Raw genomic sequence first — 217,601 nt, forward strand, 5'->3', positions numbered from 1 at the left:
ACTTTGACATTCACTGGCAATTAATATTTTAACTTCGTTCGTTATCAGTAACGATAAAACCGAAAGCACGTACCGAACACTATTACACGATTCAAATCGATCTATGAACGTCGTACATGGTATAAATTTTCTGTACCCAACTTAACAATTATTGGGTCGCCACCTGCGATAGTGTATCGCGCGCCATCTACCGGAAGCATTATCAACTAGTTTCATGCATAGAAGCCTGTATGCATTTTCGTATTTACCACATGCGCAATTTATGGTTAAGAACAAAAAGTGTCGTTTTACAATTAGTGAATTTAAAAGTTTAAACGATCGACATTTGTTACTTTCTAGTGTTAGAAGTTCAAGTATTAGGTGTTTATGTAATGTGAAGCCTGGAGAGTATCTTACACCTTAAAATATATTTATCTGTACGTATTAACTTTTTGTTATGATTATTCATACGTATGTATATTCTTATGCAAGAGAATATCGTTTGCAATTTGAAATTTGAACAACACGTACCTTTTCTAGATTTAATGTCACGTTGCAGAGTACAGGAAAATAGAATTTGGAATTTGGAAGGATATCACAACGAAATGTGAATAGAAACTTCACACAATAATCGAATGTCAAAGAAAAGAGGTGTGTATGGTATATATGTATATGTGTGTGTGCGTTATATGTACAGAATGTCTATAACAAATGTTTGGTTATGATTTATCGTTTACAATATATCTTTTTTTGTTTAAGGTATCGAAGTCCCCAAAATATGTATTATTATAAGATTTATTACATAATTTTTTAACAAATGAGCTTCTAAGAATAATATTTACCATATTAATACACTATTTAACCAAGTAAAAAAGCAATAATTCTTTAACAAACAAAGATGCTTGATCTGCTCATTCAGATTGTTTGTACCTTACTTAATTGACATCCAAATTTTTTCAAATACAAAAAATATGTCACATTCTGTCTCAAAAGCTTTCTCAGATTCATTGTTTATTATAAAACACTGGAGTTTGATGTAGATTATGAACATTGAACTCCATTTTTTCTCTAAAAAGTAATAGAATTTTTTCAAATTTAACATAATTATCCTGAAAGTTCTAAACGAGAGGGTGTATATACCTGATTTTTTGTGCATATCTAGAAAGTGCATAAATAGCGTACACTAAATAAACATAGGAAAATATTAAAAACCTTTCTGAAAGCTATTTCTTTCAATAACAGCTATTCGTTTCCGGCTTTCTAAAGCTCTCGGATATAACAAGAACCGGTGACATTTCTGAATAATTCCTTGAAACTGCACGGAATGGTAGCCAGCCATTAAGAGCTAGGACGCGAAAGACGTTTTACCCGGATAAATATTTGAAACGTTCTCTGACAGTCTTGAGAGGTTCATTACGGGGGATTACACAACTCATATCGAGGACTTAGAATTCTCCTTTCGCGCGAGAAGACATGATCACAGTCTTTGCAAACTGATTCGAGCGTAGGAAATTAGTTCGCTGAGCTTTCATTCTTGAATTCTCAATACTCTTCTCGTAGGTAATTATTCCTTCGTGAAATGGCCTTTTCCGAAAATGAATGCTCTGTGTTCATTTCGTTTTATTGCTGCCTTTCTGATATGCTTATGAAATATTCTACCATTAGATATTATATCATTAATGAATGTGAATCAAGGTTCCTGCATCGTTTTCTCGATTTAAAATGGTGACTTTTTATTATATATACATAGCATACAACTAATTGCTCTGCTACATATTTTATTTTTCTCTCAGTAAGTTCTCAAACTGTCAAATATTAATATGAATGGTGTGTTTGAGAGTCTTTTTACAAAAAATGAATTAACGAAATCATCAGTTTTATATGTCTGATTGGAAGGCAGATTTAAAATCATGTCAAATCAGTGAAAGCAAAATTAATTTTGTCATTCATGTAATGTGTGTAATTTCACTGAATACGCTAAATTTTTCATACTATTACACACGTCCATAATTCACATAAGCATTAAAGTAATATCACAAGAAAGAAACGACAGTAAACAAAACAAATGATACCGTACAAGTGACTAAAACAATACGTATTTTCCATTTTAAAGAAGTCACCAAAAATTCTACTCTGTTCTCCATATTACAAAGTATGTTTTCAATTTAAACAACCCTGCAAGCATGTTAACGTAATATCGTCCAGTAGAGACGTCCAAAAGTCTCATCATTACGCGATTCTCGATGCGCAGTGAATATTCAATGGCCAACTAAAAAATACCCATTGCCTCGGCGCAGGTTGCCGTGCATGGCGTACAATTTTTCATTTCTCAAGACGTTGATATGCATACTGATTACTTGTGTACACGAAAAACCTTTGAGAGTATGCGAATGTACGTCTATATATGTGTGTAACGTGGATTTCGAATTCGGCTCAGCTAATATTAGCATCGACGAACGCTATAGAACAACACTATTCTTCGGATAATAGGCATTTAAGGCTTAATGTATGCATTGAAAACTATTAGGTATTCAAATACTCGGATTGCGTTACGTTATACTATAATATCCGACTTCCTCCAATACATCTACCAAATTGCCACCATTATCGTTATTATATCTTATTTATTAGCCACGATGGCCTTAATCCATCCTAAATGGTATCGGTACAGACATTCGTGAACTACGATCTTTCCGACTGAGCAGAAGCTAGTTGTTTTCAAGTACATACATATGTTATTTTCAGTACAAGAAATTTACGTTAAAATTCGAAGAATGAAATTTTAATTGACATCTTCTACTTCTCAATTTTATTCCAACCTAATGTTTTATTCATATAGTAAATTAGGTATATAAGATATACCTTATCAAAAGTAATAATTTTAAACGAAATAAGTGGGTACCTGCTTGAAAGTAATTTAAATAAAATATTTTGACGCTCTTTTCAAAAATATTTAACAATAAATTTAAAAATCTCGAAATCGCTACCATGCTTCTGCTATGATGTACGGGTAATGCTTCAAAAATATACTTCAGTTAGTTTTATAAACTATCCAAAAATACTACAGACATATAATAGCTATCATTTACAATTTTGAACATAATTTTCTTTAAATTTTTGTGAATCTTCAAATAATGAATAATGTCTAAAACTATATATATATATATATATAAAACTATATATATATATATATAGTTTAACATTTCATTCAGCATCAGAGACAAGTTACATACTATGAACCTTCACAGATTGTAAACTTCGGTCGGAGAGAAGAAAATAAAGCATCGATTTTTATCATCGAATTTTTATCTAACACGTAACACAGCGATGATTTTAATTAACACACACAGGCCAGAAAAAGAATTATACGAAACTCTAATACGAAGGTCGTTGATTGTTGCGAAGGCCTTCGGTTCGGAGAGGTCCGATTCGATTCGCTGTTACAAAACTCGTTACACGACGGCCGGTGTACCGAGGCTTCTTACAAGACAGTGGCCGTGCTCGACGCTGAAGAAGGCGTCTCGCTTCATTAGCGATAAGCCCTTTTTCCTCTTCATTGCCGTACCGACGAGTTTTTCTACTCTACTCGTTTTTGACTTCACCCGCCTCGCGACTTTATGGACCTATGCGCATTCCTTGTTGATCGTTTCAAACCAGATGCGGTACTGTCATTAAGGATAAATCATATCTGAAGGATGTACGCTCGAATGTTTGCAATGACTGTAATGCACTTACACGATCTCGTTACTTAAAACCTTCCATAATTCCGTGCTACGTTTCAACCTTTCAGATTACTTCGTGGTTCATTTACGAACCGCTGCAAATTCGAAACACTCTTCCGCAACACTTAATGTTTTTTTCTTTCTTCCTTTGAGCAAAATCTTCAGCGTAGGAAACTCAGAGTAGTTTCAAAAAATCTAGAAAAAAGGAAAATTTGATAGCTAATGACAGTTAACATTTATTTCAGTATAAAGAAAATTATTTGTCTAGTAAGTATATAATTCTTTGAAATTAGAGATCGAAAGTTAAAGTACAAGTTTTAATACATATTTACATTCATAAATATCTTTTCTTTACAAAAAATTTCATACATATATTTTAATAATAATAACAATAATAATAATAATAATAATAATAACAATTTGTGTAACTCTCATATATTTATTTATTTTCATGTTAAAATAGTCCTAAACTAGTCTTTTCAATAATATACACACGTATACACGAGACATCAGATATCTTATATAACCAAGGGGAAAAAGAAAGGTCGTCTTAAATCGTGGAGTCACATCAGGCAGATCTCGAGCAACAAAGAAATTGTGGCTCTCGGTAAGTGTGTCGAGTGGTGTCGGGGCAGTCAAACGGAGCCTCCGGGCTGTCCGGCAATTAATTTCGCGGGGTTTCGGCGAACGGGCCAGAAGAATCGTCCGAGGGATTCCTGAAACCGAGAACCGATATCGGATCTGGCCCTTTTCTCGAAGCCGCTCTTTTCCGCCCGATGCCGATCTAATTAATAACGGATCGGCGCCTGATCCCTTGCCCCCTGTCCAACTCATTCCATCGTTCTTTCTCTCTCTTTCTGTTTCGCCAGCCCCTTCTGGCTACAACTGGCTCACACAGAGCTCCGAAGCTGAGTCCCGTTCACCGGTCGGCCGCCGGTTCGATTTAAATTGAAACGTTCGAAACAAAGGAACGGAGTGGAGAGCGCGCGAAATTAAACAACCTGCAATATCTCGGGGCTGACTATGCCACCCTACAAAGGCGCGTTCACACCCGATTAGGCACAAGGTCCACATGCTATGGCTACGGAGTGGCAGGATGGGGCGTTTGCTCGGATCTATCTATCGGTAACGCAGGAATGTCTAATAACGAACGTATCTCTCGCTCCGACGAACCACTTCGTGCATCGGGACTCGAATTCGCTAAAGGAGATAGGGATTGTACCAACCTTTCCAGAGGCAAAAATGTGGGTTTCCGAGTTTTACGATTGTTCATGGTATACGTATAAGTATAGCATGTAAAGTAAATTCCATAAGTATAGCAAAGTAAGGTTTTGATTATTTGAGTCACCAGAGCTTCGATATCGACATTAAAATTCAACGTTGTATTTTGCATAGAATAATCAAACTTGTTCATTATGCAACTTATGTATCAGTCTTTGATATAATAACGAAATTATATAATAGAATATAACAACGAATGAAAAAATATTGGTGTAATTTATGGCTGGGAAGGAAAGATATAAAAAAAAAAAACGAAAAAATAAGAGCGAGAGGAGCGTTATTTGCAATGGAGATTAGTTTTCCACATGTCGTTGGTATAATAGAATAGGTTGCTCTGATAAAGTTATAGACAGGATGTTGCCAATTACATTGTTTAATGGTTGTACTATAATGATGAAACAAACATCTGTCGAGGTCGGTTTCGGTAATTACTGGCCAATTTCGTCCATTATTCGGCGTAGCAGGACTAAGTGGGCAACGAAGCGTGCACCGGTTTCTACAGATTTGAATGTAATTAGTGCCTCGAACTGTTCGCGATACCATCTTCGGAACTAACACGATCTTTTTCATTTATAGATTCTATAGTCTATAATACCCTGAGCGTTATTACGGCCTTTCGCGAAGCGGAAACAAATTGCACACCTCTCGACGATTAATTGTATCAACCGGAGCAATGCCGAGTTCGGCGAAATTAAAGTTAACTTCGCAATCAATCTGGAAAAACGCGTCCTTCGTTGGCCGTAACTTTGTATAAAGAAAGTCGTTCTGTGAGGCAGTGGTGGTAAGAGAAACCGAGGGTCGGAGAATGAAAGGAAGCCGTGGGGTGGGCTAGATTCCGGGGGTTGAGTTTTTAATCCGGCAAGCCGCCCCCGTGTAATCGTTCCGTTTTTAAATTAAAGAAATAAAGGAAAAGATCCTCGCGCTGAAAAGCTCGAGGCGACGGCGGAACTCATTTGCACTTAAAAAAATGACGAGCCATAAAACTAACACCTGGAGAACGCAGAGAATTAACGACGAGGAGAGAGAGAGAGAGAGAGAGAGAGAGAGAGGCTGAAGAGGAGACAGAGGCAAGTAGGCTGACGAAGGAATTTTAAGAGGGGCAAGCGTTAATAAATGAACGCTTGCTTTATCGGCCGGAAACGATTCTGATCCTAACCATTTTCTCGTTTAAATCTTTAACGCTGTACCCGTCAGATTCTTTAATCGGATTTTTAATTGGTGCTATTTGCGCTACATTAAACCACCCCTCGACTTCTAAATACTTTCCATCTCGCTCTATATTTATTTTTATTATTGTATCCGACAATTTTCGACCATCTCCTTCATTCTTTGTATAAATTTCTTCGTTCCTCGACACCTGTATTCAACCAAGATTTATTGTGAAATCTTCGATTTATATATTGTGTAGCAATATATCGTTTAAACAGTAACACAAAACTTTGCAAATAGCTGGAATTTTATAAAACATTACAAAATGTTACAATACAAGTTAATCGTCGTATAATTGCACGAGTCGTGAAAACGTGGTCGGGATCGTTTTATCATGGAAGCAGCGGAAGAGAAAGAGACTCGATAGAGCGCGGATTAGGAGCACGTTGAAAATCGGTAGCATGTAACCCCAACCCCCGTTCGTCGGTGACGAAACATCGCCGGAACATTGACGGTAGTAATAATCGCAATAATCACAATCGCACCAGGGCGCGAGCCAATTTGAATATGAATCCAAGTGCGAACAATGTCATCGCGAGGGTGGGTGGGGGATTGCAGGGGTTTATACGTGCCGTATCTCCCCCACAGATCGGCTCCTGCCCGGTACTTGCTAACTGTCCGGGACTGTTAGTTAGTTAACTGGCCCGCCACGATGACAGTCACGTACTAGAGAGAGCATTCGAATCCGGAACTCTCATCAGAATCAGCGCTCGCTACGTTTAACCCGATAATTAAACTCGCCGCCACCCTCTGGCTCGTTTCATCGGCAGAGAGAGATGGAAAGAGAGATTTCTCTTCAACCGTGACCCCCCTCCCCACTGGATTGTTCAACCCCGGACCGTTTCGACGAGGGAAATCGTGCGGTCCGGAATTTGCATTCGCAGATTTCGTTTTCATCGGCGAGCGGACGTGTTCGCGCCTCTAATCCGGATTATTTCTACGGTAGTCACTTCGCGTCACTTGTGATTCATTATTCCAGCGACCGACTCCACCGGGGATGACGGTTACACGGTGTCGATTATTCTCTGATTACGGCTGCATTAAGCCCGAAGTACGCGATCGTGTAAAATTGCCTCGGTACGTGGAACGGGAGATTAAAAGTTTTCGTATCATGAATCGCATTATCGATGAAATTTTACTTTTACTCCCTGTTGCCTGATGCAATTTTTTTACTTTTTTTTTTTTTGGTTTTCTACTAATTAAACGAACAATGGAAATCACATCTGAATATTTGCAGTGTGAAATATGTATTATCTTTAAGTAGAGAACTATTTCTTTTTGCCAATTTTAAATGTTATATTTTTATCTATAGTGGAAGATATACAAAATTACGATCGACACAGGATATAAGTAGTATTATATATAATTTTCAATCTTCGAAACAGCAAAATCTAACTTTGTCGTTTGAGATTAGTTTCGGAATAAAGTGCACCACTTGAACGGGGTAAAGGACGAACAAAGTTATTTAAAACAGTTTACACTTGTTCCCCCGATAGAAGCATTCGTGGTAGTTTTAATAGGAAGTTGGAGAGGGTATCTTCCTCGAGTCGCGGAACAAAAAGCAGGTAGTCTATACGAGAAGCAAACCCGTGGATCTATACCATAAAAGGGTCGCGTGGCTGAGAAACATTCGCGAATTGGATGGTTAGACATCGCTAGGCAGTGGCGATAGTGGTGACTGGCCCCAACAATTACATCCGAATAAAAGCAAATAAAATCCTCCCCGAGGGGGAAGTCAGGGTGGAAGTCGTCTGAGTGGGATGGATGATTCGTCTAGTAGGAGGGAGGTCGGGGGTTAAAAACAAGGCTAGACCAAAATAATGGTTAGATCCGTCGTAGGAGATAGTTGCCAAGGGTAATGGAAAAGAAACCATTTAAAAATAGGACTTTAGGCAGCTGATTCGGCCGCGATTTCGTGACTGCCACCGTTATGCTAGCATTCACATGCTTTATGTGTTGTTCTTACGTGTTCTTACTCGCGTCAAGCAGACTTAATCCGTCGTATTCTTCGCTGGGTTTTCGCTCGGTCGATCAAGGTGATTGTCCTCCAGATTTGTATCATTTTCGACACGTGAATACGAAAACTGTTTTCGAATCGGTGTTATAATCGAATAATTAATTTTGATGCAAACGTTCATTGATAAAGGAAAAGTCAAGATATATATTATTCTCTATAGATCACTAGATATTTGGTAGATTTACAAAACTGATAGATTAATATTATATTTGCAAAAGGGTTGACTAAATCGCACTATGTTTCTAAAATTCCATTGGTTACTGGGATCCAATCTTTATTAAAATTACGTTTAACGCTACCATGTGTTCGGTAAGTTCTAAGATAGAAGAGTAACGTCAAAGCAGTCAGGTCAACAGGTTTCCATTTTCTGGAAGTTAAGGTAACGAATCTCGGGAAGAGGAATACAGGCAGCTTAATCAAATTCTCAAAGGCAGTCATGGATCGTAAAAACAAGTCATGGGCATCGAGTCGAGTAATGATAAGCGAGAGTAGATAAAGAACAGCTGACTACATCTGTCGGTGAGTGTACGAACTACCCAGTGGCCGGCACCCTTTCGTCCAGCGATTCAAGGGGTTGCTCGCCCTGGACCGTTCCTTCGGAGCTATCGTTTTTCCCTTTTCTTCCCGAGGAAACCGGCTGAATATAGGAGCTGGAGGAAACGAGAAAGGAGAAGGAAGGATCAGGGAGAAGGTTTAAACGTGCAAGAGAGAAAGATACGAAATATAGCTAACGTAGCGAAGGCTAGTTAGTATGCATAGTGCGGGAGTTGGCTGGGAATGAAACGTCAACCCGAGACTCGTCATGCTGGCCTCGTGCTTTCGTCCTTTCCAACGACTTTCGTCTCTACGGTTCCTCCGTTTCTATCCCTGCTCGATCAAGCTACCCTTTGCATGCGCTTTATCCGCAATGACATCAACACCGTCACGATTATTCCAATTGCCTGGTTTATTTTTAAATCCGCAAAAATGGAAACTGTAATGCTACAGAGCATTTTAATATAAAACATTTTTTAAGTAACAAATAGAAGAACGTTGTCTACGCGTCTTTAGTCTATAATTTTAAATTGTCTATAACTTTTTTTTATTGATAATTGATACAGAAACATACGCGCTTTTTCATAATCTCTTTCAATATTTTCAATGGATTCAAGTACACTATTAATACTTACATGTTTAGTAATTCTAAACAGTTGTGTCTCAGACAGTATCTACTTTCGCAGATCTATAAATATATCCGGAAATAATTAAAAACACTTGTACTTTTCTTTTGTCGTTCCTACAGCTTTTTACTCTGTTACAATTTAAATTATCTCTCTAACAATTAAGAATTCAGATATCTTTTGTTCTTAGAGGATAGATGGAATTTAATCTCCGAATAATAATTTTTATCGTAAACGATACTCGATATCCCAGTGATTGATTGAAACGTTCACGCAAGAAATATTCTATGCATAGTAAGCGTCAAGATCTTCAAGGGTGTAATCGGCTTTTCGAAACACAGTGGCAGCAATTGCGAGAGATCCTCATCAATTGCGAAAGGGTTAGAAGGTCCCACGAAGACAAGGGTTCTGTGATCACTTGGCAGGATCAGCATTACGTTAGTACGCCAATTAGGGGTGAACGGGGGGGTGAGAATAGCCCGCGGCTCCGGAAAGGGGTAAAGAACATCGCGATCCAGGCTGCAGGGCACTAGCTCACGCATCAGAGGGCAGTATCGCTCAAGTTAGTCGGTTAACAATGCTAATAATAACTAAGAGAGGTGGCGGGATACAAGCGTACCCTTTGCTTCCATTTGCAATGCTAGCAGAAAGCTTGTTCATTTTGTTGAAACATGAGAAAGTATCATAGTTTACTCTATCTAAATATACCTTTCTAACTGCATAAATAATCTGTTTGTTAAATATTTGAACAATTTAGATGTTATTTTACGTGTACTTACAAATTAACAAGTACAGATCAGCAATAACAACTTAATATTACGCTGAAACAGGAAGGACATGGAAACATTAAGGATTTAGCAATTTTCTCTGAATTGAAAGTCAGAATATCAAAATGGACTTATCATACTTCTCTCTGTCGTTTTTCAAATAATTTACGGGGCATAATAAACTTATTCATATGACAAAATATCATTTATCATGACGAGCACGAAGCACAAAGCGTAATAACCCAAAAGCCATCCCATGACTCGTTTCCACTTTGTCTTTGAAGATGAAAAGATCCGTCAGGATTCTGCGGAAGCTTCCGGCTGGAGTCTGCGAAAGGGGTTGATTCTTGGTCCCAATTAAACCTCATTCATACAAGGCTAATTATTATCCCCGCGGGTTATACACGGGTACATACACGCGTATCGCGCCTAATTCGGCCAATCGGCACCCAGCGGCGGGTCGTTAGTCGCTTGTTTCGGGTATAATGGCGAGCTCGCGCTGCGAAGCGCATTACGATCGTGCATGATTTTACATAGTTCGGCTCTATTGTACCGCCATAATCACGTGATTTCGTTAGCGATCCTCGTTGTTCATTCTGCGCGCCACGTTTCTATGTACGCGCCAAAATTTCGAGTAATTTGCCATTATGTAAAGCGTTCTCATAGAATTATATAATTAGAATAATGAGGCAATTAAGCTGTAAAAATGGAGAAAATTTAGTATTATGAGAGAGCAATCATACTTCTTTTACAGTAGAAAGAGAAGTGATTCAATTATATAATTATGTAGTTGAAATTCTCTATACCTATAACTGATAGATATATAAAAACATACAATTGTAAGGTGAAAAGACGAATCACGCTGATTAATAACGTTTAAATCAACCTAACCACAAAATATAATTGCAAATATTTTTAATGATTACATAAGAAGCAAAGAAGTCTAGAAAGAAAGCAAAGTAAAAATTGATAGAAGTTCTCTGAAGAAACAAAATATAATTTATTCTTTACGAAATGTTGTAATAGACGTGGCGAATATTTTCGAGTATCTATATTCGCCTTTTTAAGGCAAAAGAAAGAGAAAAGTGTCATAATTTTCGCAGAAAAGGTGCGTTTTACACACAAACGGTAATCCTTTCGGTATTCTTCTTATGAATCACCTTTTAAGCCGGCAAAAGTGTGCGCGCACACCTAAGGAAGATCTCGCAGTACATCTGACTGTCCTCTTGGACACCCAAGGACTGATCTAGATGGGTGTTAGCGAGGGGAACATCGAATCGAAGTAGCAGGTGAAGGAACAGGAGAAAGGGACGAGATAAATTCAAATCCAGGACTCAGAAGTCCCGAACCGCAAATCACGTTCCGCTCCTATATACATCGAGGATCATCTCTCTTCGACGCTGACCAACCCCTTACACCGTTACACCCATAGCTGTCATCCCCTTACTTATCCAATGTCGACCAGAAGACGACCAAGACGCGTTCGAGACTCGATTTCAAAAGACACGCGAGATCTATCGCCCCCATCCGCATTCAAATCTACAATGACGTATCGTGAATAAAATGTTCTCCAATCGTGAACGAAAATTTCGTTTCAAAGTCGTGGAATTAGTTTTATTTCTAATTCAATATGATAAACGAAGTATCGTCCAAATACCGTCCAAAAGGTGTTAATCAAACTCGAATGTAGAAGGTGTTGACAAAAATTACTTGTTAAGCTGCAGATTCGTACCCAAAGGTGACTTACCTTAACTATACCTACGCGTCATATATCATTCCTTGGTGTTAAATTGTTCTGAACCGCGCAAACACAGCCAACATGCTCCAAAATAGCATTTTTATCGTACGCACTACGTTTTCCTCCGAATGATTTAAATGGTCATCTGCATTTCCATCTTCTCTACACGTACGCGCGATTACACGCACTCGCGCAAGCACGCGTGTCGAAAGGACAAACACAGGCAAAGAACATCGCACGGCGCGTACGTCATGACAAATTCGGAATAAACAAATGTGACAAGCCAGAATGGAAAATAACTCGGCTGACACAGATGGTCGTTGCTCGAGCAGGCAAGATATGTACGTGTATATGCATCGTATGCACGCGAATATGAAAGTAAGCAACGAACGACTGCAGTAACAGGTGCATCTGGCCTTTGCTTTTGACCGCGCAGAAGGATAAGGATGTCTGAAAAGAGTTTCCTTGGCGCGACCGCAGAATTTCTCTCACCGGAAGCGATATGAAATTATTCGGTATACCGTTACACGGTGACACGCAAACTTCCTTCTTTTCGATAAGAAAAAAGGAGGCAAAAGAGCGGAACAAGAAGAGGAAGAAGCTAAACTCGATGAAACAGGTTTCACGTGCGACTCGAACAATTCATTTGAAAATGCGCCCTCGGCTAGCAAGGAAATGGGAAGAGTCTCGCATAAGAATAAAACCGCGGAATAAATATTGGATGTTTCTGCTACTTTAAACGGTAACGGAGCACCCCGTGTATAAACAGAAGTAGGTATGCACATGCAGAAATCCATATACCATGGAGGGGGCGCAATATTTAGAGAGCACGGGAATCGAACGCTCGCACCGTCTGCTGTGCCATCAATATACATGATCTATGTATATACCGCTATACGTGTGTGCTGTCTTTCTGCGCGTGTCTGCGTACACGCATACGTATGTCTAAGGATACACGTATGGGCGCACATGCGCGCGCGATATCCGCGGTTACCAAAGTTACGCGAAGCTCCAGACGGAAACTGCCCCTCTCACCCTTGCCACCCTATTTCCAGAGGGCCGAATTTGCATACATACGACGTCACACACGACCCGCTTTAATATCTCCGGCCATGGCTGGAAATTAAGTCCCGAAACCCAAGCCGATGCACGCGGAACAATTGGACTAGCAAACGCCGCCATATTCGCGATTGCACTCGCTTCCGGTGTTTCGTGTCGTAAACGGGACTGCTAGAACGATCGGCGGTAGATGATAACGACACGGGAAATATCGTGGTTATCAATCGACCTTTGGTCCGATAAACGATTATTTGATAACGGGTTCTTCGTAATTTCGCGTTTCAAAGAGATCATTGAAGTTTCGAAGAAAGTATATGTACGTAACTACGTACGTGTAGCATAAAAGTTCTTTGCAGAAAACATGGAATCGAATTTACGATTTTGCTCACGATACGATTCATTATTTTTAGAAGCGAATTTTTTATTCATCGGCGATGAAAACATACCTATGTCTTTACGAGATACATACTTGGAAGATCCTTTAAGTTAAGAGCGTAGTATCGAGCGACGTTCCTTCTGCGCAATCGTACCGGTTCGATGGAAAAACGCAATCGTCCGCGTTCGCGGCAATTGTTAATGGACTCCCGCGGTACGAACGACCGATCTAGATTCTGGAATGTTCTCTCATGACCGTGACATTCTTTGCCGATGCGTATCTGCGTCACGATCTCGAAGCGCTCGCTGATCTCATCGAGGATACCGATCGTTTCTGTCCCTTGATGAACGATTTAGATATCAACATCGGCTCTCGGTGCGCGGGAAGATTGATTATCGCCACGGCTAATAATCCTACGGTCAAAGAGAAGATGTCAGTAGGAACCTGATTGAGCGTTTAGTCGTATAACGCACGTGGCTCCGTGCGGTTATTAAGTCGCTACGTGGCATTGGAAACAAAGACCGCGTTAATACATCATCCAATCAAACGATTGATCAAAAATTCAGTGAGCGATAGGCTAAGACCGCGGAGGCCGTGCGGTTGGGGACGATCAACAATGAGATTTCTAGACCAGTGACCAATATTTCTTGGTATTTCTTCTACGTACTTCCAGCGAGTCCGTAAATCCTGTCGCCACTCACTGCGTCCTCGGTTCCACTCGGCGAGATCCTAAATACCAGGACAACGAAGAGAGGACCGCGGATCTCCAGCTGGGCCCCCGAAGGATCCCTTCGACCTGTGCGGCACACATGCGTAAATATAGTGGAACGTGTGTTCGTTGGTATAAGTGTGTGCACGCGTAGGAGACGTAGTCGACGTATAAAAGGCACATGGGGCCCCAATGGCTACCATCACTCGCTTTATAATTCGCATATTCCTTTCCCCTCGCGCCCTCTTTCCCTTATCTCTCGTCGGGATCTACCGAGGGCCAAGGAGAATCCTCCTTCCAACCTCCTTCCCTTCCACGAACGGTTCCTCTATCTTCCACCTCGGCCTCCTCTTTCACCTTTCGGCCTCCCTCTCCCTATCGACGTGTACACATCGTCGCGCTGCCCGTTGTTTCTAATAGACGATTTGAATTTTTGAATATATTTCGGCTCCCGGCTCCGCTTTGTCCCTACGATCCGTTCCCGTGTTCTACCTCCCGTTCGCTTCCCTTTCGGCTCCCTAACCCTCTCCCGCTCCACGTTTCACGTTATTATCTACTGTGCCGCTGCCGATAGAGAAACTGTCATCGTCTTTTCGGTGCTCGAGCGAACGAGAAAAGGAGTCAGAGCCTACGAAAGGAATGATTTTGAAATATTTGTCGCCAGGCATAAATTTGGTGGCGGCGGTCTTGCATACTTAAATATGGACCGGACCTTCCGTCTTTCTCCTTCCTACCTTTCTTCTTCTTCTTCTTCTTTCGCTGCTTCTATTTCTTTTTCATCTCCTTCTTTTTCTTCCACATGTTCAGCTCGTGCTCGAAGTTGCTGCTGACTCTTACCTCACCGCTTCTCTCCTTCCTCGTTTTTCCTCTTCTTCTTTTCGGGTCCCGACCTCCATTGTCTTCAGAGCGCTAATAAACTATCCCGGGGCCACCCCGTGCAGATACCCATTGTCGTTATTATTGTTCCTGCTCGCGAGTACGAGGAACGAATCGAGCAAGATTCGTCCCGCGCTCGTGCATTATGGAGTTTGAAATTTTCGATTGGTTGACAATCGGTTTGATCGATTTCCGTACCTTTCCTTCCTCCAGTATTCTACGTAACAACGCGTGCCGATAGAGATATCGTTAGGAAGATAACAATTATTATTTAAGTTTCTTCTCGATCGAGATAATTAATCCTGAAACTTGATTCTTCTTGCGATATCGTTGTATAATTGAATTTCTGCGACGCAAGTTAAATAATAGAAAAATAAATTCTTCAACAAGAATCTCTCTCATCCTAATTCATCGATCATCGTGCAATTAACATTGTTATACCGGAAAGCCTGATCACCTCGGTCTCATTCCACTTCCAAGTAGTATCATCTCTATCAGCGCACACCGCTGTTATTTAATGAGTGATGCAGCCGCGTACGCTACGCGGTCGGGGTTTCGCTATCGAGTCGTTGAAAGATTGCCGCAGATAGACAGAACATAAACGTCTTTCCAGTCGTGTAACTCCATTACATTATTTCAACGGGCGTATTGTGGAGATCGGCGGGTATCTGTAACCAGAGGTGCACGCCCGTGGTCGTTCTCGATCCCGACAATCTCATCGTGCACCTTAAGTATCCGGATAAGATTAAATCCCTAGACGACGTGGCCCCGACGCGACGTAACAGGCGTTCGCAATCCAGTCACACTTAAAAAGGACGCGCCGCTAACGTTATATCCAGCCGCGTCAGAGCCTTCGAGGGAATCCGGAAAATTAAGATTACCAGATAAGGTCGGCTTAAATGCAGCCCTGTTGCCGCTACGACTTCATTTCGAATATACACTGGCTGCCGACCGCACGCAACGTCGTAATGATAATCGCGTAACGCTCGCAACGCTGATAACGGGCCACGGTATCAGGGAAAAGCGGTATCCGTGATGCTGAGGATCGCGGTTAGAGGGAATGAACAGGAGCGAAAGCGAAGGAACGACATAGGAGTAAAACGGGAGCCGAGTGTAGCAGCACGCAAACTTCTCTCTACATTGGCCTCAAAATAAAAAGGATGCCGGGTGTAATATGAGAATCTCGTATAGTAGTGGCTAAGATCTAATCTGCTGTGTCTGTCCACGGGGGGAAACACTAGACACAGAGGGAACACCAGCGGACAGGCGGATGGGCCCCTACCAAACAAGAATCTCGAGCTACCTTCTTGGAACAAGGAGTCTCGCGGATCTTTCGAGGTCAGCATCCTCGAAATATTACAAAATTTCGCCTGTCCGTGTCGATACGTTCGACCGTGACTCTCTCTACTTTTTAACGACTTTGTTTCACGCGGTTTAACGCATGAAAAAGGGTTGGATTTAACGCGAATGTGAATTGTCATCGGCATTGAACAAGAGTTCCTTTCTAGCGATGCGATATAAAGTTATTTGTTAATCGTTCTTAATCTAATGCGTAATCGTATTTAATTCAGAACCAACGTTATATTTTATTTGCGATCTTTCTCATTCAATATATTTTTGCGAATTCCACGTTATTTTGCTGCTCGATATAGACGACTCGAAGAACGACACGTGTAAGCAATGATAGTTGATCTTTATCCCAAAATTTCATAAATATACAAAAAAGATAGTAATTGATTTATCTGGCCATAAAACAGACGAATTCCACACAATTTAATTTACGTAGGAATTACTGGAATTATCTACTCGACTGAGACAGCAAATTTATTCATGAACCAGGTCGTTCGCTTCCCAAATGTCGCATTGCTTCCTCCGCTACAAATAAATTCTTAAACTGGCGTCTTCCGTTCGTGGACAATTAGGCAACCGATGACAAACCTCGAACAGCAGGCAAGCGTTTCTTCAACTTTCACTGGAATCCGTTCTTACGAAACGTATTTCCTCGTTCTAACAATTCATTCCAGTATTACAATATATTGTCTAGTAAATTTTACGAAAACTAATTTAAACAATGACATGACGAGTATACTTGGAATCTTTATTAAAAGGAAGAATCGTAGTCTCGATGGAACGACGATATTATTTTTAGAAAAGAGTGTTTAGAATTTCGTCAGGGTCCTTGAAGGAGAGCTAGAAATAGTAAAAGAAAAGGTGGCAGCGTCGGCGGGCGATTAAGCAAATAAGAATCGTTTCGATTAGCATATTTGGTTGGCCGGCTGGCCATCGAGGCGCAACGGATCGTAAAGGAGACGAGTTGGCTGACATTGCGCGGGGTGTGCTTGTAAGGTGCCAAGGGGGATGAATGGAAACAAAAGACCGATCGGTATCAACGCGCACGCGGTTCTCGTCACGGTTTCTGGCTGACCCTTTCCGAACAACGACGAAGCAGCCTGCGTGGCGGTCCTTCGATCTTTATCTGCCATGTGGATTGCGACGAAATTTCATGAAAGCACGATCAGCTCCTTTATCACTGACAAAATTCATTAAAGCGATCGATTTTCTACCATCGTTCCTTCTCTAAAGCAATTTATTCACTCTCTTCGATCATTTTATTCCTATGAAAATAAAATCTTATAAAAATTTACGTATTTTTCTAATTAATTAAATTATTCAATTAGACAAGCTTTCGCAGACATATTCGCAAATCGCAATGCCTTGCGCATTTCTCAATCTAGTCATTAATAAATCGCAGATTGCACAATATCGTATTCGAATGCGTAAAATCAATTTCCCGTAGTTAATTCTTAATAGTTATTGAAGCTCCGTACGTATGCAGCGTGATACTCGAGCACTCCCATCGGAATCGACTTCTATGAATATGAACTGACTAATGTCAGCTATAATGTCGCGCAATTACTAAGACACAGCGTATATCTGCAATTACCGTATCTCGTATATTCGTACGTACGAACGATGGCGCGAATACGGATAGAGAAAACAGAAAGACGCATTGGGATATGCACGCGCGGTGGTTCTACGTGTGCCGAAGAAATTGTACATGCACTCGCGATATTGCACATGCAGGTACAACGTTGCACGTGCACGCACCTTGAAGTACATCATCACACCAACGTGAATGTACGGATGCACCCGCCGGCAGGTCGCCACGCTATGCAAGTGGGAGTTGAATGGAATGCTGGTAGGAATGCAGGGCTCCTCCCTGCAGGGCGCATGGTGCATTATAGAGTTACGAACTCTTCGTTGCAACGGGTGGGCCTGGCGATTTCGAAACTCTCTCCACCCTTTCTTTTTACATTCGCGCGGCTTTCTGCACGTGATCGTCGAACGACGACGACGGCACGGGTTCCATCCAACCGTCTTTTTTACCGAGCATTTCGCTAAGCCACGCCGTGCCACCTTGATTCGTTCATTGAGTTATTCGTTCATCGTCTAAGATGTCCTAAGATGGACTCAAAATATAATTCAATGGCTCAGAAACTATGCTAATTAATTCCACAAATCTATTTCTTAAAATTTGTCTTGGGATTTGCGATTATTCGTGTTATCCCGTGATAAATGAATATATGTAAATAAATGAAAATATCATAACGAATAAAGCTTGAAAGAATTCGCTATTGAAAAGAAGATAAGTTATTCGCAAGAGGAATTATGAAATTGTTCGTAAAATGCAAAATTAGAGCATATCTATAAGCACAAAACAGACTGGCTTCGAATTTTTCTTACAATTAGCTACGAACATTCGGAAGAAACCGATATATTATGTACGATTCCGTATCGTTGCAAATTCCTTTTCGAAAGACACCCGTTGTGCACCGGTGAGAACAGTCGAAACGGAATGAGTATCCGACCCGTAACATCGCCGGACTTCGGAGCATTTAAAATTAATTTGACCGAAACAAAACGCGATCGATCAATAAGTATTGTTGGCATAGTCCGACGGGACGATCGACGAACGTCACGTTGCGAAGAGGGTCGGAGGGGAAGAAGGTAGGTGTGGGGCGCCCCACGGGGTTTCAATTTTTGAATTTTCGAGTCATTAATCTCGTACGTCACCGACAGCGCCGAAGTGTGCGTGCATCAGGAACAAACCATTGTTCTAATTCAAATCAGCTCGATCCGATCTCTAACGTTAGCTCCTCTTCGTCGGCTGTCCGTCTGTTCCTCTTCCTCTAACATCGTGCTCTCTATGTGTCTAACATCTACCCATCCGTACGTCCGGTTGGACGTTCATTCGTCCCGTGATATATTATAATAGATTCGTTGCCTCGGAATCATGCATTTCGTTTCGAACTCCATTACGCAAGTTGCACGTATTACTAACCGAACTCTCGTTCTCTTGCTCCTTCGATCTTCTTGTTTCTTTCCTAGATTCGTTCGAATTTCAATAGACGTCTATGGAAATTGACGAAGAACCTTGACATTCGAGCGACTGACGCACGGAGATCATTGAAAATCGAGATCGGTTGGTTAATACGGCTAGAGGCTGCGACGAAACCTCGATTTGACGATTATTTCTGGGACGATTCTTCTCGGCCTGCCTTTTTAATCGCTTTCAAACGATTTTTAGGGTTTGGAATTTCTGTCAGTTTGCACGTGCACCTCAAAATCTACCCGGTGCATTTTACCATCAGACAACAGAGATACGTGTGACTAATTCAATAATTCTCCCTGCCAAAATATGTACCTATTCTTGTTAAAATTTTGTCCAAGTGCATTGTTGACGAGCTCGAGATTGATCTGGCCAACTTAACAAAGAGCCAACTCGCCGGTGACTCGCAGAGGAAATATGAAACGAGTTAACGACTTTTTGGCCAGCTACGTCCACACGTCCTTATCGAAATTCTTCCTGGAAAAAGTGCTTGACACGGAGTGGCACTTGGTCGTGAAGCAGCCGAGTGATCTCGCGAGACAAGAGAGTGGTCCTCTGGCCCTGGTTGATGCGTCCAGGTACTCGAAATTAACCGGTCGGCTACCCGTCATAACAGCCACTGATACGCGCCAAAAATTCGCGTCTGTCGTCCGGAAGCACAGGGACAAGGTGCGCGTTCCTCGAGCACGGAACGACCGGGCCGTGCTCCAACGTTTTAATTCAAGAATTTTTTGAATGGAACCGCTTCTGACTCGCCGCGAAGCAAGTTGAACTGGCCTGTTAACGGGCATTTCGGGGCCTACCACGCACCGCTCTGGCCCCTGCTTTTATCCATAATTTCATCTTAATTTCAGACCGGTGTGTGTCTGTCCGCGGTGCCGCGTCGCATTCTGGTTTATGAAATTCCCCGCAGCATGACAGATGGTTCCGGCGTGGTTTCGTACGTGATTCTCTCCTTTTACATATTCCCCATCTCGCCTAGCCTCTTTTCCTCCTGCTTCTCTGCTTCCTTCGTCGCCGTGTATCCGCGCGCGGTCGCGCGATACGGTCGGTTTTCTTTTCTCGCTCCCGCCTTTTTTCTGATCGTACCGGTCGATTGCGCGCCTGGACCAGCTCCTCCAGTTCGGTCTTTCCTCTCCACCTCCTAAGTTGACCGCCTTCTAACGCGGCGCCGCCATGAATGAGACCGAGCACGACTCTTGTAATTCAAATATTTGAATTCATTAGGCGAACCACGCTCGTACCCTCGTTCCCCTTCGTCGAACCGTCTTGCCGTCCACGTTGTCGTGCCGCCTCCTTCAGCTTTCTCTCCCCTTTTCCAACCCGATATCTCGCCTCTTTTTTCCTCTCGTGGGCTTTGCGCGAATGTAACAGGCCCCTGCTATTAATGGCCCCCTGTTGTCCTCTCGTAAGCACGTCCGTTACATGCGTGCCCGATTTCACGTTTCGTACAGATGGGGGAATAACAAGTACGCACTTTTATGGTAACGCCGTGCCTCGGTAGGTACATTCCGTGGGGCTCGATTCGCGTGCTCCGAGACTACACAGATTCCGTATCCGGGAATCTTTCGTTTAAAACTCTACCTCCTTCGATGTTCGAAGAAATCATTCGTAACGCCTTGTTTCGCCTCGTTTCTTCTTCCTTCGACAATTTATATTTGCTTCTCGATCTATTTTTATACCGATGCCATTCGATTGGTTATTTCAATTGGAATAGATTTTCAAAAGATCTTAAAATCTCTGGCTTATTTATTAATATCTCCGTTACATTCTACGATCGTTTATTAAGTCAAGTGTTTGAATCTTTCAGTAAAGGTAGAAATTCAGAGGTAAGAAATTAAAAGATAGAATTTCCTTCGTTTTACTTTGCTTACGGTTAATTTAAATATTATCATCGATAATCATAAATATTTTACGATGATGTTGAACTTTAATAAAGACCAACGAAGTAGTATGTACATGTATAGAAATGTTCATTCCCCTGAACAGTTAGCAGAGATTGTAAAAAAAATGCGAAATCTCTCCTTGCTGACTCGCAGTGGTATTCATACAATAAGGAAGAGATCCGCGGTTAAACCTTTAGAACGTTCGTGTAGACTAGTGTAGAGCAATATAACGCAGATATTCCGCGTGAAAGTATCCCATGCATCTCGTCACCGTGTTTCCCGGTTTAGCCCCTTGTACGTGTGTCGAAGAGGTACGTGCGAATGCAAGTGTACCGTTTTTTATGGTAACCAACGCATTCCGAGCGTATACGTACAATTCTGGGAGGGCGAACGTCCCGTGTTTTTCCAGCAATCGGTCCCGGAACGTGCTTAACGAACTAACGCGCTCATTAGAAAATTCTATTGGCCGGCGATCGATTCGCATTAGCAATCAGCCGATCGCCGCGATAGCGAAACGCTTATCGCTTCGAAACGACTGACTACCATGGCTGCCAACCGACCACCGGCCGAGCCGTGGCATCGACAACTAGAGCATCTAGCCTGGAGAAACCTCGCGAGAATCCCGATGTCCTTTTCTTTATTCGAAAGCGAAGGAACGTTTAGCACCAGGTGCGATATAATTCTGAGCTGGTGAACTACCGCGAACATCGCGCTCCTCCATGTTGATTCCTGTCACGCGCACTGAAATCGTGCCACCGACTCGACAAAAACCTTTGCGTAAGAAAGATGATGTTTCAATTCGTCCAGGCGTGGCTCGTGTTTAAGAATTTCATTTTAGTACTACGTTTTATATTATGGTCGATGCATGTAGGCTCTTTGAATGATTGTGTAATCTTTTGTAATAGAAATATAAGATGGAGAGTGGATCGTTGCGACAAAATAGTTAGAAGACAAAGAGAATTAAATTGTTCTAGGGTTCTTGGATCTTTAATGTACAGTAGAACTCCGCTTATATCAATATGTTGAGAGACAAGTAGTTTACAAAATTGGAAGTCGTATAATATTGTTTTAAAATATGGCCTAAGATCGCAAACATATCATTTCATCGAAGTTTATTATGTAGGTATCACACTTTATGAAAACAAAGTTATTTAAGTAAGTAAAATGAAATGAATATTTTCAATTCGTATTTATATATTTATTGGACTTAATACTTATCTATACTCGAAACAACATACAATTATTTTAGCTACATAAAAAATTTACTAAAGACTAGTCATTACTAAACTCTTATTTGACCTATTATAAATACATTCCTTTATTAAATACAAATAATATGCTGGTTCAAGTTTTCTTAATACCGAAAACATCATTCGTACATAACCATGCTCTACTATAGAATTACCAAATTCTCCGTGATATTCCATATTAATAAAAGAATAGATGCAGCGATCTGATAAAACGTTATTGTGCAGGACGAAAGACAAAATTCGGCCGTACGAAATTGGATTCACTGACTTGCAATTTAAGATTCACCGGTTCCTATCGAGATATCGGTTTTCATATCGTGTCGATTCTGATTCCGAGGCATTTGCAATTGTTTAAAGTAAACGTTTGTCCGGAATATATGTTCGCATGAATATTTTGGCCATTGTCGGTCTGACTGCTTCAGAAAACAGATCGTGTGTCGTTCTTCCACCCTGTCGCTATTCTGTCGACATCGATCCTCTCGATCCACCTGCGTTTTGTGACAGACTTCGTACCATGGTGTAGGACCATGATGAATGTTCGACCTGAAAGTAGGCTCTTCATGAAGATGTTAATGCCGATTGACGGATACTCCCCGATGCTATAGCCGGACGCAAAGATGAATCGAATTTTCATTGAATATTCCATAACTTATACGCTACAAACACCAGCGAGCCAGCATACCCGCATTTCCTCCACTACGTCTATAACTATGCTCTTACAGATTATAATTTACGTAGTTTCCCTGTTATTTTGAAATGTATGAGCACGCTTGCACACGATAGGTGAAGAGCTGTCATATAGAAGTTGTCCAATCCATTATCTAGATTACATCAAAGCGCAGCTCAGTGCTGTTTCCGAAGGAAATCAACGTTGTTTCGGTAACAGGAAGAAAAAATTATTAACATTGTTTTGGTGACACAAGATTCGTTGAATCTTCTTTAGAGTTTCTTAAACATATGTTAAAGATTTAAATTAAAGATACATTACAATGACGAATGAATCTCTCAACGTTGCCTGGAATCTTCAGAATTTTTACCATCTGAGTATACCAACGAAACTCCATTCTTTTAAAAAATGATCAATCAAAATCCTAAAATAACAAAACACTATCTATATATCGCTAAAATCAATTAGCTTTAACCTCCTTCGTGACCATCTTTAAACAGACGTTCAACTATTTTCCCGACAAGCCAATGTACCATTATTTTCAATACAATTCAATAGGGGATAATCGATAACAGTTTGAAAAAGGAGTAATAGGAGATGGTGTTTTCTTGAAGGCCTTCTCGTCAGCCGAGCCGCTACTCTCGGGGAGATCTTACGTCTCGTTACACACGTGTGCCGTGTAACTACCGTGCGCGGCTATGGGGAGTCCTCCACGTGCAACAATCTCCAACACGTATCGGTGGGGTATGCATAATAAATGAGACTGGTACGCGTCGGTTAGCGGTGGTACCCGTTAAGCACCATGTTTCGTTTTCTATCGACGCGGTCATCTCTAATTCGGCGTGGGCGATACACTTTTCTTCGTACGATGGTACCTTTGTCGTACATGGTCACGTAAGAAACGCGATTGGAAATAAGTCACCGATAGAGTGCTTCTAAGTTCGAACGTCAATAATGAGAATCATCTACAAACATTTTCATACTCTTTCTCTCTTCTTTTTTTTTTTCGAGATGTATTTGGCATGTTGCATACGCTCATTCGAACCTACCTTTCATTTCTCAAATGATATCTGCATATTGACGTGCATCAATTTATATCTTTACGTATTGTCAGTTTATTACAGTTCATCGCGACTTTCACCAGAGTAGAAAGGTACACAATTACTGTTCTAATAAGTCTTACCGATTTATTGCAATTGGAATAAAATTCAAGTCAATATATAATCTTACTTCATATTTATCTTTCCTTACGCAACAACATGCCATTATATATATCCCGCTATATAATCATTTATTTCCTTGGCCGAGTTGCGCAAGAATTAAATTCGTCTGCGTTCGTAAGCCTTTTAGACAGGCAGGTGAGACATTATTTAAGCAAAAATGTTAATCACCGTGTTGGGAACAGATCTCTTATTATCGGGCAGCATTGGTTAAATGAACAGTGATACCCTGCGGTGCCGATGCATGCTAATGATCGCTCGATGTGACACCAGCGTTAAGAAAAGGGTGGTACACGTTTATCGAGAGCGATGATCGACACCGACGATATCCTGAATCCGGTACTGGCCGAAAAGGAGAGGAGCGAACGCCTTACGCTAATAACACACCTTGCCTGTAACATTCTCGCCCCCGTAATAATTGGTTGCCATGGTCGGTCGTCGTCCGAGCAGCGATGAAGATCTCGCTCCGTTTCTCTTCTCTCGTGCATTAATAACACAACTGGCACATTGCCACACCAACGATGCGTTTTGTTTAACTCGCCTGCTACTCGAGAATGTCGATTTACTTTACTTTTGTCTCGATTATTCTCATTATTATCATAGCGAAACATGTGCATGAAAGCCTTAAAAAGAGAATTTTAGGAATTATATCTTTGGAGAAGATGTTCAAAATCATCTTTGATACGGTAATGAAAGATAGATCAATTTGCTGAAGTTAGAGGCAGATGTATCCCGAACTATTAAAGTATAGTTTGCAGTCAAGGTATTAGGTTTCTAGGTGATTCTAGAAGGTTCTCCCTTATCCAATGCGTTTTAAGTGGAAATCCAAACTGTTTTCATATTTATTCGTTCTTACAAATAAAAGTTTCTTAAATGAAGAATGTCTTTTATATAACTGTTACAATTACACGACATGTTCGAAAATAAAATACAAATAAAGAAAAAGCGCTTTAAACTCCTCAAACAAGAATCTAATTTCGTTCAAACGTTGTTTTTATTTTCATATTTATTTGTTCTTCGGAGAAACAATACCCCAAACGAAGAATACATTTTATGTCACAAACAAAATTCCTTAAGTGGAAACAAACGATGATTGCCAGGCTATCGACTCTATCTCCTAAATATCCTCCCAAATAATAAATACTTTCAACAAGCCTTCGCGTCCTATACCATCGTCAGAATTGAAATAAAAAATATCATGAGAATTTCCCCGTAAAGCGAAACCCTATCCTGCTTTTACAGACCAGGTGAATGCGATGCGAGGGACGAAATGACGCGACATCACGAAAGTGGCATGCGAGATGACGAGGTGTAACATTCGCGCGACGATAGACGCTACGGGTTAGTCGCGAACTAATTTACAAAGATCTTATTAATGCGCGGAAACGCATGTGTCCAAGCCGGCGGAATGCCGAGTAAGGTGGACGCCGCGTGAATTTAAATTGTCCTGTTAAGCGCGGGCGCCGGTTGTCTAGCGGGAGGATCTCGCTCACGTACTCGGACACGTTTCTCTCGAGGAACTTGTGGACTCGGCTGTTGGTATGGTTACGTGTACAGAAACGACGGCGGCACCAGCAGCCAGCAGCCAGCACCACCGGCACTCTGGGCTAAAAGCGACCCAGAACGGTTTCCCTCGTGGAACGAACGAAGACGCGATTGCCTGAGTGTCATTCACGAGGACGGGCTCGTTTACGATAAATATGTCGTTTGAATGACGCAGGTCTCGTGTCGTTATTATCTTTCGTGAATTCGTACGTTTGTACGAGGCTTTCCTGTTTACCGCCGCTACTCTCATAAATTAGCGGTTACCGTTGCGAAAGCGATTTGCTCGAAGAATTGGTAATTAGGAGTTTATATGGCTTTGCGTGTCGTCGAGTATGGAAACGTAGTTATCCTATAACAACATGTATACAAATCGTTGGTTTGCTAGAGGAATAACGCGACTAGGAAAAATACATTTTTTTGAAAATTTCAGAAGTAGAAGAATTTAAGGTAGAAATGATTAGTACATGATACGATGAATAGTACATGATTATTCGAAGAAGATATTTTTTTTTACAATTTAGATAATTGTTTTCGAGTTTGTCTGTATAGAGTAAAATACCTTATGCGACACACTTCGATTTCGCAACGGTAAAACTGCATTATTATCATTGATATTTAATATTAAAGTGGCTTTTACTTTAAAATAAGCAGAAACTCACGATACAGCGTCTGATAACTTATTCTCCCATGCGACATATGTATGTACATCCGTATCAGCTTTCGCAGCGCGCGTTTTATGTAGCCTCCCCCCCCCCTTCAGCTTCAGAGAAAATATTGAAGAATTCTACTCGATCTCGCACTACCTCGCCGACAAAAATGGATTCGCATGCATACCCTAAAGAGATAAGAGTTATCATCTACTGTTACATGCATTATACTTATCTCTTTTTATGAGACAACAACATTTTATATTGTTCGAACATCGCGGGTCTACATTGTTATTGGCATTCTTGCTGCATTCGTCTCAAACAGAGTCAACCCTTTCAGCAGTACTGCGCTGCACTGTACGCGTCTGCGTCATTATGGCTGCCTGCAGCCAGGCGCTGGTGTTGTAGTATCTTACCAACAGAAAATATACAGTTAAATTTAATCTTAAGAAACTTATTTTGAGTGACACAATTGCATTCGCATTTAACGTTAAGCAAGATAATAAGAATAAAATTGTCAAATTTACGTTGGATTTAAGCTCTTAATTTGACGATTTAAGTTTTAAAACGAAAACATTTCTCACTTAGCTAAGGTTATATCCATTCTTTCATACGACACTATTCCCGTCATTATACAGCATCTAACGAATCAAACGTTCTCCATTGACCCATTGGCGTAGTTTCCTTCCAACGTATTTCAAACAGTTAAAGATGTAAAATTCTAAAAGACAGCTCTACAATCTATGATCAATATATCGACAAATTGATTAGATGCTCTCGCGTTCCAATTCGCGCCGAGCGCTGCGACCGATTACTAATCCGTGGAATCGGCGAAAGAGATACCGCTTGGTTCTATGGTCTTGGTTGTGGGCTTCGTCGGTCGCAACATTCGAAGAAGGACACGACTACGAAGAAGAAGGAAAGGAAACCAAGTCTGCCGCGTACCGGAGAAGCCGGGAGGCTGCTTAGCACACAAAGAAAGTTCGAAAAGTCCCTTCTTGCCAACCTTTTTGCCCTCCCCCCGTTCAGCTTGCTCCTCGAGTTGGCTGCTCTCGAAGGAGCGAAGGTTTGTCCTCCGTCCCGTTTCCTCCCTCTTTCCACATCCTTTCGTCTCTGCCTCTTTCGCTCTTACACTCTTTTTCACTGCCCTCCAGCATGCTAATGCACGCACGAAGCGCAACTGTTCTCGCGGCCCTCCGTTCTCTCTTGCGTTCCTCCCGGTTTCCCCTTCGTCTCTTCGTTTATTTGGCCAAATTTGATTCACCAACGAGATCCGATCTGACATCCCGATCGCTTCTTGTCCTCCAGCTCCTCTTTCTCTCTTTCGCCGGCTCGTCTCGCTCGTCTAGCTCCATCTCTGCCTCTTCTTTTCGCCCTTTTATATCGTGTCTCGCTTCATCCGGATCCTCTTCGTCCTCGCTGTCGTCGTCGCCGTCGCCATCGTCGTCGTCGTCGCTCCATCGTCGTCGAGTTTTTCTCTCGACACCGTTCCAACTTGCCGCTCCAACGTCACCGACTGCCTTTGATTCGGTCCACCGAATTAGGAGCTCGCTTTTTGGTGGTCGGCTGGCTCAATTTTTTTCTCTCCTGCCGCCTTCTATCGCTACCGTGTACCGCCTCGTAATAAGCCGGAATTTTCCAGGCTGTACGCATACGTCGATCCTCCTGCCGCGGAAAGCTTCTTTAAGGGTCCTGGCTTTAACGCCGATCGATCATCGCCTGGTTGTTATGAACGAAAGACTCTCTAGAAAGTAGGAATCTTTCAGAGAAGAAAATATATAGTAAAATAACGTCTCGTGAATCTATCGTACAAAATATTATAAACGGCAAAATATAAATCTTAATGGTATTAAATTCAATCCGTAATACCGATCGACAAATTAGACTTGGTTGCTATTTTCTTCTCCTCCTAATTCACCATTCGTCAGGTTTTTTTTTCCGAACTATCGACTTTCTGATTTCGCCTCGTGGCTAATAAATACCATACGATTTCAGTGTGACATCGTTGATTATCATTAGAAGATAGGGCGGGTCGAGTATGCTTCGATGAATTATTATCGATGCCATTATCGACGACGCGCTACATTCGTTTCGCGAACAGCACAGACACTCGTGGAAGCTTTACACCTAACGAAGCCATAAATACCAGGATCGAGATATACAAGCGATCGTGCACGTGGTGCAAGTTCGAGGTAAAGACGGAGAATGCCACAAATGCGTGCTCTTTGGGGCCCATTGTCCGCTGCGTTTAAATTTGAATCGCGGGGAATCTGATCGTTTATTGTTTAAATTTGTAGACCCACTCTTAATTTGAATTTAAGATTATTCGCTGGCGCGTTGCGAGACGATTTGACTTGGTGATGGTCGCCAGCTCGCCTTCCTATACCTATCCCCTCCGTCTCTCCTCTCGAAAGACTGCTCTCCTCCCTTGGACCTTCTCTTTTTCGCTCTCCGCTCTTCTCTTTCCTCCATTCGTCTATGCTTATGTGCACATTTGTCCTGTATATACAGACATATGTACATCGACGTATACTTTTGATTCGTTATACTTCGGATTCGACGTGTCTGCTCATGAACGTGCGCTCTAACTTTTTACGCTTTATGTCCTCTTTCGTCGTAAATCGAAAAATGCGTTGCTACGTGTTTAGGAAAGACTCGATAAGAATTGGAATATGGTAAATTAATAGATAACACCGTTCTGAATATTCTCAGAGAGGACCGTTCGATAAGAGACGCGAAGAAAAAAAGGAGAGCTGAATAGTAATATCGATTCTTTGATAAGAATTCCATCTTTATTTAGAGGGGATAGTACACGATTCTTCGTTTTAAGAGTCTAGTTCCTGTATCTTTAGTCATTAGATATCTTTTATTACTCTTAGAATCTCTAGACTTATATATGTGTTAAATTTATAAAATATTGGATTCGTTCAAAACATTCCTGGCATTCCCGATATTTCGTTATTTTACATAGAACGAAACAGAATTTTATACAACGTATCTTTACCGAGTAACGAAATGCTGACCAACTCGTTAAAAGACGTCACGAAGAGGCAATAACCAGTAATTACGTTACAAATCGTATGATGTCGTAGCGACTAACGCGTCCGTGTGCGTACATCGCGACTTTTTCGACTCGCATCGAATTTTCACGTGCGCGCGAGTCGTTCGATAAATAATGGATAAAATGCGTTACAAAATCCTTTTCTCACTCGAGCCGTCGAACAGGAATACTACTGCGCGCTCGTTGTCTGGTCGAGAGAAAAAAAATCGGGTCCAAGAAAGGAATAGAACGAAGTCGGGGCCAGTACAGTCCGCTCGTTCGTCACGCCAGTGGTCTTGGTTTCCGCGCGATGGCCAGCCCTCCTGCATCGTGAGGGCTTCTCGCCGGACTGTACTTATCTACATGGCATACCAAATGGGGATTCACCATGGCGAGTCGCAAGATCTCGCTGACTGACGTTAGTCAATCAAACCGGAGAAAAAATGCTCACCTTGGCGGATGCTCCGGTGAATTCCTGCCAGCGGTGCTCCAGTCACGGCACCCTCGTCAGAATCGATACTTTGTATTCCGTGGCGGTCGCACACGGCCTCCTCCAAGGATTAACATTAAAATTCGAGCGTCATTAAGACATGCCGCAGAAACTCGATATCCGCGTGAATCTCACTCGTTCTCGTCTCGTGCGCGGCTCGCAGATGCAGAGAGAGATCAGTCGGACGATGGTACGTCGGCTGAAACCTCGACTTATGATAATTTTATTACGGTAATTACTAGATAGAAACCTGATGAGATGCAAAACGGATGTGGCGGGGGTGAAGGAGTATCCGGGGCCTGGAATCTCGTTGAGGTAATTTTTCAGGAGATCTCGCTTTTATCTACTTACCATGTAGAAAGAAAAGAAACAGAAGAGCGGCATGACGAGCCGCTGCTTCGGTTCTTCCTAATTGAATTAAAGTTTGATCGCTCGTCGGCCGTCCAACCGGGCTTTATACCGGCGTCCACCCCGGAATAATGGAATAATGGCGGAATGGCGAAAGGTGGAGATCGAGATCGGCAGAATCTTGGTGGCACGGGTAGCAGGTGACGCTGTCTGCCTAGCCCGTCCCTTCCTCTTTTCCTTTTCGCCCCCGTCTCTCTTTTCCCCGTTCCATTCGAATAAATTTAAATTCAAGCGCACGCATCTGTTACATCTCCATCGGGTGGTTAATTAGGAACGCTTAAACGAACCTGATTCCATGCATATCCATTACCATCACCCGTTTATTACGTTCGATAGAATACTATGCGTGTAGCAATAGGACGTTTGAAGGTATAGGTACCGTTAATTATTTTGCGATTATAGGGATTCAACTAGTTTCGATTGTCGATTACGTATTAAAACACTTAGACGATCGGAATGAATTTCGCATTGTTGAAGCGTAACAGCTATTTATGTAAAAAATTTGGCAAAAATATGTAATCGTATGCTTTCCGTCAGTACGCTACATAACGTAATTACTTTCTATCGTACTGTCTGTAGGTTGTAAATCGGTAGCAAAAATAAGATCTTGCGATCGTTAGTAACTACAATCTTCACGCATTTCGTCGTAACGCGAGAAAGATAAAAGACCGAGGGAATATCTAGCGGTTGTTGGCAGTTTCTGCTTGCGCGTTTGACCGCGTGGAACCTCTTTTGATTCGGCCGGAGAAATTAAGCGAATTTGTGTTCGGAATTATTCATAATTGGAGCCGGCACTTTGTGCGGTGTTCTACGCTCGATGGGACGGATCAAACGGCTCTTTTGCCGGCTAATTCGATTGCAGGGAAATTTGAATTTGAAATCCCATTGCGAGGTCACGATGCGTCGATTGGACGAATGATTTTTCACCGCGGCCGTTCGCAGAGTCAATATTTTTTGAAATGTGAAAAGGCCAATTTGGTAGTAAAATTTCAACGAACGCTTCGGATTCCCACCAAAGTGGGTGGGGATGGGTGGAAAAAAGGATGCGATTTTGTAACTGTGCACCATGGTGGCGAACGATGTTAGCATTTCCATAAAAAGTGAGCGTTCCATAAATTCGAAAATTATACGACGTATTTCGGCTGGAAAAACTGTTTCTCCCTATGTCGTTGTTGCTCTCTCTCTCTCTCTCTCTCTCATTCTCGATTCGTATGATTTCTCTCAAAAATCCAAAATAACCGTGTTCCGTTAAATTACTATTCAAATGACCAAAATATCGTTATTATTCATTGACAGAAAATACATTATTAAACACGTCGGAAAAGTTTCATCATTCAGCAAATAGGAATAATCATTGAGAGAAGAAAGAAAGCTATTCAAAATCCAACTCCCCTTTCCCATCGTCAAATATTCCAAAGTAAAATAGTATGTTGCTTTTAATATTCGGTCGAAACTCTATTAACTTTTGCATAAAATAGCCATATGTTAATCCAGACATTGGTCATTCTTCAAACGTAAACTTTCCCAAGTGCGGGCATAAAAATGTCAACTCTCGACACTGGAATAAATCTATCTAATTCGTGGATATTACAAAAACAGAAGGAAACGAACAATTTATCGCGTTTACTTACCCTCAACGAGCCCATTCATCTATTCCCATTAAGCGTGACCGTTTCTTCCATACATTACGTTTCTCTCGGTTCGTTCGTTGCGGTGCTGACCTATAGAACGGCGACACACGGCTAGTTATTCACCTGTATAAATATGCAGAGGTAAGTGGTGCGTGGCGTGAAATACGATGTAATAAAAAGGTGGCGTAAGCATTTTCAGTGGGGCTGTTCCGGGGTTGGCCGACAGAAACCGGAGGGCCGCGCGTACTTATAAATGAACCCACGGTAACTTTATAACTTTTTAGAGGATTACGTCATTAGCCCGACAGCAGCCAGACGTGGCCCACCCTAGCTTTTAATAATTTAAACAAAATTACCTTCGCGCGCCGCGGTTGGATAAATTAAGCCGGGAAGGAACGAGGCTGTTCCTTTTCTCCGCTCGCTTGCGCACCGCGGACGCATGAATCTCCACCTAATTTTCGAATCAGGGCGATTGTCCGTGATATTATACCGGGAATCCGTTCCCCTCCAGGACAGCAACACGGGACAGATTTTATGATATCGCTGCGTATCTGTCGTTCCAACGTTTTAACGAATCCCTGCTTCGCTAGGAATAATTAGGTTTGGCATTGGACCATTTTAGAATCGAAGAATCGACTTTTAAAATGATTTTTTGGAACAGCTTATAACAGTCGATGCGGGAAAGGATAGTCTGTTGTAAAGAACGATGCATGTATATTTGTTATGTATTGGCTAGGTAATTAGAAACCAGTTATCTTTCGTTTCAAACTACCCTTAAACTACTAACAATTTCTTTGTCTATTAAAACGAAACTAAAGCAAAATTAAAAAATTTTATATGTCGTGATAAATAAGCGATCGCAATAATTATACACAAATGTAAATTTTTGTAGGTACACGTAATATATTAAGTATCGATACCTGTACACTATGGGACTCGTTTTTTCAATTTTTACTAATTTTTATTAATTATTTCATATTTAAATGCATAAAGCCTTAATAAAAAAAAAAGTATTCAACGATTAAACCACTCGACTAAGTCACAGAGATGAATATTCCACGAGCCACCGAAAATTCCACTTGCAGTGGCTGTCACGCGAGCAGTCTGTTCAAAACTCTCTTTTTTCACTGAGTGTCGTGTCCGACTGCACCAGGCGGCGTAGTTCAGAAATTAATCTTCCCTAGTGTTTCGTGGAGCGCGTCTATCTGCCGGGGAAAGAGGAAATAAAAAAGATACCAGTTCGTAGGTGTTCGAAATGTGAAATATAGTGGCAACGGCGACGAGGGGTTTCGTTCTTTTCGTTTTATTCCGTCGGTGGAAAGGGCGAACGTCAACAAGGTCGTTCGTCAACTGTGAGAGAACTGCTAGTCTGACAAGGGAGAAACGGATTATATTGGTTATTATAGAAAAAAACACAACAGCATTACGGGACAGATGTGATACTTTGTCAAATGAGCTTCACTTTTCCATGATTGAAAAATATTTCGTCGTATAAGTTATCTTGTATCGAAAATGTTCAATGAATCGCGATAACTTTTATCTTTTTCCGATAGAGTTATTTTTATAAAAATGTTTATACCTATAAGAATTTATGACGATAGCAATTAGTTATAATAAAATTTGATCTTTACGTTAATCGTTGGTCTCAAAGTTGAACGATTTCGAAATAGTATTTTCATCAAATGTTCAACCAAGCGAAAGTTTCCATCCTATATTTTATTGGAGAAATTAATAGGCGTAATGAAATTCAGCTAACCCACTTTATCGGCCAGTTTATCGTCCCTCGGATGATTCTTTTTAAAATTTCAATCTTCAGCGACCTGGAAAACACGTACACGTTTATTACGCGAGATTGGATTTAATTAAGGATAAAATTAAAGCCCGCCAGAGTAATTGCGTGATTAGCTGTAGAGAGCGGCAATCCAATCTAGAGATCCGCCGTATGGCCAATCGAGGCCTCCACTCGAAGACGCATTCGAGCAATTTGCATGGAATCTACATGTCCATTCGTTTGCATCAAAGGAGATACCACTGAGATATTATCAGTGGCGAGATTTTCATGCCGAACAACTTACACGTGTACAGAGAATTTTAAAACTTTTAATGAACATACTTTCGTGATTTGTATCTTTTATCACTCAATCGTTATCTGTATCTCTGTTGAAAATACTTGAGAACTTATTTTACTTAGTTCTGATGTTAATAATTACTGATATGTTCTAAGGATAAATTTTAGAGTTGCCGGTATAAAGAAAATTATTTCAAATCTTTATCTAATTTGACGTTATCTAATAAAAATGATGATATGTAATTTATTAAAGATCGTACGATAAGTAATACTATTTAAATACGTATTTTGATTTTCATGTAAAACATTATTTGCAAAATTGATCCAATTACTTTTTATAACACGATGATGCACAAAGCCGATAATGCAATGATTCAAAGATATCAAATGACTTTCTTATCGTGTACAGATCGGTGTCCAATTGTGACCATTGACGCCAATAAACGTATTATTTCCTTTTTCCATCTATCTTTCACTTCGTTTCGATACTCTATACCATGATTTGTTACATAAAACAGAAGAAGTAAATTTCTGTTTTTAGTCTCGATCCCAATAAAATCTTCGATTTGGAACATTCTCCTGTGAATCACTCGATGTAAGTTCAAAATTATTTTAGAATACAACTAACAGAAATACTTTAAATTCGGCTTCATAAAAGTAGCCATATGTACTACTTTAAAAATTACGCATCCAATATAGATCAAAATATTCAGCGTAACTATCTAATAAAATTTCTATACTCTAACCCTAATATCAGTGCAAGTCGCAGCGACGAGTACTACCTCCACCCTTCGATACTACCCTAATCCGACGAGATACACCCAGGATCGTTCAAATTTCCTAATCAACTAAAAACCTGAACTAAAATAGCAAAAATCGAACGCATTCCTTAAGCAAGGGTTGAACGATCGAAAAAGAACCAATCTACATCGTTGCCGGAAGTCTCGGAGCGGAGGCAACGATGGAGGAAACCCCAACGGAGCCTCCAATCAGACGATTCGCCCTTAGTTCTTCTAATTAATACCTTGGTCGTCGGTACAGGGGTGAAGTGAGTCCGAGGAAACGGCGTGATATCATTTGTTGGTGGGCGTCTTAATTAATCCCCGAGTATCCGCCTTTGGTGGCTCGGCGCGAAAGGGGCAGGGCGTGGCTCTCCAGTAGAAACAACTGAGCGAGTGCAGTGCTGCCTTCTCTGCCCCACTGACCCCCCTGTCCGCGCTCCGCGGCCGGCTTGGTCCCCTTTCTCCCCCCGTAAGCCGACGAACCAACACCCCCCTTTCGCGTCCTCCTACCCTTCGGTGGCGTTCGTTCGTTCCATCGGCGTGGATGTCACGTGACCGGCCGACAGCCAATCGACGCCCACTAATGAGCAACGCTGCGCCGACGTTTAATTAATTGCACGCGCTGCTGCACCGGTAGGCTCGATCCGCAGTTGCGCAAAGTGCATCCCATACCCGCAGAGGGGCAGCGCGCTCAAACCTATGGCTTTTCCATGGGACTCGCTCGAGTCTGTTACGAAATTTCGAAACGTCTATCGATACTTGATGAATGGTAATGGGTCGATTATTTGTGGAAAAGATATAAAGGTAATTGAGGTGGATGGTTGTTAGATGTTAAATAGGAGCAAATGCGGTTTGATTGTGAATTAAGTATGGAGTTTGCTTTTTTAACAGATTTATGGATTAATCAGGATTGTCAAGCTTTTTAGAAAAATGTAGAACTTAGGGTAATGCGTAAATAAGAGTAGACTATGTCGCGCTTTTTAAATTATGTATCTTGCAACTGAGCTGTTCATAAATCACATTGCTCAACCCCGTAGATTGAAAAATGCAGGGATATGATGATTGCGCGAATACGTTAAAACTTTCTTACTATTATTTATGCCATCTTTTTCCAATAAATGATTTTACGCGAGTCATTCGTCTCTTGAGTATTAAACATTAACTGTTGAGAAATTAGCAAAAAGTAGAGTTGTTCGGTTTGGCATCTGAGGCTCATTATAAAAGTAAATAAAAGAACAAAGATCCTTTCTGTATTTTGAACAACGTAGATATCAAAATGTCATATACATCTTAGTAGATGTATATGTATAAATTAGTAATTTTAGACGATCTATTCTCGCAAATATCGCATACCATATTTTCAATACATTTAACACTCTTCTAAAACCACCCCCCTCCAATCTCGTAACAAAGTTCTCCACTCGAACTTATTGATCATTCGTCAAGATTTATCCGCGCTGCAACTGCGAGTCGTTTTACTCTACACGAACCGCTGTGCAGCTAATATTCGGAAGTGTCATCGCATTCATTTAACCGGCACTAGCCAACGCATGTATGTGTGCGCGCATAAGCTCATGCAACCTGACACCTACGTCTTGTATGTCGTGGGCGTCGCGTGATTCTCGCAAAAGAATTCTATCCGCGGCGAGAAATTCCAATTCGCCGAGCAAAGAGGAACGAGTATAGGTACCTACGACTACAAGTACAGGTACCTGCATCCCTCTATTCCCGATGAAACGCGAGCACACGCGAACCAACGATAGCCTGTGTATGTACGTGTGTGTCCACACGAGTGTATCCGAGTGTGTGTCGACTTGACGTGTATAAAGATACACAGGACCGGTAGAATCTACTTTCCTGTCTCGGGCAAACTGAAAATTGATCCAACGACACCCCCATATTTGCGATACACCAGTAACCCTTATAAAACTCGATGCCTGAAATTGCATTCCACGATAAAATAAATTAATATCCGCTCGGTAATGCTCGCGCATTCCCAGGAGCCCCGTCGATGACTCCGCCGGTTTACGACTCTACGACGCCTCGAGTTTGCGATCGTCCTCCAGTCGTATATCGAATCGGGTTGCCTTACGCACGAACACCGTTTACCAAGAGACGAATCTTAGATCAACATGACTGATTGGCGAAATTTTTGCATTTAAGACCCGTCTGTAAACCAATTGCGCATACAGATTCTTCCGAGGAACGATACGATCCCTCCGGCCGCCAAGCTAAAGAGGATTCTGTCACCTCGAAACATTTCGAGCCGGTATTGCCGGCCCTGTAACACGTACACGTATACGTACGTTAACGGACACGCATACCAACACCGGCGCATTACTACATACCGATGGTATGCATCGAGTGTCCTTCTATTTCCTTAAAATTCCGATGGATCGTATGCCCCCGGCCTCCACCGAGTGTACTCTGCTCGCACACGTATAGGTGTACACACTCGCGAGAGCAGGGACGTACATGCGATCACACGAATCCCCATCCACGCGTTCAGCTCGTTAAGCGTGTGTGGGTGGCGCACACAAGGGAAAAAAGAAAGAGAGGAGGTCTCTCGCGAGAAGAGTACGAAGAGGAGGAAAGCCACGGGAGGAGGAGAACGAACCTCGGGGAAGAGCAAGAAGAAGCGGACGAAGAGGAAGAAGACGAAGAAGAAGAGGAAGAAGAAAGAGGGTTGAGGAGACGAGAGTAACGTAGGACGACGCCGGCGGCGGTGGTAATGGTGATGGCGAATGGCGATGGTGGTGGCAGGACGCTTTCCTCTGTCGCTGTATACGTAGCCTTGCACGTGTATACGTGTACGTGCACACGCTGCCCGTGTGTGTATAGGGATTCCAGTTTAAAAATACAAATGGAGTATCGAGCTTTCGAGGAACGTTCCGCGAGGGGTGGCGGTGTTCGGTGGCGGCTGGAGGCGGGTGGCGCGCTCAGGCAAGGGCGAGGACGTCGATGGGCCGAGGGGTGGGGAAGATATTTCAAAAATCGAATATTGATCAGAGCTGCCAATCCTACCCTCTGTAATCCGTACGTGTGTGTCGGTCTTACATATCCCTTAGGTGCAGCCAGTGTCTGCGCTCTCTCCCGTTCTCGTTCCTTCAACTTATGCGAGCCTGTGTCATCTTCTTGCGCTGGTGTGCGTACCGGGGATTCGATCTCAAAACTGAATGTCGCGGCTATGTATACTGCCCCTCCGTCAGGTGGCTTTCATTGCGATTTTAACTAACGCCCGTTACCCTCGGCAAGCATAATTGGACAGATGCTGGACGTAAATCATATTTTTTGGAAAATTAAACCCGCTGCATGGGGAGACGCAGGAACTTGTTGAAAATATTTTATTGGCAATAACGTCGAGTACAGTTTTACTATGCTTTCAAAATGTTTGGTTCGTGCCAGAAACTCGTAAAAATATAGATACACGTAGATAAGTAAATGTATCATGTAGATACACGTAGACGAAAATCGATCGAGTAATTATCGTTTGGCAATGTTCTTTTAAACATGTTTGTTAACGAACCTTAAAGAACGATATGTTTCAGTAGTTGTGCGTTAAACAGTTTCTAAACTGCTTCATACGATGCTTAAAACCAAACCAGCAAAGCTGACAATTAACACGATTCTCTGTCGAAATATGTGTAAAATGTAAATAAATATCCATTCCACGCGAAAATCTCGTGACACCAACTCTGAAACCCTAATGGTATTAACGATTATTGGAAAAGAAGTTCACCCTATGAGCGAGCTTCGTTACGTATCCTTCTTCTAAAATCAGACCTCGCATAAAGAAATAATACAAGTTGCGCGCGAAAACATGAAAATAGAAGCTATGCACAGTTTCTCACAATTTACACCCGGCCCTCTATTCTAACTCTTATATACAGCGAAGCCGGTGCTTTTCTGCGAGTGGTCGACCGTGTTCCGTGTATTCGTGAACGTACACCACGAGGACCAGTCGCGGGCTCGTAGGGGAAGGAGGAGAGTGAGAAAAAGAAGGAAGGAAAATAAGAAAGGAGGGGTGGCTCTCAGATTACTCACCCTTATATATGGGTGCCGCGGGCGAGAGAGGGAAGGGATGAAATCTTTTAATGGCAGCCATCCAACCGCTCCCCCTCCTTCTTCTCCTCCGTCGGCCACCTCTTTCCCACCCCCGGCTTTCCTTCGCCATTTCCGTATTAGCTATTCTTATGTCCACCAACGAATGCTACCCCTACGAAGGACACCCTTCGAGTAATCGCATTTTAAATTACCCGCGTAGGTATACGAGCTGTACATGGTTCTATATACTCCGGCTCTATGTAAGATGGAAATAGTCAACGGAAGATCGAATGTCAGTGTACGCAGGGGTCGATGTACATGTCGGGATGTGCCTCGGATATAACCGGCTCGGCTATCACGAGCCGCGAATACATCGAGCTTCGTTAAAGCTTCGCTGGAGGTCCCTTCCTATTTCAATGAAAGCTAATTTCGTATGTAAATTGATGGATACGCAGAGAGGAAACTTCATAGTCATTGTCGTTTAATAACGATTATAAATAAGTGCGATTAAAGTAAAACGTTGTTTCTGAGCATGTTCGTGAGGAAATCTTTCCCTTCCAACGATGGTAGATTCCGTGTCGCGATAATACGATTTATCCCGCGACCTGTCGCGAGTAGCGAATCGAGAAAACCGTCGATGGGTGCAAGAAGAGACGCGCAGTCCGGATTCCCTCTTAACCAAAGCATTGCCTCCGACTGGTTTCAACTTCACCCTTTCCACGAGCTTCCTGTTAACGGTGCAACTTCTTTCCTCGTAGGAAGACAAAACACTGGCGTCTCGTGTGACAGTGCAAAGAAAACAGTAACAAAACACCCCCTGGATTTCCAAGCCCCGTCTAACAAACGAGTCCTGGCACCCTCTCCACTCACCGTCGTTTTCTTCCTTCGCCAGCTCGCATAATGGGGCTGATAGCGGTGCGTGTGACGTCACACGAGCCCAGAAACACACACACACACACACATACACACATACACACACGCACATGCTCGTACATACGTATTTACACGTATAAGAAGTGTATGTAAACGCATACAGAGAGGCGAACATTCGCGTTCGCGAACATAGAGCCCGAAGGAAAAGCCTCGGCCCTGGAGGAGAAGTAAATCCATATTTTACACCACCACCACCGGTAGCTTCATCTCAGCCCCACCATCAGCACCACCACTACGGACATCAGCAGTGCCACCAACACCGTCACGACGCCTTCGCTTGTTTCGCTAGCCCGCCAACCTCTCTTCTGCTCCCTCACCGACACCTCCACCCGCCCACAACTTACATACATCCCCTTAAAGATCACGCGCCCGCTCGAAACTCGGGGTGGGGTTTAGAGTCCACTCGTTCAAAAGGGGTTCGGGCCGTGTCTTCGACCGGACACGCTCGTCACCGAACCATTTTTTTTTCTCCTCTCTCCTCCCTCCATTCGTGTTCCTTTCTTCCCCTCTCTCTTCGTCGCAGGCAATAATGACGGGAAGCGTTGTAATATCGAGGCGAGCATCAAGAAGATCAGCGGCGGGGGATGGCGTGTAATTTATGGAATTTCATGCGGCCGATATTGCCGACGAAGTTTGGAAATGTGCCTTCGGAGACGTTGGAAAACGTGACTGCGAGTAATTGAGATCACCGTGTCTCTCTGATGCTGATGTTATATAGTCAGCCTTCTATAGACCCAGCTATAACTTTGGATACCCGGGCCAATGTAGTGTAAAATGTTACGCAGTCGCTCTATTTACAGAGGCTACCGATGGAGTCCTTTACAAAGGAATCGTCGTCAGAGAATTATCATTTCGAGACGCGTAAAATACGTCAATGTGACAGTGGTTTGAAGGGAATAGAAGTTACTAGTAAAAACGAGCTTTCGTTAGATGAAGGAAACTAGGAGGATACGAAGGATAAGAACTGAAAGAATGAAGTTGGAATCGTACTATTATAGACGGTATATACCTTGTTCTATAATTATTCAGATGACTTCGAAGTTTAATATAGATATCGTTTTAGCGATGTGGGTTTAAAGTATGTACAGACAATCATAATCAATTTATAATAAAGACAGAGTTCGATATTCAAATATAGAATCTCTGGTGTAACTCGGCTATGGTTTTCCTTATTTTTAAATTGTTTGGAAATGCCACAAGATGTATGACACTCACGGAATCGTTGAAAAGAAGCCAGAGAAGGGATGGAAGTCGGAAAAGAATAGTAACAACAGCAAGTATCCTGATATCCATTTCTAGTATTGTACATTAAAGGTATACGATTAAAAGTTTACATCAAAAATATAATTATTGGAACAGAGAGGAATAGCTGTTTCCGCTTATTTAGTTAACGCACGCGTTTACATCGAATAAACACGTAAATCTAAAAAAGCAACTAAGATATCGAAGAATTTCACTGCAAAGGATAAAACATTCTCCCAAAATAATCGAATTATCCTACGCGTCAAATGTCAGAACAGTTACTTGCAAACCGGACTGCAAACGTCACCTATTCCAAACAAGAACATTAATTGTTAATGCTTTCTGTCAACAAACGCGTACGTCGTAGCTAGTTAGGCTAGGTTCGCCTTAATCCGCAGTTAAAACAGAACTGGACACTGACCGATCGTTGGTAGACGGTCGAGGCATCTGGTAGCTCGGACTCAACGAGATCTCTAGATCCAGATTAATTACTCGGTGTTCGCGTGTCCCTAGGACAGAAGGTAGATAAATCGCGACTGACTACCGAAACCGTTACAGCAGTCAGGACCTCGTAAAAAAAGAGAGGAGAGGCAAGAAAAAAAGGAGCAGCGGCTGCAGGGTCGGTGATCGTTAAAACCGTAAAATCGACACATGGGATTCGTAGCAATCGGTCGTCGTTGGCAAAGATCAATAATTCGATCTCGATATAAATTCGACGATGGGGGAGGGGATCGTTTCTCATGCGCTAGGGTCGCAAACACGCTTCATGGATGGGGTTGAAACCGATCGCCCTTTTTTTTTTTCATCGATCACTCTTCCCGCTCGATGCATCGCTTGCCACTCGCGTCTCTGGAATCTAATTTTAGCGGCGGCACGTTGAAAGTATATCGAGAAAATGTGACGTAACGTCGATACTTCGCGCTTAATAATTTCTGTTTCATCCTCTGTGCGAGCCTTGTCCGTTATTATTGCTTAGCTGGATGACTTTGGAATCGGCCGCGTTAAGAAACCGAGGCTATGTGCTGCTTTTTCAACGTCATCGTATTTTAAGGTCGAGTCTCAAATCGTATGCACATGGAATAAATCGTTTTACCAACATTTTTGGTATATATATAAGTTATGTTCGATCACAAGTTTCAATAAAAATAAGTAACAGTGAACAGTCACGAGTTTTTTACAGTTGCTAGACACCTCACATTTTTAAGCCTCTACTAATTCAATCATTAAATTTCTCTTTATCGTTCCATTTGCAATTTCGTAATTGATTAGTGGAACCAATTTTTCACGTTTAATTTACACACGGGCACATAGATTTCCCAGGAAACATGTTTCTGACTGATTCTGCGTGATTCATTTGACCACAGTGTAACGACTGCTACACTTCTGCAGCCGATTCAGCGATTTCAGCGAGTCTTTTATAGTTTGGCGCGCTAAAACCTGTAGTTTTTTCCACGCACGTCCACGGTTCGTGGCATTTCGAAAGTTTTCATCGAGCTGTCGCGAGGCATCGCGACAAGAATACTAGAAATCGCATGAACTCCGAATACCGGGAATCCAATAGTCGTGAGCAGAACAATGGTTGAGCAGAATATCACGATGCTCGATAAAAATTGCCATGGTTTTATTATGCAGTCCAAGGGCTCGAGCCACTCTGCGAGATCGTCTGATGAGGCGAGCCGAGGATCCTCCTCTGGGAAATACTCATCTTCACCCCCGCGTTTCCCCATGCTGTTATGTTACTTGTCTCTCCCATGATAGACTGGCCCTTTTTTTAGTGCTATGATTGACTTATCTTCACGTGCCTGTTTGCACATAGCAATTTTTAACGCTTATAATTTTACGAAATACGCACGATTTGATTCAGTAGGTAATAGATTACTTTTATAAAATTATTTTTAGCTGTTATACAAAAAATTCGATTTTGTGGCTTTATGTGGAATTATTTTTCGAAGTGTATTAGAAAATAAAAGTCGCAGTTACCATTTCTACGAATAATACGTAATAGTACTCTTTCTAAAAGAGCCTAAATTTAATAACGTATTATTCTTTTCCTCTGATATTAAGAAGCCTACCCTTTTTATTTCCGTAGTTAACATTCTCCTAAATTTTGCGCATACATGGAACATCATTTACGAGCACGGTAACTTTCGATTCGGAGAACTGCGTTAGCTGCTCCATTCAAGCACACGACGCTACATTGCAAAGTCATTCGTTTCGAACAAGAAGGAAAAAGGGGGTAGTTTTCGCGAGGGTTAGAAAGATGGAGAGCAAAGCAAAGTGAGTCCCCCGTAAGAGGAATGAAACGAAGCAGGCAAAAGTAGAGAGGTTTATGAAAGCAAAATGAAAGCAAAAATATAGAGACGTGCGTTGCCTATATTACCCCGAGTGAACTCACGGTATCCTTTTGTTTCGAATTTAACGTCTGTCACTCCTAACATCATCTTCTAAAATTATTCCTATATTATTTCTTTCTAAATATTTTGGACAACATGATATAAAAGAAAAACTAATTATTTCTATGTTAAGATCAACTTTTACTGCAGTTGTTCTTACAGAAATTATGTAGATACACAACGGTGTGTTGTTCAGAATTTGGTAAAAGTCAATTACCAACTTACCAAAGTCAATTTGGTAAAGTAGTTGTATAGATAGAAGCTTGTTTTGCGTAAAAAAGTTTTTCCCACAAAAAAAAGTTAGCGCAGGAAGTACAAAATGGCAACACATTGTAGGAATTAGCGAGGAGAGGGATGGAGAAACGGTTTTCGAGAAACTTCCCGTGTCGAGACACGTAGGGGACCACGGTCATCCATAAAACCCGAAGGGTACGAGCGACAGCCACTCCTTCGCCGTGCAGTTTCGTAGCCTGAATAAACTCCCGGCACGAAGCTAATCATATTTTCTAATCCAGCGCTGAAAGTGGAGAGAATGGCGGACGAAGGCGGAAAAAGCTCGCGTTCCCAGCTATCATATAATTTTTCTGACAAAAAGCACTTACGCTTCCTCGTCCCTTGCTATAACCTATACACCCTCTTGGAAACACGTTGCAAGCTGGACGAGGACAGAAAGTCTCGAAGAAAGGAAGGGAATTTATATCGAATTCCGTGTAAAATTTTGCGAGCTTCGTGACATGTTCGCTGCTTAAGTTTCGCGAATCGTTGTTTCCTTCGCAGGAAAACAGTTTTAAGCTCGTATTGCTCTCGAAAGCGTGTTCACCGAACAGTGCCTCTGACAATTGGTTTTACAAATTTTTCTCCTCGTTCGAGAAAAATGGTTTTAAAATCGAGTAAAATATCGAAAATGCGGATAGAACGAATGAATCGAATTCGATTAGAAGATTTGAAACCTTTCCATTTTGATAAGATTTTTATTCAATTTTAGATATTGATGTTATCTGTTTAGAGATTAACATTAGCATAAGCTTTAATGACGGACACGTTTGATAATAAGATTCAATTAAATACAAAGAGAGTTTATTGTATTTTACGAAACAGATACAAATTCGTGATAATCGAGGAGAAATAATATCAAAGGAAGCTGAAGGAATACAAGTGTCGCCATCTATGAACAAGAACGTCGCGTAGGTTTCTCCCAGTTTCTTCAAGTACGACGACCGTTCTCCACCGTTGATTGCCGCCACGGTCAGTTTTCACCACTCGATACCATCCACCAGTTAATAAACCCTGACCCACTGATCAATACCAAAAACCTACCCTTCGAACAAACTCGGACCAGCCATCTGGATTCCATGAAACCCAACGAGGTAGCAACCGAAGAACATTATACATAATTCTGCCGGTTAAAGTACAAGGTATTCTCCTAAGAGAATCATCCTTTTCCAACAAAATTCTCTGAAACGATTCTCTTCGCCCGCCTCTCGAGAAATTAACGGGAGAAATAATCAGCAAACTCTTGAGTCCTTTGAATCCCTTTCAAAGAGCTCTACCAAGAAGAAGTTACCCCGTACCGGGCAAGGAACGTGTAACGAGCGGGCCCGAGGGTACGGGAGGCGGTGACGTGGGGACACAAGGGGGTGGAGAGGAGTGGAAGAGAGTGGTGACGGTGGAAGGTGACTGAGGAGGGAAATGTGTCGGAGGGGGTGGCAGAAATTAAGTCGGTTCCCCACCCTCGACGTTCCTCGAAACGACACCTCTTTTTCCTCCTCTTCTTCTTCCACTACTTCTTCTTCCTCTTCTCCTCCTCGTGCGTTGGATTCTGAAATAAGCTCGTCTTTCCCCTCCTCTCCCGTCCCTCGACCGCCTATACGAACCGCCACCTTCCACCTCCTCGATCTCCCTTCCAGCTTCCAACGCGACTTCGAGCACCTTTCCACGCGAGAGCTCGCGCACACGCGTGCGTTCACAGACACAATCGAGCCCTCGTGCTGCCTAGCCCGCGACATTCGCGTTCGTGTGTATACGTGTGCCGTCGTACGTGTGTCAAATCCCCTAGAAGGGTGGAGGACCTGCGCGTGAGGGGTAGGTGGTACCAAAATGGCCGAGGCCGCACCCACAACCGGCGGGTGGGGGCGATTCAGGGGAATCAGACCTGGTGGGGGATTACACACGACGGACACACGTGCACCGGCTGGCTGATGCGGGTGAACCAAAGTGTGTGCGGACGATGAACCATGTGTACGCGCGCGCATGTGTACACGAGAAAGGGAGACAGCGAGAGAGAAGAAAAGAGACATCGGTGCGCGATACACTTCGGTCACGATGTAACCCCGGGGATACCGGGTGGGAGGATACAGACCTGGGCATACCTATGCGCCACTCGAAAGGTGTGGCTCGGTTACCGGGCCAATTAAGCCGGTTAATTAGGTTGGTTAATTAATTACGCGTTAATTGAAGCTGGAATAATTTTCATAAATGTCATCGATGTTCTAAAATGGCTTTCCCATTTGTTTCACGGTGTTTTGCGTAAAATTCTTCGATTTGCAATTGGTATTTCGTTTATTTTATCGCAGTTGTAGGATGAATAGGAATAAGATTGATAGGGGGGGCGTTAATTACAAAGAGACGATAATTTACTTGTATTTTGGATAATTAAAAAATAACCAACGTTCTCAGTCCCTTTCGTTTTCGCATATGCCTACTAACGAATGCTTAACCTGTACCTGGTTTTTCCATGCCAAAAAAATATATCATATCGCACGATCATTAACGAAACGAAAAGGAAACGAGAAATGAACCGATTCATCGGTTTACATAATGAAAATCCTTTCCAGACGTACTTGGCGGACTGTCAGTAACAAACAGCGCGGCCAAACTTAAATCGCGTTTTCCTCGAACTCGATGGATGCGAAAGAAGTTTCGTTTCGGACGACACGAGGAGCAGGGAGCTGGGAAAGAGAAGGAGAGAACGAAGGTATGGGGATTGGCGAGGTCTCGTCGAACCCCTGAACAATTGCCGCTTCAGCAATAGTACGAAGGCAATATCGTTTTCCCCGAGGAAGAAAAACATGCAGATTCGATCGATCGCGCGGGAGGTCGAAATTCCAGCGTGTTCCGGGGGCTTCCTGCGGCAGACAGAGTGTCCTTTTTTGTCGCCCTAAATGTCCACCCTCTTCGCCGGCAAAAAAAGGACACGGGAGACACGCACGGCTCCTCGACGCTCGTGGGGGATGCACACGAAAACGAGAGCGAACGAAACACGCGTACGTGTGTGTGCGTGTGTTATTTTTTCCGAGGCATTAAGCTTGCTTTCCTGAGGGTAGGGATGCTTGTTCTCCGATAGGGATGAGGTATAGTTTAGTTTAGGGATTCCACGCGAAACACAGTCAAGGACTCTGCTTCTGTAATACGCTTCGCGACGCTCTCCAACGTCGACAGATTTGTCATGGGATTCGGTCGCGTTAAACGACCGAGCTTGTCCTCGTTAAAATATCGAGCGATGCCCCGAAGCTTTGACGTCGATTCTGATCCTGTCCTTGCTTGCTTAGTGTATATTACTATGCTCTATAAGTAACGTAATATCTTTGCTCTCTCCCAAATCGAAAACACTCCGTAATCGGGAACGATGGTTGTTGGTAAAAATGCTATTTAGCTTGGATACTCTATACGGAATGGAAGATGAATAATCTTTTGATCAAATTAATTAGACCAGCAAGAATTATTAGATGGAGTTAGAGAATCTGGTAATAGCTCTTAGTAGCATGTTCAAATGAAGATAGTTAAATCAGTCTATCTCGTATTATAAGGTCAAGTCGTGACCCTTGCAAGGATTATGATACTGTTTCAACGAAAGCAGGTTACGTTACTGATTTAACATTTAACTTTTGCTTGAGTAGTTTCCATAATTAGAGTGAGGTCATTCCAAAATAATATAAATAAAAATTCAAGGGATGCCGTCGTTTAACACCTACTCTATTTAAAGTATTCGAACTATTAATGTAATATACCATTTTCACGTATTTTTACCTCTTACCACTTAGCTTTATCTGCAAAAGAAATACGAAAATATGACAGTCTAATTTTTCTATCGTCTTCACCCGGTGCCGAAAACATACTTCGTTCGCCAGCCGCTTATCCCAAGCCCGAAGGACGATTCCGTGGCTTTTCAATCATCGCTCGGCGACGAATTCGCGTCGCGGCGAAGGAGCCGTCCCGAGTGGAACAGGATTTGCGAGATGGGCTTCTTACAATCACAAATGTAGCCCGAGTTAACTCGGCGATTCGTTCTTATTGTTCGAGCAAGCAGACCGACTCGGGTTCGTCGACTGCGCTGGCGTGGCCGGTGCCACACGGTTTGTCCTTGCTCCTGTACGCCAGAGAAAGATAGACTCGATTTCCATTCATTTATTTTCACCGCCATTTCACTGATTGCCACACCATCGCTCCTCCTTCGCTCGCCTCTCCGTTCCACCGGAGTTTCCTTCGCTCTAATTCCCGGCTTTACTTTAATCACCAGGAGTGCGGGCCCTCTCTCGTCTTCTCTAGTCCATCCTCGTTCGGGTCAAGTGCTCGGTAACCCATCCGACGTTATTTTGTCCCCGGGAACTCACCCCTGTCGCGCGAATTCTTCTCGAGACAAAAAAAGAAAATATAAAGAAAAGAAGGAAGTGCGCCACTCGGTCCTCCGTTACTCAATATGCCGTTTACTCCTTCGGGGAAATATGAAAGTGCCTTGAGCTTGAGACGGTTTCGTGCACCTTTGTCTCCGTAAGATGCCATCCGCGTCTTCATTTGTCGATGGAGATCCTTAAAATGCACAACCACCGCCGCGGGTCAATTATTCCGCGAGCCTCTTTGACTCGTTAAGTTCACTCTACTCGTGGATGCTTTCTGACGGATTATTCCGACTTTGCCATCTTCTGCGATTTTGTGCGTTTTGTTTCTTTAGAATCGCTCGAAGAGATTGTACTGGTTTTTAGACGAGCTCGGACAATGGACTTAATTTCAGCGTTGGCAAAGGTACTGAGCATTTGTCGTTGGCGATGTTTACATTAAATCTAGCAATGTAGCTTAAATTACGATTTGGAAGATACCTGAAAATTTCACAGAATATTTATTGTATTTTTATCGAAGATATAAAAGTATTTGTTGAAATAAGCGCGATAATTAGCGACGATCGTACAAGTTCGACCATATGGTCTTGTGAATGCAGATGCTACAAATGATTTTCTTCTAAATTTAATATTTTTCCAACGTACTTAGATATCATATGAAATTATTAAGCTTATGTTTCATATGGAATTATTAAGCTTGTGTATCATATCGAGTTGATAAAATTTGTTTAAGAATTCTTAGGAGAAAAAGAAATATCGGTGAGAAGAATATAGAATATATTTAAAAAAAAATTCCGGATAAAATACATGAAAAGAAATCAGAATGCTGTCGTTCGCTTTAAACTACAATTATATCAATATTACCAATAATTATTAAATCACTGTGACACAATCGCATGTAAAGCAAAATCTAACTATACTTCCTATCACTTTTCACCATGTTTTCCATCGGAAACATCCTCGAACGCAATTTTCCTCAATGGCGCCCATACATCTGTCGCTTTCCGCCTCTCTACATGAATCAATCTCCGAATCGATCTCTCGTCCTCGTAACGACCAATCGACGCATTTTGCTTGATCCTGATAACTCCCTCGTTCCTGAAACAACGAAAAAATAAAGGAAGCAGAGCATCGAGGTAGAAGAAGGGAATCCTGCAGGGTCCGCGTTCATTAATAACTGGCCAGGGCGAAATGTGTTTTTGGCAAGAAAAGTCACGTATAGCGAATAAATGGTCAGGAAGAGGTGGGCAGGTGAAGGGGAGGGATCGGAGGCTATGACATTAATGGCAGAAGTGGGACGCATAAAGCACGGGAAATCTACGGAAAAAGGCAATTTATGAGGTGGGGCAAAAAAATAACGGTATGATAATGAAAAAAATGTAGTCCGGCGTGCGTGCACGTGCGCGCGCGTTAACTCGCTTCCTCCGAAACAAACGGGCCATAGGAAAAGTAGAAAAAGAGCGGGAAGCGGGATAAAGGAGAAAGAGGAAAGAAGAAGGTAGATAGCGGCAACCTTCCCCTTTTTCTGCCAACTCGACGTGGGGAGTTGACTTCAGGGGTGGTCGAGCGTGGTCCACGGAATGAGTAGAGGCTCGCTACAAGGGAGAAACGAAGAGGGAAGACGGCAGGGATAAGGGCAAATCCACGCTTATGAGGCACGCCAAGACAAAAGCCTCCATTTCGGCAGAGCCAATATACGAGCGTGCTGCAATTCGATATAAATGCATCTGCGCTGATCGTAACCTTCACAAATCGTACGAAGAGACGAGAGAACGAAGGCGGAGAAACGATAGAGAGATGCACGAACGGGAATTAGAGAGAGATCGGAGGACGTCTCTTCGCTCAAGGGTCCATCTATCCGCTGTACGGATTAATTAGGGGGTTTAGGGATTACGGGTCTTATCATCCACAGAAACAACAATTCCATTTACTTGGCGCCTAGGCTGGGAACTAGTATAGAAAGATCATGTGAAATCTCGTTATTTTGAATATCGACTGATTAGGATTAAGGAAAGCGTTTTTCCTTTTCTAAATAATTATGCATAGTTAGCTCTAAAAATAAAGTTTCAGCGACCGACAACCACGTTTTACTTTCCACTTTAGTAAATTAATATTAATGGAAAAGGTCGCACACTTCGAAGAAGACATTCTTCATCGGAATATTTCTGATAAATTTTGATAAATTCGGGCCGATATCGGCGTGGAAGGTATCGTTTATTTCCACGGCGAGAAGCAATTCCGCGCATAAATCAATATACGTTTCGACAATACGTAAGTTCCAAGGCGATACAGGCGGCCACGCTGGAAAGCAATCCGAGTCCAAAGATTCAACAATCACCGTCGCTTTCGCACTCTGATCCCCGTTATAAATCTCTAACGTCGCGACACCCGCTCGCGGGATACAACCATGCCGTGGCACGGTCAACGCCGTGAAAACGTGAAAAATTCCTCGTGATTTTCCTCGCAGTTTTTCGGCGGAAGAACCATTTTTGTTTGCCGCTTATTCCTCCCGTGGATATAAGCCTTTGCAGCGAAGCCAGTGGAAGCTAATCTAATCCTCGAGTGTATAGTCGGCTCAGCGTAGACACAGAACGTCGTGCATCGAGACACACGAACGCGTCGTGCACTCGAACGCGCATCAACTTCTGTGTAGGTGTGTATGTGTGTGTATACACAGAGGAGACACGGAAAGTGGAGAAGGATGAGAAGTAAGAAGGAGGAGAAGGAGGAGACGTTTGTGTAATACCTGAGAGAGGTTTACTCGTGCTCACACGTGTGAGGCTAAGAGTACGTTATACGCGTGTGTATGTGCGCGTGATGAGGGTGGCATGAGAAGGAGGGATGGGAGGAAGATGTGGATAGGGAGAGGGTGGCAGAGCCAGCAATGGCGCCCCGCACGGGCGTTTATTATTATGATTATACTTGATATCCCCTGCCCAAAGCAGGGCCAGCCAGCCAGCCAGCCAGCCAGCCAGCCAGCCAGCCTGCGAAACTTTCCCTCCTTTCCTTTCCGATATTAATATTATTTTTGCCCGGGCGTAGCGGCCGCCATATATCTCGCTCTGGGCATAAAATCCATTCCCCGTTCCCCAAACCACCTATCCACCTCGACTGCCTCTCACCCCCTTCTACAGCTGGAAAGAGCGGAACAGAGAAAAGGAGAAAGAGAAAGAGGAATAGAACGGGGATCGTGGAAGAGAGAACAACCCTCGTTTCCGTCTCCCTTTCACCCTCGTTCCCCCGTTTCTGTCCTCTTTCTCGGTTTGCCAGTCCGCGGCTACGCGCTCGGTTCTATTATTAATTAATGGCGGGCCGGCCATTTTCTTTTCTCCGACCGTCCGGTCCTTCGTCCGACTCTCCTCGACGTTCCTCGAGAATTCCTCTCGGCTGATTAACGTGTCTGTTGCACGCCCACTTGCGCCGCCACGCGCGCTGCACGGTGCGGTCCAGGTGAGCGCGCCGGCCAATGAGCGAGAATCGCGAAAAACAGATCGTTAAATATGTATGAATAAGTTCCACCGGTGAAATAGTTTAAAATAGTCCGCGTTTGAATAATGTATGCGCGATAGAAGGTGGATCAGTCGCCCCGTCGAGTTCTCCAATTCATACCTAACCAGAGGTCAACGACCATCTTTCGATTTCTTCGCTTTCCAATTTATCCGATAGCTTTCTCTCCATTTCAAAAATTTGCCATTTTCCTCCTTCTTCTTTCATCTGCCTTGTCCTTATTTTACTCGTGAGTTCCTGGTTTCTTAAAAATCGTCATTGCAAGATGTAGCGATGATGTGCGAATCTGGACGCGTGACGAGTAACGAGATAGCGTCGTTTGTAGACGTCGTCGCGACCACTAGCGTGCGCCCGCTCTAGCAAGGTTCGCGAAAAATAATTCGTCAGCGCAACGTTGACAAGGCGCGAGTCACCTTAGAGCCCACGGGGTCGGGTGGATTGGCGGATGAGCCGGTTGTCTTGGATGAAAAGGGCGCGGGTGGTTTCCGGGCTTCGTGTGAGAAATTTTAAACTACGATCACCTCGAGGGTAACCCGATGGCGGTACATAGGAAAGAGGTAGGAGGTCGAAGGGAGTTTGTATGGCTCGAGATCGACCCAGAAGACGCCCATCGCCAGGTTCTACGTGCAGGACATCATAGGACACGGGGGTTGAGAGAATTGCTCATTTGTTCGCCATAGTGACGGGGCCGGAGGATGCCCTGTAATGTCCTACAGCCTCCTTCTACCTTCCACTCCTCCTACTGCTCCCATCTCCCCCTTCTTCCTCTTTCTCCTCCTCCTCCACCTTCTTGCCTCCTCCCGTTCTCATTTTCTCTCCTGCTCTCTCCGCTTCTGCTCTATTCACCCCTCTCGTTCCTCTGCCGTGGCGGTGTTCGATCGAAATTCAATTTCCACCGAGCCACCCCTCTCACCTACCACCCCCTGTTTCTCTTCATCCGCCACCCCCCTCCGTTCCCTTCTTCTTTCGTGCTTTCCTCTCTCTCCATTCGGGAAACCCTGAGGACTCGGGAAAGGAAGCCACCGGCTGCATTCCTTGCGATAAATTACGCGGCTCAATTATTCACGGGAATCTCCTGCGCCTCTGTTTAAGACGTGGATGTTCTTTTCTCGCATCCCCGACCTCGTGCGATCTTCACCGTGAGAGAACAATGTGCGAAGTCGTGCTTCGTGCTAAATATTGGAAACATGTTACACCGAGAAAATGTTCGAATGGCGATTCTAGTTTTTCTTCGTCCTGATAGCTCAGAGAAGTCATATCGTTACGAGCGATTTTCAGATTATTCCTATTTCTTTTGACATTTCGTTGTTTTTTTCCTCTTATTTATTTCAACGCAAGCTGGCGGTACGTAAATTAACGTTGATGCGTTTCTTGGCGTAGGTCAAAATGCAATAAAAAAAGTGATTTCCAAAATATTCCTGCAGTAGATCATGCATATCATCGCTCAGTATATATCGCGAGCAATTAACATAAATTGGAAGTTACGTATAGATGAATATTAACTTCAAATAATTCTTTTCTTATTTGGAAAATAAGATACGAGAAACGTACAAAAATTAAGCTATGATTTTCTATAGAAATAGGTTTATTTTCTGGTTAATTAATATTTATATCGATCGGTATAATAATCTGAAATAAACGTTACAGCGGGATTAACTATTTCATAATAAAATACTTAAAAATCTAAAGCTAATCAGTGATTATTGTCCAATCGAAACGAACTTAATCCTTTAATATTTATTATTTAACGGAAAATGATTCGTTCCTTGAATAAAACATATAGCATTAATGAAACCTTCTATGGTACTCATTCGTATGGCCGATTGCTGCACATTGAGATGAAGCCATGGAGAACCGACCCGCCATCAAAGCAACCCCACCCACCGTTGGATCGTACCTATTTAAATAGCTTTTTTTCTGAGGGGAGTTCGAATGAACCCCACCCTCTTGGCTTCCTCCATTTCGGAGCAATGCACTAGTTACTACGAATTCCGAGACCCTTCTTAAGGCTGAATTATGCATTTAATCGAAGTACCTCCATTTTCTTTGCACAATGTCTGTTAAATGAAAATCTGTAGGTTGATCTACCTGTAACAAATAACGAAATATAGTTACATTTTAATTTAATAGTAGGAATAAAAATTCTACGTGCGAATTCATTTTCCTTGTTTTGAGATATTAATAAATTCTATAAAAAGGTGATACAGATTCGTAGCGCTGAAATCTTTCGCAAAGATTTATCGCAGCATACTGTAATTACGAAATGTAACTAAATTATGGAAACGAATAGAGTAACAAGGCATGTAACATTTTCGATAAAAGCATAATGTATCTGAAAGTTCATTCAATTCATTTCACCGGTATATTCAGCACTTGTAACTTCTACGTTAATGGTTCTTCGTACAACCACAAATAATGTAAAATGATCGATAATAGCCGTCCTAGAAACGCCAAATGTTACACATTAGATTTGTTAATATCCAAAGTCTACCGTGGTTCACTTTGAGAATCTATCGCGAAAAGTAATTTATAAAAATATCCATAAAACCACTAGTTTCTTAACATCGTTTCCATTAAGAATTTATTGACGTAATTTCGGAAGATCTCGTAATTCATGTTCGTATATATCGTAATCCAAGCGTCCAACTAAAATCTACTAAATTACTAAATTGAAAATGTGTACAAACCTGCAGTAACGAAAGAGAAAAGATTAATTGACATATAATATAAATTACGGTAGACAGAAGATCCATCAACTACGTGTGACAGTCCGTGAAAACGCAAAAAAAGTGGGAAAAGGGAAGAAGTTAGAAGGAAATGCAGAGACACTAAATTTTATGCGTCATCCAGGGCGATCTATAACGAAACACACGGAAACAGGACACGGAGGTGTGCGCGGCTCAAAGAGGCATCAAGAAACACAGGAAGACGGCAACGGGGGTAGAAGAGAGACGGGCCTTTGCACACAAAAGCAATAACGGGCTGATATTCTACGCGGGATTCGAGCTCGGTCGTCTCGGCCATCCGCCTCGCCATCAGACCTTTTCGCGAGACCGAGTCTTTACCGGGGGCATACGAGGGTGGCCGCAGAACAAATACATTAATTTCACTCCCCACCCTCTGTTCGTCCCTCCGCGCCCCACATAAGCGCAGGCTCTCCCGCATACTCTCGCACAGTTCTCGTTCCTGGTCTCTTCTGCGAATCGTATCTACGTATACGCATACGAAAGATTCGACTATGTGCGTATGTATGTGTACGCGTGGTGATAACACACGCTCTCTTGTACGCATACAGACACAGACAGGGAGGTCGAGCTACCACCTCCATCAACGGGTACACACACAGACAAGCGCATACGTGCACATGTGCCAACGCGCGTCCTCCGGCATATAAGTAAACGGGGTGCAGAGTGTATGAGGTGGGAGGGGGGACGGGTAGAGAGGGTGGTGTGTGGTTTCCATGGAAACGCCCAGTCCCTCTCTTATAATTATATGGGGAAAAATGGCTCGCGGACTTTTACCCCGCGTTACACCCCCGCCCCATTCGCTCCACTCTTTCCCCGCTCGTTCTGTCTCTCTTTCTCGCCCCTTTTCCACCCTCGTCTCTTTCGCGCGCCATCTCCGTACTTTCTTTCGCCTCTGCCTTTTCTTCCGCCTCTCGTTCGTCTCCTTGCTCTCTCCTCTGTTCCATTTCACTCTTTTTTTTTTTTTTTTTTGCTCTCCGTATCCTTCATCCGGTCTCACCTCCGTCGTCTCATCGTACCGCGGCACCTACTTTCCCCGCCTCGGGAATATTATGCTTGCACCTCGCCGGGGTGACTGTGTAACCGTCCTTAACTCGCTTTAGGGCTGACTGCTCGACGTCTCTTGGATTTCGCGTTACTTTCCCGGAAACGCTACGCGGGCCAAAGCTGCACGGTTCGTTTCGATAGTCCACAGCGAGACCGATCCTTCCTGGAGAATTTACGCGAAAAATCAGAGCGACGTGTTGTAAGTAGTCGATCTGTGTGGTTATTGTTAAACAAGGAACTGACGGATAAACGTGTCCAAGAAAAGTTTGACGCAAGCTGCGTACTGTCGATCTATAGCTTTTCTAGAAATTTTACAGGGTTAATTAGGCTTACGAGATAATATTACGAATCAAATGATAACCAGATCGAAAGATTTGCGGCATTAAGCAGACAGCGCCATTATTTGAATTATATTTATTGCAATGGTATTTTAGATTAGATATTCTTTGTATTATCCTTCTTTTTCGTAATTAATTATTTCTACCCTATCGATCAAAGATTGGAAATTTGCATAGAAAATATAAATTACTCGGATAAAATGCGAGGAAGAAATTGATTGACTTGAAATACTTTCTTCTATTTCGAAACTCAAGGAAAAGTTAATCCTTTTATCAAGTCGGTTCATTCATCGATGTTCGGGATTGAGGTTACATTTTCTTACTAACACGACTAAATCCGATTAACTTTTAGCGTTAAAGTCAATATAGAAGGCATTACTACAAATCGAAAAGGAAATTAAGAGGACAGGACACTTGAGCGGTCGCCAAAGAAAGAAAATTGAAGGAAGAAAAGGCGGAAAGGCAAGAGAGGGTAAAAACTAGAAGGGAGGAAGATCCTCTCGCAGATAGCTAATGTCTTTGGTCAGCATTTAGTGGCATAGTGTATCGAGCAAAGAATTGGCATCGCCGATACAGCTAGAAAATTCTCATTTCGAGCTGACTTCTCAGATAACAACTGCATCTGCGTCATTACTTTTCCAAGCACATTAAGGTTTCCTTTTACGTTTCTGACCAAAATGTTCGCTCATTTAAGACGCGATTTAAAAACTTGTTGCAATTATAGATGGAAAATTAAAAATATAGATGGAAAATTAAAAGGAATTTTGTATATTCGCTCTTTTTCTTTCTTATTCTAATATTTATTTAATTATACCTGTTCTCAATTCACATGGCCATTTATTTGTAATTGGCAGGACATAATTAATCTTCTCAAAGATCGACAGGAGAACCATATATTTGGCTAGTTTATATAGGAATGACTTGCGGATTTCTGATTAATCCGTACAAAAACATAATTCTAATAATATCTATCAAAAATTATTGTTCTCCCAATAATAATCGATCCACCTACAAAATTAATCAGAAACGAGTCTTATGAATTACAAATGATCTTTTATTGAACAACGATAAACCCATCGTTGGTTTTGAATTTATTAAACATCAGCACTCATCAATCGAATATGATCATTTCCTCCGCAATAATCGATCCATCAAATTACCAAACGTAATCAGAAACAAACAAAATCATTTCATTAACATTCACGCAAAATTTCCACATAGTCGGAAGTAAATTAAAAGAAATATCGATCGTCGATGATAAGAGGATTCAAGACATAAAACGAAGCACACTCTGAATGGAGCTCGTCCATCGGCGGCTAATGCCATACGTTGAACGTTTAACGACGAAACGCAACGATAGGTTGAGTAGGAACACCAGGCAAACTCTCGTTGCTTCTCGAGATAACGGGCATCGGCCGAGAGATAGAAGATTGCTTGTGTATATTCCGCGTGTGTTGGCCACACGTGTGTCCACTCGGGGGTGGTGTCTTCGGGAACGAAGCAAGAGGGTGAAGCAAGGAAAAAGAGAGAGGGAGCATATTGCTTCGGAGTAATCCTACTTGATCGCGGTTTTCGGTTTCTCCTGCGCGCGCGCGCGTGCACTCGTAGCCAAACACCCGTGTCTCCAGCGTGTACACGTATAGAATCGCAGCTCCAGTTCGATGTGTTCATCTTATAGACGGGACTAATACTCGTGCGTGAGAGCCCGGAGGATTACTGCCTTTAGGAGCCGCCCTGGCCCGTCCCTCCGCCCCTGCGCGCTGCCTCGCGAACGATGAACGAAGGACGAGGAGTCTTTAAATACCCTCGGGATGCGAGCGTCCAGGACGCCGAGAACGTGTCTTGACGACAAAAAATATAATTTCGTCCGAACAGCCCCTGCCTCTGACCTCGCCGTCATCCTCTTCACCCTTTTCCTCCGGCTCGCTGGATCGAGGATTAGACCAGTTCGACTAAAGCTCGATCCTCGTGTACATGTAGCTATTGTAGACTCACAGAAACTTCAAACGCGACAAGGGAGATTTCTCTGTTTTATCAATTATTCTTGCAGAAGTCATTACGTACGTTATAAATGGTCGTGAAATTGGTTCAGATGTATTGACCGTTTCAAGGAGCTGATTTCAGTTGGAGCAGGGTCTATGACGAATCGAAGTAAAGATTTATTAGAATTTATGCGTGAAGTACTCGATGAAATTGTGAATTACGAGATCCAAAAAGGAGTTTTTTACTCTTGGTGTGCATTTTTCAGCACAGTATCTTGTATTATAAACATACACGAATATAATCCGTGTCATTGTAATCAACCATAATTAATAATCATAATTTTCTTACTTAAAAGTAATTATCGTGATTTCATTATTGACGACCTTAACAATCGTTTAAAATCCCAATACCTTGGAAAATGTATATATATACTATTTGCTAGTATTAGCTATACCTTTGCCTTGATCTAACGAGTAATTATGATTAAAGGCACATAACAACGAGTAAGTTACAACTAAAAAAATAATATAATTGTATAAAATGTTTCATATGTGTCTTCTATATGTTTTATACCGTTTCCGCGTATAACGAATCGAGTTTAAATTCAATGGTGGCGTATTTAGGATCGATCTTCGGCTTTTAAGTGCTCGTCCGTGCCTGTTCATCGAGAATCCTCTGTTCCGGTAGGCCATGCGAATGATTAGTCGATTTAATGAAATAATCCCCTTTGATCGACCTCCTTCTCTGACCTTCCCTCCCCCTTTGGCCTTCCTTCGGGATGCCCTGGCATCCTCAAAGGGAAACACTTGAACCAGAACGTTTTAATTGCGAGGCCCGCAGCGATCTCATTGTTTCCGCTTGGCCTGTGAGTGCTGCACCGCGATAGAGGATAGGGAAATACGAGGAAAATACTTCTTAAAAACTTAGCGAAGAATCAAGAGGGGCGATAGCTCCTTTGATTGCACAAGGGTAGAAAGGTGTACATATATATCCGTCCTTGTACTTCTCCCCTCACTTGGTCTACTTTTTAATCATTTAACTTTCTCTCGTTCGAAAGACTCCCGTTTCCCTCCTCACCACGAGGTTCATTTTTAATCGATAAATTTAATGTAGGTCGCTTGACATTTTTGCCCGATGGAAATTCTGCTCATAAATATGTAAATTAAGAAACCGTAAATTTGGAAATAAGGCTGGTTAGTGGGGAAGTTACGCAGTGTAGATAACATCATTGGCAAGCGTGAAGCACTTTATCATCGTTGAAAAGATATTACTGTTACTGTATAATGTTACGAAATTAACACTTTTAAGAAACTAAACACAATTTTGTAAACGTTCCAACAAGGGATAATCGAGGCAAGAGACATTTAACGTTATTGTTCCAAGAGGCCATTATTTTACGAAGGCTACGTTCGTAGCTAAAATTATATAGTAGTGGTCTCCCAACCACTAAAGAGGAAGAGCAAGGAAAATGTAAATGCAATGTAAAGCTAACGTAAAAGCTGATCGAAGGATGAAACGAAAGAGGCAAAACAATATTTTGTAGAAGTTTGACGTGCAACAATGGATCCGTTTAAACGTAAAAGATCGAAGATTGTTAAGAAAATACGAGTATCATTGTAACAAAAAAACAAATGAAAAATTACAATATCACTGCCATATTGAATAATCAGAGCAAAATACTTCATACTCTAATTACGGATATAAAAAGAAAGAAAGTCGATATTCCTTCGATCGTACATCGTCCAATAAAGTACGATTGCTGTAAAAATTTCAACGGATGACGATAGCACATTAAAAAATACGCACAAGGTACATGGAAAAAGAGAATACGTGAATAGGAGAAATATTAATAATTATGTTAATGTGGTGATGCAGGGTTCAAGCGAAAGACGTCGAAGGGAAGGGGTGGCCCTCGACGTCAGAATATCTCCTTAGTTCCCTCCGATGGGGCTGGCTTCACGGGGGTGTGTGGGGGTGGGGATGGACCTTCGCGTATTTTTATCAATATCTCGCGAGTTGCGCCTGCGCACCATCCAGCATCCCTTCCGACGAACCCTCGAGGTCCACACGTAGAAACAGTTGGAGAAAGGGAGAAAGCCAAATGCGACTGCTAGAAGAGAAGAGAAAGATGAAAAGAGGAAAAAGGGAGGAGAAAAAGGGAGAAGAAAAATGTACGATGGTGTGTGCCACGGCAGCGTGCATGCGTGACCGTTCCTAATGAATGTGTGCACCATGAGAACGTCGGTGTGTTGGTTGTGTAGCGTGGAGGCGCCTAAGGACCCCCAGGACAAAATGGAACCCGCTTATACTCCGTTGCTGCTGCAAAGTGCATCCTTTTCCAGAATTCCCTTTCTTTCTTCCCTTCTGTCCCGTTTCTTTTCTTACCAGTCCTCCTCTTCGTCTTCCTTCTCTTGTTTCTCCCTCGTTTCTACTCTCTGTTTCTTCTCTGAAATCCGTCTCAGGGGTCAGATATTCCCTCATGCGGATGCAAAATCAACGGAGCTTCTTGAGATAATTGCTATGGTGAATACTCGGTCGTACCGCGACCAGGTCGTTTTCCAGACGGAACAGTGTTCCTTTGGAACTTCTTCGAGTTTTTGTAATTTCAAGCTTCGTAATTAATTTTGAATGAATATCTTGTACAGCGACGAATGGATGTTTACACCATCATGTGAATTTCACTGTGAATTTAAATTACGATTTTTCCTGTCTTCTTCCACTTATCCTTTCGCTTGCCCAGCAGGTATTTCCTCATGCGAATGCAAAGTCGCTGAAGCTTTCCAGGATAATTGCTGCTACGGGACTCGATGCCAAACATGAATATATTTCGACTACTTGAAGAAAGGTTTTTCTCCTAGCCAAGAGGCTACACGTAGTAATCTTTCCTTTTGAATCGTTCCTTAGAATAGATCTTGTTCGTTACCGTTCATGAATATACTTCCACGGTAAGGAAATTGAAATATTCGAGAAATATTTGCAAAAATAATAATTCTATATTTAGCGTGTTACAGGGATTTGCTAAAATTTTTGTAACGAATAAATAAATTAGATTCGTTGAACTTATTGTTAGTATAAAAATGATCAAATCATTCGATGTTTGTCAAATGTTTGAAATGAATATTTCACACGATAGACAGCGAAAGGTTCTCGATTTAAGAGTAATTTTCATTAGATGAATATTATTTAAGATCAGTCCGAATTGTTTATTCAACGTTTAAAACAATAATATAGAACGTATGCCTTTTTTATCCATCATTGGTTACCTTGTTTTATTCACCCCACACGGGATGAGCTGTTCGACTCCTTAATTATGAATCACTGACGTTATTTACTTTTATTTATCGTGATACAATTCCGTTTGATTTATCTGTTCGAAAGTTACGTCTATTATTCCAGTTTTTGTGCTCCGCTTGAGATCTATTATTTGCCCGTGACAATCTGCTTTCTCTTCTCTTTTTTCGAGCGTTTCAGACTTTTTCCGACCGCGAGACATATGTGCTTAGTACTTTCAGTGAAATAATTCACGAGTCCTTCTTCCAAATCAATAGCCCATAAATATTCGCGTAACTGCGACCACGTTGCATTCATGGATTCGTCGAATTATGGACACGAGTTGCAAATAAATTCCTCTTATGTACGATCCTACGATAGATTATTTTTAGAGAATTCTAAATACATTCTAGAAAATCCATTATTTTAATAAGTCTTGTCATCCCGTTACGAACGACAAACAAGTACTATATCGTAGCTTAATAGTTATCAATCTTCGACAAAATGTGTCGCTAAGTAATCTTTCAGTAAATTTTCTTTCGCCTTTATCTTTATCAATATCTTGTTTTAATCCCATTAAATTCGGCAACCTTATATATCTCTTTAATAATTGAAAACATAATGAATTTCCATATTTTTAGTTGTATTTAACACATCTATCTTCTAATCCTGTCAAATAATACACAAACTACTCTCTTTTTGCGAAATGACAGAGAATTATTTGAGTATATTTCGTACAAGATCTCGGTTGCTTTCTCCGCGAATCTTCAAGTTCTCTTACATTCTCCGTCAATGACTTTCGATTCTTCTCTTTTCCTTCAATTCGTTTTACGTTCTTTTCTCCGCGACCGAGTCTTTCTTGTCCAGTCATGCGTTTACTCATACGAACGCAAGCCTCCTCTTTCTCCGGAATCATCATTTCTATCAATGGCTTCGCTCGCATTCGTCCCGTCGCCCGTAATGGCCATTCGCATAAGCAAAACTCCTCAACTGCGTGCGTTTCGTTCGAACAAAAACCATCAGCTGCGGCAAGAACCCCACGTTATTAACTCCATTATCCACACGGAAAAAACTCCGATTCGCCGTACCTGTCCGCGGCAAACCAGCCATAAACACCTCCCCTAATTACCATTAACCCAATGAAATTGTCTTGATTCCCCGCAGCACGGGTAGATCCCGTGGAAATTGCGTTTCCTCTCGGATAATATAACGCGGCTATCATCAAGCATGTACTTATACATCGTGCTCTTCCTCGCCTCTCCCCCTTTCCATTCCTTCGTTCTCTTTCTCTCTCTCTCTCTCTCTCTCTCTCTCTCTCTCTCTCTCTCTCTCTCCCTATTTTTCAACTAGATCTTCTTCGGCGTTGCCACTCGTCGCTCGCAGAGAGATAGATATTATTTCCAACATCGTGGCATGGCCAGGGATGAGCAGCGAGAAGGAGAGGGTTGCCAAGAGGGTGGCTTGGGTGTTTTGCAGCGCGAAATACCCTCCATTACACCGTGGGCGTCGTATATAAGAGATTATTTTTCTTTTCTCTCGCCTGACGCTACCCACCATCCCCCTCTACTCTTTTCTTCTTCGTGTTTACCTTTCCTTCTTTCTCTTTTCCATCTTTTTCTTCTGGAGGCCACGTCGACGTGCCAGCAAGTCTCTGAGAGCGTATCGAGGGGGATGAGTGTTGCAGGGGGTAACGTCCAGAAAAGCTCCGACTTACTCCGCGCTCCTTCTTCTCCTTCTTCTTCCCCTTTCTACTTTCCTCCTTTCTACACCCGTCCGTGTCTTCTGTATTCTTCGACCTCCTTTTTCTTTTTGAGAAATTACAGAAAATTAGTTCCATGACGAGGTCGCTTCGTTATCCGACTCATCTTGTCGCAAGCGGCTGAGAGACAGAGAAAGAAAGAGAGAGAGAGAGAGAGAGAGGAGGGTGGTGGAAAGGAAGATAGACGTGGGGTGAGAGTATAAACGACAAACGAGTTCACGACTCGTTCGCGAATGTTTTAATCTCGGGGGAACCCGGACCAAGGAAAAAAGCATTTTCTTTTTAATGGAAGACCAGAAAGACAGAAAGTAAGGGAGCAGAGACGGCGAATCTCTCTAACTTTCGACGACCGAATTTTTCGCTTCGTTTCAGCCTTTCTGACGTGTATAGAAATTAGACGTTCCTTGGATATATTTGTTGTAATTAACGTTACTAGAAGGTGATTGAATATATGGCGTATCTCTGAGAATGAACGATTTTGGCGGAAATTTTAACTACGTAAGAGAGACAGACTTCTTGGAAAGTACAAAAGATTAATTTAAGAGAAATGTCGACTATACGAATTGTCATCAAACGATGATCTTCTTTGAGCGACATTAGAAGTCGTAGAAAACCACAAATTCGTTAAACTTTCTAGATGATATACTACAAAAGCAAGAAAGTCAAATCCTTATATTATATTCTTGGTATATTAGATCCTTACATCCATATAAAACTTTTGTAGTTACAATTTTACCTATACTTGCACGATAGTACTTTTAAACTCGTTTCAAACTTTAGCGTACCCTTCTACATAAATTAATAAGAGTAAAAAAGATATTAAACATACCAAGCATTGTACCAGTGTCATTTGTCAAACTACAGTCGATGTAACTTTCCACACACTATTCGCACTTATTCTGCCGATCATTCGATAAACACTACCTGTTACCTAGTAACATTTATATTACAAACTGGCAAGATCTCTTACGACTAACGCAAGGAGCGTACAATTTGATACGAACGGAATCGAGAACAAGTTTTCCAAAGGCTCACCGTACCGAAGTGAGCCAGGTGAGTGACTGGCTGACTGAAAAATTTTGCTTTCCTAGCCACGGGGGTACAGATGCTGGTCTATAAAAAACGATCTCCACCCCAGGCACGGGTACCCTCGGAATAAAAAAAAAATGCTCCCCCCTCAGGAAAACCCTTGTATAAAAACCGAAGGGGGTCACTCACCTACCCAACCTGGGTAGCGAGGGGACTGAGATGTTCACGAAATTTTTCGAGCTGCACATATCGTCCTGGCATCTACTAAAATAATTTAATAACACTATAAATTTGATTCTGTAAATTTTTTATGGCGAGACAATAATTTGTACGATTTCGTTATAATATAGATTACTATCGTTAGTTTAAGGAAACTTCTTCGATGCATACATATTAATATTTCGCTTCGAAGTTTTGTACCTAGGCAAAAGGTCTGGTAAAGCGAAAGTAATTTATTTCGTATTTCTTTTTAAGAGGTTAGAAGATATCGAAAGGTTAGAAGATCGTACAATAATATAATAAATGCCTCGTATTTTTGTTAATAATATTTCCTTTTTAAGATTATTGCTGATATATGTTGTTATTATTATTAATTTCTTCGCGAAAATTTGTATATTATAGAAATAATAATTTTTGAAAAACTTATTGCTACCCCATACACGATGTATACACTGAAAGTAGTTCAGATTTCGATTCTTTTATAAGTCTTTGTCTCTATCGAATCCAAATTTATAAACAGAGAAAGCTTATAAAGTTATTTAACATTTTAAAAGCACGAAACAAGCGTGAATATGAATTTTTTAAGAGCGTAGATAATCGTTAATTTAGACAGTAATAAATAATATTTACGTGGCATTAACCCAGAAACGCTTTGTCTTCGAACGCAATGGACACGATAAAAAGTTTTTTCAATCGTGGGGCCTGCTTCCTGTCCCATTCTACGATCGTGGGGACATAAAAATTTCGGGGGTACTCGGAGCAACGCGTGCCCCAGGTTTTTTTTTCATTCTCACGTCGCTACTACCCCCACAGAATTTACGGAGCCCTATGCTGTCCGTCATCAAACACTCGTTATTCCTGTCCATCCGGGATTACGGGATTTCCAGGATATTTTTTCCACGAAAAAGTCTTATATCCAAGTGTATCACGATAGGATTACACGAGCGGCGCACCAGAAAATGACCACCATCCGTATAATCTTCCAAAGAAAAAATTAGTGACCGTGGTAATCGCACTCGAGATCGTCCATTTACCTATCGGTCATCGTCATCCCTCGTACTACGAACAAAAGCTGGAAAAGCGATTACATTCGTTGGTTTCTTCAATTTATCACCCGTTCGTGGTTTCAACTTTTGTCTATTCCGTCTATCGAAGTACTAGATTCCTTTTTTGTTTCAATTCTACGTGAGTAAGGAACGAATAAGGTAGGAGATGAATTTATGTGAAACAGTTTGCGTTATTGAAATAATCGTTATCGCGTTAATTCATATCAGGATAGAAATTTTTATTTCTACTATCTACGTTGTAAAAGGAAAAAATTTCTCTTTCGTCTGTTCCATCAGGATATGCAGGAGTCACATTTCCACCGTTTGTAAAAGAGAAGACCCTTTGAAAGAAAACGACCGATTCGATGAGGTGTTCGTGAATGGCACGGTTCCTGATCGTGTACGCGCAGCCGATCAGTTTCGGGAAATTTTTTTGCGAAAATAACGGTGTTCCATCGACAGAGGAAAGAGTATGAAAAAAATGAGAAACATCTGTCGATCCTCGATGTCTATCGAACGGTTCGTCCTATTCCGTTGAATACCAATATTCTTGCCTACGTATGAAGGAATCGGAGAACAATGATAGAACCATGTTATTGCTTAAAATATTATTTAAATTTGTTAAGTTAATCATATTTGTAAATTGTTGGTAAGAACGGAAATCCATCAACGATTAGTGTAAACGAAGAGACTTTAATTCATTTTGTAGGTTCAATTTATCGTAAATAAGAATAAAGGGAATAAAGGAAAATTGTTTAATTATAGCAAAGAAATATACGTTCCAGAAATATTTCTATTTCTATTTCTACTAAGATTAAAATCGTTTTGATCAATAATAATTCAACGTCTAACCAGTTAGTATTTACAGTTAACGGTATAGAATAGTTTCAAAATAATTCATAAATCGTTTCCGTGAAAGTACTGATATCAAAATTAGTACAACTAATTTTGATTACGTACGAAGATTATTCGTTATTTATTAACGCAATGTAACTTCGTGCACTGAAAAACCGAACACGCAGCTAACTGCATAATTTGTTCTAGAAAAAGCAACATCCCCACATACATACTTGAAATATTAGTTACGCGTACAATAAAGCATTTCCATAAATGACTATCACAGCAAAGGCGATAATACTCGTATCGTATATCGTGAACGATACTATCTGGTGGAAACGAACAATTTTCATGATCGAAACGAGGCGATCCGGTCGGGGCAGCGTGTGAAAAAAAAGAAGAAAAAACTATTAGTTCCGGTCTGCCAGGGGGAGTGCATGGGGTGCTTTTTTATACGCGAGAGTGAAGAGTTTCGAAGGAGAGAGGGAGAGAGTGGACCTCCCTCGTAAGGCTTCACCCTCGAAGGACCTCGCGTTGCCTTCCACGCTCATTTCATAAATTCTAATTTATCGTCCGCAGAAAATTGGATCCGACTAATCCCGACGATCGATGCTCGACTACGTCCACGTATCCAGAACGAACCACGTCGATGCGAATGATGCACGGTTCTATCGAACCACCTGAATGGGAGGAGACGTTCGATTGTTTCCCGTCACGATTAATTTCAAATAGAATTAGAAAGGATTCTAGCGTTCTGCGGATGAAGATTATTCGAAAGGTGAGTCGACTGTTGTGTAATTTCTTTGAAAGTATGTGAGAGAGTTATGCGTATATTATACGTAGTCATGCTCCAAATGTGCGTGTTCTCTTCTGCAACACTGTGGCTAATGATCTTTAATATCTACCTAAATATATTATACATGAAGTAAAATAATTAACGCGATACGATAAAAGCAAAGAAATATATGCAATCATGTTTCTGTCTTAGTAAAAGTAAGCATTATTATTGCCAGAAACATACGCTTGCAAGTTATTAGTAATAGCAAAATCAACAAATTTGATATCAGTCGGTTTGATATTGTAGTTACAGTATTAAGATAAAATGTTCCTATTAGAAATCAATAAGTATCGGTAGCTCGTTACGAGTTCTCAGAAACAAAACGTGCCTTATTCGAATCAAATGGCACTGTAAGAGAGTTATAAGTCGCTGATCAAATTTTTCAATGTATTAGAAGCTCTAAAGCAGACGAAGAAATTTATCTATTAAACCAACATTAGCTAGTAAATAAGTGAAAATAACATGTGAATAACGAAGCGAATAGTTTGGAGTAAAATTCCCGAAAAATCCCTTTCGACCCTGTCAATAAGTTTTTTTTTCTTCTGTCCAACATCAACAACGAACGCAGACGACATCGGACGCATAAAGCTGCGTCGGTTCATTAATTTTTCCCAGTTTACAACCACTGAAACGTGCATCTATAAAATCACAAACGACGTCTGAAGTTAATAAATTACAAAACTAACAGGTTTAAAACTACCAGCTCGCCAAATATCATAATTCATGACGCCCTAATTATCTCTTTCGAATTCGAGAAACCCTTTCGAACTCGTACCAGCGTGACGGTGTTGAAGATATTTAACGCGTGTCCTTCGATTAGTCGCTCTCCCTTTCTTCTAACATCTAGCAACGTTTTTTCTTTCTCTCTTTTTTTTTTTTTTATCATCTCATGCCGAGAGACAACCGCGTGTTTTTCTGCGCCGGCCAATTTTCGGGTGTGCAAACACGGTCCATTGTCATGGCGCACGCGCCCTTACCTCGATCTCTTCCTCTCTCTTTTCTCTGAACGGATAACACCGGCAACCCCTTTCTCCCTCTCTCTTTCTCGCTCGGGCCACCCCGTTTCCAGCTCCCTCGATCCTGCTCGCATTCTACGACGGATTTAAATATGCAAAACGACTTTTTTCTTCGCCACCGCGGCTCCTTCCCTTGTTTGGTCCACCGCGCCCACATAATTACCGGGTGGCAGGAAAATAACGCGCAAAAAACGATAGACGAGAAGACAGACCGGCCGAGGTACGAGCCTAAAGGGAAAAAAAACAACGAGCGAAAAAAAGGCGATATCGCAATTAGACTGGTTACAAGGGTGCATAGTATCCCACAGCGTGGCGAAAGGGGTGGTATGCCGCTATTGTAAACTTCGCATTATGCTCGTGCGTCACTATGCTCCCGGAGGTTAATGAATGTAGACACTCGATGCGCTACTTTCTCCTTTTTATTTCGTTTTTTTTTTTTCTTTCCTTTTTCGTCAGTGAAGGAACGTGACAAAGTTTTCGTTAAATATTAGGTCATTTGGCAAGTTCTCATAGTTCGAGGCCGTTCGTTTTAAAGGAACGGAGGAACTTTATATTCTTATCGAAATTAAACATTTTTATTTAAAATAATTTCTATTATGTTCTATTTTTATCGATGTATTACGAGAAAAGTTTTCGTTAAATATTGGGTCATTTTGCAAGTTCTCATAGTTCGAGGCCGTTCGTTTTAAAGAAACGGAGGAACTTTATATCTTTATCGAAATTAAACATTTTTATTTAAAATAATTTCTATTATGTTCGATTTTTATCGATGTATTACGAGAACATTGATACGTTTACTGCTGATTGAATTTTTGCTATTCATATTCTATGCTAGCAAAGTCTTTACGCAGTAAGATTTTAACAAATACTCAAATTTCTTCAATTTTTAATACAATTTTTAACGTAAGATTTCGCTCATACCTCGTACTTCGTCATATAGTCGTCGTCGTGTAGTTCGTTCTATGATGCACTACATCAGATATGTATGGCGTTTTCTCCAAGCTAATAGAAAATAAATATTACCACATAGCAGAGCTCCCCATCGTCAATATTATTCTCAGTTAGCAATAAGCTTCGAAAAAAAATTAAGATTTAAACGCGTTACCTCTAACCATTAATACGATATTTAAGATTTATATTCATTCGTGCAAAGTGAAAGCCAGGTATGTTAAAGACAGCGTGAGTGATCCATATCCGCCAGATCGAGCCTCGCGAAATCATAAACACAGTCGAACTGGATGTTTTTATTGGTCCATTAATGCGTGGCCCTTGTCGCGCGATTACTCTCGAGGAAACGCAATTCGTATCGGTAAGACTTTCGAGTGGTCGGCTGGAGGAGCGAACCGTGCAAGGAATTAATGTACAGGGTGTGTCGGACGGATTAGTCTCATTATTATTCCCGAGCAGCCACGGTACCGTGGTGAGGAAAAAAGAAAGAGGAAGAACAAAACCGTCGGAAGATTAACGAGCGACGAACCCTTATGAGCCAGCTCGACGCCTCGAAAATCACAGAGAGACAGAAGTGAAAAGCCACGATACGACAGACAGGGACAGACTGACAGAAAACGAAACCGCTGGAAAAAATAAGATGAATCGCGAAAAGGTACTGGATATCGCAATTAAACAGGCCGCCAACCCTACAAATTGGGGGTTGAATTTTTTTTAGGACCTTCGCCAGGGGTTGCTCGAGCCCTTAAAACATCGTGGACCGATCGTGACAAGGGATGGCGGGGTAAGCACCGACAGGGGGGCGAACTCGCGGTACGGAAAAAATCCATAGGGGTCCCTGCCTCCTCTTTCCATCTCTCTCGCGCTGTCGACTTTCGAGCTGAAAAAAAGAGAAACGATCATCGGTACGGGTAGTGTGAAAGTTGAGGGGTGGTGGGGTTTACAGCTCGACGGGGAAAGAAAATTCTGTAAGGGTGGTACTGATGGCGGTGGCGGTCGCGCTAAAGGCAAAACAACAGCCAAGCGACATTCTTGGACGCCTTCGAAAACATGGCCGTGCTGGCGAGTGCTAGAGAGCCCAGTCAGAAACGATTTCATCGTTCCAAGCTTAAATTCGATGTATTTAACGCGATGAAAGAGGAAAAGAGATGTTACGATTGTTAAAATTTCTCAAACACGATGTGAATCTGTCTATCTTTTTCTTGGATTATTGGAAGTCGTTTATCGTGTACTATAATTTGTGCAGATCGATTGATATCGATTTGCAATTGCCGAATAATATTTACAACAGTATATGGTAAATAGTAACACCTTGATATTTCTTGCAACTAAATAGTCGAATTATTTATTCGTATTGAAAATGAAAAGTTTCTAAAAGATAGTTCTAAAATATCGAATATACTCGATTATTTAAATTCACTGTGAAACGCATAATACAGTTAAGGAAAAGGAATTTCGATCGCGAGCGTATTACGGAATACATAATACGATCGCCTCGTATGATAATCTTTTCTCCTTCGAGTATTTGAATGCATATACTGTCCGAGAAATATATGTTAAATATTCTACAATGATTGATGGAAAAATCAACGATGCGATCCTTTAAACTTTTTTTTTCATCCAACGTGCGCGAAATAAGAATTCAAAGCTCGGATCGAAGTTACCCCACAAAATTCAACGATAAACACGCTCAAAAAATGTTCAATACCACGATACGAATGATAAACGAACGCGTGATCCTTCGTTAAACATTTAAACGAGCCGGTAATTAAAAATTTATCTGTGAAATAGGCCGCATTTATAATGGGAGAAAAAATCCATAGAGACCGGCCGCGCCCATCATATATAATAGACGATCTTCCCTTCCCATCTACCTTCTCATCTCATCTCGTCCGTTCGTCTAACCTCCACCTCTTCCTCCCTTCCCTCCGTCCACCTTGAGCTTCCGCCCACCGACTCCAACCCACTTTCAATCAATATTTAAAGAATTGCGCCTTAATAACCGCCGTGGCGTCGCGTAATGGCGGGCTTTGACCTTTTTTCAACCACCTGCAGACGGAACTATGTACTAAGTTTTTTAGAGAGATTTTTGTCGTTAACTCAGAAAACAATCTTATCGACGAACGTTGAGAATAAATACGAACATTTTCTATATTACGAACTGTAGATAACGTGTTGATAGTATTGACTGTGATCAAACAAATTTTGTCACATGCGACATTACCGATACAGTATAGAATAAGAGCGCTGCATATCTAGTGGATGGAATTAGAACTAAATTTTCCTGTGAAATTGTGAATAAGCTATAGAATATGTCTTGTAATCGCATACAAGATATGGAATTTTGGACTTTAGAATATGTGCTGTTCACTTTTATATTATTAAAACACGAGGTATTTATATAATGTATTTTATTAACTTTCGGGATTCTACAATTTCATTTTCAAGTAACAATGTTTGTAAATAGATAATATAGCGCAATAATCTTAAGGTATTAATCATGAATGTCACTTAAACATAAATACACTGAGAAACCGAAATTCTGTGCACAACGTATCTATTGAATAAACATAAGCTTAATTCAACTTATTATATCAGAATAGATTTGGCGACATTTCTAGAAATATCGTCACGTTCTACTTAAAATAAAGATACATTTACATGAAAATGCGCGTACAATAGAATTATAAATTTCGTTTCTTCTCAGACAGTCATGATTAAATTAACATTCATATCAAATTCACCGACAGACAAATGCAAATATTTGTATTTATAAAAAAATGTGTTCGTACGTTTGTATTTTTCAGTCGCACACAGGTATCTTTATCTTGTACGTAGAATTTAGTTTTCTTTACGCTCTGAAAGTAGTATTCCACGAGATATTTGTATTATTATATTAAATTTCTTTTATGTAACCTTCGTGCTCCCTCGTTGATCCTTTTTGTACAAACGATGCAGCTAAACTTTCGGATCGAGGAAAGCGTAACAAACCTTTGAGTATCGATCATTAACGCGATTGTAAAAATCAATATATTTCTATAACTACGTTAGTAACATTTCCTTTATTTTATGATAAACGTCGGAATCTTGCAACCGTCTTTTTTTCCGTTCGTGCTGTGATTAAGAAAATGGAACATCGATTGATCATTTTTAAGAAAATCGCTGGAAGATAAACGCGACACTCATACGAGTACAAGTATAATCTGCATATTTAGAAAGAGGAAGTATAATATTTGCTATTACGTTTTTACTTTCTTTATACAGCGACGTATATAAAGGAAAGTTTATTTTTTGTACTAGACACTTTTAATCATTTGGTTAACAGTCATCTATTGTATTTACCAAATACAATTCATCGCTTTCGTAAATATAATTCCATTTATTAAATTAATGTAATTTGTCGTACTCTATCGCTTCTAAACTTTCTTTTACCTGACACTGTGCATAAAAACAGCGCAAATTGAATAATTTTACATAGAGTATTCTTTCTATTTCAATTCTAATTCTCAACTAATATCGTTGAATATTAGAAAAGTGATCGAAACAGCAGTTTAGGTTAAATTATTTCATTTTAAAGCACTTGATTTCGTACTCTGTGTTTTACTTGATAAAGATCATCGATGACACGTGCAATCGTGTAAGATATAAAATACGAATTGCAATTAAGTAATCTGAATATAATCTAAACCGAACTAAATCTAACCCAAACTGTTGTGGCCATTCAGTAATATCAGTTAAAAATTAAGTTAAAGAATTTTTACTTATAATTTATTCTAAAATATTTTAAATTTCGATGCAAAACTAGATTCATAAGTCTAATTATTGCTCTTATTTGTTATTATAGTTAAAAAATTTTGTCTACATAGGAAGAAGTATATGTACTACACACTATAAAGTTATATAAATTACATTCATTAAATGGTAGACAAACAAGGGAATACTGTTAATTAAAAACGATCAATCGATTTTTTGATAGTTAAGCTTACAACAAGCAATTTATAAGTTACATGAAATGCTATACGGAAAATAGTTTGTCATCAGTCTGTCTTGCAAAATGGTATCAAAAGATGTAAAAGATGCAATTATGTAGTAAAAGTAAAAAAATGTAACCGTAATTAGGTTCGTATGAAAGCAACAACCGCAAGATTATAATAAATATCACTGAAAAAGTTCAAACTATAACTAACGCTTGAGAATTCCGTTTTTAAAAGCCGTCTCGTGTCCACCTGTTGTTTAAATTTAGAATCCAAAATGGAATGTGGAATCATAGGTATTTATAAGAACCTTGTTTTACATTTAAGTTCGAATTATTAAATAGCTTGGACAAATGCAAAAGACAAGAAATTCATCGATTCACTTGGAAAATAGGAAAATTTGGTACTTCTTAATCATTTTTCGTACTAATTTTAATTAATAGTAACTTTACTAAAATTTCACAAAGCGCGCCAGACAGCTTTTAAGAACGGATAGCGTACTAAATAATATAATTTCATAACATCGGATATCTAAATAGTAAAATTCTTGATGCAAGAAAACCTACACTGTAGATCGGTCACGTACGTTTAGAATCCTTAAATGTGCACTTAGAAAAAGAGTGTGCGACGCGATGCCGGCGCCAACAATAATGTCGTTCACATATGAATTTGTTTGTCGCGAGAACATTGACAATTTTTCCCCATGGCAAAGTATATATATTCGCGTGAACCGATAACTTTTTTCATTGGCGGTATAAATAACGTGTTTCTCGGAAATACTGCAATAACAAATTTATAATAAAATCAATGATAGGTATATAAACGTTAGCATAACAACATCTTTGGTTCTTAATTCTCTGTTATATAAAAACGAACAAAAAGCTGGAAAAAATGAGAGGAAATACAGCAACATAAATTCTTTTCAAAAGAAGAAAGTACATTTGTCTCAACTATTAATAAAGAGATAAAACAAATCTGTAATAAATATATCGACATTAAGAAAACAAGATAAAGAGTCACTCCCGATTTTCGATTCCAATGATCGATATCCAGTCCCAGTATTTATAACAATTTCTCTTTGATCGTCTCTTCGCCCGGATGACAACCATTCAACAACGAAAACAATTGGTAAAGATCTGTGTAATATCTTACAACGTTCTTAAACCTCTCATTGTAACATTGCGAATCGTCTGCAATCATTGAAAATTATCCTATATATGTTATTGATATGCTCTAATTAACTCGATCCCTTCCTCCCTGATCCGGGAAGACAAATACAATGTTAATACACGTGGTGACAAGTTAGTCAGGGCAATAATACTTCGGATGACAATAATAACTGGAATAAACGTCAAAAATCGCAATAATAGTAATGATCGATAATAATCAAGGTATCATGTGTGTCTGTGTATCTGTATGTGAGAGATAGAGAGGGAAATAGTAATATTATAATAATAATTCCTAGATGTTTTCGCACTCGTAACGACGATAAAGGCATCGCTTAAGAACGAGTTTAGCAATTCCTCCAATGTTCAGTCGTTTCGATATTTTTTTCTTCTTTTTGCCTTTCTACGATTTCCCTACCTGTCTTTTTTACTTTTTTATTTTTTTTTTATTTTTATCTTTTTTTTTTTTTGTCAGAAGGTATGTAGAATTCGGCAGTTTTAGGGCAGCTATAGACTCGGTTACGAAAGACACGTTTTTAGTGGTCCACCACCCAGCCACGATCAGAAACAGGAGATTGCTCTTGGATCATGTGGAGTCGCCGAGGATATCATCTTCGATATCCTCGTGACGCTACACAAAATAAATGGCATCGCTCGTTTAGCTTCTGACATATCAACAGCCAACTGTCTCAGCTTCTGATGCAGCAGCCACGTTGCTTCGGTAATCATGCTGCTAGCAGGTTCTTGATGTTTTTTGGTGTGTTCTCCTCGTTCAGGTGCTTGGTAGTATAACGGAGAGCGTTCAGAAGGCCCTCGCTTTTGCAGGGTGGTTGATCCTTCAACAGCTTCACACAGCCTTTAACCTGAAGAAATAATATACTTTTAGTGGAAACCATACAAGTATGTGTCCAAGAATCTCGTGTTTAAATTCTATATAAAGTTTTAAATTATATGTATAATAATATCATAAATAATATAATTATAGATATACTAGGATTCTTATTCCTATAAATATAATCTAACCCGACGTTATTTCTGTTCGGCTATAAATATCTAGAATATTTTGTCCTTTCATCACGTATTTGCTACATATATTTTTAAAGTATTTCTTAAAATAGGTCGATCCATCAATTGACGTCAGGGAAATATTAAATATATCCATTTTTCAATACACGTAGCAATAAACGTTAATACTTACATCGACATTCGAACCCTTAACAAAGGCACCTTGGGGATGAACGTGATCATAAAGGATCACTAACCCTACCATCACTCTCAGAACAAAGAGTTGAGTTTCCTCCCGTTGGAATTGCGCCAGTAGATTCCTAAGAACAATAACATATCTCATCTCGAACTGTTGTTGTTTCTTTATCTTTCTTTAGAGATCTTTTCCTCTAAACTAAGTGAATGTTCTTTCCACTCGACTGCCAGTTCAATGCATTACTTACGGATTTTCTAACATGCGCAGGCAAACCTTGGCCATGGTACCAAGCGTTTCGGTGATGTTTTCGCGTGCTACATCTTCGTTCTGAAACAAGTACGAAATATTTGAAATTTAATATAATACAAATTTTCTACAAATTACAATAAAATATAAATATTACGGCAATAGTATATCATACTGCTCTATTCTCGATACTTCTGTCATTCTTTCTTACAGCTGCCACCAGCTATTGTAACGATAATCGTCTAAGGTGAACAAGGAATTGTAATATTATCAATACGAATGCGAATAAGAATCGTATCGATCTATCGTACGTCGATTATTCTAAACTTCTATCGTGTGTTTTGTATCTATTATCTGGCTTATTGTGTCGACATAACGTAGAATTGTTTGGAACAGTCTTGTTAAGCATACACATACGAAACTTGCGCTATCCTTTTATATTTGCATTAATTATTTAATTTTGTAGCAAAAGGAATATCTGAGTCGACAAATTACGCACGATAATATACTACACAGTATGAAAAATACTTCTTCGTAAGCTGAAGGCTTACACAGTATTTAATAGTACTTACTATATCGTAAAACGAATAACCACTTCCTCTGTGGTACCAATTAAAATACACATCTACAGATTTATTGCGAATGAATCTGTTATCCATTATGCGGGTAAATGTTCCGAGAACTGTTTTACCCTGAATCACTTGGAATAATAGCTTTTAATTTTCTGCTTCAGTGCCTGTCATTATTTATATCGACCTATTTTCTTCGTACACTGTCCCTCCGCGCGTTTCGTGCCGTTAACGAAGCTACCCCGTTTTAATATTTATAAGAGGAAACGCAACGTTCTTTTGTCCTCCTCCAAAATGAAGACTCGGGGTGAAAAATGGAAAGTTAATTATTAATTACGAGGCAAGATACAAAGCAGAGTGTCTAGTATTGCGTAGAGTAGAAAGCCAACTATATATATAAACACACATATACGCTATGCGTACACACGTGTGCTTGAAGAATGGATTTTGCGACAATACCGCCTATTCAGTGTTGCCGAAGCAGGTAAATTTATTTTCAAGATTCTACAGACCTCTCACGTTTCTCTTCTCTCTATTGTAAGTTACCTTTTTGCTCGTTTACTCCCGGAAACAAAGTCGATTTTAAAGCACGTTGAACGATTCAAAAGCGATAAAGCTCGCGAAAATTGTCAGAATTTTACTTGTTGCTTGAAACAACGTTCCACAGAATGTGCACTTTTCCTTTGCCCATTATAATTTGCCAAATCCTTTTCAGGAAACATTTACGTGACATAATGAATAAAAGAGCTATTTAAATAACTTTTATTACGTCTGAAAAATTCTACGCATAAAAGGTATGAAACTTGATTACCTCGACTTTTACAAAATTTTCTTCATTCGTGTCTTTTCTATTTATTTGGCTATCATAGTGTCAAAAATATGCAACGAAACATACTGTAATTATATTATGAAACAAACATTCAGGTACAAAAATGTTTATTCTAGTCAAACCACAAAATCCTAGTAGTCATCCAAACTGGAAAGAAAGAATGACAAGTCGGAAAACGTATATCTTCTTAGGAAATATAAGCAAAAGGATTTTTTCACAAACGAGAAACAATATTTTTCGTTTCTATTACAAAGTACTAGTTTATATTAATTCCATTCAATCGGAATTCTTAGCAATCAATATCGATTGGATTCCGGATGGGTCGATAATTGTCGAGAAACGGTGCATAGATAGGGGAGAGTTCAAAAAGGAGAAGCAATACCACTTACGTCCATCAAGAAAGTAATGGTCGCGTGACTCAGAACACGAAGCATGGGTGTCGCGTGGGCGTAGAACAAGGACATTCGGTTGGCGAGTTCATTTCCAACCACGAGGTCCTTCTCGGCGTTTTCCTGCCGCGCCAGGGATGCTCTGGTCAATGTTCTTCGATAATAACTGAAGTCGTTCTGAATAGCGGGAGTCTTCATCTTGTGTTCATCGAACTTCAAAACAAATTCCAGAATTTCTGCCAGCTGTTTCACCAAAGCCTGCTGAGTCTCGAGATGTTGGGTCGGCGAGAGGTTGCCAGAGCATAGTTCACCCAGGATCTTTGGTACTACCTTTTCTGGAAAAAATCAAAGCAGTTGCAAGATGAGCCTTACGGTTCCTAATCTCGAACAATTTGTTCCTTCTCTTCCTTTCTTTGCTACTTCGTCGAATGGTTAAGAATTCTTTTCTGTTTACTACACGTGTGCAGAATTATCTGTGAATCGGTTGCCATGGTGTTTCAACTGATTTTATTAGTTAAATAAAAAAAAGTATTACAAAGATAAATTCGCTGACATCGTTCGTAGACACGGTTCGTTGGAATAAAATTAAGAATTTGTTAATGCATAAGAAAACTTCCTTTCCATAAAAAACTGAGATCACCTTGCCTCTTTCTTAAATGATATTCGAAATAAAAGAGGGATACTTCGATAAACAAAATTTTTATTCCAAGCTGTAGATTTATTTTTCCACGTGAAATCACTTTTTCGTTGATCGCAAGTTACATGATTGCCTTGTCGTTTCAGCATGAAGCATTCGTCTTTTTACTATTAGCTCTTAATTTACCTGACTAAAATCTTACGTAATAATAAGTTATGCAAAATACTAGTTTCAAACTGCACAAGAAGAAATATTCAAATTTCAAGGAATATAAAGGTCAGTAAGCAAAAAACGTCGAAGAAATTCGTTTTAACTCTTTACCTTATCCTTTTTATTACCGAGTTTCCAGATTTGTTTTTGAAGGAAAGATTCTGTCCAGATGATACGCTTCTGGTATTAATAGTTCACGAGGTGGCGAACATTTTCACTTCCACTTGGATAACTATTACTACGTTATGCAAAATAAAGGCAATAAATGCCCCTAAAGTTTATAAGCGGTTGCGAGTTTCGCTGGTGCCGATGCAACGATATTGGATTTCCAATCACCGTGTGAACCGGAATATTCAGGCTACATTGAGGCTAAACAACAATCTCTGGCGATTCGTTACTGAACCAGTATCGACATTTACGTTCTTACGTTCTTATTTAATTTCAGCGAATGACATCGTAATTAAAACTATACAAAAAATAAATGTTCGTTTAAAAACTTCGACAGGCCTGTACCACGGATTTTGAAGGAATTAATAGTTTTTGCTTCAGAAAGAATAATGGTCAGTCTTCGAGAGGAAAATTAATCGTGTCATAGAAGAATTTATTTGAATAAACTTGCGTTAAGGTACCCTCGCACAGCCAGTAGCCTTGTGGATCCGCAATTTTTCAATTACCCACGATAACATATACATATATACGGAAATAATTTACCTTTATGCTTACGTAATCTTCTATTTGTTTATCTTGTAAGATTATACTATTAGACACCTCTGACGTTTTACTATTAAATATTAATTGACTATTACAGATATATATCGTGCTATTTTAAACAATGAATTTTAATAATATCGATAAACGTTCCGTTTAATGAAACGAGATTTTATAAAATGGCCTAAGACGTTTCAAAATATAGGAAATGATTAAAGGAATATGTATATGAGAGATTAACACTCACCAAGTTCCAATGAAAATTCATAGAATCTTTTGAGCTTCGCAACCAGAGGGGCGACAGTCAGATAGGCTTTTCGTTGACATTCCTCCGTGGGCGCCGAAATCGCCTCTCTGATTTCTTTCCCTGCCCCTTTGTAGCACTGAATCTCCTCTAAGATAGATTCTGAATTTTTCAGAACCCTTTGCACCGCTTCAAAGGTCTCCCGCTCTATCTCAGAAGGTTGTGCATCTAAAAAAATTTGATAAGAGCCAACTATTAGTCTTTGAAAACAAGCTTTCTTCGCAAATGTCAAACAGTACGATATTGCGCAACGTTCTGCGTTGTCAAATAAAAGTTGGAAAGCATTGTAAACGACAAATTCAACGCGCAAGAACTACGACCGAAAGGAACGTTTCCGCTCGAGTGTGCTTGTCGAACTTACTTTCGAAATCCAAAAAGACATCGTACTTTTGAGGCGTGCAACAGGTAGACTCGTCTCGAGCCAAAAGACTCAAAAGCTTGCCCATCTTCAGTCTGATACTTCTTTTCATTCAGTATTATTTACAAAATGAAAGACATCTGTAACAGATGAAAATACACATATTAAAGTCTCTTTAAATTTAACAGCTCGTTAAAACGAAATATCACAACCTGCTACTCGCTTTTATCTATCCAACAAATTATTTAGTCTCCTTTTAAACAACTTATCGCGCTTATCCTTACAAAAAAAAGGTACACGTAGGACTGAAAAAAAAAATAGTAGAGCTTTAAAATCGGTCTCTAATCAAAGTTTAATCAAAGTCTAGTGAGAGTTTCTCCATGATACGAAGTTTATCTAAAGTTGGAATATCACGAAAATCAAGAACACTCTTGGGAAAACTGGTTGATGGGTATATCACGAGGGTAGAAGGACGGTCGAACGAGTGCCAAAACCTATCAAAAACAGTCTGAGTGGAAGAGAGTGTGAGACAGTTGGCCTGGCGTTCGGAGTTTGCGTCGTTACTGCACGGAGTCACAGCGGAATTTGAATTTCTGACTCGATCACTGCGCTGATCCGCGCGTACATGTCGAAGTGTTAATTCCAGACAAACGACGCGTGCTTGTACGTATGTATATACGTACGTGTAAGTGCACATTAGGCAAGCCGCGTGTCCGTATCGGGAACGCAGAACGAATGAGTTCTGCGAACTCGTCAACGAGGGATGAACCTTCTGTTAATTCCAACTAATAGAGTTAATCTATGTTGACCTTACCTGGAACGGCTAAAGATTTCAAGGACTAACGCCTCTCGTGCGTATCAAGGCCAACTTACCACCGTAAGCTTTGATTGATTTTCACCCTCAACTTTTACCCTCGTTGGGTCATAGGTGATATCATGAGATTTCGGAATAAATACTGGTTAGGTTATTTAATCTTAAAATTTGTAAAATTTAGCGTCCCACACCAAACGTTTGCTTGATACTATAGACAGTAATAGAATTAAAAAAGAGACACATATGGAATAGAATATATGGAATAGAATAAACGATGTAAAATGAGTAAAAGATTGTGTGAAAAATGATATGGAAAACCAAAAGTTGCATTTTTTTGGGAGAACGAAATAAAATTCGTACAATATAGAAGCTAATAGATATCTGCTTTCCGTTAAAATATTTATAATTTCTATTGACTACAACCTATCGTGTGAGTATTCGTTAAAAATCTCTAATTTTCATTTCTCTTATAGAATCTTTTCTGCTCATTATTCAAGCATTCGGAATTAAGATACGTATTATGTATTTAAACGCCGTTTATGTTCTTTATCGCGTAAAACACAGAATACTAATTAAAACGTAATGCTCTGAAATTAAATAAATTAATCGAAACTCTCTTGCGATGATGCTACTTGAGGTTGAAAGTATTTACTTTAGAAGCATTTATTCCAAAGGATTCGTAGGTATAGCACAAAATTTTGCGTTTGTATTCAATTCCTGGACTGAAGATGTTTCAACGTAGAGAAATTAACACCAGTAGAGGCGGAGAAATTTGTTCCGGTGGTAGAAGAGAAACTCGAGTTTTGGATGAAAAGCAATTAGAAACGAAGAGCTAGATAAAGATAAGTTTAAATTACCAGCGAAACTGGTTTGTTAGTTCTCCGTGACATAACAAGAGAACCTTATCAACTTTCCTTGCAAAAGGCAATTAAGTTTCACTCGCGGAATGCAATCGTACTTGAATGATGGAATGAGAAGTTCCTTTATCGTGCAACGTGTAATCAATGATACGTGGTAACGATAAAGTCCCTGACAAATGCTGGAAACGCTCGACGAATGCTTGTCACACACGTGAGGGGACAACGATCGAGTTTGCTAGATCTAAAATTGGGCACGCAGAGATTCCAATGTACCGGCGAATGTCTCCGTTATTTTTAGCAGAAAACGGTGTGTCTCGTTAACGAACTTCTCTTGTCACGTTGAGCCGCTTAGATCTACCTAATTAGCCAGCGATCCTTCGCAACATCAGTTCCCATTCGTTCCTATTAAAACTATTTACATAAAAACAATCTATCGTAAAGCTGTGTATTATCCGTTTCTTCCAACACGATGCTGGCTCGATCGCGTATCGGATGCAATCGAGGATAACTCCCATAAATGCGATAAATGTTTACGTTGAAAATTCCACCGATGATTCGACGCAGAAGCGTATCCGGGATCGCAAAATGTTATCACAGTAGGGATACGATAATCTCCGCTTTCGTACCATCGTAGGCTAACGAAACGATTCTTGGCCGAACGGAGCGATTCCCTCACGATCAATCGTACAAACAAACCATTCGAACCATCTGAGATCGCGTTAACCGAATCACCTCGTGGCACGCGTTCTGGTTAGAATTAAAGCACAAAGAAAAATCTATCCTCGAAGAAATAAAAATATCTATAGACACAAATGTACGAACAGACACAAAATAATAAAATAGTCGGAACAACCGGCAGATTCTCCTGTTCGAAAGTCGAAAAGAGGATGACAACGATTTAGTGACACGAAAGATGATTTTGTTAATATGTGAAAAAGTTTCCTTCAGAAACTCACCGTGAAGAAGAGTCGGCGTGATCGCGCTCGAAAACGCGAATACATGACGCTGACAGGTGCACGTCGAAACCTGGGGATGGTCAACAAGTACGCGTACCGAGTGCAACAACTGTCATTCAACGGACGGCCATGTTGCTGTTCGTAAGGGGTTGCGTTGTGTAGTGGCGCGGTTCGAGCCCTCTCCTTATTTGGTAAACGACAGTGGCGGCGGCACGTTCGCGCGAAAAATCAATGAGGTTAGTTCACCGGTTCATCCTCAGGGTGACGCTGCTTACCACTTATTTAGAATCGCAAAGGATCTCGAAATTTTCTGTTATTCGAATAATCGACAAAATTTGTAGAACTTTAGAAAAATGTTAAATGAAAGAATGATCTTTTAATGGTACATAATCGGTTCGGTGAGAATTTGGGAAGAATTATATCTTTAGATACAAGTAATTTACAGTGACGGATAGTTTAACATCGACAAAAGCTATTATCGAAGTTCATATATAATCATGGAATTTTTTATCGATATTACGCCAGACTTTTCGTGCTCAGCACATTTGGTAAATAGTTTAAAAGCTGTTATAAATCGGAGCGAATTAATTTAGTTTCAAAATATAGAAAGTTTAAAATTATCGAACATTTCCTGTCTTTTTTTCTATCGCGAGTAATTTTACGTCAATATTGTGGAGACTTTGAAAGTTATCTGCTACATCTTTTATCTTTCATTGCTTAATTTGGCGGAACTTACTTAAGCCAGCTTTAATTTTTGATCCGTTTAAAATTACATTACATTCTAGAGTGCAAGCATATGCGCAAATATGTAGAATTCAGATACGACATGTGCATGAATAAGCGAAAAAATACAAAGAGGGTTTATCTAATAAATAAAAGAATATGACGATGAGTAAATATCTCTCCACGGCTTCGTCAAATAAAATTTGGAAGTAATTAAGGCATCGAACATCCTTGTTTTAATCTCCAAAATTTTAACTAAAAAGCACACGTTTATTTAATCTTTTCAATATTTTTGAATCTTTTTCAACGTTTGTCTAAAGTATCACCACATTTTTCAAATATACAGCGATCGATATATCTTTTCTAGCATTCGATTCTTCTCATTAAAATTGTAAATTGCAAACATGTCGAAATTCCCTGTGCCTTTACTGTCGGATTATCGACGCCGGTACGGTAACAGCTCGTATTACAAAATACGTTTATAAATTTAGAAGTCCTCTAGAAGTCGTGTTCAGCTCATCTGTGAGGGAGTACGATCCTCCTCTTTTTTCATCGTAGACTGTAGACCAACGGATTGCTAGTGACGGTCAAGATGAGACTCAAAAGGGTGAACAATATCTACGTCTCGTCTGACTGACAATGAATATAGCCTGACCGATTTACCAGGAATCAATCGCGTTAATGTTTATACAGCTTTGCCTAGAATTCTCGGGTCAGTACCTTTATGGGTTAACGCTCGTGGGGTAAACGAATGACATTGAGATGGCAAGCCATTTATGGACTACAAGAATATTCGTCTCACTTGTTATTAAACTTCTTTCAGAGAGTTTCCTTGAAAGTTTTGCATTTCTAAGAAATGATTTGTCGATTCGATGATCGTAGAAAAGATTTAAAAATGTTCCTTTTCAACAACTATATCCTTAAAATGAAAGAATAATAATAAAATAGAAACATATTTTTATAGAAAAAGTAGGAATATTACTATCTTTTCTCTTTAACAGCGATATAAATGGGAACTCGTATTTAAACAACGACATATCACCCAATCTTATAGATCGTTATACATCGTGACACCTTCAAACAAGATGCTGAGAGATCGTTATTTGCTTCAAGGAAATTCCGTGTCAAGAGAGAATTAGTTCGTATGATCTATCGGATACTGAAAGAAGAACCAACGACGTGGATAACAGTCGCGATTTCACTACCATTTTTTCGATAAAGCAGTAATCGTTGCTGACATTACACAAACCACCCCACGCTTCGCAAACCTCACGTGCATTTACTACTTGAAATGCGTGTGATAGGGCGAGTCTTATCTGCAAATGTTCTCTCTCACTGTATCGCAAAAGTACGACCGCGTTCCATAATAATGTATGCACCACAAAGTGTTTCTTTCCATTTGTCCATGCACAACACAAACCGTAAAAGAAATTAAGGTGCCTTTGACCAGATATTTAAAAAATTTATTTTACACGAGATGGATTTTTTCAAGTAGCCTTTGACAAAAATAAATTTTGATTAAATCATTATAAAATATTCGTTTAAGTTGTTCATTCAGGTCAATGATGTAGATAGAATTATTAATTTCTATCGAAGTCTGAAACGAATTTCGGGAGATATCTTTATTACTCGGTTAAAAATCAATTTATTCATAGCAATCGATGTTATCGTTATAATCCCAAGACTAACTACCAAGTCTTCGAGTTTTTAAAAATATTGATAAAATCGATATTATATACGTAGCGTATTTTAAATTAATGCCCTCGCGTACTTTAGTGACGTCAATCAGCATATGCATACGATGCGTTAAGATTCATCAAGATGTAATTCAAGCTTTTGAGAATCCAAGTTCAATCATATATTTCAACTTCTAAAATTATCATTCGTTTAGTTTCATAGTCAACTAAAAATTAGAGTTTCACTCTTCGCCATGCTATTATATCATAATTACAAAAAATATATCGAACTTTTTATAATAATAAATTATAGAGAGTAGAAAAATCTTACACCTTATCTCTGGTGTTTGATCTCTCTCTCTCTCTCTCTCTCTCTCTCTCTCTCTCTCTTTCTAAGTTATTTATTATAAAACAGGAAACAATGGTTAATTAACATGAACTTAATGCAGTGATGTGCTTTAACTAACAATAACAATTAACAACTTACGACACTTTCAAAAAGAAAAAGTCTTACAACACTTCTCGATTCCGCACTGTCAACACTGTTCTCTTCGACTCTTCTTACAACTCTACTCTCTTCGATTCTTCTTACAACTCTACTCTCTTCGACTGTCGTTACAACTCTCTGTACAACTCTCTAGCGACTACCTTTTATACTACGTTTTGGTATTCACACAGGTGTGGATGACTATGGTCAAGTACACCTTTCTTAATTAAGAACTACGGGTGTATGGCCCATCCGTTAGCACTTATATTGCTTTTTACTTGGGGTTCATTGGATACTACAAAATTCCAAATACTATTTTATGGATATTACCAATAAACTGACTTTATATCACTCAAATTCTCAACAGAATATATAATTATGTAGTAAATAACAAGCATCCTAATTTACGTGACAAAATTTCTGCCGTTGTTGTTCCACGTACATATTCTTCTTTGTTCGCTTGTCTCTGAAGTACAAGACTTTTAGTGTCTGTTTAGACCATCGTCAGTTTCCGCGATGCATCGTTCCAATATTGTCGCGGTGTCGTGATTTTTGCACCTCTTTCAAGTACACGATTGGATAATCGTCGGAAACCGTGGGCGAAGATAATCGACGTCTATTAAAGGCCTTTTTGTGCATCAATTCCAGCAAATCAATTGAGACCCTCACCACCTCCCACCATGACCCTCCATACGGTCCTCTCGAGCTCCCCTTTCCTTCGGTCAACCTTAATTTTCGTCGCTGCGACGATAGGCAAACCGACAACCATGATCACGATGACTCTGCTACCAGTTACTTATGTGCTCACGTACTTACGTATGTACATGTATAGACACTTGTAATCCACCAGATACTTTATGCGTCAAATGTTACCACGACTTATGACTGGTACTGACTTTTTCTTCCACTCCTAGTTCGCCTTTATTAGAAGAAATTGCTCACCAGAACGGCTTTTGTCCGTCTCACGCGTAACGTTCTCTGGATAAACCGTATGACGCATAGTTGTCTAATAAGCAGGTTTATCGAATGGAAGAAAGTGAAAGAAGCTAGGGTATAAACAGGTTCGATTTTTCTAGCAGGTCTGTAGGAGTACATATTCAACGCTTTTTCGTGCTACCGGTTGCACGTTATACTAATGGCATAATCGGATGAACGTATGATCTAAATGCGTAATTCAGGATTTTCGGTCGATAAAACGATTTGGAAGTTTTTAGATTTTAGATTTTAGAGTTTAGATTTTTAGATTTTAGATAGAACGATTTTTAGTTTTTTCACGAATACGTTAATCTTTTGATATTACAGAAGTTCCCGTTTAAGGTATTTCGTATAAAGATCGATTAAACTTCGTTCAAAATGATGTTTAGTTGACATTTTATGAAAACGACATTCTGTCGCCACATATTTCTATATTATCTCTCAAAGCAAAAGTGTTAAATACTATGGCAACCGATGGCGCTACGCTGGGATCATATGAGTATTAACTATTAACGTTGATATTATTTTTTTATATCAGCTTCGAAGCAATGCTGGTGTGTGAGCGGCCATTAATATATAATTACTGTTGTTAAATTTTCTAAACACCTCTTAGAATCCCTGTAGACTTAAACAAACGTTATACAATCTATCAAATGAAAATAAAATATTTGAAGTTATTCAACTTCTCTATAAACCTAACTCAAACTATACTTTATTAAGTTCAAGGAAATAGTCGGCCACTAATTTGCTCGAAACTATCCAGTCGTCGTATTAACGACGCTTCTTAATCGAAGCGTAGCATAACTAATCGTAAGACCGCGAAGAAATAGCTTGGCAATGTATGTTAAGCGCGTAGGTAAGCACGCCACTCATTCCCGAGTGGCTGATGAGTCGGGATACGCAGTGGCGTGCGTGCTTAATAAGGGAAACGTGTGCGCAAGTACGTACGCGGCTTAAATACCAGGCGAGTAGCGCACGTACCAACGACGCATCGCCGCGACATGACACGTCGCGATATGGTAACGCACGCTTGGTCTCCTCGTCTCCTGGCCAATCACTAAACCGGGCTAACCATATCGTGCACAGCTCGGTGGCCTCCTTAACAACCTGAGCAAATTAATCGCGGAACACAGCGAGGATCAGGGCCACCGGGGACGAGCACGTCGCTTTAAAAAGTTATGCGACCATTAAGTCGAAACTGGCACTGAAAGTGGCGCGCATGGAATACAAGAAAGAAGTCTCCCTGTCTGCTTGGAAGAAAGATGTTCAGTGCTACTTTTGCTTGTGGAAGCTCCTTGAGCTTGCGGGTTGTAGAGTGGAATCGAAACAGTTGCTTTCTTTTAACGAGGTATAATTTGTTTGTTAAAGTGACGTTAGTGGAATCGTTAATTAGCAATTTAATCCCCTCTGATACCATTCAACGTGTACTATGCAATAACGTCTTCTATCTATTCAATTGTATAAAAATATTAAATACATGTTTAACGAAATTGTTTAGACACATCTAGTAGAAATAATTGTGCTGGCAGGCAATCTATTTACATCGATTATTAGTTCCATATCCCCTATCGGAATATAAGTAACTGCAATCATATTGCATGAAGCGAGCATGTAATCATATTATTTAATTTCGTTCGGTATTAGTTGGATTTGAATTGTAGGAGCGTGTTCCGTAAGTAGATACCTTCTTCTCATTTAAGAATTATGAGAAAGTATGCATCATATTTTTGTCGAACGTGTCGCTGTCTATTTCAATTTGTTTTTCCAAGTTTCTTAAAAAAAATTATCTGTAAAAGTATGTCTCTGCAACATTACGAGTTGACGCTATCGCGTTAAAAGAAAATGATTAATTGACCTATGATACTGATCATTCTGCTGCTGCTTAAATACGAGTAGAGTTAAAGTCTATTTGACTCATTCGTATCAAGACACTGAAACGTTAAACCAACTAATATCGTTGGAAATTTTTTTAGGCCATAGATATGTCATAACCAGTACATCGCATCGTGCAAGTATGTGGTCTGTGATATCTGGAAGGATATAACGTACTAATAATTTGTACGTTGTAAAATTCTTATCCCAAAAATTCTTACAAAATACAAATACGAATTACGAACATAACGAAATATGTTCTTACATTAAATTACAGGATTGCTTTTTCTCATTCAAATCAGATAAATAATTTCTAGAAACTCTTATCGATTAATTTTTCCCCTTTGTTTCGTTCTCCCCAGCTTTTTTATTCTTTTTTTTTTCATTAAAATTTCAACTTAAATAGAAACTTAATATTATAATAAGAAACTTAATATTATAATAAGTTCAAACGATTTAGAAACCATTCGCACCCGCACGCGCCATACGAAACCTTTGAGCACGCGAGGCTATTATTGTTCAGTGGCCCTGTCCTCCTTAAGAACGAGGCAAATTAATTAAAAGCGGCAACGGTGGAAAGAGGAAATGACCGAACCTCGGATTATACCGCAAAGTCTCATGTGAGCATTAATAACGTGTCAAATTAGATGTCGCTAAATCATGCATATACCTTCATTAATTTAACTTTGTTTTCCCATACGAAAGAAAAGGAAAAGAATTAAAAGCTACATTGGACAAATTCATCTAAAATAACATTCTGACTTTATCAATAAATATATAGCAGTTTATCGATCAACCATGATCAATTAATCAATTATCGTGCGTCAGTTAATCAAATTAATTCCATCATCCTATTTGCCCTATAAAGCATCAAACCGCTTCAGAATCTCTAAATTGAATTTGTTTGGCGGCCTGGTCGAACATCCTGTCATAAACCAAGCAATTTTATACACGTAGTTTATGGATTTCCAATCTTATCCGAAAGTATCCAATCTGACAATGTTTCGGAGTACTCGAAGGGGTATACTTTATTTACCGATTTGATATAATGCGATTGTCCGCTGCTCTTAGTATCAATGGGAAGTTGAGATCGACAGTTCCATCGAATCCATCGCTCCATTAAAATTAGAAGTTTCACGGACGAATTACCGATATGAAACAGGGATCCTGCTTTTCCCAAAACGAGAACATCGCGTACAAGACGGTCTAAAAGAGCCAGACTTTCTATTTCGTCTATTCCAATAGAGTATTGTACTCTATACATTATACATATAGTGCAGGTTCTCAGATAGTTATAGATATACATATAATAGAATATCACATAGTTGTTAGTAGCGAAATTATCGTAAACTTGGAAAATATTTAGATGCGGCGATTAAACAAGATTTACTTCTTGAGAGTAGTTTAAAATGACTCAACTTTAACAAAAGACTAATTATCTGACACCTCATTCTTTCGACGAGAAACTAAAGCCCAACGTTCGACCATGAAACCATGAATCTAGTCGTGAGCCAGATAGCTTTCAGCACGGACAAGATGCTCCATTTTTTGAAACAGATTCCTGTAATCACGATTCAGATCCTAGAGGATGGAGTGATAAAGAATGACTCGGTGGTTTTGTCACAACAGAGAATTAGCGAGAGAGCTGTCATTGGGTACTCCTATTTCTACTATACATATATCTCTATGAATAACATACGCGTGATAGTGCACGTGTTCGTATAGCGAGAGGAGGAACGAAGGGAAGAAAGGGCTGTCGTGCTCGTAGATGCATAAATCATTTCAAGATTCAATGGTTAATCTGTCCCTTTTTCTCTTCTTGCATTCTACTCTTCTTTCTTTTCTTTTTCTTTTTTCGTTCCTTCATAAGTGGATGCATGTAATCGATTCGACGAGGTCTAAGTTTCTGTTTCGTATCTCGGTACTTGGGTTACGTGATGCAGAAGCAAAATACGATAGACGTGAAAGTCTCTCACGCTGTACGTTAATTTTCCGTAAGCTATCACATGACAATCATGCGAACGTGAAACATATCTGAAAGGGCGATACCCTGGTAAGAGCGTTTTAATTATTCAGATTCGGAGCAGAGCGTTTCTCCTCTCGATGGAGGATGGATTGAACATTCAGGAAGAAAGTATGAATCGTTTAGATAGAAAGTAAGCAGTGAAGTATCAGTTACGTACCGATTACGGTATTACACGAGTATTTGAGATTGAATAATTTTTAATTAATTACAATCACGATTCACCTTTAACAACTATTTTAATAGACGAATCGAAAGACGTTAGAAATTTTATAGGTAACCAGCAAAAATTTATATAATACAATTAAAATTCGAAATCTATAACTTTTTAGTTTAGGAACAAATTGCAATACGAAACTTTTCTAAATGGTAAAATTGTTTAATCGAATGATGTGGTGGACCCAAAAAAAAATTAAACATTTGATATATCGCAAAAATATTTTATATCTGAAATATTTTAAAGGAAGCAAATTTTTTTAAACAAATTTCAATGGTTACATAATCTGTCATTGAATAGTATGGCTTTTATCAGAAATCGCACGTACCACGGATATTTTTATGGTTGCTTACGCCACTGGCCAAGCAGGGGGGATATCGTCATATCCCGGACGAAGACAGGAAACCTCCGAGCAAAATTCCCCTCTGCTCGTATGCACGTTTGCTTTGACAAACCTCTCTACATACATACGTATATGTGCACTTGATTACAAATGAAGCAAACAGAGAAAAGGAGTGAACCGTTATAGAACGATCGCGATTAGTTGACAGCGATCGATCGACATCTGTCGTCTGGGTAGAAAATATTCAAATTCGTAGCATATATCGCCAAGTCAGTGGAAAGTATTTATAGCACCTGTACAGAAAATTAATCGCACCAGTTATGTATCGGAAAATTATTGACATAGACAGAAATATTATATTTACATTCTATAGTATTTATTACCTGTTTATAAAATAATCGATAGTATACACTCTAAGGGCAAAATACTTTTTTATACAACATGAAAGCGTGTATCGAGTTAAATTCAATCATGTACGATGCAATGATTTTTCAAGGTAAAAGATCTGATAAAAATAATCTCTTAGCACAAAATGCGTATCATAAAATACATATGTACGTATTGGTTTCTTTCATTGCGAAAATTACAATTTTATTTTGAGCGTTTTCGTTTCAGTGTTGATTAGTGATAATTGTTATATGCATATATAATATGCATATATATTATGCATACAACGTACGCAATGAATTCTTTTTTTGTACTTTAACTCCGATCCAGTGACTTAGTACGTATCTCCTTACTCCTGACATCCCATGTTTTTATATCTTCATTTTCTTACGATAAACAGAATTACGTCACGGTGTACGAAGCACACACGTGCGATAGCATGTAAGTAAATACTTTCCACACACGTGATCACGCCACATCCGCCTATATGCGATACCCCATAGAAGGATGTTAATGCTTGTTTCTATGGTTACCCATATTGAAGAGTCTACGGTATTTAAACAAAGTAGTACCACCTCTATCAACACGATACGAATTTCATTACGTTCCACCACGCGAATTCCGATGTTTCGATCGTTTTTATTTCAGCTACGAATCCAATTATTTAAATGAAAAATCTACCTTGCACGAATACGAAATATCTTCCTTTACAATTATAATCGAAGCGTCTGATACACGACGTTGCAGATTACTCGCGAGCTACGTGTCCCAACGAATTACCATATAGAAAAATTGTAGCAAAAGCTGACAATATCTCGCTGTGTTATCTTTCTGTTTCTAACTTAGGTACTAAAGCGAGTTGATAAGTTGATTGCTTCCGGTCAGACTTCATAAATAATTCAATTAAAATAATAAGTTAAACATGCAGGATATCCTACGAGCATCCGTAGAAATTAAACATAAAAATAGACTCACAAATGATCTATTAAAAGATCTTGATAAAAATGTGAAATTGAAGGAAATAATAATTTGCTGCTAATGTCATTATGTGTCATATTCTACTGAAACTACACACTTCTCTATCATTTTCAACTATAGAATATAATAGTTAAAGTTATATGGAAATCTATGGAACACACTGTATATTTATACATTCAGATAGTCTTTATTAGATGAACGTTACATTCGATTAAAGTTCATTAAAGTTGCATTTCTATCATCTTAATAATATTTCCCTCGTTATTATACACGTAGAAGTAGCAAGATTTTAATATTACTTTCAAACAAACACAGGTGCACAAAATCAATCTTTAGATCAAAAAATCAAATCGAAGAAATAGTTGATAGAAGTTTCAACAAATTTCTTACATTTCTAATTTTTATCATATGAAGATTTTATGTTCTTTATGTAGATGATCTATCGTTCAATTTTAGATAGCATTTAGCGACCCCAAAATCGCCAAATTCCCCATTGGGTCAAGGGTATTGACCAGGAATGCATCGACATGCGGTACCGTTCGGCGAATCAATTTCTACCTGGAACAGCAACAGCCCGATGGAATTCGATCGATGAAATTCTCCGTAGTTAGCCAGAAAATGAGTACACCGCCGTGTGGCTCTATTATGTAGTCGGAATCAATACCAATTTCTAGCATGCACTGCTTGGGTCTCGATGTAACTACAAATTGAGGAAGACTCGACCAACTACGTATACACACCAAACAAGCTCCAAAGTTTTGCCACTTCTGGAAATTTGTATTCACGACCGTTCGTCTGCGAGACAATTCCATTCGAACGAGATTCATCTCTCCGGGCAATAAAATTGTTGCTTTCCCCCCAGTACCTACCTGTTGTTCCTTTGTTCTAGTTTTATTATAAAATATTACGATCCTTTCAATCCGAAAAGACAAATAGTAATCTCTTCGTAGCATTTTAATTTTATGATCTACGTCTGTTTTTATTGTAATATAGTAATTTGATATTAACATACAAATACTTGTATTACCGTAAATGTCAGGGTTTAAGTTATTTGTTTTATAGATTTTTTGTAAAATGTATTCGAAGAAATGACGAAAGGTTTTTATGATCAGAATGATTACGACGAATAAATTATCGCTCATTAAATACCACTGGTACAAGATCAAGTTTCTTCAAGATTAAAACATACATATCCACGTAAACTAATTATCAATGACTTTAAAGAAAAGAATTTGATTAACTCGTACGTATTCGTAGAAAACAATGGAATAACGGCGATTTCTACAATGTTGCGCTAATTAATCTTCAATTTCGTATACACATAATTTGCAACCTTTAATTAATAAGAAATATCTTGATTTTATACGGAGAAAAGATCTCATTCGGTCTTGATCATGAAACTATTGTGTGCTAACATTCGTCATTAACCAAATTTCTCCTGTGTTCGATTCTTCTGAATCCTCGTTAATCGTTAATAGAAATTCTTTCGGTTCCTTTGCACTCCGTGCGGTTTACTGTTCCTCCGGTTCCGTTACTCGACCGATAAACATTTCAGGAATATTCCATTTATAGCGATGTATATACAATTAAACTTACAAGTACTGCTTGTTTCCACAAAGGATTCAACGTTTTTAATCAGCATACTGAATCACAAGATTTAATTAGAATCGAGACGTAACGAACAAGATTTATTGGCAACAAATGAAGAATACAGTTCTTTGTAAGGAACTCGTGCTTGAAAGTTAAACTATAAATATGATTAACGTAACGATTGAGTGGAAAAAATGTAGTATGATCTGTGCCACGATGTATCATCATGCCTTGTTCAATTTTTTCAAGAGTTTAGATTCAATACCTTTCTTCTTATACTCATACCTAATTGATAGAAATTGGTGAGAAAATAATACTGTTTTTAACAGCATAGGGACATTTAGATCGTGTATGTTTGTGCAAATTCATATTTTTATAAATAGAACACGAGAGAATTGAACCTAAGAAGATTTACATGATATTTACGAGTAACCTTCCTCTTCTTGACTCAAATAACTATTATAAAATTATTCGAGTCATTTTTTCGTTCTTGCAGATACTTTTTCTTGCTCAACTTAAAATACACGATATTTCCACATTCTTCCGTGACTGTATTAAGGTGTATCATAATATGAAACAAGGTTGAATTTTTTAAGGCGTAGAAGCTTAGCTGACGACAGTAACCCTACCTCATCCTATAACGGGTAGTATACTTTATCATATACATTTTTGTAATTTTAAGTATCGCAGCCATTCTAGAGTAAACTTTCGTCCAGTTGAATAATATTATTCAATAATGTGGAAAACGCTAGAATCGTTCGGTTTTTTTGTGAATGGTTACGGTTTACCATTTTACGGTTCCCAGTTTCGGTTCCCATTTTCGGTTCCCATTTTCGGTACCCGCAAAAGAGCGGATGACCTACTTGTTAATTGGCCGACAGATAGGACAGATAGGAGCGTCCTGATTACGAGTAACATGCCTCGATAATCTAATAACGTATCACCGATCATGGATCCATAAAGAACATGATGAAAAAGAAACGAAGACCCTCTCAGGGTTCGATACTCGTTTGATGTTCGCCGTTGAAAAAAAGTATCCTATAGAAGTTCGTATTTTATCGCGCACGATTCTGCGCCAAACGCAACCCTGCTTTCATCGCCCTTTTTTCTCTTGTTACTTTCTTTCCTGACGCCTTTTTGCAGTGTATCGAGTACCGTAATTATGGCCGTGTTAAGCACTCTGTTGATATAAAAATTCGTCGTATAAAAACAGTTGATTGCAATCATTTTTATCGAAGTTACTGAAAACGCTCGTAAACTCTACTTTTTCTTCTTTAGAAAATGCAATCACGTATTTCGTTTGGTAAGACTAAACATGTTATTTAAACATTATTACGAAACATTAGTTAACTAAGTGAAATCTTATACCCGGAAAAGATACGTATGTTGTAATGATTTTCATTTGCGTGACTTTAAGAATGTTTGCTTTATTCTTTTTTTTTTTATTTTCGTGATAGATAATATAAATAACGTGATGACTGCTGGTACAAACGCAAGCTGTTATGTAACATTATCATATTTATCGTATATAGATAGGTTAATAAAAATAACGTAGCATAGGTCAATAAAAATACATTTGTCACTTATTCATTGGTAAATCAAACCTTGTTGTTTAGGAATTTACTAGGAAATATAATTTTCATTTATCCATGTATTCTATCTATGTATCGTTTATCTATCTAAATAGTAATTTGTGAACTTACACACCTTTCTCTTCCTTTTTCATGGTTAATAACCCGTGCAAGCGCTCGATCGATTACAAATTTAATGATGATTGCACTAAGGAAATATAGGATAAAGCAAAACACGGATAGAAAAACACGATAGTACATCGTCGACAAAATTCAACACGGTAGGTAGAGAGTGCGTGAACGAATTTTCAATTAAAAGGAATTAACGATAACGAGTTCGGCGAAGAAGAAAATAAAAAGTTCCGTAGAGGGTTCGAAATAATAACGCATAGGCGATCTTTGATGCACGCTTCCTTCTTCCGGCGTTCGAACCAAAACAGAATTTCAAGACAGCGCGCCCGAGGAGATAGAAAGAGAACGGGAGAAAGGGAAGCGAAAGAGAAGGACAGAGGGCAAAGTAAATGCGTTTAACGTTTTAAATGATCCGGAAAAAGCAGAAATTAAGCGAGTCTGCTCGCAATTAAGAATAATTAACGATAATCCGTTCGGGAGAACACGGGTTTCTCGCAGTTGTACGCGCGAGCGCGCTATTTCAAATTCTCCAGGTTCTGTCTTGAAATCGTCTTGAACGACGATTTGTCGTCTGGCAAATCGACATCATGGAGGACGTTAGTATGAAATTGAGCCGTCTGCAGCCTCGTGCGAATTTATTACGCTCGTCTCGAGTTTCGCGGTTTCCTTTGTCCGGCCGATAAAAAATTTTTCAACGTGAAAACAGCGCTCACGCGTGCATCTGGCGTAGAGATTCCCTTCTCTCTCTCTCTCACTCTCTCTCTCTCTCTTTCTTTTACCCTCTCGATTCATCTTTGTCTCTCTCGCTCGGTTCTCCATCGAGCATTAATGACTCTGTCCTTGTCTCTTCGAGAGGCCTGATACGCACTTGACTTCCACGCGGAAACGAATCGTACACGTGATACAAGAGCACTTCCGACGACAGAATAATTCATATATACATAATTTAGCGAAAAAACAAACAAATCATCGTCCCGTTTTCACCGTGTCTCGCGCTGGAAAATCGATTGTTAATGCTTTCGCGCCTCTTCAATGGCCTGAATCGCGTGATCCAACAGCGTTTGCAAAATATACGTGTGGGTATTAAGCGTGTATTGGTAAATTGATCTGTCTTGGTGTAGAAGGGAAATTCGATTTTAAACATCGGTTGAGCGGTAGCTTTTATCTCTATCTTACGTTAGTTTTGGTTACTAGACAGCAGCTATAATATGTATTTGTATAAAGTTGAAAAAAAAATTGGTGTTTAGCGTGTAAGAAAAGATATTTCTTAGAATCAACGACATTGTTCGTATCTGTCCGAGTATTTATGCTTCTCAATGCGCGACGTGTAGGTATTCCATATACAAAAGCATAAAACAATGGACAAGAGATGACGGAATAATTTACATCGTGGACAAGATGACGAGACCTTGCATCTGTCAATCATTTCCGAAACGGCAAACATACTGCGTTGATTTGCAGTCGATGATTAACTGAGCGTGTTAGCGTTAATGAAACAATTTTTGTATTTGCTAGAAATATAAGTTAAGAAAACACCAGCGCGATGATATACGTAGTATTCCATTTTCAGTATGTTAATTGAACTCAGGCGAAATTTCTGAGAATTAGGTGATTCGCATAGCTCTTCTAGTGTTACTTTAACGTACTTAAGATCAAGTTTATAATTTAATTGAGCCACGTTTTGTTAGTAGTTATGTTCAATCGTATTACGTTTATCTCCCTTTACTCTTATACATTAGACATAATATGTGGTAATATGTATAAAGTGCACACTGTTACATACAATTACTCGTAATTTCTTCTAGACATGATACAATAGCAATGATAAAATTATCAATCAGTATTGTTGATCTAAGTTACAGTATCGAAAAAATATGATCTATATTGATACAATTTCTAGATAAATGATATTTTTAAACTTGACAGATACTTAGAATGTACCTGTAAACAAGTTTATCTGTATTTCATAAACTATTTGACGCTATTTATTTAAAAAAATAAAATATTTTATCTTAAAATTAGTCGGTACTGTAGCAAATATGACCTATATTTGAAAAAGTCTGAGCTGCGTTCATCAAAATATTCAATTGCATTGTCATATATTTGATTCAACGCACCATTACACGTTAAACCTTCGTACAATAATTTTATACCATTTTTCCCTGTACGGTATTTCTCATTAATTTTTAATTGCCTCGATCCTCCTGTTTCGCCGAAAATTCCAACGAAGAGATTATATTTTATTTCCCTTCTATCTTTTATCAATATGAGTAATATCATTTATCAATACTACTGTATTAATTGATAAAATTCACTTGGGTAAAAGAATTAAGTGTCTCGTCCGTTTTCTAAAAGTCTTATCGTAAAGTCTGACAAAATTAATTAAAAGAATCGTTACTTTTGTGATTATTATTTTCTAATTTTTGCAATATTTTCCGACCAGTCTTCTATCGTATCAACTGCAAAATTTATCCCTATTTCTAGCCCAACCACGCAAGGACAATACGATAGTACAAATACGACAATAGGTATAAAAATACTCGTCACGCTCTGAAAACGGTTTCTTTGACGAATCCCTGGTATTATCCGCGGCGATTATCGCAATTTGCAGCAATTTCTTCAATCCGCACGTAATGACCGTTGGCGAGGTGCGCGTCTTGCAACGAGGAATCCTCGCGAAAACTGCACGACCCTATATTCAGATGCGTAACGAACCAAAAGAAAATAGAGAGGAAAGTTTATTTACCTTTCGTTGAAGCGCAAGAAGGCAAAGCATGACTCAACGGGCCCGAATTATTATCTTGAAGAACGTGTGTGTGTGTGTATGTGTGTCTGTGTGTGTGTGTGTGAGAGAGAGAGAGAGAGAGAGAAAGAGAGAGAGAGAGAGAAAGGGAGAGAGAATAGCGGCTTCAAGGGAAGATGTTCTCGAGTGTCGACATTGTTCTACCTTCGTCTGGTTAATAGCCACTTCCGGTTATCCAGGAAGAAGTAACCCTCTTCAGGCTTGGGCGGGAGAGAAGAGCCTTTTTCAAAAAGGAAAACGATCCGCCTCTTTCGCGCTGACCCAAAAGGTCTCCGGTTGCCGCGCGACGATAAGCTTTTATCACTCACAAAACACGCAGCACAAATTCGTAGAATGTCTCAATACAGATTTCCTTGTGTCTGGTACTAGATGTTTGTTTTATCTTGTTTACCGATGCGTCTTGGCAGTTTCTAGCAAGTTTTCGAAAAAAGAAAAACGAAGGAAACTAAAAAATGGTACGAACTAACGTTCCTCTCGTTCTTCCCTTATTTCCCTCTACCCCTCTCCCTTATTCACTCGATCGCTTTTCCTATTTATCTTTCAAAACTGTTCCAGACTGTCGTAAAGAGTACCCCACACGAATGTCTCTATATGCGAATCACAGTTCGTCGGAAAATTCTCGATGGAAGTTTCTCTTTCTTTTGAGTTCCAGAAGTGAGATTTATGAAAGAAGAGAACACACCGACTGCGCTCGGCCGGAGGTTGATATAACACTGTCAAAGCAACGGCGTGCGGCAAACGACGAGACAGTTTCACCGAGAGGCCAGTCAGCTGGTGCTCCCCACTCTTGATACGTCACTGTGTACACTCCTCCGTCGTTCTTTACGGATTTTCAATTCCACGGGTCGTTCTCTCCTGTGATTTCGCTTATATAGAACCGTGATGGAGCTCATTGTCCACCGGGGGATTGGAAAACGTGTCTCTCGTGTCTCTCGCGACCCGATGTAAAAATTTTGTTTCTACCAGTGGCCCCGTGAAAGTCTCCACAACCAATAAATACGTTGATTAACGCACGCTTTTACCTATTCGAACGGTGGATTAGATTTTCACCGCAACGATATTAGAAACGATCGTTCGGTTTGATTTATGCGCCATACTCGTTAATTTGTTTCATCGACTGCAGCATGAAAGTCTACACAAGTAATGAGAATTTTGATTAATACACTGTAACTGTATAATGCATATAATTCAGTCGGTGATATAGGAAGAGGAAAGATGGTCAATCTTATTGCTTTTAATGCTACTACAATTTTCGAATAAATATTTATTTAATCGTAAAATTATATTGATATTCGAAATAATAGATTACATGAAAATTTATAAAAATTATGGGATTCGAACAAATACGCGATTATGCAACGAAGATTAGTCTGTATTTGTCATTTTTCTATCGGCTTGATAATATTAAAAAACGTATATTCGAAACGATTTTATATTTTCAGAATCGATAAAATACCGTGGCACAGGTACAAACGAATCGAATTGTTTATTAAATTTCCAAAAGTTCACGATGCAATGTTAATTCTTGCAGAATATTTCCATCGTGCATTTGCACTGTGTACGTGCAACATTTCGTAACTCGTGATTCATTGCTTCTTGATCGATGAACTTGTTTCTACGAATGCTCGAAGGGAAAAAACAGTAATAGCGTGATTTACTGAGCAGCTTTGTACCTTGTTACATTGCTTCTGTTTCTATCGACATCCGTTCAATATTATTCTATCATACTTATAAACATTCGTCTTCGATAATGTACTACTCGCGAAAACTTTCACGAGTTCTACTTTACGACATAACTTTAATATACTTTCTCAAATAATTGTTCCATTATCGAATTTAAATTGACTATGGTTCGGTTACTATTAATTTCAAAACAAAGACAAATTATGTTCCAAAGAAGCAGAACTTAAGATAAATGATCAAACTGAAGATGACATGCATGACCGCCCACGTTAATTACGTGAGCATATTATATACATAATCCTATGGTAAGGTCCATTTAATTAAGTTTTAATGAAGTACGTGCATGCTTCGCGTGCTTTCCAAATTGATTTTTTAGAAGACAAAAACTACAACCGTATTCTACTAGGTGTACCTTTGCTTAGAGCACATCCCTTGCTCCCTAGCAATTTACCTAAATTACCTTCGAGAAGGTAGCATCACACAAAGTAGAGCTTCTTAATTTGAAAATAACATGCACCCACTTTTACAAAGTAAAGTATAGCTCAACTACATAAAAATTACACTTTTTTCTTTTCAATGAAAAAAATATGTAAGTTTAACTATTCGCCTTTCCGTCGTACCGTATTTATTTCAGGCGACACAGCAGATTATGCAAATGAAGTTAAAGTCAGTCGAGAGTTGTCACAATCTCATTATCAACTGGAAATTTCTTCAAATTACAACCAACAAAAATGATGTTTCAATACATCGCTTGCAATAATGGAAAAATTATAATAACATGAAAACGATGTTAATTTAAGATTATCTAGACTTAGAACGTACTTGCAATCACCAGTCTGTTCACGTCGACAGCAAGAAGAAAAATCCGCCAAAGAAAAGCAGGTATGAACAGATCTATAAATATTAATATCCACATATCATGTTCACTCGGATTGAAACTCGTTACCAAGTTGAATTCGTTGGGTAATCGCTGGTAATAACGCGCCGTGATACTGAAGCAACGAACGTAAAAAGCGAGTGCAGGTAGCGCGAGATGCAAAATTATACAGTACCACGGTGAAAATTAACTCGTTTCGGTCTTCAAAAAGCAACCATATGGTGTAGCCTGAATATCGTTGAAAGAGCAAGGCGGAGCAAGGAGTCATCTTCTAATTCAGTCGAGGGAATAATGACATGTTGTAGCGTAGATCATGAATAAATTCGAACGAAGCCAGAAAAAGTTAAAAATTTTTATATTTCTTTCTACAGAAGCTTCTCAGTATGTATTTCGTTGCTAAAGAATTACGAGAATAATATCAGAACATGAAAAGCACGATAGCAGATCAATTTTAAAATTCGATGTGTCGTCAACCAATCTCATATCGAAACTATCTTTCCACTTGATTTTGGGGTTAAATATGCGTTGTTGTAACCCTTTTGAACATTTAAAAAATATTGGGAACGTTAATTGCACAGAAAAATTGCATTAAATAAAATTAATTAAGATTAACACAGTGATTAATCCAACGTTGTTCATCTCTTATAAAACATTGTAGATTTATGGCTTATTTAAAAAAAAAAAATAATAGTCATATATTCTTATCATATAAGAATTAACATGGTTATATTTATTTTATTTTCCTTTTTTATTTGGACATAAATATTCTAAACTGAGAGAATTATTACACGGTGCATTCCTTCGCCATGAAATGTAAATTCGGAACATTTCTGCAACTATCATTAAGTGGCAATCGTTCGACATATTCCTTTTTCACGACGTGAAGAGTGAAACGCGATGGAAAAACTGGAACAAAATCGAAATGGTTCGAAGCTGTCCCCGAAAAGGATGAAATTAACCGGTGATTTGTATTCACCGAACGGCGAATAATTTTTGCGTATGAATTATTTAAATGATCGACAATAAAAAAGAAAACGGAGGGTTGGCGAGCAATTTTAACGATCGAGTTACCCGACGCAAATAGCGGCGCGATCGATGGTTCCTTTTTGTTCCTCAAGTAAGTCACGTGGTGAAACCTTTCTTCGAAGGACGGCGGACAATCGCACGTGCGACCGCTATTCGCACGTAAATCTAGTGCTCTCGACCAAAGATCCGCAATTTTTCATGCTTATCTGTTTATTTTCATCTAAAGAACAACGATTTCTTTAATCAATACGCTTGCAAAATAAAAGCTAATATCCAGAGGAAAGGTATAATTAGAAATTGACTTTGTGATATGCAAGCATCCAATTAAACTTGCTATGATCCTGAAATTTGTTGCGTCTCGGAAAAAGGACTTGTAATATTTAAGAGAGATATTTAACACAAAATTAATACGTTCAATGTTCAGATATCAATAATATTACTCGTTCAATTAAGAAACTGTATTAAAATGACAAAGATTCGAAATAATTTATGAGTCATTCTTATCTATCTTCTACCTAATCCTAACGCATTATAACATTCATATATCAAAAATCAACGAGATTCGTCAGAAAGAAACTTAGCCACGGTGAATGTACCGATCTGTTACGATCACATGTTCGGAAATTATAATAAATGGTATTTCATAGATTTCTACCAGAAGGTGAAAGCGCGTTATTAAGTGAAATATCTCTTTGCTTAGAAAATTATTTAAAATGAAACGTAGAAAGCAGCGTGGCGGGATTCGGTCAAGTCATAGAGCAATCATATTAATAACGACGTTCGTCGACGTTCCGCACGAGAATCGACCATTTGAGTAAGATGAAAGATTTCGCTTTTGACGAACCATCGTGGAACCAGTGAAATCGGCAGGGAGTTGATTCCTGTGCGAAAGTGCTTCCTTGACGTGCATCAGCGACCTGCCTTAATGCAATGCGCATATGTAATAATGATCAGCGCATGCCGGGTACAATGACTTGGTAAACGCCAAGCTGCACGCAAACGGCGCAACTGTCTTGCCCACGGATGCATATCCTTTTGTACTAGCGGAATGGCACACGTAATATTTTCAGTGGATTAATTAAAAGGCAATACTGTCGTCGTGCTGTCTCTTCAGCTTTTCTTGATCCTATCGTATAGAATCGAGTATCTTTTTAAAATCTCTGATTTTCTCTGATCAATTTAATTTTTGTATTAATTTTTCAGAATATTTATTAGTTTGTAGAAATTTCTTTACATTCGTTTTTTAACTTATTAATAATTATGCTAGTAAGGAATTTTATATTACTAGAAATATTATGAAAAAAAATATTTATTAATATACGAATTTTTTTAATTCTCCACAATGATGTGCAATGTGTAAAAAGGATAACGAATATTTATCTTAGATTGCATTTTCGTGGTATATATGTGAGAATGCGAAAGATAAGTGGACGAAGAATTTAATAATGCATAAAATAATCTTGTAAATAAATTAGGGAAAACAATTAGAATGAAATTACAGTATTACGAAAACTGAATGGAAATGTTGAATATAATACGAGCACGTGGGTTATGTAATTATTACACCAGATATGACCATATCGCTATGCATGAAATCGGAGCATACAACACTTAGCAAATAAGTATAATATTATCATAATTATTCCATTCAACCGCAGTCGACAAATGTTTATTAAACAACAGCCATTACTAATATAATTATCTTTTTACCATTAAGGTTAATTTTTAACTTTAATATTTGATCACATTAGTTTCATTAAATAATAGATAAAATAATTCATTTCATAATGTGAACGACAGTTTACATGTCTCTTTCTGAAATCAGTCAATCCAAAATATCAACTTCTGCTAATAGAATAGAAAATGTCCATTAATTGAAACGACATTAACCAATGTGATTGATTAATTGATGGCAAGTAAAAGACGTTCTTCTGGAGTTCATAGTTGGAACATACGTATAATACTTGGCTGACTAAAGAGCTTTGTTTCTGCAACTCATTGTGGAACGACTTCTCCCATAAGTACTTACGTAGCACGCATTGTGTGCTACACGTACACAAGCAAAATCGACACAGAATGTATGCAACTCTTGTTTAATTTACATTATGCAAGACTAATGCCATTTCCACGCCTATTTAAGTCGACGTGTTCAGCTTAATCAAAGCATGCCCTAAATTACTACGCTGAAGTTAAAAGCGATAGCAAAGGCTATTAGCTGTAATATCTAGCGTGTCGTTCGGTATACCGTTAAGAAGTACGAGGATTAATTACTAAATTGTTTTAATTACTAAAAAATTGGTAAAAATATTTCAGCTTAAATTTATCTAGATTAAAAATTATCCAAACATTCGCATTAGATACATTACATCAGCACGTTTTCATAAATATATATTTAGATATACAAATTTTATATTTAAAAAAAATTATCACAATTTTGAGAGCTTCCGTTTATCCTTTATCTTTTATTTCTCTTTAGATCTATGTTTCATAAATTTTGAATTATTATCAAAGCCAGAAACAATTCAACGTTAAAGTAATTATTTTAAAAGTACGTCAAAAGTACGTTTTTTTTCTCTCTTTTTACAGACAAAATTTTAAGGCACAGGGAATCGATTGATATGATGATATATAAAATGTAAATTTTATTGTCCTTTCTTTATCGGATTAAAAATTTTCCCAGTAATCTGTTAAATTCGTTTCAACGTCATTTTTATAAAATTTTCTGTTATTTATGAAACTTTATATCCTGAAGTTTGCAGATTTTTCTCTATAAAGCTTCTTTTGTCGTAGAAATCAACATATTTGAAATCACGATTCATTCTCTACCATCTTTGTCGCGTGCTTCATTCATACATCTTTCTTTGCACTTGAAAAGATGCAGCTCTACAGAAAATGATCTTATATCTACGTCTGCCTTTCCATTTTCAACGATATGCTTTCAGGCAAGCAGACAAAAGTACGTACATAAACAGCATTTAGATTGTAACAATGTCACAGTCAGGACTTGTTGCCCTTATGAGAATTTATCGAAATTCTCTCTTCACGCTTGTCAGTTTTCGCAAATAATTTCGTTCTTTGAAAAACTATTCGACGTCCTATCAGTCGTAGTTTAATTTCTAACTGTGTAAGACACGATGTTGCTAGAATTAATTCCTTCCTTCCTTGGTATAAAAAATTTAATTGTACATCTCTGAATATTTCTTTTATGTAGCTTTCTGCATGATGCCTTAAACGTTGCAATTTATTAAGGACGAAAAATTAAACAAACATTTTTAACTAACGAATATCGGCTTTTAGATGTTCTACGCTTCATATACTTCCATGAAGAGAATAACTACAAATTGGTAATATATAAAAGACAAATACTCGACGATCGTTGAGTGAATTTTGTAAAAATTTCAGTTTGCAATTGAAAGCGCTATCGACCTGTATTGATTGAGTGCAGTGCTTATCGTTTGTCGTTAGTGGAAATTATCTATTTTCAGCGTGCGTATGATACACACGAACGTATACAGAGTGTCCCCCCAGTCAGCTATTCAAACTTCGCACTTGTGATTAACGAATTATTCTGACAAAAGATGTCACGTATACTATAAGTTTGTTTCAATATTCAGATGAACATTGTTTATGAATTAATTACGAAGCTTCCTAATAAAAGATATTTCCTAATAATAAAATAAAGCTTGTGTATGACATTTCGTCTTTCAAGCTTCATTTAGTCATTTCAATAGAATTTATGGTGCTCGATATTTTTTAAAGTACGCAACATGTAAATTGATATACATATAGCTTATTATTGCCAATCGATCCAATGAAAAGCCGTGTAATATTATAAAATATGGTCTACGATATTGATTCGTAGTAAGTGTATATAGTAATTCGAAATAGTAAACGGGAACTTTGTTAGACTATATATCATAGGGATACAACTAAGAGCGAATTATACATTAGGAAGTTTGATGGAAAATTAGAAGGAAAATCGGAATAAAATTAGAAAAATAGTATGAATGCGACGAAATCTTATAGTATTTCGTATTAAAACAGAAGTAATAGTCACGTAATAGTTATTAGATCAGTGTATCGCTTTTGTTTTTTTTTTTTTTTTTTAATGTTCTGTTGAACGAGTACAAAGTTTATTGAATATCTCATGTAAACATCTCAGGTATAATGTGAGTAGTTCTTTGGAAAAATGGAACAGATAAAATTCTTATATTTACTCTTGATTAAGGAAGGAAACGTATGATTAAATGTTAAGGCATTACGAAAATTATATTTTTGAATAAATTAATAGAAATATTTTTTATATCCGTAATAGAAGTTACAGGGATCTCTATGGTGTTTCGCCTACATACTGCATTGCTGAACAGCAATGATGCAGCATTGAAGAATGCAGGATGACTTATGCATGTGTACGAGACTACTGTCCCATGTTCTGTAATACCGACTTCCTACATATTCAACTATATCAACAAAGGCGATAAATATATCATGTAACGAAATGACATTCGCTTTGAACACTCGCATTTCAATAAAGAATAGAATGGAAGAAAGCAATAATGCTACCTGCATTGATTGAATGTCAAGTTTATCGTGCATTTAATTGAGGTGTCAAGTGTATTTTACCTCTAGTCAATAATAAAATCTGTAAAATGTAAAATCTGTAAAATCTGTATCTCCAATACTTGGCAAATTAAGGAAGGTAATTAAAGGACAGCAAGTACTATCGAATGATAAAACAGTAACAGTTATGAATATCTACTTTATCAAGACATATTAACTTTGCTGATAACTACATACTGTATTACCAACATAAACCGTACGTCGGTAACTGTAGATTGCCTTTACTGAGCGTCGCGTGCAACACGAAAATAATATGGGGAGTTACGTGACCATCACCCGAAATAGCAGGATATGAAAATTTATTGAATGTCACACTTATTGTGTATCCCGTTGGTGTTCCATACATACATATTAACACAAGTAAGGTACAGAATAGACATGACATTCCTCTATTTAGTTAATGCTATTAAAATATTTCTTAACTACTTGAAAGAAATTACTAATAAATTAGGAACTTTTCAATTAATTTTCATGCCAGTGATCTTTTTATTAGAACCGAATGCAAAATATATATACGCATTTGCATATCTAATAGAATTTTTAAAGCGTTGTTAAGTCGGTAAACGTAAGCCATGTATTATGTAGTTGACGCGTGCTCTGCTAGGTGGCACAACATGTTCGATCGAATGATAAAATTTAAATTTTATTGCGCGAATAAAATATTAAAAGTTAAAAAATTTTATTACACGATAATTTTAAAAATCTGTGACATTATCTTAGATATATAAAAATACGTTTAACTCAAATTCGATACACTGAATCTTAACGCGAAGGTCTTTCACAATTTTTTATTTATTCCAAAGTACATACAAAGAATCGTCTGGTCTAAAACTTTTATAGTCGATTAACCGCTTCCGAAGTTTCACCTAAAACTATTTCCTGCGAATACATTTTGACATTCTATTCTAATCAACTCTAAAACCTGTTTCCGACTAGTTAGTTTGAAGTTCTAATTCAGGCCCTTGCTCAAACTTATCTATTCATTCATAGTTCCTAAGTAGGTCAAAAATGTTCACCGTCGTATCGTCTATTACTTTTCATATAGCCAATGCTTCATTTAGAAATAAAATTTGCATTTGTAATTCCACGACATCGTAATCCGTAACTTCGCCACAAGTTAACAAATTAACTTTCTCGCGCATTCGCAAACCAGTGAGATATTATTCCCCACTTTCACGTTAGTCGATCGATTACAAAATAGCGTCATTCCCTAATATTAATTTCCCTCAATTTTGATTCGCCTTGTATTTTGAGCGATCGTAGCTTCCTTTGCACCTGGTTAGTTCCATGTAAATAAGGAATATTAACGAAGCCATTAATCCAATAAGATTTAGAAAGCGTTTAATTTTAATTCCCTGCGTGATTACCTCTATCGCATATTTAAATCGACAGCGATACGATCGAACTTTTTCGGTAACTAAAAGCCGACTACAAAATCTCCATGACACACTGGCGAAACAGAAAAATCAAAATCAGAATGTGATTGTCCCTTGGTAACCTGTATTCGAGGACTCGATGAGAAATTAGCGATTCTAAGCAGTTTCTTTTCTGTGCACACGCACTGCGTTTACACACGTGTTCGACATAGCCAACGCTCGTTAATTACTTGGCGCCAATGATACCTATTTGAATTTCCTATTTCTTGCGTCTTATCGATCGTCGTGACATGTTCTTTATGGCAGCTTCGTGTCTGTTCTGTTCGAAGAATAACGTTTCCTTATTCGTTTCTAGAATAATTAAATAGTACGTCCGAGTCTTAACACAACCCTCGGACTCGAACTTTATTTTTCTTCGGTTGAACGAGGGTACGTGTGAAATACACGGGTAGAAAATGAGTTTGTTGTTTTACGATATATTATATACATTGTTAAATTCGTTCGCGTTATCGATAAAAGGTATAAATACTCTATGAAATTTTCTACAACGTATTTTGTACCTTCGAATCGTTATTACAGAGGATATGCGTCAACTATGCACAAAATTTGAAGCAAACCGATGACCCGAATGTTACGCGTTCCCTCTGTCAAAGCAACGGCATACGCTGCGAGCCATTAGATAACAACCGTTTCCTTTACTACCAGACATTCAAACACGTTATGTTATCAGAATATTTTATTTTATATTTTAAATTGTCCGCGATATTTTAAATGTCTGGGAATAAAGTTACATTAAATTAAAAATTCCATAATTAATCTCAATGATACCAATTTAAGAGTAACTCGTAAACACAAATTTTTCTGAAAACCTTGTGAAAGAATGAAACAGAATTCTAAACCTTCGAAAATAACAATCTTCGTACATCACTGTATAAAATTCTACGCCAAATGTACGATCTTACCATCGCGACCTTAAGATACCTACAGTTAAAGAAGAAATATCCAAATTCAGTAATAGATATAACATAAGAATTAACAACCACCAAAACCCACTAGTTACCCAATTATTTGACACGACGGATCAGATTCGCAGGATAAAAAGACATTACCCTCTAGATTTAAACGTTAGATTCATCTAGAATCGAACATACGATAATCATTTATTATTCATAATTACTGAAAATTCTCAATGCGAGAATTGATTGTAAATTTTAATAAATAAAAAAAAAAAATTATTATTCACAATTATTATTCTCAATGAGAATTCATTGTAAACTACTTCCAAATAAAACAACAAAAGAAAATGTACGATCTATACTGAAACACCCTATATAGAGTCACAAAAGGTCCAAAAATCACGACACTGACATTCAAATTTTTCCTCGGAAGAACGACACATCCTGTTCTCTCTTTCGACCAAACGAAAAGAGAAAAAAACGCTTGGAGTGTACCGATAAAAAATGCTCGATAAGCTCATTATCGCAAACGCAAGTTCATCGCTAGTTGAAGCGTCGCGTCTTCTCCGTTGTGGCGGAGGCGAGCAGCGAGCAAAGTGATGGTGCGTGCGCGATCGAGCACGCGAACGGATCCTAAAGTCATGGAGGCGCGAGCAGGTGGCACCCGCATTCGAATCAAACGAAAAAATCCCGGGAAGAAATAAACGGCTAGGCGGACCGAGGCTGCCACACCGAGGCAAATTTAATTGGCCGTTCGTTTTATTTGAACGTTAGTATGGAATTAAATGGCGATACTCACCGGACGAGGTTGCGCGTCGACGACGAGGACAAAAATGGCATTCTCGTTGTCGTCGTCGTCGTCGTCGTGGTTCGATGATAAGATCGCGCGATTAAAGGCTTCAGCGACTCTAACAACGCCGGTGAATCAGGTGTACAAGTTCTAGGAGACGAGAACACGTGCCACGAGCAACACGAATTAATTAGATAGAAAATGATGGAAACTCGAACTGGTTAACAACCTCTTCGATATGATAATTCCTGTATTTAGAAGTTTTCATTTTTATTACTTACTATGTGGCGATATTTTATTCATTCGTGTGCAAAGAAATGTAATTAATAATTATTCTGTTCTGCTCGGATTTGTTTATGGTTAGAGGAATAAAATTTGTACGAATAAAGTATCTGAAAATTTTGGGAAGAAAATATGTTTAGCGATGCAATTGTGAAGAATAAATGCGAAGAGATCGGGAAGATCGATATTATTAATGTTGAAAACAATTTAAATGTACGATGATAATAATAAAAGGAGATATTATTACAGTTTGTAAAAGGAAGAATAAAAGTCACAAATAAAAAAAAAATGATTAATTCTCGTGTAAGGATAAATGAAAAAGGAAAGACGCAAAAGGAAAGAAACTGGCTCGAACTCGTAAAAAAACACAATTTGCTTGAAATGTGGACCACAGCCAGTTTCGGCGTGAAGCTTTCATCGGGGCCCGCGTTTTACGTTTCAATCATGCTAACGATACATTTTCTGAAACATTATGCGGAGTACATTGCAACGAAATTGCAGTGCGGCAGCTCGTACTGGGGCAAGTTCGTGTGTTGCACCTGCAAAACGAGGCAGAACTAATGCAGCCATCTTGTTCGATCGATGTTGCGCACGAAACAAAAAGTTTATAACGGACAAACGTAAAAGACTCGAGTTTTGCAATATTCCATCTATAGTATAAAGATGGACAAACAATATCCGCGCAGTTTTTTTCATTTTCTTCGAAATAGTGCCCTAGCTAAGTGCCATCGTTCGTTCGTAATTTGTGAAACACAATTTGTTAAAAAATCTGCGTGTATCTACAAATATGATTTTCAAGACATTTTTCAAATAATAGATATTTTTAATCGTCACATCAGGTTGACAATTATATCTTTAAATTTTATATTTATCAATTATCCGGCGTTGTTAATTAGGTAATCGTTTCCTTGCGGTCAAGACTGTTAAAGAAGATTGACAACCCGCATAGACTTTGTATGCGTTCCATCTAGTTGTATTTAATCGCGGTCACTATAAAAAATTTCCAGTTAAATTATTACGTATAACTCGTACGTAGTCGGATATAACATATATTATCGCAATATAAAAGATTTGTCTGATAATATATTTATTATCGATTTTACGTAGAGTAATATAACAACAGACAATATAATATGATTAACAATTATTTTGTTCGTGGATCGCGTACAATTATTTTATACGTTTAATCGTGCAGCTGAAATATTAATTGTAAAATTTTCGAAAGTACTTTTCACTTTCGTAATTAACGATCTTACAAAGAATTTAATGAAAGTATAAAATTGCTATGCATATTCGCAATAACAGTCAAATGCGCCTTTCCCGAGTGTTTTCTTTTTTTTTTTTTTTAAGAAACGGATAGCGAACGAGTAACTCATTCGAAGAAATGTTAATTGAAGTGTAATAACTTTTGATCAACGAAACAATCTTGATAAAGAGCTGAAGTATACTGATTTCTATAATTTAATTTCAATTATTCCAATAGAAAGTACATGGATAATTAAAAAACAAAAGTGCTCGAAGGCGTGTAATCACAAACGTAAGCAATTTATAGTGATTATAAACAGAGCTGCTCCAGACCTCAAAAATAGCCGCTTAGAAGATACTGTTATAGAAACTCGAATCTATTCTTAACCTGAGCCCAAAATGATGTTCTGAATCCTGAGCCCAAAAATACCGTTAACTAATCTTCTTTTCACGTAAGAAACCCCTCGTCGTTGAACATCTTCGTGTAAAATCACACAAAGATCACGTGATAAGTCCATTTCCGTTGATTTTCTGATTTTCATCGATGGCTAAAGAATAGTACGTAAACCTAAACCAAACGCAAGTAATATTTTTAAAATATCCAAACTTATGACGAATATACTTTGTATGAGTATGTATTTGATTTCAAAATCGCTTAGAAAGACTCCTTCGCTGGTATAAAATGTTAAAATAACTGCGATATAAAAATTGAAAAGTCCGATCTATGGTGTTTCTATTCCTCCTACGATCTTGGTATACATATACATATTTTATAATGTACAACGCGCCATTCAATTTCTGCTTGAGAATCTTTCAACATCCACGATCGTTATTCCGATCTTTGCGACATAAGTTACATATCTCTGCTGCTACGAAGCAACACAATCGTATTTTTAATTGTCTGTGCACCAAAGAGAGACGAACGGAAAATCACGAGGAGATCGTGGAACGTCATCGCGACAACCCTTTGCAGCAAGAAGCGTTCAGGCTAACTACGATCGCGTAATGGTTCCTCGGGCGGTTGTTTTGCGCGTCGCGGCGCGTATTTTAATGCAACAAAATTGCCGGTCTGCAGGCCGGGCAAGGGTGAATTTCATACACCTGCATGATTTTATATACACCTGCGGAAGAGTTGTACGGTTAAAGAGCGCGAGACGGCAGCCATGTCGCGCGTAAAGTGGCAAGGTTAAACCGTACATACGCGACTTCTCGTCAAAATGGAAAGGAGGAGGCAACGAGACGAGGACGGTAAAAACGAAAAAGGGCGGAGAGAAAATAAATGTTCGCCTCTTATAAATACTTTTTCCATCGAATGGCAGAACTCGTCGTACCTCCGGAAATATTTGTTCTGCTACATAAGTTTCAGATATACATCCGTGCAACCGGCGTCGCATTCGAATAGATACGCATCCGTTTCGACGTTGTTGGGGAGGATGAATTAATGAGAGAGGTAGAGATGAAGGCCGACGTATATGAGCAGCATGATTGTACAGGATTTATGAAATGCTTCGACTCCCCGTTTTTAATCCATTAAGCATCAACGTCGCGTTTAACATTTCATTTGCAATTTTTTCTTTTCTTCCCTTTTCTTTCTCAAACATCGACTTCTTGCTCGTTTTTCGAACAGCGTTACGATAAGAGAGAATTTCGAGAATTTCTTTACTGTTTTGTTCTTCGATCGCTGTTCTTACGCCAACGTTCTATAATTTTATGAAATTTGAAGAAGTCTAAGTTTTCTTATTCGCGATTGGTACAGTAGGTTTCCGTAGTATCCAGTAACAATTATTATATTTAGATACGTTTTCGAATAGGTATTGACACGTCTACACAATTTTTATTTCACTGTTTGGCTTAACGAATCGCGTGACTTCTTTGTGCAATTCGCCGTTCACAGTGCGATGTGTGCGATGGTAGTGTTTGGTTTGAAATTAAGTTTAATTAATGGTCGTCAGATGGGAATGGAACGTGAGTACGTGACACGTAACATGCAAGTTGGAAAATTTGGATCCAAGTGAGATCGATTAAGTAAGGTCCGAACGAGGCATTATTGATTTAGCAATTTTCTAGGAGAAATCGTAGTAATTTACGTGCAGACGCTACTTTTAAAAGACATACAGATATTTGCAATTCTAACTTTGATAATTTGATGTTTTAAACACTTCGTATTGTCGTTGTATTCGTAAAATCTTGCACCAACGGCGTAAACAAAATTAATTATACACCTCTTTTAAGAAATTTAATCAAAAAATTCATTTACATATTCTAAAGCATGTATGAAAATAGGGAAAGTCAAGAAATATCGTGTTCCAGAAGTTCGCTAAAGTAATTATACCAATCTGAAAGAGATAGCTAATTTAGAAGTACACAAATTAATCTTGCAACAAAATTGTTCGAAATTACGCTTACCCAACTACATTGCCAAAGAATACACGGAGATCGAATCACACTTTTGCGTGCGTGGAAATGTACGGCGAATTCAGCACCGTATGCAATTAAGGAAGCCATAATTAGAATGATATCTCTGCAGGGAACACCAATTTCCGAAAAGATAACGGCTCGAAGACAGAAAAATCGAGCTCGTATCATTTTGGATGCGATATACATGAGACTCGTTAAAAAAGATTGTGCAACCTTCTTTAATCCTTGATCCTCGTCCCTTTGCTGTCCGTATTAAACGTCGCTTTACAAGCCAAACGTACAGTTTGAACAATCGAGCTTTGTCAATCAGCTACTCAATTGAATGGAGAAAGAGGATTGGTGTTAAAGAAGGATCAAAGAGGAAAGATGGATCATTGTACTGTTAATATCCTTCAATCTTCAGGATTAATCGGCAACAGCCTTGAGCGGTTAGTATTAGAGAAGCACAGTGTAATCAGGATAACGGAATTTACTGCAACGTCGTAACTGTGAGCGGTTGAAGATTATTTTATACTATAAGAAAGACTACAAGAATGAATTCCTCTCCCTCTGCCTCTCTCTTTTATTGTTGATCAGGTGATTATAGAATAATACGTGGCAAATATTTCAAGTATAATAAATCTGGTATAATAGTAGTATAATAATTCTATTCTAGCGATTTATGCGTATATTCATGCCGACACGAAGAATTTATTTTACGATTATGAATTTTATTTATGGAGTTTCTTCCGCGGCCACTTTATTTCTCGTTTCTCCCCTGTAATCCCTTCCCAAGTATATTAGATTTCGTATCATTTAGCAGCACTTTCGTATAATTATAAATAAATTTGATATTACGAAAATGAAGTGTAGAAGTTGATAAAAAAACGCTTCATTGAAAAATAGGGCTATGTGCAAATACGTTCTGTAGCCACTGAATGTAGAGGGTGCAAACTCTTAAAAAAGTCCATTCGAGAAGTGTGTGTGTGTGTGTGTTTGTGTAATCAAATATAGAAAAAAGAAACAGTAATCGCAAGAAGAATAAAGAAAACAGGCTTTCTCGTATTTTTGAAAACGTTTCGATTTAATAACAAAATAATAATAAAATATAATTACTAACGAAGTTAACATACTTGCTCCCTTTATACGAAGCATAATGAATATACAGCTGAGATAGCTGTAGATAGTTATAAAAGTTTATGTCAATTTGTGACAAATTGGTTCAACAGACACTGGCTTTCTCCATATCCAAACTGGTTTATCACGTAACCAGCAAAAATGGGTTCGTGGAACTGTACACGAAGCCAGATAATATCGCAAAGTTCCACCAACCATGGTTCGAACTTTGCGAGCTGATGGTGGCTGGTTTTTTGTCGAATCATCTCCGGACATCGAAAGCTGTTTCGCTCGTTTCCGTACGCGTCTGCAACAATGTTGCACATCGAAGACGCCAATGAGTCGGCGAATTTTGGACAAAAGAGGGTAGAACCAATCTAAGAAATCTGAAATGAAGCGAAGAGAGAGAGCTCTGTGTGCGGATAAACCGGCTACGATCGTTGAACGAGCTTATCGTCGAGCAAAAAATCAAAGTGAAATGTTTCATTAATTTCACGCGCGCGTATTCGCAACACGAAGTTTGAAGGCTGATGGAAGGTCGATCTTCGTTCTTCTTGTTGCGATCTCGAGCTTGAGCATCATTATTGAGCTGTACCTATCGTTTTATACATTCGCGATAATCGAGGTTCACGAACAAGGTCGTCGGGTTGTTCGTGTAATCTATTCATCACATAACTGTGAAATAAACTACGTCAAATCATAAATTAATTTAAATTAAATTGATTATAGTAAAGCACGATATGGAAAGCCTGCGTTAATGTTTTTTTTTTTTATTTAGTTGTTTACATTCACAATTTGTCCAGTTTGGACATTTGGTAAAATTTTTTAGCTGTTATATCATCATGTGGGTGGCTACCCCCAGTGAAATACCATCTTCGTGTTTCCTTTTCAGTCTTCTATCCATGTTTCAGGTGTTGATCGTTTCCACAGCTAGCCGGTTTTGGTGTGTTCCTATTCTTTCTTTATATGCGTTAATGTAGCAACAAAGTTGAATGATACAGATCCAAATATAAAGAGAATAGAATCAAAGGAATATCGTCTACGATTGAAAAATGTTACTTTCTTTTCTCTTACCGCAACACTAGAATTCTACAATTGAGTGAATGAACAGTATTGATCGAAGGTGCTGCTGCAATAAGAAAACACTTTTCAGTAGTATGAGTAAATCAACAAAAGTCAACTAAATATCGTTGAAAACCAAATCGCTTTTTCAAACATGCCAAAGATTCATAGTCAACTAATATTTGTAATAAAAAACTTTTGCAGTTTCGAAAATGAGAACACGTGCCACGATCTTGATATTACGTTTGGTAGAGATAAACGGCGACTTTCTATCAAAACGACGACCTGGCTATAACACAACTCATCTGTCTTTCCGCACGCGGCACCAAAACCGACATGAAAAAAATCATTTAGTGATTACACCTGCGTTCGATGGCGTTGGTTTGCACCTGGAATTCGATGGCCCAGTTCGGTAAGGGGAATCCGGGCCACTTATCTGCTTCGCTTTTCCACGATGACATCGCTTCGTGTTCCAAACGTAGGAAGTAAAAGTAAACGTCGTACAATCCAGGTGAAACTTTTCGTAGTCGTGATGATGGACGAGAGGCGAGCGAGAAAGGCAAGGAAGGCCGGCTTTTCTGTTGTGTGTTATTCGTGCAAAAGGCCGAGGGTTCGAGCTCCTATGAAGTTTTGACTAATCCAGCTGGCGAAAGAAGAAAAGAGATCACCGGATCTCCCTTCTGTTCCTCTTCCTTTTCTTCTTTTCATCGAGCAAACTTGCCACCCTGCCCCTTCTTACATTTGCACGCAGTTGTCTTCTCTTCCCTTTTTTCATCTGGTCAGCATTTTTCACGTGGCCTTCCACGAAAATCCTGCCGACAAGTATGATTAATCGTACCAAATCCAGAGTACTTCCGACTGGTTGTCGGATTTTAGGGAAATCGGGAGACAAATTCGGTCCCAGCGGACTTGAAAAATGCGTGTCGTTCGAGGTATAGCCGAATCATGGCGGAAAAACCTGACCTGAGAAACTGTTGTGGGATGGTTAAGAAGTTCGGAAGTTATTTTCTCAGGTGGTTTCGAAATAATAATATTTCTTTGGCTTTTCTTTTTGTACTTTAGTGTTATTCTGTTTTCTTCTCTGATTTTTCGTTTTGTTTATGATTATTCTTTACCTTTGTTAGAGTCATACTCGAAGGAAATAGTATAACATAGACGTATTGCCTACTTGGTAAAATATCGTTGGTTAGAATGTTCTATAATGTATGCAATGTTCAATTCACCCTTAGCAAAGACCACGTGTGTATGATTGATGACCCTATCAAACTTGCTTGAAAATGATCCTGCTTGATCTTACTTTGAATAGTTCTTCCATCGAGAACCAAAGCCTTCCCTTCCATTTTAATGCGTAAGATGTGATTTTTCAAATTTCAAACCTTAGATCTCATACTTTGACTACATACTTTAAGTTTGTGCATACATGTCGCTGCTTGACATTGATAGTGGCGCGAAAACTTAAACTTTAAAACTTTTAAACTACGTGGCTTTTTAAAATGTACAGTTTTGAGAATACTAAATAATTGCCCTCTGACGGGAAACTGATAAAACTATAAATACGTTGTTTTACACGATAAGAATAGAAACATAGGCCTTGTATGCAATAAAAGTAAATTTGACATTTTTTTACTTGTGCCACTATATACTGTTATTAGCGTTACTCTTAATTAAACAGCGAAGTGTATAGTACAATATTTGTACCGGAAGCGAAACGAAAAATATTAAAAACACAGTTTTTTACTTCGTCATTTCCGACTGCTCCGCTTCCTGTATTGTGATAAAAAGACGGTCGAACCCTACCCTCGATTATTTACACAGCATTCGCGGTCACTTGTTCGCCAACTGTTCTGGACCTGTTTACTCGACATGTATGGGACGTTTATCGTCACGTGTTGCGAGAAAGTTGGTTGCAAAACAGAGCGTAAGAAAAAAGAGAAATAAAGCCGAATGAAAGGAAATAAAACACGGACGTAACACGTGCGAACGAATATTCATACAAAGTACAGTGTGAAATATAACTTTTGCTAATTGATCCATAAAGGCTGAATCAAAAAGAAGGCAAAATTTTTCCCTCGTTACGTTTTCTTTTTACCATAATAGCTCGTAATTTGTACTCAAAATTGAACTCAGAATTAATGCTTGACTTTTTGTCGTACGGAAGTTGTCTGACAGCTAACAATAAGAAATTACATATACAGGGTGTCCCGTAGTATCGGGGATCCACCTCGGCGATGGATTTTGCATACGAAAATAAAGGAAAAGAGTTTATATAAACATATACCCTGTTTCATCTTGTTTTCGAGTCATAGCGAGTTTCTTTTCCAACAAACTGTATCTGCGCACATCTTCACAAGAGCTGTCCAACATGACCTCCTTGCATCCGAGCACATACCTGGTGATGTTTTACCACTGACTGCCTTAACCTTTCCATTTCTCCAGATAGTGTTCTGATCTTCTAAATATACTATACATTTTTCGACTTTTAAATTCCACATAAATCCATAGAAATCCGCAGTCTACCCATAAAAAATTCGAATTAAATTTCTCTCGAGCACTATAACTCAGCTTCTACGGAGTCGCTTGTCCAATCGTTCGTTACTCGCAATAGAATCGTTAATAACAATAAAAAGCTACATATAAACGTCGCGAGGAGATTCCAAGTCCGCGAAGAAGAATAGAAATTACATGGTGAAACGACGAGTTCCTCCGTTTAATAAACTACCCCCGATACAGCAGAAGCGTGCTGCTCCGCGTCGATAGGATTCGTCACGAGGATCCTATTCCCCTGGCGGATCGATGAATATTTATCTTCCGTATGGAAGCGACAGATACGTTCTCCCTTCTTTTCGTCCCCCTTCCTTCTCTCTCTTCGATATTCATTGGACGTTTGCGTCACAAGGTAGAAGAACCTCTACAAACCATGGCCCATTAGGACGAGAAGGAATGGGTTAAAGGCTCTCTCAGTTCCTTCGGTATATAAAGGAAGATCGCGAAATTCGCAGCTGTCGCTCTCTCAGCACCTGCCTCTCCTGCGATCGATCTTCTCTCTTACTCGCGGTGTGGTACGCGTGTGTGTGTGCAAGTTTGTCCGTGTTACACGTGTGTATTGGTGCGTAAGATTTTATGTGTTGTTTACCTGCAGGCTGGTCTCGGCTACATGCGTGTATCGATACGATTTACCGACACGTCGTAGGAAGTTGCTCGTAGGAAGGGGTTAAAGAGAGAAAGAGGGAGGAAACTGGGTACATATGGCGATGACGGGAGTAGGAGAGGATACATGTATCCGATCTATAGCATACTACGGGTCCTTTTTTCTTCGATGCCACGTTGTTAAGTAATACGAGCTACTTTTTGATACTTAGCGACGCTCCTGAGACTTCTAAGGTGTGTGAAAAATTGCCAGAAAGCAGCCTTCTTCCAAAGTACCGTGCGGTTTTGCTTGCTTCTGTTGCTTTTCTCTTTATGTTCTATTATTATTGTTTCTTCCGTTATTATTTGTTTAGAGGTATGTATAGAGGTTGCAAATAGGCTCGTTAAAATTCAATGAATATCCGCGAAGTAACAGTCGTACATTAAGAGGAACAAGTTTGACAGAACGTAAAGATCGGAAGTTTTGACTGACCGCTTGTGACAATGGGGTGGAACCACTTCCATGGCATCAGGGATTCTATTTATATTCTTGCGTCGATCTCTCTCGTTTCCCTTCTTTCATTATACAGATACGTGACGCACATAATACTCGTCTATCATTACCAAAATCGACTATAAAAGGTGTGCACAAAACACATTTATAGAAAACTATTGCAACTACATAAAATAATAAATTTACGGATAACTATTTTCTAACTATTCTTATTTTCATATCGGCTATTAGATATTAGAGTGATCGGCTATTAGAGTAATATTCTTTAATTTCGATACCTCTTTAACCAATTTTACGACTTCGATCCTCGTCAATGTATTTTACTTGAGAGACACCCGTTACGTGGTACGAGCAACCCTCCAAATGCCATTTACACGAGTCTCGAGACTTTACAACTGTCGTTTGCCTTTGTACGCGATATTGGATCGATTTGCATTTACATTTAAATTCATCAAGCCATCGAAAGTTAAGCGAACGAATGAAAGATGAATAGCCTGATGGAGAATGCGAAATGTTACGCCAGTAGGACAAAGCCACGCTTAAAAGTCGCCGATACTTCAAGTTCCGACTGCGTTTTCTACTCACACCATCGTGTTATGATTCACGATGCATTGTTGCGGGATGCTTTGAAGCGATCTATACCTCAGAAAACTGAAAGAAAGTTTTCGTTGCAATGAAATGTTTCGCATTGCAGTCGGATTCCAAGAGTTTTCGACTCGACTTCACGAAAACTGAATTACGATGTAGAAGTTTAACGACAGTTATATCAAACAATTTTCACGTCGACTTTTAATTTTGATTTATATCCTGGATTAATAACATTTTCTTTTAAAACCTACGATCATCTGCATTGTAAGAAGTAGGATTTTATCTTTGTGAGTCTAAAGCGTAAGAAGTACAATTCTATCTTCGTAACTCCACTTTTAAACGAAACGAAGATAAAGATATTCCTATTTCCGATTTAATCGCTTAACCTTTGCACGAGGATTTATATCAGTGAACGCTCGCTTCCCAAATGTAACTGTGTCAAAATCTTTAACGCAATTATACATAAATCCATTTATATATCTTGTAACGTCAAAGGCATCAAATGGCGTTCATATCGAGTTCTTTCTGACTTTTAGCCTACTCAGCTATATACGCTATATATATGAAAAATATTTCTCTTTAGCTAGCGAACGCATATTTTACGTAAAACTATTTTTCAAATTAGCAATTTATACTAAAATGTCACAGGAAAATAAATTATAGGACACTTCGTTTAGATACTTTTTTACTTTGCTAGTAAGCAACATTATCCATTTAATCTCCCATTGCTATCGTCCGATTGTTAATGAGATTGGAAATTCACAATAATTTCAACTGACATAACTTTAGCTTACTTAAAATTCTACTCTATATTTTCACTGATGAAGGCTATTAATTAGAAAATCTAAACTGACAATAAATGATCGTCCACTACGTATTATACGATCAAAAGTTAGCTCTAGAACGCCAGACATACGACAAGAGGAAGATCCCAGTAGTATACAAAATGGCAAAGAGAGTATAAGAGGAAAAATACTTTCGCGGTAAGGCGTCCAATGCATATCGTCGCCCGGACGCATAAAAATAACGGAATGCGATGAATATTCCGCGCGATATCGCTGATAGACGCCAATACCGTTGTAAGTATGTATACACGGGCGTCGAAGCCGAAGAAAAAGCAGCGCGTAAGTACTTACAGGCGCACGCGCGCCACGCCGATGGAAGGGGACGTCGTTCACCTTTTTTCCTTTTCTGCTGGTCACGTGAATCGGCCTTAAGAAGCGAAGTAAGGTGGCGGAGCCATCTGCCCTCAGATTGCGTGGCCAGGAGGGTCGAGGGAGGGACGAATAAAAATCAGGCCCGAAAGCATTACCCAGCTGGCACGCGTCTACCTCGCAGCCATTATCTTTAAACAGGATCACATCGCGAGGACTCCACGGGAGGATTTCTTCTTCTTTCTCCACCTTCCCGGCCCCCTCTACGGAGAGTGTCTTTTCTCCTTCGGCCTGCCTCTCCTTTTCCTCTCTCTCTTCTTCTCTTTTCTTCTCTTCTCTTTCATCCATCGAAGCTCGTGCTCGTTTTGTTGTCCAGAAGCACCTGCTGCCACCACCATACCGGTGTTTTCATCCTGAAAGCCCTTCGACACGATAAATATTCCTCGTTCCATCGAGGATTGGCTCAGACCTCTGCCTAGGATATCGCTTTCGGCGGTTTCGATTTCGAAAATCACCGGGATTATGAGGCATCGACGACAAACCTGCGGCGACTCGACGTACCCTCCGATGTGACTGGCGGAAGTCGAATAGGTCAACGAACGAGACTTATGTTTATGAGACCAGCGTTAGGGGGTTGAGAATCACGCGAGGATCATTGGAGTGATTTTTTCAGAAGCATTTAAATCTGGCCAGCTTTCTTCGAAGTTACAGTTTTGTGAACGACGGTGACGAGGTCATTGACGCATAATACACAATTTTATTTTTATTTCATTTAGAAGATTAGTGTTATATGTGTATGATCAGTTTTATATGATATATATATGTCGGGTTATATGATATATATATGTCGAATCCACGGCCAACGGGATGACGAATGCGATGTGATACACGTATGACTCCACGTACAAGTAAAACTTATCTGAATGAACTCACACCCGCAGTCCAAGTGGAACTGCCCTTATATATTCTTCACCCCATCTCTCTTTGTTTTTAAGGAGAGCTATATAATTATTCCATACCTCTGTCAGGTACACGTCTCTTCCGTGACCGTGGCTACGTTCACTTCGAGCCCAAGCCCTTCGTTATAAAATCGGATTAGAACATTAAAACTATTTTTTAATTTTATTACTTAAGTGTAGTTATAGTAAAAGTCTGGACTATTGGAGTTTTTCCCAACATTCCAAAAGAGAAGCCCCGATGTCATCTCTGACATATACAAGAATCTTGTAAGAAGAATCTTGCGTTTAGTTTTCGTTTGGATGAGAAAATGTTATAATTATAAATTTTATAGGGAATATATTTTATAATTTATATTTGTGATTGTTATGTTGCAGCTTTATTACAAAACGAAGGCTATGAAACTAGGATTAGTATAAAATTACTAAGAAACAAAGAAACTTATAACATAAAAATATTAAAGTAGGAATAAATATCGTACAAAAAAATTTAATCACTGCAAAACTACCGATGTTACATTAAGCGTGTCACGGTCTCTTCGCCTAATAATAAGTTCTCTGGTTCTTATAATAAAAAGAATTACCCATATTTCATCTTACTCTGTGGTATATGAAATGAAAGTTTAAATGGTCAAATCGATCGCTCGCGAATTGGGTTACCACGAGGTCAGAGGCATTTAAAAATTGTGTCTTTTAATCTTCGGGATAGTAATATCGATGTACGCACGAACTCCGTTTTCTCTTAATCTCTTTTTTTCTCTATGCTCGCAGGTACGAAATTGTTCGAGTTTTTTTGTGCTCGTTGCTCGTGATTCTGGACAGCTGAGTAACGGGGAGAGAAGAAGCAGATCGGGAAGAAGAAACAGATGTTAAGTGTAAACGCTTGCGCTAATTTCAACGGCAAATACATAGACGATTGGACTTCCTCGCTATAGACTCGCTGCTTGATTACTGTGTAGTTGAAAATGGCCCGTCTAATTGAAACTGAATAGGCGAAGCGGGAGAAACGGAGGTAGAACGTCGAGAGGAAATGTTTAACAGTTGAATCTTTCTGCCGCGTTCCAAGTAAGTAGCTTGTGTTAATATATGAATTGCGTTACGATTTTCGTACGAAGGAATAATTACATTAGTCTTAGATTTTCCCTTAGACAGTAAATAGAACCAACTTTTGTGCTACATTTGGTATTTGAACGGCCCATTTTTTATAATCTTTGATTTTCATTGGTACTAAGATAGTACATATGAAATTGTTCCCTCAAATAAAACTTTTATTATATGCAGCTTTTTCAGAGGGTCAAATTAATATTCTAATTAATATGAAAAGAAGTTTTCTTGGGGGAAAACATAAATTCCATGATAAATGTCAGAGCTTTAGAATAATGTACTTTAATTATTTACATAGTTAAAGTTAAGCATTAAAAAAGGAGATGAAATCAGATTTTTTCATTATGCTAAAAATCATTAATTCTGGCAATTACATCATTTTGTCTTCTCACTTATCTAATCTGCTTCTATATGTATAATTCTGCAAATCACTAGTCTGCTGTTTCTCGTGAATCACTAGAATGTTCTGATAATTTCAATCCAACGCTTATATTTCATACTATTATCCAACATAGCATTGTGTTGTGTATTTTAGAATTTGTTTTAATATCATATTTCACTTATACATTAACACCATATCGCATCGATAGGTCTCGTTTCATGTTGCAAACACCGAATTAGCATAGCATTCGAAAATATACAAAGCATCCTATAAAATTTAAAGTACTCCTAACTAGTAACATTTAGCCAATGAAACAAAGTTAAGTTTCATAGCTTCGTTCTTTGTCGTGAAAATATAAATTTGCATAGATATCCTCGGTTCGCGTGTAACATTACAATCACTGTTCCTGAAGTGGTCAACGGCGCAGAAACTCCATATGTATCCTCAAATAGAACTACACAGTCTTAGAAAAGTGTGATTGGTTAACAGCGTATTAAATTTTAAGCCTGCTTCTTTTAATTACATTAACCTCAATTGGATATTTAAATGAATCGAACTGACATATCCCTCAACTATTTAACTTTTCACAACACGACAAGAAATCATTACCGCGATATAGCTGCGTCGTCGCATCCGGATTCCTAGATTAATAATAACCGAACGTAAACCGGGTACAATCGGCAAAAAGCGAGGCAGACTTGGAACAGAAGAGACGGTACTTACGTTTCAACCTTAACTCGACCGGTTTGCTAGCCGGTATCCCGTAGCAAACAAATCGAGTTGAAGAGCGCGCAGGGCTGGCCAGCATGGCGCGCAAAATGAATTATTCGAAGCACAAAACGCGACACGGTGTTCGTGAGAAGAGAAACACGGATTCGAGACATTAAACGGCAGGGAAGAAAAGCGGGAAGAAACGGCAAATAGGTCGATCTGCATCGCGCCAAGGAAAAACAAAGAGAAGGAGAGAACAAAAGAAAGAGAAAAAAACAAGAAGAGCCAAGAGACAGAAAGAAAAAGGAAGAAAGAGAAAGAGAATTTAACATGCGTTTTCCCATGCTTCCTCGAGCGTGCCCGACGTGTAACAACGAAACTCTAATTGGAATATCGTTAACCTTGCTCGGTAGCAGCGGCTGGTTCACAGAGACCGGCGACGTAACAAAGAAAAATTTTTGAAGACGCTAGGCGAACGTTTTCGAATTCAAGCCCTTTGTTGCGCGACCGTGGAATGTAATCCTTTTCTTTTTCTTGGCCTAAATCCTTCCTAATGATCTTGCGGCCGGCCCAAAAGGAAACTGTTTGCCCGTGCCGCTAATGACCGGGTCAGGCCATTTTTTTTTCTTTCTGCGCGCGAGCAAGGACCTCTTCGCTCGTCTCGAAAATCGGCCGACTTCGCAGAAGAACAGGCTCGTGCGATCTGCAATTAACCGGCAGGCATTTCTCCGTGGCAGGTGAGCTTGAAACCAGCAGGGGAAAAGAAGTACAACTCGGACTGTCTCGGATACCACGATGCGCAGATGACGCATGGAAATCGCGTGTCGCGATCAACAATTCGATATTCTGTTTCTGCTGCGTTCCGCAATTGCGTAAACCGACTTTGCAATTACGTGGCACGACGAATCGCAATACACCAGGTTTATCTGTCGACTCGTTTTGTAATTATACTCTTTCTGAGCCCACCAACTTCTCTTCCTATGCATACCAACGATACTGAATGGAAATGGTTGTTTAGTAGTTTGATTTAGGTGTTTGTATCCTGTTTGTAGATTAAGAGTGTGTGGTTGGTGAGACAGAGGAGTCGACGGGGTTGAGAGAGGATGATGATGTTGATTGATTGGTGCTTAATAGAGTTTGGAAAGTGATGTGTAAATTATAGAGACGAGAGGTGGTTATATTGTGATATATATGTCGTCGATTTGATGGGAGAAAGACGAGCAGAACGATAATATTTTATACAACAATCGCGGTCTTTGTGATACTAGAAGGAACGGTTTAGATTTCTTATTTAAATACATTCTCATTAGAAAACGCATAAACTCATTGTTGTCCCAACAATAGAAAATTCAAATAAAGTGCATCGGCATTTCAAGAGGAAGAAAATTTTTATTCTCGTACCGAACCACTCTTATTTGATACATTGTCTTAATGATATCGAGCGTTTTATCTACTTGATTACTTTATAATTACGGGTCCGACGGTTCCATATCATTAGTGTCCATTTTTTTCACCTTGCCATGTCGGATTCGCGTTAATTTGGCAAACAGAAAAAAAAATATTTTTCACCCCGAACATTATTTTAGTTGTACTGTATCTGCAACTCTTGAGCCGCGTACCTCGGAAATTCCAGGAAACGAGAAAAGGACGAAGGTCGTAAATTTAAGCAACCGAACAGCTGGAATACGAATGCACGCACTATTCGTGACTTGTTGGTGCGTCTGTGTTGCCTTGGTATCCACGAACCCACCAGGCCCACGAAGAAAAGAGGGACACGAAAAATCTGGAGAGCAGGCAACATCGTGTCCGATCGCGGTCGAAAAGAATTCTTTCTCTCGATTTACGGTCGGTGATGCCCAGTTTCTTTATTAAATTAGCTACTTTCTTAACCTGTTAATCGTAGAAATTAACTCGTCACTCGAATTCCCAGTCTTTTAGATAACAATTTCTTCATTTGCATTTACATCTCCTATTTTTTATTTTGTCGTAATCAGTTCTGTGTATTTATATTTTTAAGGAATTAAAATCAACTTACCTGAAATTAATTTATCTTAATCAACTGTTAATTCTGTAATTGTGGAAACGTTTGGTCAAAGAATAACTCCGTTATCAGGTTAAGTAAATAACAAAAGGGTTAGATGAACGTAAAGTCGTTACTCGTTACCAATAGAGGAAAGAGAGTTTTAAAATAAGAAAATATTTAATAAAATAAAATATATACACAAGCAGAAAATGAAAAGTTCTATCGTATTACGATACGATACTTGGTGTTATAAATAGCTTTATCGTGTAACTTAATGAGTGGATGGAGCAACTACGAAATAATGAATTAATATTTTATCAATGTCCATAATTTATTCTAAACGAAGACGTTTGATATTTTATAGCAATTCTCATTTATTAAAACACAATTCTTAATGCGCCAAGGTAATTTTGATACCTACGTATTACATAAATACTTTCTAAAGAATTTACAGGTGTCATCTCGAAGATAACCTTAATTAATTGCTTTCTCTTTTACGATACATAAATTTATGTGTAATAATGTTAAGATAAACGAATAATTGCCACGTGACATTTATCTACTACTTCGATATTATAATATCGGAAAAATTGCTTTTTCTTCAGCATCATTACCAGAGTATAACACGTTTCTAAATGACGTTAATTCTTCGTTATAATTACATTTCTTTTATGCTACATACAAATATAATAATCAAATTAAACATTGTTAAAATATACGATATGAATGTGATCTTTTTCAGCAATCAAAAACTGATAAAATTTTATGTACTTTATAATCTAAACAAAATTATGGGAATGTAATTCATATTATTTCACAGTGGCATAAATACACACATCTCTGTTCTTCGTCGTAATGAATCTGCATCCCTTAATTCTTCGTCTTACTCTGGTAATTCTACTATTAATAAGTTGTATTTTGCGTCTCACTCAAACTAGAACAGGAAACTTACATAACATTTATTTCACTTATTTAACGACATTTTTACGTAATCTTGATTTAAACACTGATACTTCTCAGCGATCTTGCAAAAAGATTGCGGCTCTGTGTAAGTTTATTAAGTGAAAAATCAGTTTGGGCATAACTTCAATTTATTCTGAGACAGCTGAGCAAGACTTTCTGTCAGAATTGAGACAGGCATAAATACTACAAGTGAAAGATATTCGAAAACAATCATTTCGATAAATTGCCGCAACAAAATTGCGTCGTTAAGGACGAAAGCATTATCGAATAACCTGTTACCGTACCAAGTGGTGCAGCTGCTTCTGATTTCGTTCAACACGTTTTTCCCAAAGTTAACGAAATGTTGTACGCCTTCAATTAGTATAAACAATGATGTAGCAAACATATAATTTATATAGTTATATTTTTGTGATAATTATATATTATTCTACAATCAAGCAATAATACTCGTAAATAATTGAGACAAGTTTCAATTTAACTCTTTGACGTACGGTTAAATTAGAAGAAATTTTCCATATAATCCGCCTCAACAAATACAATAAAATTTTCTATATAAAATAGGAATCCATATTAAATTAAAGGAATCTATATAAAATTCCATACGAAGAAATTTCCAATTTACATAAGAGCTTTTCAAAATTAAATTTCTGTAAATTTACTTCAACAACCGTTTAGAAAGAAGAAAGGTTTAAGGTAATTCCAACTTCTTAATTAAAGATATTCTCACTTTTCATTTGAGATCGCAATCGTCTGAGAAGAAACTAGTCGTAACTTCTCTTCTTTGCTTTATGAACGACGCGTTCTCACGTGAAATGATGACTAGTAAAAACCACGTGGTGGCCTTGCCAATGATTTCGCGCCTCGAATTGCGTTCATTGTCTGCTTCGTAATTTCCACGTGCTGCGTTCATTCATTCTGACGATTCTCGCTTCTCTAATTATCCGCGCGTATTAGCGAGCTGGTCGTAACACGCGGAAGGTGTAATTTCCGACACGTATTTCCAGCGGAAGCGCGGCTCGGAATTATAAGTAGCGTCGAGCTGTCAAGATAATCGATTGATCCCCCCTTTCCATTATCGTTCCACGATTTTCCGTTCAGTTCGATTTCTAGTCGCGGAATCAATAAATCGTGTTTTCCATTCTCGACGAGAGTTCGACACTGATACTTCCTTCGTTGAGGTAAACAAATCCCAGACGAAGATTAGCTCCGCGAGTATGTACATTGAAATAAACTTTCTAATTTTTAAAATACGAACAACATTCACGGTAAGGTTCTAAGAAGAGGAATAAAAATAAACATATATATATTTGTCGGAGAAGGATTAGAATTGTGGGCGTTCGATGATCTTTTACTTACTTTACCATCGCGGATGTAGCTAATGTTGATTGGTACGAATGTGGACACTACAAGAGGCTATGAGTAATCGCAGCGATAGGATGGTAAAGATGATGGTGACAACGAGTTCAGGTTCGATGACGAATCCACGGTTCACGGGATGACGATTACCAACGTAATACATGATGCGGATAACTACCTCGATAACTCAGTCAGCAATGAGTCCAACGACTAACTAACTAACTATCTGCGTAACCCTCTGATTCAAAAGGAACTGCCCTTATATACTTCTGTCCCCACTTCTCGGGTCAATCTTTGTTCTTAATGAGGGCCATATAATCATTCCATACCTTTGTCAGGTACACGTCCCTCCCGTGATCGTGGCTACGTCTAGTGACCCGCTATGTCACTTCGAGCCTGAACCCATCGTCATGAAGCCAAATTGAAACATTAAAACTATTGTTTATTTTTATTACTTAAGTGTAACTATAGTAAAAGTCTGGACTAGGGTATTGGAGGTTTTCCCAACATTCCAGCCGGGAAATCCCGATGTTCTTTCATCTCCGACATATTAAATAATTGTGTCAAACAAGATGTGCTTGATTTAACGTAACAATCTTTGTTAATGTTCATTCAGTTCGATTTTGTATTTGTTTCCTAAATCAGATTTTTTTTTATTATTTAATTTGTTCTTTACAATTTGTCCAGCTGGACATAAATTTTTCTAGCTTAATTGCTAAATAACATGTGGATGGCTACACCGAGCGGAATACCATCTTCGAGTTTGACTATTTTATTTCCTTAGTGAGGTCACTGGCGTGTTTTCTTTTTAGTCTTCTTTCCATGAGAGTTTTGCTCGCTTCAGCAGCCAGCTGGTTTGGATGTGTTGTCGTTCTTTCCTTGTATTTTTCTGCGTACCTGCCGACTTCACTTGAATCAGATACGTCTTAAAACTCTGTCTTAGTCTGTTTTCGGACGTTACAAGCCTTTATTAGATCTTCTTCTCAAAATTTGAACTTGATTTTTTAACTCGATCATGGAAAATTCTATTCCAACAAAGTATTGCGTTACAATTGTACTTATTCCATGATGTTGTTTCATGAAAGGAATCCTATTATACAACATAGGAAAGAATGTGTAATATTTCCTGGTAAAAAAAAGGACGTTATTTCACGAGAGTTAATAAAAGTGAAACAAACGATTAACCATGGGAAACTAATTATCAGACAAATTCTTTAATCAATCGATTCACAAATTCTCATTAGTAAACTTTACGATTATGATGTGTACAGTTTGAAAGTATTATTAAAGCCGGCAACAACGTAATTTACATTCTACAGATAGTATCGTACAGTTGGTTCCCTGTCAGCTTTACTATTTTCTCGGACGTGTGACTGATCGCGGTCTATCATGGAACGGTAAAATTAGTAACTGAACTTTGCTTTTCGATATGCATACAGAGACCTCTTTATAATCGTGTTACTTTGCAATCGTAACCAGACAGGCCGTGAATTTTTCCACGGTACGACATGTGTTCATGACGTGTTCTCAAGAAAGACGATACCTCTACCTATCGTGTGTTTGGTTTGTAAGAAAAAAAAAGAAGTCCTTTGACACTCTATAGTCGGTCATCCGGTTAGATAGCCATTATCTCGTTGCAACTTACAACGTGTACGATCGCACCATGTTGTAGAAAAATCGATACCTTGCAGACATTTGGTAGTATAAAGTACAGTGGGTTAGGTTAGGATAGAAAGTAAACTGGTATGTAATTGGTCTACAAACCTCGTTCGTATCGCTCGTTCCTTTTAACTTACACTAAAATATTTGCAGTGATAGATACAAAAATCCTAATAGATAAGTAATAAGTGAAAAATACTGTGATTCTCATAAATATAATCCTGTCTGATAAAAAATATAGAGGCTAAATCTAAGGAATTTGTTATCCAAAATAACTTGTTGTTGTTATCAGTTGTATAAGAAAATGTCTTCGCACATCAGGTGTACAGCAATCGTTTGCATAAAAGCAAAGATAGATTACAGGAACTTTAAGTCTCAAATTATAATAAATTAGGAAAGTAGCGAAGTAAATATCGGTTAATTATTACATTAATTACAGTCTGCTTGCTATTTAATGTATATTAAAATTTATTTTATCGAATATCTTATTTTAATTTGCCACCCCTCGGAAATTTCACCCCAATAGCGAAACAGGTGCGCTAATTAGCGATTACCCAAAGACCAACTTATCCTCAGTTTATCCAAGTAATCGATGTTTTACCATGTTTGCATATCCAATTTATAAAATATAGGTCACAATATACATACTTTCTAATAATTAAAGGTATATTTCATTAAAACGACTGGAAATGTAAAATGTCTTCTGAGATCCGATAAGACAAACAAGTTTGAATTTCCGAAATTCATTATCGCAAAACTATCACAAACCAATTAAATTAATTAAATTAATTAGCAAATTAATCTATCACTATTCAGATCATATCTTTAATATCAAAAATTAGGTCTACGAAAATACGGTACAAAAGAAAAATCTTTGCTCTTAAAAGAAAAATGACTCGATCGAATTTCCATTATTCCAATAATTCAACTGGGGACTATTACCGGAAATCGGTCGACAAATTTCACAACCGTTAAATGCTCTACTTCGAATGGACGCTCGTAAACGTCATGGCGTGCAAAGTATGATTTGAAAACGCTGAAAAAATTGACCAAGAACAAACCATCCCGAATGCAATGACGATTCGATAAACGGAAAACCGGCCGTCCATTTTCACTACACAGCGGAGTTGCTGTTACATTATTCAACAGCTATTTTTCCTCCTGGAATTCTAACAAAAGCGACAGGCTCAAGTGGCTATTGTTATTCGACCAGAAATAGAAAGAGAAAGAGAAAAGACGTTTTTCGTTCACCTCATAAGCTGTACGAGATTTATACAGATGCTGTCGATTTCGCTTCACACAAAGGTATTTTACTTGCACGAAGCGAACGAAAGAAAAGGAAAGTTATGGACGAAATACTGGAACGTAACAAAAGCTAGCATTTACTTTGTGAATGTTAATGCTTCGACTAAATTGGTGTTCTAATTTAAATTCATTTTGTATTGCAACTGGGTCCAATGTAATTAGAATTCGGTAACACTGGTTATAACTAGTAACAAGTTTGAAGAAATTTGAAAGGAAAACAGGTTAGTTAAAAAGCATCTGGCTAAATGTAATAGATTTACATAATTATACTGAATATGCTTGTGCATATAAAATATGTTAAATGTGAAATTATAAGATACGTATATATGTAAAATGTAAAAAGCTTTTATATACGCATTTTCAAAAAATCATTGAAATTATTTATAAATCTGTCAAACTCCTACGAAAAATTGGAGATTGGTAGATCATAAGAACGAACTAGGATGCTCATTTTGCTATAAAATATCCTCAAAACCTAACTCCAATCGATCTCACTACTGTATACTCTCACACTCCTTATTTCTCAAATATTCTAATGCATTATTTATCAGTTTAACACATTTATCTTCACGCACGCTAACCACGATGTATCGAATATTCTACGGCGTGTCCTATTACCAAAAAAAGAGAGGAGAACGCTCTAGATTATCTATAATTTCCCAAAGCTCCGACACTCCATGGGTGTTGTATTAACGGAGAAAGGGAGAGAAAGCTGAGGAAAAAAGAAGGTTAACAAAGTTCTTCGTAACCGAAGAACAGATGCCACGGCCAGGTCCACCCCTGGACCCCATGGAACGAAGTAATGCGTGTGTTCTTCCATTAGTCACGGGAATTTCTTTACTCCCGTGACGTATCAACCCCACGCTTCGATCTCCACGTATCGATAAAACCCACGATGCAAGGTGAACGAATGCGATAAGTCGCGCTTGCTTGACTAACGATCTTGTATTTTTGGGATGATATGTACCGATATTGGCAGTGGAATAATCATGAGAGAGCTCTACGAAAGATAACAAATTGAATTATTATTGCCGCTTGGCCCATGTAAGCGACGATAATGCGAGGTTGTAATTTGCACTTTTTTTCCTCAACAGTTTCCGTTCCATCCCTATAAAAGATTATATGGTTAGATTGTCGTAAATTATGATAAATAGACGCCTTTAAATAGCGTTCGTATAATCTTTAATTATTTGGAGGCTATAAGGAAACGTGAGCAATGTGAAGAATATATTATGGATATCGTAAAATTTCCTGTTTAATATGTAATTTGTAAAATTAATGGAGTGAAGAAGATTTTGCAGATATTATGTACTTTAGTTTCAAATTGTAGACTCGAAAGATATTTCGCTACTACAAAGAGTGTATATGTTTTTTTTTCTTTTTTTTCTTTTATTTATTTATTTAAATTTTACAATTTGTTCAGTAGGACATGGAGTGTATATGTGATCAGAACTTTTCTAGTTTCCCGTAACATAAAAAATTTCAAGCATTGAGATACTCAATTAGATACTATGCTATAATCAAAAGCAAAGAATGACGTAAAGACAAAGTTATTTAAAACCACACGAGCTCTCTATTCCATATTCAACAACAGATAATCAGAAATGACTAATATTTCTCATATGAATCACTATAAACTTTAATCGAATCTAATTTTTATTCTCCTACTCGTTCTGTCTTCTAAAGTTCTTTGCGAAAGATCAAACTATTTTCAAATTAAAAATTACAAATTACACCAATAGTTTCAACTACTATCAATTCCCTCGATTACCAAATCTACCGAAAATACTTATTCCTAAACGCGTAGACCAACCAGAAGTATCCGATTATCATCAACTTGTCATAGGATCGTTTAATTATCAATCTCTAAACACGTACACATATGTTTAAACCCCAAACGTCTCCAGTAGGTATTTATCGTTATTTACACGGCTGTGTCCTTCGGGTTGATCCAGGTCGATGCACCCAAAACCACTGGCGATCGAAGATTAAAAATCTCCGGTTCGTCCGTTTTATCTTCCTCTCTTTCCTACCTTTTCCTCTAAAGGAAAGAGCTCGAGACGCAATGAATTACGAATCACGACCCTGGTGGAGGCGTGCAACGATCCGCAAATGCGAACGACAGCATTTCCCCTTGAATCTCCGCAACTGGTGCAACGTGGCGCAAAGCGTGGCGCAACGTGGTGCAACACCCTCGTGACCGCGACCTGACTCAACTCGAGGCCCCTCGGTCGCGATCGATGTGGTTATTTCGAGACGAGAGAATCGCTGGAAAGATCGTAATAGCCAGCTACGATAAATAATATACGTGTCCGGAAGATCGCAGGGAGGGCGAGAATGACGCACACCTATCTATTTCATGATTGCGCGATCCTGCGTAAGAAGGAAACGCGAAGAACGAGGACTGCGGAGGAACTAGAGAACTAGGTTGACCGATATGCTTAGTTAAAAGTAATATTTACTGGGTTAAGGCATAAAGCGACGATTTTTAACCAGTGTACCACAGAATAATAATTAGTAGTTAGTTTATGTGTGTCATGAGATGAAAGTCGTTGGCTTAAAGTAGGGTTTCTTAAACAATGGGTCACAACCCCATATATAATCGTGTAACAGAATCATGGGGCAATGAAAATTTTTGTAATTGCCACACATCAATGACACGAAAAATATCAATCGTCTGCCATTAAAGGATCAAGGAGAATTGATCGAATTATTCTTCGAAATAAGTGTAAAACAGCGACTTCTTAAAAAATCATTTAAATGGATTTTTGATAAGTGATGACAAGTGATAAAATTATAACGATAGATTTATAACTTATAACAAAGAATTGTTTAAAATGAAACTTCTTTGATTTATTATCGATTAATATTTTATTTGCATATTTATTTTATGTACTCTCTTATGTACATAACTGGATTTGCGTAAAATTCTGTCGAGTAAAATGGGGTCGCGAATGAAAAAAGTTTAAGAAGCGCTAGCTTAAAGGATTGCCATTGAAGAGATGGTAGACGATTCTATCTTCAGTTAAAGTGTCCTATCTAGCATAAGTAAAACTTTGTTTGATTCTTTCTTTAAGATTTCTTCAGATTTCTATCTTGAATTATCGTTGGCATATGAAAGGAACAGGGAACTTCGATTTAAGTGTATTACTACATCGATAGACCCAATAATAATAAGAGATAGTAGTTTGGGAAGTACTTTAAGTTCATATAACAACGCTTATCCGATGTTGAAATCAATATAAATGTTGACAATCGTCGTTATTATAGTTAACAGATAAAGCAACTATTGTACATACTGGGTTTCAAACCAAGCTCCTATTACTTAATACTAATATTCGTGCATGTATAAAATGCATCAAATAATTGAAAAAAATAAATTTTACAACATTCATATATAATATTTAAGATATTTTAATCTCTTTTGAACTAAAGTTATTACGTAAAATAATTATATCTTTACAGGAATAATTAGAAAACGAGAATACGAAGAACAAAGTAAGAAAGAATATTAAATTAAAGTGAAATTTATTCAGGAAACGAAGTCATCGAGTGAATTGACGTTGTAATTCTATCGGGAGGCAATGTTTGGCAACTTAATTTGAACATGGTACACATTCTACGAGAGAAATTATATGACAATTATTAATGCAATTCGCGCGTATTGTCTAAAATATACATACTAAGTTAGCCTAAAATCAGATTAAATCAAATGTACTACAAGAAGAGGGCGGATCCAGTCCTTCAAACTCCAAATTCGGGTGGAGTCCCTTTCATGGTTACCAACTGCTGCGCCGCGCATGCGATTTCTCCTGTATCACAGTCAAACTTTGCGATACTATCAAATACAGTCGTCACAAGTTAATTTCAAGATATCGAGAGAAGAAAAACGATTGTTTCTTAACAATCAATTACAAATATTTTATTTAAACATTCAACACAACAAATATCTCGTTCTAAAGTAATTTGGTTCAACGGTATCGGAATATAATTTTTGAATCACTAAATTTTTTAAAGACAGGAATGCTTTCATCAAAATTTAATTTTGGGAATCTTTTTCTTCTGAAAATTTGCAATCCTCCAAAATTCTTAAAGGATGCCATGAAAAGAAAATATCTAGAATATTCGTAAAATACTTGAATACATTAACTCGATAATGTCTACTAAAATTTTAATTTGCAAATAATGTAATAATTCATTTTTTATTCTTATTCTTATAATTATTCTTGACAAAAATAACTTTTCTCGACGTGCAGTCATATCACAGTCTATTACGAATACATATAGCAACATTCTTATTATAAATTCCTATTATAATTTGACAAATTTCTTCATTACAAAGAAAACTTCTCTCAGAAACCTCTCGAAGAAAAGCTCTAGCCATCGTCTAAATTCTAGCCTGCTTTTTTTATGTTAACTCTATACCTTTTGTGCTTCATATGTTATTAAAATATTTTGTAATTAATTTAAAACCATCACCTAAGTCAAGCGATCTTTCTTCCAAATTTTAGGTATAGTATTTGTTCATGTAGAATTTAGAAAGTACGCTGAAAGTTGGAAGGCGTAAACGAAGAAAAGGCAGGGTCGTTTCCCGACGCTTTCGCGCGTCCCATCGTCCGAAAATCAGCGTCGGCTCCTTCGGCGATCTTCGGGGGTAAATGCGACCTAGCTCAATCCGACGACCTTCGGGGCCAGGGTGGAACGAACGGTCGGGTATACGAAAGTTGGGTATGAGGCTTGCGGGACAGAGACGAAGGAGCGGCGTTGCTTCATGGGGAAACATCTCGGGGAATAAAGGTATGGGGACGTCTGTCTCCATGGTGATCCCATCGAGCGGTTCCGAGCGAGCCGAGAGCCGGAGAGCGGGAAAACGCCCTTTGCGTTCCGTTCCCTTGCCTCGTCGTCGACGACAAGAGGGTCAAGAAACCTCTTGTGCCGTTTTCCTGATCGGCAAACAGATATACGAGCCGCTGGATGAAACCTCCAAGATATTGCACGGTAGACAAAGACATTTTTCAACTCCGTTAATTTCGTCGAAAGATCTACCCCGCGACAGAACTAGGAACTTACGATGAACGGGTCTTTTCCTTCATACGCGTCTTGGAGCTACTCGAAGAATACGTTTGGCAAGGTTCGTCGAGAAACGAAGGGAAAGTCGAGAAAACGAGACCTCGTGACGAGTCGTTCGTCTCGCCCGGACCGAATTTCACCCTCGGACGTCGCTGCGTCGCACGCTCAAGATAATTGGAATCGACTAGTTCGAACAGGAAGGGAGATTTCTTTGATGGAAGCTGTGTAAGGTAAGGGTGAAAAGTTTGGGATAGGAGGAAATTTTGGATGCTGTCAGTAAAATATTTGTGTAAGGTGGAAAATGTTGATGACAGAATAGAGAATGGAATAACGTGGTCGAACTAATACGGAAACCGAAGCGAACGAAATTCTCAAATCAATTCTCTTAATCAAGGCGGCAAATTAAGATCGTACTATGACTATTCGTAATCGTACTATGACTCAAAACAAATTGACATGCTCAAAGCTGCTCGATTAAGGCGAATTAAACGTCGTACGGCTTCCAACAACGATGGCACAAACTTCGCCGGCTAATCTCGACGTCGTTTTAGCAAATACGAGGCTCGCCGTTCAATCAAATAAATTCAAGGTCCTTAGACGCAATTATTGGCCCTCTTGATTAGACGTGACTCATGTACTCCGCCAAATCTAACTATGCGACCAGTCCATCGCTCTCTGAATGGATCTGTGTACTCGTTGCTTCTGTGGATGATTAATTACTATACGGGATGTTCAATGAATGTGCGTGGGAAAGTACTATTCACCAACACTTGTACCGTTTTAACGCATTAAGCTTCGACTATTTCGGAAACGGTGGTACAATTTCTCACAATTAAAAAATGCTTGTAGAAAACACTTTAAATTCCAAAATTGAAAAATTTTGTTTTTATGAGAGAATCTTTTACATACCAATGTGAATATTGTAGTATAGAATTTAAGTGCAATTTCTCTTGCTAAAAAAGCTACCAATAGTGCTAGGAGATGGTGGGCTTCGTCTCGATTTAAATGAACATTGAGCTTTTTTGACAGCTAAGAGGTGGCATGTAAAGGCTTTTCGACAGATACGTTCTCCTTTTTCGTGAATTTGGACTATATTGATGAATAAGTTTTCTTTCCCACTTGTAAAACTAGTTTCTTTGCTCTTACAGGGTTTTATAGAAGTACTCTTCAATTATTATACGGTGATACAGTATAAATATAGATATTTCTGTAAAGAACATGGTAGATTTGTTTTCCTTAAATGTCAAAAATGTAAACTACAGGACACAAGAAAGAAGAATCTAATCGATTTAATTTAACAAGGATTTAATCGATTGTTGTATCAATAATGGTAAAAGTGTCTCCTTTTCTCTATATCTGAAAGAGTAAACCGACTTTAAAGAAGCTTTAAGTCGTACGTATATCTCATCCGCTTTAATGATTTTTTGTCTCTTACAGAAGATGAATTTCATCGATTTAATGAACATAGAAAATGCATGCGTAAATAATTTTCATAAGTAATCGTATTATCAACATTTTTGTGCGTTTAATTAATTTTTCTGTTATTCAAGAATTCTTTTACGTTCCCAAAGTGACATTCATAGATAATTGTACTTTTTTGAAAAAAATTATAATTCATGCAGACTATGAATATCCGTGAAATACGATTCGTTCCTTAATTATCTACGGACGTAAGAAAAGTGAATTACGATGAGGGTAATGGACTGTCTCTTTCAAGGTGCGCACTCGTTTCTTTTCTTCCTCCCTTTAATTAATTGCTTCTCCCTTATATTAAATTTTCGTAGAATAATTTATACGGTATCGATAATTTCCGAATTAGATCGGTATTTTTGCGAGCTCCTCCCATTTCACTTCAAGAGAGCGATAATAAAATTAATGAAAACGAACTTGCGTTGATTAAACGTTATTTAAAAAGGTTGATACTTGTATTATTTGCACAAGATCTTATTTAATAAAAATAATCAACTGATATTCATAGCATATCAGTATAACGTCCAAACAATTATACCAATGCCTGCTACGTTATATTTATCACAAACCACTTCTTTTTTACTACAAACTAATTTTTTTTTTAATTTCATAACTTTGTCTTTTCATAATTTAGGTTACATACGTAAACTCGTTACATCTTCCTCTGAACTATTTACATCTAGTACGATAGAGAATCAATACCACCTCGCACCCTCACGCCTATCCCCCACTCTCACCTAAGTGACAAAGATTACCTGCACGTCTGCAATCCTGAACGATTCTTTATCATGACTGTAATTCAAAGAACCTATTTCAATTAATCAAACGATCAATTTATTTCTAAGAATCATCGCTCACCATTCATCGATCGTCTCCTTTGCGATACACGAAGCCTTCTCCTTTCTTTGCCGATCTTCTTCCTTTCTTTGTTCTTCCGCTCTTTCCTTTCAGGCATCGATAGATCCATCGTTGCGTTTAATTTCTTTTGCACGCGCGTTGTAACAATCGAACAATCCTTCGACCCCTCGTTCACGTGCATCTACGTGTACAGAAACATTGTTGTTCGCGATTGAGATTACTTAACAAGATTAAATTTTATAGTCTATACAAAGTTGTCGGGCTGTGCTAATGCCATACCGCAGCGTATCGGGTCTACGATCGTAGTACCGTTTAATAAACGTCCTGAGCACGCGCACGTAAAAATATTGGCCTCGATAATAAACCGTGGTACGTACATACTATATTGTGTACCATCCACTTATTCTGCTGAGTGAATGCGAAGAGGTCATCCTCTTCGTCGACCAAAATGTGAAATTGCACGGTTTCAGGTGATTCTCTTTAATGAAACTACTTCACCTGTGGCTTCGTTACCTTCGTTTCCTTTCAGTCAGCTATTCCCTGGAGAGCTGCGGCTTTGTATTTGTATAAATTGATTATAGTTATAAAGACACTTTTTCCAAACTTACTTTTAACGCTAAAAACCTGATATTTGCCCGTGCAATTATAATTTTATTTCAAGCAAAACGATTAATGTAATTGGAGTTCATATAATAGTTCACTAATCCACCTTGTAACCTGTGATTTTTATAAGAATCTCTACTAATAAATCAAGTTTTAACAAATAATTAAATAATCGTCTTAAAAATATTTTTATTGCATATCATTTATTAAATTTCTAAGAGTCCTTGACTTCTGTTTGCTTGATCGATATGATATATGATCGATATGATTTGCTTGATCATTCATGGTAGCGATTGTTTTGTGCGGTGTATAGTAGAACTCCGCTTATTGGAACGAAATTTTTATTGGTATCCGATCAATTGAACTCCTATTAAGTAAACGAAAAAGTACAGATAATGGTAAGGATCAGTATGTTATTAAATAAAGTCCACTTTAAACGTTACATATTGTTCGCCAATGTTCCATGCAACTCACCCCAACTTCTGGGAATAGCTATAATACATATACATACACATCTTGCCTAGAGGTAATGCGGCACTTCCGTGTTCGAAAAACTCCCCTAAAGGATCAGTAAGATCATTTAACCCGAAGTCTGCCTAAAAATGCGACAGAGAATACCTTCAGCAAACCCCCATTTGAGATATAGTAGCCATCTTGTAATTACATAGCGGGACATATCAAGCGTATTCGCTCGGTTACATTGTACATACGGGGAAGAAGTTTGAGCGTAGTGCGTTTTCGGGCATTTCGCATGCAAAGCCGGCTGACACGACGTGAACCACCCTTCAATCAGGAACGTCATTATAACGGTTGTAAAACTGACCTTAAAACTAAAATACCGTCGTCGTTGGCCGTTAGGTTCGTGCGAAGAATTACGCTTCACGGTCGCGCATCGCACGACCAAGCCAACGAACGATGCTTCCGCGAAACGAGCGTCAAGCTCGGAAAGTACGAACGCTGTCTTATTAACGTTAAAGGGAGGTGATCATGTATCGTGCACGTGGCGAACACCTGTCATGCAGTTTCGTTAAAGGAAATGCGGCGTAATGAAAGAGCTGAAGCAGAAGCGCGCGAAAACGGAGCCAAAGACGAAGAAACGCGCTCGCTACCCGTAACGGAAGAACTCACCCCCCTCCCCACTAAGTAGAACGTATCTACCCCATAAATATTCGTAATCGGTCGTTTTTAAGTATAATAGCGTCATTCGTTCTATCCTGTCAGTTCTATTCGTATTTCCTGAAAAATCTCGAAACTTGAATTTCCCTTCAGGTGAAAACCATTACATTCGGAACATTCGGACCGATTATCAATCTATGCATCACCATTTTGGTTCATTAGCGAATATGATACATTTTAAATCAAAATTGCAGAAAAATTTCGCAAATGAGACTGTATGATGTACTCAGCATATTCTACAGAAATTCAAATTACACTCTTTCTAGCTAATTAGCATCAGACTCTTCCAAAATTTTTCCCGTACATTTTAATTGTAAGTATATATAACATAAACGATTCTGCCACGGTCGCGTTATCCGTGAATGATGATTTTGTTCGAATTGTATCTGTTAAATTAATCAAGAGACCGTGATAAAAATTTGAGGATATTCCAAGAGCACATAGCCAAGCTTCTTCCTTCTACTAGATATAGAACAAAGTTTATTTTCGTTTCGATCTCCTGGTTCATAAGAAATATGTACAAGTACATACCACATCTCGTTCTCAGCAGTCAGCCAAATGGAATTCTCGACCGACAAAGTTTGCCGGGTTATGGTCTATTGTGCTGCCGTGCTACCCTCCTTTTGTTTCGTTCAAGACATGCCCGCGACTCGATTAACTCCTACGTGAACGCCTCTAACGCGTGTGTATCTTCCTCTGAAATCTAATTACCTTCTTGAAAGGTGCTCATGACGATACACTGTATTGGAAGGTCCGTCACGGTGTTTTGTGTTGATCTCCAGAGGGTGGAGTTTCTTTCTCCGGGAGCTTCCTGAACTGTGTGTAGCACGTGTGGGATTTAATTTGCGTAGGAAGTCAGGAAAGAGAACTTTTGTTACTAAATTGTTTTGTTAATTTTGTTGATAAATGCTATATGTACTTAATTTTAGTTAAAATAATTCCTTTCTCCATAAAGAAACTATTTTACAGTACATTAAACGGTCAAAATTTTCAAGAAACGATCGAATAAAAGTTACATATCATTATGATAAATTTGTGGAATAAAACACTAATAATATTACTTGGTTCTTTTTTCTCAACTTTATTAAGATGCGTAGTTTATATTTTACATTATTTCTAATTGTTTCTATCAAAAATTGTTTGTTATTGCAATTATTATCTCTTATGTATCTCTCGGCTCGCGATCTCCTTCGTTCTTCTTGAACGACAAGTGTGGCTTTGTCACGAAAAAACAAGGCTTTCGTTGTAGTTCCACGAAGTCCTCGACATTTTCGAAGTTTCTTCTTTGCAGAAAAAAAGTATTGGATTGGCCGCAGAAGAAGATGATGTTCCCACGGAGCATGTCCACGGAATGTGGTGGGTGTGGTAAAAGTTCCCACCCGAATACGTGTAATTTTTTTGCGCTTGCCTTGCAATATTCCGACAAGCGTTGCCTTGCCAGAATACAATGCTACTACCGATTGATAAATCGCGTCATTTATCAATCGTGGCCGACTCGAATTCTTCCGATCTAGCACGGTGTTTTTCGAGATTCATGGTTTCATTTGTGCTACTTTTTTAACTAATTTGTCAGTGTTCATCTTATTCCCTCTACTAACTTCGTTTATACTTTGTTCGCCTTGGACTATCATACAAACTTTGCTGTTTACTTTTAGTTTCTAATTAGTACATTGAAATTACTTCATAATTTTTATGCAATGATAATTTTTTCCGCGCTTCTTGCATTTCAATATTTTCGTCGATCAAAAAGCTTAGATCACTTCAGTACATCAATTTTTCATTTCTTGATATTAAAAATGTAATGATTCTTCAAGTACCGCGACCAATTTTATATGAATTATATTCAGCTATTCAGTGATTTTATGATTCTTTTTCATTACAATCTTAGAGATGCACAATCTTTTCCTACATATCTCAGAGAGTCGTTGTTTAATCAATGATAAAAAATAGATAGATATGCAAACATTTTATCTTTTTCTTAAAATAACTCGTACAAGAAGAAAGAGAAATATTTCCTGTAAACTAATTTTTCTCTTCTGTCATTTAATATTCGTGAACTTTAATATTCGTCAAACTTATTTTTCTTGAGTCTAATAAATCTTAAATAATTATTCGATCATTTATATATAATCTGTCTAATTTTTTGTGTTAATATTTTTTCTGTAAACATTAAATTATACAACAAATTCTACAACTAACTTATACAGTCGTATGGATGAATATTTTTACTCGAGTGTTTAATATTTACTTCCACTATAGAAAGCAAAATAAAAAACGGACAAACAGGTATACATTCGGATTCTAAAGATATTCAAAAACAGAAGAATTTCGGAGAAAAGATAACCATTTACGTTGTATTTAAAGAAGAACATCATGCTACTAATTTACGATTACTAATACGAACAATCGTAGAGCGTTCCAGTATCATTTGCCAATTGAAAATCGTTGGCCATTATAAGACACGAACTTTTCTTCTTGCTAGAAAGAATTTTATGTATATGCAGGTACATTGCAGTACACATGCAATACACAATTGTACTGAAAATACGAATTTTTGTGAATTTTGAACCCTTACAAAGATAGATATAAAGTTCTATGCGCTGTTCAAATAAGAATTAAAAAATATATTATATAAATGTATCGCGTGTAAAAAGTTGCAATATATCTTTTTATCTTTATCTTACATGCGTATTTCGTTTCTTCAAAATGAAATTCTTCTTAAAATGTTGTTGAAGAGTTTTTTTGTATTCGAGATAACAATACATTTTAAAGTATATATATCAGCATCACTTTTTAACATTTCACTATGAATATCACGTATTCCAGATCATTGGTACGTGACGAAATCTGACCCGTTTTGATCTTTGAAATAAAATATGGTATTTTGCTTGCCACGTATGACCTTTAAAACGGCATCTTTTTTTATAGATATGTGGATTATTATTTCAAGAAAAAGTTGGAAGATAAAAATATCCAACTTACATATAAACACTATTCCATAACTAGTTTACCTACCAAATATTATAATGAATAATTTACTGAAGATATATTTTAAACATTTTAACATATCACTCACATAGATCCCGTATATTTTTGCATCTTTAAGTTCATTACAATTTTTCGCATAGCTAAAAAAAACCAATCCAAACCCCGAGATTGTATCTTTCTATGCAAACACCAACCACGATGTACTTCACTTACCATCCAAGAACAGTTCACCAAACTCACTCGAACATATCTCAACATTAAACGAACAAACAGCCATTTCACGACGTCAAAGCACATCAACATCGAACGAACGAAGAAGAAGCGTCTTGCATATCCAAAAAAAAAAAATATCTCCCATACAGGAAAATTATTTCTTCGAGAGGCCACCGTTCGAGACATTGTACGCGTCGTCGACCGCTTAATAAGAAATAATCGAAGAGACTCGGTCGGAATCGTGGAGACGGAGAAGAAGCAACCGTGTAGATGACGCGGACAGGACAGAATTTAAGGACGCCACGAGGTTACGACACTTTCAAGGATCGGTTGTTCGGGTCCTGAAACAAAGGGAGGCGCCTGTAGCACGAGGCCGGCTCGTAACGAGAAGAAGAGCAACGATCGCGTTGTATCTGGACGAAGGGAGACAGACGGTGCCGAAAATTGCTGCTGCAGGCCAACCTGTCTGCGAAAAATAGAGAAGTTGACGGTGGCAAGGAGAAAGAGAGACGAAGAGGTTTGGTCGCTGGTCGAGGAGAAGGAGAGTCAGATACAGAGAATTCTACCTGTTCGAAGAGGCACGATCACTCGGGGAGCCCGTGCCGATCTTTCCGAGCCATGCAGTCTCTCTCTTGAAAAAGAGCGATTTCATTCAGCGAACAGTCATTGACAACGTCAGCGTGTCTGGTTCATTAGGCCAACTAACTGTGCTGTGCACCCGGAGCTATTTTCTAGCCAAATTTCCTGCAACCTTGTGGCTCTCGAATTTCGTTTATAATCCAATAAAACGAACGTGTACGGGAGTTTCGCGAGAGGTAGAATCGTTTATGGAATTTCTACGCGGAGCTGGGTAGCTTGGCAATCGAGGCGTGTCGCTAGTAGACAACGTTGATAGATTTTTTATTGCCAGAGTTAAACGCGATTATCGTCTCGTTCGAGAGACGTTACTGGAATACAACTGACTTTTCTTCGACAACAATTCATTCGATGTTGGGGTGCACTAATTGCGTTAATTGGTTTAGGCTCGGTATTATGTTACCATTGGTCCGTGGTAATTAAGATTTTGAAGAGAGATAAAGAAATTGATAGAGAGTTTAGCGTCTCGCGTGGATTGCTGTAGTTAATGATTTGTATAATCTTTTTGAGACTCGGTGTGCTAACGACTTTTACAATTTCAAAAGGTGTATATTATCTCTGGCAATAAAAGCTTTCTATTTTTTCGTTTCGTTTGCTAGAAATAAACGAAGATAACATTAATCATGGTACCAGATACCCAAGTTCTACGAATGTTCGTAATTGCAAAGAAAACAGTACGCGAGTCATTATAACTTTGGATGATATAACGTAATGAATCATACATAGAGGAATTAAGATTTGCTCGAGTGTATGCGCACTGTGAAGCACGCCACTTCGATGAAAGTATTTTTGTTCCAACTGGAATATAATTAATTTAACGAAATAAATTCAATTAAATATAACGCGTTAATGAGTTGCAATGGAAATTAGAATTGTGAATTTCATAAGAAGAATTGTGTATAAAATTGACATTTGAAAGTGAAATTTAGAAAGCGTAAGAGAAACTCTGTTAAAAACAACGTAAATATAATTTAAGATCATTAAAAGAATGTAATAGCACAAAATATTAAACTATAAATAATAGACCAAACACAGAAGAAATTTTTTATAATCATTAAACTTTAATTTACCAGTTGAACTTGCAATTCATAATAGGTATCATTATATAACATAGTCTTTAAAGAACCGACCAATTTTTTTACACAAACTTTATATTAACCAGACGCATAAAAAAAACAAAGCGCATTAAACAGAAAATTAATCATCTCTCGAAACTGACAACTAATCCGCACCTAAAAGAAACATTTCAAATAAAGTCTATAGTCCCCAAATAACCAAAATAAATAAAAATAAAGTAACACACTTAACCTCGATCAAAATCAAATTCCCTATCAAAACACCTACTTATCTTTCGCAATTCGCGTCTCATCAAATATACCTGTCCTCTCAAAAACTTCATTTTCAAGTCGACCAAATCTCCACAATCAAACAGTAAACTCTCATCTAATTGCTACAATGACGATGCACAAAGGCTGCCAGTACATAAGCCTATCTTCCAACGAAGCGTTCTTTTATGAAGTTTTACATTTCATTTTGGTAATATCAAATTGCTATAGTTATACGGAAATACTATTGAATGATACAAAATTTAACATACTTGAATCTAATTAACAGAATGCAAAAAATGTAACATGTAAAAATGCATAAAACATCCAGGATGTAGTACCGGTTATAACACTTAGCATGTAAAACAATTCTCTACCTAGATTTCACATTTCTAATTATCTTCATAAAAATATAAATTTGCATAAATATTCGCAGTCTACTAACTAATTTACTGCGCAATCAATTAGTATGTAAATGTTATAATGAATACAATGGAGCGCCAATACTTTTTGTAATCACTGTACATGTATAACACCTTTATTCTAGGAGTCGAAAAGGTCTAAGCTCTATCTTGGTGTACCATTTTCCCCTCGGCTGATCCCGAAATAGAAATACCCACTCGCGTATCGATTCAACGAGTACGAGTGAATTCCCGCGGTGTGTTCGCAATCCTGGTAAGCTGGGTCCCTTTATTTGCAGAAGGATAAGGCCGGATGCGGTTATCAGGCGGACCGATAAACAGCCCCTAGGGCCCCGAGAGCCCGCGTCAAGACTTCTTGTATTTATAATATTTGATCTGCACGAGCTGTGTTGCTTTGGATAGTGTCAAGCCATTGAGCCTTCCTCTGCCTCTCTGTGGGGCCTGGTCATGGTCCTTGAAGGATCCCCAGGCTCAGGTAGACAGGACAGCCATTCATGGTCTCTTAAAGAAGGCTAAGCCTCGAACAGGAAACGCTGGGACCGAGTGGATGCTATTTAGAAGTGTTTTTTCAAAAAAACTCCTAGCTGCTTGGTAGGAGGATGGCACTTTACCCAACCCCGTTTCCACGACACGGCTCCGCTTGTTTGTTTTATCCAAGCGTGCGCCTTGACTCGGAATCATCCTGAAGGGATCGAGGTTACCTAGTGATCCCTGCTTTGGATACTGCTTTGGATACTGCTTTGGATACGCCGACATGCTGGATCCTCTCGGCCAGTCGATATACTAAGGATCGACTACGGATTTTGATACCTTGGTAATGGAGTTATATGAGAGGATGAAAGAAGTGTACGCTTCTGTTCCCCCTTTCACCAGTGAATCAGCCTGGTTCTTTCGGATTTGATACGATATTGTTGAGCTGTCTAGCGTGTCAAGATGTTCTGCTTGTATTTTTGGTGTATATGAACTGTTTTTTTCTTTTTCTGTAGAGAATGAGTTTCGATGGCTCTTTTAAAAATTAGAGAATTATGAGAATGATATTGAGTTGAAAAGTGCGTTCGAGAAGTTGAATGAGTGGAAATTAATAATAGCGTGTTGGGAAAGGAATTGAAGTATGTATTTAATTTGTACTTTGCTAGAATCCAGTCATCTGAACGTGAACTATTATATGAATGAAAAATCATAGGCTGTGAGAAGTATGAGATGGTCACCTATTATACTTGAATTATATAAACTGTTTCCCGACAAATTCACATAATCGAGGATCTACTGTATTTTAAAGCTGATGTACGTACGCTTAATACATTTGAAAGCGAGAGATATATGTACAGTCTGCATCACAATTTTGAAAACGTAACCACGTTTCTTTTTTAATTCCTTCGCCATTTCTATTTTTCTTAGAATTTGCGCGTGACATGAATAAGTCACGTAGTGGTCACGTAAGTGGCTGTCGCAATTTACGTCTTTCTAAATCATTCACCGTACCTATCGCGTAAAAAATTCGAAGTGTCTTGATATTTATAAATTTTTCGTATCTTCACAGTCAAAAAAAGAAATCCCAGAATAGCTCAAGTTACGTCATTCACTATCGTAAATGATACAAAGTTGCCGCGATGATTACAAATTTATTGCCACTCGACGTACATTTGGTCCAAGCATAGTTGATCTATTTTCGGAGTCTCATTTGTCAAAGGAACTGACTCTGGTTTCGAAATCGTCTACGCAATGGTCGGTGCAGATAAAAGAACTGCGAGATCGCGTGTGGTTTTTAATTTGGACATGCATTTCGGCACGCATTTAATATCCCGCATTGTGGATCCGGTCGAGATCTCTCGATTAGGCGATTTAAGATGTTCCCCGGTTGACGTACGATCGCGATTCCCCTATTCCCGTAATTGCCTTATTCCCTTATTCTAAATTGCACAAAGAATGGAAGTGCCAACGTGTGTCATGGAACAATTATTTTATCTGATAATTAATCTTTAACTTAACAGAACTCGTCTGTAACAGGAATGTAAACTTTTTATTTCATTACGATAATTTTATAGAGAATTTTTTAAACTTCGGCAATTGAACTTTATTAGCTATAAAATTTTAGAAAAGAAATCGGAACGCACCCATTTAACGTTACTAAAATAGAATTAGAAGAAGGTGAATGAAATCCAAGTACACTAATAACATAAAATATAATAAGTTACATTGCGATAAAAAATAATCATAAAAGAACAGATAGATGTCGTGAGAAAAAATTCAAGAATAAACGCAAATTCCAAACAAATTGTATCAACATTGTTTAGTGATTTAATCTCTCGTCGTTAAAAAATAATTGCTAATGTCCTACATTGAGTCATAGGAGCTCGTAGCTCCTTTTAATGTCCTTTGTCACGCATAAGTCTTACTACGAATTATGTTGTAGCTTATAAAATTCGTAAATTACTGCTATGTGTTCCTACTTCTTTCGAATAATTGTCATAACTGTTCTTATCAATAGAAATCACTGATATAATACACAATTGATCAATTATTTCTTCCGGAAAATAATTCTAACGATTTTATCTTGACAGTAAAGAGATAACTAAAAATACTTATTCTTATTTAATTTCTTGTGTGCAATTTCGAATAATTTGTTCTAACTTATTTTTGTTGAAGAAAAATATATTTTCTAAGACAGCGAAGAGCAAAATTTATATACTTGAAATTCAGAAATAAAAAGATATTTTTTTACTAATCAGTATTTAGTAGAATCTGATTTCTAACTTATAATCCATTAAGGAAGTAGCTGTTTCGTCACACAGAAATAAATCAAAAATATCAAACAAAATTTTATTATACGAGAAAAAATCGATAATTTAGAAAGCGTAATCAACGTTCGATTGAACAACCCTTATCACCATTTTTATCAATATTGACAATTCCAAAATATTTCTTAAGTATGCTTCGCAGCAGAACCGTACGATATTGACTCAATACAATTTCCTCTAACTTTCAAAGAAACACTTGTATCGATAACGATAACCACGTACAAATTGTTTCAGATTGATTTTTTTATTAGTGCAATATCGTATTCACTATATAATAATGCAAAGTGAAATGTTTAGGGGAAAGTATAATACACGGAACAGAACTCGAGCTATGTCGATAGAAATCGTATTCCTCTTTTCCAGCAAACTGCTGTAAAAAATTATAATATTTATGTAACAAAAATTGATTGATATATATACCACGTGATAACACATCAGAATGTGAACCTACATTAAACAAATCCTTTTATATAAAATATAATATTGCAATAGTTCCTCAAAAATCTAATAATCGATTCCAAAGGCCAACTAAACTTTTTTTTTATTATCTAATTTGTACTTTACAATTTGTCCAGCTGGACATTCGGTAAATTTTTATAGCTTAATTGCTAAATAACATGTGGATAGCTACCCCCAGCTGGATACCATGGGTCCAACCAAATAGCCATCAATCATTGCATCATATCACTGATATCACACAGATACACGCAGAATTATTATTCAAATATACAGCCAAAGTAAAATTATATAAACAACCAATATATATCACATATCAAATTCTTTCAATAGATTTCGAAGAACGGTTACTGAAGAGAGCTGTATGTAAATACCCACATTATCGGTGCGGGTATAAAATGTGGGAAACAGTTATAGTATCTATGCTAAAAGCCCGATACATATGCATACCAAAGATACAATAAGTTCTTGCAATGTCAGTGTATTCATTTCAGTCGCCGTTCAAACGGTGACAAATCTACATGAATAATTTTTCATTGCCTTTCCTTCGTCGAAATTCATAACTAAAATGTGGATCTTTATGTACTTACATGTTTATGAGAAACTTAACACTTAATTGATATCTTCGAATTATTGGTAGTAAAAGTTTAGAATATTTCATTTTCATTTAAGCAATGGTTTTGACGATCATTTAGTTCGTCTCTGCAAATAGTTAGAGAAACTATAATCTTCTAAATGGGAAAAGAAGGTGAAATCGGTTTACTATAGATTTTATATTTTGTACTTTATATTATCAATGGTGTTTCTCCTGTATAGCGTAAAATGTAAACTAAAATTGAGTAGCCTGTCTAAAACTCAACTGTAATTCATCGATACATGTTGACGATCAAATATACAAAAATGCATAAAATATATATAATACACAAAAATATGTAAAATATACAAAGTAAGATATCCATATATTATAATATTCAAAAATAAATTTGTGAAATAAATTTCTCTAATTGTGCCCATAATAATATGAATTTACAGAATGCATATTTGCATTCGTAGTCTACTTGCGACGAAGAGACAGTGTTCCGAATAAAATGGTTTTCCATATGGACGCTTCCATGATTCCGTAAGACTGGACGTATAATTACAGGCAATATCATTAAAAATAACCTCTAATTCAAGGTAACCAAGAGGGTATCACGATCTCGTGTCCGGATATAGTTGGACAGGACTGATCAGAAAGTTGCACAATTTGCATAATTAGGAATAATCACGCGAGATGAACCGTCAAGATTATCAGTTCGCTACGTATCTTCGTTAGCATATCTATTGCACGGTAAAGCTCGATATTCCCGACGTTCTCCTTCCGATTTTTATTACGATTGTTGTGGTATTATCGGTGAATTTCATAAGAAATGCAAATTCTAGCACTTTATCAAAAGGAGGAAATTCGTGACGGTGTCGGATTTGAAATTTTTATGCCACCTTCGTCCACCGTGAAATTAATTAAATATCTGATATACGTCACATTACTTGTTTCGTTTTTCAAGTATAAATAAGTGTGGTTTCGTGCGCAACTAAAAGAACAGATCCTCCTCTCGTGATCACGAGATTAAAACAAAAAAGAAATACGAGTGGCTCTGTTTCTTCCTGAAGGTTTGTAATCAGGCTTAAGTTATTCCTTACGTCTTAATATTTTATCTATATTATACCTCATATTAAAGAACTAAAAATGTACTAATTAAATGATTAAAACTACACAGAATAACAAATGTTCTGATTTGATACTCTCTGAATCTTATCAATGAATGAGATCATTTCTACAAATCTGTTTCTTGCTTTTACGAATTTCAACCGTGTCAATTACTCCGGAAACCTTATCGCCAATCGTATCGATACAATTCCAAAACCCCAATTTCAAAACCCCAATTTTAATCCACCCAATCTTACCTCAAAAGTCTCTCAACCGATCACCCATTCATTCATCCCTCGAAAACCACATATTCCATCAACACCCCAAATGAGCAACAAATATCCGCCTCCTATAACCACATGGATTCGAGCAAAGCAAATAAAGCGAAACTAACGCGGCACCCTGTGTCCATGATCGACCGACGAGCAGGAAAATCTGACGTCACATTTTTCATCCCGATGAAAGGAAAGGGAGAGCGAAGCAGTGTCAGAAAATAGTGGCGCCGATTTCTACCCGTCCTTGATGCGAACGTGAACGTGAATGCTCTCTCAACTAGGCGGAACATTATCGTTTAAGCTAATCGGCGATTAATTTTTGTATTTTGGTGCGGCGGCGGCGGCGGCGTGGCCGTGGAAGAAATTCAAGATCCGATCGAAGGTCTCTGTGGCTTGTAAAGGAGAACGAACCGGCGGGCCAGGTGCTGCTGGCCCGGATCCACGAGGGGAAAGAAAGAACCAGTTTTTTTAGGGTCTCCTTTCTTTCAATTCGTCGCGACGAAGGGCACCGTATTCGCGCGTCTGCCCTAAGCCATACGTCGCGTCGTTCTCCTCGCGCCTGAACAGTGGGAAAGTTACACGGTGCACACCGTTTTCGAATTTGCCGGGGGTTAGGGTTGCTCTTCATCTTGCTCCTTTTTTTCTCTCCCTCTCTTTCTCTTTTCTTCCTTCCTCTTTTATTCCACCGTTGAGCACGACGCGTACCTGTCGACGAAGAGTCCAACATCGACGACTATTTATGGGATCGTCCTGCGATTGCGTGCCTACTTTCCACGTCCGGCATCGTTTGCGCGTTTCCTGTGATGCTTGTTAAAGGGTGGAGTGCGTACGGCTCAAATGGCACGTGGGTTTTCTTGACGTGTTACGCTAACGAGAAACGGGCGGGAATCTATTTACGTTCCAACTTTGGTATTGTTCGATGGTTAGGGACTTAATTTGGGGATAGTCCTGGATGGAACAAGGGAAGATGAGGAGTTTGTGATACGTGTGTTTATAGTGATTCGCTCGTATTTTTATATCTGTTATCGTTTCGATAGTTTGTGAAATTAGATTTTTAAAAATTTATTAAATTAAACAGAAATAGATAGAATTGTATAATCGTAATTGAATCGTATGACATGACAGAACTTGGAGTGGTTAAAAAATCTATATTACGTTAATATTACGAGGAAATAATAATTTATAAAATTAAAGAGACTCCTTTGTTCAGTGCATATAATTTAGTGACGAGAAAGAATTATGTATAAGAGACGTAAATGGTCTGTGCAAAGCATTTCTATGTAATTATATTGTTCGAATTGCAGTTGATACTTAATTAAACTTGTGTTTTATACACCGATGTTTACCTACATAGTGCCTTATGTTATCCTGCACCATATATATAATTGAATTTTATCGATCAGTGTACCCATCTCATAATATCATCTGTTACCCCATTCTCTCCTTCCCCACCTCTAGAAGCAATAAAACGACACGCTTGGTGTATTCTAAGTCAGTATAATGAAATTATCTTCTAACCTTACTTCCAAATGACTTATGGACTGCAAGAATATTCGAAGTATAAAAATTAATTTTTGGAAAATAAAAACTAATTTACTTAGATAATAATATTAAATAATCAAATGATTATAATTTAAATTACACATACCAAAAAATAACGTCACAATCTTTTCGATTATTATTACCACATTCTCATAATATTCCCTCTCGATAAAAATTGACACAGCCATTCTTATCCATTCATCAATTAACGTAAAAAGAGAGATGTTAAGCTCAGGTCGCAAACTTGGCTTCTTTTCTTCGAAAAGAGTCCTGAAGTGGTTGAACTCGAGGTCCAAAGGAGAGATCGATTAAAGAGGGCGGCGAGTTAAATGGTATTAAGCTCGAAAGCTGTTTCTCCCTCAAAGGGTTTCCAAGGTGCCAAAGTCGATGGCTTTCGAGTGTTTCACGCCATTCTCTCTCGCCTATTCCTCCCGCCTCCTCTTTGGCTCTCGGCGAGCCAAAACTCTTGCTAATATTTTTATTGCGGCAGACCTCTACGAAAGTGAGAACGTTCGTGTGAAAAGAGAGGGAATAAACGATCTTACCCTTCATCCTCTTAATTCGTACACTCTCTTAAGCACACGAGTGGTAAAAACCGTTTTTCCGAGTCTCATGCATGTTTCATGCGTATAAATGTGCGTAAAATGCTTTAAAAGCATGAAATAATTATTAGTAATAACAATGTTACAGTTACAAATCAGTAATATTAAATATTATAATTAATATTCAATGTAATCAATGTATCTTAACTTATGAAACATTTTTATTTGCGTGATTACGCAGAATCTTTAGCAATAATTACTTTGGAAAGTAATTATTCATATGTTGTATCGTTTCTTAGGATTTTTTAATCTTATCGGTTACTATTATAAATCGTTTAACTTACGGAGCAATTCAATGACCTATAATATATATCATAAAAGATGACCTTTTACATACACGCTCGAATCTAGTCTATATGAGATGTATTGTAAGATGTGTCCGTATACAACCGATATAAACTAACTGACGGATGATACAAAAAAACGAGTATCGTTGCTATGTTAATATCTTATATGAAAATTAGTAACAAAAATATTACCTTTAACATATTTTCGCGAAACACGCACAACACTCACAACAACATCATTAAAAGTCAGGTGTTACCACAAGAACGAATCACGTTTACCTGTAAAATAATTAATCAACTCGTCTCATTCTATAACCTCTCATATCAAATATACCAAACAAACAAAAAAAACAACCATATCATTAACGTATCACAAAAGAGTTTCTCGCTAGAAACGTCAATTAAAAACCCGGAATCCTTCCTGCCCCTTCCCCTCTCAGCAGTCCATTCCCCTTCTAAATTTCACCGCGAGAACATTTCAATGTCCCGTGATCGTACAAGGATGTCCGCTGGTATCTACACAGCTGGCAAAAAAGCTAACAAGCCAGCGTGCAGGCAGGCTACGGCGAACGCAGACGATCGTGCAACGCGCGGAGCCCGCAAAGTCGCAGTGGAAGGTTAAGGGTCAAGAACCCCGCAGTCTTTTTGCCACTCGATTAGCGACTCGTCGGTGCGAGTCGTCCGAAACTTCCGGAGGACGCGGTCGCCTCTCGCTTAATCCACACGACGATCGTTCCTCCTACTCCTCATCTTCCTTCCTGCTCTTCATCGTCGATTTTCTTCGTCGCCTTCGTCTTCTTCTGTTTCACGCGCGTTCCTCTTGCCCCTCCATGGCAATTTTCGGGCAGGCGATGCGACGCAACGCGACGCGACGTATCCCCATCGTACGATCGCGAGGCTGCATACGAAAGCGCAGGGGCAGACACAGGAGGCCAGACGCGTCGCGAACGAGTAGCCACGCATCGCTGAATAAACCGATGCGTCGTGTCGCGTACGAACGCTACGTGCAACGTATTTTTGCAGGACACGCGGCTTTCGTTTCGATGAACTTTCCCTTTCTGTTCTTTGAGTCCGTCCGTCTTTGTTCCTCTTTCACCCCCTCTCGCCTCCTTGAGCCGTCTTTATCCTCGGACGAAGCGCGTTGCCTCCTCTTTTTTTTTATTATTCTCGATCCTTTTATTCGTGATTCTTTATTCGCCGTTGCGCGCTAGGCGAACGGACGTCTGCGAGCATGCGCAAACCCGCGTATTATTTCGCTCGTAATATGCATTTGAAACTGGTTTTTCTTTCGGACACGGTACAGTAAACGAAGCCGTCGACAGATCGCTCGAAAATGAAACTGGGAGTAACATCGTCGGAACAATCGTTCTCCCATATATGTTAGAGCTGTTTGGAAAAAGATTATACGATAATGGTGAAGTGTTTCTTTTTTGAGGGGGTAAGGGCGGGATTCTACGCGCATGCGCCTCCTTTAAAATAGCGACGTTTGTTGACGTTCGTTTTAAAGGCCTTGCTTTAAATCGTGGTAGATATGTTTCGAGTTTCGGCTTCCTTGTATTTCGAAGAAGCTTTTAACGTTACTTTTTGAAATACAGCGTATAGAATAACAGCATACTTTAATAACGTACAATATCGTAAAAGAAATCGTAGCGTGCATTCACGAGTAATGAAAAAGTTGTAAAGGTAAGATGGACAGGAATAACATCAAACAAAGTAAAAAATAGTATCTAATCAGAAAGAAACAACCAACAAGTCGAAACGAACAACTCCGTTCATCATCGAACTATGAAACAGGACAAACTGAATCGTCAAACGCATGATCCATCATCGTGCAAGACCGATTCGCGGCGTCATAATATTCGAACCCTCGAACAACGCTAAGTTCGCAAGACGATTCCATCCATTCGGCGTAGGATCGCAAAGGATAACCTCGTTACGCGGCTTCCTCTGGCCCTCTAACCTTCCTCTATCTTAGCCGAGGACTGCCCTCTTCTTTTCACTCTTTATCCCTGACGCTTTATTCTCGATGGCCCGGTTGCAAACGTGGCATAGACAGCAGAAGAGTATGCGCGCTCGCGCGCAGCCCCCGAATAGCATAATGCATTTCGAACTGGTTTTATTCTGGCGAACGTAGCGCGTCTCATTTTTCCCATTGGCCTGAATCGTACGCTACTCTTTCCCTCCTCCTTCTTCTCCTGCTACTCCTTTCTTCTACCTTTTTTCGTTCCTCCATTCTTGTTTTCCATCCTCCCCCTAACCCCTCCCCCTTCTTTCTCTATTTCTTCGCTTCTCTTTCTTGCTCATTGTTAACGCAACAGGGAGTATAAAGAGTCTAGACCGACACCTGTGTACCCCCGGACAACTGCCTCTCCTCTCCTCTCCACCCCTTTCTCTCTTTTTTTTTCTCTCTCTCTCACTCGTTTTCATATTTCTCTCGTGCGCGTCCTTTTTTCGCCACCCCATAGCCGAGTCACCCTTGTTGCATCCCGTTTATACAATTTTCCCTGCCGCGCCTCACCCCGGAACTGCATTTTGCATAGGGGAGGAAGATGCACGCGCAGGGAGGGAACGATACGTTGGGGATGTCCGTCGACCTTTTTTCGAAGAACGTTTTCACGCTGACCGCGTATCCGACATTAAATGGGGCCGGGGCGAATGGAACGAGAGGAAAGCGAAGGCCCTGAAGAGGATGGTCAACGATAGGGTAGCGGAGGCTACGAGGCGCGCATTATTGCGGATTAATACACGAATAAACGATTGAATCACTATGATAATTGAGGATCCGATTTCTATAGCTCGTTCTTGTTCTTTAAGCATTTTAGCCTCGAAAGTTTTCTCGATTGTAGGACAATTGTTTTATCGATTATTAGTAATGAAAATACATCTTTTCCGATGTTTCTGTAAAGAATACGTCGCGTACCAAAATTAGGACCAGTTTTACCAAAAGCAAACATATTTATTGTTTATTAGCAATTCGTTAAAGTACGACTTTAAAAAAGTTAACCTGACGCCGGTATGGTCGACTACAATATGTCTATCCCAATATTTTAAAAATTAGTATTACATACTATTGTTACAAGGTAATGTGTAAGCAATTGATAACAATTATCGATGTTAACTCAGACTATCTTTTTGCGGTTAAAGATTTTCTTTACTTCCTCTTAACGTTATTCGATGATAAGAGCTCTCGATCCGCAGTACGGGACCATACACGTTTTCCAACAACTAACTGTGAATCGGCGTGCGCCCGCGCCTGTCCGAACAGTAACAGAAAACAAGTTTCATAGCCCGGTAATTCCGGCCGAAATGATTCATCATAATTTAAGTTTCACGCGCGTGCACCCAAATTGACGGTTATCGGACAGGAAGAGAGATAGCGAGGGACACACCGTACCGATTCAGGTTGACATTCGATCGATGCGCGAACATTTTTTTTCAGTGTGCATCGTTTCGCTCTGAAACGAACGTGATGCCTCTTAAACGCGTAATCATTCTCCTTCACGGGATGTCCCGCGAGGAATCGAAAAAAACGAGCAAACTGAAACGGCAAGAAAAAAAGGAAAAGTAAAGAGAAGGTGAGAACGAACTACGAAGGAAGAAGCGGCCGACGAGGCCAGATATAAATGGCCCGATTTAAATCCATCCGTGAATAAGAAAAAGGGGCAGGAAGCAGCACGGGAGAACGTGTAATTTTTTCTTCGATGCCCGTCGAATGTGGCGCGTAATTAAATTCGAGCGCGATAAAGGCACGCAACCGACTGTGCAGAGAGAAGAGAGGCAAGCCCGGTATCGATTCTTATTACCGACGAAATTGCATTCGCGAGAACGCATTGACGTGAATTTATCGACCCTCGGATCCACCCTGGACCGATGGTTGGACCGTTAATTAATGGTTGGAAATAAATAAAAATGTTTCGCGTGGCCCAAACGTCGATCGCGATGCCAGCGCACGTGACAAGAGGAACGAAGAAGGACGAACGATGGCAGAACAGATGAGAGAAAAAAGAAAAGGAGGTGAACGGTAGATCGAGTTTTAATATTCAATCGATGCGTCGCCGATTCTCTGTAAACCTGCCACTTCCGGCGGGTGTGCACCGCCGCGAGTTCCGGTGCTGATAGTAAACGTTATACATTAACTTCTCCGCGAGTTCCAGCTCGTATAGCTTCACCCTCGTTTTTTCCAGCCACCGTGTCCTTACGTTCGGTTTCGCTGGCGCGCATCACGACCTTTAACGAAGCGCGGCAGGATGCGTCGGGGATCAAGATTGCTACCAACTTAATTGGCTAATTAATAAAGACGCCTAATTACCGCGTAGCCAAAGCCTTTTTAAGCTTTCCCCTGTTCCTGGACAAAGAGAGAATCTAACCGAATGTTCGTTGCGTTCTCTTCGATTGACTGATAAATCTCACTTTCCATCAAGTTTCGTTTCACTTCTGTCTACTATAATCTCGGATGATGCGTATTACGCTCGTAGTTACACTTGACGGTAGCATAGATCGTGTTGTTTTTACAATTTCGTGGTACAAGTGCTCCCTATTTCGCTTCTTTTTCTCGTTACAATTTGAGATTCCAAGCCATTAATAAACAAATATAATCGACGTCAATTAAAAAACGCGTGTAAAATCATCCAATAGTTTCAATGAGATTAATTTGGGATTTAACGATTATAGGTTCTTGCTTTGTTTCCATAGACATAGTGTATCAAATATTCATTTGAAATCATCTGAGAAAGAATTAAATTAAAATTAAAATAGGCCAAACCCGCCATCGTCATTATATTTTTGTTTTCTTGTGTCTAATTTAAGCTGTCAAGAGAATTGCCATAACACAATGGTGGTGATAAAATTGAATGAAACGAACAAGATAATTTGCAATTTCACGGTAGCTACATTTTGTTCATACCTGAACATGTTATGTATCAACTTGTAAACTGTTTGAAATTCTTTTAAATCAACATTAGACATAAGTCACATAGTATTTAAAATGAAATTAAGATATAATCTTTCTCTATATGGGTACCATAATCTTTTTGTTTTTTCTTATGGCAAGAAAATATTTTTGCACAAGTTATATTCAACAATGTTCATGCATCAAATTAAAAGCGTCAGCACGCTATTAACCTTAATACATGGTGAAACCATGGTGGAACCGACATTATTATTAATTTACTTCCGACCTAATTAACGTATCCTGTAATTTTTACAGTTTTTACCGCTTGACTCTCGCTTATGGCGAGTAAATGTACGATTTGATGCATTAAATTCTCCAGTACACCGCATTCTTCCATCGTGATAACTCTTATATCCTAACTTTTAATTTCCTTCTGGTTTGTACACGTTCCTTTTTTTATGGCAAACATTGAAATGCGACATATTATACGTTTTCATTACATCAAAATAATTGTATGAATTATATAATTGTATGAATTGTATAATTGTACGTATGAACAATTACCGTTCGTAGCTTGCGATTTCATTTACAATTTAGTTTATTATTCTACACTAAATACTATAATTGCGACTAACGATCGCATTTAAAGACCATAAAAAACATGTTGTACACTTAGACGTAATTACAGATCCTCTTTTTAGTTATAAATTTCCTTGGATTTTTTATTTTCAGACTTCTATTTTCTAGGGATAGTACGAGTCTATTTAATAAATAGAATTTACTCATATTTAGAATCCAAATTTAATTAGACTGAAGATCAATTCGAACGAGTTAAGATTACATTGCTTTCAAATTCTACGCTAAATTTGAAGTCCTTAATTTGAAGAAAAAGTCCTTAAGTTTATCTTTGTAAAATGCGGTGTTTCAAGATATGATAACGCAAACTAAATACGATATTTTATTAGATAATAGGTACTTGTCTTAAATTGATAACGCGTTTCTTGTCAAATGAAAAAATTACCACAAGGCAACGGGACACATTCTCAATTTCCCTAATATTCGAAAACTTCTACTATAGCAAAAACTAAGCTAGTCTAAACTAGCTGCCAATTTCATCAAGCATACATTGCGAAATTGTAATTAAATACCAAAATTCCAGAGCTAATGCTGCCCTCCTATCTCTTAAGAGAAAGTAAGAAATTTCTCATAAGAAGAAGAAAAAATCTGCCCGAGGAATGCCAGTCAGGCAGCTAAAGAACGTTCAGAACGTGAAAGGGTTAATAAATGGTCCCTTCTACGATGTTATTCGCGTCTATCATCTTTATTCGTTGATCAAAGTAGTACGAGGCCGTTTAACGCTGTTCTGCTCTACCTTCTAAACCAGGTAATCCCCCGATTTTCTGTTCTGTGCTGAAATTCCGCTACAGGTAGGTAGAAGCAGAGAAGAGAGAAAGGGAAAATAGCGGAGAAATAAAGAGGCAAGGATTCCTTTGTACACGAAATTCCCGACGCGGCGTCCTTATTCGGAGTAGCGAAACCAACTGAAATCGACTCGCTGTTGGGTTCATTTATTTTCACTCGCGGCTAGGACGCGGTTCGAACGGGTAATTAAGGTATAAATTTTAACAAGGCGACCTGGCAACTAATTAGACTTTCGATCGGGGACTGCCCGACTGGACGAACAATAAAAGAGAACGAAAGACTTGACAGATTCGATAATTGAGAAATAGGCGAGTCCTCTCTCTGTCCACCGGTCCTTCCGAGGGCCGTGCCTTTAAGTAACTTCTCAAGATTTCCATTCGTGTCGATGGTGGTCACTTCGTTGTTTTATGCAAACTTTAACTACCTGCAGTAGGCCAGTAGTAGTATTGTCATCAACAGTCTAAAGTATATTCCTTTCCTAAATTTCTTCTCTCCGAATCTTTACCTCGGCTGAAAAATGTCCAAATAGATGTTCGACCTAATTCGCTGAAAATTATCAGCTCACAGAAGAAGGAAACTTGAAGATTTTTGATACACTTATCAAAATTAAGCCTTCTGTAGCTAGTCTATTGGAGTGGTTATCTGAGCGCGTGCATCTTATCATCACGTAAAAGTATTTTTAAAAAATATTCCTATTACTTCGATATAAAGATATATACCGTAAATTTGTTTTACGAATTATGAAATTGAAGTCTTCAAGAATTGTTTTCAATTCATACTTCTGATGTGTCCAAATTGGACAAATTTTGTGAATGTAAACAACTAAATAAAAAAAAAAAATACTTCTGATGGTATTCTGGAGGTAGCCATCCACATGTTATTTAGCAATTAAATTAGAGAAATTTACCAAATGTCCAGCTGGCCAAATTGTAAAGTACAAATTAAATAATAAAAAAATTCATACTTCTGTTTAGTTTCTCATTCGTTGAAGAAATCAGCAATCTTATTTGTAGAAGAATTTAAAAAGAAATTGGAAAAGGTTATTACCGAATTTCATCTACTGTTAATCGTAGACAATTATTATTTGACATTTCGACAAAACAATCAATTATCTTACTCTTTAGAAATCCGGAGTCAATTTTTTAGCAACTCACCGATTATGCTTGAAGTCAAGGTCTCGAGTTTATCGATAACCTCGAGATGCCATATAATCGAAACAGATAATTGATAATTTCGACTTTTACGCAGCGAGATAAAATTATACGTGATATCGAGACATGTATTAACATATTGAAATAGGTACGCTATGAAAAGTTTTTAAAAACGAGTCTTTTAAATGGTTGATCGAGCAGAAGATACGTCATCATTTCAAAAATGAATTACAACGTAAAAATAATATTTAGTCACTTTTGTATATTACACTACGTTGATTTAATTTAGTTAATTCTATAGTAAATATACATAAAATCTAAGTAATATTTTCAGATGGTGAAAATTAGTATGTTTTTAGATAGTCGCCTCGTTCTAGAGACGAATTAACTGTTACATATTACAAGATAAATTGCAGAGAGGTACGAGATGATACTTGTAACGATATTTTATATGTTTCGCATTTGTAGAATGTTCGTCTCTCGAAAAATATTCGTCTCTTTGAGCCGGGAAAATGTGACATTCGTTACCATCATTTTTAATCCTGAACTCACGAACACACAGAAAAGTTTTATCTCGGTGAGCAGATGCTGTACACGTGGCTGTAAAAAAGGGTACATATCATATATCATAAAATCATATAGCAGGTTCCTTATTTGTAGGAAACATTAAATAAAACAATATGAGATCTCGTTATTCCTCTTTCCCAAATATTTTACCACATTCTGAATTCGTACGTATCCTTTTATCGAGTCTTGTATCAATCTTTGAACAAGTCCTACGTAAATTTAAAAATGATAAATTATTATTAAATTAAATATTTCCTCGATTCTCTCTGTACAATAAAATAAAAGTTTCAATCGCAGGATAATCGAGATACAAATAAAATATTCCTTCAACAATAGGCAGACGTCTGACACACGTCACTATCGTAGCAGGATGTCTCATCAGTCGCACCATACATCGTCTCAACTCACCCGAGCTTTAATTTCATTACGTTATACACTATCACTTCACTATCATCCAACTCAGTGTAAGATCGCACACTTTAGATAAAGCGGCGATTAAGAATCCAAAATACTTCATCGAATGCACGATATGTACCTCTCGCATCCCCACTACTACAGCAAAATGGAAATACTCGAACCTGCTAGAAGTTAGTCCGCGAAACTAGGTTACCCACTGTGTTATCGTTATTCGATGTATCTCAGTGTACACCAGACACTCGTAGCTTAAATTATTGCTTTTTGAAGATTACGCGAATCAAGAAGGTCGTCGATTATCACACCGAACGAACGCCACTTTCGTTTCGACGATCCATCACATCCACCTCCTGCTTTTTTTGACTTCGTTTTCTAAATTTTATATTCGAAATCTTCAAACAGTCGAGGTTACGCATCTACCCTATCGTGACGACGACCGATCCCGTGATCGTACTATATGTTGCCTCTTGTGCAACGACTCGTGGTGTCGTGGCTCGTCGTCGATCCAGGATCATACGAATCAATTCTGACTTTACGATTGGCCGAGACAGGCGCGAGCGCCACCGCGGCACGAGATTATGCATCTGCAAGATAATAAAGCCTGTGACTACTTAATTGGAAGAATCAGAAAACAGGTCGAGATAGTGGCCGATGGGTCGTTATCTCTTGGCAATTTCTGAACTTTTCCACGATCCGCCGCTTCTTTTCTCTCTTTTGGTCTCGTTCAACGACGTTGATCCCGCGCGATGAATTCGTCACAGAATGTTTTATACTCTATCCATCTTTCGATTTTTGTTTATAGATAAACCAGCGGAGGTTTTCGTTCGCATTTATATTTGTACATTTTTAATAAATTGATTAAAAAATCTGACTCCAATTAATCAACTCACCCTTAATCGATAGAAATTGTTTTTCACGAAAGAAATTAATGGATCAACGCGAGAAGCATGAAATTATCATTCTCAATATTGAATGTAAAATGGCTTTCTTACAATTGGCAATCTTCTCGTTCGAAAAAGAGAAGAAAAAAGGAAGAAAAAAACGCAACAAGCTCTTAATTGCACTTCGTTCGGCGACCGTGCAACAAGCATCGTCAAAGGTCCAAGACATTGAGCATTGACAGAATGGCGCCGGTTACGTAAAATCGGACCTGGTTCAATGCCAAAAAACCAGCGGAGGCACTTTCTCGACTAGCCGTCACACCAGGGTGCTTCCGAGAAAGCTGGAAAGCGGGATGAAAGTCGTTTAGACTTTACCACCACTCAGCTCGAGGGTAATAAATGATGTCAAGACTGGGTATGTTTATTCTCCGCGGTTCTCTGCGATATTTATGGGAACATCGTAAAACGACAATTTCTCGTCGAGTTTAGGATGCTACGCTCTCAACCATCCCTATTCTGGTACACTAGTTTTTTCTTGCGGTGTCGTGTATCTGCTTTCTCCAAAAAGTAGCCTATACAACCGGAGAAAGAGGATAGGTTGCACTGCCGGTGAACGAAATGCCAGGAAACCTTACCCACGCTGGACTTTAAAGCAATTTAGTCTTTAATAGAACGAAGGTCAGCTCGAAGAATAAAGTGGTACCATCTCATTTCTTAGTGTGCACGTGTACGATGTGTGTGAGCATGTTTGAGCGTATTCTGTAATAAAATAAGTGGTTCCCAGAGATCCTTATTAGTTGCAAGGGTGGAGAAGGAAGAGAAAGAGAGGGAAATAAAATGGAGATGATCATAATCGATATCACAAGTGCAGCGGAAGGAACGAGATGTTCCTTTGATCTGATTCGGCGTGAATGATGCTTTATTAGTGTCGGTCATTATCGGGCCAATTGCTGTTATATAGGGTGTTTTATTTTACAGTGTTATTCAAAGTAAGCGTCTTAGTTGGAATAAAATGTCATTTCTGATTGTTTCTCTATAGAAGTTAGTAGATTTATCGAAGCCAGCGTTCATTTCTACGTTATTGCGAAAATAATAATTGGTGGAAGATCGCATGTACTTATGAAATAATTCATTTTTATGCGATATTCTTCGCGGATTTATTGTCTAATTGCGTAAGGAAAAATTTCCATTATGCGACAAAGTAACGAAGAAACTCGTCAACGCGGAACGTATGATTTGTGAATCATATGTATTCGTAGCGATAAGAAGATTTAGGGATTAACTTTGAAGACTCTCTTGTTAAGGAATTTCATCTGAAATTATCACGGATACAATTGACGATACTGAAAGAAGTACAGATTAATATCGAACTTAATTGAATGAATTGTCGTCCTTGAATTAGTTTTATGATATCTGATCGTATGCCTTGCACGACGTACCGATATTACTGATCGATTAGACTATTCAAATGACATTTAACGAAATTCGTGTCAAACATCACATCATATGCTGTTTAATTAGGTACATTTATTACGAGTTTACATTCTGGAACATCTCTCAAAGTAAGTTAAAATTGTAATCTAAAATTGTTGACTATGCAGAAAGTAATTTATATCAATCGATTAACTTCTATCATCTCGCTTCGTAATTACCTAAATATTCTCTTTGTATCTGTGTATTCGAATTTCTTTGATTATTTATTATACCAAGATAATCATCTCCAGTAATTAAAGTCGCCAATTCTACATTGTTCCATTAATTATTCCATCTGTAATTCTATTCAAAATTCATTTGTATCCATTTGTACTCGTAAATAATAAATTAGTACTCTTAACAAACAAGAGAAAAAGATAAAATAACGATAAGAAAAATGGTAACGAAAAAGTTAACAAAATCTGAAAATTGAACTCGAGGTAGCCATTGTTCTATATATAACGTTATCAACCGTTTGCAGACTTCACGGATTTATTGTTCTACGAGCGTGGACGAATCTCTAGTAAAGTAATCTACAATGTTCACTGGGAGCCTCGACTAGCGAGCTCGGATGAGTGTCGAGCACTCACGAAATTCTTTCGGAATGTTTAATTACCTTATCGTCGACTGCTTGGCCTACCACGTATCGCGTATTACCTGGTGTCTACCGATAGAAAGCGGCCAAGATAAATAGTGGAGAAGAACGGAGAAAGGTATCTCTGGGATCGCGGCTACGAGATCCCTTTTCACCGATTCGAGGCCGATTCAATATGGAATTTTGCAACCCTGTTTCTTGGAACGTGCCATTCGACACAACGAACGAGACGTAATTCCAGACAAGATTATCTCGTGCCAACAAAACAGATGTAATCCTAATCGTTTTATTAATATCTACTTCGTCTCACGTAATTCGTACTGTCTATTATCAATTAAGTCATTGATAAGTGATTAGTTATCATACGATTGTTGTAGTGTATCGATCAATCAAATATCGTGTATGTCCGTGATATGAATAAGTTTATGAGAAATAAGATATTCCGAGAAGAAGAGATTCTCAACGAGAATTGATTGTAAAATACTCCCAAATAAAAAAAAAAAAAAAAAAAAAGAAAAGAAGAGAAGAAGAGCTATAGTTTAGTAAGAAAGGTTAGAAAGTGGTATCTGTTTCTTTAAAAAGTTTCTGTTTCTATCTTGAAAGTTTTATTAATGCATCATAGCAATTTCGAAATTGCGCTATACTTATGATGGCATATCAGTCAATACGGTGCGTCAATAGATAATTCTACGTTAATCAGAATTAAATAGCAATGATATTACAATGATTTATAGATAAGTTGAAAATAATAGTCTAAAGAAATAAAAATTAAATATTAATAAATAATTAAAAAAAATAAAAACAATCTCTCATCTCCGACTTATAACTAACCTAACTCGATATTCCATATTTCGAAACTTACATACCTGTTAATTAATCACCCAAATCTCTACGAAACCCAAAATTCCATTGAACCCATACCGTCCCAAGTTCGTCGATAACACCCAAAAATCGATCGTATTACATCGACCCAATAAATCAATCGATATCACGAGAAAGGTTAATTATCGACTATCGTTACGAAAACGAAAAAGCGCCGCGAATACCTGATCCCAGACTTTTACGTACAATCCTGTCACACTGGGTTCGGTCCAAAAGCGGCACTTATTCGCCATAGAGGGACCATTACTTTTCGGTTCCCCCGTGAACCTCTTTTCCGGGGCCAGATCGTTGTGAAATTCGGGAACCCTTTTTCTTGGTATTCCCTGGGTATTACCTTGGACGGCAGCCTTGCGGCCAGGACCAACAACCATCTGATTCCAAGATACTTTGGGAAAGACATAGAAGAAGAGTGGAGCGTTGCCGATTCTCAATGGACCCAGGAACGCTTATTTCACAATTTACGACTCTGCACGTGAAAAGTTTGGGGAAAAAAAGAAAAAGGAAAGGAAGAAGAAAAATCACTTTCAACTGTGTTGTCTTTCATGCTTCGGTTGCCCCTGTCCGTTTTGACCCTCTCGTTAAGCTCAAATGGTTGGCGTGTTCTAAAGTGACACCTCGGGGCGTAGCTCGATACTTTTAAGGTGACCCATGCCGACGTGCTTGCCTTTATTTCGTTTTTTTTTTTTCTTTTCTTTTTCTTTTTTCAGGGCTGAGCTCTTAAGTGAGAACACTTGTCGAATCTACATGGTGTCGACGATGAATCCACCGCTCGCGTAGAAGCGCGACATCTTCGGCATTTTGCTCGCGTCTTCTGAGCTTGGCTTAAGCACGCGGGCGCTTCAGTATGTCCAGTTCTCTTCCCAGAGCAAGTCCAGGGACGAGTTTCGGAAAAAACTTTTCTGCGCCAGCTTGTCTCGAAGCCTTCGCTTCGATTACGCTCTCTCGATCCCGTGGCGTTTGAATATCGCGAAGTAAATATCTTCCGAAGTGAAGTGTTCGGCTTGAGAACTGTTTCTCGTTGGCTACGCCCCTTTGCTTCTTGAGGTGGTTGTTATCCACAGCTTATCTCATGAAATTATACATAGAATGTATGGTTTTGCTTGTATACTAAGATCTTTTGGGGAAAGCTATGAGAGATTTTTTAACGCTACATCTGCGTTTTTATCAATTTTTAAGGTATTTTTTCCGTTTCATTTGTACTGTGCAACATTTTAATTATTAGTATACATGGTTCTCAACTTTTGAAGTAATCGCGTTTCACATTTTAAGTATTCTATGTGTTATTTATTTGTATCGAGGTAATCGCAGGTATTAGATAATTTGATTTTTTGATTCGCAATGTGACAGAGGATTTCAATTTTAAAAGATTGTCGCGGTGATATAATTTCGCGGAAAGATAGGGTTCAAGTGAACCGGTAGTGTGTTGCCGTTTTTAACACGATTAGATTCGAAATAAAAACACATAAATCTATCAGTGGCGCCAAACGAGACAAATGTTCGTCTGCATCTAGATCAAACATAAATACTTGTATAACTTATTAAATAAATCGACAGTTACCGAAAGATACGGATGATAGATTCCCAGTTAAGATATACGCCGAACAGTTCTTGCTTGATTTTAAAGTTTAAATAGAAGACGTTAGCGTTGTTATCGCGCTAACCATTAAAGTCCAATACTAATACTCTCCTATCGAGATTAACGCTTGACCGTTACTTTATCACTCGAGTCCCTTTTTCTGATACTGCTTGCATCGATTCGCGTAAACAGTTTCCACAAATACTATTTCACACTAAGTAAACGTTATATCTTGAGTAAGGTAAGGTAAGGTGAAGTAACCTACCACCAATCCAAATTCAGTTTAAACCTAGATTAAAATATTTGTCTCATATATATGATATTATAGATACAAAAGAAGTTTGCTTAACGAAATTAAATTAAAATTACCTTGAAACTTTGTTTTTGGATAAGGAGTTGTCGTATCGCGAAGATAAGCGTCATAATCGACAGTGATTTCTTTCTTACGAGGAATTCCACGGCACGTGAATTTTTTAAACTGCCATGGGCGTGTCTACGAGATCAAACAAACAGTGCACAAAAAGTTTGTTTGTATTCTTACATTCTTGAGCATCTTTTCTGCGATTATTTGGCATACAAATTCCTGAAAGTAAATGAAAATGTAAACATACGTTTGTTCGGCAAACTTCTTTCTGCCAGCGAGCAACAGAAGCTCAGAGGAAAATAAGTAACGTATTTAAAAATACTTTATATAATTTATATTTAAAAATGAGAATTTTAATATATAAGCTCCTTTTTCTTCCTTCATTAGTAGGTCGATATAGGGTATTTATTCACATAGGAAAACAATTTTTATATTGTTATACAATGCAATCGAAATACAACGCACTGGATACAAAATATTTCATAAACAGAACGAAGTGAAAGTATGAGACCTCCAAGAATCGTACGGATATAATGAAAAATGTGGAACAACTATTATGTACAAAAAAAAAATGGCTGAACATTGGAACCATATATATATATAATATTGTATATATATATATATAACACGTGTTAATACGTAGTTCGAAAATCAGGTTATTGTAACATCAATCACCTGTTGAGGAAAAAATTATTCCCCATGACACGGCTTTATTCTTTTCATAAAGGATTTCATACTGAACGTGTCGATCCTTTTCCTTCGTTACGCCCCGCCTTTAACTGTTTTTCTTTTTGATGCTCTTAATGGCAAAATACTTTGTTGCTGATACCCATCTCGATCCCTCGCAATATTGCAAATCACCAAGATCAATCATCCGCATTATATTCGACATCTGAGGACGAGCAAAAAATTCGATTTCGTAAAAAAAAGATTTTAGTGTCTTGTAGCCCGCCTTGATTTCGTGTTTACCATTTCTGCCAATTTCGTATTATCCATGCAAGAAGGCTATTGGTTTGTTACTCAATTATGCAAAAAATGTCTTCAGTTACCTTAATCTCATTAACTTTTGCTAATTCATTAATTTCAAATTGGTTATTTTAATAGACTTTAATAGACTTCGATGTTTCTTCGTATATATCTTCGAAAATATCAATTTTTAATTGATATTGCTTTTACATATTTTTTCACAAGATTTTGTATATCTATGATCCTTCGTCCTTTCGTCCTTTTTAACTTTAACTTCACCAAATTATGAAACAAGTAAATTATAAAACGTTACGATATATCTTCCAGAAAACAGAGATATATAAGATTATTCTTTTTATTTTTTCTTTAATATATAAGATAAAGACATTTCCTACAAATTTTCTCGTTTACAAAACATAAGTAAATTGCCCATAATATTCAAGAAATGAAATATATGTTCGTCAGACAATCCAATAATATTGAAGTATACCGTTTAAAATGTTTTATTGCCTCGTTACCTGTCCCATAAAATTCAAAATGTGGAAATTGAAGGACAAGCCTCGATTCGAAACACAAATATCTAACCTCTCATTTTCAATAGATTATTTCTATAAGGAAAATTGGACATTGGACGTTGTATAAGACACATACTAACAGGATATAAACTCAAATGTAGCGGCTGCTTCTCTGTCGGCAATACCAACGCCTACCACCACTTAATCCCCAAGCAGTAAAAGGATTTATTGCAGATACTTCTTAGTACCTAGTACCGTTAGGTCGAAGGAAAATACTTCCAACGGACACTAAGTTACCGAAAAATATTCTCGATCCCTTAGGTATTTCCCTTAGGATTTTTGTATTTCGTCTGGCGTGGTTAAAGCGCTCCGCTGACAAAACCGTAATGTTGCCACGATTTAATTAAGTATTTTCAAAGCTGTTATTAACGTTGGGGGTAAACTACTACGTACTATGCTTTTATAGGGTGAAACGTATAAAATTCATAGTCGTAATTAGCTTAGGATGGCGTTCTCGACTTATTTTGTACGATGTAGGTATGTAATTGCTTTTTATTGACGGTTAGTTGACTCAATCTTTATTTTATATTATCCTATGATAGTGAAATGAAAAAAGAAAGTTTTCAAAAGAATAATAAATTAATAAATTAAATATTTATTTAAGAATAAGAAATTAAATATTTAATTAAACAGATGTACGATATAATTTTATGATATTATTGCCGGGATGAAATTAAATTCGGGTATAATTTTCGCAATAAGTAAAGAAGCATCTATAGAAAAGATTAGTTAAAGGCTTCGTCAAGAGACGTGGAATTCATTCCTCACAGGCAGAGCATTTACACGAGTTAAGGGTGGTCCCGACGTATTTTGGCTGCTCGTTAGCGGAACAATTGAAAAGCCACTCGAACGGGAAGGAAGCGTATTCCTCCTGCTCGGCGCTAACAATTAACATGCGACCCAAGGAAAGTATATATGTATATACTATAGGTATACCAACGGAGTTTCGTCGTGACCAAATGGTATGGCGTTAATTTTCCCTTAGAACCTGCCTTGAAATTTCAATCGACTCTTGAAGTTAAACTTTCTTTCACTTAACATTTTCATCGTGAATTCGTAATCGTGATACCACTTATATAACATTACAGGATATCCCTGATAAATATAAAACGCTTTTCTTCGATATACGAATCTGAAACCATGCAAAATAGTAAAAAGACTACTACTACCTAAAAGAAACAAAATAAATCTCTACGATACATCATGTAGGCTCAAGAAAAATTCAAACACGCGTAGACATCTTTTATAAATATATTATATGCAAAAATGTAGAAAATATGCGCAGTAAATCTCTAATTACGACAATCACCGTGTTCTCTATTTATTTTCCATTTCTTTACTTGCATCGACGACGATCGAAAATTGCATAACCTTCCGTGGTCTATCGATCAGAAAAACTTCAAAATACAGAACGTTACACGATCGAACCAAAAATAAAAGAAATCTCAGGACGATCGCCTACGCGCGTTGCAAGTCAGCCGGAACGAAGGGTGAGTGTTAGTTCGCATGCATTCCGCGGCCACGGCGGCTTCCGTCGATCGTGGAGGGGCCAGACGGTGAATCAAAGGTTACGCGATTGCACAAATTCGCATAAGATCCACGCTCGAAGGATCGACGTATCCGATGACGTCACCGCTGGCAAATCTCACCTTCTGGGTGGAGGCAGACGCCGGTTGACCTTGCTTGCGCGCGGTCATCTGCCAGTCGGTTATTCACACGAGATGGCGGAAAGGAGAAGAGGTGCGAAGGAAGGAGAGGAGAAAGAGGCCGCCAGTGGAAAAAGCGAAGAGAGAAGGTGGTATCGGCGAAGAAACACCGAGATAGGTATAGTGAAAAAGAGAGACAGAGGAGGGTGTGGAGACGCGCATGCGGTCAACCAGCTCAGCCTCCCACTATACTCGCGATACCTCCTTCTCATCCACCTCAACCTTTCACTATCTTCCGTCCGCCGTGGCCGAGGATACTACGATACTACTTATTGCTGTCAGTCAGTGCACTCGTAGCGTGGTTTAATGAATGAAAGGAATCGGAAACGTTCCCTACACGGATGGTACTTCGATTTCGAGCTCGTGGAATTGATACTATTGATCGACGAGCAGACGAGTTAACAACGATAGAAATAGACAGACAAGAAACGGTTTTGGATTGGGCTGATTGAGTTTCGGTAATGGACGCCTTTCGATTGACCATGGAGCATTTTAATTTTGAATCCCAGGATTCTACGTATATGCAAATGTTTTGCGCAAAGTTCCTCGAAGAATGAATATACTAAATTCGCAATAAAAATGTGGATATTAAGAAGACAGCATTTAAATCTTCGTTTTAAGGAGAATTCTTTGTACGATGATTCAATCAGTATGAGACTATACTAGTTTCATAATTGATGGATCACCACAAAGCTGCGAATTGATTCTAGAATCGTACAAGACGGTATGCAAAAAAAACCTATCAACGCGTATAACGATTTAACGAGACATAAGATAATTTTTCCTCCAGCGTTTCACTCCTACTATCGCTCGACATTTATTAATCGATAAGTTCTCTTTGGCGTCATATCGCCTAACAATTCGTTCCAATATCGTAGTCAGAAGTATCTTAACACCTACACACGTTTTCACGCAAAACTGCATCCAACTATCAGATCTCTCTTCGACCCACGCCTTTCTCAAACAATGTCACAGATAGACACAAGTGAAATCGCGCAAATCCGTTCATCGCGATCGACCGTGCAAAAGAAAATCAGATTCTATGATACTTTCAGAAGCTAAACGCTTCTAATCTTGGAAAAAGCGAAGATTCGTCGTATTTGCGACATATCACCTAGCGCGAGATGTATCCGTCGATTAACCCCAATTAACCCAGTTAAAACGATTCGTCTCGTAAATTGGAATCGGGAAACATCGAACTTTCCTGCTGGTGTATGCTCCGCATAGGGCAAAAGGAAGGAAAAACTCGTGGAATGTCGTTACGGTACTGTCAAACACGCGTTCCGAATAATCCATCAGTTTGCCCTCTCGAAGCCTCTCTCTTTGCCTACGCCATTGCGAGATTCATAGATAGACAGTTACCTGGAAAGAGGGAGACGACCCCGAGAGATTTGTCGGTACGGTCAAGCTCTTTCAATATCCTTTCGAACGGTCAAAAGATCGATCCTCTATTGACCGTTCACGGTTATCAGTCGAATGGCAGAATCATTGATCGATCAGCGACACCGTCATACCGGAGCTGGAGATCTTTGATTGTGTTTTCAGGTCGCTCTCCGACGCGAAATCGTACCAATGGAACAGCCAAAAGCGATAGGACGAATTTGTTTTTTGAGAGTAATTGAAAAGTTGAAAGGATGCCAGATATAAAGGGAATCTTTTTTTCCTTTTTCGTTTTTGCTGCTCGGTTAAACGAGAGTAGTGTTTGTACAGATTTTTTATCCTTTTTAGTTATCGTATTGTGATACCTTTATGGTAGCGCAAAAAAAGTTTAAACATATTGTTGACAAAGTTGACCAGATTCTTAGAAATGTTATTATTAAACAGCTATATGGAAACAAAGATTTACGAAGATGAAGAAAGTAAGTATGTACGTTTTGTGTATACTTCTCGGCAAGAAATGAAAAAAAACGTTTCGGCTGTTTACACTGGGGATGAATGAAAAACATGGTCGAATGACAAATATCACGACGACAATTCCTGTTGCCCATAGTTTTTCTTAAAATATTTGAAGTTATTGTGGAGAGCATTCACTATAAACTGCCGTGCGAAATTCCACATTGATGTCCTGATAGTTTTCGAAACTCAAGGACGTTTGGAAACGACCTAACGGTTCATGTCATCTTTTATGCTAATTAGGGACTATCTTTGTTTGTCATTCCCTAGCAATTTGCTGAAAGCATTCTATTCAGTTTACCGTACAAAGTTACAAAAATATTAATCATTTGATACACGCTTTTTGTTTTTCAATTTCTCCAAGATATTTCACGTTTGTAGAAATTTAAGAATTATATAGGAATCATCAGACGTACTAAAAATTTGAGAAGATTATCAAAGGTACTAAATTATCGTAGAGAAATTTCTATCAAGACAATAGATAACCGATAGTAAATCCTAAACAAATTTCAGTCATCAAACTGTATTGACAAAGAAATAAAATCGAGCCAACAAGTGTTCTCGACACGAATTTGTTCGCGCAAACGAATTCGTAAGTCGATTTGACGCAAAAGTCAGATTTCTGCGAGATTAGCTGTTCATTGGTTCTGGAGGGCGGATGATTTCGCAACCTCTGAAACTGGATCGATTTTCAAAGTTATCGAATTTCACAGCGACTTTAGAGGCCGAATACTACGTTGCTTCCGTACGAACCAGTCGAGTGTGAACTGTCAAGGATGATCTGACTCTCTACCGCGTCCTTATTGACGGTTCCAGTCTAAACAAAGTGCTGCTTTAAGAACTACGTCTCGACCACGGAATTCGAAATACGAACCAACGTTTGACCACTTCGGCTACGCGTCAATATTTACAAATTTTCATCATCGCTATCGCGACATCGTATTTCGAACCGCTTCCTTTGTTTTTTCAAAACATCTACGAATATCATCCGAACAAAAGTGAGCTTTTACAGTGTTATATGATGAGAAAAAAGACTCGAGAATACGATCTGGCGAACGAATCGAGATAGAAATCTCTAAATTTGTTATCTAACTTCCAACTGCTTATCGGTCTTTGCTTTGGTTCCATTTTTTTCTTACCCAAGATCTCGTAACGAAACACAGATAGTATGCTTTTTTGCCCGGCAATAACTATATGCATAAATAACTCGCGTGAAATACGAGTAAGTTAAGCATCAATAAAGAAAACATTTTTCGACGTACTGAATTCCCTTCGATGCCTATAAAATTTAGTAGCAGAATCCGAGATATGGCATTGCTTTTCTTGCTTCGTTATTTTGGTATTCTTGTTTTTGATACAAAAATATTAATCAGTTTAGCTGTTGAAAATTATAATATCTAAGTAAACCTAACCCAACGACGCTTCAATAGAAAGAAAGTTGATCAATTATAAGACTGAAAAAGAACTGAAAAAGGTTATTGAATTCTACACAGAACAGTAAGGTAATACTTAACAACACGATGCTTAGGTAAAGTTTGTTAAAAGCACACATAATATATAGCTGGCTATATATATATATATATAATAACTATATATATATAGATAACTAGTGAAATTCTAAATAGAACATAACACACGAGGTTCTAGCATTAAAACTCAGAATAAAATAGAATGGAATCAAAATGGTGTTACTAGAACGTTATTATTAAAATAAATAGAAAGAATTTTCACAACCTACCGCAACTTACTCGAATAAGAGTTTGTACATATTTGATAGTGTTTACTCACGAGCTGCTCGAATCTGTTACTAAGGCGTCTATGCCGCAGCGCTCAATACTACGCGACGAGAAGTAGTCCGCAAAGCCGCTATTCCACGCCAAAAATCTCTCGAAGTACATCACGACAGACACTCAAACTTGTTGAGTAGCTTCGATTAACGTCGTGAACAACTACGATCGAGCTTTCTGCAAACAAAACGACGTAATTTCTGTAATATATGCAACATTATGGCAACGAGAATCGGGCGGGCGCGGCCCCCTATACGGAGTCGTTCAGTAGCGTCGCGCGCGATTCTGGCACCCAATCGATAGATTTGAATAGAGTGACTCGAATTTGAAAATTTTCAATCAAAATTTATCAAAATAGTATAAAAATGAATAACGTAGTCTATGCGATAGTATGAATATCGTAACATGTATGGATATAGTATTTGTTCATTTTCGTAATAAATAATTTCATGTATCAGATGTCACAGTATACGTAATACATATGTATTTAATTGCTACTTTAAATGTATAAAAATCGACGTGAATTTTGTTACAGTCCGATATTACATACAAACAGATTTTTATCAAGCTCGTATAACGTATATTTTGAGCCCAACTCTCAAGAGATTAGTTTGAATTAGAAGCCGCGAGTTGAGAAAAATGTTTACGGTATATTACTCCCGTATAAAGTCTTTTAGTAAATCGTTTTCAAAGAATACACAGAGTTTACCTATATTGATAGTCGAGTTCAGGGTTAAATAAGGTTCAACAAGTTGTTTTCATGAACTCTATGAATAATTACGATAAAGGGTGCGCGGATGCGATCAAATTAAAGTTTTAACACGTTTACGAATGGAGATTGTTATCCTTTTGTTATCCTTTGCTCGACTCACTTGCAGACGATAATGAAAACTTTGATAGAGAGGGAGATCTATAATCAATAATCTCGGTTCGTCGAAACCTGTCATAAATTTAACCCTTTACTGCTGAAGGTGATGTAACGTCAAGACACTATCAGCCGCCGGTTTCCGTGCTGCTTCGAATTGCACAACATTGTGTGTCAAGGGCTACAAACGTTAGAAGCAGCCTTCTCGGGCATGGCCAACGTGAAACTTCTCTTAAGTCTTAAGTTAATAAGTACCTCGAGAAGAAGATACGTTGCCACATGCTCGCTAATTACATTGTTCCTTAGGACAGAACTGAAAGAGAAAGCGGATTCCGTGAAATCAATAATAAATGCAAAAGAATTGAATTCTTTGAGACGAAAGATGTTCGAATTTATTCTCAGGTTTTTGTACTGAAATAACTTTATGCACATCTCTTCAAGTTTCAAGAAAAATTGCGACTCTTTCAATTATGCTTACTCTTACTGATATTGGTTCCATAAACGAATCTATTCTAGGTATACTTTATTTTAGATATTCTTTCAACTACTCGTTGAGTTGAAAGGAACAATAATTGTTAGATAACATAATATTATTTATAGTTTAACGTTTGCGAATACCGCATACATCGATTTCAGGTATTCGCGATTTTAGCCATTCTAGTTGCTTGATTTGAAGTAACTTGACTAACACGAACGAATCTCTAAGCGACAATGTTGACTTGGAATATTATCGAGTCAGTTTTTCCCCGTTATTTTTTCAATCAGTTCCTCGCTATTATGTAAGCCTGATTTAAAAACGAGGCAATCGCATCGTAACGCGTAATAACAGGAATATGATTGTTTCAGTTGCCTTGGAAACGAACGTGCCGAAAGGAAGTTGTTACGGGATTACGTATAAAAACCAGGAAGCGTGAATCTCTCAGATTTATTTACGAATTTGCCGATTGATATTTGACGATAAGGAAAAACCGCTTAAATTCCAGAAACGATAAGCAAGAAAAAGAGAAAGATCGTTTCTTGAACGAAAGGAGCGTTCGACGTTGGATTCGCCTAGAGCAGAGCGGTTGTTACGAAGAATAATAACTGTGGGAGAGTCGCCAATATAATATCTTTTATACTACACGACTGGTTGTAGTATTAAATCCGCACAGGTTCCGACAGGTTGCCAACCACAAGCTTACTCCACATGTGGCCTCCACATTTCTCCCATGACAAATTCATGCGAGATGGCGTACATCAAACCATAACATATTCTCTCAACTACACAGGTCGAGCAGCTGCGACGTGATACAAAAGAACGCTATACTACCTGTCTAACGTGAGCGTGGGGTAAACTGTGATCGGTATTCGAGTCGTCAGAAACAATGATCGCTCTATCTTGGAATCGACTGCAGATGGCTTCGTTTGTACAATGTGTCAATGAACTTGCGTGTATACGGGCTATAAATTTTAGTTAGCAAGTTACGAAGATATCGTTGATTATGCATATGCAAGTTAGTTAGCGCTGGAAGGATTGTAAATGCTTTGTATTCAACAAGTCAAAAATAGATGATTTATCGCGATTGTAAGTCATGACGAACAATACCAATTAATAAATATATCTCTCGGTTGTATATTTTCATAGAACGAAATTATACGGTAAAGTTATGTCTGATCTTACGGATATTATGTACAAGACATCCTATTTATAAAAAGTGGGGTATTTCGTTGCAATTTTGTATTCCTTCTTATAATAATTTTTATTCGAGGCTCGTTAAACATCTTCCAAATAATAAATCACGTATTTCTGTAAGATCCGATCTACAGTTCTAATCATTAATCCATGATTAGAAACAATGATTAGAGCTAAAAGGAAAACGTTGCAAAAACAAGCAAACGCGGAAAATTCTCTGAGTCATAAACGCATAAACAATTTATCGTTAATTGCTGGTTCGATACTGGAAAACCGGTAAAAAACAAAAAATTCTTTTTTTTTTTGTTCAACTTCATCACTTATCGTATCATGAAACATCAATTATAGCCGTGCGTACTCGATGATAAGGTAATTATTTACGAGTAGCAGTTAGTAGTATGTAGACAGATACTTGTATACGATTGGTCGTATATGATAGAATGGGAGCGCTTTGACTAGACTGTGTCCTTAAGTAGCAACGCGATTATCGAGCGATACGACACTAGGGGGCGAAATACTCGAACCAGAAGTATAGTATGCGTAGGGTGGTGGTAGAATGGGGCGCGACGATTGGTGGCACAGCCCTGACGCCGGGTCCCGTAGCGGTGGGCATGCCTGCGGAAGATGGAAGGCGCACGAGCCGAGTAGTTTAGTCGCCTTTAACCGGCCTTAAAGTGAAGATCGGATCGCCGCCGATTACCGTGCGCGTGCACAAGAAAGAGAGAGTTAGAGCCACCGGCTTACCGTACGGATCGCGCCGAGAATGAAATTCTTTCTTTGCTTGGTAAAATACAGCAGCAGCAGTTGTAGTAGCAGCAGTCTTTCGTTGTACAACAGTCTCGATAATACAAGAAAACGAGTGGAACGTTTACGGCCAAACGACAGTAGTACCAGTGGCTGCATCGTCTGAACGAATTTTTCTCGTCGATAAACACAACACTACCATTTTTCACGCGTTCCGTCTGCTACGGGCATAACGAAGGAAATCGACGCCGTTTTTTCTTTCATTCTTTTTCGTCCTTTTTGTTTACGTATAGTTTGTCGCTCAGTGCCGCGTAATAGTTCGGTTTCGCGAGGCTCATCCATCATTCGAGACCGGGCCAAACAGAATCTATAGACAACGCCATATAGAAGAAAAAGAGGCGGGACGCGCCTAAGTTTGTTTTATTGGTTTAGTTTCTAGCGCGAGACTCGAACTCGCGCCAAAGTGTGTTCCACAGTGGAGGATACTATCTCTCTTTTGGGTTACAACGATAGGTGGCCGACAGGTTAGTACAGTGCAACTTATACATTTTTTTCCATTTTCGTCTATCCTTTTCTTTTTTCATTCGCTCGATTTTAATGGCGAATTCGAAACGAATGACGTCCGTAATCGCGGTTAAAGCATGTATCGACAATAGACTTCGCGCTTGTGTGCATTTCTTTTCCCATTTTGACAGTTCCACGCGAACGCCGCCACTCGCGACCGGTTCGAGCTGGAATTTCAATGAGAAACGGGATCGTTCGCGTCTCAATCGTTCCCGAGACATATTAACGTTAATGTACTAGTAAATTTTATAGACAGATCCATCTCGTCAAGTGATACTTATAACGCATTAAAATTCTGCCAAATAGACCGGCGTGCTTTCGAAGATTCATCTATAGCCTTTTGACTCGAATCCATGGTTTCGCGTATAAATATCGATGAGATAACTTATTTCGCGAAAAGTGAAATTCCTCGAACACTTTGTAGTAAGTTAGGAATTTCTTCTTTGGCAACTAGCCGGTCTATTCGAATTTATACTGTCCCTTATAAATAGAATTAAATATATTCGATTCACCACGTCTATCGGGTATGATTTTTGGTTATTAGTAAGTTTACCGCCAAAATTTGTAGTGTTTGATTTTTCGCGCGTAATTTCCGATTTCGATAATTAATTTTAAATAACCGATGAATTTTGATCTATAAATACAAGAATAATCTTAAAATTTGGTATTTTCGATTTTTTTTCATATATATCGTCGTGATTTATTGAAATTCGGTTTTGGAATGTATATTTCAACGCATCATCTTTATTGTACGGAATTACTATTTTTATTGTTCGATAACTTTCTTAAATCTTTGTCGATATTTTATTTTTCATTCTTTGATACGTTTTTCAAGCGATCGACGAATTGATTTTTGATGTCTGATATTTCGATAACTGTTTTACTTCCAAATTCAAGTTTCCTGCGTTATTGAAAATAATTTCAAGATTTAACTATGACTTTCTTTGCGTGTATATTATTCTTGTTGGAATTTTGTTATATGTTTGACATTTCGGAAATCGTTTTACCATCGGCCATAGCCATACACGGGTTGTCGTTCATGTGACCAAATAACACGCGTCGCGTCTCATCGGGATCGATATACGTGAAAATATGTCAAGTGGAGATAGGCACGCTAACCGATATGTTGCACTTTCTGTTGCAACATTATGCAGTACGTCGATCTAGCCCGCGCTTTCGCGCGTCTCCTACGGTTTCACAAATTGGTGTAACTACGCTTCTGTATAGGAACTTTAGTAAGACAACGAATGGGAGGAGAGCGTCGTTTTTCATTTCGCTTTTGCCGATGTGTCCTGCGTCCTTTCGTCTCACGAAGAAAGCCACCGTTAATTAGAGTGCGGTAGGAAAGCTGTCAGCTCGTTACACGCTCGAACGATAATGTTCGACGGAAGTTAGCGAGACACACGCAACACATGCACACGGCGCTACCTATATCTAAAGCTGTTGCCCGTGGACCGGTTTGTCTGTTTCTCTCAGCGCGTGTAGGCAGAAAAGTTCGATCCATCGATCGACGCTCTCGTGGCCATGGAATGTGCTTTAATACACTTACAAGTATGATCGTACGTGTGGTACGTACATGTATATATAGATTTTCGAAAGTCCTGTCTAAACGAAAGCGGTCAGCCGGTGTCTTTATCGGGTCGGTAAATAATTTCTTTCTCTTTTTTCCTCTTTCCCTCGCTCCCGCCTTTGTCGATATTCAATTTACCATCATGCACACGAATGTAGTAAACTTCGAAATCGTGTCTCTCTTTTACGAGCATATGCATATAGTGTGACATTAGCCTGTCGTGTATCGTGAAATTGAGTTTTTAAAGCTGATGAAGTGTCGCCACGCAATTTTCGTGAAAGTGTTATCCATTACCAACGAGATCGCGATACACGTGATCGTGTCTGTTACGTAACCGGGGAGAAAGAAGACTTATCGATTGGTAACAAGGTTCGGTAGAAACACGACGAGCGTTCGGTGAAATTCGCACCAGATATTATTACCGACGTTTCTTCCCAAAACACTTAGCGCGAGCTCTGTTGCCCCTGTCTGTTTATTATTCGACGAGAAACACTTTTTTCCCGCGTGTTTGGTCGACGCTTCGAGAACGGTTTCACGAAAGTTTATCTCGTTTCTTTCCTACTCTCCTTCCCCCCCTCCACCGTTTTTCTCTCTCACGACGAGAGTAAACGCGAGGTATACACTGATGCTTTCTTTCGCTTCCAAGGCCGTTCTAGGAAGGTGATTTCCCCTATCGACCGTCTTTTGTTCGATTCAGAGGTAAAGCAGGGGCAAGTAGGAACGGATAATGTGTCTTTGTTTTTCAACGGTGTGCGTTTTTCACGGGTGACCGAGTCATAAAGGCCACGGTTTTTCTTTCTGTCTCTCTCCTTCTTTCACCTCTGTCGCCTTTCTGTCCCTTTCACTTTTTTTCATTCTTGTTGCTTATTTTTCTGGCCCTCATGCCAGTTTTCGATAAGAATCTCACGTAAAACGTGAAACAGACTCATTTACCATCAAACGTCTTTGTCGGGGAACGCTTGTCAAAATATTAACACCGATATGTAGTTTAGTTTTTTGGCGAAATCGTTCTCGAACCTTGTTTGTTCTTCGCGTAAATACCGCGCGGGATTGTCTTTCTTGTCGATCGAAAAGAAACAGATGTGTATACCAGTTTTGGCGCGCGTATATTTTTTTGCGTTTTAATTCCACTGCTTTACTATCGTTACAATGTTTGGTCACATGGTACGAGATTGTAAGGAGATACGTAGTCGGGTTGTAAAATTTTGAGTAAAGACACAATTCAATTCCTTAAATATATTCCCAATGACAAATAACTGTATGGTAATAAATCTATCGTTTAACTCTTTAATTGCTTAACACTTTGACTGCGAATGTATCCTGTAGGTCTTGTGTTTTTTTTTTCGTACAAAAAATGATAAAAATCTGTTCATTTTTATTTTTTTAAAAATTCCAAAATTGTCCAAACAAATGCTAAATACTTGAAAACACCCACAGCACTTGAAGATGTTAAATAGAATCTATATTTCCTAATGTGCGAAATTTTTAATGATTTCCCAACGATATCTATTTATATTTTTCTCATTCATTGTTTCCTTTAAGCGCACTTTGTCTCAATAATTTTGTTTTTTTCAATGATACATGCAACGGCGTGTATGCGCATGTTTATCGCGAAAGTGACAGTTTCCGCAATAATCTGCGTTACGCAACGATTAATTGGCTCGCGGAGGGTGGTCGGCGCGGGAACGAAAAAGATAACCGGCGACCGCACACGCGCTTTCGGTTGTCACCGTCGAGGTGGGCCTAATCGAGCGAATGTAATGTTTGAGTTAGGCCGCCGACAATAAAAAGCAGAGCTTCTCTTCTGGTGTTGTAGATCCGCGAAACCGATACAGCCGACGAATTTCGTTGTAAGTCTCATGAGTCACTCGAGCCGCCCATATCGAGTCATTCCATTTGACTTTTCGATGCATCTCCATCCGAGCTCCCTCCACCTCCATCTTGTGTGTTCTTCTTTCTCGATGAACGTTCCCAACGATCACATTGGCTACGAGTGATCGCCAAGATCGAATCTCGTTGCCAGTGTGTCAATGTGCAACGTGTTAACGTATGCAAAGCGATGCGTCATCCCGCTAAAGAATTGGATTTTCCTCTTATCGTAGATGCGGCACGGTTATTCCTAAGTATATATCACTGATGTCCACTACTGTCCTCTTTGCATTCAGATGGTTATTTCGGAATACATAGTTGAACCGTAGACTTAGACAATCTGTTCTTTGCTTATGCGAGATTACACGAGATTCTAAGGATCTCACTGCAACACCTGGTGGACAGAACGTACTGTGAACCGTTGTCGGTTTGCCGTTCGGTGCAGAGAAAGATGCGTAACGGTTCTCTCACGCAAGGAGGGAAAAAGTTGCGTTCTCTAGGGATGTTTCGTGAGGCGGGCCGTGATTTATTCGAAGGCACCTCGTCCGAGCGAATTCGATTCGTACCGGTTCCTTTTTATTTTCTGTTCCCATGTACAGAGGCTTATCGACCTCTGTAAGTGTTTTGCACCAAGAACCAAGTATCAGAAGTGTGAAGATATTTTACGTGAATTGTTTATTCCCAGTAAATTTATCTAAGTTGATTTTATTATTGTAACGAACAATTTATAAGTTACAAATTACGATCATCACATTAGCCGTATCGTTTATCGGAGGAAGCAGAATAGCATTTCTCATTTGGTATTATAATTTTCAATAGGCTCGCAAGCAGAAAATCGTAAAGAATGTGTCACGTGTCACTGATTTATGACCTTAGTTACTTATCGATAAATAGCGTAAATAACGTATCTGTGAATGTAGGAGACATAAATATGTGTATAAATGCATGTATTTTTTCCCTAGTATAGTCGAAGATAGTCTTTTGTTAACTTATAGAGATTCATATAAGAATACATAGTATAGAAAATACCTGAAACGAACAATAGACCTGAGTCAATGTAAGGGACAACATGTCTATGGTGATGGCAAAAATGCAGGAGTTTTTAATTCCGTTAGAAATTTTTGTCGTTTTCAGCCTTTGATTACAAGAAATCTTTCCTCTAATAAACAAACAAAGTTGTAGTTATAGACATTCTGCATTTTCTGTTTCGTTAATCCTCGATATTTTATCCCATGTTTAACTGGCGCTTTTTATCAAGACGCAGCAAAAAAGCGTGCAAAGTGGATATGTCGGCAACGAAGGACGTCTATTTTTATTGCGTACACGCGAGCCAGTTCCGACCTCTGTTCGTATTTTCATAGCATTAACTGTACATATTCGTTTCGCTGATTTCTGTGATAATGCGTTGATGTTACGACACGCGGCTCAGTACCGAACAGTGCTGTACGGTAATGCAACATGCTGTAACTGTAAAGGAACCGGGCTGCTTTCTATGGATGATCGATTAGATAATCGACAAGTTTCATTTCCAATTGAAATTTATACAGATAGTGATAACACATAAAAGAACTTTTGATTTTCTCTCTTAGAATGCCTTCCTTATTTTCCCTCTTAAAATTAACAGTGATTGGGGTTAGGTCTTCTTTTGTCGTATGTACTTTGTCATTGGGTATTCCACTATCTGTATAACATGCATAATGCGAAAAACGCTGAAAGTTAAAATTCGGAAGGAAAATATTTAACCCTTACAGTGCTATGGATGCATATATGCGTCTGGCGAAAGCTATCGGTGTGGACTAAGGACGCATATATGCGTTTGTCAATTTTTCCGAACACCTACGCAGAAGTAATACTATTACGTTTGTGTGAGATAAATAATGAATAATAAATAAGTAATACTAAAAAATAACGCTCTTGAATCATTTAATCTCGTTCAAAAGAATTACTATAACTTATTACGATTTGCGCTTTGAATAGTCAATCAACAGAGTTCAGTCTAGCGAAAAAGTACTCTGTCCACAGCGACCGTCAGCACTGACCACGCGTCGTCCGTACGGACCGCATAGGCCGCGAGTATTCTTTTTTAACTTTCAGCGTTTCGCATTGTGCATGTTATTCAGATAGTAGTGTAATACCCAATGACAAAGTTTTTATCAATTTTATCAAAGGCTTGAACATAAAACGATTTAATTTCCTGCGAGGATTTAACCGAAATGATTGTTTGACTGTTTTGATGAATGGTATGGTTGATTCCTCTAGGCGAAATGCCGGTGCCGGTTTGGGACTGCTCTGACCTGGGCCTGTTAGGCGAGCCCCTGGACACTGCGACAGTGGTGTCCGACGACATATGGAAGAAGTTCGATCTTCCGGACTTCCTCTCTATAGATCACAGAGCGGACGTCTACACAGAAACGTGTTACGAGCGCACCTTCGACGATGGCATGTTGTCGGATCCACAGTACGACAAGACCTGCCTGTCTCGAGAGATACGTCATCACGACTGTATGTGGGCAGGGTTATGCATCAGTAAAGAACACAACAGAACGTTGCCTGCGAAGAAGGAGTCGCTAATACAGAAAAAGGTGCCGGCTGGTCGAAGCGTTTTGATATCACGAGCAAATACCGCTTTTATAGGGACTTCGTTGGCAGTCAATCAGCAACAGGCCCAGCAACTGTGCCGTGCAAGAAATCTGGAGAGCGATGGCGAATCCACTAGGCCGGAAACACCACAAAGCTCCAGCTCCGATACAGAAACAGAGGACGAAGGTCCGTTCTTTAGACACGACCAGATCAACATACACGAGAAATTATCCGAGTGTATATCAGTACCAGCTACCAAAACTGTACGAGTAAGCCAGAATAAGCGAAAGAGCGGTCGACGTGGCAGAAGGAAAGAGCAGGATCAGTGTCAAGTGCATAGAGAGACGAATATCAGGAATACTCTCAGCGACCATTGCTATCACTTGAATCAATCGTTCAGCAAGAATTTAGAACACCTTGGAGTGCAGACACCTTCCGATTCCGGTGAGTCACGATTCTGTTTTCCTTCTTCACGTTGTTCTTTAAGATATTGTTTTGTATTTCCGTTGTCCGTCGCGTTATCATACTCATATCTCTGACTATATATATTATATTATTATATTATATTATTGTATATAATATATTATATAAGTATATAGATACTATACATATAATAAAAGAAATAAGTAAAATACTATATATATGTACGTTTTCATAATTATAGGAAATGAGTAAGGAAGAAGTTGACCAATTTTCATTTCATTTTTTGCTCGTTGAATAGTTTAACCTATGCGTTGCGACATTGACTTCACTCCACGTGTCGTTTATACTTCTTCGTTTCTTTTTAATCACCATTTTTCCAAGTCTAGTTGAAATGAAATAATTACACTTAAAAAGAATACGTTCATTAAATTTTCATATTCCCTCTAATATAAATATTCCAGATTTTTCATTTTTCTTATAGAATATTATATATTTTATCTTTGGTTAATAACTGAACATGTTATCTAGTTTCGTAATTGCTAACAAAATAGCATGGTTAATTAGCGTGAAGGTTAACCAGACTATAATTCACAGGAAATATTAACATCGTTTCATTTTCATATGTCAATATGTATGCGGTTTGCCGTGAAATTTAAGTAGCAGAAATATACCTCTTGTTCTGGGTCGGGATACGTTTTATCTGATGCATCCGCCAAAGGATCAACCAGTTTATTCATCTGGTTCTTTTGTACCCTCCTAAACGGAGGCAGCAAGGTCGGACTAAGAATCCTCTTAATCGAGTGCAATTGAAGGCACGGCGCTCCGCACCCGGGAGAGAGTGCAGTTCGCCGAATTCGGGTACCCGCATGAGTATGCTAATCACGCGTTTGGTTATTCGTCATTCGTCGCGGCAGTACCGTGAATGCGACACAATCGAGAAAAGAAACTCGTTTCGGGCGAGTTCGGAGGTCGTTACGCTAACGTCCTCGGCTCGACAAAACGACGTTCTTTCTTCGTGGCTCTATTCTTTGGTAGGGAACGGAAAAAGCGAAAAAAGGACGGAAAGAGATAGAGAAAGAAACCCGTGAGAATTTTGTGTTTGCTACACACGCTTGCCTTTCGAAAACCTGAACGCACGTGGGTCGCACGACGTCCTGTTTCGTGTTTGTGCAAACAATTTGATCCGCGTTAGTGTGCAGGATGGAGGACGAATTTTTCGCCATTTCTTGTTTTATTTCTCTTTTCATTTTCATTTACCGCGCAGGTTCCAAGGACAAAGAGGAGGCGCGCGCCTTTTGTCGTTACCGCGGCGTGAACAATTTTCACATCTCGCAGGTAATCTTGCCGAACAGAGACGTTTTTGTTCCGTAAGGGTGTGATTTTTCAGCCATCCACGCGTGTCACCGTTTCATACAATGTATGAAGCGGTTCAACAGTCGATAGAGATATACAGAGTGGAGAAGGCCCTCCTTTCACGTGCCCGCGATCTCGTTGTCGGCATATACGTTCCTATATACGTTACCGACCCTCTTGTATATTTTACAACGGTATCTTAGATGCTCTAGCACCGTCTGCCTTCAGGACGAGATATTCCGCTCGTTTTAGTTTAATAGCGGCGAAGGTTATGCATCAGTATATACACTCGCGACGGAACATAAGTATAATTTAATTGCTGTATACGCAACGTTCATTTGCTTTCAATGACGAGGATGATTGCTATCGGTGAAGAAGGGAGTCGATGTTTATCTCGTTGCGTCAGTATCATTGGAAAATCTTTTACAGTAAATATAAGATAAGGATGATTTTTTCTTTTAAGTAGCAATAAATAGGTAGAGTAAGAAAAAGGCGAAAAATATTTTAATGTGTTCGATATTTGACAAATGAAATATTAACGAGGGGTCTGTCCATTATACAGTGTATTAATGTAATCGCATCAGCTGATAATAGTTCACTACATATGTAATCTAAATAAAAAGATCGTATTCGGCTGTTGGTTAAATATGTACTTGGCTAAAATATTAACATATTAAATACACATATAGCTCATTTTTGGACCCAGATAATTTCACAAAGAAACGTAATTCTCTAGGTTTTCAAACATTAATTACTTTTGCTGATTTACCTGGACACATTATGCCAATTTCGTGCATGTGATGTTTGCATACGACATTCAATATTTGCATTAAAATACACTTGTACGTTTACAACATTCGTAGATACTAGTAGATATTTAGTACTCGTTCCAAACAGTGAACATTATTTCTATCCGTGTCGGTAACTTCACGCATATTTAAGCGCACGAGCACACTTGCTTGTCTCGTGCCACATATAACGTAGAAAATTAGAATATCTAAGTCAGGAACATCAGAAGAAGCAGACGTCTGTTTATGTACGATGAATAGTATAGTTTAGGCCAATGTGTATTACATTTTACAGAAAAAGAGGCTTATTGAATTGCAATAAACTGCTAAAAAGAATACAATTATGTTACAAGAGGACAAAGTTACTACAGAAATATTCAGGGTGGAGCTCGAGTTTCTTAAACTGATTCATTCAATATGGAACGATGTACATTAGGTTGTTATTTATTACGATTGCAGGTCTGACCTCCTATCTATATGTAATATACACAAGTACGTAAGTCATTTGAAAAGTTCTCGGAACAGAATGGTAAAACAGTATCATCTACAATCTATTTTTAGTTAATTGTCAATAGCTTTTTCAACTCTTTCTTCTAACAAACATTTCATACACAGAGTTCGCTTCAGACTCTGTAACATGGAAATTCGTTTATATTTGCATCTCGAATTATATGCACTTTATTTTTAAACCTCCAGATATTTAGAGGAAACATATTTTTCTCGGTTTTTTTTAAATTCTACGACAATATAACTCTTTCAGTCTTAAGACGCGCTTGGAGTCAGCACTGCGCAGACGGGTACGCAACGACGATACCGGTGTGCGCGCGCAGAAATATGCAGGCGCGTCGCACGAATTTCTCCAGTGGTCATTTGGGTTGTTCGGTCTGGCAGCTCGCGATTAGGTTAACCAGCGGTCGGTTTTCAGGGCTCGTCATGTATAGCTAGCTTCCTCGTAGCCCAGTGGAGACGTCGTTCCATGTCTGCTTGATCTAACTATAGCTATAACGATTCCGGGAGAGAGTAAGAGAGACAGTCCTCGGAAGAGAAGCAGAGAGGGGAGCTGTGCACAGTTTGGCGCGACTCACATAATTCGCTCGGACTGTGCACAGTGCCGTCTCTTCGACCTAGGGGAATGGTGTTGTTTGCCACCTGAAAATATGTTGCACCACATGGTGACATCTTAACGTCGTTTTATAGATACCGAGAATGCACGCACACGAAGATAGCCGATGTTATTCAGACGCTGCAGTTGCGCATGTGTGCGGGGTTCGTATGATAGGAGAACATGACGAGGAAAGAGTCGCGCAATGACCGCGTCGCTCTGCCTGCACACGCGTGTATACCGGTTGCAGTTGCGTGCACGTGTGCGGCGTTACTTAACGCGCGCGCACGTGACCCGACGCTTAGCCGGTGCGCACGGCCTTTCCTTCCGATTACTCGTCAAATCGAACCTCGGTGCACTGGGCCGTGTAGTTACGTCGTTGCCCTCTAATTCTTCTGCGTCATGCTTGCGACGCGCTCGGTACAATGTGACATTTCGAGCACGCTCACGAATAGCTGTCTTAACCTTCGTGTTCCTGCCAGCATCTCGCGGTCTTCGTTTTGGCTGATTATTGAATGTTGTCGGATGTGATCGAGCAACGAATCTTGTAACATATCCTTGCGCATATTTCATATAACGAAGTACTTATATTCTTTGTATAAAGTTTCTCATATACTTGCATAAAAACCTTTTTACAGGATATATATTTAACACAGGCAAAAAGCTCTGAAAGGAAAAAGGGGAACACGATTGAGATCAAAGCTCAGCCAATCTATCTTATTCTTTTCTTTTTAGAATTTTATTTAGTATTTACTTCAAGCTATGCGCGTCTACTATTCAAAATACGTATCCAGTAAATATTTTTTACGTTTTATCGCAGAAAGCAGCAAGCTAATCGATTTGGTGCGATACGTGTTGCGTTTACTCGTGACACATTAGCGATTGTATACATGATTCGACGAAAAATCGATGGAACCCGGAGACCGAATAATTGTCTGTAACGTTTGATCGGTGTAGTTGAATTTTCTGAGTGGGTGAGGAATGGGAGAACGCGCTGGCTGTAAAACGGTGAGAGAATTCTTGAGCGTAGTACGTCGACCGCGCAGCCGACCTCTTATAAAAGCTATCCGCCGTTTCCTGATCGGTCTCTTAATGGATCAAGAAGACGGCACCGTGTGACCGGACACCATCGCAGTTTCGGCCTTCGTGTTATCGCGTCACCGTTCGTAATTGGTAATTGCCAGGGCCACGACTTGCAAATGGCTACTTTTGACCGCGGTCAGACAGGTCAGTGAAACAACGAGAAATCGGTGCACAGGGACGAACAACGGCGTAACCTCGTTAAATGTATTAATGATTACTTAATGTTGTTTCATTCGGAACACGTTAACGAGCATCAGTTTTTGTTTGATCGATGGAATAAGAGAGAAAAAGATAAGATAGCAGGAATAGAGAAATTAATGTATGGATAACATTAGTCGATTCACGAAAAGTTCTAATATCGATGAGACATTTCAATTCAAAGAGCATATATATATATATATATATATATATATGCACAATCAGCTCTCACTCTTACGTAATTTGTGATTATGAGATCTGGCCTCGTTTCTGGTGAGAAAGCACCCGTTCTTGATATCTGGCAAGACCTCTGTACCGTTGCCCTCTCGTGTAATCTGATTTGTTCGAGAGTCCACGGGATGATTTTTTTACCGTCCATTTTCCCCGTTTGCGTCGATATGAGGCAATGTCTCGATAACGGACCAAACTTTTTTCTCTTCCTCTTTGGATTGCTTCTACTTACAGACTCTAGATAGTACGAAGGTTTTATCATCCTGTTCGGTCGATAATTCAATCTTCTCGATAATCGAGGAGAAAATTCCACCTCGGAAAAAATAAACAGTGTTACATACGATTCTATTCGATCGTGGAACACGGAGCTTTAAATTGAACAATTCCCTGCAAGAGATAAGGTAAAGTCAGGGTTGCTGCACCGGAGAGGCATGACGGCGAACGCATGCGCATCTTTTTCATGCGAGCAATGCACCGCGAACTAGGGGGCTGCGCCACGCTGCGTGACGTCTGCGGTACCTGACCGGTCATTTACTGCCGACCAGCTTACGTCAAGTATTACCTTCTCTGCTCAATATACCAAAGTCATCCAATCACCTCAAACTTCTACTTTTTCCGTTTATTTTGTTAAAACATAAATTTCAAAAATAATTCAGAGTGATAAAGAAAATTTTAACGAGCACGCTTGATAAGGAAAAGAACGTAATTTTCAAGCGTTATCGCGTTGCATTTTACCTGCTGCGTTCACGGATGCGCGAGCATGTGTGCAGGTGCACACTCGGTTGAAGCAGGATCGTCGGAGCATGCGCAGTTAATCGCGCGGGAACTCGAAGGTCACGCGGTACCAAGTGACGTCAATCGATAGCCGGCCGGCCGGTCGGTCGCTGCTTGCGGTCAAGCGTGGGACCCCGCCGCGGCGGTTTAAATGGTCGCCGGAATGCGGTTAAGCCTTTTTGCCATTCGCGCCGTAGTCGCGTTCGCCGCGGCGAGGGATACTACAGTGGCGTGTTACGCGGGCACCGTGCCCCCTTGGCATCTCTGTTTTCACTTCAATATCTTTGAAATATTTTCAACTTTGTACAATTACATTTCATATAATGATAACGATGATAACGATACGTAATACGTGTGTTATCGTATCATAGGAATACAAGGATACAGATAAGCTCTATTATTTTAAAACTGTAATGCTAACGCTGATTGGTTAGGTTTTTTCGTGATGCAAAAAATAGTCATTTCGAATGGAAGGTCGAATAGAACGATGATTATCGCATTTTTTAGAATGTTTCAAGTTAGATCTTGTTGTCGAAGGTTCTGTCGGAAAGACTAATGTGAGAATCTTTTTTATTATCTATTATCACAGTTACTTATCTGCTATGTATTCAAAATTCAGTTTCGTTATCTCTTACATGAATAATCAGAAACGATTGAAAGATTTTCGCTATTCGTATGCTTTAAATCTAATCTATATCCCGATTAGAAGATTTGGTTTTAGTAGGTACTACCAAGAAATAGCGCTAATCGAGAAATCCATACCGAGGAATTTTCTTCCACTTGCCCCGGCGTTAGCGGGAATTTCGCATCATAAAGTATCGCATTGAAAATATCAATATTTGCATAATACATACGTAGGATAGTTTAGTCTAGTTGTAATTTCCTCGTCAAAGTCGAAGAAAGACCGACGATTTCCATGCACGTGTGTTATCCACGTGACAGCAATAAGGAACTTATACATTGTACTCTATTTTTGCCCGGTAGCACGTTTCACTCTTTGATCGAACGACGTTTATCTGTATTCGTGTGTGTATACGTGTGTTACGTGTAGCGCCAATTGCAGCTGCCTAGCGCCATTAATTACGTAAACCCCGGTAAGTACCGCGTAAACTTGGACGTCGCGGAGGATAGGAGGAAAGGGATTCTCGTTACGGAAAGAATGATCATTGAATTCTACGAAGTTGTTTCTATTTTCTGAATCTCGGTGGTTTATGGTTTAACAGATTAATCATCCCGGTGAAAAATCAATTTTCTCAACGGAACACACGGTTAACTGATTCTTGGAAACTAGTGCCGCCTCAACGTCGAGGCATGTATTTTAGCGCGGAAACGCGTCGTGCTTAGAAATCGTTAGACTGGTCTGTCAGGCCTATTAAGAATCTTCATCGACTCTGTAATATCACGGCGCACGAAGGTCGTGCCAAGTCCTACTTTTATGCGCCGCAAACGTTGGAAAGTAAAATACGCGGTTGCAATATTTCTCTTTCCGTCCGTCGATGACAAGTTGAATTCGTAATTGATTCGAGTCATAGGAGTTTTTCTATAATCGTTAATATTCAACGGAATATCAGATGCCAAGAAATTTTTTGTGCAAACACGGTACCACATATTCGTCGTTAAGTATTATGAAAATCAGTATCTGCTGATCTATATATTATAACTTAATGGTAATATCGATAAATACATAACGCAGGAAACTACATTTTTTTTAAGGATCTGTATACTTTTGAACATATTGCCTGTGCGACAAAATGATCATCATGCTGATTGCAGGTTAAATTTCTGTACTATATTTCAGACAAAAATGAAAAAGTTTTCATTCCGTTTAAATATAGAAGGAGAGTTTTGAAAGATCTGGATATTCCGTGTATGACGAAGTTTTTCTAATTCGAGGCGCGAGATGCATCGAGTATCGTTAACCTGGTGTGTCTTTCCCCTTTGTAGAATGGGTTACCGGGTTCTCAGTACCGATCCTCTCGAGTTTCTTCATTGTAACGAGGTGTCAGGGTATATTGGTACGATCCTGCGATCCCCGGGACACATTCAACGAAGACGCCGGTTCGTCTTACGTCTGGACCTTCCTTTTTCGTGGTATTCGCACGCAACCCCGCCTAGCTTCTCCTTTACCACCGACCAGGACTTCATTCCGTTGCTCATGCAAATTCTCCAGTTGAAGGTTCCAGGAAAATCGCGCGGCATGCTGGAACGCGAGCGGAGAACGGGTCGCGCTCATAAAAATGTACGCATTGTCGTCGGTATCGTCACCTCCAATGTGCTCGCCCGATTCTGGAATTCAGTGGGTGCAGCGTGCATGCACTTTAGATAGACGCACATATACGCGATAAGCCATAGCCTAAGTTTCGATTTCAGCGAATCGGCGAAAGCAACGTTCGAAGAAAGTCGATGGCGCGCAGCCACCACGAAATTCGCGGTATCATTTTCACTTTGATCATTTTCCTTCACGGTTTGAATCGGTTTGTGCCAGTTACGAACGGCTGGTCCGCTACAAAAGGAAATAAACGTCGTGTTCGATATAGTAAGAGCATTGATTTGATATCGAGAGCTGTTCAACACGTTTTATCTATCTCGCGCCGATTTTAGCCGCGTAACGAAACGAAAGTGGAAATACGGCGCCCGACCGCCCTGATTTACTATTATTAAAATAAGTCTCTCTATCTCGTTCTCTCTCTCTCTCTCTGACACACACACACACACACACACACATTCCCCCTTCTGACTGACGTGGGTACTGCATTCTGATAATACTGAAATGTGGTTTCACCGAGAGCGCGTAACGGTCCTTGCGGTTATTGCAAAACAATTCAGCCTGGCGGTATCGGTTTTATACGCAGGTGGGTTTGGCATCTCTCGAAGGTATTAGTTAATATTCTACATAAGTATAAGCTGTAAGCAATTATTTTCCCGCTCTCTTTCTCTTTTTCCTCGTTAAGACGTTTCATCGTGTTACCCCCACCGTGAATATTCGCAGTGGTGGTTGGTTACTCTCGGTTCTTTCACCAAGGTATCTATAATTATGCCTTTCCCTCGGGAGAGCAAGTGGGTGCCTATTTTTGTGCAGGAACTCCTCAGACGTTGTACGTATAAGTGCATCTCCGGCTGTGACGTAATTCATTCATTCATTCATTCATTAAGTTCGGCCGCGTGGGAGAGGCTGCTGCTCTGATAAGTATCGTAGTAAAAACGTTAGGTCACTCTTAGGACTTTTAGTTTTATCGCTTCTAATTTTCATTCCGCGTTCTTAAAATCGATATTCCGTTTCTTGCCTGATATAAAACTTGAATTTTACTCCCCTTTATATGCCAAATTTGTAGAAGAATTGAAGTTCAATATATAAGTTTACACATAGAATTTTTGTTACTAATGCAATTTATTGATTAGTCTGTATACATTTGGAGTCGAAATTCGAAACATTTATTCCTCTTTGAATTTTAATTTCATAGAAGAATTTCGTTGTACTGAATTTTTGTAATTGATATTAATTACTGGTCATTTTATACCGTTTCCGATACAAGAGAAAGAAATACACATTAATAACCGATCATTTTTCTTCTGTATCAAATGTCTGGTCGACGAACCAGGATGCCTGTACCACCTCTGTAACAAGAATTAGGAGGTTGGTCGCCGAAATGTCAGACAAGTAAAACTTGATTCGGGAATGCCGACTGGCATCAGCGGCGGCCAGAGAACCTTTTTCTTTTTGCCATTTTTTTCTCCCTCCTTCTCCGTAATACACTCCATACCACAATTCCCCTCTCTACAATACAAAAATAGCAAATTATCAATTTTAATTTCCGTCGGGAGTTTTATCAAACGTACATTCTGATAACGAACCATTCAATTTTTTCATGGATAAGAACCTGCATAGAAAATGATCGAAGTTTTTACCCGATTCTGCAAGAAAAATAAAAAGACAGGAGAAAGAAAAACCTCGTAGGAGTAAATATCGCGTTGGCCAATTAAAAATTCGAAATTGATTAGATCGTAAGTAAGAGAGGACGTAACGAAAGGAGAGAGAGAATGTTGGCGGTTCGCAAGTTCTCTCTCACGTTCCTCCCGCGCACCCACTCCCCGATACGGCACTCCTTCCTCTTTACTCGATCGCAACGGCATGGCATGGCGGCAGCACGGCGGTTGTCCTCTTCTTATTGCATTTCTCGTTCTTCCGAGGCGGCATGCCAGACTCGCTCCTCTCTCCCTCTCTTTCTCTTCTGTTCTCTCGACTCGATCGAATGAGAAACAGAGAAGAATATGTATAGCCAAAGACAGTCTTCTAGAGTGAACAGAGGATGGAAAGAGAGGAGGAGTGGAATTGAAGAGGGGAGAAAAGAAAGGGAAGAGAAAGGAAAGAAAAGGTGGAAAGAAGGAGACAGACGTAAGAACGGCGAGTAACTGGCAATTTCTGTGAGTCAATCGAGCAAGGAAAAAGACGATGGAGGAGAGATGTCTTTCCCCACGTCTGTATTCCATAGATACAAAAGTGGTATCGATGACGATGCGTCAGTAGCGCGGAAGTCGTCGTCAACGTTCGTCTAGCGCGATATATGTGACGGTTCACGCGAACGTCGATGACGCGATGTGCATCCCGTTTCGTGGGCGGATCTCGTCTCGTGGGCAGAGCTTAATGGTGTCTGGTCACCGGGTCGTTTCCTGGCTACTATCCCCCAGATACGTCTGCCGTATTTCGTATCTCGCGTAGGTTGTTATCCATGGTAGTATCTCGCGGCATGCTTTCCAAGTGCATCCGTGTACTCACGCGAATACACGGGGCGGATACACAGTGGAGCCCGGAGACTCCTCGTAATTGGACTTGGCCGTCGGATAGTAACGCGTTATGGTCTGTGATTTTTTTGAACGAGCTTTACCTGTTCGCTATGTACTTCGCTACCTTCCTCCGGTTACTCTTGCTCCGATTCGAACAAAGTAGAACAGAAAATGCCAGCGGGTCTTTATGAATTTGCCGATAGCGAAGTAAATTGGCAGATGTGTGTGGGTGGTGGCTCGTCGTGTTGGGTCGTTAATGTTACCTTTAAATCAAAGGGGTTGTCTAAGTTGGTATTTAGAGTAGAGAGTTGTTAGTCGGAAGAATTTAACGAGCTCGCTCGCGAGGCAATTAGAAAATTCGTCTCGGAGGTATGTCTCGGCGCCGTTGGCTGGCGAACATCGTGTGTATCGTCGTGCACAAGGAGAAAATCCATGGATCGTTCGGCTTCTTGCACGCAACGCGCCGATTTCTGTGTCCCCCGCGAACCGTTTCTCGCGTGGAACGCGATGCCGCCGCGGTGTTCCGTGACTTTCGAGCCGTCGACCGGTACCTGGTGAGAGAGAAAGAAGGCATTTTGCACGTCGTGCGCGCGCGCGCGCCCACTTTCGTAACTGGAGTGGATGAGTCGCCTGGTAGTACGAGGCATTAGCCGCGAGCGCGCCAGAGACTTGGGCACGACGAGATTTATGGCTTCGCCTCGTATACGGATGTGTACATCGAGTGACCAGGAAGAGAAACGTGCCGTCACGTTCGCATATGTGGCTCCGCTTAAAGGGATTGTCATCTCGGGATAGTTCGAATCGTGGGATTCGTTTTTGGGGACAGAATTCCACGAAAAGTAATTTCATGCCGTGCTCGTCACCGAATGCTTTTTGCTTTGATATCGCTGGAATTCAGTCTGCCCAAGGTTAGAGAACGATCGAGCAAAATCGTCCAACTGGCATAGGAAAAGAAAATGATAGAAGAAGTCGCTTGTCGAATTTGTTTTACATATTTAAATGTCGATACAACGTTCGGGTGTAATCTGTGCACGTTTTAAATGGTCTTTGCTGTTATCATCTTGTCCGTCGAAGCTCTCGTTGAAAATGTTACGCGATTTCGAAAAAGTTAATGATCCATAAATGACGAATTAGCGCAACACTCTGCTCAGAGTTCGCACGGGTCACTATGGATGCAGAGCGCTCGTATAGATTTCTAGCGGAGTTCACATAGATTTCTCTTATCTGACGGCTATCTGTTGTGCGAAGTAACGGGTCATCGGACATTGGGAGACCTACATATCGTGTGACGGGTCTGCGAAACTCGAGCGCGAAACTCTGCGATCTTTTTCTATACGAGTTAGTGTCAATGGGAGTTGCGAATCGGTATTTGACTGCTGTACAGACTGAATCGCGTGCCACGTAATATACGCTGAGTTGACTCTCTAGCTACAGTACCGATGGTACGTTATCTGCTTACTTTCCCCTTGGACTATAGGCTGTAATGGAATTTTCACGCCCTTCTCGCTGCATACGGACAGATTAGCAAGCGCGTTTATGCGCGTGTATCTCGAAAGAGCGCATGCTCTCCTCCGCATTGTGCTATAATTTTTTCAATTCTAGCTCGTCGGCGATAGCGATCGTTGCCTCGCGTAACGGAACCACCTAACGCCGAGCCTGGCTAAATTCCATAATTTATATACAGACTTCTCGCGAGTCCAGTTCGCGAGCCTCCCGGACACTTGTCTCAGTTATCTGCGAACGGGATCAAAGAAATTTATATACGGTACGTTCACTTCCAAAGCGAGCGTGCCGCACGCGTGTTACACGCAGGGTTACCGCGTTCTGCGCATTGTGTTTTCTCCCGGGCGAGAGGTGTACCTCTCGCTGCCTCCCCTCGGAAAATATTCGGCCAGCCAGACGGGTGTGCCGCGCCCTGTGCGAAACATACAAATCAAAACGCGTAATCAGCCAAAAGGGATTTGTCGGGGAAAAATTGCGGGACTTTCATCCGGATACCACCCGACGTTGGAGGGTGTGCGGAGCAGAAAGATAGGAAAATAAAGAGACGAGAGAGACAGCTTTATACAGTTCAGCTTAAAGAAGAGAAAGAAGAGAAAGGAAATTCATCCCTTCTCTTGGTTTTTTGAAGCTCGCTCCGCAGGCAGACAGCCGAAGCGACCGTTCGATATCACGAAAACCTCTCCCCTCTCTTCGTGTCTCTCTTGTCTCGCGGTCGCCTATCCCAACGAGAGAGGAGAGCCGATCGATTCGCGTCGACGTACTACTATGGCCTGCTTACACGGAGAGCACTGACCCCCAAGGTCGCTCTTACACGGCTGCACGTGCTGCCGCGAATTGACGTTACCACCCTTTCCCTCTTCCGTCTCCCGCCAATCTCCCCTTTCCCCCGGCGAACATCGCAACGTGGTCGACTCGCGGTTCACACCGTACACCGTCATCGCTACCCCTCCCCTCTTTTTCACGGAGCAAAATTGCTCCTCAAAGTTTCCTCTCGTCGCAGCGTCACGTCGCGTCGCGCCTCTTTCTGGGCCGCCGACCTCTTCCGCAGCCTCCTCGCGCGCGCCCTCTTTTGCAGACGCGGCCATGCGTTGTCACATACGTGTACACTGTACACGTAGTACGTACGTTCCTCGCTATGTCGTGTTTCTTCCATTCTTGTCCTCGTCTCTTTTGCGCGCGATTTACGCCTCTTCCTGACTCGGTTTCTGCTTCTGCTAATTTTGGACGAGTTTCAGTCCAAGCCGAGTGGGATAGGTTGGGAGAGGATGACGACGTTCTCTTTGACGTTCGTGATTCCGTTTGTAGTCATGTTTGGTAGGTGTATTGGGTGTGTGGATGTTTGCAAGAATCTCGGGGATTAATTGTTTTAGGTAATTTGGTTAATTTGCTTTGGGTTGAATAGACGATGATGTGTGAAGAATTTTCAATGTTGATTTGTTAATTTTCTTAACCCTTTAGAGTGCTATGAATGCGTATATGCGTCTGGCATAAGCTTTCGGTGTGGACTAAGGACGCATATATGCGTTTGTCAATTTTTCCGGACACCTACGCAGAACTTCCAATCGAAAACGCTAAGATCCCTAATAGATGCACCTTGGTATGTTACCAACCAAACAATACATCGCGACCTCAAGATACCCACAGTCAAAGAGGAAATAGCAAAATATAGCGACAGATATAGCAAAAGAGTCAACAAACACCGAAACCCCCTATTCACGGAACTACTTGATACGACGGACCAGATCCGCAGGCTGAAGAGAAACTACCCGCTAGACCTAAACACTAGATTTAATTAGATATTTATACTAAATAATATTTATTTATCTATTAGGTAATATTTACCTACTTATAAAAATCACCTATAAATTATACTTATCTATAATAAGTATTAACTAATATAAATAATTAGCCATGTCACTGCGCCACGCCAGAAAAATTACTGAAAATTCTCAATACGAGAATTGATTGCAAATTTCAATAAATAAAAAAAGAAACTTACGCAGAAGTAATACTATTACGTTTGTGTGAAATAAATAATGAATAATAAGTAATTAATACTAAAAAATAACGCTCTTGAATCATTTAATCTTGTTCAAAAGAATTACTATAACTTATTACGATTTGCGCTTTGAATAGTCAATCAACAGAGTTCAGTCTAGCAAAAAAGTACTCCGTCCACAGCGACCGTCAGCACTGGCCGCGCGTCGTCCGTACGGACCGCATAGGTCGCGAGTATTCAGCACTCTAAGAGTTGATTGATAGATGATATTTCATAAATCTTTAAATAGTCGGTTCTGTTTTAAGAGTATTTTTTTACTGATAAATATCATTATTTTTGAAGCTTGATCATAGTTTCACTTGCTATTCAAATATGCTAAAATAGTCAAGCTGGGAGTCTTTCATAGTGCGTCACATGTACATATTTCATGTTAATGTCTGATGCAAAATTAGCGCATCGGACATGTAACGTGTGGTAACTGGATAGCTCTATGATCTATATTTAATTCTTTTCAATATTAAATTAAAGTCAATCACAGAAATTGATCTAGCAAGACGCAACTCTTATAATGCATTTAACCATTTATTTTGTCACAGTAATTAACTATTCATGAACTGTCGAATGAAAATGACCAGTTCGATAAAGAAAACGTAACCGAACACAATTCGAGCGAACGTTAAAATTCTCGTTCCAAGACTCGTATTAATGCAATATTAACATAATTCCTGTATTCTGGCTACGATTCACGGTCTTTTTTCGTAAAATATATCGATCAACCTTGTTCAATTAGCGATTCGATGGTCTCGACTTTTCGACTGCTGGGTCATGCGACAGAAGAACGAAATACGAGGCACTTCCTTCCTCGCTGAGAAACATTAACACCTTGATTTGCGCACGAATTTCGTATAAATTATCTGTACAATGGAAGTGGCGTTTATTTCGGTGCGATATATTGCAACGTATGAGTCACTCACAGAAATAAAACTGATCGATCTCACTTTCTAAAAAATTGTTTAATTATAGTCTTTCTTTATAGTGACTTTACCATTTTCAAGTTACATGCAAATTATTAATAAATTTATGTAATTATCGTCGCTATTATTAGATACAAACTATAAATGTTCTTCGATAAGAATGGAGAAAATAGAGAAGAGTGGGTAAAAGGAATGTAAATCAAAGTGAAACAGAAATAGGTGGCACGTGGGTCGACGAGTATGATGTCGGGTGCTATTCCAGTGGAAAAGAGACGAGACCAAAGGGGAAGTGGTTCTCTCGACTCGCGACCCTCGGTGTTCCTTCTATAGTTAGTTTAGAGTTTAGGTGGCTCCTCCTGGTTATTTTTAGAAATTTCGCGCCTTTTCACAGTTGCTCACCGTCGACCTGGCGGCACGCCAGTTTCGGGAAGATTCGTGCGTCTGGCCTAACCGGCACGATGATACACGTGCAAGCGGCGTGTATGTCTGTGAAACGAAGGCGGAGGATTGCTGCGTTCGTTGCCTTGCACACGGACATACGCGCCACGTATGCGGCGTCTCTCCTCTCGTTTGGCTTCTTCCTCGTTCTTCGAGAGACTCTTTCCTCTTGGCCCCGTTCGAGACTTTAAATGGATTCAACTCCAGCCTCCGATTAATATTTCATCCAGCGATGATTTTCAATTTGGGTCAGTTATTCGAGTTCTTAGTAGAATTGGCGTGCAAATAAAATCGATAGATTCGTTATTTATTTGCATTTGTTAGAATCAATCGACCCTGGATGATCGTACGGTATTGGAACGGATGATAGGCGTGTGATCTAAAGGAGAAAAGTAGAAGGTGCTTTTTTTTCTCGCTTTGCCGGGCATTAATTAAAAGTTCACGCTGCGATTGCAGCGGCCAGGTAAAGTGAAACCGGAAGACGCGGCTGGATGTTTTGCAGGCCGAGCGTAACGTGTTTCAAGATATTCTACATATAGCTAGGAATTTTTGTAATTTAAATCGATAACTGACCGTCTGTGTTTTGTATAACGAGACAGTCTCATGGAAGCGGGTGGTAAAAATCGACAAGGTTTAGTGAATCTAGTGCGGGCGATTGAACTCAACGAAACGAAACAAGAGAAGAAAATAGAAGAAAAGAAGAAAAATAAACAGAAAAATAGTAGAATTAACGAGCTCTTCCTCTGTCACATCGGAGACGAACTTGCGATTTTATATTTCAGGCCAAGTTCGTTTCACGTTCGATCTCGGGACATCTATATATTTCGCATCTTCATTTCTCTCGTTGCAGATAAAATACCGAAATCGTAAAATAACTACTATGTGTAACTACATATAAGTTGGTTCACATTAACAGAATGATGTATGAAAGTGCAGCGATCGTAAAGTGAGCGGATCGGATTCAGGTAAGAGAAACGTACTTCCTCACCGTGAATCGACTTTACGCTTCGAATCGACGATGTACTTTTCATCGTTAGATTCCTTTATTAAACCATCCCTTCCCCGCCATTTGTTACATTAACCTCGCCACTAATACATGTTTATTCGGCATCGAACGATACACACCGGGTATTTATAAAATGTCGCAAAATACGGTTTACCACGCCGATGTTGTCCGGAATTCAATTATAAATGTATTTACGAGCATTGCCCGGCTAATGGTTCGTTTTATGAACGAGCTGTTGCGGAACGAAATTTATCCGTAAATCGACCGCACGTAATCGAACCGCTATACAGACAGACAGATAGAGAGAGACCGATATACGAAGAGAAAGGCTTCCTGTCGTGAAACGCGCGTCGACATTGAGCGATTGTATCCCGAACGTTGTCCTTGAGGAAAGAGTTACGATCCGTATCCGCGGTAGAGAGGAATCTGGACCAACCGGATTTCCACCGATTGTGCCAGACGCTATGGATGACACAGTTTGCAGAAACGCCCACGGTGTCGTATGTCCCTTCGAACGCCTCCGCAACTGTGGCCACGTGCTTTCAAAGGATAACCGTTACCATATTGCTCTTCCTTTTTTCTCCTCTAGTAGGGTAGGATCGTTAGAGCCCCTTCCAAAGCTTCGACATCTCAAGATTCCATCTTGTACTTTACACAGAATAATGAAACTTATACGTACATTACGAGACTCCCGTTAGTTAGACAACGAAAGAACGAGAAAATATCGTGTACTTGAGGCATAACAAGAAAAGATATCAAAACGAGAAGATAATTCGAATCGCTATCACGCTACTGATTTATGATAATTACAACTGAGGATATTAACATCAATGGAATTTTTCTTTTAATGGGAAGTTACATCTTCGTAGAATGGTGGTCGAGCTGTTTGTCGTGCCACTAATAACGATGTAAATATCTTTATACGCAGATTGCTTAAAAACTATTCCTAACAAAATTTGGCAAATAACAAAATAAATTACATAGCTCGACTCGAATATTTTTCTGACCCACATAATCCTATTTTACTCGGTTCTCTTACGGCTCGTACGCAACGTCTTCTATCGTGGCAAAGATAGACCATAGTCTATTTAGTCTGGCTCGTAACCGGCAGGGAATCTCTCGAGATAAACGATATCGATGGCATCCGGTTTGGGTTCAGGGTCGATTCGAAGTTAGCTCACTCTCACGTGACACGATCTCTTTCCGTTGTCCGCAGTCAGCCTTCACCCTGAATATAGGATTGCCGAGGTGAAAACAGAGCCGAGCTTGTTCCGTCCCGACTAATTAGCGACGTTTCACGGCTGTCCGCGAACGCTAACTGCTTCTCTAAAGAAAAAATACTATCGGCGTATCTCGCAGCATCTTTGCAACTCGTGCGAGTGACACTGTCCTTCGGTAAATCGCCTTGATCCCTGATTGCACTCAGGCTTAATTCGAATAGGGAGAAATGGGATTGTCTCTTTTTGTACTGCATTCTAAGTAGATTTGTTGCGAAGAGTATATGTATTTGACTAGTAACGATTAATTGTTAACATAAGTCTATTAATCTATTATCGTATTAGGTATTAGGTTGTCTGAAATGTTTCTTTCGTTTTATAAGGAATTAATACAAGCACAATGTTTTCTGTTTTATATTAGTTTATTGAATTATGCACGAACGTAATAATAGAAATAGAACGAAATCGATCATATGTAATTCAATAAAATAATATAAAACAGAAATTATTGTTCATCTATTATCACCTTATGAAACGAAAGAACCTAATAATAACAGACTTCACAGTTAGAACGTCGAAGCAGTCAATAGTAGCTATGTGGACTTTGATTTTATGAGGAAATGATGGAAAAGACCAATTGTAACAATTTATGTTTTAGTGTCTACATCTAAATAGTTTATCGTATGAAGCTACAATATGACTACGATAGACTAGAATACGAATAGATTTTAGATGAGAAATATTCGTTCGTCCCAACAGTTTGAATGGTCAGTTTCAACGCATCTGATATATTTAATCTAAATATCTCGTTTCGATTATTTGGACAAGTTACGTTCGTCGGAATAATCATAAAATTTCTTTTTCTTCTGCCTGTTACAGAGGAGGAAGAGATCGATGTGGTAAGCTTCGATAAACCGTGCAGACCAGCGGTTTTACCAACGAATCCAAGCTTGGCCGACCAGCAACACTTTCAATTAACAGTTAACACCGCGTTCAAAGAGAAACCACCAGGTTCGAGACCTCGTGGTCGACCTCCCTCGAATCCAGCACGGAAAAGAGCTGCCCAGGTCGAGCAAAGGCCAGCGAAACGAGCTCGTCATAGGACCTGTCAGAGGAGAAACAAGGTAGGACGCACCATGTCGTCTACGTCCGTATCGTCTTCGTCCGTATCGTCTTCGTCCGTATCATCTTCACCTTCGATGAGGTCAACCACATCGAGAAGTTCCTCGGACGATGAATTAGACACTGAGAAGAGGAGAGAGCATAACAACATGGAACGTCAAAGGCGGATAGAATTACGAAATGCGTTCGAAGAGCTACGCGTTCTCGTGCCAGCTGTTGAGAAAAAGGAGAAGGCACCGAAAGTCGCGATTCTCAGGCAAGCGTCTGCATATCTTGCTTCGTTGACCTCGAAGGAAATGGGCAATGCAGCCAAGGTGGCGGATTTGAGGCGGCAACAGGAGAAGCTTCGAGCATCGCTCAGTTATCTAAGGAGGAGTCTCGCCATGACGCGCTAAGGGAGAGACTCTGATCGTGTCGGATTTAATCCAACACGACAAAGAAAATACCTTGCTCGGAACGTTGTAGAGTCGAACTTGTTGTTAACCTGGTGGATCAGTGACAAATCTTCACTCGGCGTTTCGAGATCAGACGTGATTATCGAAAATAAATGCCTTTACGCGAATGAGAAAGACCGTCTGCCTTGTCTGTTTGGATCTGGGTATCCACTTTCGGTCGCGTGACGGACGAGGGGGAAGAAGGCACTTCAAACAACGTGTTTGAGAGAGTCAGAAATGCGCTGTTTGAAGAGACATGGAAGAGCCTGGTCCTGGTCATCGACAAGAGAAAAAACACTGTGTTGTGGTTCTGTGATTCACTTGGGCGGATATGGGTAAACCGAATCTTTTAAAATCTGTTTTACCATAGAAGAAACAAGTATATATGTGTATAGACACTTGCGTAAGAACAAAGAGAAAGTTAGGCCGAAGGGAGAATCGAAGGGTGGATGAAGGGTGAATGCGCATCGAGAACGAAGAAGGAATACCGTTCGCGTCGAGTCGGCATCAAGTGCTGGAAGAAATCGAAAGAACCGATGCAAGCAGCTTCGAAAAGAATATTTATACGTATATGTATATTTATAGAAAAGATACTTCGAATGGCAAGTTACTAAAGAGAGGTAGGGAATTGATCGTAGATTGCTTTGGCCAAATTCACGAAGTTATCTATGAGAACGCAAAATTGAGTTTAGCTAGTTTAGAGAGAAAACGTTATCGACAATAGATCTTCAGTTTTTTCGTTTTTTTCTCTCTCTCTTTTTTTGTTAATACACATACATATTACATTAAGAAAAATTCACGATTTACGAGGCTGAATCGCCGCGAATAGCGTCAATTCCATTTTTAATCCTTCGAATTCTCGATCAGTGTCATCTTAACGCGTTATAGATTATCGACTAAGACCGGTTTCCGAGCTGGGGTATGTTATATATATTTTAGAGAAAATGTTTTAAGTTCATGAAGATATTGGAAACGTTCGACGAGATCGAACGACACGGCAGTCCGCTATTTATCACGCATTTTTTGCGCGTTTCTGCACGTTTTGTATAACACGCTCGTATACACACGAGTTTTTCTTTTTCACGTAAAACATGCATTTAGGCGAGTCGAGACAAATCCGACGAGAGAAAGCCAAAAATGAACAAGACTACGATTGTTATTAATAATAGTCTCGACTGTATTGGATTTCGAATCGGCCTCGAATCGTTCGATATCTCGTCGTTGTTTGGAATTTCGTTCTGCGATGCGAAATCCATGTACGACGGAGGAAAACGAGGCTTATTATCGAACGTTATCCGACGTTAGTTGCACCGGTTCCGAACTAACTGGTCTTAGGACGCATTTCAAAGCTGAACCGGTTTCTAGGTATATCTTTCATTTTTAGGAAATGAACGAGAAAAAGAATAATATAGAAAAGAAAGAAGAGTGGGAAGCACACGCAGATTCTTTTTCCAAAACTCGTATCGATAAATCGCAATAAAGATACGAAAGAAATAGCTGCTCGCGATGCTGCTTGCTTTTTATATCAGCGATTTTGTATGGAACAGTCGAGATAAACCTGTAGTTTGACAGGTTGCCATTTAAACTTGTACAAGATATTCGCCTTATAATTACGGTACTGGTATTGTCATTCGATCGAAACGAAATTCGTACAGATTCAGGCATTATCGAACGAGTTTTGGTAATCGAACGAGTGCAAGGCACGAATTACGCGTGTGACTTCAGAACTGTTATATTCCTCGCAATCCTCGCAGTTTCACGTAATTTGAAAGATTTCAAGGTAGAAATTATAGCAAGTCTCATTAATATTATCTCATATGATCGAGCAAAACCGTCGAGATCCCGAAATCCCGATGAACGTGTTCCAAAGAGAGGCGTGTTTCGCGTTACGGGTAGGAAACGCGTGTTCGATAATGCCATTCAACATGGAAAAAGAAAAACCATAGATGACTGGTCTGTTAACAATACCTATTCACAAATATCTTCCTTATCGAATTCCATTATTTTCTCCATTGCAATCTCGCGTTGTTTTCTTTTTTTAACAGCGTCGCTAATAGTAGTTACTTACCGATCGATTGATGATCGCTGTGCGATCTTTACGTTTTTCGACGTTTCACGCCTTCGCTAGCATGAACCTAAACGCGTTCTATAGTAGAGTGATTGTATTCTGGTAATCTTGCAAGTAGGTGAAAGATCGTATGAGTCACAAAACGTGTAGGTAGAGACAGTTTGCACCTAGTACATACGCGTTATGTATGTACCGTAGGGCACAGAGAAAAAGTCATAGACATACACGCATACTACAAAGAGATAATATTAGAAATTTAGTCCGGGTACCTTACACACACACATATTCCGTTTTTGTTACGAATACATCAGATGCATCTTCATTTCGGATCATTTCGGTACGCGTAACGATATTAGCGAAATTCGGCTTTGGAGTCGAAGTCCTGTCTGTCTTTTGTCTACCTTCTTCCTCGTTCTTCTAATCCGGTTATGGCGCAAAACGGATACAAACGCGACAAAAATCTCGTAAATGGTAGTTTTCATCCTTTTCTTCGCGCCTCTGTTTCCTTCTTTCCGCCGATATTTCGCGCAGATAAACACGCCACGAAGATCGACGAAGCACACCGATCTTCGTGGATGAGCGTCTATCCACGTGTGTTCAGTTTTTATATGCGAGTGTGTAGAACTCTTTAAACTGGTGCAATAAGAGACACGAAAGAATATTACCTTCGTGGTAGATCGTTATTTTGTTGTTAAACGATCATCGGTATCTAGCTTATCCGAGAAAGAAGTAGACAGGGCGCTGAAAACTCGAGACTAAGGATCGAATTGTTTACTTTCTTCTTTTCTATCATTTCTCGTTTTTATAATACAAACGATCGATCCGATATCTGTGCTCGTTCTCGAAGCTTTTCTACGGCTGAGAAACGTCGAGTTGAAAAGGAAGAGACGTCAGATCTCGCGCTACCAAGAGATTGTAAAGGTTGAAGAGAAAACTAACCTCGATTAGCATGTTTTCATTTTTTTTTTGTATTTAGGACTTTTTGTTTTCGTTCGTACACGGTACACGTTCGCTAAAGTGGATGCTGAACGGCAACACACGGTTTTATAACAAGAAGGAAATCTTTTTTATCTGATTAAGATCCGTGCGGAATACGCTTTTTAAACGCGTGTAAATAATGTACATACATATATAGGACAATATATAAACATGCATAAATAATACATAGCCATGTATGCATGTACATTGCAAATTATAGACGCTGAAGCCTGTAAGTACGTAAAGGTAGAGAGAAAGAAAAATAGATCGAGAGGGAGGGACAAAGCTTGGGTGGGAGAAGAATAATACTACTACCAATTATTATTATTATTATTATTATTATTATTATTATTATTATTATTATTATTATTACCATTATTACTATTATTATTATTATTATTACTATTATTACTACTACTACTACTACTACTACTACTACTACTACTACCACTATTACTACTACCACAAAACTAATACTATTGCTACTACTACTACCATACTACTACTACTACTATTACTACTACTACCACCACCACTACTACTACTACTACTACTACTACTACTACTACCACTACTACTACTACTACTACTACTACTACTACTATTACTACTACTACTACTACTATTACTACTACTACTACTACTACTACTACTAGTACTACTACTATTACTACTATTACTACTATTACTATTATTATAATTATTAATATGTTTCATTATCACCATTATAACTACTATAATTATAATTGTTACGAATTTTAGTTAACAAGTTTTTCCTGGTAATTCGCTGCTACGATATATAAATATATATAATATATCAGATGATGATAATAATAATAACGACGGAGTTTTAGAGAGGAAGAAAAAGGAAAGATGGATATTTTATCACACGGACGATGAGAAATTGGATCGTTCGTGTAATGTTCAATTGATTGCGGACGCGCGATCTATATAATTAGATTACGTTGTTTGGCGACGATTTAGATTTAGATGATCGGCAACAGAGATGAGAAAAAAAATATATTATGGTAGGGATTATATTATATTATATATTACGATGAAAAAATATATATAAATATATGTCTATGTATATTGTAATTAACAGGGAAGAAAAGAAAATGGAAAGAAATCAGGAGGATTAAAATATTAGTAATATACGGACGCGCATGAGAGAAAGAAAAAAATACGTCGTTGTCGCGGCCGATCGCGGAAATATACCGGAAGACGTGTTTATAGAGAGAGGAGCGAGTGCAGTGCCCTCGCGAGGGGAGATAAAAGAAAATATAGAAAAGGCAAAATAATGTGTTCATTACAATTGTAGGTAACAGTATTCGTTTATATACATACTTTTTACGGGCTATATTGAAAGAAATAGAAAATGATAAAAAAAGAAAAAAATATAAAGAAATAAGGAACGGTAAACGGAGAAGTTATAGCAACGACCGGAAGAAACAATCTTTCGATAGATAAGCTTTTTTCACATATACGTACATGCATACGTACCTTTATGTACACACGATATAACACGATATACACACGCGTACCATATATACATGTACTCCCTCTCCCATACATATTACAAACATACACAATTTGTATTACACGCAAATATTCTAATGACCACACCTTCGCGTACGTATTATGCATTACGCGTGTGTATACACGCGCGACTACGAACGAGTTAATATCGTGAACGGATATACTCGGAGAGGAGAGAGGGCTACCAGTGAGAAGAACGCACGCTCTCTCTACAATGCCGGACGAAAATTAAAGAGGGATTAAAAAGTCGCGATGACAGCGTGGTCGGGAGGGACTCGAGGGGTTAGAACTGATTGACCGATACAGGACGGACGCGTACGAAATGCAAAGACGTAAAGAGATCGGCCTCTCTGGGAATCTACGTCCGAAAGCGTGTGCACGTGCATCCGGAAATAATGTTTCGACGTATTCGTCATTCCTCACTCGGCGTTGTAATATAGGATCGCTAAAACGCGTGTATACGCACGCATATACACATATACATTTTATACACCACACCTAATAATACCGTGCAAATAGCGCATATACATGTACGGACAGATCGCATACGAGACACGCGGCAATCATCTATACACGCATACGAATACAGGTTAATTAAAGACTAATCGACGATACGACCTGAAACCTGAATCGCAACCCAAGTGCTTCAAATTTATATAGGTACATATTAATCGCAGTAATAATGCAGTTCGGAACCACGGGTGTAACGCATTTTTTTCGGCTGGCGTATATTAAAGTAGAGGAGGGTGGTGTGGATTCAATAACGTCGAGGAGTTCGTTTCGAAGGGTAGTCGAAGGGACTTGACTGGAAATCCCTTGTTTCTTTCGTTCTCGAGCGGTTCAATCGTGTTCTTTTTAATTGTTGCTCCGAGTATGAAAGACATACGAGATCCTTCGCGTGTCTTTCAGAAGAGATTTCTCGAAGTGAGTATCGGAACGAGTACGATAAACGTTGAAGTCTAGTTTTATGAAAATCTATCTGTAAAGATAGTTGAAGAAAACATTTTTACCTGTACGCTTTACATACATAATGACCGACGACGTGGCTTTACTCGTCGAAAAATAAAAGATAAAAGAAAAAGAAAAGAAAGTTTTTATGTAGGGAAATATGACTAGCGACTCATCGTAGGAAAACGAGATAATATTTGAATACCGAACGAAATATGCACAAAGGCCTTACAAATCGAATCACAGTTTCGACCTTCTTACACCCGCGACATTTTCTAGGCGTAGCTCCCGTACTATTTTTGACAGATTTTTTATACGTTTAACCCTGCGATCGCAATGACGATAATTATTAAAAAAAAAAAGATTTACGCGATTACAGGAACTATTATTATATTATATTATTACCGGGTAGAAACACAATAACAAAACAAAAAGAGACTAACAAACATTAGAATGGAGGGAGAAGAAGAAAATAAAACATGGATGAAATGTTTTTTATAAACGAACGAAGTGGATTAGTTAACGAAAACAACGTTGTTCGCATACTCAGGATAATAATAAGAGGCGCCTTAATTTTTAACCGTATTAAGAAAAGTAAAAAGGAAATTTGGTCTCTGGGAATCTTTTCGTACGACAACATGTATTTTACGTGTACATAAGAGAGAATCAGGGAATGGAGTAAAGAAGATAATATAACGTTCCTCTTCCTCTGCGCGTCAAAATTTCGTCGAAGGGGGCTCGCGTTTTGAATTGGGCTCGTGTTTTGAATTGAGCGTGCGTTTTAAATTAAGCGCGCGTTTTAAATTGGGCGCGCGTTTTGAATTGGACGCGCGTATGCATTGCGTATGCGCGAATTACCACTGATCGAATAACGAAATAGGACGACAGACAAAAAAGAGAAAAAGAATAGTGTAGCATTATATCGGCCACGGTTTTGAAGTTCTTCCGCTTTTAACGAAGATGAGAAATTCATTAGTCTGATGCGACGAAATGAAACTCAACTATATATATATATCTATATATATATATATATAGCATTATGTATAATATACATACCTCGCAATAGATTTCGCCTTCACAAGACGGTAGCCTTTTCGTCACGCTAAATAATAAAATAGCGAATCCCCGTTTTATAGCAGCTCTCTGCTTTCTTTTTTCTCAACTTTTGCTCGTGTGTCCGACCTGTGAGTTCTTTATATTGTGCCAAATTATGAGAGAAGGGAAGGTGGATCGAGAGAAAGGAAAAGGAAGAAAGAGGAATCATAGTTGCAGATTTAACCGAGCGTTATTTTAGCCGAATTTAGTCCGATGCGTTTAGACTGTCCATTAGTTAGAAAAGAACGACTAACTTTCCTGTTTTTTCTTTCTTTCTTAATATTTATCCGAACATGTAGCTCAAAATACAAGGGACGCCTTTTACTAGGGTTGGTTCTTGTTGTACACGCTTTTCCCTTCCTTTCCCTTTTCCTTCCTTTCCCTTTTTCCTGTTCTTTTATTTAGTTTTATTCTCCCGTATCTTTTTCGTTTTTCACCGTATATATATATATATATATATATATGTATATATATATATATACATGTATATTTATATATACATAAGATATATGTATATTTTTTTCGTTTCTCCCTTCGATCGACTAGAAAATATCTCTAGGCCTTCTCTCGACAAAGACATTTCTTCGAAAATTGCTCAGAGAGTGACCCTTGCTGTTGGATCGTGGAAACGTGCTTTTTTTCTCGTTTTCGATCTCTCTTTTTCCCTGCTTCACGATTTCCCCCCCTGGTTAGTCCATGCGACGCTTTTTATCCTACGAATTGTCGTTCGGGACGATAGCCGACCGGGTACACGCGTTAATTGAGGCTTCGAGGAACGGAGAGCTATTTTCCTCCGTTTCTTTTCTTATATATAAGATATAAATATGTATGTATATTAAAAGGAAATATTAATATTATATACGTCTTCGTGATTTTACATAAAGATATTTGCGCGTTTATCCGCGGAGTTCAGGTTCCATCGTTTCGAATGTCGGTGTGAATTTTTAAACGCGTTTATCGATCATGCGTCCCGGGACGAGCCGGGGTTGAAAACTTTAGAGATCAAGGCACGTTGTTCGAAATTTTCGAAAAATTTTATGCAATCCCCGCGACATATCGCAAATCGTGTCTGTTAACAGTCAGCGGAAGTCTGAGAGTGAAACGACAGATGTCGCGAGAACGATATTTTCGGTGAATTTGAAACAAACGTATCGGGAGAGGGGCCGAGAACTAGTAATAGAATTTATTTAGCATTTTTAAAGATTATGAACTAATATAATATAAGAGAAGGAATAATGTTGCGAGAAAAGAACACGTTCCCCCGATCTTTTACGGCGATTTTGAAGAGTGCAAACGTACCTGCTAGCCACATAGACACTAAAAATAATAATAATAGTTAATTGTGTAAAGGAAAGGTGTTGTGTACGAAACATTATGCGTTTGTAAGCGACGCGCATCGACGTAGCTGTAGCTTAAGAAAGGATAAGGCAATTATATACTATTATAATACTGTTATCATTGTATAATAACGACTCGACGTGGCGCATGAGATTCGCCTCCGACATAGAGTTCTGCGTTCTGCACCAGGAACACAAATATGTTGTATTTTCTTTTTTCGTTTTTCTCCTTTTATTCTTTCATTTTGTTTTAACAATTTGAGATACACACGCATGAGAATAATTAGAATAATTGAATTTGCGCGTTCGCTCGGATCCAGCGAATCTTGCGTCCACGGTGTTTCCTTTTTGTAAATTTTTTTACATATACACGCGTGCAGTGCAGTCGTTAATTATAAAATACGTGCATACATGCAGAGAACGTCCCCTCCTCCAAATGCAACAATATCGTGCTTAAACGATTACGCATTGTATCTTTTCTCCCGTGTTCTCTTTGTTTAGTTTTTCCCTTGTTTTATATCATATTTTTTGTTTCGTTTGATTTATGACGTGCGGTAAACGTCACGTTCGCTCATTCTTTTTGCAATGCACGCATAAACAATACCACAAGAACGACTTTACCGCTGTGCGCAAGTATGTCGATACGAATGTGTAGAAAACAAGAAAAAAACAATTAGAAAAAACTGAATAGTAAAAGCAAATGAGTAAATGAGTGAGTGAATGAGTGATCGAATGAGAGAGAGAGTGTGTGTGTGTGTGTATGTGTGGAAGAGGACGAATGATAAAATACGAGAGTGAGACTGAACGATTCTGAGATGGAGTATTTTATGTATGTGTATAAGTACATATAGTTTGCTATTAATAAACGTTGTATCGGACCTTTAATATTTTAAAGGTAAGAACGTGTGTCAGAGAGAACGAAAGAGAGGGATGAAGAGAAAATTCTGGTTGCGCGTGACGAATCCATTTTTTCAGGGGAGGGGGAGGGGATGGGTTCTCGACGAGAATACTTAAAATGTAACATTAGGTTTTTTATTCAAAGCAAAACAATATTTTTTATTTATCCCTTTATTTTTATATGACGTTGCTACTGGAAACCGTCTCACGAGCGAAAAGAAGGGGTGAATGGGAAAGAATGACAGAAATCGAACGAGAAGATGGAGCGAATGAGACAGAAACGTTTAATTATGTCGACGAGCGGATGGTAACCAGAGCTAGACAACGAAATGACCCCTTGTATAGGGTGGGGAAACGAGAGGGGATCGTATATATAATCCGGGATGAAATAGGAGTAAAGGAAACATAAAGGAAAATAAATTGGGAACCCCCATATACAGATTTTTGAACTGCGATATTCATGTTATATTATATTATATTATATATATATAATATATATATATATATTATATACAGATATAGACCGATAGAATCTCTTATTTTTGCAAGAAAACCAGATTCCCGAAAAATAGAAAAAAAAAGTAAAAGCGAAAAAAAAATACTGAAAACTACGTTCGTCGTTGCGCGACGAAGAAGACGAAGGACGTTTCTCGAAATCATTTTTCCCTTAATATAGACACATTTTCTTTTCATATTTCAGTCTTTTGACGCCTTGTATCTTTTCTATTCTATTTTATTTTATTTTATTATACCTTTTCTTTCTTCGGTACTGAGGCAATAAATTTCAACGTTATTTTATTCGTTGTTTTTACTCGACGAATCTGTTCCGTATTCTATGGAAACCGAAAAGGGCGCGTCCTTCGTCTTCTTTGGTCGCGTTTAATTCGACGGACGCGCACCACAGAGACTTAGCCGCTTTAAACCGGGGGTGGCGTACGTTGGAATTTCGTCTCGATTCTCGCGACATTCGACGACACAAGCTTTCTACGTAATCATGATATTTTAAAGAAACAAAAAAAAGGGACAAAACGACAAAAAAAAAAAATGATGACGATAATGATGATAAGAAACAGCGTAATGTGTAAATCGAGGGACCCTACGTTCCGACCGTATGAGATAAAGATCTCGCTTTTTAAAGGAAACGCTTATGAATAAAAAGAACGTGGAAATTTTGTTCTCCCTTTGAGAGGGTGGAAGAGCGCGAGTTTTATATTAAAGAGGATTTGATCCTGCTAGAGGACAGGTGGAAAGTTCGTGACAGACAGTAGGTAGATATAATCGTATAGGATTTTTGCTTACTAACTATCTAACTACTCTATTATCGATTATCGAGCAATACTGTTAATAATTATTTAAAAACTATTAACGGTAAATAACGATTGTACTACTCTCTTGTAATTGTATTATATGATAATAATATTTAATATATAATATTATATAATATATTATATTATACATTTTATATAATAATCACATACGCATATAGAACAGCATATACTGTATAACCTTTTATCTAATAATATAATATATTATCGATAATATTAATATTAATTATTAACGATAATAATATTCGATAAGGTATCTGCGTGTAATGGATGCTTCTCGAGTTTCGTTTCCACCGAGACGCTTTCCTGGATTTCTTTTTACGTTTATCATACGTACGTTTTAAGGATTCGTGATCGGCCGATCTCGCGGATAATAGACGAAGTTAACCGGACCCACCTCGTTTATTAAAAATGAATAAATAAATAAATTAAAAAAAAAAGAGTTCACTTGTACCTATACCTCGAGCGATTTGTTGAATGTAAGTAGTAAGCGGAAGGGAACGTCACGATTTTTACGATTTTACCGAGAACGATCGTGATTGTCGTTCCCCGACAACATCCGTATTCCCATTACCGCCCCGGTCTCTTTTCTTTTTTTCACTTTTTTCTTCCTCCGGTTGTGTACTGTGAGATCGGAAGTTGTCGGGGAATCGCCGAAACGTAAAAGTCACCCCCGTACAATTACGTAACATTGACCTTATATATAATACATAGATATATATATATATACGCATACATACACATACACATACGCATGTTGACTGGGAGAAAAGGAAAAAGAAAATGAAGATGGAACTATTAACGATAAGCGAAGCGCATCGCGAAGAATTACGACATGTTTATACGACAGCACTATGACAAGATTAGTGGTGTACACGTACATGTGTATACGCATCCCGCGTATTTGATATTCCGTGTGCTCGGTGCACGTGTACGTGTATGCGGCATATGCTACATTACTAGATAGAAGATAATAAATGAAAAAAGAATATTTATTCCACAAGTTAAATAGTAATATTAGAAGTAATATTTATATCTCTTTATTTACTATTTGCATATTATATAACGACGTAACCCTCACCATTTCGATAGGATGGACGGGTGGATTTTGTACAGCAAGAATGATACAAAACAAAAGAAACAAAAAAAAAAACAAAAAAAAAAGGAGAAAGAAACTGAAAGAAAAGCAAAAGAGAGAGAAAGATAGACAGACAGACAGAGTGAGAGAGAGAGAGAGAGAGAGAGAGAGCGAGAGAGAGAGAGAGAGAGTAGGAAACAGGCGTTAAAAAGGGGAAACAAGAAAAATATGCTTATTTGTACTAAGAAATAGTAGAGTGTGAGTGATGGAAAAAGTGTTATAGAGAGAGTGTGATAGCGAAAGAAAAAACTAAGAATGGACGGAAAGAATAGGTTTTGTACTTAAATTTAAAAGAAAAGGAGATAAAAAAAGTCATTCGCGTACCTAACACGCTTCGTTTTCGTTTCTTATTTTGGTTCCGTTTTCGTCGACATAGAAATATATTATCGTACGCGAGCGAAATTGTTCCTTTCTCAGCGGCATTGCGTCCGTTTTTCAGGCGTTGTTGGTGGTCGACGATCGTTTTTGGTTAAGTCGAAATGGACAACAAAATGATAAAGATCGTGCTCGATGGTTATCGTTTAGTAATCAAGTTGTACGACGGCAATATAAGTTTGAGTGATGTGCATATTAGGAATTTTTGGTTTTTTGTTACATTAGTGGTCAACTGCGATAAATTAGGCAAAAAGAAAGTCTTCGATGTTTCTTTTTTTCAGGAAAAAGAATGAAACAGTTCCTCAACATTTATATTTCGAACTATCTTATTATATCAATAAAAATATTATCATTTATCCGAAACTGCTACTTTTTTCTTATACCCTTCGATCCTATATCCAAATTCCTATCTTTATTTCGTAAGATCGAAGATCGTTAGTATCGAGTTACGTACAATATTTTGATCATCTTTACGTTAGTCACTCTGAAAACTCGGATGTGTAGTCATTGATAGAAATAATAAGGCAAGGGCTTAAAGATTACAAGTTGCTGCGGGGTAAAAAAAAAGTTTGTTTCATATGTTTCTGATAGTTCGCTAATCACTAGCTTTCATAACCAGTGACTTATCGCAAGTAATAGAAGAATGTTCGAAAGCATCCTTATCGTACGAAATAATGAACCAGATAAAGCTGTCTTCAAGGGGACATTTTCCTTTTATAAGATCGAGTAATAGTAACGTGTCTGTCAAGATACATGCATTGGCATGTTATCAACGAGGGTAGCTGAAGGGGTCGAAAGAGGCACGAAACCAAAAATCGGAAAAGGAGAAAAAGAATGGCAAAAGAAAGGGAAAAAAGGAGAATATAATCGAATTCCAGTCATCCGGTTCATTTCACTCATACCGTATATCACGTTATGGCGATTAACGGTACGATCGACGACCGGCACCGGTTTTACGAGCCTTTATTTCGCTCGTTGAATTAATTCGACGTCATAAAGAGCAAGATAATGGCCGGCTGGGATGCATCCGAAACAGCGAGCCGGGGAGAAGGTAAGCCAGAGCAGAAATTTAACGAGAAAGCCACCGTAGTCGCGGCGTTATACGCCCCGGACGAACCAAAACTAACCATTCTACCGATCAGATACGCGTTTTCTCTTTTTTTCTTAGCCTCTTTGCAATGTTCCTTCCCTTATATCGAACTCCCGCCTCTTTATTTTCTCTTTTTCTGCCATTTTCTTTCTACTTTGCTTTTTGTTTCACCGCGTCTACTCCCTTTCACTTTGTTCCTCTTCCCTTATTTTCTTTCAATTTTTTCCCCGTGCTTCTTTCTGTTCTATCCGCGTATTTCGCAACCCCTTGTTCCCATTTAATCTTTTTATCGCTGGATAGCTTTATCTCTTTTTATTTATGTCATAATTTCGCGTATTTCCTGTCTGTCTATTTTTCTTCTCTGATTTTCCTATTCCTCTTGTTTCTTTTCCTTTATAACGCGTGCTCCCCGCCTCGCTCGCTTTGCTTCAGCTCTTTCTCCCCTTTTAATCCGTTTTTTTCTCGTTATCCTTTCAGTTATTCCCTGATGATCGTTCTTTTCTCCGTAAGTCTTCCTTCTTCCTGTCTTATTTCCTTTACGTCGTGTGTCTCGTGCCCTCGATCGTTGATTTCGATTAGCATTCTTTCTTTCTACCTTCACAACGTTCGCGCTTCCTGTGGAAAGTTCCCGTGCAGTTGCGTCAATAGAATATTTCGAACAGGCCAGCCGCGATTAGGCGGCTAAATGCGAGAATTATGGAAAGCAGAGGCAACGTGCACGCATCCGCGGGGCTAATAAAGCGAATGATATATAACGGGTCTCCGAAATACCACGCGTAATCCAGGATTCCACAAAAGACGACTGAACGCGAAATCGTCGGGAAGCCTTTATCGGGTGTAAAATTGATTATAAATCAATTCGCGATTCCGCTACGAGGAAACTTTGTTCCACCATTTCCCCCTGATTCTTAAAATTTTAGATTCCAGCTTCCGAGGAATGTGAATATATTGCCTTTCGTCTTACATACATACGTATA

General features: G+C 39.0%; 2 protein-coding genes and 1 long non-coding RNA gene across 7 annotated transcripts; 2 read left to right on the forward strand and 1 right to left on the reverse strand.

The window, feature by feature from the left end:
• Positions 1–280: 280 nt before the first annotated feature.
• Positions 281–177,075, forward strand: LOC138178114 (uncharacterized). Its single transcript, XR_011172600.1, has 5 exons — positions 281–416; positions 520–586; positions 66,501–66,699; positions 122,261–122,554; positions 176,255–177,075. It is a non-coding gene; the product is annotated as an uncharacterized LOC138178114 (long non-coding RNA).
• On the reverse strand, positions 71,118–98,443 carry LOC138190216 (CYFIP-related Rac1 interactor B). Of its 5 annotated transcripts, none has more exons than XM_069132848.1 (7): positions 97,866–98,443; positions 79,318–79,454; positions 78,900–79,124; positions 77,098–77,432; positions 75,312–75,391; positions 75,062–75,188; positions 71,118–74,726 (listed from the first exon to the last, which is right to left on the reverse strand). In XM_069132848.1, exons 2-7 carry the CDS (start codon positions 79,424–79,426, stop codon positions 74,589–74,591), a joined length of 1,014 nt encoding a protein of 337 aa, XP_068988949.1. In that variant the 5' UTR covers positions 79,427–79,454; positions 97,866–98,443; the 3' UTR covers positions 71,118–74,588. The 5 variants fall into 5 exon arrangements, with proteins under 5 accessions (XP_068988949.1, XP_068988952.1, XP_068988950.1 ...); XM_069132851.1 differs by lacking the exon at positions 97,866–98,443 and adding an exon at positions 97,665–97,686; XM_069132849.1 differs by lacking the exon at positions 97,866–98,443 and adding an exon at positions 81,945–82,127.
• Positions 177,076–177,718: 643 nt separating the features above from the next.
• Positions 177,719–215,897, forward strand: Myc (bHLH transcription factor Myc). Its single transcript, XM_069110526.1, has 4 exons — positions 177,719–178,348; positions 184,087–184,851; positions 203,158–210,926; positions 210,968–215,897. Exons 2-3 carry the CDS (start codon positions 184,092–184,094, stop codon positions 203,793–203,795), a joined length of 1,398 nt encoding a protein of 465 aa, XP_068966627.1. The 5' UTR covers positions 177,719–178,348; positions 184,087–184,091; the 3' UTR covers positions 203,796–210,926; positions 210,968–215,897.
• Positions 215,898–217,601: the final 1,704 nt, after the last annotated feature.

Source organism: Bombus flavifrons, chromosome 3 (genome assembly GCF_040668555.2).
Source record: "Bombus flavifrons isolate JBK064 chromosome 3, iyBomFlav1_principal, whole genome shotgun sequence".
Classification (NCBI taxonomy): Eukaryota; Metazoa; Arthropoda; class Insecta; order Hymenoptera; family Apidae; genus Bombus; species Bombus flavifrons.

Excerpts from the sequence above, each read along its gene's own strand:
- LOC138190216 (XM_069132848.1), bottom strand. The coding sequence starts at position 79,426 with ATGAAAAGAAGTATCAGACTGAAGATGGGCAAGCTTTTGAGTCTTTTG. Across the intron at positions 79,125-79,317 it reads TGTCTTTTTGGATTTCGAAA|ATGCACAACCTTCTGAGATA; the intron begins GTAAGTTCGACA and ends AAATTTTTTTAG. Across the intron at positions 74,727-75,061 it reads TTAAGGGTTCGAATGTCGAT|GTTAAAGGCTGTGTGAAGCT; the intron begins GTAAGTATTAAC and ends TTATTTCTTCAG.
- Myc (XM_069110526.1), top strand. The coding sequence starts at position 184,092 with ATGCCGGTGCCGGTTTGGGACTGCTCTGACCTGGGCCTGTTAGGCGAG. Across the intron at positions 184,852-203,157 it reads GCAGACACCTTCCGATTCCG|AGGAGGAAGAGATCGATGTG; the intron begins GTGAGTCACGAT and ends TGCCTGTTACAG.